Genomic DNA, 288,358 nt, shown 5'->3' with positions numbered 1-288,358 from the left:
AAATAAGACTAAAACATAGTGCCTCCTTTCATGGAGGTCACAGTCTAATAGGGAAAATAAAACATGTACAAACAATGACATTATGATATTATATTGATAAATATAATTATGATTATGATATTATATTGACAAATTACAAATTATACTAATATGATATTACACTGATAAATTATGATAATCTCTTCTATGTGCTAGGTTCAGTCAAAGCAGGGAGAGTGACACCTTCTACTTGAGTTGGAACAATTATAGTAGGGGATCAAATTCTTATTTATATTCTTTATTGTCTATTTAATTCTGAGAAGTGGAGGTAAAATCATTCTGGACCTATCACATAACATCATTATTCCATTACTGATGAAGAAAAATCAAAAAAGGCAGCATGAGTCCTGGAATCATCAACCATTTGGCCTTTGAAAAGCTGTGTTTTCAGAGTAGCCAGGTTTTCTTATCGCTACTATAACCGAAGCCTATTCCTGATTTAAAAAAACAAAACAAAACAAAACAAAAACAAAACGTAGCGTCCGTCTCTCTGGACTACATCCCCCATAAGGCTTTGTGCCGAAGAGCTGTGCTCATTGGTAGAGAGACCTGAATGTCATGTCCAGGAGGATTAGGCATATCCAAGAGGACTGTGGAATGTCTCTCTGAGTGTGGGAGATTTTCACGGAGCAAATCACGGCCCCTGTATCTAATCCCTATCCAGTCCATCATAAATGGCAGAAGATGCACCGGCATTGGGGTAGTACAGTGTGGGGTTTTCTTGCCCCTCAGCTGCATCTAGACTATGCTGGCATTATCCTGGGTAGAAGTAGGAGCAGCAAAGGTTCCTATCACCTGTATTTCCATACAAAGAGACCATGGGGCTAGTTTTAATGCTTTGCAGGTCTGGTGCTTAGATTCCCGGAATATTCCAAGAAGTACAGCAAGGTTTCTTAAGACCTTCTCTAAGTTCAAGCTAAGTTCTCTAAGTTCTCATGCTCTGTTAGGGAGGGAGGAGGACTCTTTGGGCACTACCACAATTGCTTATAAACTGCCTGGGTTCCTTCCCCATGGTACAGATAGGTAATGGGAGGGGAAATGGGAAGGGGACTTGCAGTAGGGAGAAGGTGAACATCTGTGAGAAAGGGCATCCCTGTGTGTGTGTGTGTGTGTGTGTGTGTGTGTGTGTGTGCTTTCCTTGTCCTTTCTTTTGCCAAGCTGTTTGAATGTCTTTTTTGCTTTGAACTGGTTTAATCCTCAGGTTGGTTTGAGAAAAGGAATGTTGATGGGGGTGGGAGGGGGGAGGTTCATGATCTATGGCTTTGAGTGGATCATGACCCAAAGCATTCCCTGAATCTGTGATGGATTTCAAGGGGCGCATCACTGAGAGAAGACTAGGCTTCTGTGGGGTCAGAAGAATGAATACACTGTAGAGATGGGACTCACGTGGGTGATTGGGAGAAGTTTTAGGTCATAAAGAGGCAGCCACTTATACTAACTGGATTGGCACCCATCCCCCCGCTTTTACTAAGTTCATGTGGAATATACCTCATATATCTGCACGGAAAAAGACTCGACTGGGGCCAAAAAGATATGGTGCAGGTGAATATCCTTGTGGTGGGAGTATATGGCCTGTGAATCAAATGAATGAGGCCTTGTTCCCTGGCCCCTTAGGCACGGCAGGCTATGGAATTTGAAATGTAACTTATTATTATCACCTAGGCAGGAGAAATGGGAGAGAAGATACAATATCACTCAAAGCCCCTTTACTTTATTAAAATAAAATATATATTTTTTAAAAACCCCAACGGTCCAAAACAAAACCGCTCACACAGTCACTTTCTGTGGCAGCTGCATTACCATTATTTTCGGCACTCAAGAGTACAAAATGAGATTAGTTGTAGGGAAGGGATGAGGGAGGGTGAGCCTTCAAGTACTGGATTTAAATCCAATTCTGCAGGTTGAGCCTGTGTTAATGCAATATTATAGGATTTGAAGGTAAGGGCCTCTGTGGCTTAATCTAAGGGTTTCTCAAACATCTGGGTCATTGGCAATGTCACTGCTGCTTTTATTCTAACTAAATCAAGAGGATGCTGAGAGAGAGAGAGAGAGAGAGAGAGAGAGAGAGAGAGAGCGCGAGAGAGAGAGCTCCTAATCCCCACAATTACTTGCCTGTGAGCTACCCAAAAGACACTCTTGGCAACAAGCCTTTGTTAGTTACTGGAGACCTGAAGTAAAAACAGGATTTAACCCTTTCCAATAAGGGGACACAGGGATAGAAAAGACGCACCTGGCAGCTTTCAATGGGATCCAAATGAATTCCAAATAGGAAAGTCCAGAGATCAAAAAAGATGCAAATTTAATTGACTTGTGGCTTGCAAACACCTGCCCAGACAGCTGCTGGTAGATTTTCAGGGACTTAAAGAAAGGTTAAAACACACAGACACATACACAGTTGCCAGGTGCAAACAGATAGGCAACAGTACCCAGGCTAATGAGAAACTTGTTAGAAGCTAAGGTAGGTCTGGACGCTTTTCCATAGAAATAGGATGTTTAATTGGGGCATGGAGGTCACCCTAAGATCTTGAAGTCCTTGTCAGGTCCCATTGAGTTGAAATGGCTTTTAGCATTTGGCCTTATATATATAATGAGCACCACATAAAGTTTGCTGAATTTGAATTTATTTCCTTTCCTCTACTCCTCTTTTCTCCCCTACTCTCCTCTTACCCCCTTTTTCATCTCTTCCCCTTTCTTGCCTTCATCAGGGCTTTCTCAAACATCTGGGTCATTGGCAATGTCACTGCTGCTTTTATTCTAGGTACTCAGTTCAATTTAATGCAATAATCAATCAATCAACTAACATTTATTAAGCACCTACTATGTTCCAGGCACTGTGTTAAGTGCTAGGGATAAATTTTTTAAAAAGAAAAGAAACAATCCCTCCCCTCAAAGTACTTACATTCTACAGAGAGAAACAGCATGGGCCCAGAGAAGTAAATAACAAAATAATTAATAACTATTTATTGATTCAGTTGGGCCTAAAGATGGGATAAGTACTTTTTTTTTTTTAAGCGAGACAGTTGGGGTTAAATGACTTGGCCAGGGTCACACAGCTAGTAAGTGTTAAGTGTCTGAGGCCGGATTTGAACTCAGGTACTCCTGACTCCAGGGCCAGTACTCTATGCACTGCGCCATCTAGCTGTCCCAGGCTAGGTACTTCTTAGACTTAGAGGCAGCTACATAGAGTGTTTGGGCTTGGAGTCAGGAAAGCCTGAGTTCAAATCCAGTCTTAGATACTAGCTGTCCTGACCTCGGTCACTCAAACTCTGACTCAGTTGCTTCCTCTATAAGATGGTGATAACAATAGAATGCACTTCTAGGGTGGTTGTGAGAATCAAAAGGGATAATATTTGTATAGTTCTTAGCACAATGCCTGTAGGCACTATATAAACGACAGTTACTGTTATGAGCCTAGTTATGGGCAGGGAGACTTATTTATCATCAGTAAGGCTTTCTGCGAGGGGATCCCTTTTCCTCTTCCCAGCAATTCACATACACTACCTGTAGGGCCCATGTCTGTGACTGGAAAGGGAGCACCTGCTGGGGTAGGAATCACAGGTCCTTAAAAGAAAGAAGGAATTTGGGTGGTTTTTTTTGGGGGGGGGTGGGGGGCAATGAATGTTAAGTGACTTGCCCAGGGTCACACAGCTAGTAAGTGTTAAATGTTTGAGGCTGGATTTGAACTCAGGCCCTCCTGAATCCAGGGCAAGTGCTCTATCCACTACACCACCCAGCTGCCCCTGGAATTTGGGTGTTGAAAGGAGACTTCCCCTGCCAAGTTGAATTCTCCTTCCCATGGCTCTGGCCTAGGGCAGACTTGAATTGAGATTTCATCCTCTCGGCAGGCAGCAGCCCCTTGAAGGCTGGATAGGTTTCTTGCTAGGCTGGCCTCTCAGCAGGAGGGCCCTCTTCCGTGGATAGCACTTTCTTTCCTCTGCCTTTTTAGTGAGACCTCACAGCTCGAAATGAGAGCGTATTCTTAAAGGAAAACCAGTATTTTGTTCCTTTCATTAAAGAAAAGAGTGTTCTAAGAGATCAGGGATACAGAAAGCAGCCAGCCCAAGGGGGAGTCCCTTACTTGCTCAACGGTGCTGCGGTCCAAGGTCAGGTGGGCAGAGGAAGCAGATGGCATTATAAAATACTGGTGCAAGGAAATGAAATGCCAGGCTCTCAATGCCTTTGGAGCCAGTAACTAGGGTCTTGGAAACAGCTAGGTGGTACAGTGGATAGAGTATTGGGTCTGAAGTCAAGCTAGATCAGAGTTCAAATTTCCCCTGAGATACTTACTAATATACTGGGTAAGTCACTCAGCCTCAGTTACCTTATGTAATAAATGGGGGTGATAATAGCACTTACCTTATAGGAATGCCTCCCTGCCAATTCTAATAGCTTTTCCTGGAGCTGCCCAATATGGCTTCTCCTCTCCTTCCTAGAAGTCTGTTCAAGTTCAAGGTCAGAGGCAAGACCATAGGAATGAGGAATGCTGGGTCCTTCACCTAGCCAGCAAACAAAAAGTACCCGGATTCCCCATGGCTTCCATGTTGATGTCTCTGTGGTCAGTGACAAAAGGTAGTTTACATATGATTTTAAGGTACCAGTTGTGATGATTTAGCATAATGCACTAAGTCCACAAGAGAGTTAAAAACAAAAAGTGGGAGATCTGAAGGGAATGGATGGAACTAACTGAAGGATAGAGAATTTAGGAGGTGGTGGTATTTGCATTGAGATTTAAAGCATGAGTAGGAATTCAGCGAGAAACGAGAGGGAGGGTGAGCGCTCCAGATAGAAGGAACAGCTTGAGCAAAGGCCCACAGTTGTGGAAAGAACACACGTGTTGAGCAGATGGAGAGTTGTTCATCTCAGTTGGAGCAGAGAACTCAGGGCAGCAGAGTAATGTGAGACAAGACAAGAAAGGCAGCGGGGAGGGGGTGACTTGGGCCTTGAATGACAGGTAGAGGCATGTGAATTTTACTTTGTAGGCAATGGGTGACTGGTGACAATGATGATGATGACTTCAACAGGCATGACAAAAGACTTGGGAAAACAGATTATTTTGGCAACCGTATCAGTGATGGATTAGAGGCAGGTAGAATAGAGGAATGGAGAAGGCTGGTGAGGAGCCTATTACAATACTTCAGATAGTTGACAATGAAGACCTCGATTAAGTTGGTCGCCAGAGAACAGGGGAGAAAACAAAAGCATAGATGAGAGAGCTATGGAGGTGGAATCCAACAGGATCAGGTGAATGACTAAAATAAAATAATTAATAAAACAATAAAAGTAGGATGAATTAAAGATGGCTTCAAGATTATGAATTCAAGAAACAGTAGATGATGATGCTACAAACAATGAAGTCAGACGAAAGAGATTTGGGGGGAAGGGTAGGGAGATGAAGAAGCCAGGAAATGATATGATCTCTTTTGGACAAGTTGAGTGATTGCCTATTGCCTCTAGTCCAGGGCTTCTTAATCTGGTTTGTATCATGGGCTCCCTTAGCAGTCTGGCGAAGCCCATGGATCAGTTCTTGGAATGATGTTTTTAAATCCTGAAAACAAAATATAAACTATTTCAAGGGGAATAAATCCTACTGAAACACAGGGATCAAAATGTGTTTTTTTTTTTAATGTTAATGGAGTTCCAGGTTAAGAACTCCTGATCAAGGCAAAATCTTCAGCCTGAAATGTAAAGTGTTCTGTTTTCAGACACCCACCTACCTTTCCAACCTTATTTCATCAAATTACTCCATAGTACAAGTCTTGGTTCAGATCCTACTGACTTTTTAGATGTGCCAGGAAATATCCAAGTAAAAATGCTCTGAAGGCAGTTGGAGGTATGGGTCTCTTTAGAACTCAGAGGAGAGGCCAGGACTGGTGGTATAAATTTAGAAGTCATCAGCAGGAGGTGGGAGTGAATGAAATTTCAAAGGGTGTGTTGAAAGAGAAAAGAGCCAAGGATTACCCATCTTAAAGATTCAGAAAGAGGATGTTGTTGTTCAGTCTTGTCTGATTCTTTGTGACTCCATTTGGGGTTTTCTTGGCAGAGATACTGGAGTGGTTTGTCATTTCCTTCTCCAGCTCATTTTACAGATGAAGAGACTGAGGCAAGTGACTTGTCCAAGGCCACACAGCTAGGAAGTATCTGAGGATAGATTTGGACTCAGCAAGAGGAGTCTTCCTGATTGTAGGCCTGTCACTCTATCTACTATACCCCATGAAGAGGCTGACTATCTGAGAAAGAGTAGTTAGAGAGGTTGGGGGGAGAACTAGGAGAGTATAATGCCTCTGAAACAAAGGAAGGAGAGGGTAAGCAAGTGTCAAAAGTAGCAGAGAAGTCAAGGAAGATGAAAACTGAGAAAAAGACTTGGAATGAATTACCTTATGGGCTTAAATCTGATGATGCTCTGAGGCTCAAGGGAAGGCATTCTTAGGATTGGGGAGGATCATACTATGTTTGTAGGCTGATGGGAAGGATGCGAGGGAGAAATTTAAGATGCTTGCAATATTTGGGAAGATCGGAAGAATAAGGTGCCAAAGATGGCAGAATGGAATGGGTCAAGAGAGCCAATAAACCTTCAGTGCTGTCGAGTAGCAAGGACAGCTATTTGTTTATAGAAAGGGTAGAGAAAGTAATGATGCTGAGAAGGGTTGAGGAAGGGAAGAGGGGAGCTCAGGGGGTTCATATCAGGTGGCCTTAACCTTCTTGGTGAAGAAGGAGGCTAGACCAAGTAGGGGAGTGTATTTGGTTTCTCGAGGAGACAAGAAAGGGTTTGAAATAGTTATTTTTTGGGGGGATAAACTAAGGTGTCAATAGATAGAATAATAGGCTTATCTAGCTCAGCTGAAATAATGTAACATGAACTATAGTTGGTGAAATTCTGCTGTATGGGGGTGGGGATGTGGATCCTTTCCCCTTAGCTCAATTGATATAGTCAGGGGACTTAGTCACAGTCAATGAAGTTTTCATACAGTAATAAGTTATTACACTCACTTTAAAGTTATGGCCACACCCAGTGATCCCTTTATAAAGTATGAACCCTTTTTTGCTGATGGAATTAAAATCACTTTGGGCAAGTAAAAATTGGAAATACTTGTTCAGGGCTCTAAGTATTTACGTTCTAGAGTTCAAGGGAATGTAGGTTCAGGAAAGCTTTGTGAAAGAAACAATTGCAGTGAGAGAAGGGAATTTCTCTCTTCTTTACCATTGGCCATGGTATCTAGCATCAATTTGCCCAGAGGGAGACATGCATCTACCAGTTCTAGAATTCATTGCTTCATGAGTTTAAGGCACAATTTGCAGACAGACAAAGATATAGAAAGTAATTTGAGGAAGGAATCCCAGAAGCAGAGGATAGAGCCAATTATGGACTCAAGAGAGAGCTAGCTTTGGTAATTGAGATACAAGTTGTAGAGAGTAGCAGACCCTGAAGATCCAGCTGAGCAACCCATATGGCAAAGATGCTGCATAGAAGAAGAGTTACTTGAGAACTCTGCAAAGAGAGGAAGAACTTCCAGACTTGGCAGCAGTGAGTTGCCTTTGCCACATATATAGTCTACATTTGTGTTGCATAACTATTGTGCTTTAAGTTTGAGGCCATTCTTCCCAATGTGTATTTGTGGGAGAATTGCTCGAGTTTATGGGGGAAAATGTTTTCTAGCTACTGTTTTTTACTGTCATCTTAATAAATGCCTTTTCTAAGAGCTGTGTCTCTTGGTAGAATATAAATGGGAAGGACCCTTGTGGGGGTTTGTGAGCTATAGGTACAGGAACATAGCTCTATGAGCTATGAGAGTAATAGCTACCTTCTAGGAACCTAACCTTTGGGCATAAAGGAGAGGAGAGTAGCTTAGAGAGGGTTCAATGCAACTTTTATCTGTAACTCTAAGCAGTCCTACAGCAGGAATAAAGAAATTAGGTGGTGGGCTACCCAGAGAAGAAGACTAGTAGATCAGGATAGTGTAAAATATGTATGTATGACATGAGGATTTGTCACCACCTCCTTGAGCCTCAGCTTCTTCATCAGAGATGACCTCTGAGGTATCTATCCAGTTCCATCTATGGTCATCTATTCTCCCTTCCGCTGGTGCAGATAGCCCATCTTGTGGGTAACATAACCAGGCAGAAAACCTCTTCCTACCTTTCCTCTTCCCTGGCCCAAATATCACAACACCCTTGACATCTCTCCTACCTGGAAGAACATATAAATTTTTTTTCTTTTTTTTTTGGTGAGGCAATTGGGGTTAAGTGACTTGCCCAGGGTCACACAGCTAGTAAGTGTCAAGTGTCTGAGGCCGGATTTGAACTCAGGTACTCCCATATCCAGGGCCAGTGCTCTATCCACTATGCCACTAGAAGAACATATTATTGCACTCAAAGAGGGAAATACTCATGCTTGGACATCTGGGCCAGTCTGTGTTGCCTGGCCACTATGCCTATGCTGCTGTGGAAGGCCTCATCTGGCCTCCACCCATACCTTTTTCTCCCCTCCACTCCCTTTGTGGGGCCATATATAGGTCCCTTTAATCAATGGAATTCTAGCTCTGATCCTGCTGTTCCTGAAATGCCCCAGCTAAGCTCAGGCCCAGGTGGAAGCACTCATGCCTGCATCCTGCCCCAGCTGCTCTCTGCAGCACTGCAGGGGAGGAGCATCCCTGGGGAGCGTCTGACACTGCATTCTCGGTCCCCCTGCCCTCTCAGCCAGCCTGAGCCCTGCTGTGCTTTTCTCTGACAAACTCCAGAGCCAGCCTCCACACAGGTCAGAACACAGCTCCTGCCTGATTAACGGGCTTTGCTTGCCAAGCCAGAGATCTGCTGAATTTGCCAGAGGAGAATGTCCTGCCTGGCCTAATCTATTTATCTTCACTGACCCCCACCCCCAAAGGAGGAAGATGAAACCTTATGAAGCCTCTCTCACAAAAATATCCATCTAGATTCCAGAACTTATCCAAAGGTCTCCTTTAGAACCTTAGGGAACTGGCTCATAACCCCTTCCAGGCTCACTTCTCTCTTTTTCTTTTTCTTCTTCCCAATTAGTTCAGGCTTTAATTTAACATTTCCTCCCTCACGGACAGGAGATGTTCTGAACCCTCACCAAGGCTGTAATCATTCTCACTGCCCTTCTGCGACCTCTTTAATTTCCTTCTTGAGCCGAGATGACCCACATTGAGGCAGTCTTCAAGGTCAAGATGCCCCAGTTTGTGTTAGACACCATTTGTGTCAGGGGCCATTATGGTGTGGTTTTACAACATCCTCTGGTTCTTAATACAGACTAATGGCTCCTGTAAACCCTCCTTTGAGCTCTGAGTAGACATCTTCCCGAGCACTCCTTCATGAGAGTTTCAAGATCTTTTTTTTTCTTAAGAAGTTATAACTAGTTCGGAGCCCAACAGAGAGCATAAATAGTTTAAATTGCTCTCCCCAATGTGAGTTGCCTTACATGAACCAATTAACTTCATCTGGCTTCCCTCATTGCTGTTGTCTCCACACCCCCTGGCCCTGTCCTTCCTTGTCCTTCCTATCCTATGTCTCTTTTTTTTTCCTTTTTCTTTTTTTGGTGAGGCAATTGAGGTTAAGTGACTTGCCCAGGGTCATACAGCCAGTAAGTGTCAAATGTCTGAGGCCAAATTTGAACTCAGGTCCTCATGAATCCAGGGCCCATGCTTTATCCACTGCACCACCTAGCTTATCCTATGTCTCTTAAATGTGGAAAAAATCCCCCTAGAACACCAGCTTGGGGTCAGCAGATCTGGGTTAGAATCTAGTCTCTGCTACTTACTTCATGTGTGATGTTGGGCAAGGCACTTCCCCTTTCTGGGCTTCAATTTCTTAATCTGTTAAAATGAGATCTAGGTAGATAATCTCCCAGGCTTCTATCAGCTCCAAACCTATCAACCAATTAAGGATGGGCCTGGCTAGTTGGATTTATTCTTTTCAATTTGTTGTGCACTCTCCTGTGGTCAGCCTGCTCCCTAGAAGTATGACTATACCAGCCCCTACTGTGCTAAAAACTCCTTGAGGGCAGGGACTATGTTTTACCTATTTGCATTTCTGGCAAGGCTTAGCAAAGAAGGAGGGGGTCAGTGAAGATTTCTTGAATGGATGGATAGATATGTAGATATCTCTATTTGGTTATATAACTATGGATCTATGCGTGTATGTGTGCAGTATGAATGTATGTATGTATCTATCTTGAGGTCTATCTATTTATCTATCTATCTACAGGTCTATCATCTCTATCTATCTATCTATCTATCTATCTATCTATCTATCTATCTATCTATCTATCTATCTATCTATCTATCTATCTATCATCTATCTTTTGTCCATCTATCCATCCTTCCGTCTGTGTATCTATTGAATTAGTCCAAAGGAAGATTGTATTGATTTGAGAATTGGGATGTATTCCTTTTACATAACCATAACCATAATTAACATTTAGCTAGCACCTTCAAGTTTCCAAGGTATTTTGCATATATTTTTATTTGAGTAACCCTGTGAGATAAGCTTTTCAGGTATTATCATCCTCATTGTGCAGATGGGGAAACCAGCTCAGAGAGGTTAAATAACCTGCCTATAGTCACACAGCTAGTAAGCACCAAAGTTGTTGTTGTCATTGTCACCACCACCACCACCATCATTATCACCAGCATTTATATGGCGTTTTAAGGTTTACAAAGCATTTTACAAATATTTTATGCTGTTGTCCTCACAACAACCTTGGCAGATAGATACCATCATTACCCCTGTTTTACAGATTAGGAAACTGAGGTACAGAGAGGTTTAGTGATTTGCCCAGGGTGATCTTGTATACTGTGTCAGAGGCAGGATTTCAATCTGGGACTTTCTATCACCCTATCTGCCATACCATGCTATGTCTCACATGGCCCAGACAGTTAAAATGTGGGAAGCAGAATTTCATGTTAGCTTTAAACAATGCCTCTTTGCAACTGCTCATTCTACAAGATGGTTTACACGGGCATATTATACATTTTGCCTGGTTAGGCGGCAACGAGGCAGTGAACAACACCATAAAAATACCAACAAATAAATGCTGTTGTACCTTTCCATGCCATGAATGATTTACAATTATAGCAGTACATCATTCCCTCTGATTTATGGCATCCTGTTAGCCACAGAATTACTTAGCAAAATCAGTTTGGCTCTATGCAAGAGCCTTTTCTTGTGGAGGAAAAATTTCAGCTTGAAGAAAAGATGACATTAATTTAGGAATAGTGGAGCTATCATTGAGTTATCAAAATAAATCTGAAGACATAAATCAATTCTACTGCATAGAAAATGCTAAATCGATAAGACAGAAAGACTATATTGATTCTGGACCCATCACTCAAGGGCTCTTCATTAGATTCCTCAGCCATCTGTTTAATTGAAATGATAATGTTGATAACTTTTGGTAAATCCTGTGCATCATGACTTTGAAGTGGGATCCTTCAAGGTAATAGATGGAGTCAGTGAGCTTGACTCTCCTTCAAATTCATGAGGGGGCAGGTAGTCGGCCCGTCCAAGTACCAGCATCCTTCTCCCAAATCTTCTTCCAATCTTTTGTTTGAGAGCTAAGGCTTGCTTTTGCATATGCTGGTCTTTATTTTACTTACCTACTTTCAGCTACCAGGAAAAGCCTCAGTCTAGACTCAGGCAGAGCAAAATACTGAATTAGCAGAAGGGGTAGGGTAAGCTTTCTGGAGTTCCCTCTGCAGCCCTGGAGTTATTGTGTATTGTAGAAACTGTGTTGGGTGCTGAAAAATAAATGACGAATGCCCATGTGATGGAATACCAGGGGCATCTCTAAGCAAAGTAATTACTTGCTTTTGATCATGCCCACTGCCACCACCCAAGGGTTAAAAGAGGGCGGGGTCTTCCCTTTACACTGTGATCTCGAGAACTCGACCTTGCCCTTCAGTTCTCCTCATCACCCTCCTCCAGTCACAGAAAGCTGGGCCAAGTCATGGTTAGGTCACCGATTTCCCACCTGGGGTCTTCTTGAAGATGTGAGGGTAGGTGTAGCCCTGTCAGACCTCAGTGCTTGCAGGAAAAGAGGCCATGGCCACACCTGTGCTCTTTGCGTGATAAATGGTCTTCATGGTGTGCTTCTTCCAGTTTTTTTTCCTGGCTCTTTTTTTCCTCATTTGTTTATTTGTTCCTTCTCTCCAGCTTTTCTCGATATTCCGCATCATTGAACTCAGCTTGTGCTTGGTTTCTGTTCCTGCCTGCTCCTTTTTATTCAATGTTCCTGTTCCCTTCTTGCCTCCCCCAATTATTTCACTTGACCCCCCATAGAAACTCTTGGCCTGACTTCCAGGTTCATCCATTAACCCCTTACTTCCTAGAACTGGCTGACAATTGTCACATCCAGCTAACTGCTTGGAGTCCAAGAAGTGACTTTATTCCATCAGGAGTACTCTCTGGGCAGGAAACATATAGAGATGAGTTGGCTTTGTCCATGTATCCCAGAAGAAGCCCTTCTTCCCACTGTGTTTCCTTGACCCAGTATAAATCCCTTAGGCAAGGTGTAAAGTCTTTATTTGTTGATCAGACTCTGATTCAAGTTTATGGCTGTCTTTGGGTCTGGCCTTTTAAAAAGAATTCCAACAGACCAAAGGGGACTGGAAAGAGAGGAGAGAGGAGCTACAAAAAGTCCAAGACACAGTCTTCCACAGAGAGGCTTGTCTAACCACAAGATTCCTCCATGGAACCACTCACCCCCAGGGGTGACACCGGCTGAAGAAGTTCCTGGACCAAGTAGTTAACTCCTGTCAAGTCAGAAAAGGGTGAGATGGAATGGAGGAACAATGAGCTGTATAGTTGTGACAAGAAGGAACAACCCTGAACTTGGGACCTCCATGTTAGGTGATCTGGGCATGCTCCAAAACTCCTTAGGGTGCTTCCATATAAGTCAACTTGGGCCCCATTAAATTTGTAAAATGGGGATAATATTAGAATACCTACCTCACAGGGCTGTTGTAAGGCTCAAAAGACAGGATGGATAGATTTTTTAAAATAATGGAAGATCTGGGTTCAAGTCCTACTTTAGACCCTTACTCAATGTTTTATGGTTGATAAGCCATTTAACCTCTTCTTCTTTTGTAAAACAGAAATAATAATAGAGCCTGCCTCATGGGGTTATTGCAAGGATCAAATGAGATAATGGTAAGTGAAGCACCATATAAATGGAAGCCATTATTATTAAATCGAAGGGCTGGAACTCCAATTCTGAGTCTTTTGCTTTTTAGTCCAATGTTCTTTCCACTACATCAGTTCATTACTCCCCAAAGATGTTAATTGGCCATCATAGACGCAGTCTTAATGACTTTCATGTGATATTTTTGCTATGCTATTTATTATGCCTCGTCTATGATGAAATCATTACAAGAAGTGAAACCCCCAAGAGGACATTAACAGCTTTGGTGGGAATGTTAATTCCACTTGCTAAGTAGAAGCACAGACATGGTCTTAACCGAGTTCCATTCTCTCCCCACATTGCTGGGAGATGGGGAAGAGGTGGGAGATCATAGGCTCACTTTAAGATGCAAGGAGTGGGGTGTTACATTTCTGACCTCTTTCAGAACATAGAATCCAATTTTCTTGGGAAAGTCAATTTGGGAAAAATGCATTCTAGAAGAAGAAATTTCAAGACAGAATCCATCTATCTCTTTTTAATATTGTGTCTACCATTGCTGTATTGGAAGTTGTTTCCCCTAAGTCTGTTTGTGAAAGGGAAAGGGACTGGACCCATGATTTCATTGATATTGAGAACTCCCAGATGAGAAAATTTGATTAATTCAGGTCAGTATCATGTGCTCTGAAACTTATGGTCTAAGAGAGTACCTTAGAGCACTAAGAAGGAAAGAACTGGCCAGGGATACATAGCCAGTATGTGTCAGACACAGGACTTGAACCCAGGTCTATCTCGGTTCTGACACCAGTTCTCTATCCATTACACCATGGCCACCTCTTCTTTATGTGGAGAGGATAAATTAATCTGCTATATGTTTAGATACTTCTACCAATTAGAGGATGAGAAGGTCACATGACATGATAGAAAGAACATTAGATTATTAGTCCGATGACCCTGAGCTTTAGTCCTATAAGTGATCATGGGCAAGGTATTTTACTTTGCTGGACTTTAGTTTCTTTATTTTTAAAATGAGAGGGTTGGACAAGACTAAAATCCCTTCCTTAGGAAAAAGAATTTGTAAGAAGATCTAGAAATTTTATTCCTGTTTCTTATAAACTCTGAAATACTCCAGGTCATGTCTTAAAACATACTCCATCCTGATAGAGTATTTTCTTGATCTTCCCTTCTTTTAATGGTTTTTAAGAGTAAATATCCCAAGAGCTAAGGGAGCAGCAAGAGTAAGGATAGGTGTTTTGAGGGAATACCCAAGTTGGACTCTCCTTGGTGACTGCCACAAAAAACCACTGGAGACTGACTCTTTGGAAAGCCCTGGACAGTTGCATATTCCTGGAGTATAGCAGATAGGAAATAAAAGGTGTAGTTATCAAAGGTGCAATGGGTTTTTCCTTATGAATTTATGGCAGGGATGGGCAGATGAAATCTGGTGTTAGTTGTTTTACTGCTTGATAGTGCATGTCTATTGTAAAGGCAAGAATTAGGAAAAAAATATTTATATTGAATAGTAGAGACTATTTTTGACCTATCAGAGGATTATTATGATAGATATAAAAATTCTAATTTCTAATACAGAAATTTCTAAGTCATTAAAGTATTTTTATGGAAAAACTGGGTAATTAAAATATATTTAATGCTTTTTAAAAAAAGTATGTTTAAAAATCACACAATCAAAGAATCATGGATTTTGAGAGTTGGAAGGACGCTTAGTGGCCATCTGTCCCAACCCATATAGTACAGGAATCTCCCCTCTATCATATATGTGGTTAACCAGCCTTTCCCTGAAGAATTCCAAGGATGAGAAGTCTAAATTGACCTCTTAACAACTTCTATCCATGACTCTTGGTTTTGTCCTTTGTGGCTTAACAGAACAAGTGTAATTCCTCATCCACATACCATTTCCTCAAATACTTTGAAGATGTGTGTCCTCTCCCACCTGAATTTTCTTTTCTCTAGTGTATACTGAGTTCTTCCTTCAAATTGCTTCTCATGTGTTGTGGACTCAAGCCCTTTACCATCCTAGTTGCCTTCTGGGCATTCTCTACCTTTTCAAGGTCTTCCTTTTTTTCCCTTTTTTAGGGGGTGGCAATGAGGGTTAAATGACTTGCCCAGGGTCACGCAGCTAGTAAGTGTCCAGTGTCTGAGTCCGGATTTGAACTCAGGTCCTCCTGAATCCAGGGCTGGTGCTCTATTCAATGCACCACCTAGTTGCCCCTCAAGGTTTTTCTAAAACCATGATACCTGAAACTGACCACAATATTCCAGGTGAGGTCTGATGAAAATTAAGTGGGACCATCACCTTCTTATTCCTAGATACAGTCCTTCTTAACCAAGTCCAAGATCTTTCAGGTTTTCTTTGGCTGCCATTTCAAACTGTTGACTCATATTGATCTTCTAGTTCACTAAAAACCCAGAGCCTTTTCAGAACTGCTGTATATCCATACCTCTTCCATATTATGTTTGTAAAACTGATTGTTTTGTACTTCAATGCAAGACTTTATATTTATCTCTATTGAATTTCATCTTCTTAGATTCATCCCGATGCTCTAACCTGTCAAGATTATTTTGGATCTTGTCTGTGTCATTTAGTATGTTAGCTATTCTTTCTAGATTTATTTGATGGAAATACCATTTTTGCAGATTTGAGGATCATACTATTTTTGCTTTTATCCAACTCGTTGATAAAAATGGTAAACAACACAAGTATTTCACTGGAGGTCTCTTATTACATTGACATTGAACATTAACAACATTACAACTTACAACAACTTTTAACATTAACAACTTACTTTTTGGCCATCCAGTCAATTCTCAATCTATCTGATTGAATTATTCTCTAATCCATATATTTCCATCTTTTCCACAAGAATAGCATGAGATACTTAAACAAAAGCTTTGCTCAAATCTATATTAAACTCTATCCACAGAATTCCTCTTATGTAGCTAATCCTGTCTAAAATGAAGTTATTATGCCATGACCTATTTTGATGGGGCCATCCATGTTAGCCCTTTGTCATCTCTATTCCCCTTTTTAGATGTTTATTAACTATCTCTTTAATGATCCATTCTAGAATTTCCCCAGGAATCAAAGTCAAACTCACCAACCTGAAGTTTATAGACTTTGTTCTCTTCCTTTTTTGAAAATAAGGACAACATTTGCCCTCCTCTTATCTTCTGGTACCTTTCCCATTTCCCATGATATTATAAATATCACCGATCCTGTCTCAGTGATCACACCTACTATTTCTTTCCGTAGTTCATCTAGGCTAGGTGACTTGAATTCTTCAAGAGAAGGAAAGTGCTCTCTATTTCCTCACTTATCTTGGGCATTGACTACCTGTCACTCATTTTTGTTCTATCATTTCTAGTGTACAGGTCATTCTTGTTGGCAAAGAAAACAGAAGCAAAGTAACAATTGGGCCCCTCTATTTTTTCTCTGCTGTCAGTTAGCATTGCCCCTTTTCCCATAAGCAAAAGTACTATTCTTTCTCTGATCCTTCTTTTTCTTCCAGTTTAGCTAACAGAGGTCTGTTTGTTGTCCTTAGCTTCCTTCACCCGCTTCAACTCATTCTGAGCTTTAGCATTCCTGACACTATTTTTACAGGGCCATAGTACCCACTTGTATTCATCCTTACTTACCTGGCTTTGCTTCCATCTTCTATATATTTGTTTTTATAATCCAAGTTGGAAGGGTCTGCCTGGGGAGGTAGTGGGTAAGCCCTCAGTTACAGGTCTGCAACTAACAACTTGTTAGGGATGTTGTAGAAAGGATTCTTATTCATAGTTTATGGGGCCTTGGAGCATGTCCAGATCACCTAACATGGAGGTACTCTACATCCTGCATTCCCTTACCCCATGGGTGGGAACAGCCACCCTCTATTGGCTATGTAGCTGGAACAGGCTGTCTGGGTCCAGCTGTGGGTATGACTCACAGAAGAGTTAAAATAGTCTTAAGGCTATGGAGCTGGCTCACAAAGGAGCTATAAACACTCTCTGTAGGGAAGAAGCTGCTTGGCTGCTATGATTCACTAGAATATGGCTTATTCAGGCTATAAATCTTCTCTTTCACTAGTGGTATGTGAATCTATGGGAAAGAGTACCTTTTTGGTTATGCTACTTAATTTTATTAAATGCATTTTATTAACGATTTCATGTATGCAATCTGGTATAATTTACGAGAGAATACACTGAATGGGGCTTGAGTCGGAGGTTTTTAATGAATACTGAACCAGAGTACCTTGGACCTGGTCTTGACTTTTAGGGGTTCATGATATGGTGACAGGATAGATTTAGGAGCTCAAAAATGTATTTTAGACAACTGAAGTATTCCCTTCCTTCTCAAATTTTCCTAGAACATGGTTTTATCTCTTTTCCCCTATCGTTCTCTTCTTTGTGTTACTATTTCTATACATGTTGTGTTACATTTCTATACATGTTGTGTCTGTGTTTCCTACCCCATGATAAGCTCCTTAATGTCAGGGACTCTCATTTTAAAATATTGTATTACCAGCTTAGCACACAGTAACCTACACATTTATTTCTGGGGCAGACCTTTAATATACTTGGAGTAGACAATTGCTGGAAAAGAACCTCCCTCTACCAATGCATATCAGTAACTGCTCCCCAGATTATAGTTTTAGAGAGTTGTCTGAGGAACTGAAACTGGCTCTCTATCAACTAACTCAAGCTGCCTCTCCTAGTAGATTAAAAATTATTTGTTGAATTGAATTGAATGATCACATTTTTCCCTACCTTTTATTGTCAACAGAATTGAAATAAAGCTTGTGGAAAGTCCTGGCACTTCCCTATTCTCCAAGTCCTCATAATTTCATATATATAATTTCATATAAGTTCCTTGAGGGAAGGGATGGTTATATTTTTGTCTTTGTATCTGCAGCGTCTAGTACCCAACACATAGTAGGTACTTAATAAATACTTAAATTAATGCATAACTAGGGTTGGGCATATGTGAGGTTGGTAAAAGGGATAACTTTTAACTTGGGTCTGAAGGTCTTTATATGGGATAATGCTCTTAAATGGTTTTGTTTGGTTGATGCGGCTGTGGTCCATCATCCAATATTAGGTTGTTCCTTGGTTTATGCTGTTTAGCCATTTGCTGGGACAGTCTCAGTCATGGTAACCACTTCAGGGAAAATTGTGAGCCACTGTTTCAGATTTAGAGAGATCCATGGGTGCATTGAGAAAATAATTTCTGTATTAGAAATGTCCTGCTTACAGACTGAGACCTGGGAGTCCAAATCTGAGATTATGATGGAGCAGATCCCATCCCTCTTTCCGTAGTTTTTTCTAAAAGTATAATTGTTAAATAGATAAGCAAAATGTGAGATACTGGACTTTAAGAAATAACCTCTGACAGAATCAAAGTGTCAAAAATAAGTATGACTTACCTTAATTCGACAATAGCATACTCTTTTTTTTTTTTTTTAGTGAGGCAATTGGGGTTAAGTGACTTGCCCAGGGTCACACAGCTAGTAAGTGTTAAGTGTCTGAGGCCGGATTTGAACTCAGGTACTCCTGACTCCAGGGCTGGTGCTCTATCCACTGCGCCACCTAGCTGCCCCCATATATGTATATGTATATGTATATGTGTGTGTATATGTGTGTGTATATATGTATATGTATATGTATATGTATATGTATATGTATATGTATATGTATATGTATATGTATATGTATATGTATATGTATATGTATATGTATATGTATATGTATATGTATATGTGTGTGTATATGTGTGTGTGTATATATATATATGTATATGTATATGTATATGTATATGTATATGTATATGTATATGTATATGTATATGTATATGTGTGTGTATATGTGTGTGTATATATGTATATGTATATGTATATGTATATGTATATGTATATGTATATGTATATGTATATGTATATGTATATGTATATGTATATGTATATGTATATGTATATGTGTGTGTATATGTGTGTGTGTATATATATATATGTATATGTATATGTATATGTATATGTATATGTATATGTATATGTATATGTATATGTATATGTATATGTGTGTGTATATGTGTGTGTATATATGTATATGTATATGTATATGTATATGTATATGTATATGTATATGTATATGTATATGTATATGTATATGTATATGTATATGTATATGTATATGTATATGTGTGTATGTATATATATATATATATATATATATATATATATATATATATATATATTTTTTTTTTTTTAGTACACAGATGTTGGGGAGACCAAATATTGAGAGCAGATTTTGGAGGAAAAGCCCTCAGAAAACAACAGTCAGGAGGAAGTTACTATCTTTTGGCTTTAAGTAAACAGAGAGAGAAAAGAAAGTTGTTTTACAAATCATCAGAAAGAACTCATTTTTGGAAGTAGGTACTTTCCCAGGTGTATTTTCTCTACCTTTAAGATCATCTGTCTGTAGTGGGAAGTTACTGCTGTTCTCTCTGCTGTTTTGGTGTATGATTAATAGTAAACAGTGGACTCTGCCCTCCTGACATTGGTTTCACACACCTCTCATCTCCCACCTCCATGCATTTGTACTGGCTGTCCCTCATGCCTTGAATGCTTTCTCTCCTTACTTCTGCCTTCTGGTTCATCTGCAAAAGGTATTTCTTAGTCCTCTTTGCCCATTGTTAGCAACTTCCCTCTGAGACTACCTTCCATTTACACTAGACCAAAGGAAATTGGGGTACTTTGTTAGACTCTGAATACTGGGTTGTGTTCACTTGGATGAGAAATATCCTCCTTGGAAACCTGAGGGAAATTGGACTTCAGGTTTTGACATCACTATGTCTGAACCAGTGGCAGTGACTAGGACCCACCTGGAAACAGGGCTGAGATGTTCAAGATCCCTGGATGAATTGCTGAGACCAGAGGTGAGAAGGTGACGATGACCCCAAGGAGAAACCCTGTGATTCAGGGTCTTATGACTGGCTTGGCGCTGTGATATAGGGGTGATGCATTCCTACATTTAGGGTTTAGAGATTACGTAATTTAGGGGCCTCATTTGAAAAATGGGGAGGGGGCAGCTATGTGGTGCAGTGGATAAAGCACTGGTCCTGGATTCAGGAAGACCTGAGTTCAAATCCAGACTCAGACACTTGATACTTACTAGCGGTGTGACCCTGGGCAAGTCACTTAACCCTCATTGCCCTGCCCCCCCCCCCAAAAAAAAGAAAAGAAAAGAAAAAGAAAAAAATAATAATAGGGAAACCTAGACCCAGAGAGGCGAGGTGATTAGCTGGTTCTCTGAATCCAAAAACCATTACTTTTTCATGCCCTGGGAGAACAATGTGTCTGGTCAAGACAGGGGAACTCTGGAGGATTCTGGAGGATAATGTCTGTGTTTTTCTCTGCTAAAGAGCTAGCAAGCCCTAAAAACCGGAGGAGCTGTAAGATGACCAGTGTGACTGTAATGAGGAGCCATCTGGGGAGCACCACCTGCAGGGAGCTTGTGGAGGAACCACAGCACCTACAATGCTACCTGCTCAGAGTTCTGGGGGAGGGCAGGAGCCACCTGTCCAGGAACAGTGCCAGGTGAGGTAGACTTGGAGCCCTGCCCAGTCTTCACTGTAACAGACTGAGACACTATACAGGACTCTGGAGAGAGAGTTGCTCATGGGGGGAAGGTGTCTTTATTTTCTATGGGTTCTGTTATAGTTTCCATTTTGTTTTCTTTGACCCTCAACAAACTCCTTGGAGTTTTGTAAGCCATGTGATTTCAAGAGGAATTGGGATGGTGTAATAGAGTGAGTCTCCCAGACTTTCTGAGCCAAGGCCATGAACTTGAGAAGTGAGAATTTCCTCCAAATATGGGCTTTTCATGCCATGTGAGAGCCTGAAACAAGAGAGACCTATGTCTCATGGGCTATTGCCTCTTGAGTGTTAGGTGGAGTTTCTGCGACATTTCATAGAAAAGAAATGGATGAAAAACTCAAGAAACAACATTATAGATCAGTTATGATTGACATCAGTGAAGGAAGAAGTGAGATGGTTTCTGTTCTGGGCTGGGTCTGACTGAGGCCAGACCCATGCTAGTTTATATGTAATATTGGAACAAAATGATATGTTTGGAGGTCATTCAGAAGTTAACAAAAGGAGATTAAGGATGTTCAACAAGGACATCTCTGTCTCTCTGTCTCTGTCTCACTCTGTCTCTATTTCTATCCACTGGAGAATACACACACATGCATACATATATACATACTACACACACACACACACACATACATATATGCACATGCACTGGAGAATTCACACACACACACATATAAGCTGGTGGTTTGGTGGCCAACATCAGAGTACATCTGAGCTCTTCCTGACTGCTCTGTACTCAGGTGACCAGGAAACATAGTCTCTTGAGCCAATTGTGTCTTGAGGATGGTTTAGAAGCCTGTTTAAGGAAAAGTTAGTCTCACATGGTGTGAGGGATAAAATGTTGCTCCCATCACAACCCACATGGATGAAATAGATCTTGGATCCACAAAAGTTGCCTTTTGGAATTTTTACCAAGTTCCAGAGATCCCAGCAATCATTCACTAATAGCACCATTTTCACTCACAGGGGTCAAATAAATAAAACTACTTAGAGGAAGGATATGTCTTCATAGCAACCTAATATATAACATCTGATCTTCAAACAGGGAGGAATGTGTAGTGATGATCTCTTTCAGCCTTCTGTCTTCAGCCAGAGAGGGTCTTATTTTCCCTATCATACAGGTGAAACAATGGGAGTTAGAAATTAAGTGAATTATCCAAAGTTACGCTATCAATAAAGATGGGGTGAAAGGCTATGTGTATATGTGAAGTGGGGGAGGGGTGGCTTGGAACCCAGATTTCCCACTTTTTTTTTTTTTGGTGAGGCAATTGGGGTTAAGTGACTTGCCCAGGGTCACATAGCTAGTAAGTGTTAAGTGTCTGAGGCCGGATTTGAACTCAGGTCCTTCTGAATCCAGGGCTGGGGCTCTATCCACTGCACCACCTAACTGCCCCTTCCCACTTCTTAGACAGTGTATTAGCCACCTCAGTTTTTAGTTAGTGTGTTTTCTCATGTTTCATATGCCAAAAAGGGAAAGCTTTTAATTTATCTTTCTAATTTCTCAAATTATTGAGATAAAAATTGAATTTAGAACCTCTCCATAGCTGAAAAACCTTATTCAGTTTTTATATATTTTCCTTCCATAGATTTTTATATTGCTAGAGTGGGGCAGCCCCTTAGAGATTATCTTTAGTGGTTCTTAACCTTGGGTGCATGGACCCCTTAGGAGTTCCTGGAGGTGTGAGCTCCAACCAGATCTACTTGAGAGTATTTACACCTGAGAAATTGGCAAGTGGCTGCAAATTAGGGCTAGATTTGTTATTTCATTGATTGTCTAGCCTTAAGAAAGTGATGGAGAAAATGTTAATAAAGCAAATTAAACATAAAAGTGTGTTGTGTCTTACTCCCCCCTCCCCCAAAGAGTTGGTTGCTAAACATTTACCAGCATATCACTGGGTCCACAGATAGATTTCAGGGGGTCTGTGAACTTGGTTGGGAAAAAATTTATATATATATATATATATACACACACACACACACACACACACACACACACACATATGTATGTATATATACAAAACAAATACATGTGTGTATATGTATATGTATATGTATATATGCACACTAACCTCTAACTGAAATGTAGTTATGTCCTTCATTTATTTAACAATATTATGAGAATGGGTCTGTTGGTTTCACCAGACATGAAAACAACAACAACATCCTGGGACTAGTTGAACCCCGTCCTTTTGTCGTTGTTTTTTGTCCTTTGTTCTAGAAGAGGACCATGACATCGGGAGGTGATGTCATAACTTGCAATGAATTAGATTTAAGTGAGGGAGGGCTGTGCAAAGTCACCAGACTCACTCTTTCCTCCTGAATCATCTGGATCCAATGGCAATATATACATCAGGGTGACTGGAGATGTCCTGGGATGTTTGAGGCAATTGGGCTTAAGTGACTTGCCCAGGGTCACACAGCTAGTAAGTGTCAAGAGTCTGAGGCCGGATTTGAACTCACATCCTCCTGACTACCAGGACTAGTGCTCTCTCCAATCCTCCACCTAGCTGCTCTCTGTCCTTTTACAAAGGAGGTAAATTGAGACCTAGAAAAGACAGGCGACATGTCACATAGTTAATGGCAGACCTGGGACTCAAATCTGGGGCTCCTGACTCCCGGACCAAGATATTTTTGTAATTCTTCTTTCCCTTTGTCCCACCCACGACTGGACTGATTAAAGCCACTGAATTGATTTAAGTCTGTTTGGGGGCTGGGGCAGTGATGATGTCAGAGGGTTTCTAATAAGCATAAATAACCCGGCCGGTGGAAAATCCTTTTTAAGAATTGAAGCCTTGGCTCTTTCAATGCTTTTCAGTCAAATGAAAGGGGAATGATGTTTAGGGTGATTAGGTCTGTGATGAAACTGGTGATGGAATCGATTTTAGAACCTCCGAGGTTCTCGCTTAATTCTGAACACGGAGACAGCCTGAGATCCTCCATCTGACACTATTTCAACCTGTTACGGTTTCATGCACATGCCAATATTCTCTCCTTTGCCAAGGTAATCAATAGCTGAAGGAAAAAAGTAAATTTGCATGGAAAAATAATTTCGGCAATCCTCTGCTATATAAACCTACTATTGGAAGCCTGCAGCCTTTGATTATACTTAGAAGTCCTAATCAGGTTTTAAGAAAGACATGTTCTGCATCCTGAATTGTTTTGTGTCTTTTGACCTTTTAGTTTTGGAAATGCATTTTCAAACCCGCAGGATGCTACTGCAATGTAAGCAGGCTAGGTCCAGAATATAGTGAAGCTGAGGACTGATAATTATCTGATTTGATCTGATCAATTTATACAACCAAACTGGGGAATCGTGTCTGAAACTGATCCTGAATGGTTCAAAACACTGCTGGTGCATCCTATTTATGTGGCCAAATCCCTTAACCACTCTGGAACTCAGTTTCCTTATTTGTAAAAGGAGGAGGTTGGGTGTCCGAGGTCTAGGATGCATGCTGTAGGATCTATGCCTCAGTTTGCCCTTCTCCATCGATTTCATTGACTAGATAATAGTGATGTGAAGAATGATTTGTGTTCTCCCCCAGAACTGGATTACCCTTCAAGAGGCTTGTGAATTCAAAATCTCATGACCTTGGTGATATACTTGGAAGACTATAGTCAATAAATCATCCCCATGCACAATAATTTATTCCTGAAAACAGGGATATATTTATCAAACACAGAGAACTGATATATACATTCATCCTAGGGAGAATGTACCTCAAAATAAATATACCTGTTTATTAGATGACTTCATATTGCACGGAGAAAAAAAAATCCTATGAGCATGCATTAAGAAAGGACCTAGAGGGGGCAGCTAGGTGGCACAGTGGATAAAGCACTGGCCCTGGATTCAGGAGGACCTGAGTTCAAATCCAGCCTCAGACACTTGACACTTAGTAGCTCTGTGACCCTGGGCAAGTCATTTAACCCTCATTGTCCCACAAAAAAACCCAACAAAACAAAACAAAAACAAAATAAAAAAAAACTGATAAGAAAGGAACTAGAATGGGATCATACATTTTTCAGGGTCCCTTTGAAATTTGAAGCCCATAACTTAGTATTTTAGATGCTCCCCCTCTCCCCCACCTTCAGCATTATAGAAATCCTTAGCTCCAGGAAGAGAGGGTCCAGAAGAGAGGTTCCAGGTGCAGCGGGTCAGAAAGTCTAAGCTCTAACAGTCTGCTCTACTTCCCAGCTTTGTATTATTTCCTACCAGCTTCTACCCTTGGTCACATTCAGCCCACCAAGAGTCATTCCACCCCCAGACTACACTTAGTTGGAGGCAGCATGATATTGTGGTTAATTCAGTGGCTCTTGAGTATGAGGCCCTGTGTTCAAATCTCACCTTGATGATTATTATGACTGTGGGCTTCATTAGCTTCATTTACAAAATTAGGGAGTTGGACAAGATGGAAAAAGGAATAAGCATTTATTAAGTGCCTACTTCATGCCAGGGACTGTGTTAAGAAATTTACAAATACTATCTCATTTGGCCCTCACAACAACCCTATGAGGTAGGTATTGTTATTATCCCCCCCCTTTTTTTTTTAACAATTGAGGACATTGAGGCAGAGAGACATTTCAGTGACTTGCCCAGGATCATACAACTAGTAAGTATCTGAGCCAGGCTTTGAACTCAGGTCTTTCTGACTCCAGGCCTTGAGCTCTGAGGTTGATTGCAGATCTAATCTAAACCAACTAGGAAAAGAAAAGGGCAAGAAGGTGTAGCTTCAGACTGAGGAATCCAGTTGGTTGCTGGTAGGGGGTGTCTTGTGGGCCTGGGCTAGCTCTGGAGAACTTTTGGAAGAGCATGTGAATTAGAATATGTGTATATCTATATTTCTGTGGTTCTCCATGGGGTAGTGAAAGTTTTGCTATAGTGTGGAGTTCACTATGCATGAACTTGGGGTAGCTCTCAGTATGTTTTATACCCATCAGAATTCCTATTCAGCTGTGATGAGATAACTAATTCCCCAGTGTTTTGTAAAAAATTAGGTTAGCCCAGACATAATTCCATTTAATTAAACATGCATTTAGGCATAAGGCTGCGGGGTATGGATGTGGGTATATGATTCTAGGTTAAGAACAGTGTCCTCATAGATGAATGAACTAATCTTCCATTTCTCAGACTACTACCAGCTTGTGTCCTTCCATTGGGTTCAAAGATAGTGTAGTGGGCAAACTCTGGAATGCCTTCGGAAATCATCAAAATTACAGAAATTAACAGTTCACTCCCAACTTTAAGGAAAACTAGGAAACTATCTTCTCCCATAGGCTGATTTTCCTGCTCTCAATCTCATACCCCAAACTTAATTGCTTAGACAAAAGTCAGTGTTAATGATTATGGATTTATTGGCAGAATCAAATAATAAAGAAACACAGGTAAACTTTTTTTTTTTTGTTTTGTGGGGCAATGGGGGTTAAGTGACTTGCCCAGGGTCACACAGCTAGTAAGTGTCAAGTGTCTGAGTCCGGATTTGAACTCAGGAACTCCTGAATCCAGGGCCAGTGCTTTATCCACTGCACCACCTAGCTGCCCCACAGGTAAACTTTTAAGCAAGGTATAGCTGCACTGGTGAGAGCTGCTAATAGGACTTTGCTCTTTGGGTCAGTAGGTCTTGACCCAAAGAATGCTTCCAACTTGCAGTAACCTTTCTGGGGCCCTACATTTGAGCTCCCTCTCTCCTCAGGTATTACATGAAAAATGGAGGTAATAATAAGTGCACCGAATGTCTAAACTGTGGTTTCTGTCTGGTCCTAGTGCCATATATTCCTCTGCTATATGACTGTATCCCTTCTTGGTAGATGTTTCACATGCTCATCTGCTTGTGTCTCACTTTTGTCTTACCACCTCCATTCTTGGCACACTCAAAACCTGGGTGAAAGTCCTTTCCTTGGCCACTGGACCCCCAGAACAAAATGGAGCTCTCCTGAGCAATCTGAGTTATTATTATTTTTTTAAAGAGCTGCAGGCTGTCCCATCCCAGGATCCTTTCAACCTTTCTAGCAAAGTCCTCCAAAATTTCTGTGATCTTGGATGTTGGAGACCTAAAACTACACTTATTAAGCAGTTTCTATGTCTAAAGTATGGTGGTGGATTCCAAAGTGATAGGTTATTTCAGAGTGCATTTAGGGATACCAAACTGATTAGGTCTTCATAGCCTTAACTAGCTCCTCCCAGATATTCAAAGCCCCACATCACTGCAGGATTATCTTTATATATCAACCATTTTCTCAGAAGTACCAATCAATGAAAAAGCATTAACTTTCAACAAAGCTGTCTTAAGGAATTTCCATTTTGCTGTTTGATGGGATTTGGTTTTGAATGAAAAATAAGGGTAGCAAGGGAATTGGCCAAAGGAGTTGGATTCCTATGGGATAGTGGGCAAAGAAAGCACTGTCATCTGTCAGGTATTAATTGCATGACCTTGGACAAGTCCCTTATCTTTAAAAAAAATCTCTGGTTTATTATCTCATAAGTGGAAAGGGAACTTTGTGTTGAGCTGCAGCAAACAAATGAGGATGGGTGGAATATTGCTTGTTTGTACATAGTTTTTCACATTAAACTGTGAGAACCTTGAGAACAGGGACTAACCTTTGCCTTTCTTTGGAACTTTGGCATTCGGCAATGTTACTGGCCATCTTGGCATTCTATGATTCCCTTAGACTTTTACAACTGTAAGTTTTTTTTGTTTTGTTTTTTAAGTGAGGCAATTGGGGTTAAGTGACTTGCCCAGGGTCACACAGCTAGTAAGTGTTAAGTGTCTGAGGCTGGATTTGAACTCAGGTACTCCTGACTCCAGGGCTGGTGCTCTATCCACTGCACCATCTAGCTGCCCCCTTTGTTTTTTGTTGTTGTTGTTGTTGTTGTTGTTTTTTTTAGTACAACTGTAAGTTTTAATGTTGCCAGACTCTCTTGTAGTGGACCTTGGAGGGAAGAGGACTGTTCTCCCCATTTCAATGCCACACAGACTTCAGAAGAGTCACTGCATCTAGTTAGACATCTCTATCCTCTCCCATTGGTCTCATGGGCTCTCACTGGGCCTATAGTCTCATGTTTGGGAAGAAAACAAACCAGTATTCTTAGAGTCCCTTTCCATGTTCTGTGTGGTGAGTTTGAAATAAAAAGACTGATTTAGAGGAGATAAGAAGGGCCACTTTCTTCTTAGAAAAAAAATTCATTCCTTCTTTCTAGAAGTTCTTACAACTAAGAAAAACAGCTAAGCAAAAGGAAAAAAAACAAAAACAACTCAGCAATAACAACAACCTCACAGCAATTTGGCATGGGGCCATATTTACCATTCTGTATCCACAGTCGCTACATTTCTAGTAAGAACATTACTCCTCTGGCACCGAAGAACCATTACATTTAATTTGAATTCTGCTGTCTTTTAGTGTTGTTTCCATTTATATTATGGTGGCCACCGTGTGCATCATTCTCTTGGTTCTGCTCTCTTCAATCTGCATTTGTTCATCTAACTTGGGGGAGGGGGGGTATGGGGGAAGGGGGCCAGGAAGTCACTCTCCTAGGGCTTATTCTTTGTAGATGGGTCAGAGGAACTCAAATATTCAATAATTTTTTCTTCTTGGTGGCCTTATTTTGTTCAATACCATTAGTAGTAAGTAAAAAATCCTTTTTGAAAGACTTTACTGTAAGGGTCTGGCCTAAATCCCTTTGAAAGTGAAGGGTTCTATTTTTGCCAAGTGTTTCTGAACTTTTTCTATAAAATACAGGGGCAAGGAAGGTTCTTTATCTAGACACTGACTCCCCCAGAGTGTGCGTCAGCCTGCTGGTGTTTCCATAGAAAACAAGTAAAACAGTCTGGTCTCTGGTCTCCAGGGATTGCACTTTGAAATCACGGTCAATGATAAGTTCACAGAAATTAATCTGTCAGGTCTGTTCAGAATATTTATCCGAATGCTTATTTATCTGTCAAGCTTAAATGCTTATTTATCTGTCAAGCTATCCACCTTCGTGTAAGGCCCTCATTCCCAAACTACAATCCACTCCAGGATGACAGCTTGAAAGAGCAAACATCCTTTAATTTTGACTAAAAGGAAGTGATTCTAATCTTAGATCTGTGGCAACCCAGCCATTTGAATAGAAGAGAAGAGAAGAGAAGAGAAGAGAAGAGAAGAGAAGAGAAGAGAAGAGAAGAGAAGAGAAGAGAAGAAAAGAGAAAAATGCTTCTTGTGTGGTACTGATTTCCAGAAGGGGCAAGTGACTGGTTCTGTCCTGGGCTTCTCCCTCTTTATGAGTTCTCTTTTGGTGACCTTGTCAGCTCTCATGGCTTTAATGATCTCTACACAGATCACTCCCAGATCTGTGTACTCAAGGCCTACCCAGCCTTTTCCTGGAGTGCCAATTCTGCACCAACAACTACTTGTTAGACATTTCAAACTAGATGTCCTTTAGGCATCTTAAACTCAACATGTTCCAAAAAGAAATCAGCTCCCCTCCCATACCCCCTCCCCCCCTCCCCCAAACCCTTCCCTCTTCCAGATTTTCCTATTTCCATTGATGGTATCATCATCCTGCCAGGCAAGAAGATCTGTAACTTTAGAGTCATCCTCAATTCTCCCCCAATTATTTGCCAGGTCTTGTTGATCCTACCTCTAAAACAACTCTCTCACTTTCCCCATTTCTTCTATTTGACACCCATTGTCCTAATTCAGGACCTGGAGTACTTCAGTAAGCTCCTAATTGACTTCCTTTCCTCCTTTCTTCAATCCATCCTCCACATAGTTTTTCCTAAAGCACAGATCTAATCTTGTCTCTGTTTAAAGACATTTATTCAGGCTATTCACTAGAAAGTCAAATACTGAAGCTGAGGCTTAAATACTTTTAATGAGAAGATGTCAATCATTGGAAAAGACCCTGATGTTGGGAAAGATTGAAGGCAAAAGGAGAAGGGTATGAGATGGATGGATCGTGTCATGAAAACAATGAAAATGAATTTGGACAGACTTTGAGAGATAGCAGAGGATAGAAGTTACTGGTGTGCTGTGGTCCATGGGGTTGGGAAAAGTCGGACACGACTGAACAACAACAACAACAACAATCTTATCATTCCTCTGCTCAATAAAATCTTGTGACTACCTATTACCTCCAGCATCAACATATCTCTGTTTATCATTTAAACCCTTCATAAGTGACCTCCACTTTCCCTTTCCGGCCTTGGACATTGACCCCCTTTCACGTAATCTATGGACTAGTGAAACACAGCTAGAAATGGAGGTTGGAAGCAGATTCTTGAATATGAGGGTAAGAACTTGGACTTTATTCATAGGTTTAAAGAACTGTTAAAGGTCCTTAAGGAAAGGAATGACTAGAGAAAAAATGGTGCTGTATGATTATTATTCCAGTACTGATTTGAGGGGAGTTGACACCAGAGGCCGAGAGAATAATATGATTATTATAAAGTTGTAATAGTCTTAGGCATGACATAATGGAAACCTGAACTAAGGTGAGAGACAGAAAGGAAGGGGTAGATCTGAGAAGTAAGAAATGACAAGAACAGTGCTGAGAAGGGGGAGCCAGAGGAAGCTTTCTATTCTTGTATGGTGCCAGGTGGCTCCCAAGGTTCTTGATCAGGCTTTAGGCTGGTTGGGTCAGCTCTTTGGGGACCACTCAGGGGGTAGCTGCAGGCCTAATGTGGCTAGGCCAACCCATGGGCATTGAGTTGGGGATAGGAGAAGCCTTGGTAACTCATGACTCCTAAATTCAAGGCAGATGGATGGCATATGGCAGATGGCTACTGCTTGGGGTACCAAAGCAAGCAATGCACTAGAAGTGGAAGTGTCAGAGCTGATGTAGACTTAGGGTCTCCATGGCATCATGAAGGCACAGCATCATGGGCCATGACTGTAGTAACAGCATCTTCCATTCTGTTGGTGATTTTTCTACTTAAATTTTTTTTTTTGTTTCTTCTTGTCCCCTCCCTCTCCATTGGCTTTTTGTGGGGAGTTAGGGTAGCACTCCTATGTTGTTGAGGGAATTATGACACAACTTGCTTCTTACTTCTCTATGCTTTTCCAGGTTTCCTTCACAGCCACTGAATTTGCAAACACAATTAAAATAAATGAAACTCAGTGCTGGTGAGGTTGTCGGGAACTACCTACACTCATTCATAGCAGGTAATGTTACAGACTGGTGGAATATTTCTGGAGAATAATGTGATATTACACAATAATCACACCCTTTGACTTAATCATTTAATTGTTGGGAACATATCCTGAAAGTGTTATCAAAAATAAATTTTCAAAAGGACTCATCCATTAATGATTTTCAGAGTAGAGTTATTGTAATTGGTATAAAAATTGGAAGCAACTTAAATGTCCAACAATAGAGGAATGGTAAATAAATTGTGGTACATTAATGTAATGTAACACTATAATGCAATTAAGATAGACAGGAAGGAGAAATATAAAAAATCATTATGACATTTCATTCACCGACATTCATTTATTTAACTATAAATAGCTGCAAACCAAGCTTGACTGTATTGATATTTAATATTAGGATAAATCATTATTCAAAAGTGACAATAACAGGTGACTAGATTTGGAAGTGCGGAAAAGGAAAGGCTTAGGGATAAAACTAGTTTAGTCTCTGAGTGAGTGGGAGAATGTTGGTTCCAATGAACAGAAATAGGAAAGCTGGGGGAGAAGGAAAAGCTTATGGTGGAAGAGGGGCAGCTAGGGTTGAAGGACTGGAGCTTAGGAGAGAAGTCTGGGCTAGAGATAGAAATGTAGGCACCATTGATTTTGAGGTGATTGTTGAAGATTTTGGAATAGAAGAGTTTGTTAAGAGGAAAGATCGAAATGTTTCCCTTAGTCATACTTGAAATTCTAATAGTTGGGCAAATATTCTAAGGGATCCTATTTTAGGTGAATTATCATGCATGGTGAGGTATAGCAGAAAGGGTGATGACTTGAAGTAAGGAGACTGTTCGAATCATATCTCAGACAAGACTGCAGACACATTGTTTACTTCTCTGACACTTCATTTTGTTATCTGTAAAATGGAAATAATATTTTGAGGTTGTTGTTCAATTGTTTCAGTTGTGTCTTTGTGACCCCATTTGGGGTTTTCTTGACAAAGATGCTGGAGTGTTTCACCATTTCCCTCTCTAGCTCGTTTTACACATGAGGAGACTGAGGCAAACAGGGTTAAGTGAGTTGCCCAGGGTCACACAGCTAATAAGTGTCTGAAGCTAGATTTAACTCAGGGAAATGAGTCTTCCTGACTCCAGCCTGGGCTTTCTATCCACTGGGTCAAGTAACTGCCCTTTATTTTGCAATATTATTTGTTTAAATATTTTCTTTCTTTCTTTGAACTCATGTCTTCTGTTTGCTCAAGTAAAAGAAACATTGGTGTGAGTTCAGTGCCTGTGATTTTTAGTGGATTCTATGCTTCCTAGAGCTTTCCTGGGACTCATCTATCTATCTATCTATCTATCTATCTATCTATCTATCTATCTATCTATCTATCTATCTATCTATCATCTATCTATCTATCTATCTATCTATCTATCTATCTATCTATCATCTATCTATCTATCTATCTATCTATCTATCTATCTATCATCTATCTATCTATCTATCTATCTATCTATCTATCTATCTATCTATCTATCTATCTATTTATTTTTAGTGAGGCAGTTGGGGTTAAGTGACTTGCCCAGGGCACACAGCTAGTAAGTGTTAAGTGTCTGAGGCCGGATTTGAACTCAGGTACTCCTGAATCCAGGGCCGGTGCTTTATCCACTGTGCCACCTAGCCGCCCCTCCTGGGACTCTTGATGGAAGAGAGGGTGCCATAGATCCCTAACACCATATTGTGCATTGGTTGGATCAGATTTTTCCCCTTGGTGAGCAGATGGAAATAATTGAGAGAAAGGGGGTGCTAGAATGCAATAGAAGAGCTGAAGAAAGGGAGGTAGTTACTGAGAGGTGTGTGTTAGGGGGTGGGGAGGAATTAAAAAAATAACTGCCTTTTTTTTTTTAACCATTTTTCTCCAGTACAATCCCTGTTAGCAATAATCCCCCAACTAGACAAAGGCTGGTGAAAATTTGATTTGGTCTCGGACAACAGTTAAGCCAACTGAACCGCAACACAAAATCAAACTTGATAAGGTTGGTCGAAGCCCTTAGTTTTTCCCTGTTAGCTCTTCTGAGTCTGTTTTTGTAAGAACTACTGGCCTATTTGATCACCCAGTGACAGGTAGGTTTAACATCTTTTAGCCCCCTTGGTTTTCTTTTCGGGATAAAGAGACTTTTCAAATAGCTGCCAGTCAAGGGATTCTTTTTTGTCTTTAGATGACATGAATGCCTTTTTTGTCACATCACAGAGATCATAATGAAAGGGCAGATTAAGCTTCTGATTACCCGGGGCCCATTGGCAATTCATCCTTAGTTAAATGGGAATCACTGGGAATCACAGGGAGAGGGATTGTATGATTGTGGGTACATTATAACAATGACCCCCTTTTAACAGACATACCCCTCAGCATCTTAATCCTTTGTCAGATATAAGCTGGAGAATGCTCGTTAAATCCAAGATTCCTTGACGTTGATGGTTAACATATATTCTCATCTCACCAGATGCATGTTCGTTAGTTTTCTAAATTGATTTATTCATTTTGACAACAGCCTTTGATTGACAGAGGGCTTTGTGGGTTTTTGCAAAATTGGGCCTGTGATCAAGTAACCATTTGGGTTTTTAAGTGTGATTTTATGTTTGGTTTCAAGCTGGGATTTGTGCTCCAAGGTAGCTCCTGATCCTTAGGCCTTAACTGTCCTACCCTGCCCGCTTGATTATGACCTGGACAAGCCATTTTATCTTCCATCATCCACACGTGCTTTCTTTCTTTTCCCTTCGCTTCACTGCGTACATCATTTCACCAGTCAGAACCTTCTTCAGCAAAGCAGGGCCCGCTATCTCTTTCATGCTCTGCCTTTAGTTTACGGTGTGACCTTGGGGAAACTGCTTCAACTATCAAAACTTCAGTGGAGATTTAAAATGAGGGGATTGGATTAAATGATTTCCAGGGCACCTTCCTGCTCTAATGCTTGGTGATTCACACAGTTACAGAATCTTGGACAGGGAAGGGTTCTCAATAGCTGTTTAGTACTACCTAGACCTGGAAGAGAATGCCGACATGCCCAACAGGTGGCCAACCAGCCTCTAACAAATGGGACCCCCCTACCCCACAGTGGCAGTCCATTCCAACTGGACAACTCGAATTGTTAGGAAATTTCCCCTGATGTCAAACCTGCTTTGGTCTCTTTTCTTTTCTTTTCCTTTCCTTTTTTTTTTTGAGGCAATTGGGGTTAAGTGACTTGCCCAGGGTCACACAGCTAGTATGGGTCAAGTGTTTGAGGTCAGATTTGAACTCAGGCCCTCCTGAATCCAGGGCTGGTGCTTTACCCACTGTGCCACCTAGCTGCCCCGGTCTCTTTTCAAAAGATCCTGTTGTTAAATATTTATCAGCACATCCCTGGAGGTACACCACCATTCTTGGCTCCTCGCTTCCATCTAGTTATGGTACTGGGGGATTTCTCCATTTCTTCTTCCTTTCACCCCTTCTTCCTTTAATAGATCAGATTGTTTCATGCTGTATAGCAGTAAAGGACTTAAAAGTGAATAGAATATAAGATGGAAGACTTCAAAAACCAATGCCCAATAGCACCCAAAACCTCAAATACAAGGACTAGACTCATAGATTCATCTTAATGAAAGAAATTATAGATTAAAAAAAAATGAGTGGCAGACTGGCTCATTGGTTAATTGTATGGGAATTTAGATGAATTGATTGGGAATCGTTCTGGCTTCAACCGTCCAAGAGGAGAGCTAGAAGTCAAAGTCAGGTGATGATGAAAAAGGAGGGAAATGCAGGACTTATATGGGGCTGCCTGTACTGTTTGCATCCAAGATTCAGGGAAACAAGGAGGAAAAAATGGGAGTCTGGGTTATGAGCACAGCTAACACTTGCCTTTCATCATTCTCTGCAAAAGTCTCATTCTTAAGTGGATCTTTGGAAGGAAAGGTTTGTTAGGGAAAGTTTGGCAGAAAGGAAAGGAAAAGGCAAGGCATCAAAGCACATGTTATAGGTTTCCCCTTCCAAATTTGGTTCTCTTTGAAAAAGTCTTGGGTCTCCCTTGCCCGGATCAAATGAGCTAATACTTGTAAAGCGCTTGGCACAACAGCACATGGTAGATGCTTAATAAATGCTTGCCCCTTTCTTGCCCTTTTAAGAACCAACATACTCTATAACATTGATTCTCTAGATGTAACAGAGGCATAGCCAATTATATCTTCTAGCATGCAAGGGCCCAGGGAGTGATTGTTAAGGGAGACAAGTTGTCAGCTCTGTTTTTCCACGTACCACCTAGCTGTCTGTGTACATAATAGAAGATAAATACAAAAGTGTGGCATGGTCTTGTAAGAATATCCAATGTACAAAAAGCTCAGAGTGACCTAAGGTGGGCGACAAAAAGCCACCTGGAAAGGGGGAGGTCATGGATCAACTTTGCATCTTGAGATAGACACCTGAGTAGGATGAAGAGCCCTCTGAGAGGAAGGGGGAACACATGGAAGAGTTTGTTGGGATGCTTCCTGGTGGGAGAAGGAGGCTGTGTCTGGGTAGTGAGCTTAGAGTTGATTAGAGGGAGAGGATCACCTGCTGTGGCTGAGATGGTGAAGATTCTGCAAGGGTATACTGAGACACCAAGGAAGTGGCTCTTCCCAACCTTCATGTGCTTTGCTCTCCCTACCTTGGAGTTGGAGTCTCAGAGGAGAGTGTCTCCCCACTATTCACCAAAGGATGAGACTCTGCACCCTATGTGTGTGTTGAGTGTTTTCCTATTTCTTTAATCGTTTTGCTCCTGATTAAGTGTTTGTATTTTATAAGGCATGCTAGGTGGCTAAGTGGATAGAGCCGGGCCTGGAGGCAGCTTGGCATTTTCCTGAGTTCAAATCCAGCCTCAGATACTTACTAGCTGTGTGACCCTGGACAAGTCACTTAACCCTGTTTGCCTCCGTTTCCTTATCTGTAAAGTGAGCTGGAAAAGAGAATGGCAAGCCACTCTAATAAATTTCTTAGAAAACCCCAAATGGGGCCACAAAGAGTCCAACATGACCGAAACGAACGAACAAAACCAAAACCAAAATTTCCCTTGACTAGTCTAGTAGATGGCTATAAACTGAGTCTAAGTGACCCTAGAAGTTCCTGAGTTGAGATGGGGGTGAGGGTGGGGCGGAACTAAATTTATACAAATTACCCCACATTGAATGTATTTCCTTTGGATGTTATGTTATTTGGCAATGGGGTGATGGTAATTGGGTAGGGATAGACAAAACAGCGCACATAAAAAGAATGAAATTTGTGGTAACTTAAACTATCACCCACCCCCCATGGGGGGAAAAACGTGACAAACACTTGGAATGATAAGAATGACTGTTTTATCACGGTTGCAAAAATAGAAATAAATTCGTTATAGAGAAACCTTTGCTATCATTGTCTTTTCTCTAATGGGATTTTACCTGTGATAGGATGATGAAAATGAAAGGACCTGGCTTATTTAGCCTGGAAGAGATGGCTGAGCAAGGGATTTCATCACATTCTTCAAGTGCCATAAGAGAAAGACTCATCAGCTGCTTCCCATCTCCACTGAGCAGAGAATAAGAGCGTTCAAGATGAAATCTGTAGCATGAGAAATTTAGGTTAGCTACAAAGCAGGGTTTCCTGACAGTGAGGGCTGGGAATCATTATAACAGGTTGTTGAGGGAGGTTTTGGCATTTCCTTGGAGGTCTTTAAAAACAGAGGGTCTCATCTGTTTGGGATGGTTTTGGCAGGGTCTTGCCTAGAGAAAGGCCAGTAAGGAGAGTGAGACTAGAATTACGGATCCCAAAGACCACATCCAGCTGTTTGGAACAATCTCCTCTATCTGCCCAGCCCCCTACATGTTGTAGCCTTTTATCCCTTGATTTGGATGAAAATACATTCCAGTTAACACATCCTTGATTAGAGAAGCCAATGGATGGCAGTAAGAATAGATTAGTGACAGAAGCAAAACTTTTCTGGACTACCGTGACCACCCAAGTCCCCTTCCCAAACCAGGTTTCCATGATTACGCATCCTCTCCTACAAATCTGAGCTGTTCCCATCATTTTCTTATTCCTCTGTTTGCTAGAAACCCCATGGGGCATTTTAAAGAAACCATATGAAAATTACACACATATAGGCCTTTATGCTCAGCTACATAAAAATTAATTACAGGAAAAATATATGCCCTAATGTATTCTTTTTATGCAAGTCTAGGCAGTGGTTGTGGGGAGGGGTGGGAGGCAGATCTTTGTAGTTCCTTCTCTTGTGAGCTGAATTTGATCATTCTCCTTTATGTAGTAAAAAAAAAAAGGGATTATGGGTATGTTTGCTTGTGGCCCTGCCCTGCAGTTATAAGTCTGTCAGGTTCTGCATTAAAATCCAGCCATTGGGGATTTATAGGGTGGCTTCCCCCCCCCTCCCCAATCACATGGAGTTAAATTTGGCATCCTATTCTCCTTATGAGGCTGGTGTCAATTGGGTAAGGTATACTTAGTTCCCATGGAAAGTAGTTTCTCTCCTTTCTTGTTCTCCCATGTACAGGCGTTGGGGTTGTGTGTGTGTGTGCTAAAGGCTGATATTTGAGAAGACATTGGGTCCCACTGTGAAAATAAACACTGCTCTCCATGCCCAAAGTCTCCTGGAAATTTATGAGGTGTAACAGGTTCGGGAGCTGAAGTCTGTGTTGCTGGGACAAGTCACCTGAGCTTTTTAGAAATCTTGGTTGTGTTCATAGACCATTTAGCCCGGAGCCATATCTTTTTTGTGACATTAGGTAGCTGTGACTGCAATTCTGATCAGCCAAGGTGGTGAAGAAGTGGGAGGTAAGGACCGAAGGGTGGGAGAAGAATGCAGGAAGATTGGGACAGAAGACTGAGAGGGGAGCTAGTTGTTCACTTCTCAAGTCAGAAGATGTGTGTGTGTGTGTGTGTGTGTGTGTGTGTGTGTGCACACGTGTGGGTGTGTTTCACAGCAACATGGATAAAACTAGAGCTATGGCCAGAGCCAACTTTCCCTTTATCCTTCATCTTTTTAACCACATTCCCCGGAAGCCCTGCAGTCTATTGAATACATGCTAACGTTAGCAGTCTACCCAGTAAGCTACACTGATTCTCACTGAGCATACTACTTCCACTGATATTCCCTCTTCATAGACTTCCTTGGTTGACTGCCCAGTGTTCTTCAAGCCACTTTTCAGCCATAAGCACCAGATAACTGATGAAGGCAGAAGAAAGGCTTGTGTGGAGTGTAATGAAGAGGTCAGTACTAGGAATGAATGAATGAGTAAAGAAATCATTTAGTAAATTCTTATTTGTGCCAAGTACTGGGCTAAGTGCTGGGGATACAGATATAAAAGAAAAGACAGTTCCTGCCTTCAAGAAACCTTTATTCTAATTGGGGAAGCAAGACTTATTGGGAGTGGTGCCTAGGAAGGTGATAATTTGGTTTGGAAAGTTACAGGGATGCTAAGTGGAATCCCAGGGGAGTAGATTGACAGACCCTGTTCAGGGGGCAAAGGCTGTATTGATTTGATAAATATTCCAGAACTGGAAAGTGTGTATGTGGGGAAGGGAGTAGGGGTGGAATGGGGAGGAGGGGGTAAGTGTGGATCCCATAAGGCAGCAAGGTGGCTGGAGAGATGTCTAGGGACTAATGTGGAGTATGGCTAGAGTCAGCACTCACTGATCAAGAGGGAGGGGAGTGCCCAGGGTGGTAGTCCTGGAGCTGAATGGGTTAAGTCCATCAGGACATCATCTTTGATTTGGGCAGCAAGGTGGCTGGTGGCAAAAAAGGGGAATAAAAAAACTGAGAAAAATAGCATGGTTAGGGTATTAAGTGTTAGACCTGGAGTCAGGAAAACCCAGGTTCTAACCTCACCTCTGAGACTTCTGTGTGGCCGTGGGCAAGTCACTTAAACTCTGATCCTTAAGCTTCCTCTTCTGTAAAATGGGGGAAATAATACTTGTGGGACCACAGAGACAGGGAGAGGCTGGAGCCCATTTTAAACTTTTAGGTTGAGCATTTGCACCTCAGAATCAGCAAACTGAACAAATCTGGGCTTGATTTATTGTTTTGTGGACTGCCTAGATTTAAGAAAGTGATGAAGAAAATGTTAAAGCAGATTAAGTTTAAAAATTGGTCCTTCCCTGGCCCCTGGCCCCTCCCCCACCCCCACTCGTTAAATATTTAGCAACACACGATTGCCTAGGGAACTCTTGCTGAGTACTGAGTGAGATACTATAAGTAAAGCCCCCCCCCAATTTAAAAGGAAAATCTTAATGCTCAAATGCCTGGGGCATATCTCTTCCAGGACTAAAGACCAAAGATTATCTAATGTCGGTAGAGAAAAGGCCAATTAACAACATTTTTAATGAGAGCCATGTTTCCACTACTATAGTCAACTTTAATTACTGTTTCTTTTAACTTAAAATCTTCTTTCCTTTGGTGTCTTGGGTGTCTGTGAGTAAATGACAAAGACCAAATGGTTCTGAGGGGTGTCAAATCACTATTAACATCAGTCATCATTACCAGGAAGACAAGAGTCTGAACAGCCAGGTTCTGTAGACAACTGCTTAAAGGGGCAGAGTAGCAGTGATATCTGGGAGCAGAGACAAAATCAAATTTAAGGACCCAAGTAAAGGGAGGCAAGCAGGATGGGTAGTCAGAGAACCCAAGGGAATCTGCTTTATTTAAGTGACTGGGACATCTGCAGGCTTTTAAACAAGGGACCATTGGTGCTGGCATGGCTCACCTGATCCACTTGTTGAGGTGCTTTTACAAGGTGTTGGCAGCTCACCTGATTCTTCCAAATGGGAGACAGGCACACAGCAGACACCAGAGACCCACAGGGAATGGTTCCTTTGGGAGAGGCGTGTCCACCCCCAATATTAGAAGACATGAAGGATATCAGAGTTGTGGAGAGGTTTGTTTAACAACCTGGAAAAAGGAGGGTTGTTTTTGAGGTCTTTTCCATTACTTCTTCATCTTCCTCTGCTCACTTCCTCCTTACCTTTCCCTGCCTCCACTCCGTTCTGCCATGCAACTGAATGTAGAACTTGGTCTTTAGAGTGGAACTCCAAGGAGACCCATTCTGATGGGTGAGTCTCCATGTAGATAGCAGGCATAAGCTCGAGTGGCTAGAGCTGTGAACTTTGTAAAGAAGAGCTGTAACTCACAACTACACTAGTTAGCCAGTCAACAAGCATTTATTAAGCACCTACTATTTTCCCTTCAACTTCAAAACCAAGCTCCCTCATCCTGGAGCTTACCTCAAGGCATACTCATCCTGGACCACTTCCCTGCTCTCTTCCATTGGTGAGTTTCTTTTCAAAACTTCCATTTTGTGGAGGGGCCCTGGCCTGTCTTCACTCCCCTCCTGGCCCTGTTCCCAGTTTTTGACTTTCCCTAGGCTTGAAAATTATTTTGTCTTCTTCCATTAGAATGTAAACTCCTTGAGGGCAGGGATTATCTTTTTTGCTTGTATTTGTATCTTTAACACAACACAGTGTCTGGAACATTCTAGGCACTTAGTATTTCCTTTCCTTTCCTTTCCTTTCCTTTCCTTTCCTTTCCTTTCCTTTCCTTTCCTTTCCTTTCCTTTCCTTTCCTTTCCTTTCCTTTCCTTTCCTTTCCTTTCCTTTCCTTTCCTTTCCTTTCCTTTCCTTTCCTTTCCTTTCCTTTCCTTTCCTTTCCTTTCCTTTCCTTTCCTTTCCTTTCCTTTCCTTTCCTCCCTCCCTCCCTCCTTCCTTCATTCCCTCCCTCCTTCCTTCCTTCCTTCCTTCCTTCCTTCCTTCCTTCCTTCCTTCCTTCCTTCCTTCCTTCCTTCCTTCCTTCCTTCCTTCCTTCCTTCCTTCCTTCCCTCTTTCCCTCCTTCTTTCCTTCCTTCCTTCCCTCCTTCCTTCCTTCTAAAAAAAGGGGAAAAACAAAACTTATGAGAAGACGCGTGCTAGTTGGGTCTGGCATTTCAGGGAATTAGATGTCTCATATTTTGTTGATTTAGCTTTTGGGGATCCATTGCATTAAAAACCACCAGAGGATGTAATTACTCATATGAAAAAATATATCAGTACACATGTGTGTTTGGTTCTACTTTTCTGTTGCTTGTTAAGTCCCTGTCTTTGTCTTACTTGGGGAAATGAAGCCTCATTGGTGGAACTGCTGCCAGGAAGCTGACTCCCTTCAGCCAACAGCCTAACCACTGGATATCTGTGGACTGTCCTTGCCTATGCCATTTTATGGTGAATTTGACAAAAGGACTCCGGTGCAGGGCCACAAGCATTATTCTAAAGCAGAAAAATTCTTGTGCCTTCAAGGGCAGACTATAGACACTGAAGTCAGAGAAAAGGCATGTTTAGGTTAGTTCAGACTTTTTGGTACTGTTGGTTCTGCCTTATGTATCTCCTAGTGGTAGATGACCTTCTTTCTACCTCTGCCTCCACAGAGCAAAGGTGAATGCAAGCAACCTGTAGCAACATGTCACTTGGGACAGTAGAAGGTTGCAGATATGATCATTTGAGGGAGCAACAACAGGGAGGAGTTGACAGCAGGATGCAGGAGAGGAAAGCAATTCTTATAATCCTGGAGGATCCTAGCACAAGAGGACTATTGCCATATTTCAGGAGTTGGTTGGTGTTATAATAACTTAGGCTAAGTGTGGTAGATAGAAAAAGCCTAGAATCAGGGGCTCCTGGCCACAAGGTATTAAAGAGAGATTAATACCTACTAGAATTTCACTCATTGACCCAATAAGAATCTAGGTTTTAGATTTAGAATTTGAAGGTATCTGAGAGGTCATTTAGTTCAACCCCCTTTCTTTTATAGATGGAGAAACTGAGGTTCAGAGACATCTGAGATATGCCCAAAGTCACATAATAAGGAATGTGGTTCAAACTCAGTTCTCTGATCCTAAATACAATGTTCTTTCCATTGTACCAGACAGAAGATGCATAACCAAAGACAGCGATTTCTAGAACTGAGGCAAGTGGTAAAGTGTGTATGGTTTGAAGGCGGAGGCTCATGCAAGGATGTTGACCGCTGGGGGAGAAAGCCTTCCTGGGACATGGTTAGAGGGCTTTTAAGCTGCTGAAGAGGAAAGAAGTCCCCTTTTCCATTCCCCACCCCAAGGCTGCTGCTGGGGTGCCCATTAGTAGGGGAGAAAACCAAAAGAAACATTAACACCTTTTGAAGACTCTGTGAAATGCACAGAATCAGAGCCCTAGGACTTGAAAAGAGATCAGTATCCCCCAGAGGCTTTCTCTCAATCACCCAAATCTCCTTTTACAGGGAGATTGATGCATTCAGAACTGAAAAGTGAAGCTGAATATGGGGTGGTAGCAGTGCAGAGACACATTTCCTTTGCCCTTAGCCCAGAGTTGAGGAGAAAGGACCCATTGCTCCTAGATCACAGAATGACAAAATCATAAGAAAACAGCAGGTTTAGAAGGAACCCCAGTAGTCATCCAAGTCAACCCACACCCAGAAGGAACCTTTACTCTACTACGCCCAACACCTGATCCTCTACTCTGAACACTGAAGACTTCTAATGAAGGCTCCTGACATAGTCTGTTCTACTTTTGGATAGCTCTTCTTCTTAGGATACCTAATGGATTCTCTGCAATACCCATCCCATTGCTTTTTTTTCTTCCAGGGCAATGAGGGTTAAGTGACTTGCCCAGGGTCACACAGCTAGTTGAGTGTCAAGTGTCTGAGTCTGGATTTGAACTCAGGTCCTACTGAATCCAAGGCCAGTGCTTCATTCACTGCGCCACCTAGCTGCCCCCATCCCATTGCTCTTAGTTCTATTATCTAGAGCGAAATAGGAGAAGCCTAATTCTTCCTCGATATGATAGATATTTAAATACTTAAAGACAGTTATGGGGGCAGCTAGGTAGCACAATGGATAAAGCACTGGCCCTGGATTCAGGAGGATCTGAGTTCAAATGTGGCCTCAGACACTTGACACTTACTAGCTGTGTGACCCTGGGCAAGCCACTTAACCCTCATTGCCCTGCTCCTCCCCCAAAAAAGGACCGTTATCATGGCTCCATAGTCTTCTATAGGCTGTTGTTGTTCAACCTTCGCTCTCAAAGACCGATGATATCATGAGGGTGATATCTTATAGGCTAAGCATTCCCCAGACCTTTGACCAGTCCTCATGCAATACGAATTCAAAGTCCTTCTTCATCCTGGTTGCTCTCCTTTGAATACTTTCCAATTTATTAATGTTTTGCTTAAAATGTGGTGCTCAGACCTGAACAGAGTATTCTAGATGAGGTGGGAGCAGAGGAGCATACAGGGAGACGATGGTTTCCTAAGTTGCTTTTGGTATAATACAAGATCATGTTGGTTTTCTTGGCTACTACATCATGTGGTTGACTCACGCAAAGCTTTCAGTTCACTAAAAACATCAGGTCTTTTTCAAATAAATTTCTGTCTAGCCATGCTTTCCCATTGTATGTTTGTGAAGTTGATTTTTGAGGCCAGACACATGACTTTATACTTATTCCTATTTTTTTCTTTTATTAGATGGCTCGACAATCATCTGCCAATTCCACGCTCTAGCCCGTCAAGATCTTTTTAGATCCTAACTCTGTCATCCACTGTTTTGTCTATCCTGTTGAGTTTTGTGTCATCTGTGAATTTGATGAACATGCCATCCGTGCCTTTATACAAATCACTGATAAAATGTTAAGAGCAAAGCCAAGTACAGATCCCTAGGGCACTATTCTCTTAGAGATTTCCTGCCAAGTTGATATGGAACCAGTAATAATTATTTTTTTGAGTCTGGCCATTCAACCAGTTCCAGATCCCTTTAATTGTCTGACTGCATTGTCTATACCCCTCTGTTCCAGAAAATGAGGAGAGTTTATCAAATCCTTTGCCAAAATCCAAGTAAGCCATAATGGTAGCTCTACCCTGATGTAGCATTTTGTTAACACTGTCAAAAAGGGAACTAAGGTGAGCCATGCTAGCTCTTAATAATCAATGACCCTTGCTAGAAATGTCCCAGAAATCAAAGTCAAGCTTACTGGCCCAGAATTTACAAGCTTTCTCCCCCACCCCACTTTTTTTTTTGAGAATTGAGGTGGTGATGGGGCAACGAGGTGGCACAATGGATAAAGCACCAGCCCTGGATTCAGGAGGACCTGAATTCAAATCCAGCCTTGACACTTGACATTTACTAGCTGTGTGACCCTGGGCAAGTCACTTAACCCTCATTGTCCTGACCCCCTCAAAAAATCACTGATTGCTTAGATCTTTCCATCAGTCCTAAATTCACTGATAAATTGACTCTTTCAAAAATCCATGACTTTTAGGTCTTATGAAAAATGCAATCCATCTACAGAGAGAGAACTGATGGTATCTGAATATAGATTGAAGCATAATTTTTTTTTTGTTAGTTCCTTTATCTAAAGTTTTGTGTTTGTCTGATTTCTTTCACAACCTGGATAATGTGGAAGTGTTTTGCATGACTACTCATGTATAGCTTATATTGAATTGTTTGAGTTCTTGAGGGGATGGGGAGGGAGGGAGGAAGAGAATAAAGTTTAAAAAAAAATTATGTCAGGGCAGCTAGGTGGCGCAGTGGATAAAGCACTAGCCCTGGATTCAGGAAGACCTGAGTTCAAATGTGGCCTCAGAAACTTGACACTTACTAGCTGTGTGACCCTGGGCAAGTCACTTAACCCCCGTTGCCCTGCAAAAACGAAAACAAAATTGATGTCAAAATTTGTATTTTACATGTAATTTGGGAAAATAAAATTCTAAAAATTGAAAAGAAAAATATTAAAAAAAAAGAGAGAATTGGGATGACATTTGCTCTTCTCTAGGCCTGCTGTATTTCTCTTCCTTTTTTTCATGGTCCCTGAGAGTGTCTTTAGCTCTTCCCATACCTGAGGATGCAGTTCATCTGGGTCAGGTGATCTGAATTTCCCGAGGGCAATTTGGTGCTCTCTTACTATATCTCCTCACTTATTTTGTGGGTCAGCTCCCTGTGAGTGTTTCTATTTTCTTGTTTCCATCTCAGGGGTCAGAGAAAACAGGAACAAAATCAGATAGAAATAGCCTTCTTTCTGTTGTCAGTTATGAGAGCTCTACCCCAGGTAGTACTCTTCTCCTTTCCTTGATCCTCTTCTTTTCTTCCAAATAGCACAAAGAAGACTGAACCCATCCTTTTCTGTCATCTTTGAATTCCTTCGCTAGTGTGTCAGATCATTCTGAGCTTGAGCACTCCCAACACTTTTTATAGAATCGTATCACATATGCAGACTCCTCCTCTGTTACTCATCCTGGTTTCCATGTGCTTTCTGCTCCTATCTTTTTCAGTTCTGTTCTTTGGAGACGCACCAAGTAAATCTCATTCCTCTTCCAGGTGACATCCCCTTCTGGTGCATCCAGTTAAAGGTTAGTGCTTTTAAAAAAAACCTACTTGACTAAACATATTATTATAGCAGTATTAGTTATCAGGTTTGGGATGTTGTTTGGAACCCTGCCTTAACCATGGGCAATTACTTGAGGATGGATACTCTATTTTAGTGGACTGGTCCTATTATTCCATTAGTATAAGGAGAGTTGAGGAAATTCTCTTTACCAATGCAGGTTGTTACATCTCTATGGGGTATCTAGGTGGTACAGTGGAGAGAGCACTGGTCCTGAAGTTGGGAGGACCTGAGTTCAGATCTGACCCCAGATACTTACTACCTCTGTGACCCTGGGTAAGTCACTTACTCCCAATTGCCTTAAACATCCAGGGCCATTTCCAGTTGTCCAGATATAGATCTTGCCACTAGGGAGTGATGTTGGTGACCTTGCACAGCCTTACCTGACTTAAATCCAATTCACTGCTAGTCATGACATCACCCCAATGTCATGGTCCTCTTCCAGAAAGAAGGGCAAACAACAACAACAAAAACAACAACAACATCTCTATGAACAAACCAACCAACCAACCCACCTCAAAACTGAAACAATCCCTACCTTCAGTCAACTAGTAGGAAACAACACAGATGCAGAGAGAAGCTCATACAAAATATTTGCCAGCTAATATGACGATGGTGGTAGGAGAGCACCAATGATTTGGGGGCTTGCATAGTACAAGGTAGCAAGGGGCACTTGAGTTGAGCCTTGAGGGGAGGTGGGTATTCCCATGGATAGAGGTGAGGAGGGAACCTTCCAGACATGAGAGACAGATTGAACAACAGCATAGAGTTGGGTGATAAAGTTCTGCATGAGGAACAGAGAAAAGGCCAATTGGATTCACCCACAGAGTGGGCAGAGGGGAGCAAAGAGTTAGAGCTTAGGGAAATAGAACATTGCATGCGGGGAATGGCAGAGAGGTCAGGTTGACTGGAACAGAGAGTGTATAAGCAGGAGTAAGATGAAATCAGTCTCTGAAGATAGCTTGGAACCAGCTCGAGAAGGACGTTAAACGCCCAACAGAAGAGTTTGTATTTTATCCCAGAGGCAGGAAACAAGAGCTGGCTTTGAAAAGTACAATCTAAGAGAGTCGGGAGGTGGGTGGGTTGCTCTTTATTTTCACCGACTTCGTCTTCAAGGTTGACATTTCTTTTAAATTTAGATTGCTCATTCCGCAAGTCAAGGTTATCTTGGACAGGGAAAGCTCCCTGTCAGACCACCTGCCAGCCGATGGGTGTTTGGAAGTTTGACAGTCTCTTAACTGATCCCACTCTTGCATGAAAGTGGCTCTATCTAGCCTATAATTAGAAATGAAATAGTTTTAAATGGCTTCTACCCAGCTTGACTTTCAAAGAGGTTCCAGTTACACATAACTTCATATAAACAGAGAATCCTAGAATAGAACCCGAGAGCATAGTTCCTGCTTACTAATGACTAGGAGGCCAGGACATCTGGTTTATATAAAGGACAGGTCAGGTAATCCCTCTAATCTGTGACCCTTTGTGGCTTGGGGAGACTTGTTCGTGATTATATATAAACTTCTTAGGAGTTACTGAAAAACTGCATGGATTCAACTTGAATGTAAAATCTAATTGTCTGGAATCCTACCCTAACCATGGGCAATTACTCAGGGAGAGATACTCTACTTTATAAAATAAATATTTTGCCTCCAAAGGTCACCTCTTGCCCTGACTTCAAGGGCATAAATTTCACTTAATAAGTCCCAAACACTCAAGTTCCTTCTCCATTTAATGGTCTATGATTCAAGATTTTGCATTCCAGATTAATTTGGCATGTTGGAAAAGATTAAATATTATATGATCTCATTTAATTTTTTTCTCTTTTCTGCCTTCCAATTTTCATTGTGAAAAGGAGGCACTGTCGTGGGGTTGGAATTACTGGGTACGGAGCTGGTTTGTGGTCTGGGGCCCAGCCTTTGAAAGTTTTGTTAATCTCTTGAGTTTCTGATGATCACTGACAAAAGAACAATGATTCATCTATTTAAAGGCACCAGTGACTGGTAAACATGGTCGGAATCCTACATCTAGTAAAAAATTTCTCCTTTTCTCCCACAGTCCTTGAGGTAGTGATCCTTAGAGCAAAAGACTGTTTAAGCAGCCTACGTGTGCTGTGTGTGCCTGTGAGAGATAGAGAAAGAGGTGGAGAACTATAATTTGCCAAGTGGTTAAAAAGCTCACTTTCAGCTTTCAGGATTGGGTTCCCATTAACTTTGGTCCAGAGAAAGAAGCATCAGGCTATCTCCCATCCCTTTTCTGCTTACTCAAATTCTGTTTACCTTTCAAGACTTGGGTTAATGAAGTCTTACCTCCTCTGTTAAGCCTTATCTGATGGTACTAGTCTTAGTTGCACAAAGTCGTCAGCCTCATTCACTCTCCTACAGTCAGGAAAGTCCAGTTTCAAGACAAAAGTCAGGATGACCAGCGATGGCCCAAGATGAAGCAGATGATCTGTAATGTCTGGCTAAGCTTTAAGTGCCTGCTTCAGGTGCCTCCATAGCCATTGGAACAAATTGTTCTCATCTGCCCATTCTGCTGGGGGAAGTCTTCACATGCTTGGGGTAAACACCCAGCTAATTCTCTGACAGGTGTTAGGTCTGTTGGTCACCCTCAACCTGATTTACCTCATCTGCTGAGATGGTTTACCAGGATGTGGCCCATACACATGCTACATCTTCTTGGAGCTGAGAGTTGGACGGAGAGAGTTGCATGAGCAGCCCTGATAAACGCTTGACAAATCCTCACTCCAGAGATGCTTGTTCTCCTTGAACACCCCATGTACCCCATGTTAGCATGATTTTTCTATAGTAGAAGATACACAACAAATATTATCTCATTGGATGCTCACTGCTATTTGTGGTTCTCTAATCCGAGTTAGAGAAGAGGGAACCAGCTGAGGAGGAATAGAGGTGCTGAGGGACCGACTGAATGGGATCTCGCTTCCTTCCTGCTTTGAGATTTCCTCCATTCCTCATTCTTCCAGTAACATCTGTGCTATCCTGTGATTCTCCTTAAAATCTAATTGCATTCTTTTTGCTGGTGGTGACACTTGACTGTTGCACAAAACCCCAAATCCTTGAGAAACTGATCCAGTCCTCAGCATAGTCTAATTTTGCTCTGGAGCATAGTCAACCCAATTATTTGGAACCTTGTCACGATAAGATCAGATTAACTAAAAACACCCCCACCCACACACCTCACCTCAGTTGATATGGTCTAGTGTATTTTTAATGGTAAATGGCCAACTCTCTGCAGTTAGAAGTGCTATTTTAAAAACTGATTCTGGTTTTTAATGTTAGTCATTTTTAATGAGTATATTTTTATATTCATAGTGGTGTGTTTCCATTTGTACATATGTGTTTATGTACGTATGCCTGCATATCTGTCCATATACCCTCTCTTCTACTTTGCTTGGTGATTTCATCAGTGCCTATCGATTGAATTACCATTTCCATGTGGATGCTTCTTGGATCTACCTCTTCTGCCGAGGCTCTCTATTGACCTCTAGTCTTGAATCTCCAGCTGCCTTTCATACATGTCAGATTGGATGTTCAGTAGATATCATACGCTCAACATTTCCACCTGACTCCCCTCCAGTGATACTGGTCTCCTGACTGTTCTATGAACAAAACCCTTCATCTCTAGGCTCTTGGCATTTACTCTATCTGTCCCCTATTGTGAGGGCCAAAATTTGATAGATGGAGCATATTAGGGTGATTCGCTTTAATATTGGGGTCTGGGAAATATGCGGGACTCTCTTAGATTTAATTTCCCCTTTGAACTTTCCTTTTTATATATTCCTCCCAGGCCAATAAGAAAAGGAGCCTCTGAAGGTTTAGTTAATAAAGGATCAGGTTTTATTGCTTGGGAATTAATTAGACCACAAAGGTGAAACCAATTAGGGAAATAAGGAAGTAGAAATACAGATGGATAGTCTTAACTCTAAGATTAGCCTATGCAATCCCAGAGATTAAACTAGTTCAAAGGAATTTAGGGTTTTCCTTCATAAAACTCACCAATCCTGAACTGCCTGCCGGGCTGAGAACCAGCATGCCCAAGACTGAGCATGAAAAACCCCACCACCGAGCCGAGCACCACCAGACTGCTTCTCTGGCTGAAAGAGACCGAACTTTTTGAATGCTCCACCTACCTGAAGTTGCCTCCCTTCTGGTGGAGTTTTCCTCCCCAAAAGGGGAGGTCCTTCAAAAGCTGCTCAGTAGCATGCACAATCTCAGGGTGGGCCAGGTGTGGCCCCTCCCAAATGATTCAGCTAAAACTTTCAATATTAATCTTTACCACAACTAATTTTTACCACACTATGCTTGAAATGTTCTCCTTTCTCATCTCTTCCTACTGGCTTCTCTGACTTCCTTCAAGTTCCAACTAAATATTCCATCTTCTATAGGAAGCCTTTCCTAACCTCTCTTAATTCTAGTGCTTTCTCTCCATTAATTATTCCATATTTTCCCTATAAATAGTTTGTACATATTTGTTTTTTTGTCTCCATTAGACTGTAAGTTTCTTGAGGGCAGGGACTGTCTTTTGCCTCTTTTTGTATTCCAGGGTTTAGCACAGTGCCTGGCTCATAGGTACTTAATAAATGGGTGTATAGTTGGTCAATTGTTGTCCTTTATTCTTTTTTTTTTTTTTAGTGAGGCAATTGGGGTCAAGTGACTTGCCCAGGGTCACACAGCTAGCAAGTGTTAATTAAGTGTCTGAGGCCGGATCCGAACTCAGGTACTCCCGACTCCAGGGCCGGTGCTCCATCCACTGCGCTATCTAGCTGCCCCTGTTGTCCTTTATTCTTGAAAAATAACAAAATGACATCACTATGTAATAGTCAAGGTACAGTGTGTCTGACTGTGGATGATCAAACCAGTAGAAGCTCAGAAGGCTCTTCCATAGGCCAGGTACAAATAGTCCACGTGTGTATGTGTATATACATATACATATACACACATATGTATATCTATGTAGATGTGTATACATGTTTACATGTATGGTAGTACATATGTATCATATATATTATATGTGTACCTATATAGTCATTCATTCATTTGTTTATTCATTTATCTATCATTCATTCATCTATTTATTCATCCTTCCATCTCTCTCTCTCTTTCTCTGTCCATCTGTCTGTCTGTCTGTCTGTCAATATCTCTGTTCCCTATTGTAATGGACATGTTATAATAGGGACCTGAATTTTCTATGAAGGGATCTAAGTTTTCTAAAAAAAAGTACTGATTTGCCCAGAATTCTTTTTGCCCAAGGCACCTGCACAGAGAGTGCTAGGCAGTAGTCAATGAGAGAAGAGAGCTTCCTAGAAGAAGAAAAGTGATAAGAGGATAAACTGAGTTTGGGTAAAAGCAAAGGGAACATTAGAGAGAACCTTAGGAGTAGCTGAGCATCATGGCTCAGGAAATCCTGAGACAAGCAGAGAATTGGAGACTTCAGTGTGGAATGCAGGTAGATATGAGACACAGAGATGCTGGAATAAGCAGGTGAACAGAAATCTCAGAGGAATCAAATGTGGAGACACAGTGTCTTTATCAAAGGCCTTCACATTGCCAGCAATTACCCTTTTGATATTGTGAATTATTTTTTAAGTGTTAGGAATATGTACCAAATGCCTGGGAAGAAAAAGAACTTAGCCTGAAGAGTTCTATCTATATCCACTTCCTTTCTACCTGGGGTTTGGAGGCGAATGTCATTTCTGTCCCTCTATGCCTTGTCATAAGTCTTTTATTTTCAAATGTTTATGGGTAGCCTTGGTTGTTTGCAGGTCACTGGAATACTCTAGAAATGAAACAAATTTGGATGTTCCCAGAGAATTATGGGTGGGAGTAAACTTGAGTCACACTGATGTTATTAAAGACTCTCCAATATACAACCCTGTCAGACTGGCCAGGTTAGAGAGGCCATTTTATTTGAGAAGCATATAGCTGCATGGAAAGTGTTAATACTATGTTTTTATTATCATTCTCTCTTATGTAAGAAATGTATTTTGTACCTTTAAAAAAGGGTAGAGTCCAGGAGTCTCATTTTACACTTAGGTTCCTTATGGAATGATTTTTTTCCCCTTAGACTATAGTAACAGTTGAAATGTATTCAATACTAATTTGAGAATATCAGTGTCAGTGTAGACTTTTCTTTATAAAGTTGGAGTTTTCCTAAAAAAGGTTAAGAACAAATGAAACTTCTATAAATCAAATCATACCTTCTGATTGTCTTACTTTGTAAAATAGTTGCAGAATAATTTTGCATTGTTCTTCACATAGGATTAGATACTAACAAAATTAGATTTAGGTTTATCTGTCTAGTTCCCAAGCCCCTCTGCCAAGTAGTTAATGCTCTGTAGCACACGCTTAACTGTATTAAGGGAGTTTGGTATTTAAACAAACCCTCTGGTGAATCCTTTTGTAATGTGAACTATTACCTGCAAATTTATCAGGGTGTCATGGGATTATACAGTTTTAGAATTCCAAGCAGAGGTGAACTGGAATGTTTAACAACGTTCTCAGAAAAAAATACTCTGGATATATTTTTAAGTTAAATCTTTGTCTTTTAAAAACATTTTATTCCCCCCCCATTACATGTTAAAACAATTTTAAACATTAAAAAAATTTTGTTCCATATTCTATCCTTCTCTCCCTCCCCTCCCTCCCCACTTGTTATTAACATTTTCTCCATCATTTTATTAAGCCTACACCAGGGGTCAGCAAACTATACCCTGTGGGCCAAATCTCCCTTCCTGCCTACTTTTTGTTTTTAACATCTTATGAGCTAAGAATGACCTTTTTTGGGAGGCAATTGGGGTTAAGTGACTTGCCCAGGGTCACACAGCTAGTAAGTGTCAAGGGTCTGAGGCTGGATTTGAACTCAGGTCCTCCTGACTCCAGGGCTGGTGCTCTATCCACTGCGTCACCTAACTGCCCCAAGAATGACTTTTACATTAAAAAAATCAATTTACATTTAGAAAATGTAAAAAAACTCCACATTTGTGCTTTGCAACAAAATAGATGGTGGGCTGGTTTGCTCACCCCTTGATTTAAACAATCAAAAAAGAAAGAAAGAAATCAAGCCCTATGCTGTAGCACTGATTTCTGAGGTGTAAATGGTCAAACATAACGATGAACAATCAGCTCTTTTGAACCAGTACAAGCTTGCTTCAGCACACCCCTGATTGGAAGGAACCTTAGTGGCTGTTTAATCCAACCATACCCAAAGCATGAATACCTTTTAGAGCATTTCAGCAAGTGACTCTTCCATCTCTAATGATGAGGGACATTCCCGACTAAAGTATCCCACTCCATTTTGGGGGCAGCTCTAATTGCCAGGGAGTTTTACTTTGTTTTGAGCTGAAATCTGATTCCCTGAAACTTCTTGCTCATTCTGCCCTCTGATGCCAAGGGGAACAAGCTCAAGTGGCTGTCTTTCCAATATGGTACCTGAAGACAGTGATCATGCCCCACCCTAACTCTTCTCTTCTCCAGAGTCAACATCTTCAGCTCTTTCTATTGCTTCTCTTCTGTAATAATTTTTGGTCTTCTCAAGATCACGGTTGGCTTCTCTTGGCCTTCCTATAGTTTGTTAATGTCCATTTAAACTGTGGTACGCAATATTTCTGATGTGTTCTAATCATGGCAAAGAGAAAGATTATCTACCTCAATGAAGGTCTTATCCTTTGGTGTCCACCTCCGACCAACTCTCAGCTGTGGCTTTAAGAAGCTGTAGCATGTGCAGCAGCCACACCCTGATAAAACCATTTTAGCAGATAGGGTAATTGACAGGTCTCAAACTCATCCGTGAGTTAGGGGTGTGTCTACCCCAAACATAATGAAGACTTTCCCTGGTAGAATGGGTGAATGAGAACAGTTTGTTCCAGTGGACCTGAAGGCAACTGGAGCAGACACTGTGGAGTTCTTAGAGCTTGGTCAGACATCAAGGACACCAAGGTCATCCGCTACATCCTGGGCCATTTCCAGTTGTCTTGGCTTTTGTCCTGCCATTGGACTTCCATGATTCTGAAAAAGAATGAGACTCACGACTTTGTACAACTCTGCCTCATATAAATCCAATTCCCACACACATCACTTATGTGATTTCATTGGTCCTGTTTGGGAATGAAGGACGAACAACAACAATCCTCCTATAGGTGCAGACTAAGATCACCATCATTTTTTTGGCTGCTTCATCACACTTCTGAGTCACCCTGAGTTAGTAATCCACCAATTCCCATAGGTATTTTTTTCTCATGAACTGCTTTCTAGATGTGTCTCTTCCATTCTATCCTAGTTGCTCTCCCCTAGACAAGCTATGGTTTTTAAATATCCCTTCTAAAATGTGGTGCTTTTGAAACCAAATATAGGACTTTAATATTATTAATTTTAAGTTACTGTCCTGACCTGTCAGAAATCTTTTTGGATTCCAATATGGTATCATCTAATGTGGTAGTTACTGCTTTAATCATCATCTCAGCCACACATTTTATATACATGCCACATATCCTTTTATCCAAGTTATTAATAAAAATGGTGAGTGCAACAGATCAAAAGATAGAGCTATATGGCACTCTGTTGGAGACTTCACTCCAGGTTGATATTAATCCATTAATAAGTGTTCTCACTTCAGTCAGGTCTGAATGTACTTATAGCCTATATAGACTCAGGGCTAACCTTCCCAACTCCCACTTACAGTGTCAGGAAAGGTCCCTAGAGGCAGGTGGCTGGCATAGCAGATCGAATGCTGGACCTGGAGTTCAAACCTGGCCTCAGACACCAATTAGTTGTGTGACCCTGGGCAAGTCATTTAACCTTTGTCTTCTTTAGTTTCTTCAACTGTAAAATTGGGATAATAGATTTATATAGGTTTAACCTATATAAATGCTTCTTTCCTTCACTAGATCAAGGCTACTGCACCTCTTAGAGTGTTAGGGATAACTTTGAGGGGACTGGAGCATGTCTCTAGCACCATAGCTTACAAGTCACTAGTCAATCAATTCATGAATAAGTAATTAGTTCATTCATTTATTCAACAAGAAATTTATTTCTATAATTACACATATATACTAATATGTATGCTAATATATGTATATATGCATATGTATGTATATGTGTGCATGTGTGTATGTGTCTGCATATATATCTATATCTGTCTCTCTATATTTCTATATTTACTTTCCATAACATGCAAAGGATATTTGACAAGGATGCAGTAACTCACCTCAATAAAGAAACATATCTTTTTAGACATCTGCCGAGTCTGAGGGATGTTGATTCTTCAAGGGCTGACCTTCTATGCTTTAGGCAGCTGAGAAGTTGTGGCAATTGCTCAAGACATATACTCCTGGACCAATCAAGTCTCAGGGATAGCTTTCCTGCTTTTTAGAGTTTCACTAGCCCGGCCCATGTGGAAGGGCCTTAGGTGACTGGGAAGTGATACTGTCAGCTCAAACCTTAACCACACAGATTAATAAAGTTTCAGAAACAGCTTCTCTGCCTTTGGGTGGATGGAGATCTCCAAACTGGTCTTGTTTACATGGCAGATATTGCTCCAACTATGCTTTTGAAAATTGTAAATATCACATATTTCAACAAAGGAATAAGTTTGTTATAGATGTGGTCTCTAGTTGATTAGGGTTAGATTAATCCCAACCCTAATTGAGACTCTATGTATAGATATAGGAATATGTAAATATGTATAATATGTGCATAAATATATATGTATAACATATAGAATTTATTCTCTTTCTCTCTGTCTCAACTTCTGTCTCTACTTCCGTCTATCTTTATCTCAGTCTCTATATATCCTCGTCTGTCTGTCTCCCATTTTCACGGAATACTTCCTGAACTCCAGCCTTCATCTCCATCTTTTCCTAACTGGAATCTTGGACTCATCTCCTGGGACCTAGACTCTGGTAGATGAGGCCTTACTTTGTCCATAACAGTCTGTCTTCTTGTCTGTTTCTTTCTCTCTGTCACTCTGTCTCTGTCTGTCTGAACTCTATATAAGTCATTCTCTTAAGCCTCTGCAGGATAAAAAAGAATATATGTAGCTGGTGAGTAAAATTTTTCCTCTCTTAGCATGCTAGAGTTTTTGGTTCTCCTTCCTCCGTCTTCTGCCCAAGTTCTATCCCCCCTACCCCTGGGATATTGGGGGAAGCAGTCCTGGGTAATTTGCTTAATCCTGTCCATTTGGCCCCAGAGGAATGTGTAAGTCCATGGGACCTCTGTGGGGAATGGCAGTCAGGGAACTGAGGACAATGGTTTGCTTCAAGAACTATGTGATTGCACAATTCCTTGCAATTGCACAAATAAATATAAATTTCTTGGTTTCTCTTGAAAAATAAAAAGAACGATGTATGTGGTTAGGAGGCACGTTGCCTGGATGTTGGGGAAGAGAAGATATCAAATTATGAAATTCATACTGACCCAACCTGCCATAGGGATTGGAGATCCATTTGGGAGAGGAGTTATCCAACCTTTTAATCCAATGTGAATGTAGCATCATACAAGGAAATCCATTATGGATTCCCTTCGAGGTCTCTCTGGCATAGTTCCTGTGGACATCTGGCCTCCTAGACTTTTACCTGATCTTCAGGCAAACTTCTGTGAAACCAGATGTCAGCAGAAGCTCTAGAATGAGAGAAACCAAGAGCAGAGGTTTTTGTTCTGCACACCATTGGGTGTAGTACAGGGAGGCCGAGCGTCTCTGGGAAAGACAAGGGAGTGCAGGAGCATCTTTTGCAGCTGGTGTGTAGGCCTCCGAGGAAAGGTTTTGCCTGAGAAGTCTTGATGCTCAGATGACAGAAGGAGTTGGAGGCAGTGATAGGGAGGGATGCTCAATGTGATCTGCTGAAGGGGGGGTCAAGCCGATCAATACCGAGAGCATAAAAGAAGTGTGGAGGGGAAGCAAAAACTACTGCCATCTGCTGGGAACCCTCAGAATTTCTCTGGTTGAAGACTTACATTGCACAGAGGCCCAGAGGGTTGGGAAGAAGATGCTGATGATCAGTTATCTTGGCCTGCCCCACTAGGGTTACAGAGAGCCTCGGTGGGAGACAAATACTGAGGAACACTAGAGATAACATCTGTTCCCCTCTTCTCTTTCCATCCCAGGGCAAGACTCAACATGATTGGAATTAAAAAAGTTAACCCTGAGGAAGGGTGGCTCATAGGCATGTTTTGTTACTTCCCACAGTCTTTGGTTCTTAGCTTCATTTATTTTCTTTGGCCTGTGAGCAAATCCCTTTTCTTTATTTGAGCTTTGTGAACCATATGTTTACAAGGGGAGTTGGCAAAAATACAGAGGCTATGAGAGGGTGAAGTTCCCAGCTTTCTGGTGGGATGGGGAATGAGCGAGAGAGGAAAGAAGTTCCTCAGATTCTTTCTGGTCCCTTTATTTCTCATATGAAAACCCTGATCACAGGGGTTACACTTAAGACAATCTCTCTGCACTCAAGAAACTTCCAATCTAGCCTGAGAAGATAAGCACATTCCATTTTGTTTAAATGTTGGTTTTATTTAATCTGATTTGTTTGTGCAATAAGATTCAGAATAAAAGAAAAGGAAAACTATGCATGAGCCCTGAGAAGAACATGGCACTTAGTGTATGAATAGTTTTTTTTTTTGTTTTTTGTGAGGCAATTGGGGTTAAGTGACTTGCTCAGGGTCACACAGCTAGTAAATGCTAAGTGTCTGAGGCCAGATTTGAACTCAGGTCCTCCTGACTCCAGAGCTGGTGCTCTATCCACTGCTCTACCTAGCTGCCCCTTAGCATATGAATAGTAACTCTCTATAGAATGGAGTGTTGAAAGGGACGTTGGTAATCTGGTCCAAGGATTCTTTACTTTTTTTGTGTCTTGTATCCCTTTGGAAATCTGGTGAAGCCCACGGGCCCTTTCTCAATGTAATGCTTTTAAATGCAGAAAATAAAATAACAAGGGAAACCAATTATATATATTGAAATTGTTGTTGTTTAGTACATTCAGTTGTGTCCAACACTTCAGTACCCCATTTGGGGTTTTCTTGGTAAAGGTACTGGAGTGGTTTGCCATGTCCTTCTCCAGCTCATTTACAGATAAGGAAACCAAGGCAAATAGGGTTAAAATGACTTGTCTAGGGGGCGGCTAGGTGGCGCAGTGGATAAAGCACTGGCCCTGGAGTCAGGAGGACCTGAGTTCAAATCCAGCCTCAGACACTTGACACTTACTAGCTGTGTGACCCTGGGCAAGTCACTTAACCCCAATTGCCTCCTAAAAAAAAAAAATGACTTGTCTAGGGTCACACAGCTTATAGTGTCTGAGGCCAGATTTGAAGTCACAAAGATGAGCCTTCCTAACTTCAGGTATGGTACTCGATCCACTGTGCCACCTACTTGCCCTGTGTTAGCAAAACAAACAAAAAATTCCCTAAATTTTTCTAACTGTATATTTAAATATGGTTAGCAAAATTCAGGGAAAAAACGACTCAAGTTCACATCCTCCAGGTTAAGAACTCCTGATTTACTCCAACTTTCTCATCTTACAGAGGAGAGTTTCCCCAGAAAGGGAAAGTGACTTGCCCAAAGTCTTCCTTGGTATTAATTAGTGAGGCCAGGATTTTAACCTGGGTTATCTGTCTCTAAATCCAATGGTATTGTCTCTTCATTTTATCGTACTCTCTTCTCCCATCACACTGCTTCCTCCTAAAACCAGCAAATCTCTAGCCTATCTATCTTGAGTCTTGTCAGAAAGGCTAAGTCTCTGAACCGTAGAGTCTACTGGGGACCTTGATCTGAAATTAAACATGTTTTAGTGAGAAGAAAGAACAGAATACAGTCTTTTGCTGAGTGTGAGCACAATTTGGACAGAAATAGGTTTGTGAAGTCCTGTAGGGAAATTGACCAAAATAGATTAGATTAACTAGATAGACATAACAGAAATTCTCTATTTTTATCTTATTATTGATTTAGTGATATTTATTTCAGGTTGATAAATAAAGGGCCCTATTTTATTTATGTACCATCAGCAGGAAGCACCCTAGGGGTTCTTTGTACCTGATGTGACTAGCATTTGGCACCATCTCGTCTCTGGTGGCAGTGAACTAATGCTAGGCAAATAATTAAATAATTCGTTAGTAAATTAATTCTCAGTGCTCTCAGTAAATAATTAAAAAGCTCTACTAGACTCTTTTTTCAAGGATTAAGAGAAGATAAGGACAAAGGATGATTGGTAGACAACCCAAATATTCTACTGTATCCTTAGTAATAGCAGGAGGAAGTTAAAAAAGTTCCTTTTTAGGTGGAGTCTGCAGTGAACTTGCATGAGGACCCATATAAAAGCTGTACAGGATGTGCAGGTGTGGATAGATTGTGATCAGTATCTTTGGAAGCAATATTGAAATTGATGAGCTCACATAGAGTATTTGAGGAGGGGACTCGAAGATGTGCCTACCTGTATCAGCATACTTCTCATTGCAAGATAAGACTGGCATCTCAGAAAAGTTTCCCCATTCTTCCCTTGGGGACAGTGTCATAAAGCTTGGGAGGGATATTTAAAAGATCCCTCTGTGGCTTCATATGGATGGATGGAGAAATTATTGCTTTTCCATTCATTTTTCTACCACAGTCCTCTTGAAGTGTCATAGTTAGGGAACCCTGAAAACAACATGGGAAGAACTGAAGAATTCCTCTTTGATCCTCTAAATAATTCTCTTGTGAAACCCTAGGTGCTCCCTACACTCACAAGTCAGGTCCCCCAGAGGAGATGCTACCTTAGGTTAAATTTATAAGGAGGTAACTTTTTTTTTTGTGAGGCAATTGGGGTTAAGTGATTTGCCCAGGGTCACACAGCTAGTAAGTGTTGAGTGTCTGAGGCCGGATTTGAACTCAGGTCCTCCTGAATCCAGGGCCAGTGCTCTATCCACTGTGCCACCTTGCTGCCCCAGGAGGTAACTTTAATGGAACAATGTATAGAGCACTAGACTTGAGTTTGGAAAGACCTAAGTTCAAATCCAGCTTCAGACACTTACTAGCTGTATGACCACGGGCAAGTCACTTAACTGTCTCAGTTCTATCATGTGTAAAATGAGGTGTTTGGACTCAGTGGCCTGTTAGGACCCGTCTTGGTCTAAAGCTATGTTTATATGATTTTTATCATAATACATTTTCTTAGTCAAGAGATATTAATGTTATAACTACTATGATTTACTTTAAAACAGGGGAGCTCAAACAATTTGGAAACCGTTGGATGGCTGATCTCTAGCATCCCTTGTGTGTCTCTATATTTATTACTTTTATGATTCTGATCTTGGCTCTGAGTCTAATTACCTATTATTCTTGGGCAAGTTATGCTGGGACTCAGTCTCTTCATCTCTAGAATGAGATATTTGAACCAGAGAGCATCTAAGACCTCTTTCAGCTCAAAGATTCTTGGGTCCTGGGCAAGATGCAATGGCATCTTGCAGCAAAAGCACACAGTCCCAGGAGACATGTGATTGAACAGAGATTTAGAGGACAATTCAAGGGCCTAGTTTCCTAAGCCTCAGCCTTCAGAAGAGGGGATTCTGAAGTCTCTAGACAGCATGAGCCTGGAATCTAGCTTCTGAGAAAGATTTCTGGGGCAGGAACCCAGCTTTGAGAATTACCTCATGGATAACTCTAAGCCCAAGAATTTCTGAGTGTGAGAGTTCCAGGCAAGAGATCATCTAAAGACATAGATTTCCCCATGCTTCCAGCCCCAAAGAGGGAAGAAACCCAGTGTGAATTATCTCTGCATAGCATCCTCTTTAAGGCATTGGAGTATTTCAGATGAGCCAGATGCTAGAGGTAATGGAAACTATGACTAAGTGATGTCTAGCACCCACTAAGGGAGCAGTATTTAGAGGAGACGTTGAGACCAAGACTAGCATGAAAAACACAAGGATGTTAGTGAACCTACAATTCTACAGCTTCAGAGAAGCAAGTTGTCTCTCCTTACCTTCCTGTGCCTTGGAAGTGTTTTCTATGTTTGTGCCTTTCTACTTGTGATTTCTGTGAGCATTAATCACATCTATATACATTAAAAACATATTAAGAAACACATCTATTCAATCTACAGAAGGTATATTTCCTTATTTATGGATCCATAGACCTCTTGAAGTAACTCAGTGGCTCCTAGCTTACTACCTACTTATCTACAACTCCATTTTACATACGAACAACCTAAGATCTTAGAAATTAATCAGCTCCTTCATTTTAAAATATGAGCATGTCAAGAGATGCTAAAAGACTCATCTATGATCACATGGGAGATAAGGACCAGATTAGGATTCAAGTACAGGTCCTCTGACTTTAAATCCATTTCTATTTCCACAAGAGCTCTGAGTTTTTGTTAACTTACAAGAATAGAGGATCATGGACCTAGAGCTGGAAGTGATTTCACAGGTTATTTATTCTAATCCCTTCATGTTACAGATGAGGTCGAGGGAGATTAAATAATTTACCTAACTCCATATGGGTAGAATGTGTCAGAGGCAAGATTTGAACTCAGCTTCCTTGAGTCTAGAATCAGTGGTCTTTCTACTATACCATGCTGCCTCTTAAGATAAATAAACATTTTCACCCTTTGCGCCCTGCCCCCTCTTTATTTTCCAGACACCAGAAAACCTGTGAGAAGCAACAATGGGAAATAGTACTTTGTTTTTGAAATTTCTCATTTTCAGGGCAAGAATAAAGTCAGCTCCTCAGTTAACAAGATTTTATTAAGGGCTTGCTATGTGTCAGGCACTCTGTTAAGCACTGGCTGGACGAAGAGAGGCTGAAAGAGTTCCTGACCTTGAGGAGTTCACATTCTAATGGGTGAGGAAACAGATGAGTAAGTAGGCACATAAAAGATATATACAGACTTGATGAAAAGTAATCTGAAAAGGGAAGGCATTAGCAGCTGGGCATACCAGGAAAGGCCTCCTGGAGAAGGTGGACTTTGAGTTGTGTCCTGAAGGAAGCCAAGTCACTAGAGGTGAAGGGATAGAACATTCCAGACAATCGTGAAGACTTTTCTGTAATTATAGCAAAGAAGTAAATGTGCCACGTCCTCCCCCCTTTCTTTGGGTTTAAATCCTTTTTGGAGATCTGGCAAGACCATCTTCCTGAAGAGAAATATTTTTACTGGTTGGTAAGCATTTCGAGTCAGGCACTGGGGGAGATTTAATAGTTGTTTCATTCACAAATAGCCCTGAACAAGGAAGTCATTGTGTCTGCCTAGTAATGCTTCCCAATAACACTTGCCTGAAATAGAATGTCATTGCTCTGTCCCCTGCAGCAAACATTGTTCTGTACCCATGTCATCCATTGACTTCCCATATGGTACGGAGGAAAGACTGACAGTGTCTCTTCTCATTTGAGAGCTAGTACTTCTTGAGACAAAATGTGATACAAAGAAGGTGGCAAAAATACCACTTCCTTAGGAAGAGGTTGTGGTGGTGGTGATGACGACAACAACAACGATGATGACGACTGGTATTTTCCCTAAGAACTTTACATATATTATCTCATTTGATTCTCATACACAGGTCTCTGGCTCATTGTCTCCATCCAGATAGAACGTAGGAATTCTAGTACCTGACACTACCCTGTGGCCAGATACTGTCTTCATTTTCCTTTTAAATAATTTTTATTGACATATTTTGTGTTCCATTGCCTATATTTCTCCTGGCATCTCTTCTCTTTCCTCCCAAAGAGCCACTCCATATAACAAAGATAATTTTTTCCAGAGAAAAGAGAGGAAGAAGAGAAAAAAATCAGAGAAGCAAATCTATCTATCTATCTTTCATCTATATCATCTCTGTCTGTCTATCTATCATCTATCTACAAAAATCTAAAAATATATGTGATATTTCATAGCTAGGTATTCTATTTTTTGTGGGGCAATGAGGGTTAAGTGACTTGCCCAGGGTCACACAGCTAGTAAGTGTCAAGTGTCTGAGGCTGGATTTGAACTCAGGTCCTCCTGAATCCAGGGCTGGTGCTCCATCCACTGTACCACTTAGCTACCCCCATACCCAGCTATTCTTATGGCCCTCCCACCTCTTCAAAGTAGAAGGGAGAGCTGTTTTCTCACATCTCTTCTTTGGAACCATGCTTGTTCTTTGTAATTCTCCAAGGATCAATTTCAATTGTTTCCTGTTTGTTCCCCCCCCCCCCATTTAAACTGTTGTAGATAATGTATACAGTGTTTCCTTGACTTTGCTTTTTTCACTCTGCATAAATTCATCTAAGTCTTTCCATGTTTCTCAGTATTCCAAATATCCATCATGTCTTCTTTTTTTTTGCGAGGCAATTGGGGTAAGTGACTTGCCCAGGGTCACACAGCTAGTAAGTATTAAGTGTCTGAGGTCGGATTTGAACTCAGGTCCTCCTGACTCCAGGGCCGGTGCTCTATCCACTGCGCCACCTAGCTGCCCCTATCCATCATTTCTTAAAGCAGAATAATATTCCATTACATTCATGTGCCACCATTTATTTAGCCATTCCCCAACTGATGGGCATCTACTTTGTCACAAGCTCCATTTTTAAGTGCTCAGACTCTAAAGGCTCAAAACATGAAATGGTTTTTAATATCAAATTAATGGGCATAGAAAGAACTTATATCAGAACCCATGGAACTTAATGAGAACTCCCTGTAAGTAATCTCTCCCCCCCTTAGACCTGTTCAATTTCTGGAACTTAGAGTAGTATTATCTTGGGTGGGGCTCTAGCAAAGGGAGAAAAGTCAGGGTCTGCTATGCCTGGTCCCATTTGTCTTCCATAGCTCTGCTGCTTATAGATGAACAGAATGTAAACTCTTTATGGAGCAAGGATGGTTTCATATTAGCCTTTGGATCTTGGGCATCTAGCCCAGTGCCTGGCACATAAGAGGTACTTAGAATGTTTGTTGAATTGAATTGAATGAAACACTTGGCATTGATGTGGTTCTCTTCTTTAGCTCAGTTACCAAGATCTCTATAGTTCCACTTCCTACATCAAATGAGATAATATTTATAAAAATACTTAGCGCAGTGGCTGGCATATAATAGGTGTTTAATAAATGCATATTTCCTTCCTTTCCTCCAGTATCTCTCAGCTCCTATTTTTCTGCTTCCTGTAACAACATTGTATGTACTCCACAGCTCTGTTGATTTCTTTGTAGTTCTGTTCCTCTCTGACCAATGGTGCTCACTGGCTTTCCCAGAAGACTTTGCAGTCACTGCAGCTTGTATTGGAAGGCTACTCTGAGTCTTGGATGATTTTGTTTATGTTTTGGAAGTATACAGCCAGAATGGAATGAATGCCTTCGTTTTCTGGGAACCCTTTTTTGGGGGGGTATACCTTGAACCCATACATAGTCTTTGCTGTCATTCCAAGGTGTACCATAGAAATGCTTCCCTTTTTGCACCCTCCAAATTAGTTTCCATTCCCTCCTCCTTTCTAGGTTATGCTGAATCAGTCCCCTCTACCCTAGTACCTAGAAGATATTCCTGCTGATCATGTGAATACCCCTTATTGAATATTGGGGCATTAAAGCATACCCTCACTCTCATCTTTCCACCCTCCCTTTCTCTAGGGTAGCTGAAACAAGTTATTCAAATTAACCCAGTGTTGCTTTGCAGAAGATCTTCAAAATGGAGGTGAGAGGTGGAATAAGAAAAGTAGAGTTAGGTCCTTTAGAAATATGTACCTTTACCAAAGGAGAGAGGACTGTGGTTAGAGGGAGGGAGATCGTATAGTTTGCATTATAACAATAATACTTACTATAGCAGTTTACATTAGTGTCTCCTTCCTCGAACCTCACATAATAATTCATTTGCAAATTTCTTTCTTTTAAAATTTTTTTTTTTAGTGAGGCAATTGGGGTTAAGTGACTTGCCCAGGGTCACACAGCTAGTAAGTGTTAAGTGTCTGAGGTCGGATTTGAACTCAGGTCCTCCTGACTCCAGGACCGGTGCTCTATCTACTGCACCACCTAGCTGCTCTATTTGCAAATTTCTAATGTGATTCTGGGCAGCTAAGTGGTGCGGTGGATAGAGCGCTGAATATGGAATCAGGAAGACTCATCTTCCTGAGTTCAAATCTGGCCTCAGACACTTACTAGCTGTGTGACCTTGAGCAAGACACTTAACCCTATTTGCTTCAGTTCCTCATTAGTCAAATGAGCTAGAGAAGGCAAACCACTCTAGTATCTCTTCCAAGAAAACACCAAATGGGTTCACAAATAGTGGGACATGGCTTAAATGATTAAGCAGCAGCAGCAATAACAACAACAAGAACAAAATGTGGTCAGCTTTCACATCTATAAAATGACTCCAAAGTTAATTTCAAAACTAAATTTTTGACCTCCCCAGGGTAGTGGCAATGGAAAGTTAATAGAAGAAAGAGATGATGAAGCACTAGTTTAGAAGAGCCTTCTAGTCCTAGTTATAAGTGGGAACATGTGAAGAGCTACCTACTGCAAGACATCTGTTCTGCATGTGTGCAGAGGTGCTGAGCCAGAGTTGGTGCAGGTTAGTCTCCGTGATACCTGGACAAGTGAGGGAGCTTTAAGTTCGGTCATGGAAACAGGCATGCGAAGAGGTTTCCAGCACCACACACATCTTCATATAGATAGATTGATTACTGCTGGTACTTTTAGTGTGGAAATTGTCAGATGAATGGAATGTTATAGTTCAGAGGGAATGAGGGATTACCATGAACTTTTGAGTAGATGGCCTGTGTAAATCTGACTACTTGCCATTTATTTAGCTAATTTGATCATTTGGGACAAAAACTTATAATAGAGCTGGGAAATTACCTTTCCTGGGAGACTTTGCAGCCACTGGAAACTACTTTAACTCCCTTACCAGAGAAGTAAAGTGATTGCTCAATGTCACACAGCTTGCTAGTAGCAAAGTTTAGATTAAAATGAATGTCTCCTGATTTATAATCTAGTGTTCTTCTTCTCTGAATTCTTATTTTATTAAAAAAATTAACAAGTGGGGCAGCTAGGTGGCGCAGTGGATAGAGCACCAGCCCTGGAGTCAGGAGTACCTGAGTTCAAATCTGGCCTCAGACATTTAACACTTAATAGCTGTGTGACCCTGGGCAAGTCACTTAACCCCAATTGCCTCACTAAAAAAAAAATCAACAAGCAACCCCCCCCAAACAAACAAACAAACAAATTAATAAGCACTTATTCTCTCTCCCTTCTTCTCCCTCCCTTCTCTCTTCTTCCTCCCCCAAACAAAAAAAAGAGAAACAAAATCCTAGTAACAAATATGCTATGGTCAAACAAAAGAAATTCCAACATTGGTCATGTCTGAAAATATATGTCTCATTTTGCTAGAGTCCATCATTTCTGTCAGGAGGTAGGGAGCAGGCTTCATCATCAAAAGATTGCATCTACCAGAGAACTTAAGTCTGTCCAAGTTGTTTGTCTTTATGATGTCGATGATATTCTTTTGGTTCTGTTCACTTCACTTTGAATCAGTTTATACAAGTGTTCCTAGGTTTCTCTGAAACTCTCTCCTTCATAAGACAGGCTAGGTGATGCAGTGGATGGAGTGTTGGGTCTGGGGTCAAATTCTGCCTCAGATACTTACTAGCTGTTTGACCTGGGCAAGTTGCAACCTCTGCCTACCTCAGTTTCCTCAACTATAAAATAGAAATAATTCACAGTGCTGTTGTGAGGATAAAATGAGAGAATATTTGTCATGAGCTTAGCATAGTGTTTGACACATAGTAGGCACTTAATACATGCTTGTTCCTTTCCTTCCCTTCATAATTTTCTCTATTCAACAGTGCCTGTAATAGTTCAAGCAGATAGAGCTCCAGGCCTGACCTTTCTTTTCTGAGTTCTAGATGGATGTCTCCACCTGAATGTCTTACTGACACTTTAAATTCATTATATTCAAACTTGAAATTATTATATTTTCTCTTAGCTAGTTCTTCCTCTTAAATTCATTATTTCTGTTAGTGATACTGCCATTCATATCATGTCTCATTTTCAAACCTTGGAATTATTTGCTGAACTTTCATTTCCAAATAAGTTACTATATTCTGGCAGCCTCCTTCTGTAACACCCTTCCCTACTGTTTACTCTCTATTCCCATGGCTACTACCATCATTCTGACTTGCTTGGATTATCACAATAGGCTTCTATTAGGTCTCCTCAACTCTACTCTCTCTCCTCTTCCAATTCATATTCATATTGCTCCTAGAATAATTTTTCTCATCCATAGATTTAATAATGTCATTCTGCTAAAAAATTTTGGGTGATAGCCCATAGCCCTTCAAATAAAATTTAAACTTCTTTGACTGATATTTAAGACCCCCTGTAACAAAGCAATACCTACTCTAACTGGTCATGTCTCATACTTACTCATATGCATGGTTCAAACTAGATTTTTCTCTGTCCTTCCAACATTTCTTCCACTTTCCTTATTCTAAGATTTTGGACATGCTGTTCCCTAGGCTAGGACTGTCTTTTTTCACCTTTTGGTCTGCTGAATTTGTCCAATATTCCCACAATCCAATGGTCTGCTCTCACAGAATCGCAGCATCTGGGAGTTAGTTAGCACTCAAGTCCAACATACACATAGTCCATACAAGAAAGGACTCCCTACTACTACATACCTGACAAGTGGTCATTCAGCTCCTGATTGAAGACCTTCAAAGATTGGGGGGGGGGGACAACCACCTCTGAAAGTAAGCCATTCCATTTTTAGACAGCTCATTTTTTGTGACTATTCCTTATCTCCTTTCTGCTCAACTGTTATTGCAGGTTCTAAGTATCATTCTTTCATATATCATATCTAGAAGAGATATTCTGTTGCAATTAGATGCTTCTTGAGGTTGTTATTAAGTCCATTATGTGCTTAGAGATAGGTTATTTCAGTTTCTTTATGAGGCCAAGGAAGGAGATAATAGCAGAGAACAGAAAGAACAAAAAATGGTTCAGAATGACCTGAAAAACTCAAATTCTTTTTTCCACTGAAAGATAATGCTGAGTTTTGCTGGTTAGGTGATTCTTGGTTGTAATCCCATTTCCTTTGCCCTTTGGAATATCATATTCCATGCCCTCTGGTCCTTTAATGTAGAAGCTGCTAGATCTTGAGCTATCCTGACTCGGGCTCCACAGTACTTGAATTCTTTCTTTTTGGCAGCTTGCAATATTTTCTCCTTGACCTGAGAGCTCTGGAATTTGGCTATAATATTCCTAGAAGTTTTCTTTTTGGGATCTCTTTCTGGAGGTGATTGGTGGATTCTTTCAATTTCTATTTTAGCTGCTTCTTCTAGAATTTCAGGGCAATTTCCCTTGAGAATATCTTGGAAGCTGGTGTCTAAGCTCTTTCCTTGATCATGGTTTTCAGGTAGACCAATAATTTTCACATTATCTCTCCTGGACCTATTTTCCAGGTCGGCAGTTTTTCCCAGAAGATATTTCACATTGCCCTCTATTTTTTTTATTCATTTGGATTTGCTTTATTGTGGCTTGGTTTCTCATAAAGTCACTGGCTTCCATTTGTTCAATCCTAATTCTCAGGCAATTATTTTCATCAGAGAGCTTTTGTACCTCCTTTTCCATTTGACTTTTCAAGCTGTTGACTTTTTTCTCATGTCTTTCCTGCATCACCCTCCTTTCTCTTTCCATTTTTTCTTCTACCACTCTAATTTTATCTTCAAAGTCCTTTTTGAGCACCGCTATGGCCTGAGACCGATTCGTATTTTTCTTGGAAGCTTTAGATATAGGGGCCCTGATGTTGGCATCTTCCTCTGAGGGTGCCCCTTGGTCTTCCTTGTTACTGAAGAAACTTTCTGTGGTCTTCACCTTTCTCTGTCAGCTCATCTTGCCTTTCTTTTACTAGATTTTTAGCTCCTTAAAGTGGAGCACTGTTTCCGGGCTGCAGTATCCCAAGCTTGATTTAAGGAGAATCAGGTTCTTCCCTCGCCCAGACTGTTTCCTGGTCCTAGATGACCCCAGACCACCTTGCCAATCAACCAGCTTTGTGTATTATGGTTGTCAGCTCTGATGAGTCTGTGCCCCTCCCCAACCTGGGCCACTTCTACTCGAGCCTACCACCTGGATCTCAGTAGGGGTGTAAAATCCAAGTTCTGCCTTAGCACCAGCATAGACCCCTGTAGTCTCTCCCCTGCCCAGGGCTCAGCCCACTCACCAGACTGTGAGCTTAGTTCCAGATGACACTGGTGCTTCAGCTGATTCAGAGGCTCTGGGGGTCTCCTTCTCTGGTGAGGCCTTCTTGAGACTGGATCTGTGTCAGGGTGACGGTGGGGTTGGGCCCGACTCCTGTATCAGTACAGCAGCTCCCTCATTCTGATCTTCCAAGCTGTTCTTGGTTAGAAGATGATTTCAGCACATTCTTCTCTGAGTTTTGCTGCTCTGGGCATTTTCCTATGACCTTATTTGGATGTTTTTTGGAGCGATCCTGTCATGAGTTCGGGAGCTCACTGCCTTCTTGGCTCTGCCCCGGAAGTCTCTTGCTTTTCTTTTAATGTTAGCTATATGGTTTTTGTTTGTGCAAAACATTTTAAATTTTATGTAATCAAAATGTACATTTTAACTTCTTTCATTTTCTCTCTCTCTTGTTTCATCACAAACTCTTTCCCTATCTATAGATCTGAGTAATTTTCTTTCTTGCTCCTCTAATTAGTTTCTTTTTTTAAAATTTATTTCTGATGTCACTCTTTATTTCTATATCATGTAATCATTTGGTGCTTATGTTGGTATGCAGTGTGTGATGTTAATCTATACTTCATTTCTTCCAGGTGATTTTCCAGTTTTCCCAACAGTTCCTCCCCCGCCCCTTCAAATAGTGAGTTCCTAGTAGCTAGGACCTTTGAGTTTACTAAACACTAGCTTACTTTGCTCATTTACTTCTGTATGTTGTGTATCTATTCTTTTCCATGGATCAACCTCTCTATTTCTTAATTAATATCAAATTGTTTTTTGATGATGACTGCTTTGTGCTATAGTTTGAGATCTGGTACTATTGGACTATTTCCTTTCCACTTTTTTTTCCCATTATCTCCCTGGAGATTTTAGATTTGTTATTCTTTCAGATAAATTGAAATCTCTACAAAATAATCTTTTGGTAATTTGGCATGACACTGAATAAGTAAATTATTTTAAGTAGTATTGTCATTTTTATTATATTCTCTCAGCCTACCCATGACCAATTAATATTTCTTTACTCATTTGGATCTGTCTTAATTTAGGTATTTTGTAGTTGTATTTATTTAGTTCTTGTATATGTCTTGGCAAGTAGACTTCCAAGCAAAATAATTACTTCCTGTAGTTAAAATGGAATTTTCTTTCTATTGTATTTTGTTGGCATTATATGGAAATGCTGATGATTTATGTGGAGTTATTTTATATCCCTCAATTTTGATGATGTTGTTAATTGTTTTAATTAATTTTTAATTGATTCTCTAGAGTTCTCTAAACACATCATCTGTAAAAAGTGACAGTTTTGTTTCTTGCTTGCCTACATTTATTACTTCAATTTATTTTTCTTGTTTTATAATTAGCATTTCTAGTACTATATTGAATAGTAATGGTGATGATGAACATCATTTGCTTTTCCCCTGATTTTATTGGAAAGGCCTCTAGTTTATCTCCATTACAAATAATGCTGGCTCTTAGTTTTAGATGGATATGATTTATTATATTGAGGAAAGACCCATTTATTCTCATGCCTTCAAGCGTATGTTTTAAAAACAGTAGTGGGTGTTGTATCTTGGCAAACCTTTCCTGCATCTGTTGATATAATCATGCGATTTTATTATTTTTGTTATTAATATGGTCAGTGATGTTTATAGTTTTCTTGATATTGAACTAGACTTGCATTCTAGGTATAAAGCTTACCCAGTCATAATATATCACTTTTGCGATATTTTGTTGTAGTCTTCTTGTTAATATTTTATTTAAAATTTTTCATCTCTATTCATTAGAGTTATTGCTCTACAGTTTTCATTTTCTGTTTTGACTGTGGTTTAGATATCAAGACCATATAGCTATCATAGAAAGAATTTGGTATGACCCTTTCTTTTCCTATTTTCCCAAACAGTTTATGTAATACTGGAATTAATTGTTCTTTGAATGTGTGATAGAATTTGCTAGGATTTTGTGTGTGCGTTTATGGCTTGTTCAATTTCTTTTTCTGAGATCAGATTAAGTCTTCTATTTCTTGTCCTATTTATTTAAGCATTTTATATTTTTGCAAATATTCACCCCTTTCATTTAGATCACCAGATTTATTGGTATGTAGTTGCACAAAATAGTTGGTGATGATTTTAAAATTTCTTCATTAGTTGTGAATTCATCTTTTAACTTCCTATACTGGTAATATACTGGTTTTCTTTCTTTTTCTTAAACAAATTAGCTAATGGTTTACCTATCTTTTTAAAAAAATTCCATCTTTGCTTATTAATTCTTTTTTTTTGCTTTCAATTTTGTTAATCTCAGTTTTCAAAATTTCTATTTTGGTGTTTAATTGAGTGTTATTAACTTGTTCAATTTCTAATGTCTTTTTGTTAGTTTCATATCCAATTTGTTAATTTGTTCTTTCTCTGGTTTATTGATAAAAGTGTTTAGAAATATAAAAGTTTCCCTATTGACTACTTTTGCTGTATCAAAAAGTTTTGGCATGTTTTCATTATTGACATTATTTTTAATACAATTATCTATTGTTTCTATAATTTGTTTGTGACCCTCCCATTATTTAGCATTGCTATTTATTCTCCAAATAATTTTGAATCTTTTCTCTGGTATCCCTTTATTAAATATGATTTTTATTACATTGTGGTCTGTATAAGATGCACTTACTATTTATGCTTTTTTGAATTTGTGAAAATTTTATACCCAAATACATAGTTAATATTGTAAAGGTGTCATGAACAGAAATATATATTCTTTTTCATTCCCATTCAATAATCTCTAAAGGTCTATCATACCTAAATTTCCTAAAATTCGGTTCAGTTTCTTAGCTTCTTTTTTGGTAATTAAAAAAATACATTTATCTAAGTCTGATCTCCTTCCACAATTATAGTTTTACAGAGTACTTCCCCCTATAATCATTTAATTTTTCTTTTAAGTATTTAGATTCTGAGCCATTTGGTGCATTTATGTTTAATACAGATATTAATTAATTGTCTGTGGTATTTTCCAGCAAAATGTATTTTTCCTGTTTATCTCTGTTCATTGTTTATTTTATTTGTGCCGTTGCCTTTTCTGAGATCACAATTAAACTGTTTACATTCTAATGTGGGGAGATACCACTTTTACCTTTATTACTTCAGCAGAAGCTTAATAGTTTTTGTTCCAGACTCTAATTTTAATGTGTGAATGTTTCAAGTGTGTTTCTTGTAAATGACATGTTGTTGGATTCTGCTTTCTAATCTAGTCTACTACTTTCCTCCATATTGTGAGTGAGTTTATCTATTGACAGTCATTATTTTTATCAATAATAATTATTATTATTAATTGTGTATTTCCCTTCCTCTTCTTATTTTATATTTTCCCTTCTATTTATTTCTTGCCCCTTCTTTATAAAGAAGAAGGGAGGGTGTGTCCTTGGCACTAATGTTTTAATTTTGGTGCAGTCTGCTGCTGTACCCCTGCCCCCTTCTTTCCCTCTCTCTGCACCAAATAACAGGTTCTTTCCCCCTTTCTTTTCTCTTAAACCCCACTTTCATGATTGACCCTTCTTACTTAGAGTTTGCTTTGCTTAGACCTAATCCTTCCTTTAGCCTATCTTCCTTTTTATTCTCTCCTCTCATTTCCCCCTTTTCCCTCATGTTTCCCCTTTGAGTGAAGTGTTTTTCTTTATCCATCTATGTGTATGTGCATGTATGGACATGTGTTGTATTCTTCTTTCTTTTGACCTGTTCAGATGAGTATGAGGTTAAAGTATTTCCCATTCCTGCCCTTCCTCCTTGCTCATATTGCCTTCTGCTTGTGCACTCCAATTATATGAGCTCATTTTTAGGTCCTCTGTCTTATTAGACTTTCTCTATGACTTCTGAGGAAATTAGGGTTCTGAGGGGACACATATAACGTCATATTATAATGTAAACAGCTTATCCTTTAGTCCCTATGGTTGTTTGTTCATGTTTACCTTTATATGTTTTTCTTGACTCCTGTGTATATATTTCTGATTTATTGAACAGTGATGTCTAAGATCTTTTTCTGGTCAGCCTAATTATACTTAAATTTTTTTCTTGATCTGTTTTCTCTTTGATTTGTGTTTACATGAGATAATCTTGCATTTTCTTCTTCTTTTTTTAATCTCTTGACTTTGTTTTAACAGTTTTTGTTGTTTCAAAGAGTGATTAGTTTCTATTTGGTCCATTAGACTTTTCAGAGAATTTGTTTCTTGGGTATGATTTTGTACTTTTTGTTCCAAGTTGGTAATGTTCTTTGCCATTCTTTCTTCCATAGCTCTTGATTCTCCCCTCACCTCTGACTTTTTCCTCTATCACTCTTACTTGATTTAAAAAATAATTTTAACTCTTAAGAATACCTCTTATTTAATATCTTCCAGGAATCCTAGTGGAATTTGTGCCCAAGCCATGTTTTTGTTGTTGTTGTTGTTGTTGAGGCTTTGCTTCTTAGATTCTTTGAAGTCATTCTCTTTTGGGTTTGTGTCTTGATAGTCCCTGTCACTGTCATAGCTCTTTATGACAGGATTCTTATTTTCCTTGCTTATTCTTCCAATCTACTGCTTGACTTCAAACTAATGTGAGGAATGTTAGGAATATGATCTGTGCATTTCTGGAGGAAAATATGTGGGCTGAGCCTGTTGGGTCCTTCTGCTATTTTCTTAGGGTATTGAGGGTTGTGTTATTCTGGGATCCCAGGGAAAGATCCGGCAAACTCTCTGTACTCCCAAAGTGGTGTAATTATTGCCTTCCTGAGTTGAGCTATACAAGCTCCTGACCTGGATCTACGTCTGAGCAATACCCAAACACAAGACAAACATGTAGACTTAGCCTATTTGGAGTTCTGGTTGGGAGTTTCTGCCCCAGTTATTCTCCTACAGGTTTCCAATTGTACTGATGGCTAGAAGAAATGAGACCCCGTTCTATTTCCAGAGTCATAATCACACAGCTGCTGCTTGCTTCTAAACTTGTTCCTTGTTCAGTACTCAGCCAAGGGCCCACAACTTCTCTTCACCCTGGAATGCTACCTTTATGATCAGTTCTTCTCCTTGGTCCTCCCTGTATATGTGAAACAGAACTGAGTAGTAAGTAACAGAGCTGTCATAAACTCCATTGGTCCTCTGTTGTTTCTAGAATCAAATACCCACTGCTTTGTTAGGTCTTTCAAGCTCTTCACAGTCTAACTTCAACCTACCTTTCTAGTCTTGTTATATATTATTCCCCTTCATGTATACTGGCATAGCCAAACATATTGTTCAAACATAATGTCCTATCTCTTCTATACCTGGGATGCACTCACTCCTCACCTTTGTCTTTTATAATCCCTAGCTTCTTACACAGCGCAAATGAAGTGCAACTTCCTAGATAAGGCTTTTCTTAATTCTTCCAGCTGTTAGTGTCTTCTCACCCCAATTACTTTATATTTCTTTTATATGTATTTAGATACACCCATGTCTATCCATATAGAATGTTTACTCCTTGAGGGAAGAGACTGCTTTATTTTTTATTTCTGTATTCCTAGTACCTTGGACAATGCCTGGTACATAGTAGGCACTTAATAAATGTTTGTTGGTTGATTGCTTAGCATCAATGAGAAGCTGATACAATTCTTCAGCTCTGACAAGTGAAAAACATGGGTCATTGTCTTGCCACTTCCTTGGGATTGGGAGAACTGAACTTTTGAACTGTTGTGGCCAGCTCCCTACTGGGGGGTTGATGTAGAAGGTTTTGAAGAGCAGTATAGGTTGGGATACACACATGCTGGGTGCATTACTGTCCTTTGCTTTTGTTTATTTATAATGGTCTGATTAAAGAGCTGTATCCAAATATGTGTACATTTTATGGAAAGCTCAGTAGGGATTAGTTGAAGGGAAGGAATTTCCCTAAGAGGATGTATTGAGCCATGATCTCATTGGATAATATATCAAAGCTTTGACAACCTAGAAAAAATGGCACTACCCACAAAGGGATAGATCCAAGGAGAGACTGGCAGCTAGCTCTTGGAGAGCCAGAGTACAGAGTTGATACCCTATACTGCCCTCTGGTGCTAGGCAGTGTGTATGACAGGTGGGGTAAGTGCTTGAGACAGAACATGTTCAGGTCCTTATTAAGAGGACCAGGCACTTGTCACATCACACCTCTCTCTTCCTCCAGTTAAAATTTGGTTTTTGTTTCCTTTGAACTATTCTTTTTTTTGTCTTGGTCCATTGCTCAATAATACCTGCCATTTTTGTCATTGGGATATCAGAGGAACATTTTCTGGAGTTCCTTGCTGGTTATATGATAAGAGTTAGCAGCCCTTAAGGGGTTATGTGAGGGTGTGTGTGTGTGTGTGTGTGTGTGTGTGTGTGTGTGTGTGTGTGTGTGTGTGTGTATGACATCATTCATTTCAACATTCATTAACCTATCAGACATGAATGGAGATTTGCCTAAGTGAAGGCTATTTCTTTGAATTGTAATAATATGAGCAGGAATATGTAACCTGCCTTTTCCTTGTTGAAAAATACTTAAGGTGCACAGGAGACAAAACCAGACAACTAATCTATCCCTTATGACTTTAAACATCACTTCCATAGAACCAGAGAATCTCAAAGTAGAAATCATAGAGGTTCTTTAGTTTGACCTTAGGAATCCCCTCTTCAGCACTTCTGATCAATGACTATTCATTCTTTCCTTGAACACTTCCACAGAGGGGAAAGCTCACTCAAGGTAGCCTGTTCTATTTTTGGATAATTGTTAGAAAATTATTCCTTGTATTGAGCCCAAATCTATTTCTCTGGAACTTTAATGGATTGGTCCTGGTTCTGCTCAGTAGAACCAAAAAGAATGAATTTTATGTTTAATTTTTTTGCATCGACAAATTTAAAACAAGATGCCCTATTTTATTTTCCCAAAATCAGCATATCTATGGATCTTATATGAATCTAAATCTTGAAAAAATCAACTGAATTTGTAAAAAAAATCCATTTGTAATTCACAAGATTAGGTTTTCTTTTACAAAGGAAAACGAGTTGGGAGAATTTTCCTGCAGCATATAAGGTATTTTGTAGTTATTGAGGTTCCTTTTACAATTCTACTCATTCTCATTATTCCTCAATTTTCACAAGCTGTTGCATTTCCTCATTTGGTGAATGAAAGAGCAAAGAACAAAATAGGCCAAATTATTTCTCTAGCCCTAATTGACACTTCTTTCTTTCTTTCTTTCCTTTTCTTCTAGCTAGTAATTACGGAACTTTACAAGATATATCTGAATCTAATTTCTTACCCACCATTAAATAGTTCTTAAGTCTAAGAAACAGAAAGAATGTGTTGATGTGCTTGTAAAAAATCCTTAGTGCTGAAAACATGGTCACTTCATCAAGGAGGACACATTTTTTTTTTTCATTGTAAAAAAAAAAGAGAGAGAAAAGCAATTCTGAAATACTTTTCTTTTGCCAGGAGAGGTCACTCTTTCTCCTTGATCTTAGCCAAACCTTCATTGTGATTCAAGAATCTGAGGAAATGCTGATCTCTCAACTTGGAGAGCAGATTGAAGCTTGGTGGAAATATATAAGATATTCAGCCTGGTGTTTTTATTTTCTTATGCTCTAATTAAGCGCGTTGCTGGACCTAGAATTATAAATTCTCTATACGTATAATGAAAGGCATTTACAAACATCCTATAAAATAAGGGAGCTTATATATAAAAATCAGATTTGACATATATAATTCAATTCCATGAGTATTCATTGAGCGCCTTCTATGTACCCAGTATTAACCTTGTCCAATTCTTTGACCTGTGGTCCATGGAGTAGGCTGTCATAAACTCATAAAAAGAATCCTTCTATGATTTGCAGTGGAAAGTGGGCAGAAGTGGAGAGGAAAGGGAAGGGAATAAGTCTTTGTGCTAAGTGCCTTATAAATATTAATTCATTTGTTCCTCATAACAATGTTGTGTTAGATATTATTATCCCCATTTTTTGGCAAATAGAAGTTAATGACTTGCCCAGAACTAGTAAGTGTTTGAGGCTACGTTTGAACTCAGGTCTTAATGACTCCAAGCTCATCACCACTTAGCTGTCTAATGAGTGATGGATTTAGAATAAGATGAACTGGGTCCAAATTCTGGTTCCGCCATTTGCTTCCTATGTGCTCTTGAGCAAGTCACTAGCCTCTCTTGGTTTCAGTTTCCTTATATGTAAAATGAGGGGGCTCCTTGTGAAGTCTCTTTCAGCTCAGTATGATCCTATTCTATTGGGAAAAGAAGAATTAAATATGGAAATCTGTGACAAGAAAGCCAAAGTGTAATAATCGAGAGGCAGGGTGTTGTAAGGGAAAGAGAATTGAACCCAGATCAAGAAGACCTGGGTTTGAATCATGGCTTTCTATTTACCAGCTGTGTGAACTTGGACATATAAGTCTAGACTCCAGCTTCCTCATCTTTAAAATGAAGGCCTCAGACTAGACAATCATGAGATCTTTTCAAGGTCTAATGAATCTATAAATAAATATTCAGCTTCTATGTCCATACCTCCGAGCTAAGCGGGGAAGGGAATAGCAATAAATAAATAAGCAAACAAATAAATGAATGAATAAACAAAGAAACAAATAAATAAATAAATTCTTGTCTTCGAAGGACTCAGTATTCTTGGGGGAAAGAAATTGTGACTCAAACAGAACAGGGCTTCCTACTGGTTTTTGCATCATAGAACCCTTTGGGTAAAGTCAGGTAAAGCCTATGGACATCCAAGAATAATGTTTTCTAAAAGCATAAAGTAAAACACATAGGATTACATAGTTGTCAAAAGACTTTTTAAAAAGTTTACAGAAAATAGTACAAAACAGCATATAAAAAAGTGATACATCGATTGTAATCAAGTGCCTACATGTATGGAACCGATAAAGAATCATAGGAGGTGGGAAAGGGAAGGAAACAGGTCACTGAAGTTATTGGGGAGAAAGCAGCTTTCCCCTTACTTTTTGTGGGTTGAATAACGGACATTGTGTGAAGTGGGACTTCTCTCAGGGACCAGTCTGACCATTTGACTGTTTCCAAAGGCTTCCATTGAAGCCAGAAAACAAGAAGGGAGCAGGAGGAGAAATGGCTTGACCATTGAAATAGATCAATCAGTCATCTCCCATATGTACCAAGTTAGGCTGCCAGCAACTGGGAGCTGAACCTCACTCAATCAGGTTTAAGCCCCAGTGGAGGGGAGACTCTGGAAGGGGTGTTATGGGAGAATCTTTTGTCTTTCAAGCTTAGGAATACAAAGAAAAGAACTGTGTTCAATCTAGACAGCATGACATATAGGAGAAAGACCTCTTACTCTGCAGAGGACCTAGCTTAAAATCTTGCCTCGATGCTTTTTGCCATTGTGACAACTTGGTTATTTAGCTTTCATAAGTCCCAGTTTTCTCATCTGTAAAGTGAACTAGATTGTTTCTGGGGTTGGTTTTTGTTCTAGATCTATGATCCTAGGCTTTCCTTTTTAATGGGGGAAAGGCCCCTTCAAAAATATGCCTTACCATAAGGGGTGTTTGTGTCTTCCCTTAGCATCTGGTTGTCAATCAGAGGCTGCCTATATTGTTTATAATTTAACCTAGAGCCTGGGAAATGGGGAGGGGGAATGTAAGCTCTTTGAGGACAGGAACTATTTTAGTTTTGTCTTCAAATTTCCAGTGGTTAGCACAAAGTCATAGTAGGTCCTTAATAAATTCTTGTTGATTGATTGATAGCTTGGTCCTATCAATTTATTGAAAGAGGAGAATATGAAGATTCAGATGAAAATGGGAGAAAGAGAAGCCAGCATAGAATAGAGAACAACTTAGAGTAAGAATGCTCAGTCTGTTTTCTCTTACTCCACCATTTTGTGACTTAAAGCGGAAGGAGAGTTATTGGTCCTTCAGTGTATCAGAATCCACATAAATTAAATCGAGGAGGAACTGTCTGCTTGAGGTGTGAACAAGGCAGACAAATCCCTTGAAACTTACTAAACATCTGCTCTTTACCCAGAAGGCTCAGGGTTCACTGTAAAATAGAAAAATCCGTGGCTGGAATATTCCTTTTTCTCTATAGGGATATATAAAGATTCAGTCCAAGTTTCAGGAAAATTTCACAACAGAGGGAGCATTTGTGAACAATCATAGAATCACAGACTTGGAGCTTTGGGCTGGTCCATAGAGATCTTCTACTTCATCTACTTCTCCTTATTTTACAGATGAAGAAACACAGGCTGGGAGAGGGGTAATTACCTGATCAAGGACACTCAACAAATTAGTGGCAGAGCTGGGACTAGAACTTGGATTTTCTGACTTCCAACTCTCTGTGCTTTCCACACTATTACTCAACCAACCAGCTTCTTTATCAATCTATTGCCTCAGCCATTAATTTTTCTGCCTGTTTCCAATCCAATTTAATTCTACAAACATTTATGGAGTACTTCCTAGGTTCAAGGAAATATGCTAGAGTCATCCAAAGATTTGTATGGCACAATCCTTGTCTTCCAACAGCTTTCACGCAATCCTAGGTTTGTTTTCTTTTCTTTTCTTTTTTTTTTTTGCAGGGAAATGAGGGTGAAGTGACTTGCCCAGGGTCACACAGCTAATAAGTATCAAGTGTCTGAGGTCAGATTTGAACTCAGGTCCTCCTGAATCCAGGGCTGGTCCTTTATCCACTGTGCCACCTAGGTGCCCTGCCCCCAATGTCTCTAATCTAATGTTTCATTAGATTTTCTAGTGGCTATACCATGCTGCTGACTTGAGTTGAGTTTACAGTTTACTAAAATCTCCTGATCTTTTTCAGACTCACTGATGTCTAACCATTCCTTCCCCATCCTGTTCTTGCAAAGCTAATTTTTTGAAACCAAGTTGTAAGACGTTACATTTACCCATCTCGAATTTCGTCTTAACAAATCCAGCCCAGTGTTCTAGTCTGTCAAAATCTTTTTGGATCCCGACTCTGTGAACTAAAGTCTGTTCGCTATCCTTCTCAGTTTTGTATCAAAGTTTGATAAGCATTCCATTTCTACCATTGTTCAAGACACTGACAACAATATTAAATAACATAGAAAGGGCCCAGTACAGATGCTTGAGGAATGCTGCAGAAGAGCTCTTGCTGACCTGACACAGAGCTGTTACTCTTCAAGCCTGACCGTTTGAACAATTCCAGACCCTCATAGTTGTATTCTTATCTTATTCTCATCCATCTATCTTTTTTCAGAAGATCAAGAGGAGATACTCTATCAAATATTTTGTTACCTTTTTATCTTAGAATATTCCTACACTCCCCTCTCACATAGATGAGTTCCTCCCAGGGCCTCCATTTAGGGAAGATGCCCAGGCTGACCATTCTTTATTCCCTTGATTGCTTGAATTTGTATTCCTAGCACTTAACACAATGCCTGGCAAATAGTAAGCATTTAATAAAGATGTATTGCCTGCTTGCCTGATAAGATCTGTTCTAGGTGGTGCAGTGGATAGAGTGCCATGCATAGATTCAGGAAAACCTGAGTTTGAATTCAGCCTCAGACACTTACTAGCTGGGTGACCCTGGGCAAACCACTTAACACTGCTTGCCTCAGTTTCCCCATCTGTAAAATGAACTGGAGAAGAAAATGACAAACCTCTCCAGTATCTTTGTCAAGAAAATCCCAAATGGGATCATGAAGAGTCAGAAATGACTAACAAAATTTTTGCTTTCTTCAAGTAATGTTTTAAAAACCAGATATACAAATATTGTAACATCATCATGGATCCTCTCTGAATTTTCCTTCTGAATGAATAGGTAATGATTATAAACCATGATAGGTAACAAAAACTTCAAATCTCTCTATATAGAGTCCATATCTATATTTATAGCATCCCCTGATCTACCAAGTAAAGATATATCAACAAACATTTTCATGCTTACTAGTTCCTTTTTGAGATATTCATTAACAAGCTCTTTAAGATCTATTTTAGAATGTTTCCACAAATTGAAGTAAAGCTCACTGGGTATAGAAGTTACAGAAACTCTATTCTCTTGCCTTTAATTAAGAAAAAAAGGACATTATTTGCCCTTTTCCAGTAGGGCAGCACTTCTCCTATATGGGTGATCTTTCAAATATAGATGATGTTCTATCAGTTGCCCTTTTGTTTTTTTTATACTAGTGTTAAAATCACAGAAAAGGTAATAACCAGGGATATGCTGCTAAATGTTTAACATCCTTCCGTCTGGAAAAAAATATGCACGGCACACTTTTAAGTTGAATCTACATCATTAAAATTCTCTCTGTCATGTTCTTAAATCTAGATAAAACAATAAATCAGGTCTTGAATGGTGGTGTTTGCTGATTTCTGAGGTATAAGTGTTCACATTGAAAAATTTAACAATTGCTTCTCCTGGACTGGGTTGAGCTGGTCCCACACTGCTCTTGGTTAGCTAACATGCCATCTAGCCTCTGCACTTGTATAAATATGAGGCTTCTGATCCATCTTTAGCCATTTGTCCAGTGGTGGTGATGAGCTGAAGGAGGTGATTGCTAATATCTTTTCAAAGTCCAATAACCATTTAAATCTCAGTGTTCCTTGCAAACAAGGACAGGCATTTGTGAGCTGGCTGAGAAGGGTTAAGGATGCAGGGTGTGGCTGAGGAGATAGAGAAGTCAAAATGGTACACTTGGGGATGAATCCTATGACCTTGGCCTTGTTTGACTTGTGGCTTAAATTGTTAGAGGAACTTTTTGGGAAAATTCAGTCACAAAGTCTTTGTTGGATTGTTTTGAGCTAAATTTATTTAAGCTTCTCACTCCTCTGCTGCTTTATATGTTTTTTTTTTTTACCAGCAAAATGCCACAATAGGGATTTTCAGAGTTAATTTTATTTTGAATATTTAGGGAGGAGTAGGTTATAATGCCCATTTAATGATGCTGTCCCAAGTTTCAAGGTCTCTAGAGATGCTAAGCTCCACAAGGGTAAGGAAGAGCCTCGTGGGGTGGAAATAATGATGGACACAGAGCCAGAGGAATCAAGTTCGAATCTGTCACTTACTTTAATGTGACCTTAGACAACTTGTATCACTTTTCTGACCTTCAGTTTCTTCATCTGTTAAATGACAAGGTTATATTAGATGAATATAACTCTAAGGTCCTTTTCAGCTATAAATATACCTATGAATCCAGGGCAACTAGGTGGTGCAATGGATAGAGTGCTGGGCTTGGAGTCAGAAAGACTTGAATTCAAATCCAGCCTCAGACACTCATTAGTTGTGTGATGCTGGGCAAGTCACTTAACCATGTTTGCCTCAGTTTTCTCATCTGTAAAATGAGCTGGAGAAGGAAATGGCAAACTACTCTAGCATCTTTGCAAAGAAAACCCTAAATGGTATCACAAAGAGTTGGATATGACCAAAATGACTGAACATGGGGGCAGCTAGGTGGCGCAGTGGATAGAGCACTGGCCCTGGATTCAGGAGTACCTGAGTTCAAATCTGGCCTCAGACACAACACTTACTAGCTGTGTGACCCTGGGAAAGTCACTTAACCCTCATTGCCCTGAAAACCTCCCCCCCAACCCCCCCCCAAAAACCCCCAACAAAATGACAACAGCATACCTATAAATATGAGGTACATATATACATGTAAGCTGCATGTACAAATATTATATATATATTCCTTTGAGTGTTGGACTTAATATGTCAGGAAAAAAAATGGGTCCAATCTTGTCTGATGCTATCTTAGTGACTTTGGTTGGCAACATTTCTTAGCTTGTTTCTTCATCTATAAAATGGGGATAATTGAATCTGTAAGGCCTATCTCTCAGCATTGCTGTGAAGATCAAATGAGATAATATAGGCAAAGTGCTTTGCATACCTTAAAGAGTTATGTAAATGTCATCTATTGTTGTTGTTGTTATTATTTTAACTATTACTTTTTGCATCCCTTACTACACTGAATACAGCACATAAAAAGTGCTCAATAAATTCTAAATGAATGGATGGATGGATGAATAAATACATTTGAAGCTATGTGACTTCCCACAAATTTACTTAGAACATATAAGATGAAAGGCTATGCTGGCTATTTGTTCAAGCTTCCAATCCCTCTAGTTAGGAAAATAAGATTTCAAATGTCATTTGCTACAATGATTAGATATAGAAAGGGCTTCCATTCTGATTATTTGCTTCAAAGACTTAATAGGCTGAAGCCCATATATTTGATCATTAATAAAATGGTCTCCTCTTCTCTATGAAGCCAATAATCTTGTCTCACAGAAATACAGTTTTCCTCTCTTCCTGAGATAGGTTGCTTGATTTCTTGCACATGAAAGTCCTGGTTTAAGACATTGCCACATATGAGACATGGCAAACTTTCATCTTGGGAAGCATCCAGGCCCAGGTCTGTTCAATGAGATGGGATGGAATATTCTTGGTCCAGCTGTGGGAAGCAGTTTGTTTAGACCAGAACAAACTAAAGATTTCAGCTTATGGGGAAACTTTATACCTGTCACACATGTTTTAGACACTTTTGAAAAAACAAACAGCTCCATATTTGCAATTACAAGGTCAAAAAGTCACATGTTGGCCCCAGTGCCAATTTAGCTAACTGACTCCTCAAGCAGTCAGCGCTGATGTTGTTAAGTAAAGGTCTGATGTTGCCACTTAGCCAGTCTCCACACCTGGAAAAAATAAAAAAAAAGTGAATTTGAAACCAGAGAAGAGGTTGAAGTTACACTCTTAGAATACAGTGTCTAAGCTGTCTCTCCACTCTAGACTCAGTGGAATGTTTGAAAGAGATGTGTATTTCTTTCCAGAAACCTCTTCAATCTGTATCTCTGGGGCAAGATTAACACTATGCTAACACCCCATGTGGACATAGATTTTGGGAAATATGTTCTCATAAACAGTGTCCTAGTGACCATGTTGTCCTCTTCTTCCTTCCCTGTTTGTGGGCCAGCTGTTTCATCTCCTGAAATTTAGTATTTCCCCCCCTTTTCTCCCACAGAAATGTCAGCAAGTATGAAAGAAGTGCATGAAGAGAAACAGCTGCATTGACCCCAACAGGCTCTGCTGCAGTCACAGATTTGGGGAGCGCACCTGCACTGTTAGGCAGTTAGAAGTTTGGAAAGCAAGAAAATACCTTGGAACATCAAGAGATCACGTCCAAAGGAATGGATGGCTTCAGGGGTGGTTAATTAAATCCTGCACTATTCACCTGTAGGTTATAGGGCCACATATGATTTGAATTAGTCAAAAAGTTTACCCAGTTGATGGCTAGTTGCTAATGTATAGAAAGGGATTGGTTGGCTGAAATTCAGTTGCTAATAAACAGGTGCCCTAGATCATACAATATATTATTGCTGCCAATACTACAAAGCTCCTCAGTGACCCTTTTGATAAAAGGGAGCAGAATGAAAAGGATGAAAAGTCTTCAACTTTTGATGGTCCTTTTTGAGGCATGTCCACATGCACAAGTAGGATAGAGAATTGGGACAATTACCAATCATTTAGACTTCTGCATAATTAAACTAATTCAGCGTCTTTTGATTACCTGTTACATGTGATGCCCTTTTTTCTGTGCCATGGAGAGATACAAAGATGAACAAGACATGTTCTGTAGAGTGAAATGATGGAGGAAGGATAAGAAATGAGAGTCATAATATGAATATTTAGGAATTTCCATGACTAAAGGCCCAAAGAACCATGCCAATGGCATGTTTGAAAGCTTAACACAAGGCTGAGTTGATTGTTTTGGCCACACAACACCAGATGGGCTAGTTTGAGTTTTTAAATACTTAATCAATTGTCTTGACTGGTTGTTTTCATGTGATACAGACCCAGCCTTATGTGAAAAAGAATGAGATGTTGAAGATACTAATCTTTTGCTTTGGGCCTGTTACTTGAAGTAAAGGGAGAGATTTTGGCACATGCCAAACTCAACATCACTGATAATTCTCAAGCCCTCAGAGTCTGCTGAAATACATTAAGCTATAGAAAACCATAGTATGTTTTTATAACTATCTGGTAAAAATATTGAAGTTATGATATTTTTTTTGAGTTACAGAGAGTGATTTCTTCAAGAAAAATCTTGGAGAAAAGAAGTTTGCTACAAGATTGGAGGTGGACAGAGGTACTTATTTCATACTGTGGAAGAATGTAGTTTCTTCCAGCTGCCTTGGCCTGTTCTATAAGTAACCAGCTTCAAAAGCACTTTCCACAAAGGACATGGTTACATTACTATATCTTTAAGACAGAACAGAATCTTATGGAGAGTTACAACTTAGCTGTCATCTAGACTTAACTGTCACAACTGAGGAAAACATGTTAGGCACTGAAAGAAAGGAATAAAATAACTTTGTTCCTGAGAGCCTAAGTGAGTTAGCTGACTAGGAGAAAGTGTCTGAAGAGATATTTCCTGAGAGAACTGAGTTCAACTTTGATCTTGTGAAGATAAGGAGAATTCTTAAGGTACTTTGACAAATATTCTAAAGAACTGAATTGTTGGATAGAAAAGTTAACAGTTGTAGTTGATGGTTAGAGGTGGACTTTGGCTTGTGACTTTTGACACAGCTGATATATTGCTGAAATATTAAGCTATGTCTTTGTATGATATGTTATATTGTTTTTTTTTTTTAAGTAAGGCAATTGGGGTTAAGTGACTTGCCCAGGGTCACACAGCTAGTAAGTGTTAAGTGTCTGAGGCCAGATTTGAACTCAGGTACTTCTGACTCCAGGGCCGGTGCTCTGTCCACTGTGCCACCTAGCCGCCCCCTGTGTGTTATATTGTTAATAAATTGTATTTCCAGTGACAGTGATATATATTTAAGCACTAGGAAGTTTGATATTGAAAGAGAGATAAATGAAAACTTATGTGAACAGAGGTTTCTTTGGATTATTTAATAAATTTGGGTAGAAGAGTCAGAGATAATTGATTAATTAATTAATTAATTAAGAAGTAAGATTCTTTTTCTATTCATTCAGAAGGAAATATTAGGATGTGTCCCTTGATTGTCTTAGAACCTGGGTAGAGAATCAACAAGGAAATGAGCCAGTAGTAAAGACAGAAATAATTAACCTAGCTAGGGCACACCATATAGTAACTAACCCCACTTAACTCTCCATGGCTAGGAGGTTTCCTAAACCCTGTTATACATTATAAAGGATTAGATTATGAGCATTTCAAAAGAGAAACAGTGATAAAGATAAGCCAGCATAAGTTCATTAAGAATGAGTAATACTGGGCAGCTAGGTGGTGCAGTGGATAGAGCACAGACCCTGGATTCAGGAGGACCTGGGTTCAAATCCAGCCTCAGACCCTTGACATTTACTAGCTGTGTGACCCTAGGCAAGTCACTTAACCCCAATTGACTCACCAAAACCCCCAAAAAACAAACAAAAAAGAGTGAAAAAGAATGAGTAATACTAGACCAATATCATTCTCATTTTCCATAGGGTTTCTATCAGGGGACCCTTCTCTGAAATGTTCCAGCTTGTCAATGTCCTTCCTAAAATGTGGCACTTAGAATATAACATGATATTCCAAACATGGTCTGATTGGTGAAAAGTACAGAAGGACTATTATCTCCCTTGTTTTGGACATTTAGTCTAAGGTCATATTAGCTCTTTTGGCTAATATTGTCCACTTAAATCCAGTAAATCAGCTAATAAACATTTTTTGTTTGTTTTTGTTTTGTTTTTGGTGAGGCAATTGGGGTTAAGTGACTTGCTAGTAAGTGTCAAGTGTCTGAGGCCAGATTTGAACTCAGGTCCTCCTGAATCCAGGGCTGATGCTCTATCCACTGCACCATCTAGCTGCCCCAGGTAATAAACATTTACAAAACACTGTGTGCCAGGCACTGTGCTAAGTGCTGGGGCAGGCGGGGGGGGGGTAGGGGGGGAGGGTTGGGGTGTGGAGGACAAAAAAAGGCAAAAGACAGTCCTTGCCCTCAAGCTGTTCGCGGTTCAATGAAGGAAGATAACACATACAAAGAAGATGAAAAGTATTAGAAGTGGGTGAGGAAGATACCAGCCCAGAGGTACGAGATGTGCAGTAGTGTGGGAAACAATGGGATGACTGTCCTGGATACTATTTTTTTAATCATAAAAGTATTTTATTATTTTCCAGTTACATGTAAAGATAGTTTTCAACATTTGTTTTTATAAGATTTCTAGTTTCAAATTTTTCTCCCTCCCTCCCCCTCCCTAAGACAGCAAGCAATCTGATATAGGTTATATATGTATAATCACATTAAACATATTTCTGCATTTGTCATGTTGTAAAAGAAGAATTAGAGCAAAAGGGAAAAACCTCAAAAAAGAAAAAAAACAAAAAAAATTGAAATAGTATGGTTCAATCTGCAATTAGATACCACAGTTCTTTTTTTCTGGATTTGGAGAGCATTTCCCATCATGAATCCTTTGGAACTATCTTGGACCATTGTATTGCTGAGAAGAGTCAAGTCTATCACAGTTGATCAACACACAATGTTGTTCATATTGTGTACAATGTTCTCCTGGTTCTCATCTAGCTCAGCATCAGTTCATGTAAGTCCCTCCAGGTTTCTCTGAAATCGCCTGCTCATTGTTTCTTACAGCACAATAGTATTCCATTACATTCATATACCACAACTTGTTCAGCCATTCCCAAATTGATGGGCATCCCCTCAATTTCCAATTCATTGCCACCACAAAAAGATCAGCTATAAATATTTTTGTACATGTGGGTCCTTTTCCCTTTTTATGATCTCTTTGGGAAAAAGACCTAACAGTGGTATTGCTGGGTCAAAGGGTATGCATAGCTTTATAGCCCTTTGGGAATAGTTCCAAATTGCTCTCCAGAATGGTTGGATCAGTTCACAGCTCCACCAACAATGTATTAGCTGGGAAGCACTCCCACTATCCCACCCTCTCTAACAGCTTTGTTGTTGTTAGTCATTTCGTGGAGTCCAACACTTCCTGACCTCATTTGGTGTTTTCTTGACAAAGATGCTGGAGTGGTTTGCCATTTCCTTCTCCAGTTAATTTTACAGATGAGGAAACTGAGGAAAACATGGTTAAGTGACTTGTCTAGGGTCACACAGCTAGTGAGTGCCTGAGGCTGGATTTGAATTCAGATCTTCCTGATTCTAGGCCCAGCAGCCACCTAAGTGGCCTACAAACGGAACTTACTTACTTACTAAAATGTAAACATCAATGTCTTTTTCATGTGAAAAAGGCAATCTAGCAATAGCTCCCAACCTGTGCTTGTGCAGTTCATTTTTGGAACTCAACTGTAGTGCTTTGTATGTATCTTTATTATGATTCATCTAATTAGATTTGGCCCATTGTGCTAGTCTGTAGCTAGGTCCTGATTAGTGTGAATGATAAATTCCATGAAGTAGTAGCATTATTAGAATTCACACTGCATATCTACATTGGTTTTTAACCAATTACCATATTTTACATAATTACAATTTTGAATCGTGTAAATTTGAATACATGTAACCACTTCACTAGATTCATTATTGTACATCACAGAGATATTTTTAGATCCTGATTCGGACACCTAATGTGTTAGCCATCCTCCAGCTTTTGGCCACCTGTGGATTTGATAAGCATACCTACTGTTTATGCCTTTAACTAAGTTCAAGGACAGAACCCTAGGGTTTTTGCTTTAGAGTTCTCCTTTCAAGTTGTCATTGATTTGTTAATCATTGCTCTTTAGGTTCATTTGTTCAAATAGCACCAAAACCACATAATTGTACTGTTTTCTACTCTTCAATTATTTTCTCATTTTGTCCACAAGGATTTAGAGAGAAACTTTGTCAAGCACCATGCTGAAATCCACATAGATGATGTCTATAGCATTCCCCCTCACTTCTGGTCTAGTAATCCAGACAACGAAAAGGAAATGAGGCTGGTTTGGCACTACTTATTTCTGATGAGTTCATGCTGGCCCATGGAAATGAACTTTGGAGTACTTACTTCTTCCATCTTTAAGTGTTCACAAATCACCTCTTAAATAATGTATAACAGGATTGAAGATGACACTCCTCACCCCCATACCAAGTGCACTCAACCTTTTACTAATGCATCTTAGACTTTTTTTTCCCCCATGAATTGGCATCAAGCTCACAAGCATGTGAATCCTCCTTCCTGTTTTTGAAACTTGGGATAATATTTGCTTGTCTCTACTCCTACAGCACCATCTCCTACGTTTAGTGATTTTTTTTATCCCCAATGATCCCTAAGAGTGGCTAAGCAATCATATTTACAAGTTCTTTCAGTGCTCAAGGATGTAGTTCACCTGAGCTTGGTGGCTTGAATTAATTGAAAAGTAAACTAGATGCTCAATTGAATTGAACTGAATAAACATTCCATCCATCCATCCATCCATCCATCCATCCATCCATCCATCCATCCATCCATCCATCCATCCATCCATCTATCTATCATCTATCTATCTATCTATCTATCTATCTATCTATCTATCTATCTATCTATCTATCTATCTATCTATCTATCTATCTATCTATCTATCTATCTATCTATCTGCTTATCTATCATGTCTATAGAGGAACCAGGTGGCTTAATAGATAGAATATTGTTCCTGGAGTTAGGAAAACCTGAGTTTAAATCTAACCACAGACACTTACTAGCTGTGTGACCCTGGGTAAGTCTCTTAACTGCTGTCTGCCTCAGTTTCTTCATCTGTAAAATAGGAATAATAATAGCACTCATCTCCCAGGGTTATTGTAAGGATTAAATGAGATAATATTTATAAAGTTTTTAGCATAGTGCCTGGCCCATAGTAGATGCTATATGTGTTAGCTATTATATAGTAGACAAGGCATAATGCTCTACTCTAGGCCAAGGGTATTTAACATTTTTTACAGCATAGACTTTGGCAGTCTATGAAGCCTATGACCCCTACCTCGAATCATGTTTGTAACTGCATAAAACAAAATACATGGGAATTTAAAGGAAGACAATTACATATAAATAGATCTATAGATATAGATCTCTATATAGATCTATAATAGATCTCTAATATGTATATCTCTATAGGTGCACATATATATCTCTCTATAGATGAGTGTGTATATACATTTCTATATAGATCTATATGTCTATAGATATCTACATATATCTATAGCTCTAGATATAAACACACATCTATAGAAATATATATCTATTGATATATACACACATATGTATATATACACATATGAATGTATGCATGCACATATATATCCATCTATCTATCTCTATCTCTATCTAAATTTCACACACATACAGGGATAAACAGACTGTGATGTCCTTGAGAACAAGGACTGTGGATTTTTTTCCAACAAACACACACACACACACACACACACACACACACACACAGTACTACAAAGTAGGGCATGATGAGGCAAAGAAGAACCACAAACCGCTCCTGAACAGAGGTATCAAATAGGTAGCCCACGTCACTGTCTGCACTAAAATCAGATTAAATTGGTAAATACATATTAAATTGAGAAATATATTTAATATATAATTGGGAAATAAAAATGCAATAGAACATCAATAACATTAATATGTGGTTTTCTAAGTCAATATGTGGCCAGGAGGGATCCTTACTGGTTTAGTGACTCATTTCTATTTGAGTTTGCCACTATTGTTCTAGAGAAATTTAAGGATAGAGAGAATGGCAAGGGAGAGTATGGAAGGGTTCATGGGTGAAGTAACACTGTTGTTTTGAACTTTGAGGGAATCAGAAGATTTCAATAGGTGGAGAGGAGGAGAAAGTTCCTTCTGGGTATGGGGAATAGTCTGGGTGAAGGCATTAGAGAAGAGAGCCTGAAGAAATCAGAGAGTGACCAGTGTCTAGATTGGCTGGAGTGCAGATTGAATGAAGATAAGTAATGTCAAATAAGGCTAGAAAGGTTGGAGGCAGATTGTGGAGGGCCTTGAATGCCAGGCTAAGAGTTAAATTTTTAGGAAGTAGGGAACAAATGTGGAGAGTACTTTGACTGGGAACATGAATTGGTCGAAAGTGTTATGGTATAGGGGAACAAGCACTGGACTTAGGCAGGAGAGAGCAGAACTTAGGCACGTTCAAAACCCAGCTCACATATTTATTCTTTGTTCAACTTTGGAGGGGATTCTGATTTGAGCACAGGTTGGCCCTGTCACATTTGAGTTTCTGGGTTTTTTGAGTGATGGTGGTAATGAGTTCTCCATTATAGGGAATTGTCAAATGGAGGCTAGAGGATGAATTGCTTGGCATGGCCCAAAGGGGATTCCTGACTAAGATGTGGTTAGGAGTAGTTAACCTCTGAGATCCCCTCTACCTCTAAGACACTGCAATTCTATTATTCTAGAAGTGTAGGAGGTCTGAGAAGTGACTGGTATTCCTTCTCTTGGCAATTTCTAGGCATATAATGGGGCAATTGTAAGTTACTATATTATCCAACTGATTATATTTTGACAATGTCTTGTGAATATGATATTATCTTTCAAAACCCCTGAAACTGGCAGGTACTTAAGGTACCATTTTTGCTGAAAATATCAGTATAACTTATTGAAATATTCACTTTACAACCGTGGCAGAGACACATAGGGTTGTTGTTGGTGGTGGTTACCTCATTAATCAATCAAACAATTATGGAGCACCTATTGTTTATATATAAAGTACTGTTAGGAACGGGGGGGGGGGCAGGTAAATGGAGGGTATAGATCCAAAAAAAAAATGAGAGATGGCCCCTGACCTCAAAGGAGGTCATAATTTTCAGGCTGGGACATGGGGTTAGGGAATTAGGGTGAGAAAGCTTTTCTTTTTCTTTTTCTTTTTTTCGTCAACAGTCCCCTACAAATGCTTTTTTTGCCCTTCTTGATTTGGATCAATAATTCATATTCATAGGTTGTTATAGCTGGAAGGGACCTTTAAGATTAAGTAGTTCAACCCCTCATTTTACTGAGGACTAGTGAGATGATGTGTCTTGTCCAATATCTCATAACCAGCAATCAGTAAAACTAGAGCTAGAACCAAAGTCTTGGAATCGCAGTCCTGGTGTTCTTTTGTATATACCATAGATGTCTTATGCCCTGCATCCTTCCTGAATATCAAACTTACACTAGGGCAGGCTCATGATCCAGATATCTCAAGATTCTGTCACTTTTTGTGACACCAAGGGATATATGTCACATTTATTGAAAACTCAGAAAAGAAGTTCTTGTCATCAAAATACTTGACACTGTCAAATGGTTCAAAATCAGAAATGTATGTGATTTTATTCCTGGTAATGACATAGAAAATGAGACATTACCACCTTCTTTTCCACTGTACCCCATGGACCATGAGATCATTCCATTGGACTTAGTTGAAACCTTCTACATGTTTTCATTCAGTCATTTTCAGTCACGTCCAACTCTTTGTGATACCATTTGTGGTGTGTGTGTGTGTGTGTGTGTGTGTGTGTGTGTGTGTGTGTTTTAATAGCAAAGATACTGGAGAATTTGCCATTTCCTTCTCCAGTTCATCTTACAGATGAGAAAACTGAGACAAACAGAGTGAAGTGCCTTGACCAGGGCAATGCAGCTAATACAGGGCACACAGCTAATAAATCTGAGTCCAGATTTGAACTCAGGAAGATGAGTCTTTCTGACTTCAGACTCAGCACTCTATCCACTATGGCACCACCTGACTGCTCATTCTATATGTGTTTCATCCCCCCCATTAGATTGTGAGTTTCTTGAGTGCAGGATTGTCTTATTTTTTGTTTGTATCCCTAGTGCTTGGTACATAGTAGTGCTTAATAAATGCTTTTCAAAATTTTATTTATTCATATGTATGTTTTGGGAGGGCATTTATTAATCAAACATTTATTAAGGAGAATAATCATGTTCAAGGCACCACTGGCTCTTGGAGAAGGATTATTAATTTCTTTCATGCCAACCTCAAAGATGAGCAAAGTCTCTCACATAGCCCAATATCCCATAATCTGCCCATTTTGGACATGTCACTTATAAATTTATCTGAACTTATTTTGATGCTGTTTACATCTTCAAAAATAACACCCTCTTGGGGGAAACAATCTCAGTAAGCTTTACCCTGTTAAAATACTGCTTCCTTTTATTGGTCTTAAGGCTGCTTCTCTTTGAGCTTCCCCAGAAGACTTTCTCTTCCCTCCACCCCCTCTTCAGTCTCTCCAATTCTCTTCCTGCTTCCCAGGAGAAGGCTGAAGCCTTTTACAGCAGGTGCACTCATGGCTAATCAGAAGCTGGGAAGGCAGCCAATAAACCATAGATTTGAGGTGCACAGTCAATAATTCCTTGCAGAAAGCACCGGTGAAGCACCATTCGTTCAACAAATAAGTATTTGTTGAATGAATGAATGAGTGAATGAATGAGTGAAAAATGATTTGACTGAAAAATGGTCTGTTCAGTGACCCTATTATAGACAGGGCCAGAGGACCCTCTTCAGACAGTGAACAAATAAATAGATGAAGTGCACAGCTGGTCCTAGGCCAGGCTGTAAAGTGGGCAATGTTTGTTTTTGGAGTTACTGCCCCTTTCCTTTCAGTTCCTTTTTTCCCCTCTCTGCCCGGCCCCCCCAACACCCTCCCCCCCAGTCCCCAGGTGTTCAGGTACCTCTAACTCCTTCTTGGCTCTCCTGGACTTCCTGTGGTGGAATCCCATTTAACCTCTCCACAAGTAGCACGTTATGCCAGGGAACTTTCCCTTCCTCCTCTCCTGCTTCAAATCCCTTCCTGTTCTCCCAGAGTTCTACAGAGGAGAAAAGTGGATAAAGTGATGCTCTTGAAATCAGGAAGACTCCTAATTCAAATCCTGCCTCAGATACTTACCAGCTGTGTGATCCTGAGCAAGTCATTCTACTTGTGTCTTAGTTTCCTCATCTGTGAAATGTCCTCTAACTTCCCTTTCAACTCTGAAACTGTGATCCTATGAGAATGGAGAAGTAAATCCTTAATAATAATAGGGGATATGGAAATATTTATCTTATAAGATATCCCAAAGTCTTAGTACAGTTTGAAGGTACTAAGGATTAAAAACTGCCCTAAGGCTATCAAACACCCTAATAGGATATTGATACACATAAACACATATATAATTATACACATAATTTACATATATAATCTCAAAATAGGACAATAAATATTGTTTACCTGTGTAATTTCAATGTATAATAATACATATAATTTCAGTATTTAATAGATACACAGTATGTCCAACTTTAATTGGTTTACCATTACCTTTGCACTAAGACTTTTGGATACTTTGTATAAATAGTAATATAATAAGTAATGATGTTCTTTGGGCAGTTTAGTGAATTTGGAGACAAAGGATCTGGGTTTGAAATCCCTTCTCTAGAAGACATCTTGAATGTTTGGGCCTCAGTTTCTTCACTGATAAAATGAGATTGGTTAGATAATATGGTTGCTAAGTTCTTCCTTAGTTTGAGTTCTAGAAGCTATCTGCTTCATAATAAGGGCCTTTGAGAGACAGTTAAGGTGGAAATTTGGGGCACCAAGGCTAAGGAGGAATGATATTTTCATTGCCTTGATTTATTTCTAAGTAGAACCATATAAGTGGCTACATTCCACCTATACGTAAGAGTAACAGATTAAATAAACACTTCCCCACAGCCTCTTATCCCTTAGATCACTTTGAGCTCACTACACTTTAGGACAACCTCTTCCATGTGGGATAGGCCTGGGGTAGGTAGAAGCTGCTTCTTTTTTTTTTTTTTTTAAGACTTCCTCTTTCCTTCTCCCCAACCCACTGCACCTTTTCAGTTTTAGTTCTAATTATAACTAGGGTAGGAATGATTAGGACTTTGTATTAGGGCATAGAATTTAAAGGGCATCTGCAGTATGACAGCAGTGTCCTAATCCCATAATATTAGCATCCTGAAGCTAGAAGTGATTTTAGGGTGGTTTTAGTCTTTGAGTGGTGCAGTGGATAGAGCACTGGTTTGGGACCAGAAAGACATCTTGAGTTCAAATCTGGCCTCAGACACTTACTAGTTCTATGACCCTGGACAAGTTACTTAACCCAGTTTGCCTCAGTTTCCTCATCTATAAAATGAACTGGAGAAGGAAATGGCAAACTACTTCAGTATCTATGCCAAGAAAACCCCAAATGGGGTCACAAAAAGTTGGACCTGACCAAAATAATTGAATAAAAATAAACTTCTCAACCTCTTTACTTGACTACTTCCAAAGGGAAGGAATACTTCCCAAAGTTCATAGCTTTTCACCATATGCAATTCCATTTTGTTCTGTAGGGTATTTGCTATTGGTTACTCATATAGATTTTGTTATTAAAGTTTTTGATTCCTCATTAGTTATTTTAAAAATCATTTCCTCATTTTAAAGCATCTTTTGAGTCTTAATTTCCTTGGTGATTAAAAAAAAACCCTTTTAATGTGGTAGTGCAAATTGCTAATTCTTGTTTTATTTTTGTTAGACATCAATAGTCAATAAACATTTACTAAGCATACTATATGTGCCAGACACTAGGCTAAATGCTCAGGTTGCAAAGAGAGGCAGAAAAGGCCCTTCCCTCAAGAGGTTTATTCTCAAATGGGAGAGAAAACAGGCAAACTGATGTACGAATCAAGCCATAGAAAGTATCAATTGAAGCTAATCAAGAGAAGGAAGGTACCAGAATTAAGAGGGGTTGGGAAAAGCTTCTTGAACAAGGTGGGATTTTTTAGCTGGGACTTGGAGAAAGCCAGGGGAGCCAGGGGGCAGAGATGAGGAGGGGGTGCATTTCAGGCATGGGGGACAGCTGGAAAAAATGCCCTAAGTTTATTGTTCAAGGAACAGCAAGGAGGACAGTGTCTTGGGATGGCTCATATAATTTTTCTGTCTCTATTCCTCCTGCTACTTTGGCTGATTCAGGGATTATATGGTATTTTAAAAGTGTTGGAACTTTGCTCATTTTTCACTTTGGTTGGATTCTTATCTGTTATGTAGCCATTTTCTTCATTTCGGCTGTTTTGAAATCTTTCTGTTAGGTGGCGTCAGTGAGGAGCATGGCTCTCTTTGGTCTGTGTCTCTGCTGAGATGAGGCAACTCCTCCCATTGTTGTATAGGTCTAAGAGATAGAAACCTCCTTCTTCCATTGAGGCCAATCTGGAACTGCCACCCCATTAGTTCTATTTCTTAGAACTGTACCAGGGCAGGGCAATCGAGGAAATGAAATTTAGAGGGTGACAGCAGTATTTTCCTGTGGCGTACTTCCTGCCTTCCCCTCAAGTTTGCAAACAGGTGCACTGCTTCCTCGCCAGGTCCTGCTCCCATTATAGAGGTTGCCTCCCTTTCTCCCCCAGGCCACTCAATCCCCAAGCCTCTCTTTGCTTCCCTCCAATCCCTCTCTCCCCCAACACAAACATTGCTAGTTCTATCTCTGCTAGTTCTACCCGATGGAACAATAAAGCATAAACATAATGGGGAGAGAGAAGCCCAGCTGGGCTTGGAAACAGTGGAGATCACAGGTGGGACCCATGAAGTGTGGGAGCCAGCCCTGAGAGGCTTCAGCAAGTGAATGCAGCTGCTGCCAGGTTGGCTTGATGCCCCAGCCCTTCTGCCCAGGGCTGCAAAAGCCAGGACACTTATGGGAAGCAGAAAGAGGAAATAGGAGTGGTGCATTCTTGGAGAGCCAGATGTGATTTCTATGGATGTAAGGATGGAGGGAGTGGGGAGCCAGGTGAGCTGGTGGTTGTGACTGAGGATGGAGGGAGTGGGGAGCCAGGTGAGCTGGTGGTTGTGGCTGAGGATGGAGGGAATGAGGAGCCAGGTGAGCTGGTGGTTGTGACTGAGGATGGAGGGAGTGGGGAGCCAGGTGAGCTGGTGGTTGTGGCTGAGGATGGAGGGAATGAGGAGCCAGGTGAGCTGGTGGTTGTGGCTGAGGATGGAGGGAGTGGGGAGCCAGGTGAGCTGGTGGTTGTGGCTGAGGATGGAGGGAATGAGGAGCCAGGTGAGCTGGTGGTTGTGGCTGAGGATGGAGGGAGTGGGGAGCCAGGTGAGCTGGTGGTTGTGGTTGGGGGGCACAGAGGAGGGTCCTGGCCATCTCCATGGTTTGGGGCGATTGGGAGAGTCCAGCTTCTATGTGGGGACAGTATTAGGAGTGTTGTGGTGTCTGTTCCCGAGGGGTTGGGGTGACTTTCTGTGCCTTTGTTCGCTGCCTCATTTAACGGCAGATTTGTAATCGGGATTTTCAGCAGCCTTCTTAACCCCCTTATCAGACATGTGAGGATATCCAGGGGGAGGAGCTAGGGTCAGACAATATGCCAGGGTGAATGTCTTTCTCATTAGTAGTTACCTAATAATAATTTGATCAATTGAATACTATCTCTGGACTGCTCCCCTGCCCTAAAGGAATGTCCAAAGGATCTGGTCAGACATCAGTCAGTGACAAAGATCATACCTAATCTTTTTTCTAACATGACAGATAGCTTTCTGAGTATTTGGAAGCAGTTAATGTAACTCCATTAACCCCCTCCCCACCATCTTTCCTTCTCCAGGTGTTTTATTTGTTGTTATTCTTGACAAGACCACAGGAAACCTCACCTTCCTCCTCATTCTCCTCTGGACTTTTCCCAGTTTTCCAATATTCTTTTAAAAGTTGGTGCCTAAGGCTGAGTACAATTTTTCAAACAAGTTCTGACCAGGGTAGAATCAAGGGGTTGGGGGGGGGCGGCTTCAACTCTTTCATTACAGTCACAGAATTTCAGATCTAGGGTAGTAGAGAGAACCCTGGATCTGTTACAGATAGACCTGGGTTCAAATTCCAGGTTGTGCTCCTTTCTAGTTATGTGAACTTGGAGAAATTTTTAATCTCTTTGAGCCTCAGTTTCCTTATTTGTAAAAAGGTGGAGGTGGATTTTTAAGGCTTCTTTTGGCTCTAAATTCATAATCCCTGAGCCTGGAAGGAAATTCACAGGCTATATAGTCTAACTCATACTTGAACAAGGATCCCCATTACGACCTACCTGACAAGTGATTATATTCAGCTTTAACTGAAGACTCCCAGGAAGAGAGGGGACTATAAGGGTTTAGTGGAAAAAGTGTTGGACTTAGAATCAAAGATACTTGGGTTCAAATCCAACTTTAGATATTTACAAGCTATGTGGCCACAGGCAAGCCACTTAACCACTTTGACACTCAGTTTCCTCATTTGTAAACTGGAGATAATCATACCACTTTCCTCATAGGGTTGTTGGGAAGGTCCAAAAAAATGATTTATTTGTAGAAAGTACTTTGGAAACCTTAAAACCTACGTAAGTGTGACCTATTATTTGTATTACATCCTGAAGTACCCTGTTTCTCTTTTGAATAGTCCTGGTTTTTATAAATTTTTTGCCTTAGGTCAAGCATAAATTATTTCATTGCATTTTTGATCCTGATCCTGCTTTTCCCTTTGGGGCCAAGGAAGATCAGATGGGCAGCTGGGTGGTACAGTGCATAGAACTCTGGGCTTGGGACCAGCAAGACTCATCTTCTTTTTTATTTTTGCGTGGGGCAATGGGGGTTAAGTGACTTGCCCAGGGTCACACAGCTAGTAAGTGTCAAGTGTCTGAGGCCTGATTTGAACTCAGGCACTCCTGAATCCAGGGCCGGTGCTTTATCCACTGGGCCACCTAGCCACCCCCCAAGACTCATCTTCTTAACTTCAAATCTGGCTTCAGACACTTATAAGCTGTGTGCTCCTGGGCAAGTCACTTAACCCTGTTTGCCTCAGTTTCCTCATCAGTAATATGGGCTGAAGAATGAAAAGGCAGGACCACAACTGAACATGACTGAACAACAAAAATCAGTCTAATCCTTCTTCCATATGACAATCCTTCAAATACTTGAAAACAGTTAACCTGTTTACCACCCTTCTCAACCCCCTACAGCTCTCTCCTAGTCATCCTTTATCCAGTCCTTATACAGCATGATCTCAAGGCCCCTCACCCTCTTGTTTTCTGTCTTTGGAACAATTTCTAGGTTATCATAGTCCTTCTAAAGATATGATACCCAGAACTGAAAACAATTCTATAGATGTGGAATAATGGCTCTAGTATAGACAACAGCAGGACTATTACCTCCCATGCTCAAGACACTGTACTTTTCTTTTTCTTTCTTTTGTGAGGCAATTGGGGTTAAGTGACTTGCCCAGGGTCACACAGCTAGTAAGTGTCAAGTGTCTGAGGTCGGATTTGAACTCGGGTCTTCCTGACTCCAGGGCTGGTGCTTTATCCACTGTGCCACCTAGCTGCCCCCCCCTGCACTTTTCTTAATATGGCCTAAGATTGCATTTTTTGCTGCTATATCATGCACTCTTCATATATCAAGCTATGTTCATCTTGAGCTTCCAGGATATTTATTTTTCTAGAAGCTTCCTATCAATCCATATCTCACACTTCTAAGGTCAATTTTTTGAGCCTAAGTGCAAAACTACATTTATCTCTGTTAAATTTCATCTTATTTGATTTGGCCCAATTTCTAGCCCATTGAGGCCCTTTTTGGAGCCTTATCCTATCATCCAAATGTGTTAGCTATTATTCTTCCTGGTTTTGTTTCACCTTCAGTTTTGATGAGCATATCATCTGTGCCTTTATCCACATTATTAATAAACATCTTAAAGAACACAAGGCCAAATCTAGATCCATAGCACTCTTTACTAGAGACTTCTTTCTAAATATGAACATAAAAACCATGAATGACTCCTCTTTGGGTCCAATTCCCAATCCTCCTAATTGCACTGTAGACTGGCCCACATCTTGCTACATAGCCTAAAAGAATAACATCAAAGCTTTGTCTAATGCTTTGTTAAAATCTAGGTCAACTACATCTATGATATTCCAATGATCTACCTGTCTAATAATTCTATTGTAACAGGAAATGAGATTAGTTTGGCATGATGGATTCTTGATGAATCTTTGCTGACTTTTGTCAGTCCCTGCTTTTTTTCCCAGTTGTCCACTAATCAATCATCCTTTTTAATGATGAGTTCTAGAATTTTGTTAGAATTTGAAGCCAAGCTCATTGGTTTATAGGTTGCAGACTTTATTCTCCTTCCTTTTTTTGAAAATTGGGACATGTCTTTCTTTCTTTGGTTCTGCAGGCACCTCTCCTATTCATTGTGGTCAGTCAAAGATCTTTGATAGTGGTTTAGCAACTGTTTTCAACCCCCCTTCTGTGCCTGACCCCTCCCCCCCAATTCCTTAGGATGTAGTCTGGGAACCACACTTGGGTCAGGGTACTTGAACATATCAAAGGCAGCCAGCTGTTCTCTTGCTATCTTTCTCTTTATCTCAGGTATCAACTATTAAGCATTTTTATTCTGGCCTTTTGGTCCAAAGGTCATACTCTATGGCAGGGAACATAGAAGCGGGGTCAGAATCAAGCAGTTTTACTCCATTTTTAATGGTTGTTATCCCTTCTTTGAACTTTCTCCCCTCCCACCCAATATAGATAAACAACCACTGCTTTGGGTTGCCTTTAATTTTCCTTTCCAGGCTCAGCTCGTTCAGAACTTAAACAGTCCTGACATTCTTTTTGTGGGGCAATGAGGGTTCAGTGACTTGCCCAGGGTCACACAACTAGTAAGTGTCAAGTGTCTGAGGTTGGATTTGATAACAGGTCCTCTTGAATCCAGGGATGGTGCTTTATCCACTGCGCCACCTAGCTGCCCCCCCCCAGTCCTGACATTCTTTTGAGACCATGACATACTTTTTTATTCATCTGTCATCATCTGTCCTTTCATCTACATTTTTGTACATAGTTTTTACCAAATCTAACTTAGTTGGTGAATTCCTTGTGTCTCCATGTTGACCTCTTTCTCATTGGAATTGCTTCTTTTTTGTTTTCAGAATTTCACTTTGGACATTTTCCTACCTCTTATTCTGACTTCCCTTATTGATTTTCACTTCATGAGATCCTGTGTATCCTTTATCCAAACTCTTTGACATCTACTGTCCTCAAATCTGGGAACATTAGGGATGCCATTTCTATTCATGAAGTCTAAGACCCCAGAAGCTTTTTTTTCCAATTTCAATTTTATTTTATTTTTTTAGCAGCTACATACTCTTTGGAGTGTTAATGAGCTTATAGGAAATGAAATCTCCCCCATTTAAAAAAAATGATGTGATGACTAGGCAGGCTGTTCCCATTCAATTTTTTACAAAGAACTGAGTTTCTGGAAACCAGATATATTCCTATAATTCAGGAATGTACCTCTTTGGTCCAAGATGATTTGAGGACAAGACCTCTGCATCAGACCTACATTATTCTGGAAGAATTGGGATGGTAAGGACTTTTTTTTCCGGTCACTGACTCATAGAGGTGATGCTTAAAATGGAATCCATTTGTTCAAATCCACCCTGCACTGCTATTGTTATTCCCCATGAAAAGCTGTCTACCTCTGTGCTTTCCTTTACCATTTTCCTTGATGTAAAAACAGGTGTGTTACACAGACCAAGAACTTTCCTTGCTGCTCAGAGTGTGTGGATGTAGTGAACATACAAGAGCATCCAAGTCCCTCTTTCTGGTACAGGATGATTCAACCAGTGTGGCATGACTTCTGTGTAATTTCTCAGAATGAAATCTGTGTGTTGGGATTGGGTTGTTGAGTAGTATCATTTGAGTCAAACTACCTCTGTGGGTGTTCTATGGTAAGGTCATCATGCATGGTGTCAGTTCTGATTATTTCAAAGCAACTTTTTAATGATGCTGTAATTTAACATGTAGAAAAAATTTTTAAAAGGACCTTTATTAACACAGAGAATGAAGGGGTGTAGAGAAACTCTAGCATCATCCCCAGTGAAGTCACTTTAAAATTTCAATACCAGAAGTGCAGGGAATGAACTGCATATAGAACATCAGTGCAAACCCTTCTGTTTGGCATCTCTAATAACGAAAGCAGTTGTTTATGGGCCTCTTTAAAGTTTGCAAAGTGCCTTCTATGCATCATCTCAACAACTACAATATTAAAAGGTAGTTATCGGGGGCTGCTAGGTGGCACAGTGGATAAAGCACAGGCACTGGATCCAGGAGGACCTGGGTTCAAATCTGGTCTCAGACACTTGACACTTACCTGTTGTGTGACCCTGGGCAAGTCATTTAACCCTCATTGCCCTGCAAAAAAAAATATTAAAAAGGTAGTTATCTCCATTTTGCAGAAGAGGGAACTGAGGCCAGAGGTAAAGTGACCTGCCCAAGATTATGTGGTTAAAGCAGGATGTGAACCCAGTTCTTACCTTGACCTTAACTTGAGCACACTCCCCACTGCACTACGCTGCCTCCCATTGTCTTAGTAGAGACAGGAGAACTGGAAATCTGTCGAAGCTCTGGGTATCTTAGAGTCTCTACTACCTCCATTTCTTCCTGAATTTTCATTTCCTTAAGTCCTAACATCAAGCAATCTCAAAGCTTTGACAAATCTCCCCACACCCCCTTCCCAGAAATATCTTTTTCTTCTGTTGACTTCTCCCTGAAAAATAACAACAAACAAAAAGCCTTCTGTGCGTGGTTATATCTGTCCTGGCCTTGGGGATGCCACATATCTGGAATAAGATAGGTGTACCTAAGTCAGGGTTTGAACCTTGTATCCTCCATTCTGTGACTATACACAGAGGTGCCATATTTCCAACTTCTCCCATTGGTTTGTTTGTATTCTCTCATCTTTGAGAAGCAAAGAACAGATAATGGAAGTCAAGAAAAGCAGGGGAGCTGGATGAACCCACTGGGCCTCTAGTCATCCTGGGGATCATCTACTTCAACCTCCTCACATTGCAGATGTGGAAACTGATGGACACAGAAGTAACTTGTTCAAGGTTTCAAAGGTAGAGCTGAAATTTGAATGCGGCGCCTTTGACTCCAGACCCAGTGCTCTTTCTACTCTTCCATCTGTATAAGATAACAGAACTACTTAATACCAAAGTAGGAAGTGGACCCAGGTCTTCTGAATCCCAGACCAGGGATCTAGTTGTTTCTGTTGTTGTTTGTTCTTCATTCTTTTTTTTTTTTTTTTTTTTTTTTTTTTTGCGCAGGGTAATGGGGGTTAAGTGACTTGCCCAGGGTCACACAGCTAGTAAGTGTCAAGTGTCTGAGGCCGGATTTGAACTCAGGTACTCCTGAATCCAGGGCCAGTGCTTTATCCACTTCGCCACCTAGCTGCCCCCTGTCCTTCATTCTTGAAGAGGACCAATAGAAAGAGTATGGGGCTGGAAGCCAGAAGACCTGAGTTCTTGGTCTGTCACCATCTTGGTTTCCTGACGATGGGAAGCTTAAGGCTTGCACTACCTGCCTCATGTGGCTGCTGTGTGGAAGAGTGCTTTGTAAATTCCCAAATTCCACGATATCTATGTAAGCAGCCACGGGTATAAAGAACTTTGTTTCCTTTCCCCAAATCAGGGTCCCAGAGGGCTAAACTCCCAGCTGGTGCCAGCTGCCACGCCTCATGGTGGCATGGAGCTCCTCGTGCTTGTTTGCAGCTCTTTTTGGTATTACTGCTCGGTTGAGCCTGGAGGGCATTTTGTAGGTGGGTTTCACAGAATGTGAAATCGTAGTTTTCCACCCACCTCGAGTGGGTTGTTTTTGAAGCCTTTGAAAGCAAAAACAAAATAACCTGCCATTAGTGGAAAACTAGAATGTTCCCTCCCCTTGTAGTTCTGACAGGTATACTTGATGCTGTCACCAGTCTGAGTGCCTTTTCAAAATCTCTCTTCAGCTTGTTAAGCAAAACACAACAAGGTGGATTGATTCCTGATGTTCCTCTGAGACATGTTCATTAGCGGCAGCAATAAAGGGAGGAATCAGCCTCTGTTGGCCTGATACTCTTCTGGGGACAGTGAACAGAGCTTGTAAGAAGACAACGGTCTCTGACCTCAAGGAGTTCTGACATCTCAGGGACCAACTGAATTTTCCACTTTGACTCAGGGTGTTCTAGGGTCCAGTCCTGAGAGCTCGGGGACAGTGTTTTATAGATCTAGGGAGATGGAGGATTTGAGTTTGAGTCTTGCCTCTAATATTGACTACCTATGATCCAATCAAATAACCTGCCTCAGGCTCTGCCTAATGGGAGTAAAAATATTGTACTACTGGCTTTGGTCATGAGGATAGAGCTTTGTAAACTTTAAAGCCCAAGTAGCATTTCTCCTCCCCTTCCCCCAAGTATTTATTATTTTTTTTGTGAGGCAATTGGGGTTAAGTGACTTGCCCAGTATCACACAGCTAGTGTCAAGTGTCTGAGGCCGGATTTGAACTCAAGTACTCCTGACTCCAGGGCCAGTGCTCTACCCACTTCACCACCTAGCTGCCCCGCCCAAGTATGTTTTAAGGGAATTGTGGTAGCAACCTGGTAGGCCTAGGCCCAGTTAGGGATGCTCTGGCCCTGAGGGGAAAACTCTGACCATGGAGAAATACTGTTGACCAGCTTGCTGGGGTCAGTGAGAGATTACTTTTTCCTTGGAGAAGCAAAGTAGTTAATTAACCAGGTAGTGGTTAGTTCAACAGATAATAAAGCAGCCATGTCAGGGACACCCAGAAAGCTGGGTGCCTCAAATTTACAGCATGGGTTTAGTTGGGAACCAGTCTTGTTTACTATATGATGAAAACCAGGTAGTGACAATAATCTCAAGTTAGAAATGTGGAATTTTTATTATTCGTGTATCCAAGTAGTTACTGCCATCATTTTCCATACTGTCTTAAGTCTCTCTCTCTCCCCTCCCCCCGCTTCTCGCCTCTATAAAATCTCCCAGCCATAGCTCTGTGTGCCAAATAATAAAAACTTTTATTTAAATTTTGATTGGGTTGTGTGGGCGAGTATTTCTTTGAAAGAGGAGTGTTTTCAGAACCAATCTAGCGATAACAGGAATCATATACCTTTAAGTGGGTTAGTATTTCCCTGTCATAGGGAGTCTAGATCTTTTCCATCTTTTCCCTCTGCGGCACCATGTTCTTGATGAGTACCACACAGCAGGGATCTGGTAATGGTAAGTTAGGAGCTAACAGGGCAGAGGGCCAACCCTACCCAGGGGAAAAAAAAGTCAGTTTTGTTACTTTTCCAGTTCTTTTTGTATTATTCCTCTTTGTCTCTTGCCTAGTCTAATCAAATTGACTTGCTCGCTATTTCTTATCTGCTATTTCTGTGACTTTGCATGGATAGCCCTCCATGTCTGGAATATATTCTTTTTTTCAATGTCCACTCTTTTTGATCCCCTGCTTCGTTCAAGAAGCAGCTCAGATTCTATCTCCTGAAACAGGCCTTTCCTGATGTCCCCCGGAATTAAAGGCTCTCTCTTACCTTAAAATTAACAAGTTAGTCCATAAGCATTTTGTAAGCACCTACTATTGGCTGGGGCGCTCTGCTAAGTGCTGGGGATACAAAAAGAGACAAAAGACTGTCCTTGCTCTCAAGTAGCTTACAATCTAATGGGGGAGACAACATGCAAAGAAGTCATGTCCAAAGAAGCTACATAAAGGATAAACAGGAAGTAATTGGCAGAGGGAAGGCCTTAAAATTGTTTAGGTGGGGCTTGAATCAAGCCAGGGAATCCAGGAAGCAAAAATGAGGAGGGGGAGCATTCAAGGTATGGGGGATGGCCAGTGAAAATGCCTGGATTTGAAAAGTGAAGCATCTTGTTTCCTGACCTGTGCAAGAAGTCCAGTCAACAAGTATTTATTAATCAATCAAGCCACAAAGCACCTACTCTATGAGTCAGGCATTATGCTAAGGGCTGGAAATTTAAGTATGAATAGAAAGACAGAGCATCGGCCCTGGATTCAGGAGGACCTGAGTTCAAATCCGGCCTCAGATACTTAACACTTAGTTAACCCCAATCGCCCTGCAAAAAGAAAAAGAAAAAAGAAAGACAGGCCCTGCTTTCAAGGAACTTATATTCTTTGGGGGAAGGCAACACTTAAAGGGGATCTTCTGAGGAGAAGAGAGGTGAAGATGAAGGGACTCAGTGCAGGGGCATGGTACAGAAAGTTTTGAGGGCAGTTGGGAGAGCCTACTCAGACACTTAGTAGTTGTGTGGCTCTGGGCAAGTCGCTTAACCTTGTTTGCCTCAGTTTCTTCATCTGTAAAATGAGCTGAAGAAGGAGATGGTGAACCACTCTAGTATTTTTGCTAAGAAAACCCCAAATGGGATCACAAAAAGTTGGATGCAACTGAATAATTACAACAAGGTTATGGGCAAGGCATAGCTGGCATTTCTAAAGTGCTTTAAGGCTTACAAAGTGCTTTATCTCCTTTAGTCTTCACAATTATTTCATGAGGTTGGTGCTACAGGTATTCTTTTTCTCACTTTATAGATGAGGAAATCCCATCGTATTACATAGCTGGAAAGTGTCTCAGGATTTGAACCCAGGTTTAATGACTCTCAGTGCTTTCTGTGTATGATTTCTGTAACTAGAACTCACTTAGGTAATGTGTCTCTGGCTCTTCCCCTATTACTGTTCTTCTTTTTGACTTGTGGTGGCACTAGGTCTCTGGACCTCTAGTGGTCTCATTGAATAGCCTGGTCAACCAAGGGTCACTACTGAAGTTTGCATTCTCTTGGCTAATCGCCTTTGCTCTGGATTTCTCTTCTTTCAGGGCCATGAAAACATTTTGGAAGGTGGCCCAATAAACTATTTCATACTTCAAGGATTTGTGATTTCACTGTGGCTTTTCTTTCTTGGTACAGATCCCAACCACTATATATCACTTGATAGATAGTCTTGGAGAGTTATTGTAGCTGAAAAATCCATCAGCTGGAGACGTACCTGGTGATGGGCCCTTCCAACTCATCTAAGCTGCTTTTCTGATACTACTTAAAATGTTTGTTGCTGGGCCCCTATTCAAAGGCTCCCTGGCTCAGTGGGATCTCCAACCACTTATATTCAGCAGGCATAGTGATCCATTCCACTCCCCAATGAGACATTAGAGTCAGACTTAGTGGAAGAAACTAATTCAAGAAAAGTTATTAATGAATCCAGACTTAATATGTAACCCCTCACAAGAATATTTGCACTATAAATAGGGGACAATGGCTTAACTCTGGAATGAAGGATTAATTGCAGAATTTCTGACAGATCAGCTGTGGAGGTATATTTGGTGAGAAGTCTTTCCCAGCATCCCTCAATTAGTGCTGTATGGGCTGATCCTGGCGGGCATGTAAGCATATGACCTCCCATTTTCATAGTAAATATCACCTTATGATTCCCTTAATTTATCTCTAATTGTTGAATCTGACACGGCTCTCCCTCCTTACTTCTTTAAATGACATCTAGAGGCCTGAATTCTTTATTGATGTGAGAACATATTGTTTTCAGTATTGTATCTTAAGCATAAACTCCTTGTATATATCTGCAAAATGGGCAAAATCCCATTTCTCTATGGGAGAGGAATAAACCCTAAGGTTTCAATGTCCAGTTATTTATGGAAAGATTGGAAAAAAACATTTAATGAAAATGTTTGTTTCCAACTGGTGTGATTTACTGTATTAAAGCTAAAGTTTACAGAGAAAATGTTAGTTTGTGTAAACAATAAGCATGGGATACAACATGTCAACTGGGTCTGGGTCCTGGAGAGAAATAACAGGGACTCTATCCATATCTATCAGGTTGAAAGCAAGTCTCCAAATCATCTTTGCATTGCCCTTCATCTGGTTCCTTCACTGAAAGCAAGTTTAATGCTTGTAACAGTAAGAATGCATTGTTTGAGAGAGTGAAGAAATGGATGGCAGGTAACTTGGGGTGGCTTCTTGGTGATGATGTGGACTTTCCTCCTTTTATTCTCCATAGTGTTGATGTGTGTGACCTTGGCTGTTGTACCTTTGGGGAGGAGAGGTCAGTCATATTAATGTTTCCATGGTGGTCTCTCATGATGCCTAGGCTGGTTCCATGCTCTCTGAGGGACTGGGCCATAGAGTATATCCTTTTTTGTTTGTTTTTGTTTTTGTTTTCTTGCAGGGCAATGAGGGTTAAGTGACTTGCTCAGGGTCACACAGTTAGTAAGTGTCAAGTGTCTGAGGCTGGATTTGAACTCAGGTCCTCCTGAATCCAGGGCTGGTGCTTTATCCACTGTGCCACCTAGCTGCCCCCTGAGTTTCTTTCTGTTACATTTTGATGCCATGAAGACAGTTTACATGGAGTCTTTGTACCATCAGGGAGAATCTTCCTTCTGCATCAATTTTGCACTCATGATTTCGATGAAATTCAGAACTCATTATCTTCCTCCCCAAACTCTCATACTTTCCCAACTTTTGTATTACTATTGAAGGCACCTCTATTCTCCCAAGCTATCAACCCTGACGTCATCTGTATTCCTTGCTTATACTCACCAATATGGTCTCAAATTTTATTGTTTCCACCTTTGTTCTTGAATACATTCCTTTTTCTCTATTCACATAGTCACCACCCTGTCCTGGCCCCCATCACCTCATGCCTAGACTATTGTATCAGGCTTCTGTTTGGTCTCCCTGCCTCAAGTCCCTACCCATTCAAATCCTTCCTTTACTCAACTGTAAAGTGACTTTCCTAAAGCACAAGTCCCATCATAGCATCCCCTACTCAGCCACCTCCAGTGGTTCCCTATTACATGCAGGATCAAATATAAAATGCTCTGTTTGGTCTTTAAAGTCCCTTACATGTGGCCCCTTCCTTCCATCCTCTCCATGGATTCTCCAGTTCAGCTCCACTGGCCTTCTTAGTCTTCCCCTCACATGGTAGTCTGTGCTGGGAAGTCCTGTGTTGCTTCACTAGTCCCTGGAAGCCTCTCTCTTCTGAACTGCCTGCTGGCTTCTCTGGCTTTCTCAATACCCCATTTATGGAGGATCCTTTTCCCTGTGTCCGCCCCACCCCTTACCTGAGATTCCCTCATACTTACACTATGTCTTGTATGTAGTAGTTGTTTGCATGTTGTTCCTCCAATTGGATCGTGGACTTCCTGAGGGTAGGGACTATGGCTCTGCCTTTCTTTGGATTCCTGGCATTTAGCACAGTCTTGTCACCTGATTGAATGAATTCAGCAATAATTGGTTAAGTGCTTCTTTGTGGATCCATACCGTCAATGGTGTGGGTCCTCTTTCGCCTTGCCCTGGAATGACAAAAATAGCATTTATCAGGGCCAACTTTGTGTTAGGCACTGGGAATACAAAGATCAGGGAAGCTTAGTGCTTTCCAACTGGAGTTTTGTAGCTTATGGGGGAATGAGATGTGCACAAAGATGCACAAGAGAAAAAGAAAGAGAAAAAGGAGAGGTCTGGATTAAGTGACCTAGGGAATTTGAGGAGGGAGAGATCACTTCCAGCCTGTGGGTGGTGAAGAAGATCGGGACAGACTTCATGAAAAGGTAGCATCTTCATTGGGCCTGGAAGAGACAAAAAATAATTTCCGCCGGTGGTGATGAGGAGGGAGTGGGTTCAAATAGAAAAGAAGGCCTGTATAAATTCATGAAAGTCGGGGAGTGCTACCAAAGGTACCAGCATGAAACAAGATTGGTTAGACTCAGCTTGCAGAGAGTGCTAAATGCCAGGCTGAGGAATTTGTATCTTATTCTATAGGCAATGGAGAACCACTGAAGACTTTTGAGGATATGGTAAGAATTGTGTAGTCATTTCCTTCCGTTCTTAGCTCAAGTGTCACCTTCAAAATGAGACCTTTTCTGATCCCTCAGCTGCTAGTAAGTACCCTCGGAAAAGTTATCTTGTATTTATGTAGCAGGGTGTTGGATTGGAATGTGTCCTTTGGGAAAAGACTTTAAGAGTGATAAAATGCAGTGCATAAAGCACTGGCCTTGGATTCAGGAGGATCTGAGTTCAAATCCAGCCTCAGACACTTGACACTTACTAGCTGTGTGAACCTGGGCAAGTCACTTAACCCTCATTGCCCCGCAAAAAAATAAAAACAAAGAGTGCCACAAGTGCTCAGGCCCCTTGCTAAAGAATGGCTCACTGGAAAGGGGCCCTGTCACTGTGGGAAGTGCTCCGGTTCAACTCCCTACTATTTTAAAGAATTCATTGTGTATATTACATAGGTACATATGTGCATACGAACCTATATAATGCACATATGTATTGTATTAAGTGATATACATACACACATACATACCACATTTAGGTGTGTGTATATGTAGTATATAAATACACATAGACACATTTAGGAACACAGGGAATGTCGGCTTTTTTTTTTTTTAGATTTGAATTCTCAGCAACTAGTGCAGTTCCTGGCACGTAGTAAGCTTGCAATAATACTTGCTGATTGATTTTGAATATATTTATATAGGTGTATGCTAGATTCCCCAATAAAATGTAAGCTTCTTGAGGGTGGGAACTTTCTTTTTTGGATTCGCATCTCCAGTGCTTGGCAAAGAGTAGGCACTTAAAAAGTACTTGGGTTTTTTAATTGATTATTTTGGCAGCTATATTGAAGTAGCAGGTGGACTGAAGAGGAGACTGAAGACGGAGCTACCAATTAGAAATATTTGAATAGACTGGGTGAGAAGGTAATAAGGGCTCTGAGCTACGGTGGTGGCAGTGTGATTGGAGAGAAGACAGATGCAAGTGATAGCATGGAATTAGAATCAAATGGACTTGAAGTCAAAGATGACTTCAGGGTTTTGAACCTGGGTGACTTGGATGCTGATGATAGGAACTGGAGATTTGGGATAAGGGGTAGAAATAGAGGAGAAGATGAATTAACTTTTGGACATGTTGAGTTTGAGATGAAGATATGGATAGATAATATAGATGCATATGTCCAGCAGACTGACTCTCTCTGTCTCTGTCTCTGTTTCTGTCTCTCTGTCATTTGCATAGAGGTGATATTTGAAGCCTTCAAAGTAGATGAGATCATCAGGGAGTAGATGTAGACAGGGAAGCGGGCCAAGCATGAAGCCTTAGTTGATAACACATGTATAAGGAGAAAGTTGTTATGAGCTAGGATACTGGTAGAATTGGGGAGGCATGAGTTAATCTCCCATAACAACCATAACATCAGTCGACTTCAGTTGTGACTGAAGAAGTTATGGAGTACACCTGAGGCAGTTTGAGTTAACTCTTCCCCCAGATGCATGGCTATGGAATCCATCTGTGGGCCCTTTAGGCAAGGAGAATATAAAATCAGCTGTAAGAAGTGAGTTTTGGAGCCCCCAGAGAACTTCTTTGCTCATTGCTTTTTACCTCCTGGCCAGTGGCTTTTAGCTGATTTTATCTTTCTGTGAAATTGCTAGGGTCTGCGTTTATCCGGGGGTATTTGAATATGTTTTTATTAAAAGGACTACTTATTTGAATCCTTAGGATCTCAGAGATCCATCAAACCAAATGCTGAATCTTGAAAAGGAAAAGCAATAAAAAACGAAGATTCAGATACAGTATGGAGATGAGAAGGAGACTTCGGGGTCTTATGACAGGGGAAGTAATGAGTAGTACTCCTTAATTCATAGCTTAATAAATAGATTCAGCAATAGCTGTGGCCAAAAAAAAATCATCTGATGGTCAACCTTCTGGTGAGGGACCTTCTGAATTTAGCTAAGCTGGTCCTGAAACAACATTACCAGTTCCATACTTTCCATATGTGGCCCATGCTCTGTTGGCATGGCCTCCCAGAACCCAGGGTCACCTGTGCACCATAATGATGTATCAGAGGAAGACTTGAGTGAAGCACCGACCATTTAGGATAACGGTAATCACAGCAGTAGGAACAACAGTGCCAGCAATGGAACTAGAACAACGAATACAATTTCAACAGCCATTTTTGCCGTTCTCCCCTCTTCCTGGCTTGGGTACAGAGTGAAATCACAGAATTCTGCAAACACACTGTAAACATTGGAACTGATGTCTCCCCTCATTGAGAGGGCATCTGTGGGATGACAGGAGGGGGACAAAGGGTCGTAATGTAAATTACCATGTAAACTACCACTATGTTTGAGTTTACAACACCTTTGCCCCCTTGCAACTGGAGCAAAATGGTCTCATGTGACTTCTAAATAACAAGAGAATTGAGGAACCTTCCAAAGTCAGAATTACCTAAACAAGCCCCATATGTCTGGCTGCATGCAGCTACTGTAAATAAATTTCAGGCAGCTGCTGAAAATGGGAAAATCCAAGAATGATGCTCCCCCGTTGGACGTTTGTCAGCTCTCTTTTAATGCCGGTCCTAGAAGGAGTGCTAATACGAGTTTACACTGGTAAGCTAAGGGATCTGTTTAGGAGACACAAACATTTTATCTGTTGGGGCTGGACCGTTTTTTTTTTTTTGTTGTTTTTTTTGACATAAGTTTACAGGATACACATGAAGTGGATCAGAGAGTGTTGGATTGTTTTGTCTTTTTAGCTAAAATAGCCTCTTTAGGCACAAATCTTGACTCTGTACCCGTTCTCGTCTCAGACTCACGAGTCCAAGGATGTCCACCTGGTTGGCAACTTCTGTTGTTTATGTGTTGTCTTTCATGTCTTGGTCAGCAGCAAAATTTTTCCCTTTTCTCTCATTAGATCATGTTTGTCTTGGAGGTGTTTATATTCTGAACCCAGAAGGGAAGGAAATGTGTGTGTGTGTGTGTGTGTGTGTGTGTGTGTGTGTGTGTGTGTGTGTGTGTGGTGTCATTGCTCAGAAGAGAGTTCTGATTGGGTGATAAAATTCTCTTATACCTCTAAGGTTATAACCCCACTTTGAAGCTTATAGAGAGGACCAGCTTTGTCACTGACTGAGCGAAGTGACTGTAAGTGGATCATTTCCCTGGACCTCAGTTTTCCCATTTGTAAAATGTTGAGGTTGGATAATATTATCTAACAGATCTTTTTTGGCCATGACAGTCTCTCTGATTCTGTTTTGAGGTTCTAAGGGTAAGGGATGAAAGACAAAGCCCCGGGGAAAGTACGAAGCTCTTTCTGTATGGTCTGCACCTTTTTTTGGGGGGGGGCAGGCAATGAGGGTTAAGTGACTTGCCCAGGGTCACACAGCTAGTAAGTGTGAAGTGTCTGAGGCCGCCTTTGAACTCAGGTCCTCTTGAATCCAGGGCCAGTGTTTTATCCACTGCGCCACCTAGCTGCCAGGTCTGCACTTTTAAAATAGATTGTATGCAGTAGAAACTCCAGGCTTTCCTGCCCCATTGCTTTTGCTCATGGTGTTCCTTTTGCTTATACTGTCTTCTACACCCCCCCCTTCATTGCTCATTGGGAGCCCCAATCCTAGCTATCCTTGAAGACCCAGATCGAATGCCACCTCCTCTGCAGATTTTACCCTCTGCCAATAGATCTTTCACTTGCTCCACAGTGACTAAATAATGGGAACTGCATGAATAAATGCAAAAGTGTTTATTAAGAGCTTACTAAAGCCTGCGCAAGTACCAAAGTGAAGCCAATGCCTGCCATAGAGGGGTTCTATTCTAATGCAGAGACCATTTGCAAAGGGGAGTGGGGAGCTTGGGAGGGAATTTCAGCTTGGAAAGTTACAGGAATGACAAATAGATCCACAGGGGAGTAAGTTGACACGCTCTTTCCAGGAGTAATGACAACGCTGATTTGATTATGGATCTAGCTTTGGTGGCAGGTGGGGAGAGGGGAGAGGAACAAAAGGAAGTATAGCTGGAACCAAGCCCAGAGGGAGCATATGACAGGAGCCACCACCAATTAGGACAGCAGGGACCCGGGAGAGGAGCCCTGGAGAGGCATTTACTTGTACTATTGACATCTCTTAGAACAGTAAAGCAGTTACCACAAGGAAGAGGGTGAAACTGTCCAGAAGCCACTTCAGCCAAGCTGTCGATTGATGTCTTTGCCAAGTGCTCCGCAGACAGACTTCTCATTTGCCCAGCCACTTCCTAAATCTCAATTAGTTTGGCCTTCCCAGGGCTCCTCCCTTAAAAATTATATTTTACTGATGTATTTTGTCTTTGGATCGCAATTAGGACCAGTCTTTTTGAGAATCTAGTGCCTCTGTCTCCAGGATTTGCTCATCATATATTTGGGTGTATTATTATTGTCTCTTGGTCTCCCAAGATGGCAGGCTCCTTTTCTCTTCCACTTTTGTATGTCCTTATTAATGTTTCTTATGCCTCTTAGTGAGTCAGTTTAATAGAGCTGAGTGTGGTTTAATTGGATGGAGATGTAATGTTATCTTCAGCATCATAGTTGCTGTTCTTATTGCCAGCCTTCTCACTCTCATCATGATCCACCTTTAATGTGATACTAACAACCCCACCACTACCGCCTCCATGACTACAACTACTACCATACACTGCTACCATCATTATCCCAACCACCACCATCGTCATCACCAACATCACTTCAACATCAGTGACAAGAGCACCATCATCATTGCTGCCTACCACCATCATTGTCGTAAAACAGTAACTCTGGCTCTACCATTAGCTAGGTCTTAGACAAATTATTGTTCCTCCATGAATCTCATTTTCCTCATTTGTAAAATGAGGGGTTTTGTTGCTCAAAATGGATGATTCTAGGAGAACTGATGGCCCTGTTCCATCCCAACCTATGCCTGCAAAGGACTATGGGATTGAATTGGTATTCTGGGATGAGCCAGACTCAATCAGGATGATACTGGAATATTAGTAGGTCATATTATGATCTACCATTGTGATCTCTCAAACTTTTCTATCTCCCCCTTACTTTGTATTCAGGAAATGAGGAAGTAACATTAATACCCTGAACTCTTAGTCCCCTAGGCCAACCAAGTCTCAACCTATTGAGTAAGGTCTCAGTAACTTTGTGCTTATTTTGGTAGCACATATAATAAAATTGGAACTATACAGAGAAGATTAGCATGGCCCCTGCACAAGGATGACATGCAAATTTGTGAAGTGTTCCATATTTTTTTGCTTCACACACACAAAGGAAAGATCTCAGTAACTTTTAAGGAAAAACCAACTTAACCCATATGTATTGGGGATGGAGGTGGGGTGAAGGGGAAGAAGGTTAAGATATTGCTCAGTCTACTATTGGTTATATGAGTTGATTTTCAAAATCTGGAATGGATAATTGAGGTTGCATGGACTAGTGGAAAAGGGTATTGGAATAATAGTTAGGAGAGGAAGCTAGGTGGTGCAATGGACAATATGCCAGACCTTGAGTCAGGAAGATTCCTATTCCTGAGTTCAAATCTGGTCTAAGACACTAGCTGTGTGACGCTGGGCAAGTCATTTAATCTTGTCTGCCTCAGTTTCCTCATCTACAAAATGGGCTGAAGAAGGAAATGGCAAACCACTCCAGTATCTTTGCCAAGAAAACCTCAAATGGGGTCATGAAAAGTTGGACACGACTGAAATGACTGAACAACAAATTGTCAAGAGATCTGGCTTCCAATCTGTCTGTTAGTAACTGGCTATTTGAATGGAGAAAGTTATCCTTGGGTTTGTTACTTTTTTGTAAAATGGGAATTATATTTGCCCTCACTGTGTCCTCCAAATGTAACAAGGTATGAGAAAGTACTTCTAAAAGTGTACAGTGTTCCATCCAGACAAAGCATGGGGTTCCACCCCAAGGAAATCAATCTAACATTAGAAAAATACCCCTTCCATGTCACTTTTCCTCCAAACCATTCACATAAGAAGGATTTTTACTGTGATATTTCACATTTTCTTTGTAGTTGATGGTCTTTTAATGGTTGCATTCTGGTTGCATATAGAAAGCACATTCATTTTAAGATTTCTGTGCCTTAATGGTTATTTGTTTTGCTTGGTTCCAGTGAGGTACAAATCAGTGATATGGACAGACTATATTTGTCTTGGCATTAAGGATCATTGTCTTTAGCAAGTGCTGTTTGGCCTGGCATGGCCCTGGTTTTCCCCATCTGTTTCTGATGTTTACATTGTGAAAGCTATGATAGACACACAGGACATTGCCACATGCAGTGAGAAAAAATAAATCCTTTCTTTTTTCCCCTCCACCCCAGTGCATCAAACAGAGGCTGAGCACATAATAAACCCAGACCCAAATTACACTGGAGCCTCCAAACTGTCAGGCTTGGTCAGAGCACATAGGGATTGATTGCCCAGACTCTGGAGGCTTTCATGTCAGTGATACAGGGCTTCTAGTGGAATCCAGAGACTTATTTGAAGAGGGATACAGAGAGAGACAACATCTCAAAGTGGGCTTCAGAAAGAGAGCAGAGTGTAGGCATTGCTTAAAAAATACAAAACAAAATACAACTCTCCAAATCTAGACGAACAATGAATAAGCCGTCAGGCCTAGAAGAATACCCAGACCAGATCTTTCTCCTATTGAGCATGAGCACATTTCCTCTTGTTCACCACTTTACCTCTCTCCTTGGTTTGGTGGAGTGAAATGAATGCTGAATGTGTATTCAAAAGACCTAGGTTCAGATACTAGCTTTTTATCCTTACTAGCTATGAAAGTGGCATTTATATTGTGAATAGAATGAAAGCTCCTCAAATATAGGTACTCCCCTCCCCCTCCCCTTCCCCTTCCCCTTCCCCTTCCCCTCCTCTTTTCCTCCTCCCCTTGGGTCTCCATGTCCCCCTTTTCCTTCTTTTAGGCCAACTGTACCTTTGCCTAAAAGGCTATTTTATGGAGAGCCCATGCAAGGAAGGTACTCTCATGGAGGTCAGAAGAGGTGATACAAGGGCACTCTCAAGGTCTCTCTGAAGAACTTTGGCATCACTTGTAAGATATGGGAGACATTGGCACAGGACTGCCCAACATGGTGGTTGTTGCTATTGTTTGTCCATTCTGGAAGAGGGCCGTGACATTGGGTGATGTCATGACTTGCACTGAATTGCATTTAAGTGAGGGAGGGCTGTGTAAAGTCACCAACCTCATGCTGTCCTACAAAGCCATCTGACTCCAGTAACAAGATATATATCAGGATGACTAGAGATAGCCCTGGATGTTTAAGGCAATTGGGGTTAAGTGATTTGTTCAGGGTCACAGAGCTAAATCTAAGGTGAAATTTGAACTCAGGTCCTCCCGACTTCAGAGCCAGTGTTCTATCTACTGCGCCACCTAGCTGACCCACCCAGCATGGAGTGCCCACATCAAAGAAGGTGCTGTGCTCTATGAGCAAAGCAGAACTGAAGTAGCCCAAAAGAAACATGAGATGTGCAAATTTAGACATATCCACTCGAAATGTTCATATGCCAACCTTTGGCAGAGCCTTCCAATTTCATATTGATCATCTACAGTCAGACACGCTACACCTTGACTCCAGCATGATGATGTTACTTTGGTCCTCTTCGAGAACAAAGGACAAAAATCAGACAACCAACTTAACTCACAGGATTATCTCGAGGAAAGTGCTTCATATGCTGTGAAGTGCTGGAGAAATTTGGGCTATTTATTATTATTGCTATTGTCCTTCTTCTTAGTAGCAGTTGTTTCTTATTATTGCTGTTCTTCTTACTAGTAGCAGCGGAAGGAGCCAGTGTTGGTGTAGGTGGACTTTTCATATGCACTCAGTGCGCATCCACTGCCCTGAGGGGTAAGGAGGATCTACTTTTCATTTTGATGGGGCTTTCTCAGAGAGTAAAGTCTCTAACCAGAAGAGGGGTAGGGTATTTATGGTGAGTTTAGTGGATGAAATAGGGAGCAAGCACAAAGGGTCACGTCCTTCTATGACACCTCCCAGGTCTTAAAGGAAGAACATTTCTATACTTAGAGTCATAATGTTTTTTTGGTGAGGCAATTGGGGTTAAGTGACCCAGGGTCACACAGCTAGTAAATGTTAAGTGTCAGAGGTCGGATTTGAACTCAGGTTCTCCTCACTCCAGGGCTGGTGCTCTATTCACTGTGCCAACTAGCTGCCCCTAGAGTCATAATTTTATCAGTATAGGTGGTTCAGATAGCTGCTCTTCCATGGTCATCATCATGTTCAATTAATTCTTCTCCCAGTCCTCTCACAAATACTTTCTAGGACGTCTCTCCAATACTCTGGAGGTCTCCTTATAGATCTTTAGTCAGTTATTCCACAAACATTTAGTATGCATAGGTATTCACATCTTTCCTAGGCTCTTGTGCCCTAGATAGATAATCTTGCATCTGTCATCTTCCACTTTTGATACATTCCTAGGCCTCTTCCTTTCCTGATGATATGTCTCCTGGTTGTCTTTTATACCTCTTCTTGTGAGCAAATTATCATTGGTATTATGCTGTAGCCTACTTGTATCTATCAGCAGTTTCCCTGCTGCCATTTGGGTCAGCCACAGTTTTGATTTCTTGGAGATCCCAGAATTCTGTGATTTGTAGTCACATAGCATCTCTGGCAGAATACTGATATTGAAAGGATGGATTTTTGTGTCAGGGAGCAATTTGGGATTGTTGAAAGCATTGTACCATTTCCTAAATGCAGACCAGCCCACTCTTGTCTCTTGTTTCATCCTGGGCCCAGACCACCGCCTTCCTGTTCCCTGAGAACTAAGGTACTGACTCAATAACATGCTTGTCCAAATTCATGTCATAATCTGGTCAATATTCATTCTATATTTACTTGTTTTATCCTTTGTGGATATCTTCTGAGGAGCAGTCAATCTCATTAAGGGGGACCATTAGGGGTCTTTATGCAACCAGCACATATCATCTATGAGTCAAATCATGTTTAGAACATCACCATCTATAGGAAATCACGTTGTCATGTCCAGTCTGTCTGGGACATCTTCCATTTCAAAGTCAAACACCCTTGTAAAGCATGTTTTTCTAAGTTCTATGTTGCCTGATTTTAATAATCAAAGAAGAATTGAATAAAGTTTTCTCTGTGGTTATATTATTTTCATTATCCATTCTTTTCATGTCTTCCCTTCTTAGAAATCTTGAATCAACCAACCAATGAATTAATCAATCAGTTAGCATTTAGGCATCACTAATGTTTCCCAGGGACTGTTCTAGACACTATAAGTCTAGGAAGTCTTGGATCTCAAAAGAATTTTACATTATCTGCATACATGGATGGGTGGCATTTTGCTGGAGAAGAGTCTTTTAAGCTACATTTGATTCTACAGTCATTTTTTGGCAGATCTAACTGAAACATGTCTATTCAACTGCATTTCCCATGATGTCCAAGTCCAGTGAGCTATTGCCTGTTAGGAGAAAACTTCCAGGACTCCTTTTCCCATGAGCCTGATACCTTTAATGCAAGGTGATTATGTGAGGAGGTATAGACTCTAATGTGAGATTTCTGGACTGGAGAGGAAGAGAGCTAAATAGGAGTGGGTAGACAGGGTCACCATGCACAATCCCAATAGCCCTGACCTATACTTGAAATCCAGTGGGGGGGTGGGGAGGGAGGAAGGGGTGGTGGTGGAAAGGTGGTATAATCAGTGGATATTCTGGCTAGAGGTGTAATGGTTGTGTGAGCAATGGGGAGCCATTGAAGCTTCTTGAGAATAACAGTGACATGATCAGAGCTGCACTTTAGCAAAAGTGATTTGGCAGCTGTGTTTCTGATTGGATCAGAAACAGAAAAGCTGGGATTCAGAGGAAACCCTTTGGGAAGCCATTGTAATAGTCTAAATGAGAGATAATGAGGATCTGAACTAGGGCAGTTGTGAAAAGACAAGGGAATGGATCTTTGGGATATGGTTCTTGTAAAATAAATAAGAAGGATGACTCTGAGGTCACAAACCAGGGTAATTGGACAGACAGTGATACACTATACAGAAATATAGAAGTAAGCTGGAGGGTGGATTTAGGGGGCAAAAGCAATTCCATTTTGGATGAAATACTTTGATATGCTTGTGGTACATCTAGTGGAGACATCTAGCAGGAAGTTGGAAAATATAGCATTGGAACTTGAGAGTCATCTCTCTATAGAGATGATAGTCAAAACAATGGGAGCTGATGAGATCTCCAAGAAAGTCAAGGAAAGAGGAAGAGAGAGTCCATGCCAGAGAACATCTTATTATTTCCTGATACAGTACCTTTGTACATGGTAGCTGTTGAATGAATGTTTACTGAATGCCTAAAAACCAGATTATTTTATTAATGCATTGCTGCTATTAACACTCAGTACATTAATACTCAGTAGAAGGATCCCAAGAAGAAGGAAATGGAGCCCAGGGGAAAGTAAATTTTGATGACTGGGAAGATAAGGGAAAGTCTGATAGCATAGAAGCACTGGGTATCTGTCCACCTGGGTACTGAAAGGGGGAATACTCTAATAAGTCCTGGAGGGATCTCAAGACCAACTTTGCTTACTTTTTTTTTTTGCGGAATAGTAGAGTGAGAAAATGGGTATAAACCCTGCTTGTGTCACTTACTACTTGTTTAACCTTGGATAAGTCATTCAACATCCCAGCCTCAATTTACTTATTTATAAAATTAGAAGGTTAGATTAGATGGGCCATTAAGGGATTTTAAAGCTCAAGATCTGTGATCCTTTGTGCCATTTGATAGATAGACTCTGAGCAAATCTGTTTTCATGGGGCAAGTTGGGGTCTTGATTATTTATTTATTTATTTACTTATTTTTTGCTGGGCAATGAGGGTTAAGTGACTTGTCCAGGGTCACACAGCCAGTGAGTGTCAAGTGTCCGAGGCTGGATTTGAACTCAGGTCCTCCTGAATCCAGGGCGGGCGCTCTATTAGTACCTATTAAAATTAACAAGAGGAAACTTTACTCAGGAAATTCTGCTATTTATACTGTGTTAATCACATTCTTAATATCCTAGAAAGAATGAAGATTTGTTTTATTATAGAATGTTCCATATGGGCTATGTGCTTGAGAGTCAGACCTAATATAATGATGAATGGCTCTTCACCGATTTAACAAATGATCATTAATTTTCATTCTTATGGCTGACATCTGTTTTTGATCTTTGTCCTTTACTATGCAATTAACATCCTCATCAATATGTAATGTATCATTAAATGTTACAGGTAATTATTCCATCCTCTCAATTCTCCACCCGGTGGGTCTAGAAGCCCAGTTGTTGTCATCCAGGATTTGTGTACAATAGAGGCTTGGGGATAGAGATGGGAAGTGGTGGACGGGTGCCTAGGGAGTTGAGGGAATGTGTCTCCTCCCGGTGTGCTAATGAAACTATCGGTCCCTGACAACACTGTTTCCACTTTGGGTGAGCTGTTTGCATTTCTTGTAAGTGAAATGTTGGTGTGATTTCTGAGGGCCAGAAAGGCTCCCTTTACTCACTAAAAATTCCTCCAATCTCCTTTCCCAAGCCTGCACTTCATTTATAGGAGATAAAGCCCTTGATTTCACAGTTAGCTGTCACTCTTCTGCCTGGTTGACCATGACCATGGAGATGTGAGACTCAAGAAATGGCCAAACAGAATGTCCCAGAATTCCTAGTTTGTTGGCATTTTGAACTTGATGTTGAGACTTTTGAGAAGGAAAAGGACAAAGAGATGCCATCTTAAGAAACTCACAGAAATGTGGGATTTATTGGGATATTTAGAGGAACACAGCCTGGCAACACGTCTACCTTCCTCCCATGTCTCTGTTTATGCTGAAAAAGGGATACCATCTCCTATCTCTTTAAAGGGTCAAAACTCTTTTCCAGCTCCCTATCCACTGTTGGCAGCTAGGTGGCACAGTGGATGGAGCACTGGCCCTGAAATCAGGAGGGCCTGAGTTCAAATTTCACCCCAGACACTTAGTAGGTATGTGACCCTGGGCAAGTCACTTAACCCCAATTGCCTTAAATATCTGGGGCCATCTCCAGTCATCCTCACGTATATCTCGCCACTGGACCTAGGTGCCTCTGGAGGAGAGAGTAAAGTTGGTGACCTCGCACAGCCCTGCCTCACTTAAATCCAATTCAGTGCAAGTCATGACATTACCCTGATGTCATGGTCCTCTTCCAGAATGAAGGACAAATAACAACATCCATTGTTGGCATTAATCATAGGTACAAGGATTAGCAGCTGCTAAGTTTCCTTCCTTCCTTCCTTTCTTCCTTCCTTCCTTAATTCCTACAAGGGAATTAAAAAGGGAAAGCTGGTCATTTACCTTAGCAAGGATCAACCACTTTGGGTTTGTTTCTTAATCTATCAAGACAATTATTACCCATCTAATCTTGAACAATAACCCTGGGCCTTAGTTTACTTACCTGTAAAATGATAGGGTTGATTCTGGAGAGCAATTTGGAATTATGCCCAAAGGGCAATAAAACTGTGCATACCCTTTGACCCAGCAATACCACTTTTGGGTCTTTTTCCCAAAGAAATCATGGAAAGGGGAAAGGGACCCACATGTACAAAAATATTTATAGCTGCTCTTTATGTGGTGGCAAGGAATTGGAATTTGAGGGGGTGCCCATCAATTGGGGAATGGCTGGACAAGTTGTGGTATATGAATACAATGGAATACTATTGTGCTGTAAGAAATGATGAGCAGGAGGAGTTCAGAGAAACCTGGAGGGTCTTGCATGAGCTGATGATGAGTGAGATGAGCAGAACCAGAAGAACATTGTACACAGTATCATCAACATTGAGTGTTGACCTACTGTGATGGTCTATATTCTTCTCACCAATGCAATGGCACAGAAGAGTTCCAGGGAACTTGTGATGGAAGAGGATCTCCAAATCCAAGAAAATAAAAAAGAACTGTGGAGTATAGATGCTGAATGAACCATACTATTTCTTTTGTTTTTGGTGCTGTTGTTTTTTTCTATTTTGAGGTTTTTCATCGTTGCTCTGATTTTTTCTCTTATAACATGACCAATGCAGAAATAGGATTAATGTTATTATGTTTGTGTATATATATATATATATACATATATATACACACATATATATACATATAAACATACATACACACACACATATATACATACACACACACACACACACACACACACACACACACACACATATATATATATATATATATATATATATATATATAACCTATATCAGATTACCTGCTGTCTAGGGGAGGGGGGAGGGAGGAGAGGGAGGGAGAAAAATCTGAAATTGTAAAGCTTGTATAAACAAAAGTTGAGAACTATCTTTACATGCAACAGAAAAAAAATAAAATACTTTATTAATTAAAAAAAAATGATAGGGTTGGACTAGCTAGCCTTGGGGGGGGGGCTTCCCTCTAGCTTTTAGACCTATGAGCTATGGCATTGGACTATATTTCCCTTAAGGTCCCTTCTAAATCTAAATGCGATGATCCTGAAACCATTTCAATGTTGCTGTGGGCTGGCCTACAACCTTGGGCATTCCCCAAAGTCCTTACTCTATTGATTTCCTGCTCACTTCGTAGAGGTACAGAGATTACAAAGCTTCTCCTCCTCCATATGCTTAGGGAGGACTGAATCCCAGCTGTTCAGGAGAAAATTGACCTTGGTGTAGTATATTTAAGAGGCCATTTGAACACCACCCTCCTTATTAAACCACTTGTATATATTCCAAGGAAAAATAATCCATCTCAGATGAAACAAGTTTTTTTTTTCCCCTTTCACACTAGGGGAAAGAATAGTTGAATAGAATATTTTTCACATACCTGGGTTTAATATGTTTGAGGATAATTGCATTATAATAAGGCCTATGATCTCAAATTCCAGGGCTTTACTCCAAGCTTGCATTGTAGGATTGCAAGCATGAGAAATCAGCAAAACATAGAAGACTTATGATGATGCCTTTTCTTAGATCTCTTGTGTTCATGAAACCAATTTCTGTTCCTCTCATAAGTCCAGTCATGGAGCTATATAAAGGAAAGGCATGAGCTTTTTTTTTTAAAGGTGGATTCTCTAAGGATGGTAAGAATTTAGCTGAAGGTTGAGGATTTATTATCATCCCTTTATTCTCAGGAAGGTAATAAATACTTGTTAAATCCCTTCTACCTCATACAGTGCCTAGTGCATCAAAGGTGCTCAATAAATGCAGATTGAGTGAAGAATGAGCTAAAGAAAGGAGGGTGTAGTGCAGTGGAAAGTGTGATGGGTGGGGAGCTGGAGGCCCTGGCTCAAATCCCAGCTGCGTTACTTATTTATGTAACCTTGTACACAAGGTCATTTGACCTCTTTCATTTTTCTCAACTATATAATGAAGCAATTGGACCATCTTGACCTCTGAGGTTCCTCACAGCTCTAAACCTATGGCCTTCTTATTAGCATTCAATCTTAGTATTATTCATACAAGAATAGTTGCTTTTTTATCTTACTGAAAACAGGAGAGAAAAATCCCCAAATCCTTCTTTGATAGATGAGTAAGGATCATAGATCTAAAGAGATGAAGGGGGCCTTAGAGGTCTTCTCCTCTCTCTCTCTTTTTTTTTTTGCAGGGCAATGGGGGTTAAGTGACTTGCCCAGGGTCACACAGCTAGTAAGTGTCAAGTGTCTGAGGTCGGATTTGAATTCATGAACTCCTGAATCCAGGGCCGGTGCTTTATCCACTGTGCCACCTAGCCGCCCCCTGAGGTCTTCTCCTCTCATTGAAGAAAGAAGAGGAAGCAGGCCTGGAGAGTTTTATGATACTTGCCCAGGGTTGCACATATTGCCGGTTGTCTTCAAGTAGACCCTTGACTGAAGGGGGAACTGCCCCAGCATCTGCAACAGCATACTTTAGTCAGTGAACACAGCTGTACAAGTGAGGAATATCCACCAGGAAATGAGGATGGAGACCTTTTTGACTGGTGTGGTTTCCCCATCCTGGGGGTGGCAGTGTTTCCTCTCTAAGAGCTGTGAAGCTATATAATCTTTTTGCCTGGAGTCATTAGGTGGTCCACGAGTGTTATTTCTTGGAAACGTTCTGCTGAAGTGTGGATTCAGCAAAAATAGGTATAGATCTTTTGGTCCTTGAGTCAAGTACATCTGTATTGGAATCTTAATAAAATTCTGACATCTTAGCATAGATGAGATGCATATTTTATAAAAAGGAAAAAAGAGGTAGATTCTATATGTTATGAGCTATATGAAGAAAACACTGCATCTCGCCCCCAACCCCAATCTGTGCTTTGTGTTTTTATTTGTAATGGCAGAGACTCATGTGAAACCAACAACAAAAAATCACTTGGATTATTGCTAGTGTCCTTAAGCAATTCAGTTGCTTATAGAGAAAACCAACTATTAGGAGAAAGAAAGGAAATTTGGAGTTAGATGGACTCTTTTCCGATTGGAAAAATTATTTAATGGAATTTTCTCAAAGAAATACATTAGAATGCAACGTCCCTTCCCCCTTCCCCCTTCCCCCTTCCCCCTTCCCCCTTCTCTCTTCTCTCTTCCCTTTTCCCTTCCCCATTCCTTTTCCCTTTTCCCTTCTCCCTTCCTTTCTTTTTTCTCTTCTCCCTTCCCCTTCCCCTTCCCCCTTCTTTTTCATTTCCCTTTCCCCTATCCTACTTTTCCTTCCTTTTCCCCTTCATCCTTCTAATTTTTCCTTCCTTTTTCCCCTTCCCCCTTCCCTATGAGTCATGAAGCTAAACATCACTGCTGAAAAGTGCTCTGATGAATCTCAAGTTAAAAGCTTAACCTGATTCAAGAGGAATCAAGGCTGAAGGGAACACACCTGCAGGAGTTCTAGAGCTCCCAATGAGTGGAGGCTGGTGAAGAACTGATGATAAAAAAGTGTTTTTAAAAGTCCCTCCCCCCCAATTGGGAAGAAGGATCAAAGAAGGGCTTGACGTGGCTGGGTTGAGGATGACAGACAGGGGACAAAAGGAAAAAATTAAGATCTATTTTTTCTCCCTAGAGGAAGGATCTTTACACCTGGAAGAAAAAAAAATTACTAATAGGAAATTGATGTCCAAGATAAGTAGGAAGAAACTGGGAGAGCACCAGGATGTGTTTATGAATTCAACTCCCAGGCAGAGATGATCTCCACCCTAGAGTACCGAAAGAATGGGCAGTTGAGATTGCTTAGCCACAGTCAGTGATTTCGGAAAGAAATCTGAAGAAAAGGAGAGGAACTACAGGAAAGGAAGAAGAAAATGGTATCTTTTCTTTAAAGGAAGAATGTAGAGTCTGAAAACTCCAAGTTGGTGAGTTTGGCAAAATCTGGCAAAATTTTAGGGTTTGTTCCTAAAAGGATAAGTGATGAACATCAAGAAAAAGAAGCAATGATCATAAAGAGCAGGCATGGCTTTTATCAAGAGCAGATCATGCCAGACTAACCATGTTTTCTTTTCAGACAGGATTACCAGACTGGCAGACCCACAGGATACTGTGGGTGTTGTCTACCTGGATTTTAGTTAAGTATTTTATAAAGTCTCTTATGCTATCCTTAGGTACAAGATGGAGCTATGGGCTTCTTAAACTGTGGGTTGCAACCCCATATGGGGTCCTGTAACTGAATGCTGGGGTCACAAAATTGACAACAATAAAAGGTTATGTATACACATTTTATATACCTATATATCTGGGGTCACATAAAAATTTTTCTTGGGAAGAAAGGGGTCTTGAGCAGAAAAGTTTAAGAAGCCCTGGGCTAGATTATCATCTACAATGGGTGGATTTGAGAATGGTTGAATGCCTGGACCTAAAGAGCTCTATCTCAGTTTGGAAGATAGTTTCTAGTGGGCACCCCAGAGATCTATGCTATTTATCTTCTTCTCAATAACCAGCAGTAGTTAGAGGTGGCCCATACATTAGATTTGCAGACGACATAAGCTAGGAGGGTATAGCTAACATACTGGAGGATAGAATCAGAATTCAAAATTATATAGATAGGCTTGAACTCTTGGACTAAACTCAGACTAAATCTAGTAAGATGAAATTAATAGAGGGCAGCTAGGTGGTGCAGTGGATAAAGCACTGGCCCTGGATTCAGGAGGACCTGAGTTCAAATCCAACCTCAGACACTTGACACTTACTGGCTGTGTGACCCTGGGCAAGTCACTTAACCCTCATTGCCCTGCAAAAAAGAAAGAAATTAAGGATAAATATGAAGTTCTACATTTGAGTTCCAAATTCATAATTATAGCTATCATTTATATGGCACTTTAACGTTTGCAAAGTGCTTTACAAACATTATCTTATTTGATCCTCACAATAGCCTGGGAAGTAGGCATCTCCATTTTATAAAAAAAGAAACTGAGGGGCAGCTAGGTGGTGCAGTGGATAAAGCACTGGTCTTGGATTCAGGAGGACCTGAGTTCAAATCCGGCCTCAGACACTTGACACTTACTAGCTGTGTGACCCTGGGCAAGTCATTTAACCCTCATTGCCCTGCCAAAAAAAAAAAGGAAACTGAGGTTAAATGATTTGCTCAAGGGCCATACAGTCAGTAAATGTCTGAGGAAGGATTCAAACTCCCTCTCTCCCAATTGGGAAGAAGGATCTTCCCAATCAATTCTTGAATCTAAGTCTAGTTTATTCATTTCCTGAATTTAAGTCTAGTCTATCCACTGTATCACCTATCTCTAAATACCAGATCAGAAGATATGGTTAGACTTTCCATTTCCCTGAAAAAGACCTGAAGGTCTTAGGGTATTTCAAGTTCAGTACGAATCAACAGTTTAATATGGCAGCCAAAGAAGCTAATGCCAATTTGATGTATGATAGGAAAGGCATAGTATCCATCTAGGACTAGGGGAGAGAGAATAACATTGCACTCTACCTTGGTCAGACCACACATCCAAAATGTGTAGAGTTCTAGGGGGCCACCTTTTAGGGAATATATGAATAAGATGGGAGCGTGGCCAGGATAGTGAAAGGCTTTGAGTTCATCCCTTATGAGGACTGGTGGAAAGAAATAGGAGGTATTTAACTTGGAGAAAAGACTTAATGGGGAAAGAATCATTGTCCTTAAGCATCTGAGGGGTTCTCAAGCAGAAGAGGGCTAAGAAATATTTGTCTCTTCCTAGAAGACAGAACTAGGAGCCACGAGGAGAAGGGGCAATGAAGGAGATGTAATTCTGAGTAACATTTAGCAGTCAGAGCTGTCTTAAAGTGGACTTGGATGTCTATGAAGGAGGTGAGTTTCCCCTCATTAGAAATCTTCAAGTAAAGGCTGAATGGGGCAGCTAGGTGGCACAGTGGATAAAGCACCGGCCCTGGAGTCAGGAGGACCTGAGTTCAAATCTGGCCTCAGACACTTGACACTTACTAGCTGTGTGACCCTGGGCAAGTCATTTAACCCTCATTGCCCCACCAAAAAAAAAAAAAAGTAAAGGCTGACTGACCTTGTGGGGGAGTATTCTGTTTCACCTATGGGTTGGATTAGGTGACTTTTGAGGACCCCCCTTCCAAATCTGAGATTTTGTGTGAATCCATGCTACCAAACTATTCTAAAACATGAAGTTTTGACACTAAGAAAAGATGCAGAATGAGCCAGAGGGTTGTTTTCTACTTAAAATTGAGAAGGAGCCCAGAGAGAGATATGTTGAAAGATGACTGGGAACAGGTAAAGGCTAATAAGAAAGGTATCTAGGGGTTTGCATTTCTTAAAACCTTGTTCCAAATTGTTAACATATCACAATTAGAAATTGGTAAATTGTTATACTTGATTTTAATTAGAATTCTAATTTTAATTGAAAAACTATAAGAAAATTTTAGGTCATATTTTTCTTTAACTATTATCTATTATCTGTTTCTATCATAAGGTACTAGAGATGGTCTTTATTTTGTGGTAACTTATTTAAAATGTAAACATAGGACCCAGGAAAAGACAGAAATATCTTCTGAGATCTCACCTTGCAAACCAAACTTAAAAAGTCATGGCCAGTGTTGCAGGCTATTATTTTGCATATGTTTACATTTAAATTTATTTATTTATTCATCAATCCATCCATTCTATGATTCTTTTATTTGTCACCTATGTAGGCTGCAATTGGCTACAGTTTTCAAAGACTGTTTTCTATGTTCCAGCTGCTGTAGCTTTTGAATGATTGGATAAAATGTTGGAGGTTACAGGGAGAATCAGCATTTTCTATTTCTAAAGGAATAAGAAAGGGATTATTGTTGGACTTTGCAAAGGTTGGTTGAATGTTTAAACTATAGTCATTAGTTGCAGGGCATGGCTGAGAATATATTCTAAATAGGATGTCCTATCTGCTAATTCATCTGTGTAAAGTGATGTACAGGCTGTTCTATCAATAGAAATCTATTTTGCATTGGTTGTCATTGTCTGCATTCTTTAGTTCATGATAACATTATGTGACAGGGTCAGGTCTAATCAGTAAATGGAGAAACTGTCTCCCCAGTATTCATTTAAGGAGTTCTAGGAACCTCTTCAAGTGTTTTCCCCCTCAACCTTTTAGAAAGTTTACCACTGGAAATTAATTTCTTTTGGCACTGAAGGATTTTTTTATTTTCAAGAGTTTCCCATTAAAATGAAAATACTCCTTAGGAACAACTCAGTTCTTTTGTCATATTACATGGTTACTGGAGTGAGTGAACAGCTATCTGAGAGCAAGACTCTGGGGTGATGGGGTCTATGCTTGACACTTGGCACTCAAGGGAGAGAGAGCAGGTACAAAGAGGGAAGAAAGGCAATTGAAAGGAGAGAGTGCCCAAGATAAAGGCTGCCTTCTTTAAACTTCTTCCTTATTTTACTCCCATGAGCAAGCTTTATCATTTGCCTGTGCATGAGGCCCAGTGCTTTTGCCACATAGTAAAGGATTGAGTCGGGGGAATGAGACGAAGGTCTTCCTTTTTGTTGTATTGAGGTTCTGGACTCAAACTTCATGGGCAAGACTGGATACATGTCTCTCTGAGAATTATAGAGAAATGTCAGCAATGGAAGGGTGATTCATCTTTAATGCTATTAGCTGTGTTCTCTCCAATATCAATCACCAGTTATTAGTACGCTAGTTCCATTGAACTAATTAACATCAATTAGCTTTCACAAAGGGATATTTACCAGGCGGATATAACAAGAAGTCAAACATTTTCTCTCAGTACTTGGTGGCACCCATTCCCCTTGATCACCTTGGTCTCTGGGCAGAATGGACTCCAACTTTAAGCAGTTTCCACCTCACCAAAGCTGGCTTTCTGATTTGCCATAACTCGTGGATGAATCACTGTAGCTCTCCTGTCTGTCTGTCTTTCTTTCTTTCTTTTTCGTGAGGCAATTGGGGTTAAGTGACTTGCCCAGCATCACACAGCTTGTAAGTGTCAAGTGTCTGAGTCTGGATTTGAACTCAGGTCCTTCTGGGCTGTCTTTCATCTATTCTGGTCAGACAGGTTGTTTAGGATTTTGCTACATCTTGACTTCTGGCAAATCTTGGCATGGACTCCAGCTTCCAGACTTCTGGATCTTGCTCTCTCATTTAACCTTTCAAAACTCATAGGGATTATAGCTACCTCCAGTTCTCCTTCACCTAAAGCTAGGTGGCGCAGTGGATAGAGCACCAGCCCTGGAGTCAGGAGTACCTGAGTTCAAATCCGGCCTTACTAGCTGTGTGACCCTGGGCAAGTCACTTAACCCAATTGCCTCACTAAAAACCAAACCAAAACAAAACAAAAGTAAATTGGGGGTAAGCATGGTGACTGAGGCCTCTTCCCTACCCAGACCCACATGTCATTCTCACTCTAGTTGGCCAGTCAGGAAAGAGAAATATACTCCTTTTTTGCTGTTTAGTGTCTTTTGAAGAGAGGCCGCTAGAGGATTCAGTGGATAGAATGTTGGCCCTGGAATAGGGAAGACCTGAGTTAAAATTCAGCCTCAGACAATTACTAGCTGGGTGACCCTGGACAAGTTTACTTAACCTCTGTTTGCCTTAATTCACTGGAGAAGGGAATGGTAAACACTCTAGTATTTTTCCCAATAAAACCCCATGGACAGTATGGTCCATGGGGTCATGAAGAGTCAGACCTGATTGAACAACAAACCTTTTGAACGAATATTCGATTTAGCTCCATAGCCAGCTGAATATTTTCTCTTCTTCCTATGGTAAGGGAACCAGAAAGTCAGAACACATGGGCATGCTCTCAATGGAGGACCAGGGCCCTTCCATTTTGTCTTCCTAGAATAAAGGCTACTCAAATTCTTCCACTTAGCTGGATGCAGGCAGAGGGTGCTTCATATACTCTGAGGAGGGGCCTTCATTGGCCAGGCTCCCTTTATATCCTCCTCTAGGACATTTTTCTTTTCTTTTTGTCTTTTTTTTTAATCATAAAAGTATTTCATTATTTTCTAGTTACATGTAGAGATAGTTTTCAATATTAGGACATTTTTCTTAAGCAAAGCCTTGTTGACCTCTCTCTTGGAAACCTATGAAAATGCTCAGCATGATGGGAGAAGACACCTCATATTCACTTTTCATCAACTTTCATGTATTAAACACTAGTGATGTGCAATGTATATAGGAGAAACACCAAGGGGATGCTTGGGGGATCCTGCAGCAGTCTGCTCCTCTTACCATAGAATAACTAGGCAGACAAAGGTAGTGTCTAAATAATGGAGATAATCATGCATTGGGTGACCACAATTAATTAATTTAGACATCTTTACAATCAAATTAGATCTCTGAATTGTCAATAAAGTGAACTGATACAACACCGATCATGAAGGTTGGTCTGAATACTTGATTCAACCATGTATGAGCCAATTCTGTTCCTATGGATCTGGTATAATGATAACAGTAACTCATAAGTTCTATAGTGCTTTACAGATACAGGGCACTTACACGTAAATTTGATCTTCACCAAACCCCTCAGAAGTAGATAGGTTATCACCTACAATTTACAGATAAGAAAACTGAGGATTAGGATGTGGGATGCCATGCTCAATGCCACAGATCCAGTAAGTAGCAGAACCAGGGCTTGTTCTAGTCCCTTGAAGTTCTATATAGTGCTTTTTATGATATTTCCATGTTTTATATAAGTTCAGCAATTTTGATTCTTTGGCTATTGTGGTTCATGTTGGATGGAACCCCTTTGTGAATGAAAGTCTCACAGGATGAGAAGTTTTCGGTGAGCTGTGATCTGTCCAATTAGGAGAAGTACTCTTGTTGAGATCACTCATCTTTTGAGGTATATTCTTTCAGCGGCATTGCTTTCCTTCCTGATTCCTAACAAAATCCATTTCCTTTCTATTCAAATAAGTATTGATTTTATTTTGTTGTTGCTAAATAATTTCTGATTTGGACCCTAGTCACTCCTGAGCTTTAACTTGCTACTGTACACTCTAACCTAGATAGAGATTGATTTTTAGAAAGTCAAAGAATAGAACCGTTGTTGAATGATTTCAGTTTACAGTAATATTCAAGTAGTAAATGGAGGACATTAGAATAAACATCATGAGCCATTGGCTCTGAGCATCAATAAAGTGTTCCTCCTTAGCTATTAGTGTTATTGAGCTCTCCATTTTGTAATACTATTTGTGATTATGCTGTGGTTAGCATGCAAAAGGATGCTTTGGGAAATAGATTCTTTCTTGATCCATTTTGTAACTCTAAAAAAAATTGGAGGCTGGGTCTATATATGTCATTCAAGTGTTTGAAAGCCCCTGATTGGTCAAATTGACTGTGTGTCATCTTTTACAACCCACTTTGGTTCAACTTCAGCTCTGATCATGGTAGCAACACCACTCCCTGGCTCCTGATTGCCACATTTTATTGACATCCCCCCATGAATGGAATCATAGAATCTCAGAATTGAAGGGATTTCAAAGGCTTTTTAAATCCAACCTTCTACCACATACCCAATAGATGGACATGTAGCCTTGGCTTGAAGACCTCCCTCAATGGGGCGGAAATCCACTGCCTCTGAGGTGGTCCTTTCTACTACTAGAAACCTTTTGGTATTTGGCAGGAAATCTGTACTCTTTGTTGCTATTTTATCAAAGATATATGTTAGTGTGGCCATACTGGCTCAACAGGAGGTAGCATGCATGGCATAATAGAAATAATATAATGATTGGATTCCCCACTTTCCATCTCTATTCTCTTCTTCCCCCTCCCCAATCTATCTTCTACACAGCTGCCAAATGAATATTCATAAACCACAGATCCAACCTTGCCACTTTCCTGCTCAATAACCTTTAATGGCTCCCTATTGTCCCTCAGATAAAATGCAAACCCCATCATCCGGTGCTTTAATGCCCCCTATAATCTGGCTCCCACTTACCTTTTCAGTTTTATAAATCCCTCTCTGAACTCCATATTCCAGTTAAAATGGCCCACTAACTTCCCCATACACCAGATTCCCTCTTCTGCCCTGTCTGTGCCTTTGGTGGTCTCCCAAGTATGAAATTCACTCCCCTGCCTCACCTCCACCTCTTGGGATCCTAGCTTCCCTCCAGGCCCAGCTCAGGGGCCTTTTCTCATTCCTCTAGTTGTAAGCACTATCTCTTTCTTAAAATTCCCCTGTATTCTTTTTTATAGGCTTGGTATTTACTTTTATGGTATTTGCTTTTATTAGGCTTTTATATACTTGGCCTCCTATAGTGAAAGGTAACGTCTTTGAGATCAGAGACAACTTCATTTTTGTCTGTATTCTCAATGCTAGCAAAGGGCCTTGTAGAGAGTGAAAACTTAATGAAGTTTATTGAATGAAGATGAATTGAATTGAAGAATAGAGAGGCAAGATGACTTGCTCAAGATCACACCATATTTTAGAGGCAGAGCTCAGAAAAGAAATTGTGGCTTGGACTTAAAATAGTGTATGGATGACTGACATATTTCAGTGAAAAGATTGATGGGACTAGGAAACTGGATATGAGAAATGAAGGAGAAGGGGGGGTTAAAAGTATTGAACAAGGATGTTGATGAATGTTGATACCACTTAGAGAGAGAAGGAGGATTAGATTTAGGGGAGGATATAAGAAGTTTGGTTTGGGACATCTTAAGTACCTGTTAGATATCCATGTGGAGATGTTTTATAGGCAGCTCGAGATGTGGGGTTGAGAAGTCAGGACTAGATATGTGGATTTGGGAATCATCTGTGATGTTTAGAGCTGTAGATTTGAATCAGTGTGTGTGTGTGTGTGTGTGTGTGTGTGTGAGTCAGAGAGAGTGGGGGGGAAGGAGGGAAGGGCAGAAGAGGGTGCGGCAGGAGGAAAGGTCAAGGAGATGGTTCAGAGTTTTGGGAGACACTGAAAAAGACGGAGCCCTTTGGACTTGCTGATCTGAATCACTTCTCTAGGAATTCAAGATTCTCCTTGGAAGTGATCTGGGTAAGGACTTTGGACTCTGGGCTTTACCATTTCACTACTTTCTATTGCTTTCCCGTCTCTAAGTTCTTAATTTTGGGAATCAGTTGGCCATACCTTCATGGTTCCTGAGCTGGTTGGTTTGCCCTCACTAGGTTCAGTGGTGTGTCACACCAATACCTAATTATCTCTCCTCTGTCTACCACTGTCATCATAACTGGGTGCCCCAATGCTATGCATTTACTCCTTTTTACCCGCTCTCATAGTACATGGTACACTGTACATGGTACACAGTACACGGTACATGATACACAGTACATGGTATGCAGTACATAGTACATGGTACACGGTACACAGTACAGAGTACTATGAGGGAAGAAGAGAGGGACAAAGGGGTGAGGGAGAAGAACAGATAGGGAGGAGGAAAAGGGCAAAGTGGGAGAGCGCTATTCCAATATTAAGGAAATGATTTTTTTAGAACTAAGTACACAGTACATGGTATACAGTACATGGTACATGCTACATGGTACACAGTACATAGGACACAGTGCACAGTACACACTACATAGTATACAGTACATGGTACATGGTACATAGTACACAGTACATAGTACACACTACATGCTACACAGTATACAGTACATGGTACATGGTACACAGTACACTGTATACAGTAAACGGTACATGGTACATGATATATAGTACATAGTACACAGTGTGCAGTACATAGTACACGGTTCACGGTACACGGTACATGGTACAAAGTACTCAGTACACAGTACATAGTACATGGTACATGGTACACAGTACACGGTACACGACACACAGTACATGGTATACAGTACTATGAGGGAAGAAGAGAGGGACAACGGGGTGAGGGAGAAGAACAGATAGGGAGGAGGAAAAGGATAAATTGGGAGAACACTATTCCAATATTAAGGAAATGATTTTTTAGAACTAAGTACAGAGTACATGGTACATGGTACGTGGTACATGATACATAGTACACTGTACACAGTACACAGTATACAGTACATGATACATGGTACACACTATATAGTACATAGCACACAGTACATAGTACATGGTACACAGTACATAGTACACAGTACACTGTACACAGTAAACGGTACACAATACATGATATATTATAGTACATAGTATACAGTGTGCAGTACATAGTACATGGTTCACAGTACACGGTACTCTAGTCAGTCCAGATCATAAATGCACAGTTTCCAGAACAAAAGTGATTACATGAATTTAGAGATAATACAGCAGGGTGAGATAATTTTTTAAAAGTAACACAGAAAATTAAAATTTACCCCATCACTTCAAAAATAGAATGCCTAATTTCCATCTCCTGACAGTGTATATCAAACATCCCTTCTTCTCCCTTAAGGAGTCAAAAAGAGGATTAGGAGCCAACTAAAGGTAAAAGAATACATTTTTTAAAACATTCGATAACAATATAATATAACAATATAACATAATATAATATAACATAACATAATATAATATAATATAATTAATATAATATAACATAACAATATAATTCTTTTAAAAAAAGTTTATTGGTGACTTTTATTTATACATTATAGTCACTTCGGAATTTTTTCTTTTATACTGTCTCCAGTGAGTCTCTTTTTTTTAACAAAGGAAAAAAAAACCCACTTAAACAAAACCAACCAGAACATCTACCCAGTCTGACAGTGTGCGCCATGTTCCACCCACATTCTCCTACCTCTCTAAGTAACAGAGGGCTCTGCATTTCCTTATCCCTTCTTCAGGGCCAGGATTAGTCATTATAATTATACAACATTCAGCTTTGTTTTTATTCTTCTTTTCATTCCCATTGTGATCATCCTGCCAATTGTTTTCATGGTTTTATTTACCCAACTGTGCTTTATTTCATACAAGTCTTCCCACATCTTACTGAGTCCCTCATATTTGTTATTTCTTACAGTACAATAATGCCTGCTAGGCGGCTCAATGCATAGAGCCCTGGGTTTGCAATTAGGAAGATTCATCTGTTTGAATTCAAATTTGGCCTCAGACACCATCTATGTGACCCTGGGCAAGTCACTTAACCCTCTTTACCTAAGTTTCCTCCTCTGTAAAATGAGAAGGAAGTGTCAAACCACTTTAGTATTTTTGCCAAGAAATTCCAAAATGCAGTCATGAAGAGTAAGACATGACTGAACAACCGTTCAATAATATTTTGTCACACTCATATATCTCAAAAGGTCATCATTTTAGAGCTAAAAGGTACATGGTTGGGGCATCTAGTCCAATCTTCTCTTTTTATAAATGAGGATGCTGAAGTCCACAGAGATTACATGACATGAAAGATCACAGAAGTAGGGGCAGCCAGGTGACGAAGTAGATAAAGCACCAGCCCTGGAGTCAGGAGGACCTGAGTTCAAATCCAGCCTCAGACACTTGATACTTACTAGCTGTGTGATCCCAGGCAAGTCACTTAACCCTGCTTTCCTCAAAAAACAAAACAGAAAAAAGATCACAGAAGTAGTAAGCATCAGAGATGGGATTAGAACCCAGGTTCTCTGAAACTAGAATCAATATTCCTTCCACTGTGTCATAATGCTGCTTTGATTTAGAAATGGAATGGACTTTATTTTTAGAGGGTTTTTTTTGGTTTTTTGTTTCTTTGATTTTTTTGCGAGGCAATGAGGGTTAAGTGACTCGCCCAGGGTCACACAGCTAGTAAGTGTCAAGTGTCTGAGGCCGGATTTGAACTCAGGTCCTCCTGAATCTAGGGCCAGTGCTTTATCCACTGTGCCACCTAGCTGCCCCTGTAATTGATGTTAGAGATCATTTAGTCCACCCCTAACATCCTAAGGAGGAGACAATTACAATCTAGAAAAATTAAGTGACTTGCCCACAGTCATCAAGATAATAAGTAGCACAGCTGAGATTAGAATCCAGGTCCCGTGACTCCAAATCTAGTGCTTCTGACATTACTTTTTGAAGCCAAGGAAGAGAATATCTCCAGCAGAAGAGCGTCAACAGTCTTAGATGCTGTACAGAAAAGTACAGGAAGATAAAGACTGGAAAAAAAAGGCCAATGATTTGGTCACTGGGGGCCTTTAAGAGAGGGAAAGACAGACTTGAAGCATTTGTATTGGGAAGAAGGGGAGGCATCAGGAGCAAACTTTTTTTTTTTGTTTTTTGTTTTGTTTTTGCGGGGCAATGGGGGTTAAGTGACTTGCCCATGGTCACACAGCTAGTAAGTGTCAAGTGTCTGAGGCTGGATTTGAACTCAGGTACTCCTGAATCCAGGGCCAGCGCTTTAACCACTGTGCCATCTAGCTGCCCCAAGGAGCAAACTTTTTTAAGAAGTTTGTTTGAGAAGGTGAGGGATAGATGTCAAGAGTAAGTAGCTGGCTAGGGAGAAGGTCAAATGGACTTAATTTTTATGATTGAGAAGTCCTGGGCATGTTTGTGGGCAAATGGAAAGGAGTTAGTGAAGAGGGAGGAAGGAAATGAGCATTTATTAAGTGCTTACTATCTACTAGATACTGTTTTAAGCACCAGGGGTACAAATGCAAGCAGAAAGAAAGACAGAGCCTGCTCTCAAGAAGCTTACATTCCTATGGGGGAAGACAATACCCAAAAGGAACTAAAAATCAGGTAGTTGGATGGGGGGTGGTAATGGTTTTAAATTCTAGAAAGTCTGGAATAGGACCAGGAGTAGTATGAAAGCAGGTCAGCCAGAGCCCTTCCACAAGAGGGAGGGACTTAGTAATGGGAGAAGTGTGACTGGCCTTGCCTATTGGTCAGTAAGTCACCTAATGGGGAATAGTTTGAAGCAGTAGCTTGAATTTTAGAGAATAACTTTCTGGTATTCACAATAGACTCTTCTTACACTTGGAGTTAAGAGGGGTATGGTGCTAAGTGGTATAGGTTGTAATTTAGGCTCCAAGCAAGAGTTGACTATAGATATTGGGGACAAGGTCAATTAAGTGTCACCTTCTGAAAATAAAACCAACAAAGGACAATATAAAACAAAAGAGTGAAATTGGTCAGCTGAAGTGACTCGTCCTGAGAGATGGAGTCAGTGTGATAGAATGGAAAGAGTGCTGGATTTGGGATCAGACAACCCAGGGTTCAAATCCTTCTTAGGCCACTTTACTACCAGTGAGACCTTGGACAAGTCATTTAATATCCTTGGGTCTCAGTTTCCTCATCTGTAAATAATGAGGAAGCTGGACTTGGATGATCTCTAAGGCCATTTCGGTTCTAAAGATACATGATTCTTTAGATAGAACTATCCCCCCTCTTAGGTCTTTTTGAAATCTGCCACAGCTCAATGGCATCATCCATTCAACCTTGTTCTGATTCTCTGTTCCTTAAGCAATATTTGGATCTATACTTTTGCCTCCTCAAAGCACCTGCCCACCAAGAGAGAGATGTAGGTGCAAATGACCCATAGTTGTTCTCTTCCCCAATGCACGTTAGTAAATTGCCACTCTGATGTATAAATCAACCTCTTGTGAGGTATTCCTGGTGTGAGTCAATTTCCCAGAGCCTGATCATCCTGGGTGGGCTGACAGAAATGAATTCCTGAGTCTGCTCTCCTGGGGATCAGCTCCTGGACCCCACAAAGATACTGCCATTCAGTGAAAGCCAGCCAGCATGGCTGACTTAACTTTTTGAAAAAAGAAACATGCAAACTGTTATTTACAATGAGAACCCTCCTTCCCCCTCTGCAGGTGGTTTTTTACCATGAATAGGGAGGTAGTATTTGGGAACTGTATTCATTTTCAGCTGTTCTGGGTCTTTTGGGATTCATTATATATTCTTTTTTTCCTCATTGACAATCAGTTGGCATTTAATTGGTGCGATTGCAAGAGGCCTTGGAAAAGCTCTACCCAGTCCCCCAAACTCACCCTTCTAGATAATTTAAATATTTTCAAAAGGAGACAAAGCCATTGTATTGTATATAAATGATATAAAATGCGTGGGAGTCAGCAACAAACCCTGTCTTGTTTCTGAGTCCTTCTGGGAAGGGCAGGGGAGAGATGTGGGAGGATGCAGGTGAGGCATGCTGTAGCAGAAATAGGAAAAGATTCCATTTGGGTATCATGGAGCTGAAGGTTCATGCTTTAAAAGACCAGGTGATGAGTGCTGGGGAAAAGAACCACAAGGGAAGAAAAAGGAAGAGGAGACTTCTGGGATATGCAGGTCATGATAAAAACACCACCAAACTGGTCATAATCACTAAAAAACAAGCAGCCAAAGGTACTTGAACCAGGATGAGGACCCAATAACATTGAAAGGAGAATGAGAGTGAGAGAACAAGGGTCAGAAGCAGCAGGCAGGCCCTAGCCCCAAAGATGGCAATCTTAATATCAGTGAATAGTTGGCGGTAGTGACCAAGAGTTGGGATAAAGGCAACTGACACAAACTGACCTAGGACCCATCCAGAAAGGCTTCCAGGGTACTGGAACGTCCTTCCATTTTCCCAGTGGGTTTGATGAGTTTCTGGGTAATTATTCCTTGGGTGGGGGGTTGAGAGAAAAATGCTACTCACTTGATGGTATCGTTTTACTAAAGGAATTGGGGTTCTAGTCCTTCCTATAGTTACGTTTCCTGAACAGATAGTTTACACATAGAATATTGCTTGGAAACCCTGAGTTGTTTTTTTTTTTTTGTCTCTCTCTTTTTATTTTTGTGGGGCAATGAGGGTTAAGTGACTCGCCCAGGGTCACACAGCTAGTGTCAAGGGTCTTAGGACAGATTTGAACTCATGAATCCAAGGCCAGTGCCTTATCCATTGCACCACCTAGCTGCCCCAACCCTGAGTTGTTTGTAAGAATGACTCTAATATCCATAGAGAAGAACAAAAATAAACCAAATTATGATTTTCCAAACAGGGAATCTGGGTGGGGTTTTGAACCATAGATAAATCTTTTTTTGTTGTTCAGTAATTTTAATCATGTCTGACCCCATTTAAGGTTTTCTTGGCAAAGATACTGAAGTGATTTGCCATTTCCTTTTCCAGCTCATTTTACAGATGAGGAAACTGAGGCAAACAGTATTAAGTGACTTGCACAGGGTCACACAACCAGGAAGTGTTTGAGGCCAAATTTGAACTCATGAAGATGAGTCTGCCTGATTCCCGACCCAGTGTTCTATCCACTGTACCATCTAACCCCTTAGAAAGATCAAATGGAATGAACTTTCACTGGGGATTTCCAAGATTGAACTGTTTGACTGCTAAGAGTATGTTAGGAGCTTCACTTGACACTGGGTTACATATACTCTTTTTTTTTTTTTTTTGCGGGGCAATGGGGGTTAAGTTACTTGCCCAGGGTCACACAGCTAGTAAGTGTCAAGTGTCTGAGGCCAGATTTGAACTCAGGAACTTCTGAATCCAGGGCCGGTGCTTTATCCACTGTGCCACCTAGCTGCCCCCATATACTCTTTCTCTAATAATGAAATGAAGTACCCCTGGGAGCAGTCCCTTTGATAAACCTAGAGTAAGGGGAGTCAGGCAAAAGCAGAAGTATGGGAGAGCCTAAAGAAAACTGAACCTTGGGACATGGAAGATGAACTTTGGTTCATGAAGTTGGTCCTGTTGACCATGTTCCTGCTAAATTCAACGGAATATTCAACAGTTTTAAAGGATACCAGTAGGTTACTTCATGATTCCCTATTCCTTTGGCATATATCAACTATTTGGAGTGACGGTCCCATTGTGTTGGGAGAATGGAATAAGTAGTGTCTTACAGGATTGGATATTGGTCCTAGGTTAGCTCAACTTGACTGGAATACTAAAGAATTCAGTGGTGTAGAAGTAGAAAGAGCTATTCAAAAGATCAGGGTTCAAATCTCACCACTAATACCTATCAGCTCTGTGACCATGGACAGGTCATTTAGCCTCTTTGCTTTACTATTTCAGTATAAAATGGGAAAAACAGTAAAAATAAAAACTGTGAATAAATTATTTCCTCCACAATAGTCCTATTTAGATGCCTCTTTATGGACTGAAATTATCTTGGGATTCTTGAAGACTATGTTGGCATAGCATAAGCTCTAGTAGGTCTTGCCAACCTGAAAAGTCTATGCATATGGGCCCAGTGTGTGACTGTATGTCTATTTCCCCAGGTTCAGCCTTACCAAATACAGAGAACATAATCACCAGGATAGCCAAAGGATGAGGAGTGTTTTGGCCATGGCAGCTCTAGAAGACCATTTACTAAGAAATCAGTGGAGAGATGAAATAGGCACCTTTGAAGTATTGGAATATGACCAAGCTCAGAGCTTTTCTGTGAGAAAAGTGACTCTTAGAACCTTAAAGAACCATATACATTTGATTTGTTCTTATAATTATCCAGTTATCAATGGCTCTGAATTAAAAGATATGTTGTGGCTGGCAGATGAGACAAATGAGATCAGAACAGGAGTGTGTTGGTAAATGTTTAACAACCAACTCTCTGAAAAAAAGTATGATTGACATACTTTTAAGTTTAATCTGCATTATTCATATTTTCTCCACTTTCTTAAGTCTAGACAATCAACAAAACAATAAATCAAACCCTGATATTTAGTATTCACCAATTTCTGTAGTGTAAAGGTTCACACTTAAAATTTGACAATTCCCAGGAGCAGGTTTGAGCTGGCTCCAGCACAGTCATGGAGTAGATCAAATGACTATCTGCCTGAATGCCTGGTTTCAGCAAAGGGAATACTTAAAATATTTCTTTGTGTGTGTGTGTGTGTGTGTGTGTGTGTGTGTGTGAGGGGGCAATTAGGGTTAAGTGACTTACCTAGGGTCACACAGCTAGCAAATGTCAGGTGTCTGAGGTCTGATTTGAACTCAGGTCCTCCTGAATCCAGGGCTGGTGCTTTATCTACCGTGCTGCCTAGCTGCCCTTAGAATATTTCTAACAATCCATTGTTCAGACTTTCTCATCCTTTTCTAACCTAACAATCATGCCCTGGCTTTGCCAAAACAGAGTTCTGCAGAACTGGGTCAAAATGGAATTTAGAGGCTGAATTATTTGAGTAAACCCACTGCTCTGATGCTGCCTGAATACCAGGCAAGATCAGGTTAGAAAAGTGTTGGGAGACTTGTTGAAAGGAGTGCAGTATCAGAAACAGGAGCCATCTTGAAGCATGTTCAAAAGCTTTGGTTTTCCCTAAGTGGCTTGGTTCAACTCTTCTTGCCAAATAAAGATCTTATTTTGTTAAGTAGGTTTTACTTTGGTTTTATTATTGTTGTTTGTTGTTCCTGTCATTATTCATCTGGTTCTCATCTTTTATTCAATGGAGTTCAGCTAGAAATGGTTTGGGGGCAAATCACTACCTTTCTTTTATTCTTTTCTACATCATCATCATTATTATCTTTGTCATTATTATTTTATGTTGATGATGCTCTCAACCTGTGATTTTCATCCGTGGGAACTCCCTCTACCCATTCAGATTGGCAACTCCTCTATTAATTGAGTTTTAGAGAATTGTCTGGGAGCGTTTAGAGGCTAAGTGCTCACACAGTTTATATATATATATATATATATATAATATATATATGTATGTATATGTATATATATTATATATATAGGTATGTATATGTATGTATACACACACACACATATATATATCCCAACATTTACATAGTGCAAAACACTACATTCATTGTCTCTCATAGAAACCTCATAACAACTCAATAAAGAATAATACTAGAAGTATCATTATCCTTATTTTACATATGAGGAAACAGAAGTGCCATGACTTGTCCATGGTCATATGGCCAGTATTTATAAGAAGCAGGATTTGAACCCAGTTCCTCTTGACTCAGAGAACGTTCCTCTATCCACTGTACCATTCTGCCTTTTTTTGATTTTCAAGCTATGGACATTGTGACCACCATGGCTAGTTCCATCTGCTTCATTTAAGTCTCCCCCCTTTCCCTCTAGCACATGGAGAAGGTTATGACATTAATTACATTGGAGTCTTCTGAGAATTCAAAGTTTTACATTTCCCATCCTTGGCATGGAAAAAGGAGAATTTAGCTGGATTCAAATCAAGTCTTTTATCATAGGAGTATTTGTTCTAATCACAGCAAGACCTCTAAGGGTATGCTACTCCATGTTACAATACCTCTGCCTTTGGCAGCATGCACCTCTGTTTCCAGCCCTAAAAATCTCTAGGGCCCATCTCTTATCTTACCACAACACCCACCTTGTTAGGGCTTTTTGTGAAGTAAGAAAATGGCTTGTAATTCTCTCAAGTTGATACAGTTTTCTAGGGCACTGTGATACTTCCCTTTCCTAGGCACGGTTCTAGACCTTGGTAGAGCCCAGGGTACTATCAACATTTTAGCTGGCAGTTCTAAGGCTTGTATGTTGGTTTTTTTTTCCCAGGGAGAAAAAAGGCTGGTTGGGCTGGTGCCAGCAGCTCAGCTTGCATTAGAACAGATTTACCTAATTAATGGAGCTTCAGGGTGAGTTAGAGGAAGCATCGTTTCACATGGTTTTTAGTTAAGTTTCAATTGCTGGAAAGACTCAAAAAACATGGCATTCCAGTAACCCAAACAGACACACGATAATCAAAAAAGGGTGGATCAGGCGAAGGAGGAAGATATTTCCAAAGGAAGCATCTCATTGCTCCAAAATGTCCAGACAGAAAGCGACTCACTGATGCTGGTTGCTTTGAGAAGCTGAGGCTCTCCCTGAAGAAATTAATTTGATAGATTAGAGAATATCGGAGCCACCTGTAGGGCCCCAGTGGCAGATGCTGGAGTTCATTTTGGTTTGATAGGAAACCGTCTGTGATTTCTTTGTTTCTGTGTCCATTTAGCAAACACTTATGAGCACCTGCTGGGTGCAAGGTGTTGGGCTTGGCTATGCACATGACCAGGCAAATCACTTCCTTTCTTTGGGATTCAGCTTCCTCAGTGGAAAAAGGATAACCTCTGAGCTCCCTTCCACGTTTAAAGCTGTGATTCTCTGGTTGTCTGAACTAATGAAGCCTCTCTGAAAAGGCTGCAGGAAATAATCCATCAGTCCTCTCGCCTACTTTGAGTATTCTTGACTATATCTTTTTTTTTTTTTTTAAGTGAGGCAGTTGGGGTTAAGTGACTTGCCCAGGGTCACACAGCTAGTAAGTGTCAAGTATCTGAGGCCGGATTTGAACTCAGGTACTCCTGATTCCAGGGCTGGTGCTCTATCCACTGCGCCATCTAGCTGCCCCTCTTGATTATATCTTAATGGGCAAGTCACCATTTTCCAGCCATTGGGTCTGTATTGCGGTGGCTGTTTGCTAATAAGACCGAATCTGAACTATCTCCCCCAACAACACCCCTGATTTTTCAAATATTAGCCATATGTGAGGACACACACACACCCCTTTGCTTTGGTTCTCAGTAGCTCGCAAATGATTGGAATTATATTAAATATTGAATTTCCCTTATAATTCTGTCTGAGCCCTATCTTCCCTACTTCTTACCTTCCAATTTCATTTTGCACAGTGACTGCTATAATCATTGGTTAATTGATGGACTGGATGGATCCCATTATTCTCAACTCTGACCCCAGTCTGAAGTCAATTCACAAGTCAAGAGAACAATGGACAGTTCAGAAATGTTAGAGAAGAAAGTCATAGAGTTGGGTTAAAAAAGGTTGAAAAATGAGGACCAGAATGGAATAGGTTGAAAGATTCCCTAGCTTTTTGCTGGGTAGCAGGTGTGTGACTTAATAACAGCTTTAAAATAAATGAAGAACTATTAAAAATAGAGGGCACATCTGAGCAAAGGGAAGTGGACTGAATCTATAGCTTAGGCATTTAGGATAAACCTAAGGGAACCTTTTTTTTAGTGACAATGGGGCCTGCTGAATGTGGAATGGACTCACCAGTGTGAAGGTAACTTTGCAGAGGGCAGCAACTCTATCTGCTTATCTTGTTTCTTGCATAATGAAAGGGTTGGACTAGAATTCAGGAGTTCTTAACCTTGGGTTTATGAACTTTAAAATATTTTGAAAGTTATATTTCAATATAATCATTCTCCTTTATAATCCTATGTGTTTTGTTTTATGCATTTAAAACATTCTTCTGAGAAGGGGTGCATAAGCTTTACTGGATTGCCAACTGTGTCCATACCACAAAGAAGGTTGAGAGCCCTTGGACTAGATTTTTTTTTTTTGGACTAGATCTTAAAGTTCCTTCCAGCTTGGATTCCATGTTATCCACATGGTGCCATAGGAGACACTTAAGGAGTCTTTTTGGATAGGCTGACAATTCATGTCAACTTCTCAATGTAGATGCTTCTTCCAACAATGTCAAGCATGACCCATCCATGTCTTCTTATCCTGTGAGATCCTTATCCGTGTCCCTTTGTAAATCTTGGGAGGGGGTGGGGGGTAAAGGGGGCAGAGGTCCCCTGGTTTGGGGGCCTTCCTCTATATCTCTTAATATTGCATCAAAAGCAGTGGAAGCCATCCTTTGCTCTCATTATGACTGGCCCACTTTCTCTTCCAGTCATATATCTCTCCGATGACAGTGCTTTTTGATATTAGTGGTAATTAGTTTTAACCTCTTCTCTCATCGAACATTTTCCCAGAGCTGCTGACAAAGGTCGAGTGTTCCTGTCCCTAATCTTCTGTGGCATTAACAGTAGGTAGGAGGAAAAGAGCCAGGTGACCCAGAGGGATGATCAACCCTTTCCCCCTGAGATAATCAAGAGATTTTTAACATCTAAGCTAATGTCTTCTACCATCCTCAAGGCAATCTTGTCTGCTTTCAGGGAAATTTGAAACAAGGAAGAAGCTGTGATATATATATATATATATATATATATATATATATATATATATATATATATTGCAAAAAAGGGAAGGGGGTTGAATTGGTAAGCGCTGAAGAAATTAAAAGTCATTTTGGCTTTTCAATTCATTACTATGGAAAAAAACACATTCTAGCCTAGCTTCATTACTAGTCCTATTTTAGTGCTGATTATAATTGCAAAGGCAGTATTTTAAATTAGAATGTATAAGACTACATGTAATTAACCTGTACAGAAGGGCTGAGACTTCATATTAGACTATTAAATCAATCCCAGCAGAATCACTAATATGGAGCAATTGATTTGAAAATACTGTACCAGCCTAATAAGGGAACTGGATGCTAATTGCCATCAAGTAGAATTTAACACACTTGGAGGATGTGTTTTGGAGCACCCAGATCTTTCCTCTGACCTTTAACCTGCTCAAAGCTGAGAATGCAAATTCATTTGGATTTCATGACAAAAACAGCCCGGAGATTAAGGTGAGGGAGGTTCTTTTCTGCCATGACATGATTCTGGTGTCTGCACCAAAAGGGGATGTGGTCAGACTGTCTAGGTCGACTGGTCTTAGTACATGTGAGTATTTGCTTGAAGACATGGACAAGGAGCGAGCCAATGAACAATGAACATTCTTACCATGTGTTAAGAGTGGGAATACAAAGAAAGTAAAATCATAGTCCCTGCTCTCAAGGAACTCACAGTCTAATGGGAGCACCCATAAAAGACTGAGTCCATCTTCCCAAAGCACATACATACCTTCAGGGTTTACAATGTGTAACCATTCTGTTCTTTATAACCAGATACTTGAACTCAGCAGAGGTAGAGAGGTAGAGGAGGATGAGCACTAGGTTTGGAATTAGACCCCTGGATTCAAATCCGAGCTCTCCTCCTTAGCTCATAGATTTTATTTAATAAAAATAGTAGGGCAGCTAGATGGCGCAGTGGTAAAGCACCGGCCCTGGATTCAGGAGGACCTGAGTTCAGATCCGGCCTCAGACACTTGACACTTACTAGCTGTGTGACCCTGGGCAAGTCACTTAACCCTCATTGCCCTGCAAAAAATAAAAATAAAAATAAAAAAATAATAAAAATAGTAAATTTTGGGGAAATTTACTATTTATGGTAAAGTTGGGCAAGTTATCTCTCCTCTTTGGGCTCAGGCTTCCCCTATGACCCTAAGATTTATGTAGCCATGAACTCTCCCTTTTGTCCATTTCTACACCTGTTTTTTGTTGCTTCTACTTTTCCTCTGACACTCCAGGTTCCCCCCTTTCATCCGTACTTTTCCATCAGTCAAACCATATACAAGTATCTCTTGATCATTTTCTATGTGTCTTCTAAGAGGTAGCCACACAGAGGGGAGAGAACCAGTATTGAAGCTAGGGAAAAATGGGCTCAAGACCTGTCTCTGTCCTGTACTGTCCATGTGCCCCAGGACAAGTTCCTTAACCTCTCACACTCTAAGTACTGCTCTAAGACTCTAAGTTGCTGAGAGGATGGCAACCTGGCTTGGTAGAGGGAGTTGCCTCATTTGGGAATTCCCTTGATCAGTAAAGTCACGGGTCCCTCTCCCTAGGTGCCCAATAGTAGAGGAGATAAAGTTAGGTGCTTATTAATGTGAATAATGAATACCCTGAAGTCATCTCATCATTTGGATTCGCACTATATGAAATTATATGAAAAATATGGTAATTGGTTCCAGCCCAATGGAAACATGGAAACATGCAGTTCAAATTTGAATAATGTGACCACTTCAGGGGATACATTATTCTCACTAATTGGGACATAGCTTACAGAAAAGTTTAAGACCCAGGCCTTTGTCCTTAAAAAGTTGAGCTGGGGAACTATATATAGCCTGGGTGAAACAATTAGAGAACAATATGAAACAGAATATAGTTAATTGCTAAATTGTGCCATGCAGATAATAAGTACATATTGTTTCTCAAATTCTTCCACCAACAATCCCCTGAAGGCCCAGGACTGGGTCCAAGAGTGAAGTTGATAGGCAGCATCTTGCTAGTTCTCTGAAGTCCAGGACTTTGTTCCTAGACCTCAGCCCATACGTTTTGTAGTTAGGAGATGGTGGAGGTAGGAGAACTAAGGCAGGGTCTTTGAATGGGCTTCACTTGCCTGGAAAGAAAGGTCAAGGAAAATAGGAAACTATAGGCACTAGGAAAATCTAGTGCCTATAGGTCTTTATTCAGCAGTTATAAGGGAGAAAAGAAGGAAGAAACTTTTGCCTCAACTAGGAAAGGTCTCAACAGGTTTCTTAAGAGAAGAAAGCTTTCAGATCACCTATTTACTCTTGTAAATCTTTTAGGTACCTAGTTATCTACATGTTGTCTTCCTTATTGGAACACAGCCTCTCTGAGGGCAGGGAATGAATGACTTTCTTTGTATCCCTAGCTCTTAGCAGATCCCAGTGTGAGCCCTCAATAAATTTTTATTGGCTGACTGTTCCCAATTCAGTTTCTTTCATCTACTTGGGAGCAGGTGGGTGTGGTTGGGAGGGGATGGGTTAGGTGGATGGAGGGGGAAGCAGTGGCACTAAGTATAGTGCCTTAAAGTACCTTTCTATACCCCTATGCTTCCTTACATCACTGGTCCTCTTGCTGTTATGTAACACTGCCTGCCTCCCCTTCCCCACCCTGTCTCACACTTCTGTGCCTCCCTGCCCCCTCATCTCTGCATATTAAAATTCTAATCTTTAAGGTCAATAGCAAATGGGACCTCCTCCATAAACCCTCCCTTGATCATCAGAGCAATTTATATCCCTTTTATGGTACTTAGCCAATAGAATAATATAATGCAGTCAAGATTTATTAAGCTCATACTATGTGCTGGACACTGTGCTAAGTACCTGGTATGTGCTCACCCTGGTATATACTACCTTGTAATATATTCATTGCAGGACATACTGGAGTGGCTTGCCATTTCCTTCTCCAGCTCATTTGATAGATGAGGAAACTGAGGCAAGCAGGGTCACATACCTAGTAAGGATCTGAAGCCAGATTTGAACTCAGGAAGATGGGTCTTCCTGGCTCCAGGCCTGGTGCTTTATCCACTGCACCATCTTGGTAGACAAGGCCCTAGAGAATTTATGTCAGCTAACCAATTATGAACAATTAATAGGGAAAACAATTATTATTACATATAGAAGAAGAATGTTTATAATTGAAAGGGACATCCCTTAAAGGTGATGATTCATTCTTCCCTTCTCTCTATCCCCCATTCTACTAGATTCACTAGTGAATGTAGTAAAATTATTTGTGGTAAAATATTATTGGAGTTTTAGCTGACTCATTTGGGAGGGGCCATACCTGGCCCACCCTGAAGTTACATATGCTACTGAGGTAATAAGGAGAACTCTCCATAGGCAGTTTTTCAAGGACCTCCCCTTTTTGGGGAGGAAGATTGAATGCTCCCTGAAGGGACGCTGAGACACTTCCGGAATGCTAGCTCTCTCTCTTGCTTCTGCCTTTCTTGTGGTGGTGGGCACAAACAACTATAGACATCCCAAGTGTGGTGAGTGAATGCAAATTCCTTTGAATTAGCTTGATTGGAAACAATCTGGAGATTGCATAGGCTAAGTTTAGAGTTAAGAGAATTTATCTGTATTTTTTTCTACTTCCTTATCTTTTATTTTTACTAATTTCACTTTTGTTATTTAATTAATTCCCAAGTAATAAAATCTGATCCTTTTTTTGAAAAGAAGCTATAAGGTTCCTTTCTTATTGGCTTGGGAGAAATATCTAAAAGGGCAGTTCAGAGGGGAGGAAGCTTTGAACCTAAAGGTCCCTCGTTATTTCTGGGACCCCAATATTTTGGTAAGTCACCCAATTAATGCTCCATATATTAAATTTTGGCCCTCACATTTATTTATTCACTAAGCCCATGGTAGGGCTGATTCCATCACTGGGTATCAGGAGGATCAGAAAGTTTGAAAGGTTTGGTTCTAGGGCCTTACCTAAGATAAACAGGGACCACCTGTGATTGAAGAAATCATTGTATTCCCCTTTGTGGCATAGAGTAGGTAGCCTTTTGGATACATTGGGAAGATAATCTTAACATTTTCTCCTAAAGTCTAGGATGAGGTTATAAATCAGTTACCCCAGTATTCAGGGGCAGGGTCTTGGGTTTTGGAGCAATTCCAACCACAAAGTTTCCAGTCTGGTTACACCAAAGAAGGAGAGGAGTTGTTGAGTATACTACAATGATATCTGTAGGAATACCCAAGTAGGAGTTCCATCTTCTTTTTTTTTTTTTTTTGGCGGGGCAATAAGGGTTAAGTGACTTGCCTAGGGTCACACAGCTAGCTAGTGTCAAATGTCTGAGGTCAGATTTGAACTCAGGTCCTTCTGAATCCAGGGCCAGTGCTTTATCCACTGTGCCACCTAGCTGCCCCCCCCCCCGGGCAGTCCCATCTCTGACATGTACCAGTAGTGTGTCCCTGAGCAAATCAGTGTCACTTCTCAGACAACTCTCTAATAAAGCATCTCTTAATCTTTCATGTGTAATGGACCACTTTAGTGGTGTGGTCTAGTCTATGGACCCCTTTTCAAGATAATGTATTTAAATAATTGACAGAAATGCTAAATTTTACTTAGAAGTCAAAGAAAATTAAGATATAATTTCTATTTCTTCTAAATTCATGAACACCCTGAAATCTCTCCATAGACCCCTTCCTTGATCTAAGACTATAAATTGAACAGATACTTATCTGCAGTAGCAGATGGAGTTTCCTTTTTCTGATTTTCCTACATTAATGAAATCATGAACAAACAAACAAAAACCTATAAAGGAAGGGGCCCAGATTCAAGGCCAAACTTCATTGAGAGCTAATGAAGCCATCTAGGCAAGGTAAAAGACGAGATCAGCACTGAACTGAACATCAGATCTCTCCTCTCAGATGTTCTGTAGGAAGAAGCCCTTAGGGAAAGAATCTTTTAAAATAAGTGCATAGAGTAGAATATCCTGGAGATATCTCTCTATACAAGGTATAGACAGCTCCATTTGGGATGAGTATGGGGTTAAGTTGGACATGTAACCAATGGTAAACTCTTCCCCAGGGATTGACTGGCCTGCAGGACAATGGAAGTGGGGTGACCTATGTTTCTACTACTCAGTCCGCTTCTCCTTTCTTTGGTTTATTTTAATAGACTCCACTTTCCTCTGCTTGTCTACTGTCATTATCTTCGAGAGGCAGTGTGGTGCACTGGAAAGAGCCCCTTTTCTTCATCCCTGGACTGGAAAACTCAGGCTTTGATGATAACAGAGTGAAGGCTGACTCTAGAGGGTGCCCCTCTGTCATTTACTTGCGTTTGCAATAATAGAAGCAAGAGCTTGTTTGATAAGATTGCCAGCCTTTTCTAATCGTTTGCAATTGGTTAAAATGATGTGAAGTATATGGAATATTTCAGGGCTGGCTTAACCCTCCTTCCTGCTTCCCTCTCCTCATCCCTCTTTTTCTCCCCAAAACACAAACTCCTTAATTGAGTCTGACGTTATTGTTCAATAACTTGGCCTCAGCCAAGAACCTACCAAGTTTTGCTGTGTCGACTTCATACCAGACTTGAGAGTTTATCATCCAGAAACATTCCATGAGGCTGTAGCCTAGTAGGAAGACAAAAGAGAAACCCCTCTGGAATCTTAAGTTGTTAGTTCTAAGGAGCCAAAATGTTTGCACTTCTAATACTTGAGAAATTCCACTTTCCCCCCTCTATTTATCCCAGATCCCAGCTCACGGGTTGAGCTTAGGGAACCTTCATTTATGCTTTAGTCTGCACAGAGGAATACTTCAGGACATGCACATAGCTTTTTGGGCTTGAGTTTTTTTAGGGAGCCACACTCTATATCTTTGAAGTTCTGTCTTGAGTAGTCTTCCCATTTGAGGATTCATAACTACAGACTACATTCTCACCAGCCCCTATATGAAGTCTATTGGATTTTGCTTGTCTCCCTGTTGTGATGGGTCATTGCAGATGCTCTCTTTGATAGGGGTCAAGGCTTAGGGATATGTCATCTGTCAGGGGTTGTCTCACATTGTGTTTTAGTGAGATGAGTTTTCTACCTCAAAGGCTGAGTGATGGTTTTGCAAAAATATTTAGAGGTCAGGCCCCTGAACTCTAAAATTACACTTGTAGGTGTGAGGAAATGAACGTTCAGGTGGAAAAAAGACCAGACTAGCCTGCAGACTTCTTTCTATCTGCTCTGCTAAATTAAAACTTGACTTAACCCACTACTCCAAAGTTTTGGAAGTGATGGAGCCCTGTCTGTCTGCCTACCTGTCCATCTATCTGTGTCTGTCCCTCTGCTGTTCCACTCCTAATATTGTGGTGTGGTTACTCCTTTCTCTGCCCCCCCCAACCTCTTACCCCCTCCAGAGGCAGAGGTTTTTTTTAACACCCCATCTGAGTTCCTTCAGATTTATCAGATTTTAAAAATTGCCATTTTGGGGGTAAAATGTTTTATAGATGCTCTTTTATTTACTTTATTTTTACATTTCTTTCATTTCTTACCCTGCCCCCTCCACTTACCCCCAACATTCCCTTGTAAGTACAGTTAAGCAAAACAAATTAACATATCGGTTTAGGTAAGGGAAATGTCTGCCATCATTCCGTGCTTAGGGTACACTACTTCTTAGACTGAAGGTGGGAGACATGTTTCAGAGGCTAGATTTCCAAAGAGCTTTGCTTACAAATAAAGGAGAGATAGTAAAAGTCAAACAAACTTGCAGAGAATAGTTAGAGTTCAGTGACCTCATCTTCAAGTACCCTGAATCCATTTAATAATAGTGCCCTCCATCTGAGATTATCCCCCATTCACACTGTGTCTATCTTGTATGTTCAGGACTATTTGCAAGTTGTCTCCTCTGTTAGACTGTAATCTCCTTGTGGACAGGGATCATGTCTTTGTCTTTCTTCATATCCCTTGTGGTTGGCACATAGTATTTAATAAATGCTTGTTGACTGTTCATTATTAGCTTATGGGCTAGTTGGTGATTGGTCTGGTTAATCATATGGTTCCATTTTCTGGCCTCAGATGAAAACCTGGTGCACGGGTCCTTTAGCTATACCTCCAAACCAACTCTTGGCTTGTCTTCTCCTTCAAAGCTGGTGTAGCTCCTTGCTGTAGTTCATCCATTTCAGCTGTGTGTGATTCTTTGTGACCCTATTTGAAGTTTTCTTGGTAAAGATACTGAAGTGATTTGTCATTTCCTTCTTCAGCTCATTTTACAAATGAAGAAACTGAGGCAAATAGGGTTAAGTGAATTGCCCAGGGTCACACAGCTCGTGTGAACTCAGGTCTTCCTGACTCCAGAGCCTGTACTCCATCTACTAGCTGTCTGTATCTCCTTGACTTTCCCATTAATTTCTTTCTACCCCCACCCCTGGGGCAGTGAGGGTTAAGTGACTTGCCCAGGGTCACAAAGCTAGTAAGTGTCAAGTGTCTGAGGTCAGATTTGAACTCAGGTCCTCCTGAATCCAGGGCTGGTGCTTTATCCACTGTACCAATTAGCTGCCCCCATTAATTTCTAAAGCCGGTGCTTCTGACTCCATGATTTTCTCCATATTTACAGGGTTCTACTCCCATGGATTACATCATTTTGGTTTCTTTCTCACTGGGGAAATTTTACCTCTCTCCATAGTCTTTTTTCCTATATAGTCTTAACAGCTCATCAGACTGAGTGACCCCAAAGTCTTAGTGTGATTTTAAGTATCAATAATAAGTTTTAATAGCTTAAAACTGCTCCAAGACTTTTGGAAAATTCCGTATAGTTTGATGCTTTAAGGCTCCCTGATTTGATTGGTGAGGGAGGCCTTGATCTTCTTGCGTGTCACAAACCTCACTCCCCTTATTCCATGAAGTACATGAGATACCATAGCAAAAAAAAATAATAATCAATTTATGACCAACTTCCTGGTGATGAGCCAGTCCTTGAATGATAGGACCACATTGTGGACTCATACTTGAAATCTTTCCAGCTTGGCAGAACACACTAGCATTTCTGCTCTGCTTATGTAGCCTTTGAGAATTAATTGTCACCTTTATGTTCTTATGAGGTTTCAGAGTAGGAATTTAGTTGGGGAACAGAGCCTCACGACCCTATGCAATTCCTAGTGGTTGTAAGGGAAAGGTGATTTCTTTGTGGTAGGTAACTGTCGACTCCATCTGTGGTTAATGCCTTTGAGGTCCTGTTTTAACATTGTTCTGTTCCATTCTGAAAACAGTGCCCCAAATCTTGGAAGTTAGAATAACATGCAGACCATTGGCTTGAGGGAGGGGGCCAGAATAGAGTCCTCTCTTTCCTGTCTTGACACTTGGGTCCATAGACTACCCAAGTATGTTTGTGTTTGGAAAAACTGAGTATGTTTCATGATTTGCACAACCAAATCTAGTTCCAGCCAGTGTATCTGTCCATTCCCCCAGGTCCCTTAAGTGGGCATTGGTGCAATTAAATGGATCATCCAAGAAACGAGAAGCATTGTTTAAGTTACTGTGCTCTTTGGGATCATTAATTTAATGTGTGTGTGTGTGTGTGTGTGTGTGTGTGTGTACTAGAGATGTGCACGTGCTGTTTATCTTTAAATGAATAACCCCACAACTTCAAACTCATTAAAAAAAAACTTATGAAAATTCCTCAGATGCTATTCATCTGCTGTGAAGGGTGGTGTCTTTTAAAAATTCTCATATATCAAGGTGGTTTACCAGAGGGAAATGGTTTGCTTATCCAAATAAAAAGGATCCCATCCTCTTTCCTCCTCTCTCTGTCTTTCATTTTTATGCTTATTTTCATTCTTGTTCTTGTTCTCCCTCTCTTGTTCTCTCTGTCTCTCTCTCTCTCAATCTGTCTCTATCTCTTTCTCTCTCTGTCTTGTTCTCTCTGTCTTTCTTCCCCTCCTCTTTTCCCCTAATCTTTTAAAACAACTTTCCCTCAGGCTTTTTTCTAGTTCCCAGTGTCCTTGATTGGGGTAGCTCATGACACACATCTAGCCTAGATCTGTCTTGCTTCAATTAAAGTATATTCCTGCTTTGTCCATCCACTAGGGATATACAGCATCTTGCAACATGCAATGTCAAGTGAGATTTTGGGAGAGTTTTGCCAACTGTAAATCAGCATCTTAAAGCTTGGGGAATATGTTTTATAGTCTTTGATCTTGGAAAAATACAGTCTTGTCCCCCTGAGTATGCTTTACCAGATGGTAAAGAAGAGTTTATTAAAAGTAAGCCATAGCACAACACAAGCTTTCTTTAATGTTTAAGGTAGCAAAAGAAAAAAAAATCCTGCCCCCCTCTCCCAAGCCTGAATATACAGAGACTAGTTCCTCCTTGACTTAACTAGAGAAAGGATTATCTTTTATAAAATTGTGGAGGAATAAACACCGGTAAAGGAAAACCTCTATTTCATTAAGGTGCTATGTTAGTGATGTTTTGCTGTTGCTTATCCTTTTGTGGTAGGATGACAGGCTAAGGTACGGGGAGTGAAAAAGATTCTCCTTTTTGGCCATGATTCAAAAGGCATAATTTTTGTTTCTCCAGATTCAAGAGAGAGTAGGTTGCCAGTGTTTTAACCATCCATAGGGGGAGAATTGGGCAGGTCTTTTGTTGCCTTACAGAAAGCAATGTCATGCCTTACTCATCTTGCAGGAGTGAATGGATGGAAATTATTTATTAAGCAATCTGGGTTAGACATGGTAGTGCCACTAATCTTAGTTACCATGTAGACTAAAGCTGGTGGACTGCTTGAATTCATAAATTCTGAGCTCAGTAGGGCTAAGCCAATTGGGTTCCACACTAAGTCTGAGACCAATGTGGGGAATCTCCCCCCACTCCAGATGGAGGAGAGGGTCACTAGGCTGCCTAAGGAGGATGGACCTAACCAAGGTTGGGAGTAGAAAAGGTTAAAGCTTCTGTGGCAATAACTATTGCGATTGGGCCTTTGAGTGACTGCTACATTTCTAGCCTGGGCAAAATAAAGAGACCCTGTCTCAAATGACAAAAACAAAAACAAGATGTCAGACTGACCACTACCTTGCCATGTGACCAGTTAGATTTTGTGGTTTCTAATTAGGCTACTAAATTGTGATCTATTCCAAGTTGAGAATGGACTTGACTCAGCAAAGATAACCCTCTAGATAATCCCAGGAAGACAATAACTCTGAACAGAAAAAGACAATAAAACAGTCTATTATTTAATGGGTAAACCGCTACTTATCAGAGCTACTTATAATCTTCAGAGTTGGAAGGTACCTCATACACCATCTAGTCAAAACCATAACTGCCCCCCTCCCCTCCAAAATAATCTTCTATCTAGCATCTCTGTGGAGTCGTTGTCTAGTTACTTCTTGATGACTTCTAGAAATGGGTAACTTGCAGTTGAAATATGTCTATTTCACTTTTGGATAGTTCCAATCATTTGAAAGTTTGTTTTCATTTGAGCCCCAAATCTGCTTCCCCTATAACTTCCATGCATTACTTATATTTTTTGCACTCTAGGAACAAGCAAAACGAATCTAATCCCTCTTCCATATGACAATCCTTCAAATATTTGAAGACAGGTCATTTTCATTCCATTTCCACAAATGCTTATTAGAGAGTTACTATGGACAATGTACTATGCTAGGTACTAGGGTTACAAAGGTAATTAAGTTCCTATATTGAAGGAACTTATAGTCTAAATGAGAAGGGGTGGGTAAGACAAACACACAAGTAACTTCTATAAAATTATTAAATGATAAATGCATAGTATGGGCCCAAATAAAATGGTAGAAAAGGGAAGAGAAAGATCATATTGTGAGATGGGTGAAGGCAGATGAGGGGAGACTTCATGAAGGAGGGGGCACCTGAGTTGAGTCTTGGAGAAAGGGGAGGATTTCAACAGGTAGGGGTGAGTGGGGAGACCATTTTGGACTTTGGGAGTAGTTTGTGCAAGGCAGGCAAAGGTAGAACAATAATAGGGAAGTGAATACCAGGTGACAATAATGTTGCGTGCTTGGATCTCAGTTCTGAGGCCAGAGAGAAAGGTTGGATCAACATCATGAATTCCCTTGAATGATAGGCTAGGGAGCTTGTATCTTATTTAGGAGAAACCAAGGGTTTTTTTTAGTGGTAGTAGTAGACTTAGGTTTTCTGCTCTGACCATAGAAAGATGACTTTTAAAAATTCATTATATCCATTCTTGGTCTTTTCTCTAGCTTAAGTTAAACATGATCAGTTTCTTTAATGAGTTCTCATATATTATGGTTTCTAGTGCCCAGATCATTCTGATAGACCTCCTCTGGGCACACTTCAGGGTGTCAATCATCCTTCCCAAATGGGACACCCAGAAGTGAACTCAACCCTCCAGATGTGGCCTGACCAGCACAGATTCCAACAGGTCTCTCACATCTCATGTCTTGGACATCATACCTGCTTCAATGTGACAATTATACCTGCTTCTTTTGCCTGTCATATCACCCTATTGACTTGTAGCAAGCAAGCAGGCAATTGAATCCCTTAGCTACTTTTCCCATGAGCTATTTATCTGGTCCTACTTCATTCATTTTGTAATGTGAAGTTGATTATTAGAATACAAGTGTAAGACTTTACATTTGTTCCCCTTAAATTTTATCCTGTGTATTCTGGTTTCTGGAACTCTTTGATATTAATGCCATTATAATCATCATCATTATTGTTATATGACATTTATATAGTGCATTAGAGTTTACAAAGCACCTTATATACATTATCTTGTTCTCACAATAGCTGTTTTACTACCCATAAAATCTCTGCTAATGGTTCCCAAACATTTTTTTTTCTTGGAGTCTTGACAACATATTGCACAATCCTCCATCTCCATCAAAACAGAATTTCTTCTTATATAAAATGAGAGTTGAACCAGGTGAACTCTAAAGCTCTTTCCAATTCTAAAAACCTATGAACTTATGATTGGGAAGCTAAGGAAACAAAGAGGGTCAGTAACTTGCCTGACATCACACCTACGGTGGGGCAGAGTTGGGTATGTACAAAGAGTACACACCTGTCAGAGTGCCCATTCTCAGGGAAAGCCTGAACCCCTCACCTGAGAGAGATAACAATACCAGAGGGAAAACTGTCTTATGAAGAGGAGAACCAGATTGCTTTAATTGACTGCAGGACTCCTCTGAGAATGTGGGTCCTTTTATAGAATCTCAAGTCTGACCTGAAATGTGGTATTACCACCATTACCACCATCTTTTTCTTCTTCATTATCATCTTCTTCATCATAGTTAATATTTATGTAGCATCTACTATGTACCAGGCACCGCGCTATGGATTTTACAATTATTATCTCATTTGATCCTCACAACAACCCTGGGAGATAGGTGCTCTTGTCTCATTGGATATAGGTGCCAAAAATTCCTAGGGCTAGTTGGAGTGGGAAGGAGAAAGGCTAGGAGTAAGTTATTCCATGACCCCAGATGGTCTAATCTTGATATAACTGGACTTCTTTTTAACAACTAGAGATGTGTCTAGGAGCTGAAGCCAATTGAATAACTTTCTGAGTTTTTTTTAAATCAACTCCTTGTTCACCAAATACTACACTGCTTCAGTCTATCCTCTTTGACCTAATGGCCCATATTGCTCTGCCTGTGTGCTTCACCCACTGTTCTCTGACTACCTTGAAATTTATCCATCCTGACTGTGTCAGCCACTGAGTTTAAACCTTTGCCCTGAAGACTTAACACCTATTTGTGATGCTAGCCTACTTTGATCCTTTTCCACCTGACTTCATCTAATGCCTCATCATCTTGCCTGATCTCAATCCCTGACTACCATAGTTCAGCTTGGTTTAGATGATATGAAGGAGGTCTCTAGCCAGGGATGATGCACTCAAGTCCCCAGCCTTCTTTCTACTCTATCCTGCTGTCTGAGCAGGTGACAGCTGTGGCATATGGATAGAGCTGTCGATTTGGAGTCACAGGGAATGAGAGGATGTTTAAATTGGAAGATACCAATGCAGGTTGCTTAGATTGGTCTCTTTCCCTTCAAAGGGAGGATGGGGAAGGGGCACATAGTTAGAGATAGCTGAAGAACCTGATGCATATTTATAAGTACAGCCCCTGACACCAAAGTGTCCCTGTGTATTCCCCTCTCTGACCCACATGGGATTGGTGCTTTCAAAGGTAACTGAGGGTCTGCTTACTCAAACTTGGTGCATTTGTAAAAGGATACAGCTTCCTTTGTCTGGTTCAGAATAAAATGGCACAACTCCTGAAAAAGTTTACTATCTGGAAATGGTCTCTTGTCTGTATAGAACTAAATGTGTGGGATGCTTCACATATGTGTACACTCAGCTCTGTCTCTGTCTCTTTGTCTCTCTGTCTCTTTCTCTCTGCCTTTCTGTCTCTCTGTCTGTCTTTGTCTCTTTCACACACACACAGCAATGAACATAGACCTTCTTCAGTTTAATTTCTGAGAACCAGACAAAGATGGGAACATAGGATGGTAGTGAGTAGTGTGGTAGGTCACTCAGTCAATTGGCATTTATTTAAGTGCCTATTATGTGCCAGTTATCATGCTGAGCTCTAGGGATACAAAGAAAGGCAAAAGACAGCCACAGCTCTCAATGGAGGAGAGCAGAGTCTAATGGGGGACACTGAAAACAACTATGTACAAACAAGATAAAAACAGGATAGATTGGAGATAATTGATAGAGGGCTTGCACTAGCATTAAGGGAAATCAGGAAAAGCTTCTTGCTGAGAGATTTTAGCTGTGACTTGAAGGAAACTAGGGAAACCAGGTAGGCATATCTATCTATCTATCTATCTATCTATCTATCTATCTATCTATCTATCTATCTATCTATCTATCTATCTATCTATCTATCTATCTATCTTCAAGTATTTTCTTACACTGATGAATTTCTAGGCTATCAAAAACCTGTAGTGACTATGAGTGTGATTTTTATCTGTGTTTCTTAACATCTGGACCTGACTAATACTGAACCCTTAGAGATTATTTCACCAAATCTTATTTTTCAGATGAAGAAGTTCAAACCCAGAGAGGGTAGGTGACTTGTCCAGGGTCACACAGATTCAAACCTAGGTCCTAATGTAAGAATGCAGTGGGACCCCAAGAAACCTAAAGATATTGACCCTCAAGGAATCCTTACAACTTTCCCAAGGGAAAAGCACCTCAAGAATAAGGCATGACTGAGCATGACCCTGGTACACTGATAAGCAATATCAAGGTCTGTAAGATGATATGCAGAATATGGATGGATGTTTCATATCCTACTGATACCTCATTATTCAAAGGTCCCCTCACAGTTATTTTGCCCTTCCCTACCCTTTGTCTTTGTTTTGTTTGTTTGTTTGTTTGTTTATTTATTTATTTTTGGTGAGGCAATTGGGGTTAAGTGACTTGTCCAGGGTCACACAGCTAGTAAATGTCAAGGGTCTGAGGTCGAATTTGAACTCAGGTCCTTTTGAATCCAGGGCCAGTGCTCTATCTACTGTGCTACCTAGCTGCCCCCCTCCCGTTTGTTTTATAAAGATACAAAAGACCAAATCTTCTCTTACTCTAGTGGGACAGTTACCATGGCGATTTATTCCCTGGCCATTATTCCTCTCTACTAATAAATCTCTTTTTATTTTACAAGATTCATGATAAGCCTCTGATTCTTTGAGTGAGCTAGCCCCCCTGATCCAGGTCATAAGTCTCCTCAACCCTCAGACTCTAAAACCTAGTCTTGTTCCACTACACCAGCTTGACAAAAGTATTGGGCTTATAGCTAGTTTTTATCATTTGTGCAAGTCACCTAACCTTTATGAGCCTCCATTTTTCTATTGATTAAGTGGGGAAAATAATACCTGTGCTACTGATCTTACAGGGTTGTTGTGGAGATCAAAGAAACTTATTGTAAGACATTGTAAACTGCCAAGCACCGCATAAATGTAAGGTTTTTTTGTTTTTTGGTGAGGCAATTGGGGTTAAGTGACTTGCCCAGGGTCACACAGCTAGTAAGTGTTAAGTGTCTGAGGCCAGATTTGAACTCAGGTACTCCTGACTCCAGGGCCCGTGCTCTATCCACTGTGCCACCTAGCTGCCCCCAATATAAGTTTTTATTATGTGAGGAAATACTGCTTCCTGGGTGTGGCTTTCGAGATGGCAACTGAGGAAGACTAAGAATACTAATGCAAGCAGAGATTCATTATTGGGGACTGAAGCTGGTTTGTTTCCTCACTAGCTTTCCAGCTCTGGCATGTCTATAGCTTCTCCTCCTTGGCCCCAGATAAACACAGAATGACAGATCCTAGGTCAGTAAAATTCTTCCCTACCTGGAGTCTTTCTGTCTGTCTGTCTGTCTCCCCCCACCACCTGTCTCTCAGTCTCTGTCTCTTTCTGTCTTTTGTTCATCTTTATGTATCTCTCTCTGGCTCCATCTCTTCTTTCTCTCTCTTTCTATCTCTGCCCCCTCCCCCTTTCTGTCTCTCTCTGTCTCCTCTGTCTCAGTCTCTGCATCTTTCTGTCTTTTTTTTCCATCTTTCTCTATGTATCTCTTTCTGGCTCCATCTCTTCTTTCTCTGTCTCTGTTTCTGTGTCTGTGTCTGTCTCTGATTCTTTCTGTCTGTGTGAACCTCTCTTTTTCTTCTTCTTCTTTTTTTTTTTTGCAGGGCAATGAGGGTTAAGTGACTTGCCCAGGGTCACACAGTTAGTTAAGTGTCAAGTGTCTGAGGCTGGATTTGAACTCAGGTCCTCCTGAATCCAGGGCCAGTACCTTATCCACTGCACCACCCAGCTGCCCTCTGTGTGTGTGTCTCTCTCTTTCTATGTCCCTCGAAGTCTTTCTCTCTATGATTTTTTCTTTCTCTCTTCTTTCCCTTTCCATCTTTCTCTGTCTTTTTCTTTGTCTTTCTCTCTTCCTCTCTTCTATGTCTCTGTCATTCTCTCTCAGTCTCTATCTCCATATCTTCTCTCTCTGTTTCTCCATCTCTGTCTGTCTGTCTCTGTCTGTCTCTGTCTCTGTCTCTGTGTGTGTCTCTCTCACACACACACACACACACACAGCACAATACATAGTGAGGTATAGCTCCTCCAACATAGCTTCTCTAGGAGAGTTATCAAAACTCATACAAATGAATACACAGGGAAAGAACTCTCAGATGGCTATAACTAATAAAGATTTATTAGTGGAGGCAGCTAGGTGGCACAGTGAATAAAGTACTGGTCCTGGATTCAGGAGGACCCGATTTCAAATCTGATCTCAGACACTTGAACCATAGTAGCTGCGTGACTCTGGGCAAGTCACTTAACCCTCATTGCCCTGCAAAAAAAAAAAAAAAAAACAACCCAACCAAACCAAAAAGATTTATTAGCAACTTTTTGCAGCTCTCCTCCCTGCCCAATGCACAGTTATAGCCTAAATAACCCCTTCTAGCACATTTGTATCAATAGAGATAACTATTTTGCTACCTTTTATGCTTGGGTCAGTAATTGGATGCCTGAGAGAAAGGAAGTGACTTCAATTCTGGTACCATAGAGATAGGCAGTTTTTCTGTTCCTTTGGTTCCTGTCTCTGGTGGATGTTTTGTGTGGTGGACGTATATACACAGCTCCAAGGGTCTCTTTATTTCACCTCCGTGGAAGTCGTGGTTAAGACCAACCCAGAGGCATAAAACCTATAGAGCAAGGAAACTTAATCTATAGTCCATGTACCCCCACGTGGTCCACAGATAGATTTTAGGGGTCTGTGAAGTTGTTTGGAGAATTTGGCACTTCAAATATTTAAAAACATAATTCTAATAAGGCAAACATATACTTCACCGGATTGTTGTAGGGATGCATGGCACCAAACTTGGCCAGTCAGTCATTTGTTGATTGGTAGACAATTGTCACTTTCTCCAAACGAAGAGAAAATTTTTAATCAATCTACAGTAGAAATCCTTATGTCATTTGTAGCATTATCCACTGTTTACTCTTTTTTCCCTAGCAAAGGAAACAGAGCAAATCTGCATTTGCTCTAATTGCAAGAGGAAGAAGCTGTTTTGGAAGTTCTGTGGGGGGAGGAGGAGGAAGAGGACCACCTGAGTTGGCATTTAACCAGGCATCAACTTCTCTGGTCATTTTCCATTGGATGTCAATTTCTCTGAAGAAAGCTTCAGCCTTGTCATTTGCATAGGTCAGAATGAGTGTTAGCACCGGGATGAGATTACTTTAATTAAGAGGAAAAGCAAAATATGTTTCTAGTCATTAATTTTTTTCTTGATTAAGGGGTGACCCAGTTTGAGGTTAACCGAAGAGGATGAAGGTGGTAATTTAGCACACTGGGGGGGTTTGTGGAGATTTTTGTATGCCTGAGAAGCAACAGCTGGATTCCAAAGCTGCCATCTGGATTAGCCTTCATAACAACTTGAAAATAGGTATGTAAGAGTTCTCTAGGAATGAAAACTCAAGGTGCCAACTGCCTTCCTTTTTTTAGAATGAATGAAAGCAAGAACACAGTTCAAGAAAGAGGTTCTATAATCGGGTCTCCCAGTTAAAATGAAAGCTTATCAAAGAAACAGCAAAGCCTCAACAATGGTTTCTATCTTTTCTATCTCCTACCTGAAATGATTTTCTATCCTTGATTACTATTTCTCGCCTCTAATATTGAAACTCTAAGGTTTTGGACATAGGATATGAACAGTGAGACCATGACACTTCTATGGTCAGATAGGAATAAGATGAGTAAGAGCTTGTTTATATAGTGTTTTACATACATGAGCTCATTGGAATCCAGCATCAACTGTGGGAGGTAGGTACTCCAGGAAAGCTGAGATTTTTTTCCTCTTGTATAGCATTTCTGGTCTCTATTATTAGTAGACCTCACACATAAACTTTGGTGAATTAGATCTAGTAATTATTTCCATCAGGTTCTATTTTATTGTGGTTGAATAGAAGGGGTCAAAGAAAAACTGAGGTGTTGACTCAAGTGGAATATCCAAATGGTGTTGCTGCAAACCTGGGGATCAGGGGGGCTTTAAGCATATTTCCTCCCCTATCTGCTCCATGATGCCAGAAATACCTTACCAGGGGGGTGAAACTTTTCATTTTACTCTTAGAGATGGAGCTTAAAATGGAAACATCACTGGATAATCTAATACTTTGAATTTTAGTTAATCACATTACTTAATCACTGGTATCAAATTCTTTCTCCTGAACAGATTTTCATGGATGGAAGAAGGAGAGGAAATGAGTGCTGGATGCAGATGATAGGTGGGGGACTATGGAGAAGGAAGTGAGGACTAAAAAAGAGGAACTTTGTCCGAATTTTTGCTGAGTGTTCAACCTGTTGGGGAAACTCCCAGATTTCTGGATTCCTTGAGAATCATTTCCTTTGATTCTCCCTCCCACCAAGATATTATGGGTTTGAGAAGAGGCTGCCTACAATGCATTCTCAGACTTTGTAGAGCTGTTCTTTACCCCTATCCTGAGCTATAAACCCTGTCTTCCTGGACCACAAAGGGTTTGGTCTCTAAATTTGCCTGGCAGGTATATCCAGCTCCTTTTGCATCCTCCCTTGTTTATCTTAAGAGTAGTACTTTCATTGTGAATCATGAAGTTCAGCTGGTATTTGGGAACTTCCGAGTATATTTTTGTTGTTGGTTTTTTTTTTTTGGGCAGGGCAATGGGGGTTAAGTGACTTGCCCAAGGTCACACAGCTAGTCAAGTGTCTGAGGCTGGATTTGAACTCAGGAGCTCCTGAATCCAAGGCTGGTGCTTTATCCACTGCGCCACCTAGCCGTGTCCTCCCCCCCCCCCCCCCCCCGCCCCGAGTATATTTTTAAGAGCAAAACTTTAGGAGTTGTAGGATTAGATGGCATCCCCTTATACTCTGGGCTGCAGAATTGATATTCCTTAAGTCTCAGGGAGCAGAGCATCTTGCTCTTTTACCCAAGGAGATCTTAGCCAAGAGGAGTTAATACATCATTGAGATGTACAACTTCCACATATGTCCATGGAAAAGTTAAAAATCCAGGCTTGTAAAATATGTGTGCATGTGTAGTTTATGATGTCATTATTGTGAATTGATTTTGACTAATTTGAAAAGACTAGATTTGCACAAATGGATTCAGATTTAATACATTATCTTTGTCTTTAAATGTTGTATCAGGTGGCCACTAGGTGGCACAGTGGATAAAGCACTGCCCCTGGAATCAGGAGTACCTGAGTTCAAATCTGACCTCAGATACTTGACACTTACTAACTGTGTGACCCTGGGTAAGTTACTTAACCCTCATTGCTCAGCATAAAAGGGCAGATAAATGTTGTATCAATAGGTGGGTTGGAAAGGTAGTAAGTAGTTATTTCTTAGTTCCATGGACATCCACCTTAGGTCACTGATTTTATTTTGCACTGTAGTGAGAGAGATAAATGTCATTAATTCAGCTTGAAGTTTAAATACAAATTTCAACTGGGTCCTAAAAATGGGTTTCTGTTCTTTATCTGATTAATAATTTAATTCAGGCTTTGTGAATTAATTGCATTCTTTGTTTTAACATTAAGGCAATTTTTGTGCCCTGTTCTTTTGCATAACATTTCTGCATAGCATTTCTATACCTTCCATAGCATTGCAAACATTTATTAAGTGCCTAGCACTATGTTAATCAATGATTATGCAAATTCATTATTAAGATAATCCTTGTTCTCAGAGAACTTACATTCTAATAAGGGAACAACACATACATGGGCATAGTAGGTAGGTAAAGGAGTATCTGGTAAATCACAGAGATGGTGCATTGATTTATAGAATGGTCAGTTGATATCCCCTTTCCATGAACAATGTAGTAGGGTAGTATTAATTTGGTTATTGAGTCCAGGGTTCATATCATTAATTGAGAGCTCATTCTTGTTTTTGAGTTGTGTCTGATTCTCCATGATCCCATATGGGGTTTTCTTGGCAGAGATACTGGCATGTTTTAACATTTCCTTCTCCAGATTATTTTACAGATGAGGAAACTGAGGCAAACAGGGTTAAATGGCATGTCCAGGGTCATACAACTAATAAATATCTGAGGCCAGATTTAAACTTGCAAAGATGTCTTCCTGACTCCAGACTCAGCACTCTATCCATTATTCCACTCAGTCACTGGGAGTTCCAAAGCTAAGATGATTAACATCCAGCCCTGTGGCATTCTTATGGATATTCTATTTAGAGGTGCATTTTTGGACATGAGGAGGAGGGCAGATGGCAAAATGGCCAGGGTAGATAGCTGGTTGGGTTGGGAAGACAATGGTCTGTGCACAGGCTTTTGTGAATCGGACTCAATGACCCTTTCTATCAAGTTCTGATCTTCTGCAATTGAGTAGCCTGGGATTGTTCTATCACCCACAATGCTACCTAGTCCTTCAGTGTTAGCTGGGCTGCTCTGTGCCTGCTCTATGCCCTTGTCACCTTCTCTTCTGGACATCTATATAAATACACGATGGAGTCTCACTGCAACTCTGTCCCTAGAGTTTATAAATGCTTTTCCCTTTTGTCTGTACCCTTTTGTCTGTGTCAGCTCTGTACTGATCTCTCTTTTTCTAGAACCCTTCCTGTCCTTATTGTCTGGCTCCTTCACTCATTTATTCAACAAATATTTATTGAATGCCTATGGAGTGATGAAGTGGAAGGAACATTGGAACTGGGGTCAGACGAACCAGGTTCAAGTCCCAGCCCTGCCACTTAAACCTTGTGTGACCTGGGCCAAATCACTTCAACTCTCTGTGATTCAGTTTCCTCATCTGTCCAATGGGGATCTGCTTTGTCTAACTTTGTCATAATGCATATGAAAGTGCTTTGTAAATCACAAGTCATGGTTATTGTTCACTCATAATAGCTCACCTTCATCAAGCACTTCAAAAATTGCAGACCCATTTCACACATGTATGTCTGGACCCTTCAGCTAGATTGGAAGCTCCTTTAGGGTAGGCATGGCAGTGCTTGGCACATCAGTGGCACTGCTAATAGCACTGGGATTGTGGAAAACTTGCCATTCTTGGTCCCAAACTTGTGGAGCAGTGAGGCCAATTAGGCAGTATGAAGCACCATTGTCTTCATTAAAATCTTTTGTTTGGATTAAGGGTATAGCTCTCCTCTTGACCCACTCTTCAAAGCTCCATTCTCTACCACTCACAGTTCACATATAGACAACATACAGTGTGTATGATCAGGTGTCATTTATACAAAATGATACATGATTCAGGTTATTTAATTTTATCATGGATTTCAAAATGTCAAAATGTCAAAAGAGATGAAGATATAAACATACATGAAAAAGATACCATATACATTGTCTTTCCTAAGGAATTTCTAATCTGGCCATGGGAATTTTTAAAAGACAAGTTCTATGTACCATCTTAACAGCTAATGGCTTGCAAATTTCAATTTTCTGCTTGTCACTGAGAGCGGGCATCTCAGAAGCGACTATATAAATTGATTCACCTAACCAAACTTTTCCAAAGTGAGGAAGCTATATAGGTCAGCCAATAGAAACCCCAAAGCACAATGCCGTTCCCAAATAAAATAGCAAGGAAGAAGCATAATGAAGGATGAGATGTGATACAAGGTTTCAGAATGGTATATCAGGATCAGGTAATCTTTATTTTAAAAAAAGTGAGTGTATGGACTTAGAAGAGATTCTAATGCAGAGGGAGACTTGGAAAGGAATCCAGACTGTCACATTACAGATCCACTTAAATAAAATTGGAAAATGGCGATTCTGATGAGAAATAGAGCCCATGCTGTGAAATTCTTTGTAGGAAATACGGATCTCCCTGAATGAAGCATATTATGGTAAGACCTCAATTTATTATGACCTAACTAATCAGAGCCCTCAATTAACCAAGCTTTATTTTTCCCCCTGTTCTTATTAGGGATTTTTTAGTCCTTCTCTCTGTCTCTCCCTCACTCCCTTTCTGACCCCCCCACCCCTGCCCCGGCATCTCCCTCCATCCCAACTACAGAATAATTTCTGGGGAGTATCTGGAGTTCAGTAATCTTTTATCTCTATTCATAAAAAAAATCACACAGTCATAGTGTTAGTGCTTGGAAAGACCTTGTGGTAATCTAATCTAAACTTCTTGTTATCTAGATGAAGAAATTCAGGCCAGAGAGGGGAAGGAACACAACCAATGTCACATGGTCAGTGGCAGAGTTAGGACTTTTTTTTTTGCCTGGGGCCTGTAATGCCTCATCTTCTAAACACATCTCTGGGAGGAGACTGTGGAGTCTCAGATCGATCACTTTTAAAGGTATAGAGCCTAGGCAATATTAACATTTCGGTATCATCCTAAACTTGCCCTTCCAGTGAATAGACCTTTTCTTTTGGCTCATGTACTGAGCATAGCCACAGTGTAGAGGATGCCCAGAGGGTGAAGGGATGTAGACATTTCATAGCAGTTCTCCTGTCTATCTTCTTGGAGCAGTGGGCCCATGGAACATGCAGGTTGGCCATACAAGAAGACTCCAAAGGTTATCTGTGCATCAGTAGCTGTGTCCTTGCCCATGCATTGAAGACTTGCTTGGATCAGCTTCCTTTTGATTTGGTAAGGTTGCTTTGGTTGACCAGAACCCTAAGGAAAACTTCCCATTCCACAACCACAGAGTCCAGCAAGACTTTATTGTAATGGGCAATATATCATTTATTCAGCATCACTGAAGAATTCCACATAAGTGAAATTTTCAGATAATTGATGCTGACCTCCTTTAGCAAACACAAAAACCAAAACCAAATCATTTTGAATGGAAATCTTTTAAAAAAATGCTCCACACATTTCTGTACTTCCTTATACAGAGTATGCTGAACATAATTTAGTATTTTCTTTATGATTCCCTAGCATTATTATTAACTTAATTGTTGTATTGGGATACAATGATACTCCCAGGGATAACTGGAGTGTATGAGGCTATCTGCCCATGGTAAATAGCTCTAGATGGCTGTGCTTTTTTGAGTTCTTGAGTCCAGGTTTTTTTTCCCCTATCTCACCAGCAGCTATCAGATGTTACATCTTGCCACTGCCAAATGCTTATTTATATATAGCAAATCCAATCTGATGCTTCTTATGTTTGGTGAGCTGGGAAAACAGATCAACAAGTTTGTTAGAAATGTCTTTAAAATAAGAGTAAACAGGCTTTGAATGAAGGACTGATATGATTACCCAACTATCGTACATGGGAATTGTGAAATCTCTTTTTTACTGCCCAAGAGCCTCTTTTGCTCACTCCTAGGGCTGTGATTATATTTCACTTTGGTGACATTATTTGTTAAATCACTTCTGGTTAAACGACATGTCACTGTATTCTTTTCTCAAAAACAAATAATGTTTGAAATAATGTAATAAAATATGTAATGTAAATAATGCAAAGATATCATGTAAAGAAAATTAATTTCTTTTCATAATAGAAATAACTTGCTTAAATGTTGTTGGAATCACAGAAGTCTCCATTATGGTCCTATTCCGATGGTGTGGAGACACCCCCTCTACACTGTCTGTGGGGTTCTGGAAGTTGTTACTGGCTGAATGAATACTCTGGCCATGTCTAACCAAGTTGAAAAGCCTTTGAATATGCACCGGGTGAACCCAAGGTCAGAGAGGCTTGTTACCAAAAAAGCTGGGTATTCTTTGGCCAGGAAATTCATGAAAATGGTTCACCAAGTCATGATCTGTGTCAGTTAAGGACCTCACCTAGATGAATTGTGGATATTGAAGAATTTTGGATGTTTTGAAGAACTGAAGAAGAAACCATGGTAGTAGGTTGCAAGCTATAGCAGGCAACAGAAAGAGGCATCACAGGCTGATTTAGCTGACCAGGGTCAGCCAGTTGGCTGATAACATGCGGCCAAGACACTGCCAGTCCTGGATCGGTTTTTAAATCAGACATCACCTTCTCCTCCATATGGAATTGCCCAAAAGAGACATCAACAAGCAGGCTCACCTTAAACACACAAAGTGATTAGTAGGGGATTTTCTCATTATGTTTCTCTAAGAACACACTCCCTTGTGTCTTCATTTCCTCATTTCCAGTAATCCAAACATATGCTAAGATACTTTCTTGGAAGATATAAATAAAAACCATCCACAAATGGTATCATTCTTCATGCCTGAGAACTCTTTCAGCTCCCAGGAAACTCCTAAGGAAGCATTAAGAGAGCCTTGTGCTTCCTTAGGCTAGGAATGCTCTCTTTTCTTCTCCTCTCCTGTCTTCTATACTCCTCTTCTCTAATCCCCTCATCAGCTCTTCATTTGTCTTCTCTCCTTATTTTGTCGGTGAGAAAACTGAAGCACAGACAGGTTAAGAGATTTCTTTATTTCCTTTTTTGGGGGGGGGCAGGGCAATGAGGGTTAAGTGACTTGCCCAGGGTCACACAGCTAGTAAGTGTCAAGTGTCTGAGGCCACATTTGAACTCAGGTCCTCCTGAATCCAGGGTCGGTGCTTTATCCACTGCGCCACCTAGCTGCCCACCAGGTTAAGAGATTTGTGTATGCTTCCACAGCTAGCCTCTGAGTACTTGAACCCATACCTTCTTAGATTTAGGAATAATTTCCTGGTTATTATTCCCTTCTGTCACTATATGAATTCCTATCAATCTTCCTGTGCTTCTCTAAATTACTCTTATTTATTGTTTCTTAAAGTACACACTTTTTTTTTTTAGCTATCTCTAATCAATGGGCATCTACTTTATTTTCATCACAGACTCAATGGATCTCAGGTTGGGTGGTCTCTCTGGCTCTGAAGCTTTAAAAGCCATCTAGCCTAACCCTTTTATTTTATCTATTAAGAAATGGAGTCACAGTGAGTGACCCAATGATTTATCCAAGAACAAAAGCTACTAAATGGCAGAAACAGAATTTGAACACAGATCTTCTAATTCTAAGTCTTGTGCTTTCTCCATCTAAATACTTCTAGGGCTTTCCTGTGGCTGAGTGGGGTTAGATTTTGTTGTCTCCCATTTTTTTTTTTTTTTTGGCCAACCCAGCAACAGAGCAGGAACCAGGAAGTATATCCAAATGACCAAAAATATAGTTTCTATGTCTTTCTTCCTTGCCTTGGCATTTGCAGCAACACCTTGTCAAGTTTCTCAAAATCTATAAATACTTTTCCATGAAGGTCCCCCGTTGACTCAAGCCTGGAATGAAAGAACTTGGCCATCTGCTTTCAAGTTTGGAGAATTTTCACTTATCTCCCTACTTTGTTTTATGGGAAGGGATTATGCTTGGATTTCCGCAGATGCAATTGGTTTCATTCCATTGCCTGTCAGTTTTTCCATATCTGGCCACATGTGCGGGTTGATAACCAAAGCTCAGACACCCATACAGACTGATGAATAGTCTTGTCTGGTCGATGAACTTTAACTCCATGGTGTTACTTATTATCAAATGCATCTTTCACTTTCCCGGGAAAGGCTAAAGGAGTGATTGAGAAGGATATAGCCAAGTGTTGAGAGCTGGGGCCCCAGGGTGGTTCTAAGTTTCATTTGAATGAAATTCAACTCGATGAGCATTTATACAGTGCCCATCAGCAAAGCACTGGGGTAGGCTTTGAGGGGGGGGGATGGTAATATGAATGAGACAGAGTTCCTGCCTTCAAGTAGTTTAGAGTCTAATTGGGAGGTGGATGACATGGGCATAAATTCTACTGAGTAGAATCTGAAGATGTTGAGGACAAAACCTATTTCAAGGAGTTTTTGAACTTGGATTGAAAAAAAATGACATTTTTCTCTTTGTTAACCTCTAAATGAAATTTAACATCTCTTTACTATTTCAATTATTTATTTTTGAGAATGGATCCCCCATTTACTCCAGGGTCAAGGTGTAGCAAGCATTCCTGGGCTTGATCCCAATACTATTGGGCATGGGAGTTTTAATCAGCTCAGATCTTTAGACAAGGGTCAATTCATCACTTCTTAGGCAGCTTGGTAGCCACCAGAGAGAACCATCTCTGTTCCTGAGAGTTCACCATATTAGTTCCAAATTAAGGCAGATCAATGTTTTGCCCCATTGTAGCTCAGTACTCTTGAACTCAATCTCTCAGCCTGGGTCTTCCCAGCAGCAGGGACCATGGGCATTTGCCACCAAGTCTTCATCTTCAGTTATGAATTAAAAAAAACAAACAAACCCCAAAACAAAACAACACATTATTCTGAGGAAGGGTCCATAGTCTTTATCCAACTGCCAAAGGGCCAATGATATAAAAATGGTTAAGAACCCCTCTTCTAGCTCTGAATCCTATGATTCTATGTGCACAAATAACTGTGATAAAGGAAGACAAAAGTAAGAATGGAAGAGCTAGCCAGACAAAATGCTATATGAAATTTGAGTAGGGAGAGAGATCAGTTTTTACCTGGGGTTGGGCTGAATGCACCATCAAGGAATGCTTGGCTAAAGAAGTGAGAATTGAGCTGGGACTTGTAGCAATGGAGGAATTTTAATATACAGTGATGGGGAGAAAGAAAGGAAGTTCATTCTAGGCATTAGGGATGGTCTAAACAAAAGGACGGAATGACATAGAGAGTAAGAGATGGAGATAATTCATAGCTAGTCCAAGTATTAATATCCCAATTTTTTGGATGAAGTGGCTCCCAAGATCATATTACTAGTAAGTGACAGAATGGAGCATGGAGGACCCTTTACAGAATCTATCCCCTAATGATACTATTTCTTTGGCTCCCTTTGGGTTTGGTGTTCTGGGTAGCTTATATGAGTTCAGTTGGAAGAAAAACCAGTCCTTGTCTTTGCCTTAGAAGAGCTCAGGGAATCCTTTTTCCTGGCTTCTCACAGTGGTGTAGGCTGGCTAGCAAAGCCCGTTCTTTCTTTCTTTTTTTTTTGTGAGGCAATTGGGGTTAAGTGACTTGTCCAGGGTCACATAGCTAGTAAGTGTTAAGTGTCTGAGGCCGAATTTGAACTCAGGTCCTCCTGACTCCAGGGCCGGTGCTCTATCCACTGCGCCACCAAGCTGCCCCAAAGCCCCTTATTTCAAAGAGGGTGAGACATGAAGATGGAAACAGCTGGAGTAAGACTTATGAATAACTATGAATTCAGCTTCTGACTCCAAAGTAATTCTATCAGTCCCTATATTTAGCCTCACCTGACCTGATTGGTGTATTCCAACAGTTCTCAATCTTTTTGGTCTTAGGACCCCTTTACACTCAAAAATTATTAAGGACTTCTTCCAAAGGGCTTTTGTTTGTGTGGGTTTTATCTATTAGTCTGTATCAGAGATATATTAAAAATTAGAAATGTATAATATAAATTAGAAATATATTAGACATTAAGTGCATTAGTATTATTATTAAAATAGTTTTGACCTTATGGACTCTTTGAAAGGGTCTCAGGGGCCCCCAATGGTACCTAGACCATTATTAGAAAGCCACTGTTGTATTCAAAGGTACCTGACGTCTGCTTACCCTAAGATTTCCACTTTTGAAAGATTCAGTTCCCAATGTCTATCAGTATAAAACTAAAGACTTTTAATAGCTATGGGTCACCTGTAGATTGACCAATGTTTAGATAAAGCTAATTTACTCACAGAGTCATGTGTATGTTTTAATTTCCCCCAAAAAAGTCAAAGATGGGGACCCAGCAGGTGACGTGAGGTAGAAAGCACATGTCATCTTGGATCTTTTTTGGATAAGTACAACAATGTATATTATCCATGTATATTATTGAACAACTCTATACATATATCAATTGTCTATGATGCTTTGCCTCCATCCTTTGAAATTCTTGGCCTCAATAACACACTAACACAATTGGATCTGGACACTTCAGAGCATCTGGGTAATTTGCTTGACTATATATCAAAGAAAAAAGGACCATGTGGAGTTCTGGGGCTTCTTGTATAATGTATATTTTATGGTATGGGGGGGAGACTTAAATAGAATGGTTTTTAGTTTTTAGTTTTCTTTTTCTCAACTAGGTGTATGTTCTGTATTTCACCATTGTTTTATAGTTCTGTTTCTGGGAAATTGCATTGTGATAGAGAAAGAAAAGGAGGGGGGTGAGAAGAGAGAATGAGAAACATTCAAAGGGAATCCAGATGTCTCAAAGTCACATGCAACAGCCAATAATTTCCAGTCTTCCAATAAACACAGGGCAGTGTTGGGAGAAACAGATTTTGTACGTGAACAGTAAACATAAACAATGAGTAACAAATGGTTCTAAGTCCTTGCTGAATTGTTTCCACACCTGCTTGGGTCTTAGTGCCAAAGGCTGCATTCTTCACATAGCCTTGCCAGCTAGAAGCTGGCCCTTCTGGAAAGAGGGAGCAGAGCCTCCCTCCACTATACACCTACTTCCTAAGTGAAGCAAAGCAAATTAAGGCCAGGGTCCCCGGGAAGATTGTCAGCTCTATGCCTCTACTGCCTCATTTTCACAACTTCTCTCTCCAGGTAAGGCAACTTTGACTAGCCAGTTCAAACTGGAACATTCCTCATTCTTACCTTCTTTCAGGTTGAGAAACTGTGCTGGACAGCATCCTGGGCTCAACCTTCCTTAAGTTGACACTGGTACATCCCCAGACGGAGACATCACTCCAGAGAACCATGTGGAACTATTGGTTACAACAAATAGAGAAGTTTTGAATGCTAGGGATGAGTTCACTTGCCTTGGTGGGATATTTCTCATGGATGTACACACAGATGAAAGGGCTGATCCATGCATTGCCAGAGCTATGAGTGTTTGGGAGACTCCAAAGGAAAGTACAGGAAAAGAAGAAGGATTAGGCTGCTTACCCAACTGAGGGTCTACAGAGCCATTGTGTTGACCTTATTGCTGTATGTCTGTGAGACCTGGCAGTATACCAACTCCATGCCATGAAACTGAATCACTTCCATTTGAATTGTCTTAGGAAGATTCTGAAGATCACCTGGCAAAATATGGTACCAGACACTGAGGTCCTTTCTTGAGCTGAACTGCCAAGAATTCAAACTCTACTGCAGAGAACACAACTCCAGTGGGCTGGCCATGCTATTTGTTTTGGTTTTATTTATTTTTTTTGCGTGGGGCAATGGGGGTTAAGTGACTTGCCCAGGGTCACACAGCTAGTATCAAGTGTCTGAGGCTGGATTTGAACTCAGGTCCTCCTGAATCCAGGGCCGGTGCTTTATCTACTGAGCCACCTAGCTGCCCCTGGCCATGCTATTTGAATGCCAAATGTTTGCCTAAAAAGACTATTGTAATGAGGTTTCACACAAGGCAAGCACTCACGAGATCCGAAGAAGAGATACAAGGACATTCTCAGGATCTCTCTGAAGAACCTTGGATTCAGTTATGAGATATGGGAGACACTGGCACAAGATTGGCCAGCATGACATGTCTGTATCAAAGAAGACTCTGTACTCTATGAGTGAAGAAGAATCACAGTAGCTCAAATTAGATGTAAAATGTGCAAATTTACAGACATCTTCATTCTCAATGTCATATGGACTATTTGTGCTTGACCTGTGGTAGAGCCTTTCGAGTTTATGTTGGTCTGATTGACCGCAGTTGGACATACCGTACCTTGACCCCAACATAGTGATGTTATGTTAGTCCTCTCTGAATATGAAGGACAACTAACCATTGTTTTATAGGGGCTAATCTAATAAATAATACAATTACACACACATATAATTACATCTTATATACATATGTGTGTGTGTGTGTGTGTGTGTGTGTGTGTTGGGTTGAAAATAAAAGTGAATAGTGGGAGGGTGGAGAATGGCATTTGAGTAAAAACTACCAGGTTTTCAGGATCACCCATCTAGTGAATTGCAGAGCTGGGACTCCTAGTTCATTTGAGTCAAATTCCAGTGGAACACCATGTTCCAAGATAAGATACTTGTATTTTGAAAGTGAGAAAGTGGATAGAGCACCTGGCCTGGAAGGCTTGAGTTCAAATCTGGCCTCAGATACTTCCTAACTGTATGACCCTAGGCAAGTCACTTAACTCCATTTGCTTCAGTTTCCTCACCTATAAAATGAGTCGGAGAAGGAAATGGCAAACCACTACAGTATCTCTGCCAAGAAAATCCCAAATGGGGTCACGATTGAAGTGACTGAACAACAAAATTTTGAAAGTGGCCTCATAGAGGTAGAACAGAGTGCTCACACACCCTGGAGGAGCATTCCTACTCGATTTTGGAGGGAATCTCCCTCCTCCCAAGGTGTGCTGCCAAACCCAGCACATCCTATGCACAACCCAAACATCTTAAGCATGTTCTTGGACCTTCTCTAGGTTGGACCTTAACACAAATTATTCTTGCAGACTAGAGATATTTGGGGACAGAGTTTCCTTTATATTTGGTCAAATCACACCAAATAGACCACCACCCAGTCTGTTTCTATGAGGGGCTCCCCCTGCTCCAGGATACATCCAGGCTTTCCCTGAGTATGCTACATAATAGAACAACCTCTGGCAGGAGCAGTGTTCCCTGCTGGCTGGTTCTTCTAGCGGGGGCGGGGGGGGGGGGTGGAGGGCAGTTAGTCAGACTTAAGACTTAAAGGCATGTGTACTTATGCACTAGGGGAGGTGGCAGGGAGAAGAGAGGAGCAGTCTATGCAGCTCTGCTCTTTCCTCGAAATTCTCGGAGCCATGTCATCTTTTTGGAGCCTCCTCTTCTGCACCTCTTCACCCTGCCTACCCCCCACCTCTAGACACAGGCGTAGTCAAGGGGACAGAGGGTATCCTTGCATGTTATTGCTTTTTTCTCTCCTGGGAACTGTGCCCAGGAGAGTCAAGCTGCATAAGTTTCTTTGATGAAAATTCTGTAAAATGTCACCCACAGTGCTGCTTTCCACATGTTTTAGCTATGGAGTTTCCAATTGTAGAATAAAGGACATAAATTTATTTAAAAAAAAAAACAAAAGAGAACACACACAGTTCAGCTCCCCCTCTTTATATCTAAGACTCCATTTTGTAGAATTATATGAAATGCCTCTCTTACTCTCCTCCATCCTGCCCAGAAAATTGAGACTGGGGATTGTGATAGAAAATTAGGTAGAGAGGGATGAAAATGTAGAGGTAGCAGAAGACTTACTTCTCAACATCTGGACAAGGACGTAGAGGGACAAGGAGACATGTGGTTGTAGCAGGGCTTCTTTCTGGGTCTGGCTCCAGAGTGTCTGTGTCTGCACCTGACTATTTAGGGGAGGTAGCATCAACCCTCCTCTGGGATCTGTGTTATGCTCCTTTGCCTGCTTAAGGGAGGACTCAACTACAGATTGCTTTGAACTCCTGGGATCAGATCTATATTATATCTGGAGACTTTTGGTGTCCAAGAGAGAAGCCATTGTAGGCACTTGGTAGATATTTATTGTTTTTTTATCATATATTTTCTTCTTGTTATTAAGTACTGTTCATTTACTTTTTTATTCTAGACTGAACAGAAATACAGCATGTTGCATTCCAGCATGCATATCTGCTTCTGTTGGGAACCAGCTTCCATTATGTCAAGGTCATATGCCTATCGCTCATTGAGATACAGCATATTGAAAAGGGAACAAGTTTAGTGAGGGAATGGGGGCTCAGAGTTAACAAGGAATGTTTCTGTTAAGTGGAGTCAAGGGATAGAAGGTCTTGGACCTTCTGGTAACCACAAAGACCTTGCCATTTACTCAGCCCTTTTGTAGGGAAGTATATATAAATCATTTACCATAAATGTGGATCTCTTCAGTGAGCAGCATTAGTGCCACCTGGTGGTTAAAGTGGTTAGTATGTTGACCAGTCGATAGTTTGAGTTGTCCGTAAAAAAAAAGAGCATAACACAATTCCTACTGGAGGGTTGACACTATTTCCGCTACATTATCAATCAATCAACATTTATTAAGCAGCTAAGTGCCAGACACTGTGATAAGCACTGGGGATACAAAAAGAGAAAAACATAGTCCCTGTCTTCAAAGAGCTTACACTCAAATGTAATTGTCTAAAAAACAAAACAAAAACAATTGTAATTGTCTAGTCAACAGATACAAACACAGCCACTTTGGAGTCATAGTCTCTGATCATTTATAACACAAAAGATGGAATACAGGACTGGCTATGAACTGAAAAACAAGGTTTGTGGTCCCCATCTTGGCTATCTGGTCACTAACTAGTGGAAAGACAAAAGCACCTGGTGGTTCAATGGATAGAGCACTGGACCTGGCATCAGGAAGAACTGAATTAAAATCCATCCTCAGACACTTATTAGCTATATGATCCTAGTCCAGTCACTGAACCCATTTGCCTCAACTTTCTCAATTATAAAATGGAGATAATAATAGCATCTATCTTCTAGTACTGTTGTGAGGATCAAATGAAGTAATATTTGTAAAGTGCTTAAAACAGGGCCTAGCACATAGTAAGTACTTAATAAATGTTTCTCCCCTCCCTTCTTCCTTCCTTTCCTTCCTCTCTCCCTCTTTTCCTTTCTCCTTCCTTCCTTCCTTTCCTGGCTGTTGATAACCTCCACATGTTAAACAAAGCCTTGCAAAGACTCTCTTTTTGATATCCTTGCTCAGCAGAATGCAGTTCTGAGAATTGCTTTCTTGATTGGCTATTGTGGGTAGGTAAGAACTGGCTGGTACTCAGGTAGACCTTGAAGGCTGATGCTGTAGAAATTCCAGTGACAGACTATGTGCTCTGAATTCCTAGGACTTATCCATGAGAAATATTTTAAACAAAATAACTTTCATTACAAATGAAAACATTTAGAAGATAGTATTCATGAAATTAAAAAAAATCCACCCCACAAATGCTTCACTCCGCTCTGTGTGATGCATTTCAGCATACTTTCCAACCCCCTGTATTAATGAAAAAGAAATCAAACCCTTTGCAGGCTTCACTTAGTTTCTGACTTTCAGTCAGATAAATTTGCGATCCCTTTTCTATTTCATGAAGGATAGGTGGTGGTAGGGCTGGGTGAATTTAAGAATTTGTCAAATTCATCAAAGGCAAATTTGAACTTTGTAAGTTGTGTGTTACAACCTACATATTTTCCTTTTCCTTTCTTTTTTAAATGAGGAAAGTATAATTTCTTTGCTGCTTGGAGGTTGTTCTTATTACAAAGTTAAGATGTTCGGGGTTGAAATATTGATCTAGTTTCCTCTGCGGAGCTCTCTGCCTGTGAGTTTTTGCAACTCAGTGTGGCTGATTGAAAATAGTCTGTGCTGGATTTGCTTAATGGGATGTTATACTGCCTTGTGTGTCAATTTCCATCCACTTAGCCAAGCACATGTTGACTGCAGTCATTTTACTAGGAAATACCAACTTACTCATTTTTCCTTATTTTAGAAAGCTACAGATGTGTTAGAAATGGGTGCTTCTTCCAGGCAATCTTGTATTTTTAGGGCCTGTTTGTAGAAAAACTGTGGAGTAGGCTTCAGCATCTCATCTTCTTTCTCAGAGTCCCCCCTTTTATACCTCTCCCTTATTCTGCCGTTGACTCCTCACCAAAGTGCCCTTCTTTAAGAAGTGGACTTCAGAGGGTGAGTAGTATATGGGTAGGAAGAGAGGAGAGAGCAGGGCATTTCAGGAGCAGGGAAAGGCATTAAAATGATGGCACCAAGAATGTACAAGTCATGCTTGGGGAACTCATACACATCAGCATGGCTAGAGTGTAAAGATGATGCAAGGAAAGAAGTGGAAAGGGACCCACACTCTAGATTATTCCTTCAGTGATGAGGTGGGAGAACAAACACATATACACACATTTCAAAACTTGCCTGTCCTCTATGCTAAACTAAGCACCAGGAATTGAGAAAGGAGAATGTGTTGATGTTAAAAAAGTGGAAGAAGTCATGACTTCAATTCCTGGCAACATTCCAGAATGCATTATTGAAGACACAGTTTGTGAGTAATTTGAAATGGAAGCAATAATCAATATGGAACAACATGAATTTGTCATGAACAAATTATGTTGGGTTAATCTCATTTCCTTTTTGACTAGGTTACTACACTAATGGGTCAGCATAATGTCATAGATATAATATAATTGGGTTTCAGCATATTTTTCATAAGATTCTTGTGAGTGCTATAGAGAGATATGAATTCACTTTAAAGTTTGGTGGATTCAGAGCTCAATGAAGAACAAAGACTAAAGTGGTTCTTGAGGTCGAGTTGGAAGGAAGTCTCTAGTAGAGAGATTCAGAGATCTGTCTTGGTCTTATTCTACTCAACATTTTCATCATTGACTGGAAAGAAGGCCTAGATAGTATGCTTGTAAAATTTGCAGATGACACAAAGCATAGAGGACTGCCTAATATGTCAGATGACAGAGTTCATATCCCAAAAGGTTTTGACAACCTAGAACAATGGACTAAATCAATCCATGGTCTTATAATCTTATGAAGGTAACACTTAATAGGAATAAATGTCAATTCCTCCCCTTGGGCTCAAAGAATCAACTACACAAATGTAGAATAAAGGGCAAATGGCCAGGCAGCAACTCTTGGGGAAAAACCACAGAGTTTTAGTCAATTATAAGTTTGATGTGAGTAAAGAGTGTGATTTTGTTGTTGTGTTGTTCAGTTGTGTCTAACTCTTCATGATCCCGTTTGGGGTTTTCTTGGCAAAGATACTGGAGTAGTTTGTCATTTCCTTCTCCAGTTCATTTTAAAGATGAAGTAAATGAGGAAAACAGGGTAAAGTGACTTGTCAAGGCTCCCATTTGAATTCAGGAAGATGAGTCTTTTCTGACTCCGGGACTAGTATGCTATCAACTTTGCCACCTAGTTGCCAAAGAGTGTGATATGGCAGCCAAAAAATGAGTATGATGTATAATTCATTGCTGGGTGAATGACTGGACCCAAAGAACTGTCATTAAAGATCAATAATAGGAGCAGCTAGGTGGCACAGTGGATAAAGTACCAGCCCTGGATTCAGGAGGGCCTGAGTTCAAATCTGACCACAGACAATTGATACTTACTAGCTGTGTGACCCTGGGCAAGTTACTTAAACCTCATTGCCCTGCCAAAAATAAAAAGAAAGAAAGAAAGAAAGAAAGAAAGAAAGAAAGAAAGAAAGAAAGAAAGAAAGAAAGAAAGAAAGAAAGAAAGAAAGAGAAAGAAAGAAAGAGATTAATACTAGTTTGGACAGTTGTTATTAATGGACTTTCAAGGAATAAAATGTTTGCCCCTATGCTGTTTAAAATTTTATTAATAACTTGGATAAAGGAATAAGTGACAAAGGGAAAAAGTTGTAAAGAAGGAAATTTAGGCTTTATGTAAAGAAACTATTATTTGTAAAATCTTAAGAGAGAATGATGAAAGATGATAGCAACATTTTCTCATAAAACGGATAAGCAGTATAGAAAAAAACAGTTTAAAGAAACCCTGGTGATATAGAAATCTATTACATAAGAAAATCATCCCAAAGGCATTTAGGGATGAAAATGGGAGAAGGACAATAACAGAATAAAAGTGGGAAAGATCTAAAGAAATTTTATAACAAACTTTTTTTTTTACCATCAAAGATAGTAGAGCCAGTACAGATATGCTTACAAAGGAGATAAAAATAGAATTAAAGAGAACAAAGATGGGAAAAGTAGATGTCTTAGACTGTGTTCCTATAAGATACCCATATTGGAGGTAATACTACTTTAAAGTCATTTAGAGATTGATTGGCAATGACAGAGAATACCAAAGATGTGGAAGAAAGTTTGGACCTAATTATTACCAAAAAGTTTGCCAAAATAACATCAATATCTACCAACATCTATGCCTTACTTTACCATTTATAAAGAAATTCATGAGCATCAAGAGCATCTTTGAAGAGATTATCAGTAGGGAACAGGCAAAATTTTGCAAGTGACATTCCAAAGTAGACACCATCTTTTGTTTGTTTGTTTGTTTGTTTTTTGTTGTTTGTTTTGCGGGGCAATGAGGGTTAAGTGACTTGCCCAGGGTCATACTGCTAGTAACTGTCAAGTGGCCGAGGTCAGATTTGAACTCAGGTCCTCCTGAATCCAGGGCTGGTGCTTTATCCACTGCTCCACCTAGCTGACCCAGTAGACACCATCTCTATCATGATACAATTGACTAAAGATAATGTAGTTAATGAAATATCCCAATGTACTTACTTTTGTGGTTTTTAAAAAACAACATTTATTTAGCTAAGCAAAACAGTAGCTAGAACCATCTTGTCCAACAAGTCATTCATCAAAATGACGTGATTCTGTGAGTGATAGAACAGATAACCTTGTTCTACAACCTTCTAATCATTATTACCAGGCACTGTGAAATGGGAGATATATGCTTACCAAAGGTGTTCACCATTTTCTTAAAAGAGATTCATTGCGAAGTCCCTGCCAAAGAGGGATATAGAGGATAAGGGCTTCTAGATGCTCTTGTTGGCAAATGATGTCATGAGGGTTCCATAAAGTCTCTGAATATTACAAAGGCTCCTAGAAAAGATCCATAGCTACTCAAAATAATTTGGGGTCTAAAGAGAGAGAAAACTACTTGGTTGAAGAATGATTTGTCCAGGAGTTAAGTGACTTGCCCAGGGTCACATAGCTAGTAAGTGTCAAGTGTCTGAAGCTGGATTTGAACTCAGGTCCTCCTGAATCCAGGGCCGGTGCTCTATCCACTGTGTCACCTAGCTGCCCCTACAATCACACACTTTCTACAAGAAGCCTTCCCCAATATTTCTTAATTCCAGTACCTTCCTTCTGTTATCTCCTATTTAACCTGCATATAGCATTCTTTGTGTATAGGTGGTAAGCTTCTTCAGGACAGTGACTGTCTTTTTGCCTTTTGTTTTGTGTATCTCCAGCATTTAGCAGAGTACGTAACACATACTAGATCTTAATAAGTGTTTATTAATTGATTCTATACTATGACATCATTGGGTAATAGCTAGCAATAAGCAACAGTATTAATAGTAATAATAAAATAATAACAATACTATATTACTTTAAGGTTTGTAAATCCCTTGACAAATGGTATCTCATTTTATCCTCACAAAAAGTCTGGGAGCTAAATTATATTATTATTTCTTTCTTGCACAGGAGGAAACTGAGAGTTTGAGAGGTTAAATGATTTGTCCAGGGACATATACTAAGCATCGAAGTAGGATTTGGACTCAGCTCTTCCTGACTTCAAGTTGCTGCACCATCAAGCTTCCTATAAGCTTATTTTATTTTTGGTGAGGCAATTGGGGTTAAGTGACTTGCCCAGGGTCACACAGCTAGTAAGTGTTAAGTGTCTGAGGCTGGATTTGAACTCAGATCCTCCTTAATCCAGGGACAGTGCTCTATCTACTGTGCCACCTAGCTGCCCCCTACATGCTTATTTATCAATATATATGTCAGTCAATAAATGTTTATTAAGGATCTACTATGAGCCAGGAACTGTGCTAAGCACTGGGTATACTAATGAAGGCAAAAGACAGTTCCCATGGGGCAGGTAGGTGGCATAGTGGATAGAGCACCAGCCCTGGATTCAGGAGGACCTGAGTTCAAATCTAGCCTCAGACACTTGATACTTACTACACTTACTAGCTGTGTGACCCTGGGAAAGTCACTTTACCCTCATTGTCCTGGAAAAAAAAGACAGTTCCTGCTCTCAAGTTCATAGGCTATATCTTGAAGAGACATTAAAAGTGGACAATGAGTTGTGTCAACGTTATATGGGAAAAAGAATGGTATGTATTGTCTTTGGGAAATGGCTCAGTTCTTCCAATGATCCTGAAAGAGAAGTGAAAATATTTGATACAAGCATCCTGCTAAAGTTACATGAATGCAAGTTATAGAGCATTGCAAATCTCGAAAGAATTAAAAATGATCATCACCCAGAGGGCAGTGGAAAAGTGAGAGTGATGGGTTGGAGCAGTCTATGACATGTAACCAATAAGGAGGTTGGAAGAAGACCTCTAATAAAGGAAGTCATCAGGGAAATGTGTGATTGAAAAAGATATTGGTGTGGGCATTTGGGAAGAGCAAGGGATAACCAGTGGACAGTCTGAATGCTTCACTGAGATCCCTTGCAATGTCGAGAAAGCATCAAAGACCCCCATTATATCAAGTGGGACCCCATGGCGAATTTCTGGGGAGACAAGGACTAGAGTCAAACATTAATCTATTTGCATAGTTTAGCATTTTAGAGAAAATTATGCAAGACAGTATTTAGTGAAGTGCTAAATAATGTGAGTACATGTATAATAACAGAGTACAAGTATAATCACAGTTCTGAGATGGAAGAGATAATCGAATAACAATAGGTAGAAAGGATTGCATGGCAAAGGGGCGTCTTGAACCAGGCCTTTTTGGATAGGGAATCTTTGGCTCATGGAAAGGAGGAACAGGAGAAGTAGGAGAAGCAATCTGAGAAAAGGTGTGAAGACTCATTTCTCCAATCTCCAAGTGAGTTGCCTTCTCAATTTTGTCATTGAGGTTAAGCCTTTTCCTTTTATGAATTTCTGAAAGCCATGCCTCTGTGGACTTTTAAAAAGAGTGGGAGCATTTGTCTGTTCACTTTGGGAGCAGTTGGAAAGAGGCTTTTCTCAGATGTTTCATGGGAAGAGGGGATTATCAGATTCTGAAGAGCCAGAAGGACAGACTCAGGATGAATATAGAAATTCTAATTTCCATGTCATCAAATGAAAACATCATCCAAGTTTGGACATGAGCTGGAACAGGCTTGATAAAAAGCTAATGGAAATAGACAGCCACAGTCTCTGTTCCTACCTTTAAACAGACAGTGTCAATATGTGTCAAGGAACTGTCTTCCTTCCCTGTCATTAATCCCCAATCATGAGGAGAAGGGAAGTTTCAGAAAGAGCTCTCAGGCTCATGCTAAACGAGTAAAGCCTGGGGCCAAATCTCTTCAAAGGCTGATTTTCATTGGGATCTGAGCAGCTAGGTCATTTCCTCAGTTGACCCACGCTATCTTACAGACCGACAAACACCAGCAGAATGTCTTCCCAGTCATCCCCGCTCTTATAGAAATACAGAACCAGGGCTAACTTTCTGGGGTCTGATTCTGGATGAAGATACTTCAGGGTATCCTTAGGAATTGAAAGTGAAATCACCAGTAGAGCAGAAGATCAGTGTCGTCCAATTCTTCTGCCCAATGAAACTCAACATAATGAGATTATAGAATTTGTTTGGTTCTCCCAGAATGGATCAATAGCTCTTTACACAACATCAGCATCAGAGAATGCTCTAATACTTTTATAATATGCTACTTTCACTCGCTTCCTGGCTAACAGGGTTTGGTAGCCACTAGCCTTGGACTGGGCAGACTGAATTCTTGCTACTCTAACATGCTAACTTTCTGCGCTCAAGGCTTTCTAGCAGGTTGAGTGAGTGTACGCATGCCTGAGTTTGTGTGTATGGTTGGATTAGGGTTGTTGTGGCTACCCCTGCCTTCATGGAATTCTGCTTATTTAAGTTACTGCCAACATTTAGTTTCCTACTTAATGTGCTTAGGTAGAAAGTGAGGGCTCCCTCTCTCCTGCAGCTTGGTTTAGCTGAGCTGTGGACAAATGAACATTCAGATTCAAAACATGAAAGCCAGATGGCCAAGAAAATGGCATGTGAGAATGGGATTTAAATTTCTGGCCCATGGCTTAAAGTGTAGGATTGCTGGGTTCTTAATAAGGGATGGAGTGCCCCTAAGAAAAACTAAGGAAAACTTATTTTCTCAGAATTTTGAGAAGTTAATCAAGAAATTTAAAATGTAAAGAGAAGGAAAGGGGGGAAAATCTGTCTACACAGATCTCATAAACCTGGTATTAGAGAAAGTAGAAGGTACAACATAGGGGAAAATTGGCAAATGAGGACCAGAAATATCCGACGCATAAATGCTTAATGCTTGCTTGTTGATTGGTTGATTATGGGAGGCTATGTTCAAGAAGAGAACCAGCAATGAAACTCTATGGCCTCAAATGCATATGTATAAATACTCAAAGTATGGATAAGAAATGGAGTGAACCAAGAGCTTAATCCAAGGAAGCAAATTTGAACTCAGTGGTATCACTGAGACTTGATGGGGAAGGACTCAAGAATGGAATTTGGTGGCTCTGTGAATAGAGCATCATCCCTAGAGTCAGGAGGACCTGAGTTCAAATCTGGCCTCAGACACTTAACACCAACTAGCTGTGTGACCCTGGGCAAGTCACTTAACCCCAATTGCCTCACTAAAAAGAAAAGAAAAAAAAGAATAGAATTTGGCTCTAGCAGAATATCACTAATAATAGAGTTTATAGTTTTAAGATTTTGAGAATGCTTTTTATATGTTATCTCATTTGATTCTCACAACAACCCTTCAAAGTAGGTGCTGTTGTCATCTCTAATTTTACCAATGAGGTGCTATTATTATCCCTATTTTATAGATGAAAAAGAAGCTGAGCGAAGTTAATGACTTGTCCAAGGTCATATAGCTAGTAAGTTTTTGAGGTTGGATTTGGTCTCAAGTCTTCCTGCCTCAGAGTCTAGCTGCCCAAATAACTCAAAAGAAGTAGAATAGGTAAAAGGATGGTGGTGGTAGAATATTGTTTCTTAATATTCCATACTAATTATATATTAATTAATTGCATATTAAAAGATATAATCATAAGAGGAAAGTCAAGAGGCTGTAGGGATAAAAGTAAGGGGACACATATTTAGGTAAGGATAAATAGTACCAAAAAAAGAAGAAGCGACATTGTTGTCAGCATATTTCCAACTACATGGGCAGAAAAGGGATTTAGATGAGGAGTTTGGGAAACATCTGTATCTATCTTAGAGTGGAATGATGATATTGCAGTGTTAAGGGTCTATCTACCTAGACATCTTCTAGTGTTATCTTTCTGTCAAGACCAGAGCAGCTGGTCAATTTTTGACTCACATTAATGATCATTTTATCATTCAAAAGAGAGGGGAAGGGGGCAGCTAGATGGTGCAGTGGATAGAGCACTGGCTCTGGAGTCAGGAGTACCTGAGTTCAAATCCGACCTCAGACACTTAACACTTACTAGCTGTGTGACCCTGGGCAAGTCACTTAACCCCAATTGCCTCACTAAAAAAAAAACAACAAAAAAAAAAAGAGAGGGGAAGGAAATAAGGATAACTGATGTTAACTAAAAAGGAAGTATGGGAAGTAGAAGTGATGGGACTCGCCCAAAGGCAAGTCATGTGAATACAAAACTGTAACAAAGTTCTATAAGGACTGTACTCACTAGGATGGATAACAAATAGGGTTTTTAAAAACCTTGGTAAAAGCTTGAAAAAAAGATGGAAGAAAAATTAAGCCTATTGCTTGGGCTTGATGGGATGATGACTGTGAGAAAGGTGGACCACTTAGCTTTTATTCTGAAAGGTGGCTCAGGGAGATGGCAGCATTCTCATTACCTTATAAAAAGAGGAAATTACCTTAGCTTGTCATGATTTGCTCTTGATAAGAATATGCAGTCCTTTAGGGGTCATTGTGGCCTCCTTATTTTAACCAATCTGTAATGTCACAAAATCTTGGTTCAAAAATTTTTTAAAAATTAGAATAATCACTTCTTGTGCCCTTGTTAATAGTCAAGTCAGTGAACAAAAGTTTATGAAGTACTAACTTGCCAGTAAGTTCCAGGCACCGTGCTAAATGCTGAACAGGCTAATAATTGCATAATAGTTAATAATGAGTTAGCTAACATTTATACAACACTTTCTCTCCACAAGTTACCTTATTTGATATTTTATAATAGTATAGTACTATGTGGTAGCATGGTTTATGCTCTGTGTAGCATCTAGAGTTTCATATCTTACTGCCTCAGAAATCGTGGCTATGTGAGGTCACATTTCATAGACACTTAGTTGTAAAATAGTTCTTGGATATTATGAAATTTCAAGTGTTTTTGAAGCTGGAAATAGGGGGCTTTATATATAATATAATGTAAAGGGCACCTAGGTCTCATAGTATATAGAATGCTGTGTCTGGAGGCAGGAAAATCTGAGTTCAAATTTGGCCTCAGACATTTACTAGCTGTGTGACCCTGGGCAAGTCACTTGACCTTGTTTGCCTTAGTTTCTTCAACTGTAAAATGAGCTGGAGATGGAAATGGCAAACCACTCTAGTATCTTTGCTAAGAAAACTCCAAATGGGGTCAACAGAGTCAGATACAACTGAACAAAAACATAAATATATAATTTACAAATATATATGTAGATCTATATGTAATATATAAGTATGTTAGGGGCTAAAATTCTAGCTAGTCTGTCTAAAATCTAACGAGTGGTTGCCAATAAATTATAAGCTTTAGCAAGAGTTAGACTTTTAAGCATTTATTAAGGAGAATAAGAATTTGGTGAAAAGAAAGAGAAAGGCCTAGATTCATCTATCTATTAAAGGAAGAACGCATTCCTAGCTCCGCTCTCCGCCAGAGTCCACGCGAAAGAGAGCAAGTCAGAGTTCCAGCCTCCCCCCTCTTCCTCCCACCAGCAAACATCCCTTCCTGATGCCAAAGAAAAGATACATGGTCTTGCCCTCAGAGACCGTCTCCTCATGGTGGAGCTTTCCTACAGTAAGTCTCCAGCAGGTGGCGTCATTCCAATTGTTACAAGTATATGAACACTTATACTGTAATAGACAAATAGATATATAAATATAAAAGTGGAGGTACTTTCAAGATAGTCTAAGAAGGTGAAATGGTTGTAACAAGCATGAACAAAGTGTAGGGAACAGGTATCAGCATAGGAAGAAGTCTTGGTAGTTTTTTTTTTTTGTCTTTTGGGGTTTTTTTGGTAGTCTTATATAGAGACTAGTTTATTGACCGGCATAGAAGATTATTCATTGTAGAACTATGTTTGGGGAGAAGCAGATTAAGGAGAAAATTTCTTATCAATTCACTGTGGCTCCTGGGTAAGGAATGTGAGTGCAAAGACAAATAAAGAAGAAAAAAGTGTGTGTGTAATATTTTTAGGATAAACAAAACTGTCTTTGGAGGAAGGGCCTTGCAATCATGAGGTCCTCAGCCTCGTCCTGGTTCACAGCTAATGTGCTATGTGCTTAATTTCTTCCCTTTTCTATGCCTGAATTTCTTAGTCTATGAAATTGGGGAAATGAAATCTGTCTGAACTTCCTCATGGGATTGTTGTCAAGATGCAGTGAGGTAATGATAAGAAAGTGCTTTGACAGAATTAAAGTTATAATATAACATAAGCTGCTATTAATAATAATATTTGGGCAGTTAGGTGGTAGGATGGATAGAGTGCTGGGCCTAGAGTCAGGAAGACTCACTCATTCTTCTGAGTTCAAATTCAGTCTCAGGTGCTTACTAGCTGTGTGATCCTGGGCAAGTCACTTAACCCTGTTTACCTCAGTTTCCTCATCTGTTAAAAATAGGCTAGAGAAGGAAATGGCAAATCACTCTTTGCCAAGAAAACCCTAAATGGATCCAACAAGGTTTGGACACAACTAAAATATCTCAACAACAACAAATAATAATATTTAGTTAACATGAGTGGGATATAGATCTGATTGCTTACCATCTCAGTGATGGAGAATGGGAGGGAGGGAAAGATAGAATTTGGAACTCAAAATTTTAAATAAAAGTGTTAATTAAAATATGAATGGGATAAAGAATAAGGAAGAGAAAAAATAGGCCATAAAAGGTCTCTCAGAAGAACATATTTCTAAGTTAGAGATTTGAAGAAAACTGACTCTAGAAGCAAAGTTTCAGTGAAGCACATTAAATTGTGAACCCTCAACTGAACCGAAACCAAATCTACTCAACATTTTTGGTTATTTTTTAAAAAAATTAAATGTGTGAGTCTGTGAGAACTGAACCAAAGGTGGTGGGTTTTTTTTCCCTTTTTAAAAAATATCTAGTGAATCTGAGCAAATAGTAACCAAATATTTTTTTGCAGCTATTAAATTGAACTGAGGGTAGCTAGGTGGTGCAGTGGAACCGGCCCTGAATTCAGGAGGATCTAAGTTCAAATCCAACACATACTAGCTGTGTGACCCTGGGCAAGTCACTTAACCCTCATTGCCCCACCACTCCCTCAAATGAACTGAAAGAAGACTGTACTAATTGTGCCCAAACCAAACTTGATATTTTCTTTGATTGCAGCCACTGTTTCAAACTGCGCTTTGTTGTTAAAACAAGATAATCTGCACCCTCCCTAGAAGAAAGTACTAGCACGAATGACAGAATTGGAGCTTTGGCACTTAGCTGTGTGACTGTGGGTTGCTCACTTAATGTCTCTGAGCTCATTTTCTCATCTTTAAAATGGTGGTCATAATACTTTTACTACCTAAGTGGTTGTGAGGAAGGCACATAGCAGGTGTGTGAGAGATGCTCTGTCCAGGAGGAGTTCAGAGAAACCTGGAGGGACTTGCATGGGCTGATGAGTGAGATGAGCAGAACCAGGAGAACATTGTGCACAGTATCATCAACATTGTGTGTTGATCAACTGTGATAGACTAGATTCTTCTCACCAATCCAATGGAACAAGAAAATTCCAAAGGACTCATGATGGAAAAGGCCCTCCAAATCCAGAAAAAAAAAAAAAGGAACTGTGGAATATGGACGTTGATTGGACCATACTATTTCTTTTGTTTTTGGTGCTGTTGCTTTTCTTTATTGAGGTTTTTCCTTTTTGCTCTGATTCTTCTTGTATAATGTGACTAATGCAGAAATATGTTTAATGTTATTATATATATATAAAACCTATATCAGATTACCTGCTGTCTAGGGGAGGGAGGGAGAAAAATTTGAAATTGGAAATCTTATCTAAACAAATGTTGAAAACTAAAATAAATAAATAAAATTTAAAAAAAAGAAATGCTCTGTCTAAAATGGAATTGGATTAAAAGTACTTTGAAATCTGGGGGCAGCTAGGTGGTGCAGTGGATAAAGCACTGGCCCTGGATTCAGGAGGACCTGAGTTCAAATTTGGCCTCAGATACTTGATACTTACTGGCTGTGTGACACTGGGCAAGCCACTTAACCCTCATTGCCCCGCAAAACAAAACAAAAAGTACTTTGAAATCTTAAAGTGTCATAGAAATGAGAGTTATTATCATTTCCCTCATTCTAGCTTATCCAAACTCTATACCAGGTATGGGGGGTCTGCCCTTGGTTTAACTTTACTGAGGCAAGTTTTATAAAAAATAAATGCATATTGACCAACTACCAACCCTCCCATCATTCCCCACATCCCTTTCTAATTATGTCTGAAGGAACGTTCTGGCGGGAAGACACAGGTCATAATGGCATACTCAGAAACACAAAAGGTGGCTGGGTGATACAGTAATTAGAGTGAGGGGTCTGGAATCTAAAGACCTGAGTTCAAATATGGCCTCAGACATTTATTAGCTGTGTGAACCTGGGGAAGTCACTTAACTTTTCTCTGTCTTAATTTCTTCATCTGTAAAATAAGAATAATAGTACTTAACTCCTGGGGATCACATGAGACAATGAGTATAAAGCTCTTAGCACAGTGCCTGGCACATAGTAGGTGCTATATAAGTGTTAACTATTATTACCTTCCTCTGAAATGGAGGATGAGAACAATCAACAAGCATATATTATGCACCTTCTGTGTACCTGGCTCAACAAACTGTAAAGTTGGCAAAGTGGATAATCTGAATATCATTTGTTCTTCAAAACTCCCTTATGTGTGGTAAGGGTTCCTATTATCTTCATTTTACAGATGACGAAACTGAGTCAAACAGAGGTTAAGTGACTTGCCCAGGGTTGCTCATCTAGTATGTGTTGGAGGCAGGATTTGAACTCATCTGTAGTGAATTGTGCTCTATTATTGATAGCCCAATCCCAGAAGGTAGGAGCAGCCACAGAAGTGAAGGAAGCTCAACCATGCATTGCCTAGAATTCCTGGGTTTATTACAGTCTATGGATTTCTTCCATCTTGGAGACCCCATGAGGACAGAATCACACTGTAGATCGTGTGTGTGTGTGTGTGTGTGTGTGTGTGTGTGTGTGATTGCTTTTGTTAGGTCTGTCCTAATATTGAGGCCATAGCCTCCCTCCTTTATGTCCCATCACTCCTTCCTCCACCTCTCCTTCCATCTTCCTCACCTTTCCTTTTCTCCTCCTCATTCTCACTCTTCTTTGCCTCTTTTCTCTTTCCTCTACCATAAAACACCAAAATAGGAACCTGAAATACTTTTGTAAAAGCTTGTTTCCTTTATTGACCTTTTTTTTGCTCTTCAGTTTGAAAGAAGGTGGATCAAACATTTTCTATATCTCTCTTTTCCACCCACAACAACCAAACCCCAAATCTAGCTGCAAGTTGTATTTTATTTGTGTTACAGCCCTCTATTGATTTTTCCCCCTCTGGGTCAGTAGGTCTTGGTAGTAAAAGTTTCCGTTCCCTTGGCCTTTGAGATGAGAGAGGAGGTTGAAGGTATGACAGAAAGCCAAGCTGGCTCAGTGCCTTGAATCAGGAGGCCTCGGGGGTGTGAATTTCTCCTCCTAACTTCAGAGAATTTTAGAGTCGGAAAGAAATGAATGCAATGGAAGACAAATGTTTTGAAATAAAACTGTAAACTTAGGTGAAACAATTCTAGAACAGTACCACCCACACAGAGCACTCCATCTTTTCCAAAACATGTGTTTGCTCTTCTGTAGATTCAAACTGGTTCCCCTTTGCTGCCTTCAGAATTAACAGCTTTCAGACTGATTCTTGCAAAGGGTTGTCAGATAGGTTGGGGATTGAGTACCTAATGCTCAGCTAATCTAATGAGGATGGGAGAAACAATCTGCTATTTGCTCTGGACCCAAATTAATCCCAGAGTGGTTCTTGCCACAAAGAGGGTCACAACTTAAGGTTTCTCCAGGAAGTTAGGGTGGTGCAATGGATGGAATGTTGGATTTTGAATGAGGAAGAATTGAGTTTGGTTCCTGCAACAGACACTTATTAGTTGTGTAATCTTGGGTGTGTTACTTAATGTGTCCAGCTCTTATTTTCCTTGATCTGCAAAATGTTTGTACAATAGCATCTACCTTAGAAGGTTATTATGAGGATCCAATGAGAAAACATATGTAAAGTATGTCATGAACCTTAAAGCACCATATACTAGCTACCATCATCATTACCACCACGACCATTATTATTATTGTTATTATCTATCATCTATCCATCATCTATCTACCTACCTATCTATCTATCATCTATCTATCTATCTATCTATCTATCTATCTATCTATCTATCTATCTATCTATCTATCTATCTATCTATCTATGTGACAGAATTAGGGGCTAAAAGCATTAACCGTGGGCATGGGCAGAGAGCACAACAACCAAAGATTGAAGCAAATGTTTATTAAGAATTCTCAGCCCCCTTGCTCCCCCCACCCCAGTGTCCCATGCTTAGCCCTAGAGGAAGTGGAACGTTTAGTTAAGAAACATGACCTCTACGGAAGCACAGTTCTGTTATTGACACCTCAGAAAGTGAGACTCGATGACTTGGAATTAGTTCAATAACCAGTAGCTTACTGTGGGATCCTTCCTCCTTAGAACTTAATAAAGAGAGAACTTGCAGAAGTAATCTGCCCCAGAGTGCAAAATAGAATTTGGAATGTTGGTTTTTTGGTAGTACAATGGATAGAGCACTGGGTCTGGAGCCAGGAAAATCTGAATTCAAATCTAGCTTTAGACACTCACTACCTCAGTAAGTCACTTCACCCTGTTTGCCTCAGTTTTTTCATCTGTAAAATGATCTGGAGAAAGAAATGGCAAACCACCCCAGTATTTTTGTCAAGAAAACCCAAGTGTGGTCATGAAGAATTGGACAGGACTGAAATGACTGAACAGCAACAAATCTGTGACCCCTAGGTATGGTTTAGTGGCCCTTATTTCCAATTGAGTTTGACACTACTCACACATGACATACCTAGCAGTCTGCTAGGAACCCCGGGCTTACAAAAAAGGTATAAGATGTGAACTTGCCCCTTAAATGAGCGAATAGATGGGAACATTATCCAAAAGGGCTATTGATAGAAAAGGTACTAATTACTCAATGGTTTTAGGGCAAGAGCAACCACTAGTGTCCATATGGGTAATGAGTTCTTAATTGTGATAAAAACAGACTCCCCTCAACCAAATATTTGCAAAATGTTCAAATCAGTGAGATCTGCCACGGGGAAGAGACAGTTCCCTCCAGAACTCAGAGCCTAATTAAGGCAGCAGAATGTACTGACCACAGTTTGCATTCCCATGCTCCATCCGGTGCCTCTCTTTCTGGCAAAGTGCTAAGAGCTGGCCTTGCCCGACCAACATCTGCTGGACAAGAAGGGGCCTGGTTTAATTTCTCTCCTGCTATTGTGCAGAAGTGTCTTTCCACTGTGAGCATCATGGTGGGTGGCTCAGACTGATAGAAGGGCATATCTTTTCTCCCTTTTTTTTTCTTTTGAAACGTTCTGTTTCCATTTTACAGAACAGCACACGTCTCACACCAGATTACTCAGGGCCAACTGCTTCTAAGCCTGTTCTTGGCTCCACTTCTTGTCCCATCTCAACAGATTCCTCCGTGGACAGGCAGGATTTTTCCTAACTGCTCTGCTGACCCAATGGGTCCTGCCAGCAAATATACAAATAGATGGATAAGACCATTCTGGAAACTAGAATCCTCATTACCTTTATCCCCAAACCAGAATCAAAATTCTGCACCTAGCTGTCTGATAGCATTTGCAGCCTGCTAGAACTTAATCTTATTTTATCCCCCCCCCTTTCAACTTCCCCTCTGTCCAACAGCTTTTAAAAGATCAAAATAAGTGCCTTTTGGTCTAGTTGCCTTCCGTATAAAATGGTTTGCTTCTGTGGGTGTCTTTACCTTTTGTGGTAAAAGAGCAGAGGGGGGTTGGACTAATTAGTTTCCTCCTAGGATTCTGATTAAGGGAATAGAATGTGTGAGGCCTGGGGAAACTCAAGTTTGTGAAGAAAGAAAGGAAAAGTTAAGTTATATGATGTGATACTGTCAGGCTACAGAGCTGTAGGGATGGCAGTCATGGGGGAGAATGTGGGTGAAGGGGGTCATGTGAATTGTTTTTCCCCAAATTGGCCAAATCTTAATAATTAGAGGCTTGTAAAAGTGTTCTTTCTTTCCTTTTCAGGTCACTGTTCTTTGAGCTTGGAAGAACCACTGTTTCCTTTGTCTTTTGGAATGGAGAGAGGGAGTTAAGCAGGCCAATATAATGTCTGTCACTGGGTCTGGTTTTCAAACGGGCAGAGAAGAAAGTCCCTGGTTTTTCTTCCCTTAAATAAATATCTTCCATTTCCCAGCACTAACTCTCTAGTTAACCCTTCTTCCCCATTAGGTGCTTGCTATGATGATAGAATTATGCTGTTCATTCATTTTCAGTCTCATCCAACTCTTTGTGACCCCATTTGGGGTTTTCTTGGCAAAGATACTGGCGTGGTTTACCTTTTTCTTCTCCAGCTCATTTTACAGATGAGGAAACTGAGGCAAACAGGGTCAAGTGACTTGCTCAGGGTCACACAACTAGTAAGTGTCTGAAGCCAGATTTGAACTTAGGAAGATGAGTCTTCCTGACTCCAGGCCTGGTGCTCTGTCCACTGGGCCACCAAGCTGCTTGAATCAGGAAGATCTGAATTTGAATACTATTTTGAATGATTACTACCTGGGTGACCTGGACAAGGCTGACCCTAACCTCTATTCACCTCAGTTTCTTCACCTATAAAATGAGGATAATAATAGCATCTACCTACCAGGTGAGGATCAAGTGAGATAATATAAAACACTGATGTGCTGACAGTGCTGCTGAGCATGTACTCACTGGGTACTCAGTCAATATTTGTCAAATAACTGGTCAGTTTTTTAAGGGGTGGAGATTGCTTCTCCAGCTTTGTAGATGAGATCCTTTAGTTCACTGTTGGATAAAGGATAAAGGCAGAGTAGCAAGGTCTGACCTTGAATCCCTTCTTAGAGCTCAGGAAGGTCACAGGGCCACAGGATCAGAAGTTTTAAATGGGGTTATTTGGGTCAAATCTTCATTTTACAGATGGGTAAACTGAGGTGGAATGGCTCACCTAAGAATATGACTATAGTGGCCCTTTCCAGGTATTAAAGGGGAAGAAGTTCTCTCTTTGGGTATTTCTTCTTCAGCTTTGAACCTCATGCATGCATGATTCTCAAATCACTCTTTTCAGCCCAAGTCTCTTGGTGTCTGTTTTTCTCCAACTAAAACTTAACAGAGTCAAAACCCGCTTTCTTTGGCTGTCCCTTCCCGCCCTGCTCCCCACGCTGGTCAGTGACTCCGTCAGCCTCCCAATCCTCCAGGTTTGTTCCCTGGCCATCCTTTTTGTTTCTGTTCCTTCCCTGGCCCCCTTCCACACCCGTCTTCCAATTCTCCCCCAGCATCTTGGGTCTAACCCTGACCCTACCTGTTTCTAAAGTCACTGACAGAGTGCAGGCTCCTGATTGCCTTCCGTCCGGACCATGAGCATCCCCCCTCCTGGCCGAGCTGCCTCCACCTTTAGCCCTTTTCCTCTCTCACTATGTTCTCTACCCAACAGCTAGACTCATTTTCTTAAAGTGCTTTGCAGATGATGTCACACTTCTCTGCTGAGAAGCCGGCAGGGGCTCTCGGTTGTCTCCCACCTTTAATCTAAACTCCTCAGCGTGTGTTTCAAGGCCAATCCAATCTCCTCATTTAACTACCCTCATCTTCTGCCTCCTGGCTGAGAGTCTTTGTTCTAGCCACGTTGTGGCCAGGCTGTATACAACTTGCTAGCTCATGCTTTCAGACTCCAAGTGGAAGAGCCATTTTCCTTCTCCTTCCCTAAACTTCCTCTCTCCCTTCCCACTATGACCTGGTTGCTCACTTACCTTTATTTCTCTAAAAATTTGTTTCTATCACTTATTTTTAGATTGCCTTCCTTTTCAAGTGTACTTCCCCTCCCTCACTTCCCCAAAGTGCTGATGATTAACCTTGTCCACAAATTCTGATATGTCTAAACTGCTTGGATCAAACAAAATAATTTTTTTTTGGGGGGCGGGGTGAGGCAATTGGGGTTAAGTGACTTGCCCAGGGTCACACAGCTAGTAAGTGTCAAGTGTCTGAGCGGGATTTGAACTCAGGTCCTCCTGACTCCAGGGACGGTGCTCTATCCACTGCACCACCTAGCTGCCCCAAACAAACAATATAAATTTACTGAATACCTACTATATACTAGGCATTGCACTGGGCACAGTGCAATTCTTGATTTATCCCTTAAGATCTTTCTCAGGAAAGGACCTGATGTAGGTAATCATAATAGAATATTTACAAACTCCTTTAAGGTCTGCAAAGGAAATATCATCTCATTTGATCCTCAGCAACCCTTCGAGGTAGGTGCTGTTATCATTCCTATTTTATAGGTGAGGAAACTGAGGCAGGCAGTGATTAAAATGACTTGCCCCCAGTTCACAACACTGACGCACAGTCAGGTGGGATTTGAACTCAGGTCACTCCAGGTCCAGGACTCTCCTCAAAGTGGGTTACTAACCTAGGTGAGAAGACAAGGCATAGCCACATTACTGGTTTACTCACAGCTCAAGGAATCATGTCAGTGCTAAATTAATGATGGAATAAGTCATTGCCTCAGAGCTGGAAGGGACTCTAGGGGACGTGTAGTTCAATGGTCTCATTTTATAGATGAAGAAACTGAAGCCCAGAAAGATTTAATCAGCAACAGTGCTGGGAAACTTCTGACAGTAAGTCTGGGGTTTCTTAGAAGCTCATAGGAGAGAGGTAGCGCCATGGGAGCTGAAATTATTCAAGAAAACTTCACAGAGATAAATAGGACTGGAGAAGGGCCTTGAAAGATGAATAGAATGTAGAAATTGAGGGAAGAGGGAGAGGACATTTTAAGTGTGTATGTGTGGAGAAAGCACAAACAAAGGCATGGAGGTGGGAATGACAAGGGGGACAGGGGCAGCTAGGTTGTAGAGTGGATAGAGGGCCTGGTATCTTCTTGACTTCAAATCTGGTCTCGGACACTTACTAGCTGTATGACCCTGGGCAAATCATTTCACCCAGGTTGCCTCAGTTGTAAAATGAGCTGAAGAAGGAAATGGCAATCCATTCCAGTATCTTTGCCAAGAAAACAGCAAATGGGGTTATGAAGAGTTGGACACAACTGAACAACAACAAACTTTAGGAGACAGTGACTAGTCCTGCCTGGATGCAGTGGTGAGTTCATTTTGGGAAGTGAAAGGATATTAGGTTGGGATCTGTAAGGAAAGAGATGGTCCTTGGAGAATGAACTCTCTGTAGAGTTAAGTTATTTGAATTTTGAGATGATGGGATCACTGTAACTGTTGGCATGTTTTTGTTTCCGAGCCTTGGTTAGGGGGTAGGAAACTCCAACCCCCTCCGGTTCCAGCCCTGATATGTCCAGGCCACATCCTCTGCCTGGGTTATACTCCATGGCCACAAGTACTAATAAACACTCAGAGAGACAGATAATTGGCACTTACATTGTGCCCTGAATTTTTTTCCTCATTTGGCCTCTTTTATTTAAAAAACTAGAAGCATCTGCCTGCAACGCTTCCCAAGCCTTGGCTTTTGGAGGATATACTGTCTTTCTAATGTACAATCCATCCTCTATAACACAGAAAGAGTATTTACCTAACAGATGGGACCCTTTGAATATTTATGTCTGGACACATCTGCTCTTGACTTGGAAGTTTAATAAAGCTTTTCATTTTCCAAAGCGTTTGTGAAGCCTGTTGGTGTCAGCCTGACAGCCCCATGGGGTCAGCCCAGACACATCTCCTGTGAGGAATCCAGGGCTCTGGAGGGCAGCCTGAGTCTCCCTGTTTGGCAGGAAGCCGCACACTCTGCTGCCCTCCCCAATGCAACCAGACCTTCCCTGTGGGTGGCAGGGAAAGGCCAAGAGCTGGAGAGGACCCCTGGTGGGACCCTCACTCAGGACTCATTTGAATTTTTAAGTTTTACTGAAAGAAATATGTAAACAATTATTTGTGATAGGGAAAAAAAGTTTTCTTGGATACTCTTCTTCCTTTCTGGAAGGAATGTTAGTTACTTGGTTATAGGGTAAAAAATGTCCACCTGTGCCTGACTTCCTAATTAACCATTTTTTTTGGGGGGGGGGTGAGGCAATTGGGGTTAAGTGACTTGTCCAGGGTCACTGTTAAAAGTCATTGTTAAATTCCTGAGGCTGAATTTGAACTGAAGTCCTCCTGAATCCAGGGCTGGTGCTCTATCCACTGCGCCACCTAGCTGCCCCCTAATTAACCATTTTTGCTGCACTGATTGTCTCTCTCCTCTCTAGGTAACCAAGCCTCTTCACAATTTATCCCTGGAGATCTTTCTCAAGAAAGGACATGATATCAGAAGGAGACCCAACATACAATTTTGTAATTGCTTTGTGAAAATTTAATATGTCTGTGCTTAAAACTGGATGTAACTGAAGTTTTATGTACAACCCTTTTCTTTGTTCCTCTCTGTGTATAGAAATGTTTGTGTTTATTGATTAAGCTCATAATATTTTTTCTTTTTTTCCATTTTTTCCTTTTCTTTGTAGGGCAATGAGGGTTAAGTGACTTGCCCAGGGTCACACAGCTAGTAAGTGTCAAGTGTCTGAGGCCAGATTTGAACTCAGGTCCTCCTGAATCCACTGAGCCACCTAGCTGCCCCCCTATTTTTTTTAATAAGAAATGTCAACCTAATTCACTGAAGTGTGCATGAGTCATCACAGCTTAAAGTTGTATTTCCCCTTGAGGTACTGGAGTTGAATAAAGATGAGAACTTTACTAAAGTTTAAACTGAAGGGTAGAATTATTTGTAGCCCCAAGTCACTAGAGAGGATTGGGGATTGGGAAGAAGCTTTCATTGCCTCTGCAGATAATGCTGTGTGACCTTGGGAAATATTCAAGATAGCCTTTAGTTTCCTATTTTGTCAAATGAGAGGTTTAGATAAGACTAGCTCTGGGATGCTTTCTGGCACTAACACTGTGCAAATACCACCTACTCTGCCCACATTACATGCACATTGCATGGAAGAATAATTAAAACCAACTGTAGGAAACATCTCTTTTCTGCCCCTAAACATCTATTATTTAACATCTTGGAATCTATACTCAGAATCAGATGAGCTAGGATTCATGTGAGCAGTTAGGTGGCACAGTGGATAGAGCACTGGGCTTGGAATCAGGAAGACTCATTTTCATGAGTTCAAATCCGGCCAGAGATTCACAATAGCTGTGTAGCCCCTGGGCGAGTCACTTTGATGTGGAGGGTAGGTTTAATTGATCAGATTGATCAATTAATAGGTGGCTCAGTGGATAAAGCAGTGGCCCTGGATTCAGGAGGACATGAGTTCAAATCCAGCCTCAGGCACTTGACACTTAGCTGTGTGACCCTGGGCAAGTCACTTAACCCTCATTGCCTCGTGCAAAAGCAAAAAAACAAAAAAAGAAGAATAAAAAAAAAGACTCAGTGACTCAGTTACCCAAGTTTTATTGCAATATTGTGAGTGACCACAGGGAGAGTACCCAAAGGAGAAATGTGTCTCTAATAGGGGAATGAAAATGCTTATATTTAAGGGATTCTTAACTTGGGATCCATAGGGCCCCATCTCCCCCAAGAAGGTCATAGATAGATTTTAGAGGGTCTATAAACTTGGATAGCAAAAAAAAATAATTATCTTCAGTAAAGTCTAAGTGAAATTTAGCATTTCCTTCCATTAGAAATGTAGGCAACGAAACAGTTTTAGAACCTCTGATCTAAGGGATTCTGGGACTGAGAGAAGGGTGGGCCAAATGACTTTAAAGGTCCTTTCTTCATCCAAGATTCTATGGGAATGGTCTTGAGTTCACTTGCCAGGGCTGTTATGCTTCCTTGGAAGCCATTAAGAAGGCCAGATTCTGCTGGTGGCTGGCAAGAGTTTGGGGTCTAAGGAGGGACATGTACTGGGGATAGAGGAGATGGAAAAAGGAGGACTTCCTTCCCCCTGTGCTGGGGGTTTTCAGTGCTTCTTAATTCTAGCAACCCCCCCCCCCAACCCAAACAGAGAAAAGCCACATTAGACCCTTTGTGGATTCCCCTGAGGAGGCAACATGGGCAATTCCTGGTAAATAGTTACATATTTGTGAAGCAGTTTGATGCTGTGACTAATTTACATGTGCCGATAAAGCATACCTCCCAATTTAAACTGTCTTTAGTCTGAGTGCCAATGGCCTGATGCTGGCTTCAAAGGAAATGAAATTGAAGCAAAATCTGGCCCAGTAACCCTTTTATTTCTCCCTAGAGTATGGCATACTGTTCAATTCACCTCAGGGATCCTTGATGATTGCCTAACAATGGTGAAGTGTCCAATGAAAACATGCCAAATCCTGACGGGTTTTCATCTCGGGGCCCAAACTGAAACTTCAGATGTTAATGTACTAGTCTCTCACTGACTTTAATGGCCACCACACACAGGGCCTGGCTCAGAACCTCCCTCCTCAAAGGATTTGGAAACTTTTACTCTCTTAAAGCAGAAAGGAAGATGAAATATATCCAAGAATCAGCAACAAAACATGACCACCATTATCACCACCACCATAACAATGACAACAAAAAAATCCCACTCACCAACCAGTGGGTCTTTTGATTCCAAGTAGGACAAAAGGAATATATATATATATATATATATATATATATATATATATATATATATGCCATCCTTGGAGAGTTAATGCATTAAGCTTTACCAGTGTGAATGAGTTCATCGGATTCTTTCCTAAGAAAGAACATGGGTAGGGGCAGCTAGGTGGTGCAGTGGATAAAGCACCAGCCCTGGATTCAGGAGGACTTGAGTTCAAATCCAGCCTCAGACACTTGACACTTACTGACTGTGTGACTCTGGGCAAGGCACTTAACCCTTATTGCCCTGCAAAAAAAAAGAAAGAAAGAGAGAGAGAGAGAGAGAGAGAGAGAGAGAGAGAGAGAGAGAGAGAGAGAGAGAACAGGTGTAGAAGAAAACATGGAGTTAACAATGCCATGCTGGAGGGTAGACTAGAAGAGGAATGTTTTTAAAACTTGGTGTGCAGAAGTTTAAACACAAGGCCAGAAGGGCAAGCTGTCTCTTAGTTATACCATACCTGTTACAGCTCCATCCATATGAATATCTTGCCTCGGCCAGAGCTAGGATTGTGGTCCTGTTCTTAATGAATATTTATAAGGTACTTTAAGGTTTGTAAGAACAAGTATTATCCCACTTGATCCTTACAACAATGCCCTGAGGAAGAGGCTATCATCATCATCTCCTCCTCCTCCTCCTCCTCCTCCTCCTCCTCCTCTTCCTTCTTCTTCTCCTTCTTCTCCTTCTCCTCCTCCTCCTCCTCCTTCTTCTTCTCCTTCTTCTCCTCCTCCTCCTCCTCCTCCTCCTCCTCCTCCTTCTTCTTCTTCTTCTTCCCCATTTTTCAGATGAGGAGACTGAGCCTGAGAGAATTTGACTTATCCAGTGGCACATAGCCATTGATGCAGAGTGCTAAGTCACTTTGGGTTTACAGTGCTAGGGAGTAGCCTAGGTCACTGAGAGTGCCCTTGCCCATGGTCACAGAACTAATATTTGTCAGAAACAAAAATGATCTTCCTGCCTCCAAGGCCATTCATCTCTTCCCTCCGCCCGTGGAGCCTCTGTGCCAAGGTCACAGGTTAGAAATAGTTGCAATGTGTAAGTTTTGTTGGTGAAGTCCGGCATAGAGGTAAATTTGGGACAAAGAGAAAAAGCTCCTATCTCCTTAGTACTGGGGCATTAGGGGTAGCAATCATTGAAGAAGAGATGGCAGTGGTAGTCAAGGAGGCAAGGGAATGTATTCATTCACTTATTTATTTCTTCATTCCCTCACTTATTCAATATTTTTTGTTCTCCCAATATGTACATTATATATCGCAGAATCACTGGATTATAAATCTACTTTGGGAAGCGACCTTAAAGATCATCTATAGTAGTCACAGGATCCTGGCACCCTAGGGTTAGAACTGGAAGGGACATCAGAGTCCATCTAGTCAACTCTGTCATTTTACAAATCAGGAAACTGAGGATTAAAGTGATAAAGGAGTGACTTGCTCAAGGTCACACAGGGAGTGAGAGGCAGAGCTGGGTCCACTGATTCCAAATTCAGCATGCTTTTGAATGCATCACAAACTCTTGTGAGGGACTACAAAGAAATGCAATACCTCTCTGTGCTATCTAGGACATTGCAAATGATCAAATGAGATAATATGTGTAAAGTACGTAGCCTAGTGCCTGACACACAGTAGGTGCTTGATTACTGCTTATTCCTTTGCCCACTTTCCATTCCAGTTGAGGAGATAAGATGCAGAAATGTGAAACAGTGAAGTAACAATGACATTCTCCTAGTGGGTTTAGAGCTGGAATGAACCTTAGAGGCATCTAGTCTAACCCCCTCATTTTAGGATGAGAGAACTGAGACCCAGAGAGGTTGAGGGTTGGCCAAGGTCACACAGGTTTTAAGTAGCAGAGCCAGGATTCAAATCCAGGTCTTCTGACTACAAATCCATTCTCTGTGCCTTCACACTCAATGCAAAGCAATAGCTCCCAAAATGTTGGTACAGTGTGTACAAAGCAGATGATTACAACTTCATGATGGGCTGAGTTTGGCCAAGCTGTTGATTCCGGTCACTTCAGTGATCAGGGCCACTCAGTGTGGGACTGAGTCAGGATCTGGGGGTTGTAATTGTGATATTGGTTGGTCGAGGCAAATGGGTAGACTGAGTAGACTCACCATAGTCCAAGCTAAGCGGTGCCATGAGACCCCATCATGGTGGCTGTCTCTGTTGTCTGTTTGGAAATGAGAGTTCCATCTTCCCTTTCTGAAGGGTTTGGTGCCCCAAGAGGTGAAGCACACTACAACAACCCAGCATCTCTTTGGATACTGCAGTTATTGACTCCTTGGGAGGCACCAGTTCCTTTGCTGAACTTTAATGAGGCTCAATCCGAGGCCAGAAGGCCTGGCCCACATGATCAGCTTTCAAACAGCAAATTTCTTCTCCTTTTTATGACCACCAGGGCCGCAAGGTTGACAGTGGGAGACTCAGACATTGGAGGGGCCTTGAATTTGAGGTTCAGACACATGCAATGTAATTAGGCAGTCTTTATGAGGAGAGGGACTAGGGGATAAGTCATTAAAGCACATTTCAGCCTTTGTTTAACAAATGGGGACTTCCTGCTCTTACACCCTTATTAAAGAGCCGCTTTTCAACTCTGTCGTCCTTCTTTGATCCCTGGAGGGTTCTGATGTTTCACCTCCCATCCTGTCATGACATTTAATGATGCCCTGTTATGTGCAACATGATTCCTGCCAAATTTTGCATCATTTAGGGGAAAAGGCTACCATGGGACAAGGTTTTGATGTGGTTCATCCCACTGCAAGGAGATCATCAAACTGGCCATGCTGACTTTGGAGAGACATTTTGTGCATAATTCAGCAGCTAAAGTTATTTAAGAGGACTTGCCGGAGCCTACAGTTTTGCTCAACTCTTTGGGGGAAGTGGAGTTCTCATTAGCAGGACTGACCCATCAGCTGATAGGATGAGTCGGACATGAATAACATGGTTAGGAAGACTTTTGGAAGATTTATTAGCATATAATTCCTTTTATTACATCCATGTCCCTATATTCTTCCTCATCCTCTAGTGAGGTAGCACAGTAAATAGAAAGCTGGGCATGGAGTCATGAAGACATGAGTTCAATTCTGGCCTCAGGCACTTATTAGTTGTGTGACCCTGGGCAAGTCAATTAACCTTTTCCTCAGTTTCCTTATTGTAAAATGGGGATAATAATACCATGTACTTCCCAGGGTTGTTGTGAAGATCAAATGATATGTTATTTGTAAAGTCCTGTGTAAACCTTAAAGTGTTATATAAATGCTAACTATTGTAATTTATCCCTTTTTCATTTCTAATTCCCTACTTTCTCTTCTCTTTCCATCATGATGAACAGTATCACCTTTTATCTACCTTATTTACATCTTATATCTACATAGTTGGGTTTTTTTTGGTGGGGCAATGAGGGTTAATTGACTTGCCCAGGGTCACACAGCTGGTAAGTGTCAAGTGTCTGAGGCTGGATTTGCACTCAGGTCCTCCTGAATCCAGGGCCAGTGTTTTATCCACTGCAACACCTAGTTGCTTCCCCCTCCCCCCTTTTTTAAGGAGGAAGCAGGTTTATTAAGGACAGTTAACAGTTGTTAACTTGACTTCAGTTGTTAAATTCAATGATCTCCCCCCCCCACCCCCATCCTTGAGTCCTCTAAAGTCTTTGAAACTGTTGACCACTCTCTCTTCCTGGGAGTAGATGTACTATACACCTTGGGTTTGGAGACATTGTTCTCTCTTTGTTCTTTTATCTGTCTGACTGTTCCTTCTCAGTCTTCTGGATTTTCATCCATGCTCAACACTCTAGGCATTGATGTCTTTTGGAATTCTGATCTAAATCTTCTTCTCTCCATCTACATTCTCTCTCAATAGGCTTATTAATTTCCATGAGTTTAACTATATAGGTGACTCTCTGTTCCATAAAGACAACTTTAATCTATCCAGCTGGATGACCTATAAGCTTCTCAAACTCAAGATCTGGTGCTCATTATATTTCCTCCTAAATCCACCCCTCTTCCTAAGTCCCCATTTTTGTCCAAGGTTCCATTATCCTTCCGAGCACCCAGATTTACCACCTCACAGTTAGCCTCTATTTTTTTATAGCCTCTATTTCTGGTTAGTTGCCAAATTTTGTAATTTCATTCCCCTAATATTTCTCATATCCAAATTCTTCTTTCTTATGCTTTTCTCACTTTTTACCTGGACTATTTCAATAGCTTCCTAATTAATTTTCCTGCCTCAAATCTCTAACCCCTCCAATCAACCTTCCACAAATTTACATTGTAAAGTACATGTCTGACCATATCATTCCCCTGCTCAAGAAATTTCTGTGGGTGTCAAGTGAGTAGTACTAAGCCGAGGAGGGGCTCACCTGGGCTGTGGCCCCCAGGGGTGGGTGTGTGAGGGGGGAGAGGAAGTACAAACCATCTGGTAATTTCTTATTATGACTAATTATTTTTGCTTAACAGACACCAAGCTTGGTATTTTTTTTTTTTTGCTTACTGAAGGATTTTAAATGCTGTTGATTTCCTCTAAATAAGTGCCTTGAGATAAAGCACCCATCACCCTGCTCTAATTGTAGTTTTCCTGAGCACAAATCTAGGCCACAATAGGCACCCACCCCAAATATTTAATAGATGTCACCTGTACCCATCCTGCCTTTCTTCTTGACTTTTTTGGATGCCAATGTGTCAAAGGCTAGATGCCAATGTTCTCTCTGTATGTTAGTGACAACCTGCAGGAGAGCAGCAACTGTTAGCAACAAGAAGGTAATAAGCAGTGAGATATGAGTAAATAGTCTGTTTCTCCTCTCTGCCTGCTGCTTTTCAAAGACATCCCCAAAGGTCATGACACATTTCTACTCAGCTGCCCAATGTCTAGAAGCATAAAATTCATTATCGAGCTCCAAGCTCTTGCCTCGGGGTTTTATTTCCAGAGAAAAACCAAAGATGAATGATTTTGAAGAGTTAGTACCCCCTCCCCTCTCCCCCACCTCCCTCTTTATCACTCCACAAGGTGGAACTTTGCTTCAATCTTAGCATTGTCTAAATCTTGCTATGAACTTACAACTGGTCATCTTATCTTTCCTAATTTTGACAGCTAAAAATTCTGTCATAACTGCTTTTCTTACCATGTTTCAGTTCTTGTTCCAAATTATTTTTTTCTTTTAGTAGAATGGAAAAAAAAAAAAGAATGTGAAATTTTGGACAAATTGTCCTCCATCCTGTCCAGTAGGGTCAAGGTTAATTTTTTTTGCAAAGCATTTTTTTCCCTCTTTTTTTTTTTGGGGGGGGGAAGGGCAGGGCAATGAGGGTTAAGTGACTTGCCCAGGGTCACACTGCTAGAAAGCGTAAAGTGTCTTAGGTCGGATTTGAACTCAGGTCCTCCTGAATCCAGGACCTGTGCTTTATCCACTCCACAACTTAGCTGGCCCAAGGTTAATTTGTGAAAGAGGGATCCATGTATTTTTTATTTTGTTACAAAATTCCTTTCTATGTCCTTAAGAAAATATAGTTTTGTCATAGCAAATGTTAACCAGACTGATGTATTCTGGCAGTTCATGGCCAAGACACTTCTGAGCCTTGATTTTTTTGTTTCCAAAAAGGGCACTGGAAATAACTGTTGCTTGGTTATATAGGAGACACTGTAGTTTAGTGGAAAGAGGTTTGGTTCTTTAACTTTTGGCTCTGGAGTTAAAGGTTATGAGTTCAAATCTTACCACTCATACAAACTCCGTGACCTTGGGCAACTCACCTAATGTTCTTGTGTCTCAGTTTCCTTATTTATAAAATGAGATGGTTGGACTAGAAGGCTTCTAAGGTCCCTTTCAGCTCTAGATGTTTCATCCTTTAACATCAGATCCTTTCTTGGATTTTGAAAATAATTTAGGCTATGTCTAAATAAAAAAAACAACCAAGTTTAGTTGTTTTGATCAATTACCAATCAAACTGGTTTGTATCTGGTGACATAGCTTTGATTTGGTTCCAATACCTGAATTATATGAAAATAATACAATTCTCTTCCTCCTCTTCTTCATTCTTCTTTTCCTTTCTCCTCCACAAAAATGTTTTCTTTAAATAATTTTAAATGTCAAAAGACAAAGTTTTGTGCTGAGCACATTATTGTTTATTTTTTTGTCTGGATCTAGGATTTTTATTAATGTGGCAAACTCTTGATGTAGAAATTCTCCCCATATACTTTTCAGTAATTCATAGCCTTAGAAAGTTGCTCAAAGTATTGCATAATTAAATATCTTACAGTACCCTACTTGCCCCCATGCCTTCCTGATTTCTCTAACTACATACCACAATACCTCTTTAGTCAATTCCATACATATGCCCACAGACATAAATATATACATATATGTGTATATGTGTATATGCATGTGAACAATCTATACATGTATATACGCAAGCACATAGAACACATATGCACATGTGTGCATACACATATAAACATAAACATAACCTACATCATACATACATACCAGGGGTTTAGCATATGTCCACACCACCTAAAATGAAGGCACCCAAGTAGGAGATGCTTGGAACTTGCTCCTTGTAGACATGAAGATTGATGCAGGTGTGACCACTTTGGCTTATCACATGCTTGAAAGCAGGTTCTTTCTATTAGATGAAAAGCCAGAACTGGTGGTAGCTTTAAGACTACCTGACAGTTATGCACTCACTTCCTTTGATTTCCAGGGGTAAAGGATTTGATCACCTTTCTTCTCCTTAAACCATGTGCCTGAGAAATAGGATTAGGGCTTTGACCTTGTTTGTTTGTCTTCGTCAGTTCTAGGTTCAAGGAGTGAAGTCTATGTCTTGTTAGCTTGAACCATGGGAACCTTGGAACCCATGATCCCAGGATGGCTATTGTAGCCAGCCCAGCCTTGAAGCTCTGAGAAACCTGGATCCCAGGATGCAATCCCAAGAAGGGGGAATGCATTGGGTTTGGAACTTGGTGGGACAAATGAAGCTATGTAGGAACTGAGATAAGTTGTGAAATTAATCTATTTTTTTCTCCCCAGGCACCAAGGTGCCTAACTATATTGGTAGAGACAATTTCCTTATCTGGTGGTTACTTAGCTTATGAAATCACAGGTTTATTCTCTCTCTCTCTCTCTCCATACACATGCACACATATATGGGTATACATACATGTGTATACACATACATTGTCATAACTTGCCAAAATTATTCATGGAGTAATCTTATTCTGACAATTTATAGAGACATAAAGCTAAACTGTTGCTATTCTAAATTTGAATTCTTTGTCCAGTAACTGAGTGAACATGTTACTGGAGAGACTGATTCATATAAAATATTAACAGTTTTACTAAAAGTGAAACCAGAAGACAAAAGGAAATTGTGGCTAAGTGGAAGGATGGTTCACAGGTTCTCCTTGAAGATATGAATAAAGGAGTCAGCAGACTTAGTTTTGTCTTGTGTCCAAAAACAACAGGAAACATAATTTTGGGGTACGCTTGATTTCAACTTTTTTTGTGATGGGGCAATGAGGGTTAAGTGACTTGCCCAAGGTCACACAGCTAGTAAGTGTCAAGTGTCTGAGGTCAGATTTGAACTCAGGTCTTCCTGAATCCAGGGCCGGTGCCTTATCCACTGCACCACCTAGCTGCCCCCGGGGTACACTTGATTTCCTTGGAAAAAGACCACCATGAAGTTAGTTGCAGTTTATCTCACAGAATCCTGTTGCAGAAGATGAGGGAAGTAGAAAACTTATATGAAGAACTTTCTAAGACCTTCTAAATTAAATCAATACATACTTTAATACTGAATGACCTCAATATAAGGGAGAATTGCAAAACAGACTTCGGTCTCCATGCTCAGCCTCACAATCATTCCTGAATCAGCTGTCTGTGTACAGTTTGACCATTACTTTCTTAGATAAAAGATCAAAATCAGGAACCAATAAGAAGAAAGACTATAAATGAGTAGAAGATATGGCAAGCATTTGAAGCTTCTCCAACCTAACACCTTTAAATAAACTGTTGACACTGAAAAATAGGAAATGGTTAAAAGAATAATCAAAATAGATACGCTTTTTTCCTAACGAAGTCCAATCAATGTAAATTAATGATCACAATAAGGAGATCAAAAAAGACTAGAAAGTCCCTCAACTTGTAAATATTTGATGTTCTTGTCAAGTAGAGAGATGCAGCAGCTAAGAGATGGTTTAGAATAGAAACTTATTTGCAAGATTGTATGGAAGAAGTTATTGGAAGATTATGAATAGAATCATTTCCTAAAATGATGGAAATCAGAGGCATTTAAGTCAATTCAACAAACATTGATTAAATGTCTACCATGTGCCCCACACTGTTATCAGGGCTAGAGATATCACATTTAAAATGAAATTGTCCAGAGCAAGGAAAAAATTGCCTTCCAGATCTATGGAAAGGGGAAGAATCCATGACAAACAAGTGATAAAGAAGATCACAGAAGGTAGAATAGACAATTTTGGTTATAAAAAGTTGCAGAAACAAATCTAGTGCAATGAAAACTAGAAGGGAGGCAGGTTAGTGAGGGAAAAAATAATTTCAAAATTTTCTGTTAAAGCTTTCATATCTGTGGGGCAGCTAGTTGGCACAGTGGATAAAGCATCAACCCTGGATTCAGGAGGACCTGAGTGCAAATCCGACCTCAGACACTTGACACTTACTAACTGTGTGACCCTGGACAAGTCACTTTAACCCCAATTGCCTCACCCCCAAAATATTTTTAAAAGGTTTCATATCCAAGATATATAAGCAACTGATTCAAACTTCAAAGACTAAGAGTTACTACTCAATAGCTAAACAGTCAAAGAATATGAATAGGTTGTCTAAGTGTCTGCAAGACATGGAGGTGGCTATTGAGTATAACAGTTATTTCTCAGTCCTCAGTCTTTCACTCCAGTCAACCTCTCATATCATTCAAATCCCAATCTGAAAAAAATGGAAACTGAATGGGTGTCTTGATGAAACTCCAACCTTTGTGCCCTAGATAACTTTTTATAGTCTGTGAGATTTCTGCCTTCAAGGGCAAGAGAAAAAGGTGTCTCTTTAAGACTCACAGTCCCTCTTCTGGCTTCAGATCTTGACAATCCAAAGAATTCCATTGTGGCCAACAGAGCTTCATCTCAGGAGTTTCTTTTTGAAAGAGAAAGGTACCAAGGGTTGCAAAATATATATCATACTTAAATCATGTTAGAAACACAATCTGTTTGCTGAACAGGAAAAGGATAAGAGGTTGAAATTCCCTGGTCTTCAAACATAACCTGATAAATTATAAATTGGTAGGTGGTAGAATTAATTCACATGCTCCAAATTAATCAGGTGACTCTATATTGGATATAACAGAGTTTAGCAATCTTCTGACAAGGGAAGGTTTTCTTCATTAGATTTCAGAAAATGTTTTTAGGGAAAACAGATTTCAAAAAGTCCATAGGAAGTATTGTCTTTGTCCTTTTCTCCCTTTCCTTATATTCCATGAGGGCATCCAAAGAATACTGGCTTGCTTCATGGGAAACCATGCATTTCTCAGTGTAGGCTGCAACTGCTTCCTTTGTGCCTCTAGAGTGGCCACATTGTTCTCCTTGTTGCACTAACAGTATCCCCCACTTTCATGTACACAACTCCATGTGTTCTGTAGAGAGCTAGTAGATAGTTTTTGGCATAGTCAAATAGGTACTCTCTGGGAGCCTTTAGTGAAAATGGTTCACCATAATTGGGTTATGGATTTCCCCCCTATTCCCTGGACTGTAACAAAGCCAATTGTGCTGCTCAAAATTCTATCTATACTTTTCCTAAAATGACCAAAGGCATGGGCAAGCACTTCTTGGCAAACTAAAAATCATAGGATTTAGAGTTGGAAAAGACCTTAAAGATCATATCTAATTCCCTTATCTGATAGATAATGAATTAGTCTTGAGATGATAGTAATAATAAAAATAATAGCTAGTATTTATGTAGTGTATCATGGTTGAGAGTACCTAGTTACATTACATAAGTTTAAGTCACTTGGCCCAGGTGAATTACATTCCAGCTTGGTAGTAATAATATAAAAAGCTCACAATTATATAGAACTTTAGGGGTTTGCAAGTGATATTGTAAGTGTGATCTTTTTTTATCCTATCAACAACCTATAAGATAAAAAGTATTGGTGTTATCTTTCCATTTTACAGATGAGGAAACAGGTAGAGAGATAATAAAAAGAACTTATCAACATCTCATGGGTAATAAGTAACAGAACTGGCTTTGAATCCACATCTTTTAATTCAAAGTCTAGTGCTTTTGTTAATTGTTAAAAATTTGTAGATGTGATTACTGAATAATATTTGAGAAATTGTAGAAAATATGAGTGGTATCAGAAGACTAGACATTAGATAATGCCTTGCTTTTTATTTTTAATTAATTAATTAATTAATTAATTAATTTATTTATCCATTTATCTATTCATCTACTTATTCATTCATTTATTCATTCATTCACCGACTCATTTATTTATTTATTCACTCACTCACTTATTTATTTGTTTGTTTTTTTGGTGAGACAATTGGGGTTAAGTGAATTGTCCAGGGTCACATAGCTAGTAAGTGTCAAGTGTCTGAGGTCGGGTTTGAACTCGGGTCCTCCTGACTCCAGGGCCGGTGCTTTATCCACTGTGTCACATAGTTGCCCCATGCCTTGATTTTTAAAATGAAGAAATTGAATTCTAGAAATTGTATACTTTATTGTGAGCTTGATGGCAATCTTCTAGAACATATGGTTTGTCAGCATGCAGAAATGAAATCAATGATGATTAAAAGCCAATATAGATTCACTTAGAATAAGTTGTAGTATTGTAGCTTTAAAGCTGAAAGACATCTTAGAGGCCATTTCAACTTCCTAATTTTATGAATCAATTCATCAACATTTATTGATTGAGAAAAATGAGGAAACTGGGGCCCAAGGAGTTTATATGATTTATTTATAACCACACAGGTATTAAGTAAGATAGGCTGAATTTGAACTTAGGTGCCCTGACTCTGATGCCTGACCTTTGTGTACTGTACTATGCTGCCTCTAACTCAATTTTTTTATAAGGTTGCAAACTGGTAAATTGAGGGAATACTGAAGTTATATTGTTTCTGGATTTTACAAAGGCACTTGGACAACTCTTGTGATAATCCATGTGGACAAGATAGAGAAAGTGTAGGCTAAATGTATGCTAGATGACAGGTACAGTTAGGCAAGCTCAAAGCTGGTTTGACAGTTATGCAGTAAAAAGTATTGGTTGAAGCCAACCCAGAGGGATATTTGCTGTGGCATTATTCCAGAGTTCTGTTCTTGGCCCTGCCCTCTTCAACAGTCTATTCAATGACTTGAACAAAGAAATATAAGGTCCTGCTTATCAAATTTGTAGATGATGCATGGCTGGGAAGGAAAACTCTGCCATGGAATAATCAAAATTGCATCCCAAAAAGTTTTGGCAGGTTGGATCAAGGGCTGGGAATTAAGAAAACTTTTTCCATTTTCCCTTCCCTTCCCTTCCCTTCCCTTCCCTTCCCTTCCCTTCCCTTCCCTTCCCTTCCCTTCCCTTCCCTTCCCTTCCCTTCCCTTCCCTTCCCTTCCCTTCCCTTCCCTTCCCTTCCCTTCCCTTCCCTTCCCTTCCCTTCCCTTCCCTTCCCTTCCCTTCCCTTCCCTTCCCTTCCCTTCCCTTCCCTTCCCTTCCCTTTCCCATTTTCCCTTTCTCTTTCCTTTCCCATTTCCCTTTCCTTTTTCTTCCTTCCCCTCTTTTTTTCCTCCTTTCCCCTCCTTTCCTTTCAACAGCTTTTTACACTGTTAATACTGGGTCCTTTTACCTGAAGCCTGGTTTAGAAACATCTCGATGGGACTCTGGGCTTCATTAATATGCATACAGTGTGATGCAAATGGCTCTCGAGGCCTTCCCTTGGTGGGCTGGATGATTTAATGTGGCAGTTATGAAAGCTGCTCAGACTGAGCTCGATTAGCATAATAATGAAGCCTCTGCCGCAGCATTATCATCCTCAAAGGAAAGAGCTTGAGTGGTCACAGCTCCTCTAACAAGGACTGCTTCGGGATAAAAAAAATATCCAAAGGCCTGACCCTGCCTCTATCCATAGGGACATGTGAGCTGTCCAGGGTCCTGGGGGTGGAGGTGATAGCTGGGGCTAGAAAAATGTGTGAGGGGAGCTGGGGATTGGAGTGAGGAAGATTACTTGCTGTAGTAGGTTTGTTGTCTCTTTGCCCTGTATTGGCACCTGCATACACCAATCTGTCATTTGGAGATGCCACTTAGAGATGCCAGAGTGTCTCTGCTTCCCGACAAACCTACCTCCAGATGCTTTGTGCCTTTTCTTCCTGTTCTAAGTCAAACAGACACAGTAATTTTGAACACTATAACATCATTATCAACGTATGTCCCAGCTTTGCATATAATTTTCAGAAAATGTTAGACTCGGCAAAATCCTTTGACTCCTCTGTGTTGGCTAGTGCCAACCTTCCATGCTGTTCATGCTAATGTCTGTGCTTTCTCCTCCCCTCCTCCCATGCCAGGTCCTATCTCTAGGTTAATGGGACACACGTACAGTTACTGATTGGACCATTTCTTGGTGGATACTGTTTTTGTTTTGGTTTAGCTTTGCATGGAGCAGGCAGAGTGACTAGCATATAGTAAACACTTAATAAATGCTTGTTGCCTTAGCTTGAATTCAATTGAATTTTAGGTTTAGACAAAGCACACCCCTTTCAGCTATAAATCCTAAGAAATATATAGAGAAAGAGATAGAAGAGAGCAAGGCCAGCCTTGGGCATGAGAAGTGAAGGCAATTTACTACATGGGGCAATTTTAGAAAAAAAAAAACAAAACCAAATCTCTTATTAGAAAAATGTTTCTTCTCTCTAGCCCTTGCTCCCTGAAATTCTTTGGAGGTGGAGGAAATCTTAGAAATCATTGAATCCTGGGTTTCTTAATTTTTGTGTGTGTGTCACAGACCACTTCGGAGATCTGGTGAAGTCTGTGGTTTTTTTCTTAGAATAATATTTTTATTTTTAAATTTTTTTGTGGGGCAATGAGGGTTAAGTGACTTGCCAAGGGTCACACAGCTAGTAAGTGTCAAGTGTCTGAGGCCAGATTTGAACTCAGGTCCTCCTGAATCCAGGGCCCATGCTTTATCCATTGCAATACCTAGCTGCCCCTAGAATAATATTTTTAACACATAAAATGAATAAGATTACAGAGGATACCAATTATATTGAAATGTAGTTATGAAAATGTTAAAAAAAGCCAAAGTTCACAGACCCCAGGTGAAGAACCCTTTGATTCTAGTCCAATCTCTTCATTTTACAAAGGAGAAAACTGAGGCCGAGTTGGGACAAGGCATTACTAAATCTTAGAGGCTATTTGAAAATTGTGCAAATGCTTTTCCTTCCCCCTTCCCTCCTACCTAAAGATTTCTGGATAAAGCCTGTTCTTCATTGTTGTATGTTGGCAAATATATATTCCTGTTCACTGGGGATTTTGAATCCTCACTATATACATAAGATTTTAGTTTTACCTACAGTCGTAGAAAAAGGAATTTTCTGACATAAAATTATGTTCATTTATAGAAAGTCCCATTTAAATGTTTTTATCATTTTTTTTCCCTCCTCCTTTCCCTAGAGAGTTGGCTACCTTAGCTGCCCCTACTCTTTAGGTTATGTGGCATAGTAGAAAAACAAGCAAACAAAAGATACTCCTGGGTTGAGTCAAGAGACCTTGTCCTCAGCTCTGTCATTCCTAGTCATATGACCTTTGACAAGTCACTTCTTCAATTTGGACATCAATTTCCCCTTCCATAAAATGAGAGAGTTGAATTAGATGATCTCTAAGATCACTTCCAGCTCTAACAAATAGTCTTAGAGGTGAAGTATAGGTTAAATGTCTTGTCCAACGTCTTTCACCTGGTTAGTGGCAGTTCTGGGAGTAAAACTCAAACCTAGTGATTTCTAGATTTTCACTTTTTATTCTGTTACTCAAGCACATGAAACATCCTTTTGGGAGGTAATATGACAGATCCCAATTTACACCAAGGTGACAAAGCAACATTGGGTAGTGGAAAGAAGACCAGATTTTAACTTACCTCATACAAGTCATTTCACTTCTTAGATTCAATTTTGTCATCTGTATATATATTTTTGTGGGGTGGGTGGGTGTAAATATTTGGATGTTTTAAATTAACTGATCTTACTATATCAAATTAAATATTTTTTTTCTAAAAATTAATTGAGGTTATTGACTGATAAATATTAGGAAGCACCAGTGGGGGCTTGTGAACAACAATACTAGAAATCCCCAGACTCAGGGCTGCTATCTCTACATTTCTGAGGGAAAAGTGCTCTCTAGAGACTTGTTAATATGGGTGGAAGTTGGGGAAATAGTTCCAGAGGGGTTGCTACATATGACCTCTTACCTCACAGTTTTGTTGTGAAAAAAGAACTCCTTAAACCTTAAGGAAGTGCTATAGAAATGTGAGCCGTTATTATCATAAAATGACTGATATTACAGCCTTTCATAAGAGCAGGTTTGAATGGGAAGTAAGGGAGAACACAAGGGCACTTGTCTCCTGAAGGGTAAATGAGTGATGAAGGGGAGGCGAGACGTCCTCAAGACATATTCTCCTTTTTTACAATTCTGCTGAGGGCTGACCTTAGAAAGGAGCAGAAACCTGTTTGAGATTTTCTCATTAGCTGCATCGCCCAGTTCTCAATAGGACAGCTTCATTTCTTTTAGGTCTTATGTATATGGCTTTTTTTCTCTTGCTTTCTACTTTTTTTGGAACATTCTTTAGATCATCTAGAACCAGGTATTGAGGTGGTGGTGGGAAGTAAGAAGGGAATCGGATTCTAATTCAGCAAATTGTTCTGAAAAATGAGATTGAAATTCTTCCACATAAGTCACTAAACCAGGATGAGGACTTCTGATGTCACTTCTAGTTCTAACTCTATGATTCTCTTGGCAAAGAGGAGGTGGTGAACAATAGATATGGAGTGAGCTGTATGTCCTCCAACATGGCTTCTATGTTGGTTTGTTTAAGTTCTTTGTTGAAAGAGAGGGAAGGTTCTATTGGTAGTGGTGGTGGGTTTCATTGGGTAGTTATAATGAAGTAAATAAAGGCTTCAATAACTAGTTTTTTAAAGGGAAAAGTGTTTTTTTTTTAAAGACTAGATTGAGATCTCATTTTGACATGTTTTTGCTGACCACTTGGATCCAACTTTCACTTTGAGTTTGGAGAAAGACATGGTGAGGGGAAGACTGGAGTCCGGCCCTGGAATGCTGAGAATCCCCTCCATAGTGGGAAGGAAGAATTAAAGCCTGACAACTGTCCCAAGCTCTCTTCTGAACATGAAAAATGCTGTCTTTTCATGTCAGTGGCTAGAGAATGTAAAATGCTTGCCTTATTAAACCTAAACATGAGTAACGTGTTTTGACAATAGGTCCCTTTTCTGGAGTGTGGCTGATGCCTCATATAATTATGTATGATTGTTTATAGTGAGACAAATGTCACAGGTGATGAATTTATAGGCAGTGAGAAGAGTTAGCTTGGCTGTGGGAATGAAACCAAGGCAGTGTGTGTGTGTGTGTGTGTGTGTGTGTGTGTATGTATGCTTTTTCCCCTTTGTTCTCACTATATATGGAAGTAGAATGGAAAATAGCTCATGAAAATAGTATGCAAAACTGCAGAATGCTGACCTTGGATTCAGAAGACCTAGGTTTGTTTTGTTTTGTTTTGTTTTGAGGGGAAATGGGGGCTAAGTGACTTGCCCAGGGTCACACAGCTAGTAAGTGTCAAGTGTCTGAGGCCGGATTTGAACTCAGGTCTTCCTGAATCCAGGGCTGGTGCTTTATCCACTGCACCACCTAGCTGCCCCCAGAAGACCTGGCTTTGAATCCAGATTTCCTCTCGTACATTTTGTCATTCAGTCAGTCCACAGACATTTTTTAAACACTTACCATGTACAAGGCACTGTGCTAAGTACCAGGGATACAAAGAAAGACAAAAACATGATCCCTGACTTTAAAGCACTCGCATTCTAATGGGAGAGAAACACACCAAATTAGCCTATTTTCTGCTTCTGTGACTTTGAACAGATTATGTCTCATAACTGGATTATTCTCCATCCTCACTTCTGCCTCTTACAACTCATGACTCTCTTCTGTGGTCAGCTCAATAGCCCCTTCCTACAAGAGGTGGGTTTCTATTCCTATACTAGTGTAATCCCTGTCCCAAAGCTCATTGGTATGATTTGTCCCACCTCTATCAATGATTTATTGCTCATCTATTTATTCATTCATCTATCTATCTACTTATCTAGCTATCTATCTGTTCATTCACTCATTTATTCATTTATTTTGATTTTTAACTTTTATTTGTGATGTATAATTATATTTTATACATATAGCAAACATAGATATAACATATACATGCGCACGTATATGACATATATAACGTAAATTTTCTACATTATTACATTTAGATATACCTAGATATATTCTAATACATATAACTTAGTATTTTAAATCCTTAAATAACTTTTATAAATAACATGCATATCAATTTATATAAATAATTTATATGACAAATTTGTTTAAATATAATTACTATATAAATAAGACCTAAATAATTCATAAAAGCACAATATATATATTTATGTGTGTGGATATAAATACATATATACCCCCTGTACCCTCCCCAGTACATATCTTACCTGTGTAGCATTCTACCAGTACAATGCAAGCTCCTTCAGGTTAAGAACTATATTGAATTTTGTCTTTTTTTTCCTAGGACCCAGCATAGTGCCTAATACCTAGTAGGCCCTTAATAAATGCTTATTGAATTGAATCTATTTCAAGAGTTATAGGGGTGTGTGTTTTCCCCCATTTCCTGGCTGATACTTAACATTTCTTTAACTGACCCAAGACCTTCTGTCCCACAGTTAGAGATAAGGCTTAAAATACAAACAAATACTTTTGAGAAGCAGGGAGAGTCATTGATAGACACTGATTCACAGTAAAGTGACCATAACCACTGTTGGGTTCACTTGGTGTTTTAATGAGGGAAAAGGAGAGCAAACACAAGGTATTAGGTGGGCAGCTGTGGACATATTTTGATATCTTGTCCATTTTCCCCAGGGCTGACTTTCAGCTTTGCAAAAACAGATAGAAGTAGTGTGGGAAGTACTTTTTGTTTTACAGGTTAAGCTGTTCACAAGAGCCTTATCATCCCAGTCCTGCTATGGGTACAGTGTAGAGTCAAGGCTTCCCTAGGGTACCCGAAACCTTTGTCTTAGGGACCACTGAGTCTAGAATTCTGCAGTAATGATGATTCCAGAGTTTCTATACATCTACACCTTTCCATCTGTGTTTATTAAGTTAGGAACATGCTATGCTAGGTAGAAGTAGGACTGTAGCATGTCAGGTACCCTGTCATTTGTAAAATGGATTATGTGGCCCAGTGGACAGTACGTTGGGTTTATCGTCAAAGGTCTGGGTTTGAATCCTGATCTGCAATAGCTCTCTTGTGGGTAAAGTCATTCCACCATTCTGGGACTCAGACTTCTCATCTGTGGAATGAGGATATTGGACTATATGGTCTCTAAGCTCCCTCCTATCTTCAAATCTATGTGAACTCCCCAAGAGATTCAATGTATTTCAATTCAATTCCGTTCAGCAGACATTTATTAGGAAACAGCTAGACCAGGCATTCTCACCCTCTTGTGTCATAGATCCCTTTGGAAGCCTGGTAGAACATATAGATAGATAGACACCTTCACAGAATAGTATTTTAAAATGCATAAAACAAAATAAATAGCCTTGCAAAAGGAATGTAGTCATCAAAAATGAATGATTATGCTGTCATTTCAATTCTCTGGGCCTGAGTTTTCTCAACTGCAAATGGGGGGGGGGGGGTTAACTCCAGGATCTCTTCCTTCCAGCTCTAAATCCTATTGTCTTAGGATGTTATAGAGACAGCTAGGTGGCGGTACAGTGGATAAAGCACCAGCCCTGGATTCAGGAGAACCTGAGTTCAAATCCGGCCTTAGACACTTGACGCTTACTGTGTGATCCTGGGCAAGTCACTTAATCCTCATTGCCCTGAAAAATAAGATGCTATGCAGAGTGTAGAGAGAACAGGGCTGATCACAGAGCCTCGAGGAGCATTTGGGCTCTTGGGTACAAGCACACACAAAGAAACTGAGGAGGAAGATAAACCAGTAGAGATGGAGAAGAAAGCATCAGACAAGTAGGAGAATAGAGGTATATATATCCAAAATGAAGGTTTGGGCAACTGTCAAATAAACAGAAAGGACACAGAAGAGCACAAAGGAAAAACTCCATGGATTGGCCATTAGGATGGACCATTGATCACCTAGGGGAGGGCAGGTTCAATGGGTGATGAGGAAGTGGATGCTGTAAATGAAGGCAACTTTGACAGTTTTTCGATGAAGGGAAGTAGAAAGGAAGAGAGATTGGAAAGAAAAGATGATCCAGAAGCCAAGGAAGTTATTTCTTCAAGATCCTGGTGACACTTCCATCTCCTCTGCTCTAGTGTGGGAGATGAGTAGTCCTGGCTCAATTGACAGAGCCACATCATTCAATTTTTAGCTCTTTTGTTTCCCACTTAAATAAAAGCATGGACAGAAATAAGTAAAGACAACATGGTTCCTTGGAAATCTGGACCTGCTGCCCATTCTGACCCTTACTTTTTCTTACATCCACCATGAACTTGACAGTCTTTGGTTCTTCTTTCTTTTCCATGGGAATTTCAAGTTTGAGATTTCCACTCTCCCCCAGCCCCACCACTATGTATACACCTCCAAGTGGTTATTTTAAGTCCCAAGCTTCTGAATGGCTTCTCTGTGCTTCAGCTTGGAGGAAGGGCAGGCAGGGTTCACAAGGGTAGTGGCCTTTCCATCATTCTTCCAGACAAGGTGAGCCAGGCTCCCGGCCTTGCTTCCCCCATGTCATTATAGCTAGACCTGACAAGTAGCCACCTTCAGCTGATTCCTGCCCCATGTGGCCCTGCAGTTCTTCCTGGCTTATTGCTCCTACTGTACTAGGGGCAGGCATCGAGGAGAGGGGGGCAGGCATCGAGGAGAGGAGAGCAGGAGGAGGAGAGTTAATGGAATTGTAGTAGGTTGCATTAGTCAATTAATTAATTTCATTTAATGGCAAGAAGGGCCCCTTGAACTTAATGTACAAACTTAGGCAGAATTATATGCAAACTAGGTTTTGCTGGAAGAGCCTGATTTTGCTCTGAGAGGAGCAAGTGTGAGTCTTCCCCCCCCCCTTTTCCCTTTGATTAAACTTAAACCCTGCTGTGTTTAGTAGAGCACAAGAAGCAGAAATTCTCTGGGTCAGAACTTCTGCCCAAGACCTTCTGATAGCATTTCTTAACTGCCCATCCACCTTAACCAAGCCATATTTTTGAAGATCCCCAAATACCCTTTTGAAGCCCTTAGAAGATTTACTACCTTTCTCTATTCTCCTCAGCTCTGAAAGGTATTGCTATTGCCCTGATAGCCAAGGGGGTAATTTTGCTATCAGGTGAACTACTGCTAGAGGGATGTCACTATAGAATCTAGCCTGTATTTTCTGCCAAGATTTCATTCCAATTCAAAAAACATTGATTGAGCATTCAGTGTGTGTAAGACCCTGTGGCAAATGCTATTAAGGAATTCAGAGATAATGAGGATTCAGGAAGATGTCCATTGAATAAGACACAACCACAAAGCACTTTATTGCTGAGGTTGAAAAAGGTTGTCATCAAAACTGTTCTGTTATGAAAAATAATATTTTTCTCTCTAATGAAATTGTGGGAGGAAGTGTGGTCTAATGGTTAAAGCAATGAATCGGGTGTCCTGGGCATAGGAATCTAAATTTTCTCCATACAACTCTGAATTTTGTTGAAATGAGTTGCTGTAAATAGTTAATAAAAGCCTCCCATTTCTCAGATGGTCTTAAATCTATCCCAAAAGGGATTTTAAATCCTTAAGAGAAAAAAAAGCCCAATACAAACACAAAATATAGACAACTTAATTTTGTGTGTGAATGCCAGAGTTAATTCAAAACACGTGTATATTTGTGCATTTTCATATGTGCATATGGGTGTGTCTGATGTTCAGGATTTCACAGTACTTCAAACTGAGACCATGTTGTCAAAGCTGACATCTCCTTTGCATCCTCACTTTTGTTTTCCTCCTCTGACTGTTCTCTGCTTCCCATACCATGTTCAGAAAGGACAAAATATCACTCACATTGATGCGTAGCGATCTGAATATCTCTTTCTCCTGTTTGTCGCTTCTCTCTTACTGTCTTTGTCTCTGTGTGTCTAACTGCCTCTGACTTTTTCTTTGTTTCTGTCTCTTTTTTCTTTGTCTCTCTCTCTCTGTGTCTCTCTCCCTCTTTCTGTTTCTATCTCTGTCTCCCTCTCTGTGTCTCTCTTTGTCTCCTGTCCCTTTCTGTCTCTCTTTTTCTGTCTGTCTCTCTCCCTGTCTTTCTTTTTGTCTCTCTGTCTCTTTCTCTGTTTCTGTCTCTGTTACTCTCTCTCTTTCTGTTTCTTTTTCCTGTCTCTTTCTTCCTGTTTCGGTCTCTGTCACTCTTTGTCTCTTTTTCCCTCTTTTTTGTCTGTCTCTTTCTCTCTGTTTCTGTATTATTCTCTGTGTCTCTGTTTCTGTCTCTGTCTCTCATTTTTCTCTTCTCACTACCTTTCCTTCCTTTCCATTCCCCCATTTTCTCTCCCTCCCCTTTTCTCCTTTTCTTTCCTTCCCCTCTTACTTTCTGTGATTTCAGGAAGGATATTGATAATCTTGAGAGAGTAAAGATGGTGGTGGTCAGGATGGTAAAAGTCCACTATATCATGTTCCATGAGGACTGGTTGAAGGAACTGGAGATGTTTAGCCTGGAGAAGAGAAATTTTAGGTGGGAGGACATGACAACTCCCTTCAAATATCTTGAAGTATCTTCCAATTATGATGAAGAGAGATCAGCTTTATTCAGCTGGACCTCAAAGGACAGACTTAGTGGAACCCACTGAGGAACATTTTTAGTCCTGGTGTAAAGAAAAATGTTCTCACAATTGAGACTGGCACCAAATGGAAAAGGCTATTTTGAAAAATAGCATGTTTCCCTTCACAATAAGTCTTCAAGAGAAGGTTAAAACTATTAAGTGCTAGAGGCTGGATTTGAGCTCAGGTCTTTCAGACTCCAGGTCCAGCACTCTACACATTTTGCTAACTAGCTGGCTCACATTATAAAGATATTCTTGTCCAGTTATTAGTTGTACTAGATGGTTCTGGAGGTGCCTTTCAACTCTAGATTCTGGGATCATCTCTTCCCCCCCCTTTGCTTCTGATCTCTATTGTTCTCTCAGATGCCTTTGTTCCCTCACCCCATTTCTCTCTTCCCCTCTTATTCTCCTTTCCTTCTTAGTTGAGCACATCTCTCCTTGGTGGTAAAAAAATATTGTTACCTGCATTACATAGTGTGGAAAGGAGGATTGAGGAGACCTGGAATTGAATCCTTTCTTAGTCACTTAGTGGCTTTGTGACCCTGGGAAGTCATTTAATCTCTTTAAGCCTCAGTTTTGTTATTTAGAAAGTGAGGATAATAACAATAATAACATCTATTTTATAGAGGAATTGAATGTATCAAAAGAGGTGATTACATACAGAGCTTTGTCGAATTTAAGCACTCTATAAATGTATCTTTGTTGTTGCTGATACTGTTGTTAGGCTGCTCAGGATTGGAAAAGGGTTGGAGAGGAGGGAAGATTCAAGAAGAAACCTACAAAGTGCTTTAGTATAGCAGACTCATAGAGGATAAATAGCCACCCAATGAAAACATAAAATTACATGAAAACTGGCTCTGAATAAGCCACTTACTGGAGATTGAAAATATCCTATATTAGATAACTTTATTTTTTGTTTTCATCATTTAATTTTGTAGTTTGGTCTGTTGGATGGCCCATTGGTGAGTGGAAGCAAAATCCTGCTTCATAGAGTCTGGAGGCATTAAATATCCAAGTTGTCCTAATGCCATTGCCTTTTTTTCACTTTTTCCAAGATGTTGAAAGGGCTGGAAGGCGAGTTATTTACTGTATCTTTCCTTTCTAAGTCAATAGCAGTAAAACTGTGTTTTCTTCTCTCTGGTAGACTGAGTAAAGCATACCTACATTTAAAAATTGCTTTTTTATTGATGTAGTACATAGAGGGTCTGGCCTCACTTCTTCTGACCCACAGTCCTATGGGCAGATTAGGTCTCCAGAGCATGGCTACTGCTTCCTTGAGAATTCTAAGTGTAACCCTGAGGGATTGGGGGAGGGGGGTTCTCTTGTACTATTGTTTGAGTTCCCATCTCCTGTGTTCTCCCCATATCAACTGTTAGTAAATATCTTACAGTCAATGGACCAATTGATTTCTCCTTAATAACAATTGATCAATTAATACCAATTAGCTTTTCTCATTTACTGAGAAGATATAGTTAGACATGAAGTACAAAACTTCTAAAATTGGGAGCCTATTTTCTTCTACTATCTTGGTCTCTGGGGATGGTAAACTCAAACTTAAAATGGTGACTACCAGTCATTCTCACTTTCAAGTTTACTTCTGAGTGTAATATAGTTGATGGATAAATTTCTGCCTTGCTTGCAGGACGGGTCCTTCCTCATCCCCTCTCTCTTTCTTTCCCTCCCTCCCTCCTTTCCCCCTTCCTTCATTCCTTCCTTCCCTTCATTTCTCTCTCCCTCTTTCAGCTATAATATTCAGGTTCTCAACAACTTGCAGTAGGTGCGGTAAGCATCATTTGTTCTTGCATTATTACTATTAAACAATATTTATGAATTATATTAGGTCGTAGAGCTGGAAGGGCCTTTGGAGACCATCTCGTCTAGCCCTTTCTTTTTATAGACAAGGAAACTGAGGCTCAGAGGTGAAATGATTTGACCAGGGTATAAAGTAGCATAAGTAGGGTTTGAGGATTTGTTTGCTGATTCCAGAGCTATGATTTTTTCATTTAACTTCATTGCATGTGTGTGTGTGTGTGTGTGTGTTTGTGTTGGGTAGGGGGTCACATTCAACCGGGCTCACCCACAAATATTTGCAATGTCCTGATAAATTTCTTTCCTTCTGAGGATACAGAGCCCTGATTTTCATTACTTGGAGAGTTTTTCTTCCTTGATGGGAACTGTTTTTTTATTGCAATTGGGTGATTCCACAGCCTGCTAGCTTTGCTCAGTTCTGTTATGTCTCTCCTTTGTTAACTTCTTCATTTGGGTGCTGTTCTAAAGCCAAAGAAGCCAATTTCCCTTTCAATAGCACAAATCTGGAGTGCCAATTTTAGCTCTGGGCCAAGTGGGTGCATTTGTGCCATGCTCTGATCAATGGACAGCATTCTCTTTGTTTGATTTGATTTTTCCTTTTCACTGAGTGCTTGATCCTTAGAAACAGCTGGCATTTGCAGGAAATAAGAGGGCCCATCCTTGGAAGACCCGAGAACAAATCTGGGCAGCTGGTTTTATCTGGGGTCGTACTTTCTAGTCAATATATGGGGGAGAGAAATCATAGATCTGTGACTCAGTGTTGATGGTATTGCTCCCCAAGCACGGCTGGGGGTCTCCTGCTTAATCAAATGAACATTCTGGGGTTAGGGACTTCTGAAGTGGACAGAGTGTGGGCCTGGTAGGTCTCACTAAGTTCAACAAGATGAAGGAAGACTATGGAGGAAAAATAAAGAAGAAATGATTTAGCTCAAAAGAAGGAATAAGCAAGTTGGAAACATCATTTAATAAGCCCAAACAAAGAAATAGTAACCACAAAGGAACCAAGTTGGGTACTCTGAGATTTCTCTACATCTGAAAAATAAGGAGCCTTAGTTCTTTTTCTTTTCCTCTTTCCTCTCTCCCTCTCTCTTTCCTTCACTCCCTTTTTCTTCCTTCTTTCCTTCCTTCCTTCTTCCTTCCTTCCTTCCCTTCTCCCTCCCTCTCTCTCTCATTTCTACCCTTCCTCCCTCCTTCATGTCTCCCTTCCTCCCTCCTTCCCTCCTTCCTTCCTTTTTTCCTTCCATCCTTCCTTTCTTCCAGACTGGTTCTCCCTATCTCACCTAGGCTGCACATGCAAGAGCTACTCATAGCCTAAATCCCACTCTTATCCACAAGGGAGCTTTGAAATCTGCTCCATCGTGGACCTAGGCTAATGTACCCCTTTTTAGGCAATCTAGTGACCCTTCCCTCCTCTCGCCACCACTGCCTATGAACTGGCTTGCCCCACCCCACCCCAGGACTCGCTATATAAATAATAAACATCAATCATCTTAGTTCACTGCAGCTCAGAACTGTGGAGCTGAAGAGATCTGCTGTGCTCTCAAATAGCTGGGATGACAGGCACCCCGGTAAGAGTCAGTTTCTCAGTCTCCTTCCCCCATGAGACTAGAGACTGAGGAGATAGAGTCAAGCTGACTTTTCTGATTCTGAACAACAGAATGAGGATGAAAGTATGACTTACAGCTCTGGGTGCTAATTTTACAGCATGTAGATGTGTATATAAGGTCTGGATTATGCATCCCATAAATCAGGAAGACTCATTTGGGGATGGGTAAAGGTATCTGAGTTGTGGGGCCTGCTCTTCGTGCAGGACAAGATAAATACCCCAGCTACCCAGGATTTAGAGCTGGATGGGACTTGAGGAATCCTGTAGTTCAGTGGTTCTCAAACTTTTTGGTCTTAGGACTCCTTTACACTCTTTTTTTTTGTGTGTGTGGCAATGAGGGTTAAGTGACTTGCCCAGGGTCACACAGCTAGTAAGTGTCAAGTGTCTGAGGCCGGATTTGAACTCAGGTCCTCCTGACTCCAGGGCTGGTGCTTTATCCACTGTGCCACCTAGCTACCCCACTCCTTTACACTTTTAAAAATGACTGAGGACTCCAATGAGCTTTTGCTTATGTGGGTTGTATCTATCAAATTTTACCTTGTTAGAAATGAAAACTGATAAAATTTGAAAATATTGATTGATGAATTCATTTAGAATTATAATAATAAAACTATTCCAAGTTAACCTAAAGAGCATATTTGATGATGCATAACTATATTTTACAAAACATAAAATATTTAATTTTGCATAGTTTTGGAAATCTCTTTAAGGTCTGGTTTAATAAAAGTCAGCTGGATTCTCATATCTGCTTCTGCATTCAATCTGTTGCAATAAATTGTTTTGGTTGATGCATATGAAGAAAATCCAGCCTTATACACATGCATAGTTGGAAAAGGGAGGAGCATTTTAACAGGCAAATCACATCTTACTATGACTGTGAAAATAGTTTTGACCTCACAGACCCCCCTGACAAGGTCTCAGATGCAAAGGATCCATCAACCACACTATGAGAACTGCTGAACTAGTCCAATCTCCTCATTTTTCAGTTAATAAAAGTCAGGATCAGAGAAAGGCAGTGACTTGCTGAAGATTGCACAGATTAGGAGTCGCCAAATTGGACTTTGAATCTAAAGTTTAGCCTCTTTTGCAAACACTATTAAGTGGTGAGTTGTATGTGCCTTTTAGAACTGAAAAAACAAAAACAACACCCCCCTCCCAAACACATAAGCACACCAATTTCTTTAAGTCTCTGAAAAGTTGGTAGCTCTGGTTTAGATGAGAAGTAGTGTTTGAAGAAGAAGAATAAGTGAAATAAAACTGGAAAGGTAGGTTGGAGCTACATTATCGTTCCAGACTAAGGAGTTTGGATTTGATTTGAAAAGTAATAAAGAGGAGCAGCTAGGTGGCGCAGTGGATAGAGCACCGGCCCTGGAGTCAGGAGGACCTGAGTTCAAATCCGGCCTCAGACACTTAACACTTACTAGCTGTGTGACCCTGGGCAAGTCATTTAACCCCAATTGCCTAACCCCCCCCCCCAAAAAAAAAAGTAATAAAGAGACATGGACATTTAGAAATGGAGCAGTGACATGATCTGACCTGTGTCTCTGGGAGATTGCTTTGGTAGAACAAAGAAGGGAGAGCCTAGAGACAGACCAGGTGAGAGGCTTTCCTAATGGTCCTGGGCTGTGGTATAAGTGGAAAGAAAGGGATAGATCTGAGAGATGCTGTGGGTCTCAGTCACTATGACTCTGGAACTGATTAGACATGGGAGGTGAGGAAGAAGAAAGAGTCACTTTTGAACCTTGGTGACAGGGAGAATGAATGGCTGTGCATTCACAGAGACGGAGAATTTCAAAGGAGAGGTGGGGTGAGGCAGGCCAAAGTGCTATACAAAGGTGAGGTATCATTATTATTATTGCCATTATTATTGTTAGTCCACTCCAGCAGGGTCTTACTGTCTCTCATTTGACTGTCAAGTAATCTTCTAAGGCCATTGTCTCCCTTAGGGCTATTTGCATCTAAATAGGAAATTCTCTGAGATGAAAAGCCTTTAAGACCCCAAGGAATGGCTCTCTAATGGTGGAATGACAAGACAGGTGGTGGAGTTGACATTTCTGGGCAGAGGGCCCTGCTTGTTACCCCCTCAAATCACTCTGACTGGAAGAACAGCTCTGGTCCTTATATTGTGTACACAGTGATTATTCATTCAGGTCTCGCCTCCATGATCAGAGGATGCTCTGTGTCTCCCTTTTCAATTGTAGAGTAGGGAGAAAAAAAAAATTCATTCACTTCCTTCATAGAGGCAGAATCCAGAGCCAAGAACAAAGCTTTGAGATAATCCCTAAGTGGTACAAATTTTGAGTATAGCAAGATGAAGAGGTGAGAAGTTGCCTCTAAGCCCAGCTCCCACAATTACCACTTCTAAACAGTATGAAATGTTCCAATAAAGTTACATAAACCATCACAAGAGGGAAAGAAGAAAGGGAAAAATTCACCACAAAAATTTCTTACAGAAACAGCAATTCTACCACAACCCAAAAGGATACACTATTGTGTCTTCACCCCTAGTTACATCCTGCCCTCCCTGTTGAAAGCCCCATGCCTGGGCTCCAAATGTCTGCTCTATTTTTGCCTTTTTTGAATCTGCTTTATGTAGCCATCCAGCTGAACTCCACCCTTCATTGATGGAAAGATCATATGTTTGGTTAATTCTGAGAGAATAGGTGTCTTTTGGAGAGGGAGGTACCCATTAGTGTAAGGTAGTTTTGTGTAGAACAGAAAGGAAAGGGCTCCTAATAAAAATGCTAAATGCATATAAGCCCAACCTCTTCTGAGCACCCCCAAACAGCTAGAAAAATACCTAGCAAACTAAAGGAAAAAATACTATAATTAAAAGAGGGGAAATGGGGACTTGGAACAAGATAGCAAAATTAGACAACATGGTTAAGCATATCTTGCTCCCCATGATCTTAAAATAGCAAGAAATGAACAGAAAAAAAAATGAAAGAAATTGGAAATGACTAATAATAAGGAAAACCTCACAGAAAATACAGCAGAGATTGATAACAAAAAATGAGCAAACAATTTTTTAAAAGGAGCCAAACAATGAATAGATCCTGTAGTACAAAAAGAAATCAACGCAAACACCTCTGATGAAAGGGAAATTACTATAGCAGCTACAATGTACCATTCTAGAATAACTGAACAACTTCAATAACCTCTGGATTGGCTCAGAAAAGAAATACAGATATAAAATAGGATGGAAATTTTACCTCTCAAGGAAGAAATAAAAAAGATGAACAGGGAATTAAAAAATTAAACTGCTGAAAAAATTTCTTCACAGAAAACAAGTACCTGTAAAGGAGAACATGGGATTTGTAATTCAAAAATCCAACAGTAGAAAAAAATGGATAGAACAATAAAAAGATAATAAATTTGAGATACAAGTTGAGATCTCAAAAAACAAAGGCTCAGTGATTAAAAAACATGCTGCATAGAAACAGTGAGGATTCCAGATTTTCTAGAAAAGAATGATGAAAGAAAAAGTCTGAATATTATCTTTTAGAAAAATATGCAAGAAAATTGTCCAGAAGTAGTAAAAACTGAAGGTACAGAATTGATATAATCAATAGGCCATTCACAAATCCAAAACTTAACTCAATGTAATAGATATTTTAAGTCATCTGGGTGGTGCATTGGATAGAGCATGGGGCTTGGAATCAGGAAGTCTTAGCTTTTTGAGTTCAATCTGGCCTCAAATGCTTACTAATTGTGTGACCCTGGACAAGTCATTTATCCCTGTTTGCCTCAGTTCCTCATCCGCAAAATAAGTTCGATCAAGAAATGGCAGATCACTCCAGGATCTTCACCACAAAACCCCCAAAAAGAGTAACAAAGAATTGGACAGAACTAAGAAATGACTGAACATCAATAATAAGCATTATATATATGTGTGTGTGTGTGTGTGTGTGTGTGTGTGTGTGTGTGTGTGTACATACATACATATATATATATATATATATATATATATATATTGCGAGGCAATGAGGGAATGAGGGTTAAGTGAATTGCCCAGGGTCACACAGCTAGAATAATAGGCATTTTTGAAGAATCCCTTTACTTACTAAATGAAAATAATTAGGATCACCCAGACTATTTCTACATTTTAAGAAATCAAAGAAATAACTGGAATATGATAGTCCAAAAGGGAAAGGAGATCGGTTTGTAACCCCTCCCCAAATAATGTATCCTGAAAAATTGAACTTAATCATTCATAAAAGAAGATTGACTCACCAAACAGAATTTGTTTCTTTAGTAGAAATTTGTTTCATGAGTAGAAACCAGATGTGAATAGGTCATTTGCCACATTCATTCATCAAATAAGTGCAATATATTAAAAAAGGATGAATACATATAGCAAGAAAAGAGATTGTTTTTGTACTTTTGGGGGGTTGGGGCAATGAGGGTTAAGTGACTTGCCCAGGGTCACACAGCTAGTAAGTGTCAAGTATCTGAGGTCAGTTTTGAACCCAGGTCCTCCTGAATCTAGGACCATTGCTTTATCCAGTGCTCCACCTAGCTGTCCCTGCTTTTGTACTTTTTTATGTTTTCTTAAGTTTCTTTCATTACATATGTAATGGTGCTGCATGGTGTAATGTAGAGTGGGCTGATCTAGATTCACACTCTGCTCCTACACATCCTGGCTATGTGGGCAAGTAAGACTATAAGACGATAATTTGCAGAATAGTTGCTGATTTCCATAAGTAGAGGGAGTTTCCTTACTGACAGTTTCTACACCAAGTCAGAACAATAAACATTAATTAAGTGCTTATGATTTGCAAGGCACTGGTTAAGCTCTGGTTATACAAATACGAGGGGAAAAAAAAAGACAGCCTTTTCCTAAAGGAACTTACATTCTAATGGGGGGAAGGCAACATAAAAATGAACCTGACCCTAGAAAGAGGGGGAGAAGGCATCCTGGAGGGGCCCTGGTAAGTAAGGAAGTCAGAGGCAGAGGAGCTGAGTACAGTGAGTGAAGGAGTGAAGGGAGCGAACATTACTGGCCAAGACATATTTCTTACAGTGACCATTTGGGAAAAACTGATCAGTCATCAGAAAGGTCCACAGACATGGAGTCATCTTTTTTTTTTTTTTTTTTTTTTTTTTTTTTTTTTTTTTTTTTGCGGGGCAATGGGGGTTAAGTGACTTGCCCACGGTCACACAGCTAGTAAGTGTCAAGTGTCTGAGGCTGGATTTGAACTCAGGTACTCCTGAATCCAGGGCCGGTGCTTTATCCACTGCGCCATCTAGCTGCCCCTGGAGTCATCTTTTAGGGTGAGAAGACTGCAGAGACAAGTGATCTTGCAGGGTGAGGGGCTTTTCATCACTTCTGTGGTGACTGTGCACTGGGAAGCCACTGGATATTGACAGAAGGTGTGGGAAGGATTCCTAATCACACTTTTAATTGTCTTTTAGAAGATCTACCTTATATAAGTACATAGAAAGACTAAAGAATGTATAGATTCAAAGACTTTAGATTGAAGATTAAGTTCTGGAGTTTTAGAGAAAGGATGGAAATAAGGGGGAGATTCATAAAATTCTCATTTCTTCAAAAGGGTCACCACCAATAAACATTAGAATATTTGGTTGTTGTCTTTCATTCTCAAAGAGGATCAAAATGACATCACTAGGTTGGGGTCAAAGTATAGTATGTCTAACTGTGGCTGATCAAACCAATATGGGCTCATAAGGCTCCACTATATGTTGGACACAAATAGTTGAGAAAAATAATAGCTTTGTTTTGACCTAAGAGCATTAACACATTTTCTTTTGTGGGGGGAGGGGATGTCTCTAAATATTAGCATCTCACAATTCTTTTTAACTTACTGCAATTTTGCTTTGCTCATAGGGTATAGCTACTTTTTTGATGTGAGCATGCCATGGTGGGTAGTCCTGTGCCAGTGCCCCCCATGTCTTATAATCAATTCCAAAGTTCTATAGAGAGACCTTGAGAGTGTCCTTGTATCGCTTCTTCTGACCTTCATGTGAGCACTTGCCTTGTGTGAGTTCTCTATAAAATAGTCTTTGATCAATGTAGCCAGCCTTTTGGAATAGTTGTGCTCTGTCTGCTTTAGAGTTTGAATACTTGGCAGTTCAGCTCAAGAAAGGATCTCAGTGTTCAGTACCATATCTTGCCAGGTGAGCTTCAGAATCTTCCTAAGACAATTCAAATGGGAGCAATTCAATTTCCTGGTACAATGCTGGTAGACCGCCCAGGTTTCACAGGCATATGATGAAGTCAGCATGATGGCTGTGCAGACCTTCAGTTTGGTAGGCAGTCTAATATTTTTTTCCTGCACTTTCTTTTGGAGTCTCCCAAACACTGAGCTCGCTCTGGCAATGCATATGTCAACCTCATCATCTATGTGTACATCCCTGGAAAGTATACTGCTCAGGCAAGTGAACTTATTCATAGCATTGAAAATTTCTCCATTTACTGTGACCAATGGTTCCACATATAGATGGTGTGGTGCTGGCTGGGAGAGAACCTCTGTTTTCTTGGTGTTAATTGTTAGGCCAAAATTAGCACAAGCAGCACAGAATCGATCCATACTTTGTTGCATCTCAGTCTCAGAGGCTGCATTGAGTGCACAATTGTCTGTGAACAAAAAGTCAAGGGCTCCACTTTAGTCTTGGTTTGTAGCCTTTTCAAGTTAAATAATTTACAGTCAGTGTGGTAGCTGACCTTGATGCTGTTTTTGTCCTCATTGAAGATATCTGACAGCATTGCTAAAAAAAACATCATGCCAAAAAGCATGGGAGCAAGCAAACAGTCCTGCTTCACTCCAGCTGGAAAAGAAAGCTGGGAAAGAAGCAAGAGCTTCATGCATTATCCAGAACCTATGCAAACATGCTGTTATGGGACTGGCATATGGTACTAATGAACTTCTCTGAGCAACTAAATTTTGCCATGATTTTCCACAAGCCCTCACAACTAACAGCACCAAAAGCCTTGGTCAGATCAATGAATGTTGGGTACAGACCTCTATTCTGCTCCTGTAATTTTTTTTCTGGAATTGGTGGGTAGAAAACACCATGCTGACCAATCCTCAGCCCTTTCTGAAGCCACACTGGCTCTTGACCATCTTCTAGGTGAAAGATAAGCCTAATAAGGAGGACTCTGGTGAAAATCTTATCAGAAATGACTAATAAAGAGCCACCCCCTGCCCCCATGATTGTCACAGATCAACCTCTTTTCCTTTATAGAGATGGACAATTGAGGCATCCTTAAACTCCTTGGCAGGGGGGACATCTTTTTTTGCCATATAAATCAAAAAATTTCAGCTAGCTTTTGTGTGAGCAATGGGTACCTTGCCTTGTAAATGTCAGCTAAAATAGAATCAGCACCAGGCACTTTGCTACATGAGAGGAGTCTGATGGCATTAAAAACATTTTCTTCAGTTGGAAGTTTGACTAGAGAGGGATTGACTTCAACCTGATGTTTATGGTCAATGGCTTCAGCATTGATTGATGACAGTCTGTTGAGAACACTATCAAAGTACTCAGCCCATCTTTCCAGGATCATGTCCTTTTCACTAATCAATGTGGCTTCATCAGCATTGAGTAGTTGAGATGAACCATAGGTCTTTGACCCATAAATTGCTTTCAGAGCATCATAAAAGTGCTTTGGATTGTCACTGTCAGTGTAAAACTGAATTTCATCCGCCTTCTTACTGAGCCAAGAATCTTGTGTCTCTCTAAGCTCTGCTTGTACTTTACTTTTGATGGAGTTAAATGCTGCCATTTTAGAGATGGATGAACTATCCTGCTGGTAAACCCCATGGAGTTCTTGTTTTTCATTTAGCAGTTTTTCAATTTCCTCATCATTTTCATCAAACCAATCTGGTATTTGCAAGTGTTCTGGCCCAGATGAGTAAAATGCAATTCTGTATACTAAATCTCTGAAAACTGACTACTCCTTTTCTGCTCCACTGTTGCCACCCATGTGTTGGCTCTGCTTTCCTCCAAGTTAGCAACAAACTGTTCCTGCTCTGAGAATTATTCTAATCTGTTAACATTAAGTCTCTGGTAGTTGTATTGCTTTGGGGCTGTCACTTTTGTTGAATGCTAATCTTTAGCTTGGAGAGCATAAGTCTATTATAGATCCAGCATTCCATACCATACATCACCTTCATCACTCTCACATCCTGTCTGTCTCTCCTCCTTGCAATTATATAGTCTATTAAATGCCAATATTTGCTGCAAGCATGCATAGGCGATGTTTTATTGCATTCAAGCAAATGAAAGACAGTATAGATCATGAGGTGATGAAACACTCAAGTATTCAGTAGTAAGTAACCATTGCTGTTGCTGTTTTTAACTCCATTCCTCCCAAGGACTCTCTGCCATGTTGTATAGTCTGTGTCTACTCTGGTGTTAAAGTTACCCAGAATCACAAGCATTTTAATACATTGATGTTGATGGTCTCCAAAACTTCATAATATTTTTCTTTGACCTCATCGGGATTTGTTGTGGTGGGAGCATAAGCACTGATGATAGTGACATAGTGCTTTCTTGCAAGTGGCAGTCACACTGTCATGAACCTGTGGTTCACTCCTTTTGGGAGGCATACAAGTTTGTTGACTAGCTTAGTTTTGATTGTGAAATGTATGCCAGCTTCATGGGGCCCCTTTTCACTGCACCCACTTCCAGAAAAACTTGTATCCAGCTCTGACTTTGGTAAGCTGGACTTCATTTGCCAGCTTTGTTTCACTTAGGACTGCTATTTGGATGTGATGCCTACTGAGTTCTCATGCAACAAGAGCTGTATATCTTTTAGGTCTACTGAATTTCATGTTATCCATAACTGCTGATGTCCTGATGGTGAGTGGAACCATTTTTGAACATTTTTTTGTGTGTTTTGGATTCCTGCCTCCCATGGTAAGCAGGTCAGAGTTGGGTGAAGCAGACAATTTTTTAAAAATAAAAGTATTTTATTATTTTCCAGTTACATGTAGAAATAGTTTTCAAGATTTGTTTATATAAGATTTCCAATTTCAAATTTTTCTCCCTCCCTCCCCTCCCTCCCCCCTCCCCTATACAGGAGGCAATCTGTTATAGGTTATATATACATAATAAGATTAAACATATTTCTGCATTAGTCATGTTATATGAGAAGGATCAGAGCACAAAGGAAAAACCTGAAATCAGAAAACCAACAGCATCAAAAATAAAAGAAATAGTATGGTCCAATCAGCATCCATATTCCACAGTTCCTTTTTTCCCCTGGATTTGGAGAGCTTTTTCCATCATGAGTCCTTTGGAATATTCTTGTTCCATTGGATTGATGAGAAGAATCTAACCTATCACAGTTAATCAACACATATTGTTGATGATACTGTGTATAATGTTCTTCTGGTTCTGCTCATCTCACTCATCATCAGTTCATGCAAGTCCTTCCAGGTTTCTCTGAACTCCACCTGCTCATCGTTTCTTACAGCACAATAGAATTCCATTACATTCATATACCACAACTTGTTCAGCCATTCCCCAATTGATGGAAATCCCCTCAATTTCCAATTCCTTGCCACCACAGAAAGAGCAGCTATAAATAATTTTGTACATGTGGGTCCTTTTCCTTTTTTTATGATCTCTTTGGGAAAAAGACCCAAGAGTGGTATTGCTGGGTCAAAGGGTATGCACAGCTTTATAGCTCTTTGGGCATAATTCCAAATTGCCTTCCAGAATGGTTAGATCAGTTCATAGCTCCATCAACAATGCATTAGTCTTCCAATTTTCCCACAGCTTCTCCAACATTTATTATTTTCTTTTTTTGTCATATTAGCCAATCTGATAGGTGCCAGGTGGTACCTTAGAGTTTTAATTTGCATCTTTCTAATCAATTGTGATTTAGAACATTTTTTCATATGGGAATAGATAGCTTTGATTTCTTCATCAGAAAACTGCCTGTTCATAGCCTTTGACCATTTTTCAATTGGGGAATGACTTGGATTCATATAAATTTGATTTAGTTCCCTATATATTTTAGAAATGAGGCCTTTATCAGAGGTACTGGCCATAAAGATTGTTTCCCAGCTATCTGCATCCCTTCTAATTTTGGATGTATTGCCTCTGTTTGTACAAAACCTTTTAATTTAATGTAATCAAAGTCATCCATTTTGCATTTCATATTATTCTTTATCTCTTGTTTGGTCATAAACTGCTCTCCTTTCCAAAGAGCTGAAAGGTAGACTATTCCTTTTTCTCCTAATTTACCTATGGTATCACCTCTTATGTCTAAATCATGTACCCATTTTGACCTTATTTTAGTATAAGGTGTCAGATGTTGGTATATACCTAATTTCTGCCATAGTATCTTTCAGTTTTCCCAGCAATTTTTGTCAAATACTGAATTCCTATCCCAGAAGCTGGGGTCTTTGGGTTTACCAAACAGTACATTACTAATGTCATTTACTAATGTCTCCTGTGCCTAGCCTATTCCATTGGTCCTCCACTCTATTTCTTAGCCAATACCAGATAGTTTTGATGACTACCACTTTATAGTAGAGCTCCAGATTTGGTACAGCTAACCCACCTTCCTGTGCATTTTTTTCATTATTTCCCTTGATTTTCTTGACTTTTTGTTTTTCCAGATGAATTTTGTTATTATTTTTCTAGCTCTATAAAATAATTTTTAGGTAGTCTGATTGGTATGGCACTGAATAAGTACATTGATTTAGGTAGAATTTTCATTTTTATTATATTAGCTTGGCCTATCTATGAGTAATTGATATCTTTCCAATTGTTTAGATCTGATTTAATTTGTTTGAAAAGCATTTGGTAATTGTGTTCATAGAGTTCCTGGGTTTGTCTTGGCAAGTACACTCCCTAGTATTTTAGATTATCTACTGATACTTTAAATGGAATTTCTCTATCTCTTGATGCTGGACTTTGTTGGTCATGTATAGAAATGCTGACAATTTATGTGGATTTATTTTATATCCTGCTACTTTGCTAAAGTTCTTAATTGTTTCCAGTAATTTTTGAGTTGATTCTCTAGGATTCTCTACATATACCATCATATCATCTGCAAAGAGTGATAGTTTTGTTTCCTCCTTGCCTATTCTAATTCCTTTAATTTCTTTTTCTTCCCTGATTGCTAAAGCTAACATTTCTAGTACAATATTAAATAATAGAGGTGATAATGGACATTCCTGTTTTACCCCTGATATTATTGGGAAGGCCTCTAACTTATCTCCATTACATATAATGCTTGCTGATGGTTTTAGGTAGATGCTGCTTATTATTTAAAGGAAAGCTCCACCTATTCCTAAGCTCTCTAGCATTTTAATTAGGAATGGGTGCTGTATTTTGTCAAAAGCTTTCTTTGCTCATCTATTGAGATAATCATATGATTTTGGTTAGTTTTCTTATTGATATGGTTGATTATGTTGATAGTTTTCCTAATGTTGAACCAGCCCTGCATTCCTGGTATAAATTCCACCTGGTCATAGTGTATTATCCAGGTGATCACTTGCTGTAATCTCCTTGCTAATATCTTATTTAAGATTTTAGCATCAATATTTATTAGGGAAATTGGTCTATAATTTTCTTTCTCTGTTTTGGCTCTGCCTGGTTTTGGTATCACCACCATATTTGTGTCATAAAATGAATTTGGTAGAACTCCTTCTTCACCTATTTTTCCAAATAATTTGTATAATATTAGAATTAATTGTTCTTTAAATGTTTGGTAGAATTCACCTGTAAACACATCTGGCCCTGGGGATTTTTTCTTAGGAAGTTCATTAATGGCTTGTTCAATTTCTTTTTCTAATATGGGCTTATTTAAGGAATTTATTTCCTCTTCAGTTAACCTGGGCAGTTTGTATTTTTTAAAATATTTATCCATTTCATTTAGATTGTTAAATTTATTGACATACAGTTGGGCAAAATAGTTCCTAATTATTGCTTTAATTTCCACTTCATTGGTGGTAAGATTACCCTTTTCATTTTTGATACTGGTAATTTGGTTTTCTTTCTTTTTTAAATCAAATTAACCAATATTTTATCTATTTTGTTTTTTTCATAAAACCAGCTCTTCATTTTATTGATTAATTCTATAGTTTTCTTGCTTTCAATCTTATTAATTTCTCCTTTAATTTTCAGGATTTCTAATTTAGTATTTAATTGGGGATTTCTAATTTGTTCTTTTTCTAGCTTTTTAAGTTGCGTGCCCAATTCATTGATCTCCTCTTTCTCTTTTTTATTCATGTAAGCAGTTAGAGCTATAAAATGTCCCCTAAGCACAGCTATGGCTACATCCCATAGATTTTGCATTTTGTCTCATTATTGTCATTCTCTTGGATAAAGTTATTGATTGTTTCTATGATTTGTTGTTTGACTCACTCATTCTTTAGAATGAAATTATTTAGTTTCCAATTGATTTTCCATCTACCTTTCCATGGCTCTTTATTACATGTAATTTTTATTGCATCATGATCTGAGAAGGATGCATTTACTATTTTTGCCTTCCTACATTTGACTATGATGTTTTTGTGCCCTATTACATGGTCAGTTTTTGAAAATGTGCCATGTACTGCTAAGAAAAAGGTATATTCCTTTCTATCTCCATTCAATTTTCTCCAGACATCTATCATGTCTACCTTTTCTAGTATTCTATTCACCTCTTCACTTATTTCTTATTTATTTTGTGGCTAGATTTATCTAATTCTGAGAGGGGAAGATTCAGATCCCCCACTAGTATAGTGTTACTATCTATTTCCTCTTGTAACTCATTTAACTTCTCCTCTAAGAATTTGGATGCTATACCACTTGGTGCATACATGTTTAATATTGATATTACTTCATTATCTATAGGACCTTTTAGCAAGATGTAGTTTCCTTCCTTGTCTCTTTTAATTAGATCTATTTTTACCTCTGCTTTGTCTGAGATAAGGATTGCTACCCCTGCTTTTTTGCCTTTAGCTGATGCATAATATATTCTGCTCCAGCCTATTACCTTTACTCTGTGTGTATCTCTCTGCTTCAAATGTGTTTCTTGTAAACAGCATATTGTAGGATTCTGGTTTTTAATCCACTCTGCAATTCACTTCCATTTTATGGGAGAGTTCATCCCATTCACATTCACAGTTAAAATTATTAACTGTTTATTTCCCTCCATCTTCTTTTCCCCTTTGTACTTTTTTCCCCTTCTTTCCCCCTATTCCACTTGACCAGTGTTTTGCTTCTGACCACTGCCTCCCCTCAATATGTCCTCCCTTTTATCAGCTGCCCTTCTTTTTCTTGCCCCTTTTCCCCCCACTTGTGCCCTCCCTTCTAACAATACCACCCTTTTCCTCCTTCCCCTTTTGTTTCCTTAAAGAGTAAGCTAAGTTTATTTATATAAATGGGAGTGTATTTTATTTCTGCCCTGAACCAAGTCTGATGAGAGTAAGGTTGCAACAATGCCCAACCCTCCCTTCTTTCCCTCTGTTGTAATGGGTTCTTTTTTGTGCCTCTTCCTTTGATATAATTAGCCCCATTCCACCTCTCCCTTCCTCTCCCTTCCTCTCCTCCCCTAGGCTTCTTTTATTTTGTCCCTTAAGGTTCTTTATATCATCATATCACAGTTGATTTAATAACAATACCTTTACAGAGATACAGATCCCAAGAGTTAAAAGTATTATCCTCCCTCATATGGACTCAAGAAGTTTAACATCATTGAACAACCCCTTTCTCCCCCTTGTTTACCTCTTTATATTTCTCTAGAGTCTTGTATTTGGAGATCAAATTTTCTGTTCATTTCTGGTCTTTTTCTCAGGAAGCCTTGGAAGTCTCCTAGTTCATTGAATGTCCATCTTTTCCTCTGAAAGAGAATGGTCAGTTTTGCTGGGTAGTTGATCCTGGGTTGTAATCCAAACTCCTTTGCCTTCCTGTATATCAGATTCCAAGCCCTGTGATCCTTTAATGTTGAAGCTGCCAGGTTCTGTGCAATCCTGACTTTGGCTCCATGGTATTTAAATGGTTTCTTTCTGGCTGCTTGGAGTATTTTCTCCTTCACCTGATAATTCTGGAGTTTGGCTACTATATTCCTTGAAGTGTTCCTTTTGGGGTCTCTTTCAGGAGGTATTTGGTGGATTCTTTCAATGATGATTTTATCCTCTGATTCTACAATTTCAGGGCAGTTCTCCATAATAATTTCCTGGAATATGGTCTCTAGACTCTTTTCTTGATCATGGCCTTCAGGTAGTCCAATAATTCTCAGATTATCTCTCCTGAACCTATTTTCCAGGTCAGTTGTTTTTCCAATGAGGTATTTCACATTTTCTTCTATTTTTTCAGTCTTTTGATTCAGCTCGTCAGATTCTTGTTTTCTCATGGAGTTATCCGCTTCCATCTGCTCCATTTTAGTTTTTAAGGCCTTATTTTCCACAGTAAGCTTTTGTACTTCTTTTTCTGTTTGGTTAATTTTTTCTCTCATTTGTCCAATGGTATTTTTTAAGGAATTGTTTTCCTCAGTAATTTTTTGTGCTTCTTTTTGCAGTGTAACTCTCATTTCTCATTTCTTTTTCCATTTTTTCTTCTACCTCTCATTTGATTTTTAAAAGCCTTTTTGAGCTCTTCAAAGATGGCTTTTTGGTCTTCAGACAAGATCATCTTCCTTCTTGAGTCTTCATTTGTGGGAGTTTTGACTAACTCATCTGTGTTTGAATTTTGTTCTTCCCTTTCACCATAGAAGTTGTCAATGGTAAGGGTCCTTTTTTGTTTCTTGCTCATGTTGTAGGTTATTTTTAAACTTATCAAGTTGAAGTCTACTCCTGGGGCACAGGGTTCACGGTTGCAAGTTTCTTACTGCTCTCAGGTGCCCCACTCTCGGCTGCCCCACTCTCAGGTGTGTTGAGTTACAACAGTGTTGAGCTGCCGCTGAATGGAGCTTTGCTGAGGTGATCTGCCAGCTGAGACGAGTGGTGCTAAGCCACACTGAGCTGAGCTTTACTGAGGTGAGCCACCCTCCCCTTTTACCCTAGGTGAGACAGACCTTTTCTGAAGTCTTCTAAATTTTCTCACGTAGCAGGTTTTCTCTTTTTGTATGTTCTGTAGTTCCAGAATCTGTTTAGAGGCTTGGTTTAATGTTGTTTTTGAGGGAAATACGGGAAAGCTCAGGAATGTTCCTAGTTTCTCTCTGCCATTTTTAGCAGCCAATTTTCAGGACACCTTTTCTATCTTCTTCCTCATACAAGGAGGTGAGCAGTGCTACTCAGACATCCAAGGGGCTGCTGATTTCCATTGCCACATCAGTTTAGTCAGAAGACAACCCTATGGCATTGACCACCTGTGTACAGGGTTGTGTGACTACAGCTCACAATGTATCCACATCTACTGTTTCATCACTTGCCTGCTGCCACAGGACTTTGAGGTAGGTAAAAATGGTAAAATGGTGATATCATCTGACTTTCACAGAAACTGGATTCAAGTGTTGTAGAATATTTTTGATGACTAGTCCTAATTTGGGGGGGCTAAAGCTGACTGGGGTGACTAATTTGGGACTGTTCACTGACTGGCTGACTGCTATTAATTTAATGTGGGCCATTTATAAAGTTCCATCACACTGCTCCACTCCCAAAATGATAAGCAAAATGTTAAGAAGCCTCTTAACTAAATAATTGAAGTAGAGTTTATTTATGAGATACTATTGAAAATTAAGAATACAGGGAAATAAAATGTACAACCTGACTTCTTTCCTGTGGTCTCTTTCCACTGTGTCTCCCACCTGCTGGAACTTCTTGAATACAATAAGGGCCTTAGCTGCCTCCTGCCTCAGGGCACGCTATACTTTCCCTGCTCAGCTACTTTCTTCTAACTCCTCTTAATCTTCATTTTCTCCAACCTGTACCCTGTGCTGACCACTTTTGTGCTCTCTGCTGCCTCCTGTTCTGTCTGTCTGCTCTGTCCTCTGCCGCCTTTGTCGCCCCTCTAACCTTGTCCACCGGCCTTTCCTCTTTGCTCCTAATCCTGCATTACTGTTCGTCTTGTCCCCCCTGACAGATCCCTTCTAATCTAACTCCCAGGTCTATATATACCTTTTCTTCTCTCCACTCAAATCTCGGGGCTTCTTGCACCCACCCACCAAGCTAATCTGCCAGTCAGGGCTGCGGCTGGGGGGATGCTCCAGCATCACGTGCCTCACCAGAGCCCAGCCTGGACAAGCCCGGTATCTCTTGGATCCCTCCACTCAGGTCGGAGGGAGCTGGGGTTTTTTTCCCCCAGCTGTCTGACCTGGTGTCTTGTACAGCCCACGGGGCTTTTTGGCTCAGCTGAAGCTGAGGAGGAGGGGAAGAGACCCTGAGGGCCTAAGGCTTTCTAATCTCAGCCTAAAGGTAGGGTCCCCAAATCAAAATAAATTTCCACAGTGAGCAAAGTTGCACAATGTCACCAGCCTTACTCTTCTCCAGAGTCATCAGAGTCCAGTGGCAGGACAAAAAGCAGGATGATGGAAATGGCTTGGGGTAGTGTGTAACCTTGGCATCTTTGATGTCTGACTGAGTTCTAAGACCCCCACAGTGCCTGCTTCAGCTGCTTTCATGGCCATTGGAACAAATTGTTCTCATTCCCCCCATTCTGCTGGGGGATGTCTTCACAAGCTGGGGGTAGACACCCCCTAACTCACAGGTTTGAACCCCCTTGGTTACCCTCATCCTGGTTTATCCTGTCTCCTGAGATGGTTTACACAGGGTGTAATGCTACAGCTTCTTGGAGCCACAGGTGAGAGCTGATGCCAGGTAGACAACAAAGGTTGATGAGCAGTCCTGAAAAAGGTTCAGCCAGCCTTCATACCTGAGGTGTTAATCCATCTTGAACACCCATATACCCTATATGTGTGTGTGTATGTTTAGTATGTTTATATATATATATATATATATGAGGGGTAGGGGGCGGCTAGGTAGCACAGTGGATAAGCACTGGATTCAGGGGTTCCTGAGTTCAAATCTGGCCTCAGACACTTGACACTTACTAGCTGTGTGACCTTGGACAAGTCACTTAACCCCCACTGCCCCACAAAAACAAACAAACAAAACAAAAACAATTATATATATATATATATATATATATATATATATATATGAGGGTAATGCTAGAAACAAGGTCCCAAAAATATCTTAAAGTACATTGATAATATCCTTCTTTGTGATAATAAAATCCTCGAAATGAAATGGGTGCCCATTAATTGGAGAATAGCTAAACAAATTGTAATGCATTGGTGAAAGAAAAATGTTATTGTGCTATAACAAAATAATGTCCATATCAATAATATCAGAAAAATCTTGGGATGGTTTTTACAAATTAACTCAGAACAAAAGCAAGCAAAATCAACAGAACAATTTGCAAAATGTTTACAATAATGTGAAAGAAAACAATACAAAAAGACATCAGAACTCGGATCAATGCATTGACCAGTGATGACTCCAGAGGGCTGATAAGGAATATACCTCTTTATTTTTGGTAGAGATGTTGTGAACTGAAGGAACAGAATGAGGTTTATGCTGCAAGAATGGTCAATGTGTCTGTTCCTCACTTAACTCTACTTCTCTGTTACAAGGGAGGAGTCTATTGGATGGGTGTTGCTTAAATAAAACAGCAGAGGTTTTTTTTTAAGCATCAATAAAACATTTTAAAGAAGACTGCATGTCATTTAGTGCACAAATTTCTTGATGATTTGTCATCTGTGATGCTTTTAAACCCAATGTTGTTTCTGTGTTTATCTCTTTTGGCCTTATCATTTTTATTGTTGCCTTATCTGAAATCATGACTGCAAATTCTGATTTTTGAAATGACCTGAAACATAATACATTTTATTCTAGTATCTCATTTTCTCTTTCTTTGTGTCTCTGTTTTAAATGTGTTTCTAGTATGCAGGAAATTGTGTTCTGTTTTCTTATCTATTTTGTCATTCTATTATTTTATTGAAAAGTTTACCCCATTCCTAATCAGGATTATAAATATTAAGTTTTCATTTTTCTCCATGAAATCTCATTATATAATTTAACTTTATCTTTTAAATTCTCACTTAAAGCCAGGAATTTGTTTTGCTTACATTAATCTGATCCTAATTTTCTTTTCCCTACAGACAACTCCTCTGTCACATTGCCCTAATTCCATATTCCTTGAGCTTGGTCTTATTGTTCTCTCTCTCCCTTTCTCCATTTCCCATCTCCCCCTCTCCCTCTACCCTTCCTTTTTTCTCCTTCCCACATTTCTTATCTTTCCTTACCCTCTTTTATCTTTCCCCTTTTCCCTCTCTTCATTTCCCCACCTCACAACTTACACACACAACTAAATACACATATCATATACATATACACACACACTCTCTCTTTTTTTTATCTTTCCCTTTTCCAACCAAGATAAGTGACTGAGTCCAGAATCCCCAGTCCTCCTCCTACCATCTCTCTCTTATTTTGACTAACTCTTATTCTGACACTGAGATGTAAGGGTGTTCAGGGAAGACTATTACCTCTAATGCGAGGGTTACTGAGCCCTTTATAGGGCTTCTTTCCACTGCATCCCAAGCCATTGACAGTTTTTATGATACAAATATGGTCCTAATAATCAAGCCAGGGAAAGACAAAGCAGATAAAGAAAATAGATCAACATTATTAATTAATGCAAAAGTTTTAAAGATGATTTTAGCCAACAGACTATATACTAACGTATACAAATTATTCATTATGATCAAGTTGGATTTATACTAGGTATATGAAGATTGTTTAACATTGGAAAAATAATTAGTGTAATTAGTTGCATAAAGCAAGAGAAACACATCAACAGATACAGAAAGTTGGCAAACAAATATAGTATTCATTTATCTAGAAAAAATCTAAAGAGTTAGATGTGTCATTTAAAAATTTGATCATTTATATTTCTCAGTATCAGAAAAATGCTAGTTTTCCTAGTAAGTTCATGATATGCAAAACAAAGATATGCCTTTTCCCTACTATTATTGACATAGCACTATAATTACTAAATATAAGACAAGAGAATGAAATGAAAGGAATAAACATTGGTAAATAGAAGGCAACATTGTTTTCCCATTTATGTAAAGCATGATGGTTTACTTAGAACCCCCAGACAAAAAAAATCATATACAACCAGCTTTTCTTTAAATTATATTCAAAGCAACTAAAGTAGCATATAGTATCTTAGAAGTAATATACCAAGACATGAAAAGAATTTATACATATACAACTACAAAATACTCTTTGCATAAATGAAGAATACTTATATAACTAGAAAGATAGTCAATATTAATGTCTAGCCTATGCCAACATAATAAAAATTGATTATACTGCTTAATTAATTTAAAGAGTTAGTGTTATACCAATCAAAGGAATTAAAACTAAGAATAAATATGAAAATTCATTTGGAGAAATCAAGAATTTCAAGGATAATAATAAAAAGGTAGACATCTCAAACTATATTAAAAACTGTAGTTATCAAAATAATTGGCCTGTGAAACAAACTAAATTATCAAGCCCTAGAAACAAATGAGTAAAGTAATCTACAATGATAAAATCATCAATCCTCATAAGTAATGAAGGGGATATGTACAGGAGATAGAGGGAGGAAGACAAATTTTGGACCAGGAAGAATGACCTATAGGATTTTGAAAATTATGTGTTTGACTAGGATTGATGGAAGAGAGCAGAAAAGTAATATGGCAAAAAGAGAACAGGTTGTGTGCCATAGGGCATCTGCCACCACCTATCCCAGTTAAGGGGGTGCCTGATACTCACTGTCATTGTTCTAGGACTATCTAGAAAAACAGGGCTTTCTTAGCTGTCATGTGGGACTCCACCAGAACATGGCAAAGACCTAATTTTTGTGTTTGAGAGAGCCCCAACTCTTCCTGGAAGCTCTTCAAGGGACAGCCTCTAAGAGAAGCACTCCAATAATACCATGAGTATACCATTCCCTTCACATCATCTTTTTTGCTCTCCCATTTTTATAGTTACTTTGTAACTTTAGCTTTTCTGAGCCAGCTTTTCAAAGAGGTTTTGTTTTATTAACCTCTCAAAAAGTCAAACCCATAATTGGAATTACATTCCACATTTACTTTCTAATCTGAACGTCTCCCCTCCACCATATTGGCTGCCAAGTTGTCATTGTCTCTGAACTCTGCATAGGTGATTTCTTTGGTGTAACTACTCTCCAAATGGATGCAAATCCTTTACAACTTATAATATGCCTCTCAATGTGGCTGAAAAATCAATCACTCTGTGGCCAGTATTGTAATGAGCCTCACTAAACTGAGCTTGGCTATTCCTTCGATATGGTCTATCATGGAGCTCATGTTCAAAGTCTATTCAGCTTGGTAGGATTTCCTGAACCTTTGAGTCTTCTTTTTCCATGTGAAAATTAAAAATCTTCCATTTCACAATGAGGCACTAGATTGTGGTTTTAGCTTCCTGCTATCTCCTCCTTCCCTCTCCCACCAATTTTTACCATGGAGTATGAAGAATAGTGATTCTTTATCTCTAAAGGATATCTAGGAGCTCCTTTCAGATGTTCTGCAGTCCATTTCGACATTTTATCCCTCTCTACCCAAAAAGAAAGAGTATGTTGGGGTGCTATCAAATAGAGGACATGCATATTTGGTGACAATTCACCATATCCTTCAAAGACCATGCCTCCTACCTGAAGAACAGTCCCCCCCACACCCCCCTTCTGACAAGCACGCAAGATCGACCTAGCCCCATTTGCCAATCCCACCAAAAATCCAACAGCAAATCCATGTCAATGGAATGGGGCCACTTTTTGATTGCACAAATGGACAAATTCTGGAAGGCTCTTAATTTATGGTAAGTACTCTTCCCTAGTCCTGAGCCAACAGGAGTCTCCTTGCCAACATGTGCTTCCATGCAAACACATTTGTTAATGTCACCATTCTTATGCAAACTGTTTCATGGATACCCAATGTGAGCTTTACAAACACAAAGACAAATGAGAACCAGTGATTCATGGAACACCGCTCCCAGTGCTTTCCCCTCGTTTTCTCTGATGGCGAATATTAATATGATATGAATTTCCATGATCATGAAAGAAGATTCAAAGTCTTTCTTCTTACCACACACAAATTACAAAGTAACCTGGTAAATTCCTCCAAAGCTGACCTGTTTTCAAACCCTTCCTAAGAGAGTCCAGGGCAGAAGAGCTTTTTGGCAAGTGGTCACCAAGCAATCAACTGGATGGTTCCATAGTTGATCCAATCTGTTTGTTAAGCCAGTCAACTAAACATATAATGAAATGATTAGTATAGCTGTTTTAGCCTTCCTGATAATTCAATTCAACAAGATTCTATTAATAACCAAATTGGATAAAGCAGGCAGCACCAAATAATGCTTCAGCAGTTGGCATTACAATGGATAGAAAAAATGTGTTGACCTTTATTGGGTCAGTTTGGTTGAGTGGCAAAGATGACCTAAATGAAACTACATAGTCCTTTGGACACGGAGATTAGTTTCATCTCGAAAACCTGTCCTAAGCTGGTGCTAGGATACAGTCTGGCTCACTGTGGCAGTTCACAAAATCCTCTTCTAGGAAAACTAATGGGCAAAGCTAGATTGTTTCAGCCAATGGGGCAAATGCCAAAAAACATGGAGAATACTCAGAATAGAAATCTGATCCAGGAAGTGGTATGCAGGTGTAAATGTTTGTTGCTCAGGGTTTCCTGGGCCTAAAGCATATGCAAACCCACAAAACAGGCAAACATTGTGAATTATTTATGACAAACAATTTAAGTTCATAGCTCATTAACAACAATTACAAATTATAATAATTGCTAAACAATGACCCGTAAGTATTTGTAGTTTTATATGTTAAAAAAAGATTAAATCTTTCCAAGTTTCTTTCCATGACTACCAGAAACTCAGTAATCATGGATAGGCTGTGTGACCCTGGACAAGGCACTTGATTGACCTCTGCCTAACTGGGTTGCATCCATTGTAAACTGGGGGAAAATAATACCTATTTCCCAGAGTTGCTGTGAAGATCAAATGAGCTAATATTTGTAAAGCCCTTAGTACAGTGCCTAGCACAGAGTAGGCACTTAATGAATTCAAGTTTCCTTCCTTCCTTCCTCTCTCTTTCTTTCTTCCTTTCTTTCTCTCCATTTATTTATTTGCCTAGCTAAAGGAGGCCACTCTTTTCCTCTCTTCTAACCTAGCCTTAATCACTGAATGGGTGTTCTCCCAGGCAAACTGTGACCTGTGAAAGGCCTTAGCTTAAAAGACCAGGGTCTCCCACTGCATTCAGGGCCATCTCTAGTCATCCTGATCTATATTTTGTGCCCTTAGACCCAGATGGCTCTGGAGGAGAGAGTGAGGCTGGTGACCTATCACAGCCCTGCCTCACTTAAATCCGATTCACTATAAATCATGACATCACCTCCTGATGTCACGGTCCTCTTCCAGAACCAAGGACAGACAACCACCACCATAGCAACAATCATCACAACCACCTTTCTTCTTTTCTTCCAGGAAAGTAGATCAACCCCTCTCATTTTACAAAAGAGAAAACAAAGGCCTAGGGAGGGGAATGATATGCTTAAGGGCATATTGGATATCCCTGAGCAGGGGAGCAGATAAGGGGGACACATTTCTCTCTTCAGTAATTTATAGGAAACTTTGGAAGGGTTTCATCACAGTTCTTATGGATTATGCTTTTATTTTTGTATGTAAGGGTGTGTGGTTTCCATAGGGTTAACAAGTCTCTGTGTGGAATGATAGTATTCTCTTTTTAAGAAACTATATCCATTAGAATTCTATGTGAGAGTGAAGCAGGAGATGACACTGCTTAGAAAGTTTTGAGGGAGTATAGAATCCAGCAACCTAAAGACTGAAGAGGGATTAAAAAAAAAGAAGGAAGGAAGGAAGGAAGGAAGGAAGGAAGGAAGGAAGGAAGGAAGGAAGGAAAGAAGGAAAGGAAGGAGAGAGGTAAGAAGAGAAGAAATGGCAGATAGGGGGCAGCTAGGTGGCAGGTAGGTGGCGCAGTGGATAAAACACCAGCCCTGGTTTCAGGAGGACCTGAGTTCAAATTTGGCTTCAGACACTTGACACATACTAGCTGTCTGACCCTGGGCAAGTCACTTAACCTTCATTGCCCAGGGTGGGAAATAGAATTGGCAGAAACTTTTTCTGGGCTGTGCTTTATCTTGCTGGGTTTGCAGACCCTGAAGCTTCCTACCCCCATCCTCATTCCACCTGCTTCTTAACAGTACCAGACTTTTGGACACTGATATGCCAGCACTGTTGCACATGGTGAGGTTTTTCCCTTTGCCTACTGATTCCAAGCTTTGTACTCAATGCAATCACACCCAGCCAGCCCTTTGAGACCTTCTCTCTTCTGTTCCAGAAACAGTGACTGCAGAATTTTAAATGCTCATCAGTCAGTTGGTCCAGTGTCAAGAGATGATGGAGCCAAACATTTAGATAAAGGACATGTCTTGATTATCTGATGGGAAAGTTGCTTGCCCACCATTTCTCACTTCTCTAGACTGGATGGAAGGAGACTGATAGCAGCAGCACAGGCTTGGGACTGTGCTGAACTCACAATCTTCTATGACAGGAGATGAGGAGGTGGTTTAGCTTGGGCAATAGTTATCCAGAGTTTACTGCCTAATATATTGTTTTCTGTTATTTACCCTACATTTATTTATTTACTAATTTACTAATTATTTAGTTAATTAATTAGTTTGTTCATTTGCTTCATTCATTCATTCATTTAATTATTTAATTATTTTTGTGGTGCAATAAGGGTTTAAGTGACTTGCCCAGGGTCACACAGCTAGTAAGTGTCAAGTGTCTGATACCAGATTTGAACTCAAGTCCTCCTGAATCCAGGGCTGGCGCTTTATCCACTGTTCCACTTAGCTGCCCTCCCCCCACCCCCGCATTTATTTTTAAAGAAATTATCTCCTTGAGTATATGGCAGACACACAGCATGTAGGTACATATAAAATGCTTGTTCATTGATAGAATCCATTACCACAATGTTAGTCATGTTATTAATATTGGCTAGTTTGATGTATGAGCATGTGTGTTTGTGGTATTCAGACACTGTTTATATACAGTTACACACACACACACACACACACACGGCGTCTGAAAAGTCTTAGTGCAGTCATAATCTTATAAGCTTTAAATTTTAGGCTGGTAAAACTGAAGTAAGATTTTTGGGACATCCTATATGTATACAAATGTATATATGTGTGAATTTGTTGTTGTTGTTGTTGAGTCACTCCGTTGTGTCCCACTGAAGTGGTCTGTCATTTCCTTCTCCAGTGGATTAAGGCAAATAGAGGTGTGAGATTTAAAATTGGATATTAGATCATAAATCTCCCCTCTTTAACCTTTCCCTTAATTTATCTCCCAGACTAGTGAATGGAAGAAACTTCTGGTTTTCTAGTTAGAGCTTTTATTGTATGGTAGTTAGCAGGTGATGTTGATTAGAGGGATAGGAAAGTAGAAATACAAAACAAATAGTCTTAAGTCTAAGCTTAGTCTATATTCCGTATAAAATTCACCAAAACCCAAGGCCACCTTTGGGGAGAGAGAGAGACCGTGTCAAGGTGCTGCTGCTAACCGCGAGCCAGGCCGAGTTGAACTCCAGTCAGCGTCTGTGCAGCGTAGTCAGGAGAACAGCAGAGCAGGAAAAAGATCCCACTTCCATTCTCTCCTTGCCTTTTAAGCTCACACCCCGGAAGTGGAGGGCTAGCAGGCCGAATGGCGTGCGTAGCTCATGCCATTGGTCTCCTCCCCGAAAGGGTGGTCCTTAAAGAAAAACTGGCGTCTCTCCATTATCGCTAACCGACTGTTAAAACTTTTTACCACAGAGGGTAATTGACTTGCCCAGGGTCATATACCTAATAAGTATCTGAGGCTGGATTTGAACTCAGGTCCTCCTGATTGCAGCCCCAGGATTCTATCCATTGAGCCATCTAGCTGCCTCAACATATGTATATGTGCATTTAAGCTATTAAAGCTTTAGACTATACTCAGGCTTTTGGGACACCCTAAATATGTGTTTCTGTATACATATATGTAAAGGGCAGGTAGGTGGTATGGTGGAGTGCTGGAATCAGAGTCCTGAGTTCCAATCAGATTTCAGACACTTAGTAGCTGTGTGATCCTGGGCAAGTCACTTAACTCTTTTTGTCTCAGTTTCCTCATCTGTAAAAGGGGTGGAGAAGGAAAGGGAAAACCACTTCAAAATCTCTGCCAAGTAATTTTGATGCTTTCATAGTCACATCAGAAATAATGAAAAACAATAAAAAAATTCAGATACAACTACAATGAATAAACAATAATAACAATACCACACATGTGGATAGAGATTGACTAGGGATCTGCAATTTCATTAGGATGGGGAATTGTCCCATGAGGAAATTCATCTCAATGAATTCCTCTGCTACTAATCATTTTAGAGAACTGTCTACAGCCCCAAGAGAAGTTAAGTGACTTGCCCAGGGTCACACAGCCCATTTGTATCAGATGATGGACACATTTCTGAAAAATATGCAGAATTTGCATTTTGCCTGCATCATGGCCATAATCTCTTTCTTTCTGCTTTACACTTCCAGTCTACTTTGATCACTGATTACTTATTTTTGTGTGCTGCCCTAGTCAACCTGGACCTACCTGTATAGCTGACCTGGGGCTCATTAACCTCATGTACTTCTCTAACCTCAGATTCCCTCCTTCCCTTTCTTTCTTTCTTTCTTTCTTTCTTTCTTTCTTTCTTTCTTTCTTTCTTTCTTTCTTTCTTTCTTTCTTTCTTTCTTTCCTTCTTTCCTTCTTTCCTTCTTTCCTTCTTTCCTTCTTTCCTTCTTCCTTCCTTCCTTCCTTCCTTCCTTCCTTCCTTTCTTCCTTTCTTCCTTTCTTCCTTCCTTCCTTTCTTTCTTTCTTTCTTTCTTTCTTTCTTTCTTTCTTTCTTTCTTTCTTTCTTTCTTTCTTTCTTTCTTTCTCTCTCTCTCTCTCTCTCTCTCTCTTTCTTTCTTTCTTTCTTTCTTTCTTTCTTTCTTTCTTCCTTTCTTCCTTCCTTCCTTCCTTCCTTCCTTCCTTCCTTCCTTCCTTCCTTCCTTCCTTCCTTTCTTTTTTTTTGTGCGTGTGTTATCTATCACCTTAGGGGGACTGTGTATTTTGTTGGGTTGCTCATTTCCATTGTTTATTGTTTTTCATTATTTCTGATGTGGCTATGAAAGCATCAACTCACATTAAAAAATATATATATTCCATAACAATAACAGTAGGTAACAGTATTTTGTGATTTTGCTTGAGTCAGCCAATAATACTGTGAGGTGGGTCTTGTTAACATTTTCAATTCACAGATCAGGGAGGCAATGGATGCTGGGAGAGGTTCTATGATTTTTTCACAGTCACATGAGTAATAAACATCAGAAGTGGAATCCAAACCCAGGTCTTTCTGACTTTGAGTTCTGCAATGTCTGCCAATGCTATACATTAGGCTCTTAATAAATGTTTGTTGAATCAATTAACAGATGAATGAATGGATTCTTGCTTAAAGGTTGGGCTTGATGGTCTCAGTTGGTCTCAGTTCCTTTGATTCTGGGAATGAATGAATACATTGATGACCTCTTGGAGCTGACAGCCATGATGTTATTCGATTCCCTCTTTTTATAGATGAGGAAACTGAGGCAAAAAGTTACATATAAACATGGGAGACTTTTTGTACAGGGCTATTTTACTTTTTTCTCTTTCTATTCCTTTAACAAGTCTTTGAAGTTAAGCTTTTTTAGAAATCTTAATCTCTGGTTTCACTTGTGTAGGGAGCTTATGGTGAGGTGTAAATATGAATGTATGTCTCACCTGGATTTGATCAAAGTGCCTTATTATCCAAAAGTATTTTTATGAAACCCTGTATTAATAGGAGCAAAATGCCCTTCAACTTAGCTCCAAGTTGAACCCAGATAGCTAGCAGATAAGTCCCTATTTACTAACTTCTTTCTCCAAGAGAGTAAACAAATGGAAATGCCCCTTTGAAGTCCCCATTCCCTATCTTCTTTCCCAGAGTATCTAAGCATCCTTGTCTTTGACAAAACCCTTCCTGTTTCTACATTGTCAGGTCCTGGTGTCTGCTTTGAGTTGAGCTGTAAGGCTGATTTGTATTGTTTAACTGATTTAGATTTATTGTATTTGCTTTGGGTTGATTTGTATCATGCTAGTGAAGTTAACCTTTAACCAGTGAGCAAATAATACCCTTAGAAAGAGGGAGTCTTTGAGCTTCTTTTTAGGAAGGGGTTTCTGCATGACTCATGCTGTTCCTTCTTGGGACAACTAAACTGGTACTTTGTTTTTCCTGTCTGTCTCTGATCTGGTTTTTCCTGTAGGAGACATTATGTTCTCTGATCTGTTTTGTTCATATGAGGACAGGTATGGAAACAAATTGTAGGAGATATTATAAAATTGATTTCTCTGATCTGTTTATTATTTTTTTGTAGGAGACAGGCAAATAAAAACTATATTTAATTTTTGACAGAGGAAATGACCTTTACTAATGAAGATTCACACCTATTCTCCAATTTATAGTCTTGTGGTATGACTTATTTGGGGCTAGTTTGTGTCAGAATCTAGACTGGCGTCCAGGACCTTCGCATGTGGGCCAGCTTCCCACTATTTGAAACTGCCTGTCACCTAAATATAACCTACCTAATCTGTATTGCACACTTAAGTATTCTTTTTTTGTGTGGGGGGCAATGGGGGTTAAGTGACTTGCCCAGGGTCACGCAGCTAGTAAGTGTCAAGTGTCTGAGGCCGGATTTGAACTCAGGTACTCCTGAATCCAGGGTGGTGCTTTATCCACTGTGCCACCTAGCCACCCCCTCAAGTATTCTTAAACAGATAACACGAGGCTAAACTGAGGCAATCAAACAAAGGGATTGTTACACTCAGACAATAATTATTTTTGAAAAGGCAATATGGCTATGGATGGGAACTGGGACTTAGGAGACAGGTTAAAATAATTAGGACCTAGGTAGTTTTTTAATTTAACCTATGTAGTAAGGTGGAAGATTAGAAGCAACAGTGAACTTGGAGTCAGGAAGACCTCAGTACAAATCCTGCCCAAGATAAGTGGGCAAGTCACTTAACCTGTTAATCTCCTCATCATTTTCCTCATTTGCAAAATGGGGATCTACTCATCTGGGTTGTTGTGAAGATCAAATGAGATGATATATATTAAGTACTTTTTGTTGTTGTTCAGTTGTGTTTGACTTTTTGTGACCCCTTTTTGGGGGTTTTCTTGGCAAAAGTAGTTTGCCAGTTCCTTCTGCAACTCATTTAACAGATGAGGAAACTGAGGCAAACAGGGTGAAGTGACTTGCCCGGGGTTAACACAGCTAATAAGTGTCTGAGACTGGATTTGAACTCAAGTCTCCTGACTCTAGGCCTGAAGCCCTATCCCCTGTGCCACAGAGAGTGGAGTGGCCACTAAACTATATATAAAGATCACTGTTGGGCATATATTGACTTAGAAAACCACATAGTAACATTATCTACAGTCTGTCATATTTTAATTTGTTAACTATTTCCCAATTACATTTTGATCTGGTCTACCGTGGGAATGTTTGGGGTAGCATTCAGCTTTGGCGGGTGGTGGTGGTGAGGGCCTTTGACAACTGGTCTGGAGTACCTCATAGAGTTGGATAAGTGTAATCTGCCTCTGTGGGAAGATATATGAGCTTTGACTAAGTTCCAAATAATTCACACTTTGGGATAGTGCATCAATCCCTTAACAGTCCTAGGGATTGTGAGGCTGAGCCAATGAGGATTGGCATCTAAATCACAAAGAGCTCTGTTGGCCAGAAGGAGCAAAGGGAGATGTTGATTCTTCCCTTAGATTAGAATCTCTTTGAGGACAGTGACTGGCTTTTGCCTCTTTTTGTATCCCCAGAGTTTAACACAGCTCCTGTCACATGGTAAATGCTTAATAAATCTTGAATGATTGATTACTTCAAAGGTTAATGTCCAAGCCACATCTAGGCTTGTCAGGAGATCTGATCTTTGTGAGTTGCTATTTAAGTATAGGCCTTAGCTGAATATGAACTATCTATTCAGGAGTCCCATTAAGGGTTTTAATATTTTAAGTCTTTGTCAGTGCATGTTTATGAGTCTTTTGTATTTTAAGCATTTCTTGTTTGGTGGAGAAAATCGATAACTGCAATATTCTTGATATTGTTTCATGAATATTAGTTAGTCTTGTCTCCTAATTGGATTGTAAGTTGTTTAGCAGCAGGAATCATGCTTTATTCCCCTTCTCAGAAAGTAATTTTTTTTGTTTTGTTTTTTTTATTTTTTGTGGGGCAATGAGGGGTTAAGTGACTTGCCCAGGGTCACACAGCTCGTAAGTGTCAAATGTCTGAGGTCCTCCTGAATCCAGAGCTGGTGCTTTATCCACTGTGCCACCTAGCTGCTCCTCAGAAAGTAATTTTTAACTTATTATCTACCTCGGTACTTCAGAGAGCCATGATTTTGCAGAGGTGTATATACCTTCTACCCTCTTCCTCCCTACTCAACCATGGGCTAAGGCTAAGAGTGTTACAGGATCCATATTGATGTCTTTCCATTTGGGGAGTATGGAATACTGGTCATTAGTTGGTTCCACTCAAGGAAATTCCAGAAACAGTCAATTCAATTCACCTAGAATTTAATGGGCTACTATGATATGACAAGAACTGTGCTAAGTGTTAGGGATACAAAGACTTTAAAAACAAAACAGTTCCTGCCCTCAAGGAGCTTACATTCTATGTGGGGGAGAAAGACCATGTACACATATTGAATACAGGAAAAACTCAGTCTAAATTAATTATAAACAGCTTTCACTTCCTAAATTACTATTCCTTGAAACAGACATTTCTAAGTGGTAAAAAAATACCCTCAGTGTCTGAGCAGGAAGTCTTTATGAGTCGATGTAACCCCAAACTCTCATCACCTAGTGGCTACCTTTCTATCAATGAGTTTTTCTGAACTTAGCTAGGCTGGTCCTCAGACAGAAAAACAGGTCTGTGCTTGGAGCCTTTCCAATTTGGTAGACCTTGCTAGAATTGTGCCCTGCAGGCAGAATTTTTGTGAAGTCAGGTCATTTCCATACCATAATGAGCTGGTTGAGTAGGACTCTAAAGAATGTATACATGGAAGATTATTGGATTATGAGTTTGGCACTGGAATGTACCTGAGAGGTCATCCAATTCAACTTAATTACATTTCTGATGAGGAAATGGAGGTCAGAGAGATGAAGGTCACACATCTGATAAGCAGCAGAACCAAGCTTTGAACTCAAGTCCTTTGGATCCAAATCCAGAGCTGTTTCCACTGCACCAAACTTCTCATACCAGTTACTGGTCCATAATTATGAAAACGCAACTGGTTCAGGCTCTTTGTAGCATCATCCTCATCAGGCATTCGAGGATGAGTATTACCACTTCCCTAGGACATGGCCACTAGAGATGTAATTTACACCCATGAAAGACTTTTTTGAGGTTAAGATAAAGGTAGAAAATTCTGTGGGAACTTTAAAACCATTATATCTCTTAGAGGGTTCAGTCACTTGCAGTTCTACCTGAGCATAGTGGACAGGGACAAAGGATTTAAAAAAAAATCATTGATGGTTTTTGCTTTTATATCATATACCTTTCCTTTTCTTTGTTTTTATTTTTTTCAGGGCAATGAGGGTTAAGTGACTTGCCCAGGGTCACACAGCTAGTAAGTATCAAGTGTCTGAGGCCGGATTTGAATTAAGGTCCTCCTGAATCTAGGGCCAGTGCTTTATCCACTGTGCCACCTAGCTGCCCCTTTTCTTTTCCTCTCCTCTCCTCTCCTCTCCTCTCCTCTCCTCTCCTCTCCTCTCCTCTCCTCTCCTCTCCTCTCCTTTCCTTTCCTTTTCTTTCTGAATATGTCCTCATCCTCACCTACCCAGTGAGACCTTAATTTGGAAAATACTTGATACATACTGTATTAGTTACTGATTGATTAGGGTATGATCTATTATTCCTTAAAAAGCAGATTTGTCTTCATTGGGATTGTCCTAATCCCTAATTGGTGATAACACTAAACTTCAGACTCACTTCTGGGTCACCACAGGTATCATAGACCTCTCCATTCACCCACAAGGGTGACAGATATCAGTTCATGTTGCTGTACTCACTAGATGGTCACCCTTAGCTGATGACACACCCTTTATTAAATGAGTATTTGCTTTGAAAATAAGGTCAGCGTTTGGCCCTATGACTTTACTGTGCCCTTTGGAAGCTCAAATGTAGGTTGCAATTGTTCTGAATTTTAAGTGTTTCCAGAGAATTGGTTTAAAGTACCTCTCCAACTGAGCACCAGAATTTAGTAGAAATGAGATCTCTTAAAATGCTGCTGGTCTCCCTTTATGTTTCAATTTCAAAGGTTTTTTCCAGCTCTAAGAATAGCAGTGTGTGCGTCCAAGAAAAAAAAATTTCCTGGGCCATGCAGAGAGAGGCCATGCAGACCTCACTATTTGTATCATTGTGCCTGCTTCACTAAGGAACAGTTGGTTTTGACCCCAGCATGAGATGTTTCCATTTCCATGGCCTATAGGCAAAGGAGACTTAGAGTATCCCAAGCAAGACTTAAGTTAGTTATGATGAAGAATTTCATTAGCCAGAACTGCAAATTGCTATGTGTGAGTGACAGTTATTTTGAGACTTTGCATTTCATTAAGGAGCAAAAAGAATGGATTCCCCAAAGCTAGATTGACTAAAGGGAAAGGAGAATCTAAGTACTTGTCTAGATAATTCAAATGAGAACCTTTATTTGAGGCAAGAGGACTGAATTATTCACTTAATTTCTTCAATTCTCTACTCCAATTTGTGTGTCAGCTTCATCAGCCACATGCGTATGCTAAAGTTTTGCCTTCTTCCTATTAATTGAAGGAGACATAGAATGTGAAAACAGAAATGAACAAAGATAAGATGCTGGATCTGGTTCCCATGAAGTCTAAGTTCAGTCCAGAAGAAATGAGAGATAACCAAAGATCAGCCACAATGAAGTAAGAACACCACAGACAGGCCATTTAACTGTGTCAGGAATGTGTTAAGACCAGAATTGGAACACACAAAGGCCAAGTGAGTGAAAAAAAAGTCTGCGTTTGAGAAAAATATTTTTAAAAGCACGGTCATATTTGTAATAAGTAGTAGTATCAGAAAGGGCCTGTTCAAGGTTTTGCAACCTTAGTTTTCTAGATATAGGTTAGAGCCAAGCAAAAGCCTGCAAACATGTTCTCAACACTTTCATTTCATCATGGTGCAAGGTTGGATATTATTCAGGGTAGGTGAGACAGGATGACCTCACACTGCAGGAAATACTGTAGTGAGACCTGGTGTAGTGTTAGCCAAGAAAAAATGTAGTTTCCTTGATTCCTATGAACTTAAGTAAGTCACATCCTGGGTGGAAGCAAAGGGTCAGATATGCACATATGAATATGCATGGGAACATAAGTGTATGTGTGTTCATATGTATGTGTGTGAAATCAGTCACATACTGATTAAACTTCATATGTGGTAAAATTCTGCGTTAGATTTAAAAATCATTAAAAGAAGACAAGTGCATTTATCATGATTCTTGATTAAATTTGGGATTGAGGAAGCAAAGGTGAGACATTATGATGAAACTTTATTATTTTTATTTATTTATTTATTTTTGTGGGGCAATGAGGGTTAAGTGACTTGCCCAGGGTCACACAGCTAGTAAGTGTCAAGTATCTGAGGTTGGATTTGAACTCATGTCCTCCTAAATCCATGTCCGGTTCTTTATACACTGTACCACCTAGATGCCCACAAAACTTAATTTTTTTAATAGAAAATTTTCTATCTAGGCAAGATAAGTAAAGGGGCATGTTCCAGCTGTCTAAGTTTGCTGTGCTTCCATGTTTTTTGGCCATGGAGTGGTCCTTGGGTAACACACAATAAAAACAATTATTTCAGACATTTCAGAAATGAAGTGCTACCAGCATCATTGTGTTCTTCTGCATTGGTGAGTAATGAAAGACATATTCTTAATGGGAAACAAAAGAGGATTGTGAATATTAAAAAACCAGCACAGCCAACTAAAGTGAAACATTCAGGATAAGATATTAACTTGAACCACATGTGAAATGCAGCTGTTTCTGTTGAAGCTTTCATCAGTCTGAAGTGGAAAGATTGGTGGGTTTTAATATGTGGTTTCCAGCCAAGCCAATAGGAATCTGGAGAAAATGTGTGTGAAATCAGTATTCTTCCATGGGGGGTCCTAGGCTCTGGCATGACTTTCTATTTTGCTAACATAAACAATGGTAACATAAAGCCCAAGGCAAGATACTTCTAATATTTAAGGATTAGATGGGGAGGCCATGGACTGTCCAGCTGCAATGGATGGATTTTCTTGCCTCAGTTTTCCCCCTGCCAATAGAGATCCACAGACCCCATGTTTTGAAGATTGGGGATGATGTTGGATCCTCATTGGATTGGTTCATCCTCTCTCCAATTCTTGGAATTAATTCAGTTTTCCCAGAAGCTTATGAGGATAGGGCCTGACAGTGTCTGCCAACCCTAAAGAAAGTACACTGGTATGCTTTTATTTTTTCTGTGTCCAAATGCTGAGTATTCAAAATTGCAAAGAAGACTGATGATTTTTACAATACGGTATAATTGTGCATGTGTGCAAGAAAATGCTAGAAATCCATAATACAAGAGCATTCATAGAGGCATGAAACTGGATAAAAAATAAAAGACCTAAAGCACAAAATTTCTCTCTAGTTACTATATTAGTTCAGTGGCTCAAAGATCAATTGGGAGTCATTGTGTGGTTTCATCAAGTCTGCGCTTAGTTTCTTAGAGTAGTCAAGTACGGGAGAATTTTTGGACCAAGGAAGGCAGAGTATGGTCAATGACATGCTTCCTGAATCCCATTATTACTAAAGGAGTCAATATATATCACATTTATCTAATATTTTAAGATTTGCAAGTCTTAAAATCTCATAACCGCCCTCTGAGGTAGATAGCACCCATTGTATAGCTGGGAGAACTGAGGCTCTGAGAGGTTAAATAATTTGTTGGAGGCAGGATTCAAACCCAGGTCCCATGACTCAAATCTAACACCTTATATCCTATAACACATCACCCTTAAATCAGAGATGCTCTCTTGCTAAATGGCAGATAAAGGAGTTCAAGAAAAGTCAAATCTAACCCTTAAATCTGTACCCAATGACTTACTTTCATTGGCCTTGTCTAAAGGCAATTAGATAGTGCTGTGGTTAGAGCAATGGTCCTAGAGTTAGAAAGACTTGAGTTCAAATCCAACTTCATATACTTATGAGTTAAGTGACTTAGCCTTGCTAAGCTTCAGTTTCTTCATCTGTGAAGTGGAGATAATAATAGCACCTGTTTTTCAGGATTGTTGGGAGGACAAACTAAGCTAATATTAGTGAAGTGCTTTGCAAACCTTAAAGCACTATATAAATGGTTGCCATTAATACTTGAAGGCCCACTATGTTCAAGGCATTTTGTTAAGACATTAAGGGTAATTCAGTTGTTCAGTCATTTTTCAGTAGTGTCTGACTCTTTGTGACCTCTTTTGGGGGGTTTTCTTGGCAAAGACATTGAAGTGGTTTGCCATCTCCTCCTCCAGTTCATTTTATAGATGAAGAAACTGGGGCAAATGGGGTTAAGTGACTTGCCCAGCATGGCAGTTAGTGTCTGAGGTTGCATTGGAATTCAGAAGTTATCCTAACTCTATCCACTATGAGGGTAATACAAAGACAAATAAGGTATTGTCTCTGCTCTGAAGAGGCTTCCCTCCAAGTTGGCAAGATAAAACATATTCTGTCCACCTGAAAAGATAAATGACTATAAAAGGTGATGTAATAAATGTCCAATGAGAGGTTGTTATTAAAGGTATTACTGGATTTCAAAGAAGAGAAAGACCACTGTGGGTTAAAACATCCAGAAGAGAGTTCTTAGGGGAGGTGATGTTTGAAGTAGGTCTTGAAAAATGGGTAGGATTGAAATAGTTTTAGAGCAGCAGGAGGAACATTCCAGACTGAGAAAGGAATAGAAACAGGGGTAAACAAAGGCATAAAGACATGGGAATGATTGAGGTATGTTTGATGCACAATGGGGAGACGTGACTGGTTAGGTGAGAAGTTACCTGTAGGGGAAGTGGTGGGAGATTAAGTGGGAAAGGTAACCGAATGTCATTTAAAAAAAAAAAAAACAACAACCCTGGATGCTGGTGCTACAATTTATGTCAAGTTCTTTAGAAAATTTAGCCAAGTCAATAGACTACAGATGTCATTAAAGTTATGAGAAAGCCATTTGGGAACTGTTCTGTGCCAAAGGCTGTCTGTGGTTTTGAAGTGTGCATGTAAGACTTGAGAAAATCTATGGCTTACCTTTCTAAGTGCTATGGAATCATAGCCTAAGGAGGGTTGATGTCATATTCACAAGGAATCTCCCAGGTCTCCCACCAGGGAAGACTTACTGTCCCAGGCCATGGCAGTAGCTTTTGGGTCATGGAAGGACTATATGCGGAGTCACATTAGTCAGTGAATGATGAGAGCAAACTTTGAAATGTTTTAACTCACACAAGGGAATCTTTGAGGCTTAAAGGAACAGTTGGGGTGGCTGGGGTAATAAATGGTAGATCAAAACAAAGCAGCCGCTGGATGTCAGATGTGATCATCTCTAGGCTACCCTAGGAAGAAGAAGGGGGTTCATTGATGACCTTTTGGAGAGGTTACTTTTAGTCTTAGTGCTCCCAGCTCCAGCTCTCCTTATTGATATGGGAGGGTAGGGATCATGTTTTTGCCTTTCATTGTATCTTTTTTTGCAGGGCAATGAGGGTTGTGTGACTTTCCCAGGGTCACACAGCTAGTAAGTGTTAAGTGTCTGAGGCTGGATTTGAACTCAGGTCCACCTGAATCCAAGGCCAGTGCTTTATCCACTGCACTACCTACCTGCACCCTTTCATTGTATCTTTAATGTTTGGCAAAGTGCCTAGCCACCTGGTAAGCACTAAATATGCATGTTGATTGCTGAGTCTATAGCCTGAGATACCTGGGACTTTGTCTCCACTAGGGCAGTGACCAATCTCCCATGTTGAAGCTAGCAACCAATGTGTCCCAAACTATGTCAGAAACAAAGAACTACAGATCTTAGAGCTGGAAGTATGTTTAGTTATCCTTCAGAGAGGGTGATAGATAAAGCATGCTTTTTCATCCTTGAACTTTTCTCAATGCCATTGAGCATCTTTACCCAGGAATTCAACCATCCATGTAACCTTCACAACCTGAAACCTCCCTTTGTAAGTGCTGCCCAATTGTCCCATTGGTGACTTCCTCTTGGAGCCTACATTTTGCAGAGGGGTCCAGGCCAGTCTTCATTCCCTTCCTGGTCAGCCCTGTTCCTGGTTTCTAGTTTTCCAAAGTGTCCTGAGCCCCTCCTTACACTCACTTTTCAGCTCTCTTTTATGTGTCATCTTTTTCTATTAAAACGTAAGCTCCATGAGGGTAGGGGTTGTCTTTCTTTTTGTTTGTGTTTGTATCCTTAGTACTTAGCTAAGTTCCTGAATAAATGTTTGTTTCCCTCCCTCCTTCCTTCCTTTCTTCATTCGTCCCTTGATTCCTTCTGAGAAAACTTAGGCTTAGAGAAATTAAGGGACTTATCTGAAGTCATATAGACCATGGTAAAATGGATACTAGAATCTAGGTCTCTTATCTTCTATTGCAGTGCTTATGACATCACATGACTTCTCTATAAGTCAGAGTTTCTTAATCTTTTTTGTGGTGTTCTGGATCTCTTTGGCTGTCTGGTGAAACCTATGGTTCCCTTTTCAGAATCATATTTTTAGACGTACAAGATATAATGCATAATGGTTACAAGGGAAATCAATTATATTGAAACACAGTGATCAAACTATGAAATATAAAAGAAGCTCATGGACCCAAGTTTAAGAACAGCATTGTAAGGCACCAATCTAAAGTTCAGATTATAGGTCTTTTGGTTAGTGATAGCCAATTTTCATTATGGCCATGATATCTGGACTACTGAGCATACAACTGCCAGTCCTGCATCAGTAGTGAAGAACTTGCATGAATCAATGTAACATCACTTTAAGGATCAGTGTAACATCCAGGGGACAAAAGATTCACATTAACAAGGTTGACCAAGCGGCAAGGCTGAGTATGGAAGAAAGTGAAGCCAAAGCAGGGGCTCTATACTAGGACACTAGGGATAGGTGAAGGTTGACTGGAGTTCATGATCGAAGTAAAGGGTATTTCATAAGAGGTTAAAAAAGTCCAAGGAAGAAGCAGCAATGAAACTTAAGGCCTTTCATGTCTGTACACAAATGTCTAAAGCACCGAAAACAGACAAGGTAAAGGAGATGTAAGGAGGTAAGTTTAATCACATTGAAACTTGGTGGGATGAGACTCATGAATAAAATATCACTCTAGATGGGCATATCTTATACAAATGAAATAATAATTGTACGGTGCTTAGCATAGTGCCCGACACATAGCAAGCTATATAAATGTCATTGTTATTAAAAGAAGCAGGACAGGTAAAGGGAAGTTCAGGAGACCAGAGCAGCATTGCATATTGATTATATAGAAGATATCTTTCCATGCAAAAACCCAGGAATCAGAAGAGGATAAATAGAGGAGTATATTTTGGTGAAGATTGACATAAGCACATACAGCCAAATGTGATATTGTTATCAGGTAAATGGCTGGCTACCTGGACAGAAAGTTGACCTAGACAATCAGTTTTTCAAGCAGATCACAAGCCTGGACCAGAGTTATGCTACGGTGGAGCAATTATCCGTACGTAAAGTCAGAGCACCTAAAAATGTCTTGACATGTCTTAGATAATTTCCTCCTTATGAAGTTCCTTTTAAAATAATTGTAGACAATATAAAATACTTGGGAGTCTATCTGCCAAGACAAACCAAAGAACCATATGAACACAATTACAAAACACTTTTTACAAAAATAAAGTCAGATCTAAAAAACTGGAAAAATATTAATTGCTCATGGGTACGCTGAGTCAATATAATAAAAATGACAATTCTATCTAAATTAATCTACTTATTCAGTGCCATATCCATCAAACTACCAAAATTTTATTCAGTAGAGCTAGGAAAAATAGTAGCAAAATTCATCTTAAAAAAACAAAAGGTCAAGAATATCAAGGGAGTCAATGGAAAAAAAAGTGAAGGAAGGTGGCCTAGCCATACCATATCTCAAATGATTATAAGGTGGTAATCATCAAAACACTCTATTTCTGAATGAGAAAAAGAGTAGTAGGTCAGTACACAATACATTGTATTTAATGACCATAGTAATTTGGTATTTGATAAACCCAAGATCCAAGCTTTTGGGGAGAAAAACTCATCATTTGACAAAAACTGCTGGGAAAACTGGAAAACAGTATGGTAGAAATTATATATAGGCCAACAACCTATATTGTTTACTAAGATAAGGTCAAAATGTGTATATGATTTAGGGTTATACCCTAAGGAAATTAGGAGAGCGTGGAATAGTTTATCTGTTGGATCTATGAATTAGGAAAGAATTTAGGACCAAACAAGATATAGAGAAAATTATGAAATGTCAAATGGATAAGTTTGATTATAGAAAAATAATATAACATTTAAAAGTTTTTACACAAATAATACCAATGCAACCAAAATTAGAAGAAAAGCAGAACACGGGGGAAAATTTTTATACCAAGTATCTCTGAAAAAGGCCTTATTTTTCCAATATATGGAAAACAGAGTCAAGTTTATAAGAATACAAATAAAAAAAATACGAATACAAATCATTCCCTAATTGATAAATGGTCAAAGAATATGAACAGGTAGTTTTCAGATGAAGAAATCAAAGCTATCTATAATCATATGAAAAAAATGCACTAAATCACTGGTGATTAGAGAAATGCAAATTAAGGTACTGAAGTACTACCTCACGCCTGTCAGACTGGCTAATATGACAGAAAAGGAAAATGATAAATGTTGGAGGGGATATGGGAAAACTGGGACACTGAAACACTGTTGGTGGAGTTGTGAACTGCTCCAACCATTTCAGAGAGCAATTTGTTACTATGCCCAAAATGCTATAAAATTGTGCATATTCTTTGATCCCGCAATGCCACTTTTAAAAAGAGGAAGGGAAAGAACCTATTTGCATGAAAATATTTATAGCAGCTCATTTTGTAGTGGCTAAGAATTGGAAATTGAGGTGATACCCATTAATTGGGGAATGGCTAAACAAGTTGTGGAATATGTGTGTAATGGAAAATTATTGTGCTACAAGAAATGATGAGCAGGATGATTACCAAAAAACCTGGAAAGACTTACATGAACTGATACAGAGTGAAGTGAGCAGAAATAGGAGAACATTGCATGAAGTAAACAGCAACATTGTACAACGAACAACTGTTAATGACTTACTTATTCTCAGCAATACAATGATCCAGAACAATCCCAAAGCACTCATGATGAAAAATTCTCTGTCTCCAGAATAAGAACTGATGAAATCTGAATGCAGATCAAAGCATACTATTTTTTACTTTCTTTTTTTGTTTTGCTTACCCTCCCGGCCACCAATGACTAATATGGAAATGTTTTACGTGATTACACATGTGTAACCTATATCAGATTGCTTGCCATCTCAGGGAAGGGGGAGGGGAAGAGAAGAAGGGATAAAATTTGGAACTCAAAACTTAACAAAAAAATGGTAAAAATTGTTTTTACTTGTAATTGGAGGAAAAAAACCAAATAAAAATACTTCTATAGAAGACAGAAGAAAGGCTAGGTGCTGTTGTTCAGTTCTTTCAGTTGTGTTAGACACTTTGGGGCACCATAAGGGATTTTCTTGGCAAAGATACTGGAGAATCTTTTTCCAACTTGATATCATTTTCCAACTCATTTTATAGATGAAGAAACTGAGGCAAGTGGAGCTAAGTGACTTGCCTGGGGTCACATAGCTAGTAAGTGTCTGAAATCAGATTTGAACTTCAGAAGATTAGTATTCTTGACTCCTGGCCAGACCCTCCACCCACTCCACTACCTAACTTCCCTGAAAAGTCAGATAATAGGATAAATACAAAAAAAGATGACAGGGTCCTTTCAGAATAGCATTGAGAGTGCTAAAACTCAGAATTAGCCGAAGTGGGTAAATAAAACTAAGGATGGCAAAGTTTTTGTTGTTGTGGTGGTGGTTGTTGTTGCTGCTGTTTTTATTTATATTAGCAAAGCAGTAAGTCCAAAGAAGGAATAGGGTCACCGCTTTGGGGAATGGGACAATAATAACTGATGTCGATTAGAAAGAAAAACTACTTATCTTTTAAAAAACTTTTGTTTTCCTTTCCAAGGAAAATGATCTTTGGACTGTAAAGAACAGAACAAAAATGCTTAATAGGGATTTGATGCTCAAGAAATGTAGGGAGATAATAAGAGTTCCTGACTACCCCTTACTATGTTCATATTGCCAGACTCAGAGGAACTATGTCTTCAGGGAATGAAACAGTTCTAAGATGTTACTGTTGAGCCATTGTTGGCAATTTCTGAAAGATTATAGAGGTAGCAAATGATTAAAGAATGGCTAATGTTGCCCTGATGGTTTTTTCCCTCAAAGGAAAGAGAATGCCAGTTGAATACTATTTGACTATGATTCCTTGCAAAATTATTAAAGTGGTGGTTAGTGAAAATCTAGAAAAGAAAGCGCTCATCTGATTTCTGTTTTTGCTGGGGTTGCTTGACTTATAGATCATAGGAATGTTACAGATTTAGCTCACCTGAATTTTAGCAAAGTATTTGATAATGTCTCTTGTCCTCTTGTCAGACAAAAATGGAGAAATGTGAGCTCAAAGATAGCACAAGTAGGTGGTTTCCAAATTCTTTGAATGACTTGATGCTAATGAATTTTAAATTATTGGCTCATTTGATCCTCACAACAATACTTTAAGATAGGTGGCATTTTGATTTCCCTTTTACAGACAAGGAGATTGAGATAAATGGAAGTTAGGTGACTTGACCAGGGTCATAGAACTATTAAGCATCTGAGGCCAGATTTCAACTCAGGTCTTACTCCATGTTCTCTCTCCTTCCCTCCATCTCTCCTTTCCTTCCTTCCTTCCTTCCTTCCTACTTTCCTTCCTTCCTTCCTTCCTTCCTTCCTTCCTTCCTTCCTTCCTTCCTTCCTTCCTTCCTTCCTTCCTTTCTTCCTTCTTTCTTTCCTTTATCTCTGATTCTGTGATCTCTCTCTGTGTGTGGGTTTGTACAGTAGGGATTCATCAACCAAATTAGATTTCAAAGACATATATAGAAGATGAAACAAAGGGAAGTAGCAGCAGATGAAAATAAATTTGACCCACAAGCACATAGTCAGGACTTCTAAAGCTAAGAATAAACTCATACTGATGAATGGCTAATTAAGGCAACAAAAAGAGATTTATTTACAAACCATATAAAGGAAGGATCAAAGAAGGAATAGAAGTGTTGCTCCGGGTGGATTGGAATATGAGTCAGTGCATAGCAGTGAAAGAATGCTGAATTTGAAATCCGAGAATGTGGGTTTGATTCCCAGCTCTGGCACTTTTCAGCAAGAATCTCTTCTCTGTTTGACTAAGTTTCCTAATCTATGAAATGAGGTGGCTAGATGAGAGGATCACCAAGGTTTAGCTATAACGTTCTATAATTCTGTTAACAGATTAGGGTAGAGAATATGGCAGCAAACTGTAATGTCCTTCAAATTAAACTAGTATAGAAAGTATTTCTAGGGGTATATAGAATTCAGTTACATTCAGAGCCAGTCACTGCTATAGTGTAATGAATAAAGTGTCAGCCTTGAAATCAGGGTACCTGATTTCAAATCCTGACATTTGCTAGTTGTACTTCTATGGGCAAGTCAGAATAACTTCTCTGAACCTCAGCTCTTCATCTGTAAAACAAGCATAATGATATGTGGAGTACCTTCCTCACAGGTTTGCTGTGAGCTTTAATGGATAATGTATGTGAAGTGCTTTTTAAACTTTAAAGTACAATATCAATGCCAACTATTATTATTTTACCTAATGAATGGAGAGAAATCAGACATTATTTGCTTCCATTTTCCTCTGCCGAGAAAAATTGTTTTTATACTAGAAAGGTAGCCTGAACCAGGATTATTTTAGGCTGGTCTGGTGGATTAGACTTGAAATTGGACCAACAGGAGATACTCAGAAAATCGATAACTTTTTTTTTTTTTTGGTGAGGCAGTTGGGGTTAAGTGACTTGCCCAGGGTCACACAGCTAGTAAGTGTCAAGTGTCTGAGGCTGGATTTGAACTCAGGTACTCCTGAATCCAGGGCCGGTGCTTTATCCACTGCACCATCTAGCTGCCCCGAAAATTGATAACTTTTAACAAAAGGACTTTACTTAACAATAGTATTAAAGGAATTTTCTGCATGGATAAAGCATCAATTCAATTAGAAGCAGCTCCTTCACCTATGCATTTGCCAGAGTGATGTGCTTTGTCAGAAGGTCATGGAAAGCCTAAAGAGTATCTGATATCTCATACTCTGGGCTTATATATTTAAGCAATAAGGCAGCCATGTCAATCGTTTGAGCCTTGGTCCCCTGGACCAAGTAAGTCTCCAGGATGGTTTTGTTGTTTTTTAAGGAATAAAAGTAGCTGAGAGTAGATGTTCCCACCATAAAATAATACAATGAAAATGTTTAATAGGTAATTTATATACAATGAAAGTAAAGTGATACTAAAAGATTATCTAATTTCCTTTGATGAGTTCATGTCTATCTTGGTTTCATACACACACATACACACACACACATATATACATATATATATATATACATATATATATTTAAAATCTCATTAATGGTCAAGTTACTAGGTATCAGAAGCAAGATTATGAATCCAAGAGTTTCTGATTCCAAGTCCATCTTTATATCTGTTATACTAAGAAGACCTTTGTGAGATAAAAAGATGAAATCCCTTTTCCTAGGAAAGGCTTTTTGCTATTTGCTTCCCCCTAAAGGTAGAGTATTCCGGGCTCTGAGTGGGAGTTTTGGAGAGCTGGGACAGATATTGAGAGAAATATGGGAAATACTAGGAAATTAAAATGAGAGCCTGGCAATTATGATGCCCAGCAGTTAGAAATGGGGGTAATTATTGTTAAGTAAAGGCTTTTGGGGGACTGTGGTAGGGCAGCTAAGTTTTAGTCAGTGATAAATAGGTTCTGATAATTAGTAGCAGTTGTTCCTAATCAATGGTATTTATGTGTGGGGAAAAGACTGATTGTCTGGATCCATCTTCTTAGGCACACTCAGTATTACCACCAGTGAAGTAATTTTTTCAGTGCTAAAGCATCATTATATACATTCATAGTCCTGCCTAATGAGATTTATTGGTTCTGGGAAAGCACATATTTGGGTGAAACAATACTGCGGAGGACAGTTAATTCTAAAGCAACAAAGTTATAAATGGAAGATGTGCTCCTGGCTAGCCATATTGTCTCATATATTAGTCTTTACATTGACCTGAGCATAGGCAGAGTTGGGTGGGGCAGTTTGGAATTTCCAGCAGACTGGAGATGTGGATTTGAAACACCAAATTAGCATGGAAATAACACAGTGAAATTAGAGGGAGGGAACTGGTTGGTTGGTTGAAGTGCATAAACCAAATAATCCAGTGACATCTTGGAAGAGGAGATGAAAATTTCATCCCTAGAGCCACCCCCACCCCTTTACAATTTCTAGTTTAAGGCTAGCTAGAGATAATAGTTATCAAGATGAGTTCAGACACTGTTTTTTAAAAGTAAAATAAAATAAACAAATTATTCACAGATGGAGATGCTAAAATTTCTCCCCATAAAGGAGGTGTCAAATAACCAAAGTCTAGTGTAATATGTTCAATAATTGAATAAGTCAAGTTGTGAATAAGTATTTATTAAGTACCTATTAGGTACCAGTTGCTATGCTATATTTTTATGCTATTTTATAATCATGGTCATTGAGAGAAAATGACTTTATTTTTCAAATACCGTCTTTATTTTTCAGTGAGTCTTCATGTAGTCTCAGTGCAAAAGTCTAAAGGAAAATAAACTAATAAGTACATGTATTAGGTGGTCTTTAATGTCTCTTCTGCTTCTTAGATTTTGAATGAATCTTCTCATGGATTCATCCATACTGGGACCCTTTAAATATGGTTAGCAGTGATGAGATGGAAAATTTAGTCTTCAGTGGTCCTAAGTGGTGTTATTTCCAAAATAACTTCTTTACAGGACTTGGTGGCGATGGAGGAGCCACCATTATGAGAAAGTCATGTTATGGACACCAGACTAAAGGGAAGGGCTTTATAAAGTCAACCCACTGAGGTTGGAATTTAAGGATAGTAACTGAAGGAACTTTTTGTTAATAACATTTGATATTCTATCTCCCATCTATGCCTCCACACAGGCAGTTTCTCATGTTTAGAATATATTCTTTCCTCCCCCTTTTCTCTGAGAATGTGTAGATTCTTTCAAAACTCATTTCTTACATGAGGTCTTTCCTGATATCTCCCATCTGCTCTACTCTCCTCCATTATTTCATATTTACTATTTATTTACTTTGTATTTACATGTTGATTCCCCCTATAGGACAAAAGATTCTCAAGGTCAGGAACTGTTTGGTTTTTCCCTTTGCATGCAAAGCAGCTATGGAAAGGCTTGGCAGGATAGGCAGATATGAATAAGTTGGGGTCTGTATGCCCAAAAAGAATACTTAAGTCAGTGAGATTATAGATTCTTTTGAGTTTTGATTATTTGAGTATCCCTAGTGTCTGCTATACAGTAAGTACCTAATAAAGGTTTGTTTGTTGATTGGTAATAACTAGCATTTATGGAGACTTTTAAGGTTTGTGAAGCACCTTATTTTGTCTTATTTTATCTTCATGAAAATCCTGCGAAGTAAATATTACCAGCATAGTTTTTACTTCCATTTTACAGACAAGGAAACTGAGGCTGAGATGTTAAGCGACTTGCTTGAGGTCATACAGCTAGTAAATCCCTGAGATGGGATGCAAGCCCAAACTTTCCTGATTCCAGGTTCATCATGATGTCCATTATACCAAGCATCTTCCTCCCACCTATGATCCTGTCTAGGATCCCTACTTTAACTTTTGCTCTCACCCACTTTCTCCTGATATTAAGTTGCTAATGAGTTGTAGTTGTAACTCATATGTCAGCTACACTTTTGCTGCATCCTACCACTCTGATGGAAGCCAGTGGGTGTAAATGGAAACACACAGAGGCACTTTGATGAACTAAAAAAGAAATTACAAATGACTCTACTCCAGAATGGGCTGCCAGGTTGGAGTTTCACCAGAAGAAAAATTAAGCTTGAGCTTGGCAAGTGATGAAAAACTGAGCAGTTGTAGCAGTGGTAACAAGAATTCCTCCCTCTGATAGGGTAACCTTGCTCAACCTGGGTTCTGCTGTATCCAGATGCCATGGCATCTTACAAATCTCCTCCGAAGAAAAACAAATAAAATTTACCAGTGGGACCCATGCATTCTTCTCAGCATAGGAACCAATGGAGCTGTTGGAAACACTCCATAAATCTTGTGTCCTGCATGGTGACCTTTAGTTCTTTGGGGACAAACCTCATTTTATGTGCATCCTGCAAGCCATCAGTAGATGAGACTTTCAGCAAAACCCCGGAGCTCTCTCTGGATCCAGCACATTTACCAGGTGAACAAAAGGAGAAACTATGGAGACTAAGCCATTAGAAACTCTGCTCCATTTTTCCCTGCCAGAAATTAAGCTGCTGTTCCCTCTGCCAGAATAGAGCAGCACTCTAAATGAGGTCAACACATTTGGGAAGGGCTGAGTAAAGGTAGAAAGGAGAGAGCCAGCTAGAGTGCTATCCTTATTGGAGCAATTTACCTACACCACTGAAGGGGTGGGGGTTGAGGGGCAGGTAAAAGAGACTCCCAGGCTTTTGGCTTTTTCCCTAAAAAAAGAAAAAAGATATTAGCCTGGTGAAGAGTTGAACTTCAAAGAGAGAGAGTTTTATATTTCATTTGATTAGAAGGTTGACTCTCTTTGATGTAAATTTTTTCTTTTCAATTTCATACAAGTCAGGTCCCAAGAAAAGCTTTGGTTAATTGGAAGCACAAGTAAAACAGTGTCAGGCCATTGTGTGGCAATGTCTCTGTGTCTGATTCCAAGAGGACTTGGTCCAAGAATCCTACCCAAATGTTTCTCCACCATTTTCAAAGGTATGGGGCATAAAGAATGAAAGACATGCTGATAACTGGCTGAATCGATTGGACCGCCATCTTTTCAGTTTTAATCAGTCGGCTCATAAGAAGTAGTCAACAGAGCAGAGATGGGACAAAGTTTAGAAACCATAGAAGCCAATCCCCTCATTTTACAGATGTGGAATTGGGGACCCAGGAAGAGGAGGTGCTTTACCCAATTTCATAAAGAGTTACGGTTTTAACCCAAGTCTTCTGATACCAGATCCAGTGATCTTTCATCTCTAGCTGCATTTACATCTAGGTTATACAGTGGATAGAGTGCTAGACCTGGAGTCAGAAAGACCCAAGTTCCAATCCAGCCTCAGATATTTACCAGCACAGTGATCCTGGGTAAGTCATTTAATCTCTGCTTCTATTTCCTCATCTTTAAAATGGAGTTGATAGTAGCACAAAAAAATAACAATATATCCCCGTGTTGTTGTGAGAATAAACCAAGATAATATTTGTGAAATGCTTTGCAAAATTTAAGGTGTGATATAAATGCTAGCTATTATTATTGAAGAATTTCTTCTCCATCTTCCATTATGGAAGGAGCTCAGTCTACTAGGACAATGGTGTTAGTACCAGTGCTGTCTCTTTCGTACCCTCCCTCATAGCTCTTAGCATAATGTTAACAATTTGGTTCAATTCAGCTTGATAGAAATATATTAATTATCGGGGCAGCTAGTTGGTGCAGAGCATAAAGCACCAGTCCCGGATTCAGGAGGACCCGAGTTCAAATTTGGCCTCAGACACTTGACACTTACTAGCTGTGTGACCCTGGGCAAGTCATTTAACCCTCATTGCCCTGCAAAAAAAAGAAATATATTATTTATCTACTGTATGTCAGGTACCAGAGATCCTGCAGATACCAGTGAGTTAAGTCAACAAGCAATAATTAAGCACCTACTATAGTACTCTGCTAAATCCCAGGGATACAAAGAAAGGCAAACAAACCAACCCACCCCCAACAAACAAAACAAAACAAAACAACCCAAACAAAAATAATCCCTGCTCTTAGAAGTTCACAGGTTAATAGCAAAGAGACAAAAATGAAACATTCCCTGTCCTCAAGGAGCCTATAGAATACTAGAGTAGATCTGTCATGCTTAACCAAAAGTGACATGTCTAAGACCTTAAAGTTTGCAAAGTGATTCAGGTGTATGCTCACATTCTATTAGTGATTCTACATATGTCCTATGGGCATTATTGTCAGAGGAGATAACAGCCTCAGAGAAATTTAGTCACTTGTGCTAGGTACACAACTTTCTAGGAAGTATCAGAGGAAAGTTTCAAGCCCAGTTTTCCTGAGTCCACTTTATGGTGCTGAATACACAAGGTATATTATAGTAGCAGTAAAAAAGAGATATAGTCAATGTGGTCTAGGAAATTTTGACGAGAGGGAGAACACTTCAAACTGGGTGGATCAAGGGGAAATGTGGCACTTGAATTGAGCCTGGAAGTAAGAAAGCTTTGCTTTCCTGACATGGAAAACAGCCTAAGCAAATGCTTGGGGATAGGAGAAGGTAGAAGAGATACTGAAATAGCTAGAAGCCCAGTTTGGCTGGAGAGTACTGTACATGAAAGAGGATAGTGAGAAATAAGCCTAGTAGGGTAAGTTGGAGCCAGATTGTGGAAGACATTTAGATTTATTTTACTCTAGACAAAATTGGGAACATTTAAAGGCTTGTGAGCAGGGGAGCAACATGGCCATACCTGTGACTGAGGAAGACAATTTTGGCAGCTGTGTTAAGAATGAATTGGAGTGTGGAAGGACTGAAGGAAGATGAGAAGAAATTAAAGTCTGAACTAGGGTGATGGCAGAGAAATGAATGGAGAAAAAGGGCCATAGGTGAGAGAGGTTGTAGAGGTAGAAGTAATTTAATGTGGGAGATGAGAGAGAGAGGGAAAGTAAAAAATGATTCTGGGGTTTTGAAGCTGAGTCACTGGGAGAATGGTGGTCTTGGCAGAAATAGGGAAGTTGGGAGGGTGGGAAAGGCATTGGTATGAGCAGGGGTGATGATGAATTTAAATTTAGACATGCTGAATTTGAGCTGCTAATGGAACATGTAGGATCATAGAATTAGACCTGGAAAATACCTTCAAGACAATCAGGTCCAATGCCTCTTTTATAGATGAAGAAACTGAAACCCAGAAAATTGTGTGACTTTCATAGGGTCATTAAGCTAGTACATGTCCAAAGTAAGACCTAGGCTTAGGTCTTCCTGACTCCAAAGCCAGCACTCTATGAACTGTCACCTATCAGAGGTGTCAGACTCAGGACCAGAAGCCAGGGCATTCTGAAAGAACTGGAATCAGATCAAAATGTAACTGGGAATGGGGCAGCTAGGTGGCACAGTGGATAAAGTACTGGCCCTGAATTCAGGAGGACCTGAGTTCAAATCCGGCCTCAGACACTTGACACTTACTAGCTGTGTGATCCTGGGCAAGTCACTTAACCCTCATTGCCCTGCAAAAATAAATAAGTAAACAAACAAACAAATGAATGAATGAATGAATGAATGAATAAATAAATATGTAGATAGATAAATGAATGAATAAATAAATAAATTAATTAATTAAAATAAAATAAAACAAAAAAATTTAAAATGTAATTGGGAAATAAAAATACAAAACAATATAATTTGTGGTTTCCTAAGTCAATAGACATCCCAAAGAGAACTGTTTCTGTTTGACCTTGAGTGTCCAAATGAGCAACCAATAAACAGTCTGAGATGTGGAACTGGTATTCAGGAGCAAGATTAGAACTGCATTTATGAAGTGGAAATGGATATATATACATAATACATATATGTGTGTGTGTGTATGTGTGTGTGTGTGTGTGTGTGTGTGTATACACACACACACCTATATGCCTGGATATTGTTGTTTATCCTTCATTTTCAAAGAGGATCAATAATATCATGGGCTAATGCCTTGATTCATATGTGAATTGGATTTAAACAAGGCTGAGTTGTAGTCAACAACTTCCCTCTCTCCTCCAGAGTTATCAAAACCCAATAGCAAGACAAAAGTCAAGACAACTGGCAATAGCCTGGGGTGTAGTAGATGATCTTGGTGTCTTTAGTGTCTGACCAACCTCTAAGTGTTGCTTCATGGCCATTGGAACAAATTTTTCTCATCTGCCCATTTCACTGGGGGATATCTTCACATGCTGGGGGTAGATACCCTCCCCAACTCATCAACGGGTTTGAGGTCCTTCAGTTGCCCTCAACCTGGTTTAGCATATACATATATACATACTACATGCACACACACACCTGTATAGAGGTCAAACAGAGATGACTGTTCAAGAATTCCAGGAAGGAAAAAATATCAAGGAGAAGGGAGTATTCATTTCCTGGATAAGTACTTAACTTGAATTGGGGTTTGCTGAACTAATTTCGAAAACATCAGGGTACCTTCAACAGGTACAAGGTGCAGACCTGGAAGGCACATTGACAGGGCACCAAGGCCATTCCTGTGCCTTCAGGCATGGGCAAGAAGAATTCCCCCCTCCCAGTGCCCAGCTTTCCCTGTAATCAGGCTTGTGTCTGGCTGAAGGAGAGACTTTGCTGGTGGCAGAGACTTGCCACTGGCAAAGGAGTTTTGGAATGCCCAATTCACAGAAAGTACAACAAAAACTCCTGTTGGGGCATGGGCCAGCAGCTGCTATCCAGATGGCAGATGTTTGGTGCTCACAGAACTATGAGCTCCACCCTTGCCATGCTCAAGCTTAGTTTTCCTCTGTAAATTTTAGCAGATTAGGGTGTAAAAACAGCATGGTGAAGGGGGAAAAGCCATTGGCAATGGAGCCAAGGATCCAAGTTCTAGGGACACTGGCTTTGTCACTAACTTAAAGTGTGAGGTCTCGAATGAGTCAAATAATCTCTTTGTTCCTTAGATTCCTTGTGTATAAGAAAAAAGGTTATTGTTATTATCAACTAATGATGATTCCTGTTTTTACAGTGCTTTGCTCTCAGCAACCTGGGAGGCAGGTAGTGCAAATATTTTCACTTTGGGGGAGGAATGTGGATCTGTGAATTAATGGATGTGGGGAACTCCAGATGTGGAAACTTTCTGCCAATGCATTTGAACAACTGGTCTGTAACTTACAGTCTCAGACAACAAATTGCCTAGGGACAATGAGAGATTAAGTGACCTTGCACCTGGCCATCTTAATCTCTCCTGTCTCCAATCCATCTTTCACACTGTTGCCAAATTGATATTACTAAAGCAGAGGTCTGACTATGTTCCTGTCCTCCTCAAAGATTTTTCCCCTCATGACTTTGGGATAAAATATTCTCTCTTCTGTTTGGCATCAGAAGCCTCTTACAGGGGCAGCTAGGTGGCGCAGTGGATAAAGCAACGGCCCTGGATTCAGGAGTACCTGAGTTCAAATCCAGCCTCAGACACTTGACACTTACTAGCTGTATGACCCTGGGCAAGTCACTTAACCCCCATTGCCCCACAAAAAAACAAAAAGAAGCCTCTTACAATCTGACTTTAGCCTCCCTTTCCAGACTTCTTATACATCATTCTCCTTTATGCACTTTTTGGGGGGGGGGCTGGGCAATGACTGTTAAGTGACTTGCCCAGGGTCACACAGCTAGTAAGTGTCAAGTGTCTGAGTCCAGATTTGAACTCAGGTCCTCCTGAATCCAGGGCTGGTGCTTTATCCACTATACCACCCAGCTGCCCCCTCCTTTATGCACTCTTCAGTGTATTAGACTATGAGCCTCTCAGGGGCAAGGAATGTCTTTTTGCCTTTTTGTATCTCCAAGACTAAACACAATGCCTGGCATATAGTAAGTACTTAAGAAATGTTTATTGATTAACTATATGACAACCATTTCACATCTCCATGCTTTTCCACAAACCTTTGCCCAAGCCTGTAATGTATTTCCTCACATAGTCCTCTTCAAATCTTTAACTTCCTTCAAGTATAGGCTCAGGTGTCATTTCTTTAATAAGACTCATCCAGATTCCTCTAGTTGTTATTGCTCTCCCTGTAGTTATTTTGTATTTGCCTTTTGCATATTTTGTGTTTACTTTTCTGTATGCATTATTCCCCACCAATAGGATGTAAGCTTCTTGAAGGCACGAATTTTTTCATTTTGGTTCTGGTAACTCCAGTGTCTAGTACATAGTGGATGCTTCACAAATGCTTACTGAATGAATGCATCTCTCCAACCAGTCACACATCCACCTAGCAGTTGTTTGTGTCCCCAGTTCCTTGATGACTATAATGCACAGGGCAATATTGAAATCTAACTCAAGTAAAGACAGATTGCTGCTATCACTTTCCTTCAGCAGACCAGGTCCATCACCTTGTCTAGTGGAAATTGGATTAGCCTTGTTTGCCTTGTTCTCCTGGGTCCACACTGGTTATTCCCTGAGATTCTATCTTCTTCCAGCCATCTGTGAATTGATTTTGTGGTGATTTCCCCAGTATTTTCCTAGATGTAATAGTTAACTTACATGTCTTCTATTTCCAAAGCTTTCTCTTTTTAAAAATTGCAGACACCATCTTGACCTTTTTCCAGGCTTTGGATTTCTCATCAAACCTTCTCAGATTCTCCAGGCTGATAGCTAGTGACTCTGTAATGACTTCAGAACACCTTAGGTGAAATAGGATGCGGGCAGGTCCTGTAGATTGGCATACATCTAACTCATTTCTTTAATCATTCACTGCATCTTTCTCTACCTTTTGTCTGATTTTCCTTGCTCCCATTTCTGTTACCTCTTCTGGATTTAAATTGAACTTAACTCTCTCTCTGTCTCTTGCTTTGTCTGTGTCTGTCTCTGTGTAGATGATGGGTTGGAAAAAGTAGTGGGGAGGGAAACAGTGGAAATGTGAAAACATTAACATCACTGTCCTTTTGTTGTTATATACAATAACACTGCCCCCAATATCTAATAAGGTAGCAATATTTTATTGTATTCTTCTTTCTAAATAAATGTAACTCAGTGTCCTGATCTTTTTTCTTTAAAAAAACATTCTGCAGAGGATATGATTCACAGAGAGAAAGACTGGAAGAGCAATTTCTGGTGATTCTAGCTTGAGAAATTGATTACCCCTCCCTTTCGGAGGCTGATAAGCTTTTTTTTCTTTTCTTTTTTTTCTTTTTGTGACCAGGGTAGAAATCATACAAGATAAATGGATGTTATCTGTACTCTGTAGAGTTCCCCATCCCTATCCCTCACTTATTTTGCTTCTTTTTTCTTCCTTCTGATCTTATAATTCAAACTAGCTGGAGAGAGTTGGGAGTAGCCTCAGTGAATGGGAAGCACAGGAAGAGGTGAGGACACTATAATGACTAGCCTTCTGAAGCAACTGGGGTCCAGTAGCTACCATGATTCCCATGTACCTGCAGGAACAGTGAGTAGACTGACAGGAAGCTAGCACATCCAGAAATGCTTCTGAGCCTAGATCAGAGAATGTAACCAGAAACCATGATGAGGAAAGAGGTTCAAATTGATGAGACTTGAGTTATTATGGACTCCAATTCAGCTGATGAGTTTAGTTAGGAGAGCTGCTATCTCCCTAGAAGTTTAAGGAAAACATAAATAATCCAAAACAAAAGGGTCACATGTAGAAGACCATATCACAAAGATATTTTTTTTAAAAAAAAGCAATTTAAGTAAGAGAATCATATTCTGTTTCCCATGATGCCTTTCCAAATTGAATCTGATTTCCATTTATGGTTTTTGTGATCATATGAACAAGGCTTCAGTGAATTTCATGATGTGTTCAGGCTTCATCTTTACAGGTTTCCCATCCTGAGAGCTCTAATTTGCACAGGTTTTTTTTTTTCTTAGTCAGGTAGTACAATATGGGTACCAACAAATGGAATGCTTGAGATGTTGGTCAGTACTTACCCTGGAACAAGGAATAATAGTTTGCCTATGGGGGTTAGGGCTAGGGTTTATTTCTGACCTAGGCAGCACAGAGTATATTTACTTGAACTTTCGGGATTTTTTTTTTACTGGTAGTTTGACTATAATTACTCATTAGCTCTTCTAATGAGATTTAGCAGTATTTAATCCCTCTGACTTCATGTCTTTATTTACAAAATAATGAGATTGGACTAGATGTCTTCCAAGATCTTTTGCAGGTCTAAATCTATGTATAACTTGATGATCCAATGGAAAGAAAAGGCAATTAGGAAAGACGAAAAGGAATTCCAAATAATGAAAGTATAAACTTGGACAAGTCCCTTAACCTCTTTGGACCTCAATTTCCCCATCTGTGAAGTGAGGAGGCTGAACTAAGTGACATCTAAAGTCCCTTTTCTCCCTAGATCCTATTTTATAAGTGCAGACACAAAGATCTTATGGGGGAAGTTTATGAAGATACAGAGAATAAATGACACAAAATTGAAAAGGCTAAAGTCCTCCTCCCCTTCCCAAACATGGCTCCAGTTAGTTTACGATTTTCTCCACTGATTTTCATTCTTAGCAGTACTTGCAAAATGCATTTGAATACTGGAATAATAGTCTTTGCCCTTGCTCTGCTGCTCCATGGTTCCCTTCTCTCACCCTCCTCCCTTTAGGAATATGATTGAACTTTCTGTTGGACATCATGGAGTGGCAGGCTTGACTGAGTCTCTTCTGCTTGTGTGTTCCATTATTAGAATGAAAGCTCCTTGGGGGGTAAATCTGTTCTAATCATTCTGGTATCTTTCACAGTAATATGCAAAATTCCTCAGACATCACTTGCAGTATTAAGTACCTAATAATTATTTGTTGAATGAATCAAAGAGAATGGAACAAAAGCTAGCAACTCTGACATTAAGTTGGAAAAGAAACACAGTAGAACACAGATGAAACATACTATTTGTCACTTTCATTTTTTCTTTTATTGAAGTTTTCTTATACAAAAAAATTGGAACACAAAAACTATAAATAAAAATGATTATTACTTAAAAAAAAGAAGAAGAAGAGAAACATATCAAGGATCCCTCAAAAGGTGTGGAAACCAGTATAATGACAGTGAATGTCATAGTCAGTATAATGGTTGTTGGAATTGTGAGGGGCAATAGTGACTGTATTTAAGGATGTTCAAAGGGGTAAATGTAAATGGGGGTTCTTAGGTAGGAAGGACATTAAAGCAACAGAATAAAAAGAATTTCAATGAAAGACAGTTTGGAGAAGTTGCTTCACACAGAGATAAATGGGGTATTACCAAGGCAAGAAGTTTATTAGTGTGATGAAGAAGATTGCAGAATTGTAGCATTGAGTTGGAAGATTATCTTGCCCAATTTACTTATGAGGAGATAAGCCTAGCTGGGCTAAGGAACATTCCCAAGGACATACGTATTAAATTGGTTGAGTTAGGACCCCAAATCAGGTCCTCTGATTCCAGATGCAGCTTTCTTCCCATCATTCCATGTTGCAATTAGCCCAACAGTGCGAATGTTGGAGGAATGTATCAAAATTGCTCCTGACAAACACCTGAGCATTGTTTGAGCATTAAAGCATGTTTAGGAAATGTGGGAAGAGATCAAGAAGAGTGTTTTTTTTTTGGCAAAGATTTCATCTCTAATTTATCCCAGACCCCTTAATTCCTATGACCCCAGCGAGAAGATTACTGCCTTTCAGAGGAAGAACAATTGGCCAGTATGGAGGTTGTTAACTTGAGAAAATCAGTAGAGATTGGATTGGGCAACTTCAAAAGTCCACTGTCCTTTTCAATGAGAATGCTGTGAAAAGACTTAAGGTGAACACTAATAACAACTACAGAGCCCATGGCAGGTGGCTGTCTAATTCCAATCAAAATAATATCCCTGCAGCCTTAGTGGATAAAGGAGGGCAGAGTGAAAAAGGAAACCCGGAGTGGTTTTTGGCTTGAGTGCCGAATTTGTTGTGGGGGAAGACTATTGGTGTTGGCAGTCTCTGCTCACTCACCTTCTCCCTGTAATACATTTCTTTTCTCTCCTCAATGGTTGAGAAGTATTATCTACAAATGTCTGTGTGTCAGTCATACACAGCTGTATGCGCCATGTGGAATTTGCTTTAGTTAACAGGGGGATGGTGGAGGGAGAATTTATAAAAATAATTCAGAAAAAGGATTACAGACAAACATACTTTTCTGATTATCTTCCTTCGTGCTTCCTTTTGATTTCTTCCTTCACTTCAAGATTCTCCATTTGGCCTGAACTGTTGTCTTTGTAGGATTATAGATCTGACACAACTAGATTTTTTAAAAAGCTATACCATGTATAAATGATCAGGAATATCCCTGATAGATGGCTTAGAATAACAAGAAGAAGGAGCAGAAAGAGGAGGAGGAGGAAGAAGGAGAAGAGGAGCAGGATATTTCTGAAATGTCTAGTCTATGTACCCACAGGTAATTCAGCGAGTGTTATGCTTTCTAAAGCAGCAATCTCTAATTTGCTCTACTAATTTTTTGTGTGATTTCTTTATCCTCCTGATTATCAATCATGAGGAATGAGAAACCCATCATTCATTCTAAAATAAACAAAAAACAACAACCTGAAATTGCATGAGTTTCTCAACCTTTGAAGATTTCCAGAGATTACTTCTAAGTAGATTTTTTGGACTCAATTTGGACTCTCTGGAAAGGAGAAATCACAACTGAATAGTCTTACTCTTCATCCAATCCAGACCTCAGAAGGAGAACCCAGAACTCTGGGAAAATGATAGACTGGGGGAAACCATACAGAATCTTTTTGTAAAAAAAAAAAAAAAGTCAGAGCCAGAATTTGAAATACTTTTTGCTAGGTCTTTGACTATGAGTAATGGATTTTCTTTTCTTAATTAAAGAGTCTCCTCTGCCAAAAAGAAAAAAAAATTCTCCAAGAATTTCATTTGGCAGTGAATGTTGGTTATATTAAGTCAAAAGAAGTCAGGGAAAGAGAGAACGATGTTGTTTGTTAACTTTAGCATATCTCTTTCCCAATAAAACTCCAATAGTCTGCCTGTGTGCACGTTAACATAACAACATTCAAACCAGGTCTATTTTTTTATTTATATAAAATGTTTGGCCTGTTTGGAAATTAAACACTTTCTTGGATTTCGCATCCTCGTGCCAATGACAGACCTGCTGGGGTGTTCCTAAAAGGATAAATTGATAAAAGCCTTAATAGGGCAACTCAACAGGAAAAAGCCAAAATGAATTAGCTCTCTGCGACATGGCTAACATCATTGAGTTTATATATGTTTCATTAAGCAGAGACTTGACAGCTTTATGAGGAAACAGTGGGGTTTGCCGTGTCTGCAGAACCTGTAACCCTGCCAAGCCTGATCAGGGCCTCTGCCATGCAGCCTAGTTAATAGAATAATATTTGCGCAGTGAAAATGTCATTTTAAATGACTGGTTTGATAATCCCTTAAGCTTTTAAATGATCGGCAAAGTCTGGAAATTCTAGCCTGGTGTTTAAAATCTGCTGCTACATTAATGAAAGCAAACATTTAACAAGTCATGGCCAGGTTTTGTTCCTAGAGTTAAGAGATGACTCAGAGTATGCTCTTCCTTTTTCCTCACTCATTTTTTTGTCCAAGAACTTCATCAGAAGTGTCTTTCCTATCAGGAGAGAACAACCGATTTAGATGCAGGCTTCCTTAAAGTAAGTGAGGATCTCTTTGTTTGCCACTAATGCCAACTGCTCCCCACTCAAAATACAGAATGGATGCCCCATGACTAAATTGGAGGTGGGGTGTTGGGGGTTTGCTTGGGACCCTTTGGCAAGTCTTAATGAGCCACAAATTTCCTTATCTGTTAAATGACAGGATTAGACTCAATGACCTCTAAGGACTTTTCCAGCCTTTTTTTATTTTTTATTTTATTTAAAAATTTTTTTCTAGCCTTTGTTAGGATAGTGACTTTGGTCAGTATTTCCTGAAAAGAGGCAAACTATTTACTACCACCATGTCTGAGCTGTTTTGATATAGGAGGAGGCAAAAGAGATCAGAATAAATTATTTTGTCACTGATGGGGCAACACAGTGTTATGACTAGATTGCTTAACTTGGAATGGGGCAATCAGAGCATGAATTCTGCCTCTGATGCTTATTAGTCATAATGTCACCCTGGACAAGTTGTGTCCCTTCTCAAAGGTTTTGTCATCTGTAAAATGGGGAAAATAATATTTGTAATATTACAAGTAGCTAAGGACAGTGAAAAGTAAAGGAGAATAGAAAAGATATAGAAATATCTTTAGAGATAAAGGATATAGATAAAGATAAAGGAAAAGGGAAAGATATTTGAATGAAAAATTCCAGAGAATGTAAAGGAGACATGAGGTTTTCTTAAATGAGCAATGCAAAGGAGAAGAAAACAACAGAATGTGGAAGACAAGAGATCTTTTCAAGAAAATAAGAAATATCAAGGGAACATTTCATGTGAAAATGTTCCTGATAAAAGAAAAAATGCTAGGGACTTAACAGAAATAGAAAAGGTTAAAAAGAGGTTGAAAGAATATAGAGAAGAATTATATAATAAAGATCTTAACATCACTGATAACTATGATGGTGTGGTTACTAATCTAAAACCAGACATCATGGAGAATAAAGTCAAGTGGGCCTTAGGAAGCATTGCTAATAATAAAGCTAGTGGAGGTAATGGAATTCCAGCTGAGCTATTTAAAATGCTAAAAGATGGGACAGCTAGGTGGCACAGTGGATAAAGCGCCGGCCATGGATTTGGGAGTACCTGAGTTCAAATCCAGCCTCAGACACTTGACACTTACTAGCTGTGTGACCCTGGGCAAGTCACTTAACCCCCATTGCCCCCCCCAAAAAAATGCTAATAGATGATGCTGTTAAAGTGCTGAACTCAATATGTCAGAAAATTTGGAAAACTCAACAATGGCCCCTGGATTGGAAAAGATAAGTTTATGTTCCAATCCTAAAGAAGGGCAATGCCAAAGAATGTTAAAATAACTGAGCAATTACACCCATTTCACACATCAGCAAGGTTATACTTAAGATTCTGCAGGTAAGGCCTCAGCAATATGTTAATGGAAAACTACCAGAAGAGCAGGCTGGTTTTTGAAGAGGCAGAAGAACTAGAGACCAAATTGGCAACATTGGTTGGGTTATGGAGAAAGGGAGTTCTCAGAAAAAAAAAAAAAAAAAACAACCAACCAACCAAACAAACAAACAAACAAACAAAAACTACCTCTGTTTCATTGACCACACTAAAGTCTTTGGGTACATCACTATGAAATATGGGACGTCCTCAAAGGGATGGGAGTACCAGATCTTCTCAATTGTCTTCAGAGGAGCCTGTGTGTGGAGCAAGGAGTCACAGGTAGAACTGAATGTGAAACAACTGACTTGTTTAAGGCTGGAAAAGGAATAGAACAAGACTGTCTATTGAAACTTTATTTAACTTTATATGCACAGTACATCATGTGAAATGCCAGCCTGGAATAATCAAAAGCCAAAATTAAGGTTGCCAGGAGAAATATCAGCAATCTTAAATATGCAGATGATACCTCTCTGATAGCAGAAAGTAAAGAAGAATTGATGAGGGTGAAAGAGGAGAGTATAAAAGCTAGCTTGAAACTTAACATTAAAAAACTAAGATCCTGGCAATTGGTCCCATCACTTTTTGGCAAATAGAGGGAAAAGAAATGGAAACCAGGTCAGATTTTATGTTCTTGGGCTCTAAGTTCACTGCAGATGATAACTGTAGCCCCAAAATTAAAAGACCCTTCCTCCTTGGGAGGAATGCTACAGCAAATCTGGACAGGATACTAAATAGCAGAGATACAATTTTGCTGACAAAAGTCCATATAGACAAAGCTATGGTTTTTCTAGTAATAATACATGACTGTGAGAATTGAATTGTAAGGAAAGCTGAGTGCTGCAGATTTGACACTTTTGAATTGTGGTGCTGGAGAAGACTTTTAAGAGTCCCTTGGACAACAAGAAGGTCAAATCAGTCAATACTTAAAAAAATTAATTCAGATTATTCATTGGGAGGACAAATATTAAAGCTGAAATACTTTGGCTACATAATGAGAAGAAAGAATTTAGGAAAAAATCCTGATGTTGGGAAAGTCTGAAGACCAAAGGAGAAGGGGATGGCAGAGGATGAGATGAATAGTGTCATAGGAGCAATGAACATGAGCTTGGACAAACTTTGAGAGATAGGGGAGGACAGAAGGGTCTCAGGTCCATGGGGTTATAAAGTTTCGACTGAATGACTGAACAACAGCAACACTTGTAGAACCTACTTCAAAAGGTTATTATGTGACTCAGATGAGATAATATTTGTAAAGTGCTTTGCAAATGTTAAAGTACTATGTAAATGCCAGCTATTATTTTAGTGTAGTGGGAGCAGCACTGAACTCAACCTTGGGCTTTGGGTTTTAGTCTGAACTTTGTTGATAAATACTGAATGACCTTAGCCAAGTCATTTCACTGTTCTGTGTCTTGGTTTCCTCATTAGTAAAACATGAGGGTGGGGTGGGGGAATGTAGATTCCTTCATTTATTCACCAAATGTCTATTAATTGTGCAAAGCCCTGTGTTTGGTGTTTCAGGAGGGAGAAAAGTTTAGATAGAGACATAGTCTTGCCCTCAAGGAGCTTACAATCTAGAGGAGGAAGCAACACAAATAACTATAATATACAACAATACACAATAACTAAAAAAGCAAATTGTAAAACAAAGCACTATGTGTCTTTGGAAGATCTTTCCCAGTGAGGGGAGGACTAGAGAAAATTAAATATTGGAGGTGGCATGTGAGCTGTGTTTTGAAAGGATGGTAAGGAATTTAGAAGGAAGAAGGAATTTCAGGTATAGGGATTTTAAGTGATGCATAACAAGTTCTCAAAAGTAGAGTCTGCTTACCTCTGGGGGTTCCCTAGACCCTCTCAGGGGGTCTGTGAGGTCAAAACTATTTTCATAATAATACTAAGATTTTCCTTTTTTGTTAAAATAATTCTCCCTTTTCCAACTACATAGCTACGTAAGGCTGAGTTTTCTTCATATACTTCAACCAAAACAGCTCAATAAATTGAATGCAGAAGCAGATATGAGGATCCAACTCTTTTATTAAGGTAAGAAATTTCCAAAATGTGTAAATACTCTTCTCACTGAATTATTTCTGTTTTGGAAAATATGGTTTTTTCATAAAAATATTTATGCTAATATATAATGGGTTTATTATTGTTTTTTGTTGTTCAATCATTCAGTTATATCGGATGCTTTGTGACCCTGTGGGCCATACTATCCATGGGATTTTCTTCACAGAAATACAGGAGTGGTTTGCCATTTCCTTCTCCAGTGGATTAAGGCAAACAGGTTAAGTGACTTCCTAAGGGTCACACAGTTATACAGTGTCTAAGGCTGTATTTGAATTCAGGTTTTCCTGACTCCAAGCACAGCACTCTATCCACTGAGTCATTTATCTGCCTGAATTAATAAATGCATTTAAAAAAATTTTAGTTTTAATTTCTTTTTTCTTTCTTTTTTTTTTTTTTTGGTGGGGCAATGAATGTTAAGTGACTTTTCACATTTGAACTCAGGACTTCCTGAATCCAGGACCAGTGCTTTAACCATGGTGCCACCTAGCTGCCTCCAGTTTTAATTTCTAATATAGTAAATAGCAATAATCATAGCCCACATAAACACAAACTCTTTGAGGGTTTCTCAATAATTTTCAAGAGTGTAAAGGAGTTCAAATCTGAAATCAGACATTTATTAGCTATGTGACCCTGGACAAGTCACTTAATCCTATTTGCCTCAGTTTCCTCATCTGTGAAATGAGCTGGAGAAGGAAATGATGAACCACTCAAGTATTTTTGCTAAGAAAACCCCAAATGGGGTCATGAAGACTTAGACATGACTGAAAATGTATGAGTAATAACTATTAAGACTCCAAAGTATAAAAAAAGTATCTATAATATCCCTTCCCTAGAATGTGATTCGTCTAGAGCTCTAGTAAATTTAGGTGTTAATCTAAAAATCAGCATCTAAATGCCATTATGATTATAGTCTTATCTAAATAGAAGAGGAATGCTCACTTCTTCTGTCCTTGCATTGGCCAAGCAACTCTTGACTTCCCTCACCCAATTATCCCCCACTTGGACCGTATTCCTGTGTATATTATAATTCAGAGTACCAGGACTGCATATAAATGATGCTTCCATCCTTCACCTAGAAACAGGAGCTGCACTATTACACTTCTGAAAATGGCAGGCTGAGCACTTCTCTTAGATGCTGGCCAGCCAGATAGCAGCAGCTGGTGGCAGCCAGGCCATTCCCTTGTGTTCTGCAGTCCAATATAAACCCAGCTGAACTAGTGAATTGGGGAAGGAGGGGAGGGAGTCTCACCACCTTTCTGCTTCCAACAAAAACAAACAATTTAGTTATATCTTGGCTCCTTGTTATTAGGACTAATTCTAATCAGAATGGCTTTCTGTACTTAATTGGGAAATGCTATGATTTTTGGCTACAAGGACTCGAACTCCTCCATTCCAGTCTCACATATTTCCCTGGTGCCCAGGGAGCCAGGGGGCTGGTCTGGGTTCTTACTCACCTGAAGTCACTTAGTGGGTAGTTCAGCTTTGTGAAGGCACTGACTGGTTCCTCAGGTGCTACTGGCTTGGGAGGAATCTATTCTTCTCCTTGCCCATTTGCCCACCACCCCCTCCACAATGAGAAAGAAGAACAGAAAAACAAAATCCTTGTAACAAAAATGCACAGCGAAGCAAAACAAATTCCTACATTGACCATGTCTGCTAATGTATATCATTCTTGACCCTGATTCTATCACTTCTCTGTCAAGAGGTAGAATGCTTTATCATTTGTCCCCTGTACTCTTGATTGGTCTTTGAATCCATCAGAGTTCTTAAGTCTTTCAAAGTTGTTATTTTTTTTTACAATGTTGTTGTTGTATAAACTGTACTCCTGGTTCTGCTTATTTTCCTAGAATGGAATATCCTCTGTCTCCAACTGCCCACTGGTATCAGGGTCTCTCTGGTCTAGGCCCTTGTCCGAGGGGACAACAATGAGGTTCCCATCACTTGGGGCTCCAGACTGGATTATAAGGGGGATTGTAAAGGATTTTCATACTTGAGTTCAGATCAGATCATCTTGGCAGTCCCTTTTCCAACTCATTGATTATGGTTCTAGCTTTATCCAAAAGGAGGAAGAAGACTGAGGCCTTTCACTCAATATGTGCCAAGACCCAAGTGGCCTCTGGGCATCTGGGCTTTTCTGTAGGATTTCCCATTCTGCCCCAAGGAAACACCTCTACCTTCTGATGTACATGGTAAAAATGCTTAACCTGATATAAGTGAATCCCCTTTAAGACTAGAGAGGCTGACTAGGCATGGTAACCACAATAGGTGAGCTGCCTTTGCTTAAAAGGTTGTAGAAGCCCTTTCAACTATTGGAGGGATTATTCCTAATGAATGCTCTTTGCTACTCTTCTCCCAATTACCCCCTTCATATTTCCATTGGCATTCTTGATTTTGCTTGGCTTCCTCAGTTATTACCTAGGACTGCTCAAATTTTGATACAACCTGAGCCCTCTGCTTTGAGTAACATGGAGCCTTTGATCCCATGATTACCTGAACCCAGTCTATGATTCTATTTCATGACCTGGACCATCAACTCAACTATGTGCCAGTTGCTGTGCTAAGTACTTTAAATAAATTGTCTCATTTGATCCTCACAAAAACCTGGAGATAGGAGTTGTAATTACTAACCCCAGGAAACTGAGGCAGAGAGAGGGCAAATGACTTACCCAAGTTTACACAGCTAGTTAGTGTCTGAGTTGGGATTTGGAATCACATCTTCCTGACTCTATTATTTACTACTTGTATGACCTTTGGTAAAATCATTTCCCTTCTATGGGCCTCTGTTTCCTCCTCTGTAAAATGAGAAAATTGGACTATATGATTCTTAAGTTCTTTTCCA

The 288,358-nt window shown here is 40.0% G+C and overlaps 1 non-coding gene across 1 annotated transcript; it reads left to right on the top strand.

Moving 5' to 3' along the window:
- The first annotated feature begins 114,153 nt into the window (after positions 1–114,153).
- On the top strand, positions 114,154–114,260 carry LOC122752044. The gene has a single exon (XR_006355849.1). It is a non-coding gene; the product is annotated as a U6 spliceosomal RNA (small nuclear RNA).
- Positions 114,261–288,358: the final 174,098 nt, after the last annotated feature.

Source organism: Dromiciops gliroides, chromosome 3, assembly GCF_019393635.1.
Source record: "Dromiciops gliroides isolate mDroGli1 chromosome 3, mDroGli1.pri, whole genome shotgun sequence".
NCBI lineage: Eukaryota > Metazoa > Chordata > Mammalia > Microbiotheria > Microbiotheriidae > Dromiciops > Dromiciops gliroides.
Note: the sequence above shows the minus strand (reverse complement) of the source record. Positions and strands in the feature narration are given on the sequence as shown.